The following is a 288,358-nucleotide window of genomic DNA, read 5'->3' on the forward strand; positions in this document are numbered from 1 at the left end:
ATGCCATGCCATTGGACCGGCATTTTTGCATTGACCCCGAGGTTTGTAGTAATACAAATACACTAACACCCGGATGTTGACCTTAAGAGGTCAACCGAGGTCTTTGTTCCTTGATGGGGAAAGTGAAGACTGCCACCGATTCTAACATTCAGGCTTCTATTGATTTATTTTTAGAAGGAATTTAATTTATATCGTGGTACATGTATAAGTGTCAGAAGTCCTCTGTATTTTTTTTAATCAAGCTGACTGCCGAGCGTGCTCTCTCCTCATTTCAAATTCGCTCACCTGAGGTATAGGCTTATCATTTTAAGCATTTTGTGCGTGTCAGGGCTTGCACGCCAAATATTGTAGCCGTGCAGACAACCGTAACCGTAATGAACTGACATCGAAAACAATAGGAAAAGGCGGGGCTAGTTTTTTTTATAAAAATGTAGGAATACTAACATTCAGGCCCCTATTGATTATTATTAGAAGGGATTTCATTTACATCGTGGTACATTTATAAGTGTCAAAAGTCCACAATTTTTTATAAGAGTAAATTTTAAAATCTCTTGTCCACGTGTGCGAACTTTCCCCATCCCGGGGCAAATCCGCATACCCTGGGGGGCAAGTTCGTACACAATGTACTTTTATCCATTTCTATACATTTTACTTGATAAAAACATAGACTTACAACAGTATTACAAAACTCTAAAGAACATTTTCTATCTTTAGTTTGTCATTTAACAACAGATTATCTACCTCTGATTATTCTGAGAGGTTTTAATTTAATAAGTAGGCCTAGTTACATTAAAGAATGAAAGCGTCGTTTTCTCGTCTCCTTCAAAGATACAGTTATGACATACGCTCCCACGGGGCGAACTTGCCTCGTAAAAAAGGGGCAGACTTGTCTAAGCATGGCTTGTCACTTTTTCTGATTGTTAAGACCTTGTAAAATATGCAGTGTTATGCTTAAAGATGCATACAAAGTCTTTTTTTGCCACAAAAACCGACCAAATGCCAGCATATAGTTTCAAGTAGTATAACTAAGAGAATTACCAAAAGGCATTGTTTAATTTTACCCAAAAATGATGTTTGAACGATTTTTTCTGCTAGCATTCTATGCTGTATGTCAATGGGGCAGAAAAGTAGGTCACGAAAGTAGGTTAAATTTCTGACCAAAAAATTAAACAGAGGAGCAGTCTAAAGCTTTTTATGGCTGATTGAGTGATCTATTCAGTTTATCCCTTGGCATGTCAAATTTATTTGTGTCGTATGAAACTAGTAGAAGTGGTTTACTTACTGGGAATCCACGCTCCACCGATGCTCAGTTCGAATGTACCTTTAAGACTTATGTAAATGTAATGATTGATTAGTCTAAGTTTAAAGCGTAAGACCTTGTGTAACCCAGATTAAGTATTGAATGAAATAGGTCACTGCTTGAACCCATGCATTTGCAGATAAAGGTTCAGTTTCGTTGGCCAATGCATCATAAGAATTGACATGTTTTTCCGTACGCGTTATATTCAGTACGGGTGTTTGAAATTAAATACCGATATCCTGTGCCTTTATCCTGTGAGTTTTGTGGAGGGGGAGTCAAATATTCATGGGGGGAGTCAGATTTTCATGTTACACCGGTCCCTTGCTCGCTTTACCTCCACCTGGGTGAGTATACACTGTGTATGGAACATGCGGAAAAATCTTTTTTTTTTCTCAAAATGGGAAGTTTCGCAAAGCTAGCGCAAGCTATCAGGTATGTAATAATGATAGATTTAAACTGATATCTGCATATAAGGTGACCAAGGTGACCGATTACTCATAAACTAAGATCTAATATACCGTTTATTAGATCTTAGTCATAAATAATAATTTTTCCAGGTCTTGAATCTTTCACAGGCAGATTTCTATTTTATTCTATATACATTCTAGACATTGTATGAACAAAGCTCCACACAAATGTAAAACCCAAAATGCATCACATATCTTATATACACATGCTCCCATGTGGAAGTAAAATTATCAAGGGACGGGCCTCAGAGGCCCGGTTTCCAGGAAATGGGACTAACTTTTGGAAAAGTTAATTTCTACATATGGTGTAAATTATTTCAAAACTAATTATTTATCCACTGATGAAGTATAAGTTGCTTGAGGATTACATGAAAGGAACAGGCTCAAAACTTCATGCGAACGAAGAGAGAGCAAAAGATACATGGGTCCGGGCCTGCGAGGCCCCTGAAAGGTGGATGAGGGTTAAAACTGTTATTTACTAAACATCATTCTTCTACTGTTTTGATGCAAAGATGAATATTTACTCGAGAGTAAACACAAGATCACGACAAAAAATATGAGCGTAATTCTGCAATATTGGCATAATGATAATGACAGCAAGATTCTAGTCAAAATTAACAAAATTAACTCATGTGATCCCCCACGTTGAAAGCTCCCTTCTATGTTAAAGCCCAATAAATTCAAATACTAATGCCATGCCCACTACGACAAATTTAGAACCACGTACCTTAAGGAGAATTTCAACGAGGGATTTTAATTTTCACTTTTCCTTTTGTACTTATTGCCTGATTATTTTTAACGTCTTTGAAGTAAATGTCAAGAAATATTTTAGGTCCCTTCCTCGACTTTTCTTCCGAAGAAGACCATTCACCCAGATGCTGGAATAATGACTGCTTGTGGTAGATATGTTCCTTCTGAGTCATTGACATTAGGAAATGGAGAATAAGCCAATCACAAGGCTGCTCGTCATAAAATAAAAGCAAAAACCTCGCAAGTTTCTCCAAGTCTTTGGACTTAAACAATTTCCCTATGAATCCAAGAACTGAAAATTCTAAGCATACCCATGGCTCCTTATCATTTGCTAAAATAAAGTCACGTATGTCTTTGAAGAATCCAAGGGCGGGAATCACATCATCTTCAATCTGAATATAGTATTCTGAAATATTTTTTCCGTACAGAAACATAAAAGCATAATCAACATTCTGTTTTGACCGCCATTTTACTTTCTCTGGCGAATCATTATAATTCCTTTTCAAATTTTCTAATGGGGGGTAGTTGTTTTCCGGGACTTGCAACACTAGAATAAATCCACTTTTGATGTAGTCATCAAATTTGGCGCTTAAAATTTTCAAGACATTTTCATTGTATTTTGTATCAAAATTTGCCAGGAATACCAATAAAACAATGTTCTCTTGCTCGCTTGGAGACGTCCTGTTTATTATGTAAGTAATCGTCTGCAACAGATACACGGCTCCCATTGGTCGTTTGACAGACGGGATGCCAATGGTAAGAAAACCTGAAAATCAGTTCATGTTATATATTTTACAATCTCATGGTGACAAAGGCACATGAAAGCAATTTTTCAATTTAACTAAATTGTCATAGTATAGAAGTCACGTAATCAGTTATCCTTTTAAATAACGTAGTTTCTTTCCTTTGAAATATTTGATTCAAACTATAAAAATCAGCATTGACTTCAACTGTAAAACTTAATGCAAGGGTTTGAAACATTACGAGTAAACAGTGAAGGTGTTGTCTCGTTTTATTCAAGGCGTTTGGCATTTGTATTTAATATCTAATATAGGCCTATATAGTTAGATATTAAATACAAATGCCAAACGTCTAAGAAAGATGGAGAAAGAAACACACACACAGAGAACAGGCCGAATGAAGGGAAAATAAGTAAGAAAGAGATAAAGCGTAGCATTTTGTACCTTTCTTTTGTCGGTGGTTACCATAAACAGACACATTTCTGAGTTCCACAATTTCCAATTGAGAATGCGTAGGTTGGCTTGGACCCCTTCTTGTCTGAAAAGAAATCTCTTAATTTGTTTAAACCATGCATACTGGAAATGTCATAAAAATTTGAAAAAGAAATCAGTATTTTTATGGCACTGCATTTAAAACACTTTCCTAATTTTCAGTGCTTATTTGATTTTCTGATTTTTATTCCTACTCCTTGCTCACTACTAGGCTATTCCTAGGCGCCTTCGAGTCTCCATCGGCATCAAAGACGGCTTCGGAACCATGTTCGCTACCCATTGCGCCACTGACGGTGACACAGTGATGGCTGCATTACCTGGTGTATTTACCTGGACCCTTTGTCTTGAAATTAAAATATTTCAAATACACGCTAATAAAAGAAAAAGGTGAAGCTCTAACGCTGGTAACGAACCTAATACCATGAGGTTTAAATTCTGATGACGCCAAGGTTACCCCTGTGCCATCGACGATGGTACTACGAATAATCCGTAGAATAGTACCTTTTCCTGTACCTACTATCCCCTCGTAAGTAAAATCAACATTATGTGGAACTGCATTGCCAACTACCTGAGTGACTAATTAAAACATTATTTACATAGATGTTTTTGTCTGAATCAGTGGTTAACGGGAACATGGAGTTAGACAACAGACCCAGGTACGTTCGATAAATCGTGTGAGGACCAGGGTTTTACATCAGAACAATGTAAACGACTGGAGTCCTTCTTTAAAAAAACATGAATAATTTCCCCAGGCTTAAGTCACAGAGATACCCTTCATGCCGGTAAGCCCCCGCCACCCTGAGGGAGCAAGGAGATAATTTGTAAGTAATTGACAGTCACGAGTGAATAAGGAGCGGGGATTGTTTTGTAGAGTAACTTGAGTTGATTGACATGACCTCGTCGGCCTAAACGCAGAATGTATTTTAAACGAGGGAGAAGGTCGAGATATGCATGAGGTAGAAACAGAAACGAAGGCGGCGCGGGTAACAACTGGAAAGTAGTTAAATAAATAATAAGAAATATTATAACTGAGTTGTATTTGCTGTACCTCGCTTAACAGCAAAAGATAAAGACGACTTCGCCACATACAGTATAATGACTTGCTGGGGAATGTTTTACATGTGTATATTTTACAGATTTGGGAATCCATCATATCATATCATTGATAGTAGTCGCCTTGTCTTTAAAAATCTGTTCAATCCAGTAAATATTTCATAACCCAAAATTGCTTGACATATCAGTGCACCTAAAGCTACTGGGTCGATTTATAACGCACTGGCAATTCCCCGAACGCGTATACAAATTTTTCAGAGGTTAAATTTTTAAGGATTTGACATGTTTCATAAAAATGTTACCTGATTCTTTTCTATCTGTAAATCTCCATTCAGATCTGAGGAGTAGGCTGAAATACGCAAAGGGAATGTTTCATTAGATTCACATTGTTGTTTAAGAAACCATTGTAGGCCTTATACATGTACATGTATATTATCTTATTATGGAAGCAATTACTTGATTCAAGATGTGTCACATATAGATTCATGAATTCGTGTTTTAAAGCTAATTACATATATATATATATATATATACACTGTACTTGAAGTCACGGTGGTTCCAGACAAGTTTTGTGTATTCGGTTCCTTTAAAGACTTGATTTTTCACTACTGGATCAAGACGCCAACTACATAAGGGCGGAATGGCTGCAGAAAAGTTACAGGGGTGGTATGTGACAGAAACACGTCAGAGAGACTGGGGGAAAGGTATACAGGACATTCGTAAGAACATGTTTGCTACATATGGGAAGGAAACGGCGCCAATAACAAGAAACCAAGATAAGAAAATTGAAGTGGCGGAGATGAGGATGATACGCTTTTCATTAAGGATTACACGCAAGAACAGAGTGAGAAATGAGAAGGTGAGGGAGATTCTAGGGACGACAAAACTCGGTAACAAAGCAAGGCAGTGGAGACTACACTGTAATGGGCATTTTAGACGGCGGGAAGAAAATATGTGGGACAAAAAATGCCGGTGTCAGGAATCTGAGGGTCCGTGTGACAGAAAGTCCGCCCTCCATATAGGGACCATTCAGATTGAAAAGGGTCGAGTACTAGTAAGGCTGCACCTAAATATGGCGGACCAACATGAAAGGAAGACCACTTAATCCTGTAATGGTCTCTCCACCTATTACACGCCTCCCCACGTATCGTCCCTGCAGGGGCACAGTAATTAAATCTCGGCTCAATTCAACCGGTCGAGGGACAACGCGTGGGGAGGCGTGTGAGAGTCGGAGAGACCATTACAGGATTAAGCGGTCTTCCTTTCATGTAGGTCGGCCATATTTACGGCTCTTCTCAATCTGAATGGTTCTATAATAGTTATAATGGTAAGGGTTAGTCTGACTTAAGTGGGCCAAAATCTAGGGCGAGGCTCACCTGTACAAAGTAATGGGAAGCGGACTCTCTGTCACAGGGGACTTTCCGGTACATGACACCGGTGTGGATAGGGACGTATACTCCACTGTGGCTACCCCTGAAAAGGGACAGGCTCGAAAGATAAAGAAGAAGGAGAAGAAGAAATCAAAACATTCTGCAACCAAAGTAGAGCAAAGTTCGTCACAAACTCACCCTTCTGCGCCCCATTATTCAGAACATCCCTGTAAAATGTTTTGACTAATACAAGATATGAACAGACTGCAAATAAAATTCCAACAGCAATCAAACGCTGTAATAGTATTAACCTTGCCATACATTCACGTCGGCCTTGCCAAAGACACACTTGGTACGCTATTATATACAACGACGTACGTGGATGATCGTGGTTTGTAAATTAGGATGTATAATTAACGAGGGTTAATACGCCTATGCAGGTATTCAATGTCTTAGTTATGGTGAATGAGAAACGTGCTACTCATTTATTCATACATTGTGGATTAAAAATGTTTTATTACTTACAACGTAGTAAAAAGATGTGCTAAAAAATAGCCTTATATGATACTGTGTTATCTCAAGGTTGAATTTTGCATCTCTGTGTTGAAAGTTATCACGAATTGGTCACAAGCAACCGGCACTGAAGTCAATACTGTTAAAATGTTGGAAAGTTGACAAAAATACTCATTTTGCTGTGTTCACACTGGGTTGTAATCTGCTGCGAATATGAATCAGGGGTAGCTTAAATACACATTGAAAAGATATTCCATTCTAGTGAGATAGTAAGAGAATTTTTGCCCGAATCCCATCATAGTTTTTTCAACATACGCCAATCTTTGTACATTTTTCTTTTTAAGCATATAAATGGCTATTTTCACAAAAATGACGAATAATCTGGAAAATTTACGGAGCCTGGTGACAAGATTATTGTAGTGGCCGTAGGCCTGCCCCTGCCAAACACTGCCACTATTACAGTTTCCAATTTGCGTTGTACAAAGAGTACCCCTAACTGAGTCCTCGCTGACGCTCGATCTGGAATAAATCACGTAGCGAATTTCTTGTCCCACACATAATGCGAAAGCCACGAACGCTTATACAGGTCTGGGACTAACTGGGATTCTTTTTATTTTTTTTTTACTGACACACTTAATAACCAGTTAGTTCTGTGATCTTCTGTCCGTGTCTGTTCTGCCATGGAAGTAAACTTTTTGGTCTCCAAATAATTCTTTCAACATTTAAGATCTATTTGATTTTAAGATGATTGTTTAACGTGCTGACTAGTCCTTTTACTATCTTTATACAGATATGTTAATGTGACAGTACGCAAACACGTTGAGAGAAAGTTATGCATACTTGAAAAAATTACGAGGGTTGATTGATAAGTAGTGAGCCTCGTGGGGAAGGGGTTAAGCAGGGATATCCCTTTTCAGCCCTTCTATTTCCTGACTATTTAAAGGTGTGTAGCCAAAGTTTGGTGTCATTTGGTTAGTTTATGTCGACGAGGTAGTGGAAAGCTCAGGAAAGGTGTACTGTTCCTCCAGGACAATGTCCCTGCTCACAAGTCTGTCATTGTCATGGCTGCAATCAACGAGTGTGGCTTTGAACTGATAGAACATCCACCTTATTCGCCTGATCTTGCTCCCTCTGACTATTATCTATTTCCCAAATTGAAAAAGGCCATTTCAAGTGCTCACTTTGTGTCAGATGATGACGTCATACGTGAAGTGGAGGGGTTTCTGAACGGCCAAGAGAAGGGCTTCTATAAAAGTGGCATAGAGGCTCTCAAAACTCGCTGGCAAAAGTGTATAAATACTCAAGGAGACTATGTTGAAAAATAAAGAAAAATACTTGTAAAATGTGTTCCCCTTCTATATGAGTCTCACTACTTATCAATCAACCCTCGTACTTTAGTGCCCTTTCACGTACCATGAAATACAACCTTAATTCTATCTTCTTATCTTGAAAAGTAAAAAAAAATCTTACTTAAAAATATTCTGGAAGGACGATTTTGCTCCTAATATTTACATGTATAGCTACAGAAGTGTAATTGCAAGTCACGACTTTCCCTTTAACGCTCCTTGAATGGTATTTACTTTTTTATCTTTGAAGTAAATGTCGCGCGATGTATTAGGTCCTTTCCGGGACTTTTCTTCCGAAGAAGACCAGTCACCCTGATGCTGGAATAAAGACTGCTTGTAGAAGATACGCTTTTTCTGAGTCATTGAAGTTAGGAAATGATCAATAAGCCAATCACAAGGTTGCTCGTCATAAAATAAAATCAAGTACCTTGCAAGTTTTTCCAGGTCTTTGGACTTGAACAGTTTCCCAATAAATCCCAGAATAGAAAATTCTAAACATATCCATGGCTTTTTGCTATTTGCTATGATAAAAGCACGTATGTCTTTGGCGAATCCACGGGCTGAAACCACATCGTCTTCAATCTGAATATAGTATTCTGAAATATTTCTTCCGTACAGAAACATAAAAGCATAATCAACATTCTGTTTCGATCGCCATTTTACTTTCTCTGGAGAATCATTATAATTTCTTTTCAAATCTTCTAACGGAGGGTAATTTTTTTCTGGAACTTGCATCACTAGGATAAATCCACTCTTGATGTAGCCATCAAATTTGGCGCTGATACTTTTCAAGACATTTTCATTGTAATGTGTGTCAAAATTTGCCAGGAACACCAGTAATACAATTTTCTCCCTCTCACTTGGTGACGTCATGTTTATTATGTAAGTTATCGTCTGCAACAGATACACGGCTCCCTTTGCTCGTTTGACAGACGGGATGCCAATGGTAAGAAAACCTGAAACATTCCAATTGAGAAATATAAACCAACTGTTAATGTTAGATATTTTAGCGTTCAATTTTAAAACAGGACAGTACCACAAAATGCATGTTTACACCGATAACAGAGAGAAAAGATAATATTTATTTCTGTTCATGAAAACTTTGTCTTTGCCTTAAATCGTTAAACTAAGTGTAAGGAGAAGAATATTCATGAAAAATAAAATATGTACAGTTTAGGGAGTCTGGTTTGATAGATAGATAGATAGATAGAGTAGCATTCTAGACCTTTCTTCTGCCTGTGTTTTCCAAACAAGGAAACATCCCTGAGTTCCATAGCATCCCATCGAGAAAAAACAGGATGACGCTGGTCCACGCTTGTCTGGAAAAAATAGTTTTTAAAATTTCTTCATCTTTGCAACAGTCCAAAGCCGTGTAGCGCTTAAGTCACCAAACGTAGAGCAAGTGTGACGTGAGCTTTTATTTTCAAACACGTTTTAATTTTTATTAAACAGATGTAGAAACTGACACCTTTTTCGTAAAATGTTATACAAAATCCTGCGCCTTTTCAGTAGGCGTCGCTTGATAATATCATCGGCTTAAGCTTACAGTTATATAAATTGCTGTAAGCCATTACACATCCTAATCCACGCAAGGGAAATAAATTCCGACTACTGAATTTTTATTGTTAAATTATAATAAAAATAATAAAAATTATTATTATTATTATTATTATTATTATTATTATTATCGCCATGGTTGACACGTCCCCTTTACACTGGACGGCGTCCTCTCTGCGCCCCGTAAGTAGTACGGCCCCGTTTGAGAGTGAAAAAATAATATTTTACATGCCGACATAAGGTCGATCATTGAGCATTCAGTCTGCAACCAAAGCGATGTTTGTGCCTCCTTTTTACGACCACAGCTGTGGCAGTTTCATGGTCGCACAAAGATCGCAAAAAGGACGCCGTCCAATGTAAAGGGGTTTTTATCTATCCTCCTCCGCCATTCACGACCCCCCCCCCCCCCCTCAATCCCATCCCACCCGACTCCTACATGTACGTCTATGGTGCCATCCGGATATTGCTGAGGTTGTTCAACCTCAGGTCAACCGTCTAATGAAAACAAATTTGTTCAAAAGGTCTGAAAAAGGAACATTCTGTCATATTATAATATATCTCCTCTGTCACTTAACATAAAGTTGACACTCAACAAGGTGGCGCCATATGGAAAGATGACCATCATCCGTTAAAACATAACCAAAGCGTCAGTATATTTTACGCACCATGCCTTGGGGCTTAAATTTAAGCATGGAACGCCACAGCAATGAAACTAAATCTTTTTAGGAAATCTTTGACGTGCAGGAAATACCATGAAACAAAACGGCCTCATTGCACTAAGTCAATTTTTGAAATGCCGCATACATTGTAAGCCCAGATTTTATAGAAATTTTACCTGTCTCTCTTCAATCTGTGAATCTCTTTTCAGATCTGAGTTTATGTCTGAAATAGACAAAATGAGAGTAACGTTATATTTATATTGTTCCTTATAAAACCACTGTAATCCATGATCTTACTATGAAAGCAATTTTCTGATTCAAAATATGTCGCATAAATTTATGCTAATGCACCTTTGCAACAGAAAAAATGAAGAAGTAATAAATGTTGTCGTTTAGAAATATGTCTTAAATATGTCGTCTTTTAGAGTAGCTTAAACGTTTTCATTTTTTCATTTTCGGCCACTACTTTCTACAACCAACATAGTCAAATTCAACACAAACTTACCTTTCTGCGTCCCGTATTGGAGAGAATCGCGGTAAAACAAATTGTTTTGGACTGTTACGTGTACAAGATATAAAGTAACTGCAAATAATGATCCTACAACAAATATACGATGAAGTTGTTTAAGTCGTGCCATACTTCCTCTAAGTGCCAGCGTGACTTATATGAAATGTACCCCTTAGACGTGTTATCTGTCATCTCAAAGAGGTATGGGAGTCGGACATTACCTTATCGTCGGACAGGAACTTATCGCTAATTATCTTTGATAATTATAACAATTGTACAGAGCATTAAATTTGTTCATATTCATGGACTCTCTGAACTGCTGTCCAACTACAAAATTACCATATACTTATATCACTCAATATAAAAGACACATCATAAGACGTGTGATTGATAGATCTATCCCTTCCTCGCCCGAGGCCCTCTCTTCATCTCGAGCGGCTCACTTATTTGGGCGTTCATTTGGAGAGATTGGCTACTTAAATTATAGTCTGAAAATGTGTAAGAGAGTCACCTATACGGAACATCCTTAACAGCAGGAGAACTTGTGGAGAATTCAGAAATAGAGTAAAAAGCGTTATTACTTGTAAGGACCGGTGGACCAGCCCAATTAATATACTTTTCAGTATTAAAAGGACCTTGGCTGCCTTTCCACCCTTCCCCCTGACCTTTTGCATTTTACTGATTTTTCTGTTTACTTCAATATATTCATTAATCTATTATTTACTTTTATTTTTCAATTTTTCCTAAGACCTCAACTCATATCTGGAGTGTCAGTTTTATAAATTGGTCCAAGAGTTTCACACAGAGTTGGGACTTGGACATTATAACGAATTTTCTCCATGGTTGGGATGCCAGTACATTTAATTAAGAACTTAACTTGAAGTGCTATACTTTTTATTTTTTTATTTTATTTTTTGGCGACCACTTGTCTTCAAAGTTTATTTCAAGATGAAAGTACTATTGCACTTAGAACTAGTGTGGTCCCTCGTACTGATCATTTAGATACCAAATATGTTGTCACTACACCAAAGGCCCCTTAAAATAACAGCCATTATTCCTGAATTATTTACGGTGGCCTGAGATAAAGTTTGATGTAATCTGCATGCCAACTGATCCATCTCTACCATACCGTGAAACGTGTGTAATAGCGATAATGCTTATTCTTATCAAGGAGCTGTATACTTGTTTATAGGCAGTTAAGTTATTATATTACAATACCTAAACTAGGATCCAACAAAATGTCGGCTTTTCGGTATTTTAATCCGAGATGACACTTAATGAGTTGGAAGTTATATATACCTTTATATCTGAGAGACACCGTTTTTCTAACCACCTCCCTTTCTCCTGTTCTGCTTGGGCACTTTCAAACGTGTTGATGTTTGGTCCCATTCAGAATAGTGGACTAACTAGTCCGAGGGTCAAATATGGCGACCCACTACAAAGCTTGCCGTCTAATCCGCTAAGAGACACTGAATAGATATCCCGTGGGGAAGTATTCAAGTGGGTCGGCCATATTTGACCCTTGGACTAGTTAGTCCTCTATTCTTAATGAGACCTTTGACTTCAAGCCCAAAGGACCTTAATTTGACTAAAAACGGGTCCATACACCCTATAAAATTAGGAAAGGGTTTTAGTTTTGGGTGCTAATTGAATGTATAAACAGGATTTCAAAACTTGATTTTAGAACAAAACATCGTTTCATTTAAGATGCTAAATGAATGTATAAACAGAATTTAAAAACATGACTTCTTTAGAAATGTATGCCCCCCCCCTCACCATGAGATAATAGGCTGTGTCACATGCGCGCTTCAAGGCAGACCGCGTACGTGGTTCCCTTGGACGGAACCCCAAGCATGTGCGCTGCGTGTAGGCGTTTCAGCGCAGCAACCACCTAATAATTTCCCATTGACGGCCATACTAAGAAATGCCTGCAAAACAAAATAATTGGGTGAAACATTTCCCATCCCCATGGACAGCAGACACACTGACAGAACTCCCAATGGCATCAAGCAAACTTTCTTACGGCATTACTTGAACATGTGCACCCCTCTGTTTGTAAACAAAGCCCTGCACCGCTCAAAGTCAGTAGCTCCCTCCGCCAGAGGTCTGCACGACACCTGTGCCTGGTCCTAAAAAAATTGGCAGTAGTTTACACCCTAGCTTGCTAGTTGACACCAAACAAATGTCAGGAAAAAATGGAAAAAACCACTAATTTTCTCTCACTGAACTACATTAGTTACAACAGTCAGTGACTGCTCCATTTAGTTGATTCTGCCCTTCATATTTTATGAACTGAATTTATTTTTTATTTCACTTAGACGATAGTCATTTCGTTATTTATTTGAGGTAAAATTAAACTAATTTAATTAAAGCAGAAACAAGTCCACACAAAAAGTAGTTTCGCTGGAATGCAGCCATTTACTTACATTAATTATGCAGCAAAACACAGTTTAAGTAGGTACAATGAGGTATTTTAATTAACGTAAGCATGAGCTTTCTTGTAAAAAGTAAAATTTAAAAACCTTTCAAATATAAACCTGAGAAAACCTTATAAAACGACAAAAAAATAATTGATGAAATGTTATACATGGAATCATCCCTTTCTTATCACGATACTAACCCACAGAAAATGTCCGCAGGAAATAATTAAATGTCCTATTATCATATAAATTAGAATGTTCATCCATAGAATAATAATATACTACATAAGTTTGCTATTATATTAACTGAAGTCTGTTGTGTAGAATTATTTTTCATTAAAATTCATCATATATCACTTTGTATCACTGTCAATATGTTGGGTAATGGTCTTTTTGTAAAACTGTGAAAGAATCAAATATATTAATATAATAAAATAAAAAAAATGAATTATCTTAGATAGCACATGGTACACTAACAGTAGAAAATCAAACTATATACCAAAAACAGATCAGGTTTTTGTTATTTGTCAGTGAAACTGACACAAACCTGTACACTTAGCAAGCTTAGTTTTGTTTTAACTTTTCATTAGCACAGTCAACTGACGAAATTGTGAGTAGACAATAGTCCATTTAGTTATTGTACATCAAGTCATTTGAAAATACACAACAAAGTTCTAGAACAAACACTAAAAAACAATAAACATATAATTTTTAGAAAATGCCTTTTGCTACTTTGCTGTAAGTTTTTAAATTCAATTCATAAGGATTAATGTGCCAATAAAATTAATTAAAAAATATCCTTTCAAAAATGAAATCCCATTCGATGTGATATGTCAATCTGGTATATATGTTTTTTTTTTTTTTTTTTTTTTTTTTTTTGGGGGGGGGGGATACTTTAATTTCTTTAGTAATTCCTGCAGCAAAACTCATCCATCAAAAGCACCATACATCTTATAACAACTTGAAAAATTCAGAGATCTGCATCCCTTATACTTTCTTGATAAATCAAAGAGAATATTGGGATCAAAAAATCAGATTCAAATGCGATACCAGATATAGAATCAACAGCACCACCATAAGAAACACAAAACCCATTACAGCTCACATCACAACAGTGAATTTCAAAGTTTTCTTCCTTGAGCTCACTTTTAAACACTACTTCATCACTGTGGACAGGGGTCATCCTCAGACCAATAGCTGTATCCTGTCCAGCCTCTAACCCTCTTGGGGACTGCACATTAAAGATTGATTCTGTCACACTAACTGTGGAAGAATCTGTGGGCTTTGCTTTGGTGCTTTTTGTTTCTCTTTTTGTTTTATCTTTGGTATTTCTCGCTTCAGAATCCTGTCTCTTTCCTGTGAAAGTAGATGCAGATTTCGGTCGAGCTCCTGTGCTGCTTGAATTTACCCCAGCTTCAGCCACTGCCACTGAAGACTTTGGCCTAGCTCCTTTACCTGGCTGTAGCCCATTTTTTGAGTTTTCAGGTCCTTTAGATGCTGAAATGCTTGTCTTTTGTTGGCGAGTCTGAGAAGAAAAATTGAATCATCTATTACAATAATTCAACCATTGTCCAAGATGCAAGTGATCCAAAGAGATCTATTTCATTCACTTCAAAAATTTATTATATATATATTCATTCAAAAGCACAACATCAAACTTATTCAAATATGCTTTAAATTTTTAACTCAAAATTATTGAATTCAAGAACAACCATTCAATATTTGGCTTAAACAAAATATTTGCAATTACACTAGTCTGGTAGACCGCCCCAGAATTGCAGGATATGAAGTACCAGAATGAACTCACAAGAACTTAGATCATGGTGGAAGTGAAGAACAAAAGACTCAGGCGTGGTGTAACTTGCATAACTGCACGTTTCGCATGAATGCGTTATAACCTGTTCATGGACCGTGGTCTAAATAAGATAGACCCCTCGTCAGCGGGGGTTATGTGATATCCACTATTGCTACGCACTCGTGTATGCCACATAACACTCACTGACTTGGGGTCTATCTATTACTTACCATTAGAGAGCTGGTGAGCACTGGGCGTTTTGCAGTCACTTTATCATGAGCTATACAGATAAACTTTAAGGCACCAGCTGAAAGAAAGGGCAATGCCTTGGATAAGAATTTGTTTTAAATGACATAATAACGTGTCATAGAATCCCGCACTGTCTAACAATAGATATTATAGTAATACAACAGCTAAACAAGCACCCATCAACTACGTGACAGGAAATATCAATCTACATGCATATATCCATATATTATAAGTAAATAGAGAAATAAATTACCCACGTTCTGAATTAGTGTCTGGACTATTATGCTAACTACAGGGTAGAAAATTTGATTTTAAGTTATTTTCACCAAACAATACAAAGTACATACTTTTTTTTAGTATGTAGGTAAAAACCCATATGATCTATAAGCCTAGAGTATTTTGTATCCAAACACATTTGGCAACCAGTTGCAAAACACAGTTGGTTGATAAATGCTGCAATACTAGTAGAGCCACATTTTGCAACCAAAGAAAAAAAATGTGAATTAAATATGTATAAATATGTATTTTGCTGTTGCACTGCATTTGCTACCAGACTTTTTTTTTCTGAGTCACTGAAGTGGTTTTAAATATAATAGTGATACATGTGAGATAGGGGTGGGGTTACATTGATACCGTATGCTAAATCTGGTGGAGCTGAGTGCAAAAATTTCAGATTAAATATGAATGAGGGTGGGGAGGATGGTTCCACCTTTTCACTAGTAATTTTCACTATATTATTCTAAACCATTAGTGTGACTAACATATCCTTGAACATCTTGGATGAAAGTCAAGGTCTATCAATTCCAAAAAAAATTAACTTACTCACTGCAATGGTTTTTGGAAGAGAGAGAGAGAGAGAGAGAGGAAATTATAATGAGTAAAATGCCGAGATGACTCAAGCACCCTCAGGGATAGCCAGTGGCATATAATTTATAAAGCTTTTTAAGTTAAAACTTTCAATTACTTTTAAAAATGGTTGCCAAATGCATTGCAGTTGTAAAATGTGACTCTACACCTGTCAAGTTTGACCAATACTGAAATGCTAAAAGAAAAACACTTGTCAAATCATAAAATTTAATTGTCAACCTGAAAAGGCACTAGTAGTCCCAGCTAAGCAGACAGTATTATGTCTCTAACCTTATTAAGTTTCTGCCTTCCAAGAACCATAATTAATAATGAAACCAATTTTTGGCAGCATGCTCTGTAAAATTTATTGCATCTGTATTTTCACCCTCAACCTTCTTTTATTCCGAGTTCTTCAGTAACTGTACATGTAGCTACCTTTACAACAGAAACGCAATTCTTACTCAGTTCCTATCCATCAGAGACATCCCCTTTTAATTTAAAGTCCACACTTTTTTCATGTTGATTTTAAGTTTCCCCAACTGCTTTTTTTTTTTTTTTTACATTGCAGTCAGTATACATAACTTAAACCAGCGTGGGTAGAGACGAAATGATTACAGACACTGTAAATATTTAATATGATAAATGAAACTGGCTGAAACATTCTCTCAATCCAGATATTATCTGTTTACTTACTTTCTGCTACTTTCTCCTTCTGCTCTGGGTCCAGTTGATTCCACTTCCTTGTGTTTACCACCAAATGTCCAACCTTAGCCAAACACTGTAAACATTTCTCCTCCAGACACAACAGCAGGTTCTTAAAATCCTATAGTAAACAAGTTATGTTCCTCTGAATGTGGTCACAAAACTGGATTATGTACAATGAATTCAATTATGCAAATGAGAATTTCGATATCTCCTTACTTGTATTTACATAATTGGTTATCAAGAGTGCCGTTGATGATAGAAAACACAAGTACAAGCTGCAACATGATGTGTCTAAAATACCTGAACCCTCGAGGTTTGCCACAAGTATACAATATACTAGTCTACATTAATACATGTACTTGTATATAAGACCAAGCATGAAATGTATACAATTTGTTATTCAAAACCCATACATCTCGGACATGTCATCACAATGTCTTATGTTGGTTTATCAAAAATAGTGTTTTGCCAGCATCACAATGCTACTGTTTTCGTGATATCTTGTTTGTTGACCCTTAATGCATGTGTATCATTGTGAGCATGCGTGCACGTGTGCATGTGTATGTACCTATAAGCAAATCAATCGTACCTGTGTCCAAAAACAACCTTCTAGTTTAGCTTTGGCATTTATGTCACACACAGTTTTATACAGAGGGCTGATGGCTTTGGGAGATATCCGGTTTAAGGCTTCATCAAAGAGATCATTGATCAGGTCAAATCCCATGGTGCGAGACTGGAAACAAACAAGTTTTATATCACATCTATTTCCCATGACCATGGTGAGTTTTTTCTCCCTTTTTTGTCTCCTTTAAATGATAAAAGGTTAAATTTCAAACATGTTTTTGACTTAAAACTACAGAAAGCGCTTCTTGTTGAATTGTTCTAAGGACAATTTACCAGTATATTTCTTGTTCATCTTTAATTGATGAATACCACAAGTTAATTTTGCCACTGAACCTTGCCAACTGCCACCTAGCGTGACAAAGTTTTGAATTGCATCCAACCCAGTGGTCATCGTTTAAGGTGATGGCCAAAATTCAAAAATCTCAGCATAAGGGTTGAAGACTTTTCTTTTTTAATTTACATCATTTATATAAAATTTGGTTAAAACAAAAAAGAATTTGATAACAGATTTTTTAAAAAAGCTAAAATAAATAATCAAATAAAGAAATAATTAAATAAATAATCAAATGAATAAATAAAAATCTTTATAATTATAATAATAAATTTTAAATTTTGCTTTAGCTTATGTTCATTCACCTTGATTTCGGCTCCTGGACCTGTGTTCCCAACAACACACTGCAGGACACGTTCAAAGTGCTTTGATAGATATTCTGTGCATTTATCTGTAAAATATATAAGGATGTATATATGCAAACAATGTATATATGTAAGTATAAAACTGTTTTAATATAGTTGTATTAATGTACTTGTTTCACTAGAGGGTATAGGGTACCTTTATTATGTGTTACAGCTGAAAAAATGCATCTTGATACTGAAGAATTATATCCTGATTTTAAATGGTGCAAGAACTTAAAACATAATGGCCTGGTTTTTCGTAGTACTAAATCTTATGAAATATTGTGTCCTGATTTTAATTGATACTCTAACTTACAATATATTATGTCCCGCTTTTAAATGGTGTTTCATCGTGTCCTATAATAAAGGCAGAGTGCAGGATCACTTACCAATAACATGATCTATAAGCTGGTGTAGGTATTCTGTTCTTTTTACCCTGGCCAAGCTTCCAATCAAACTGTGGCATTCTAGGACTGTGCTGACCACACTGTCCACTCTCTACATAAAAACAAATATCTTTTATCATTTGTAATGAAAATCAAATTTGACACAGTTACATATACAGCAAATAGGAATATGGTGTAAAAAATCAAAAAAAAATTTTCTTGGGTTGTTCCTATTATGGACTATTACGCTTTCTAGTTTCAAACATAAAAATACCCTATATAAACATGTTTTAACTAGAAAAGCACTCTGAGAGCGCAGACCTCCGCCACGGCAGCGATTTTTTATTATTATTGATTATTGATTTATTATTGATCAGGATCACCACCAAAAACTAATCATCTCTTCCTTGGCCCACTTCTGACAGTTCCTGAAAATTTCATCAAAATCAGTCCATAACTTTTTGAGTTATGTTGATGACAGACAAACAGGGGTGAAAACACAACCTCCTTGGTGGAGGTAATTAGAGCCTTGCTTCACCTGGCTTACTGAAGGTGATCAGTTACTTGTAGTCAGTCCATCAATATTCTCTCCAAAAAATAAATTTTTCAGAGCTATCTTGAAAATTTTATCAAAAATCCCTCCTTACTATGAACTTTTTGCATAATGTTGCTAACAGACAAACATACTATTTTATTAAAGAATTAACTTTTTAAATTTAACTAATGGATCACCACCCCCTAGCATAAGAAATCTTACACTAGCATGACCAGTTTGGGCTGAAATTGCATTTAAATGTGAGTCTGTGTATGCATGCGTGCATGTTTAATCAATGTGGCTGAATGCAGGGGCGCATTTAGGCCGTCTTCTGGGTCTTCCGGAAGACGGTCAGATTTTCAAGTTTACATTGATGGGTATCTAATTTTTTCTGTCGGAAGACGGTCAAAAAATGGAGGATGGATCAACAAATATAATATGGAAGACTGTCAGAAAATATCTCTGGATCCGCGCCTGGAATGTGTTCCAAGTGTACCTGTGTGATGGAATGGGGTGGAATGGGGGGAGGGGGGGGAATAACAAATTCCACTTACCAAACTATCAACCAGAGCCTGATAACACTTGTCAATGATCTCCTGAGGGAGGTCGGTGAACGTTTTCTCCTGCCAGACTCTGGTGAAGTGTTGTGCAGTCCACTTCAAGGCTTCATCTTTCAAAGTAGACAGATGGAAGGTGTCTGCTACAGGGAGCACCTCTACCACTCCACATAGACACTGAGGACAAGGCTAGAAAGGCATTTACATAGAATACTGTTTAAAGGCATATAAAGCGTGTTACACCTTTATAAAAAAAAACTTCAAAATTTTTAATTTTTCCAGAATCACCAAATAATCAAAAAGCAATTGCATTATACTAACTACAAAGTTAAGAGTTTGACTTTATGTCTTTTCTGTAATGACTGATATGTTGACAAACACTACATTTAAAGTAACCCACGATAATAGCAATAATAATAAATTTGTTCAGTTAATGAGTAAAACATACAATGGACACTGATTTCTGTCACAAGCTCTTTAAATTAACACATTTATCACATGCCCTACCAACCAAAGTCACATTTTACAGCTCACCTTATGAAAATGATGGCAATAATCTCTTCTTATGAGAAATTCTAGTGCATCTTTGAATCCAGGTACATCATACATGTCTCCAGCCATCACCATGTCCAGAATGCTACAGTCTGTCCCATCGAGATTCACGCAGCCGCCATAGATGTAGAGAAGTAGCTGGTGAAATGCAGCAGGATTAAGTCTGAAACATTGTGATTAAAAGCGTGTGAATGCATTGGTATAATTGTGTCAACTTAAAGGACATATAACATATATTTAAATATAATGCTCGGGATGTCCGGCCTGTCAATATTAAGGACACATAAATGAGAATTTCAGTTTGATACAGAGAAACAGAATTACCTGGGAAATATTAACACCTTTTCTTTAATGATCAAGGTTGGCTATATCCAACAATGTAAGGGTCAAAACACGGTATTTGAAATGTCTCTGACGGGACATTTTAGAGACAATTTTAAAAATTACAGTTGGTAAATGATCCACATGGTTACTTTTAAATACATTTTTATTTAGCTGGACCATAAGGGATTATGTAAAACAAGCAGCTAATTTGTATTGAAATAAATGTGGGAATGACAATCACTTAAAGGTCGGTCTCTGACAGGACATTTTTGACCCCTGTATTTTTTTACTAAAATTCCAATGCAAAATTCTCTTTGAATTTTCATTTAATCAAGACTTTTGTAATTCATATTGCAAGGTACAAGTCTTGGGAAGCAATTAATGCACAAACAGGCCAGTTTTGTTTGCTTTCCTTGGCAACATGGGCTGTTAAGTGTAAAAAGTCACTGTCTCTGACGGGACGTCCCTGACGGGACACTTTTGGGCACTACTGAAAAATCTTAGAAAAGAGGTTTAAAAAGCCACATTTTTGTATCTAATGAATCTTACTTGGTGGTTATTGCAAAATAGCATTTCTGTACATTAGAAAAATCACCAGATGCAATATGTTTATAATCACTGACAGTCAACCTAGCTAATAATCAGTAATGGTTAATGAATTACCCAGTAATGATCAGTTGCAAAAGAAAAATAAGAAATGTCACACACCAGAACACTTGAAAATGATTCAATTGAAGATGTAAAACCTTGTATTTCACATCTGTCCCGTCAGAGACAGAAAATGTCCCGTCAGGGACAATGATAAAATGTGGCAATAAATTCACTGTTAATTGTTTTAATTTTGTAATTTTTAGCTATAATCATTACTTATCATTATTTAAAAGAGGATTTTAAGTTTCATTTATACAACCTACCAGATGTGGAAAATACGAAAACTTTTCGAAGTCAAATGTCTCTGATGGGACACACCACTCCTAGTGCTAAATAATTTTTTACTCAAAATAAGTGATAGGTGGCAGTTTTCTATGTTAAACTATTACTTCTGATTAGTTTAACATATTTGGGTGATTAAAACTTGAAAAAATAACCTAATGTCTGACTCAGGCCAATATGACCATGTGTCCCGTCAGAGACATTTTTTTTTTTCCTTTATGTTTCCCAGTGGCTCACAGAAAAAGTACTGGGAGTATATCAATGAAACTTACATTGTCTAAAAATTTGATTTGTTTTCTACAAAAATGTAAAAATTTTAAATTTCAATGAAACAAAAAAAAATTGACACCCATGGCACCGTTACCGTGTTTTGACCCGTAAACAGAATGCATTATCAATTATCATCCATAATTTTTACAGCCTAACTTTACTTTTTATTTTGAGATTAATTCCATTCATGGTGGAAAAATTAGATATTTAGAGTTCTTACACAAGTAGGCTGAAGACCCAAGTTGAATGTAGGTTCTGTAGAGAAGAAAATCCTGGCATTTTGTTTCATTAACACTTATGAAGTAACTACAGTACATATCTTCGCTTTCTTTGTCTAATATATGCCCTTAAAACATAGCACAGGTACTAAGCTTATGCCTTGATTTTAGTGTGCACTGGACACATCCCCAAATGGTTCCACTTGAGCGAGTCAGATGTAAACATAGTTACCTCTATCTGTCTGTCTGTCTGTCATCAACATAAGAAGTTATGGACCGATTCTGATAGAATTTTCAGGGTAGGTCAGAAATGGGTTAACTTAGAAGTGATTATTTTTGGTGGTCATCTGGATCAATAATCAATCAATAATCAGAAATCAAAAATCAATCGTCAGCATAACTCAAAAAGTTATGGACCAATTTTGATGAAATTTTCAGGGTAGGTCAGAAATGGGTGAACTTGGAAGTGATTATTTTTTGGTGGTGATCCGGATCAATAATCAATAATAATAAAAAATTGTTGCCTTGGCAGAGGACTGCGCTCTCGGAGTGCTTTTCTAGTTATTTCATGTAATTCCACGAGAAATTCCATGAGTAATTCCCCTTGATCACTTGTCTAACAAAAGTAAGCAGACAGCATAAGGAGGGGAGGGCCAGAGTGTCATATTTTTTTGCTGTTGGTGAGAAAAAAGGGTATTGGAGAATTTCAGGTTGAACATATAACCGGAGAGACAGGTGATACAGTTGATTACATTCTTGTATTAGTTGCTATTATCATATATTATCACATTTTTACCATACAGTGATGCTCCCAGCAGCAGTTAGCTATATAGTATTTATAATACCCGATAGCTTTTTATGCATAATGAATTTTTTATGTTGGTGCTTCGCCTTATACTGGTATCATTTCCAAATGACAATTTGACAGTTTTAGATTTATTTATAGATGATACAGTATATGATGGTTTTAAGGCAGAAGGGGGTATTTAAAATACCAATTTTCTTATCTTGGTGCTTATGTATGACTTGATGATTTGGAATATATGTTACAGTCTACAGCAATTTACAATATCACATTAGTTTATAAATCTTTATGCACATTTTATCTTATTTAATAAGTTTACTGTGTGTAAATAGACAAAACACCAAAATTATCTATCTACTTAAAATAATTTCAACCCTATTGAAACAGATTAATAGATTTTCATTTTTTCATTCAAATTGGTTATTTAAGTAAAGTAGCTGATGCAAAAATACAAGCTTATCTCTAAAAATTGATGCACAAAGAAATCATCAGTTAAAAAAAAAAAAAAAAAAAAAAGGACCTTGCCCTAGAAATGCCAATATTGAAATATATTGAAATACATAATACATAACAGTGTGCTACAGCTGTGGCAGCGTTGGGCACATATATCACTTTTCTTATTTCAAGTGCATAGTTCATGTCATAGTTCTGTGTCTGTACATAAAAACTACAGCAAAAGGACCTTGCCCTAGAAATGCCAATATTGAAATATAGTGAAATACATAATACATGAGAGTGTATTACAGCTGTGGCAGCATTGGGCACATATATCACTTTTTCTTATTTTTAATGAATAGTTCATGTCATTCTTAGTCAAGTTAACTTGAAGTTATATCAGACAATAGACCACCTACCTTCAGCAAACTAAAAAATTCCTCACCATGCAATTTAAAATCAGAGACATGTTGAATGTCTCTTTCATGGGAGTAATGTTAACCAGTCAATCATTTAGTCTAAGCATGTTCTGATGTCACAAAAAAAAAAAAAAACAGAAGTCAGTTCCCTGGCTTAGTTGCCTAGGATTTCCATGAGAGTGATGACATGTGACACTGCCCCTGATAGGGTAAGATGTGCCCATGTGACCACTTAACCTTGGTAATTACGTTCTTAGCCAGGGAACCTGACTCAAGTTTTTTTTTTTTTTTTTTTTTTTTTTTTTTTTTTTTTTTTTTTTTTTGTGTGTGTAAAACCAGGACCTGGGTGTTGCCTGAAGCAATAAAAATGGCTATTTATAGTCTTACCTCTCCAATTTGATCTCTCCCGCCTGACTCTCAGCCCAGCCTCCCCCCAACATGGCCTCAAAATAACTGCACCGCAAAGCCAGGATACATCTGGGAATCAACATGATGGTAAATATTAACAGAAATCATCAAAGATAGCGCAATGTCTAGAAACTCGAGAAATTACAAAAAGAAATATGTTTCTGAGAACTTTGCTCATGCAAGTTTTATTCAATTTTTCTAAGCATTTATGCATTATCATCCATCTTTGTTAATTTAAGATATTCACTCTGAATCAGTAATTCTATTTCATTTCAAGCATTAAACAGATGAAAGTACTATAAGAATTTAGTTATGTAAGTAAACATACCTATGGCATTTAAACGTCACCTCACCCACTTTGAGTTTCACATCACTATTTTCTCCAGACAGATACAGTTCCATCAAATCTTTGGCAATGTCATCACAGGGTTCATAACGTATACGTGAACAAGTGTCCACAGAGACGGAGAAAGTCTCTGGACTGGTGGCTTGTTCTGAGACAGATATGCTATCGTCCCTGATACGTGTATTTTCTTGTGGTGCACTTGATACTGTAATTGCAACAGGTGGGTCTTCAGTGCTTTGAAGTGAACCCTGAGACTTATCAGGCATCCTAAGCACACTGGTATCTTCATTACTTGAGACAGAATCTCCATTAGGTACATTTTCATCTTCTCTATTCTCAGCAGATATCAGAACTTGTGTTGACTGCTGATTGTTTTCATTGTTCACTACAGATTCATTCAGATCTTTCAGTTCTGATTGAGCAGTGGTAGTATTCACCGTGAGCTTGTTGTTCTCATTGATGTCTTTGGTTTGAGCTCCATCTGTAGATGCACAGAAACTTTTCTGTAATTTGTTCCATAGTCCTCTTGCTACTGACAAGTTGTTTTGAAAGTAGAGCTCTCTGGAATAAGACAATCAGTTTTTTTTTAATACCACTGGTATTTGGAATTGAACACCATGAAGTGATGAGAAATAATACGATAACCACACATTAAGTATAAATCATACTTTGGTTTAAAAAAAACCTTGACTCAAGATAGTGTAAACATTTTTATCATTGCCTATAAGTAATTTTGGCTTAGGCCACACTTTTTTATTTTTATGGATGACATCCTCTGGGGACCCCAAAATCGGTGCGAGCGGGCGGAAAAAAAAAACAGTCCAAAAAAAAAAAAAACTGCTTAAGAAAAGTTATGTTTTCAGTACACTGCTGGAAACACAAATTTACCACAGAAACACGTATCAAACTAACAATATGTCTTTATCCATGCTCTCAAAATATTAAAGCATTGTGAATAAGGCCTACTTCGTAGAAAGGTAAAAAGTCATAAATATATATGCTGCACATTACCAAATCTATTTAAGGTTATTTCATGCATTCTGTTGGGATAGCAATCAATAAAACAAATATCAAATAAACAGCGTGTCTTTATTTGTACTCTCAGAAAATTAAAGCATTGTAAACACTTCACAGATGGTTAAAAAAATAAAGCAAAGATAGGCCTATGCTTCCTACTACCAAATCTAAAAAAGGTAATTTCGGTCGATGCCATTTTGTCTACTTCAACTCACACGTAGCAGCCAACTATCGGGTAGCCTGTCCGACCTTCAGTCCACCAAATACCACGACGCTCTTGTCGACCCTTTTTTTTGCTACAAAAAAAAAAAACCTGGTATGTGCTGCTTTGGACAGAATGTCACTGAAATTTTCCAGGCGATGATCGCTGGCCGCGGCCAGCCTTTCGTATAATTGTAAAAGGGTGATATCTCCATGTCCAATATCAATGGCAAACCAATCCAAAACGACGGCCCCCTTTCTCTTTATGACTTTAATTGATGTGTATTTTGAAATTAATTTGAGATGAATTTGACGGCAAAGCGACCATATTTCCATGTGGTGATAATACGCATGCGCAGAAAGCTCATTTTCCGCACTTGGAACTACTCGGATGTCTCCTCAGTCGACAATGACAGTATGGAGCTTGCAGAATTAGCCGAGGATTGCCGATTGCATTTTCCGGCAAATTCAATAACGACGTTTGCGACAACCAATTTCCTTGGGGGGGGATTTTTTTTTTTGGAGAACGGATGAAAATCGGTGCGCGCGCAGGATGTCATCCATAAAAATTAAAAAGTGTGGCCTTAGGATTTTTTTTTTTTTCATAATACTTCAATACTTTAGTATTTAAAAATGCAATTCTTCATCATAAAAAAGACAGCAGTGTTGGCCCCTGTACAGTACAGAATTTAAAAAACATATTGAAGAAATTGTTTGCATATTTGATTATGTTATACAAACAGTTGAAAAATTACCAAAATCTACTGGGGCCTATAAATACCTCAATAGTTTTCTTGCCATTTCAGCTTGCTGGGATGACAGTCCTGTCCAGTCTACTGTATCATTCTCATCCTTTACTTTGACCAGATAGCAGCACAGGTCTGGCAGCCTTCGGTAAGCAAAATATTGTGACACTTTGTACTACTGAACATAACATTCATTTGGCAATGCTATATAAATACATACCAGATAAGTCACAGTATCATAATTGTGATACATTTATGTTGTAGTGGGTGTATCTTAAAAAATGTGGTAATTTCAAGGACTACTCTAAAATGCTTATATATATATATATATATATATATATATATATATATATATATATATATATATATATATATATATATATTAATATGGAAACAAATACATATATTAAAGTTCTTTTTTATCAAAGAAATATTGACACTAAATGCTGCATAATATGCTGAATTTCTACCAATTTTGTTCTTTTATTATTTACAAACAAATCACAGAAACCTTCCAAAGCCTCTTTTCAAACATGCAGTAAAAATAAGAAAATTAATCCAGAAGGATAATAATAATCATCGCATAATTTTTTTATGTGACTATATTTATATGCATATGTCTGTCTGTATGTAATTGTATGTGCGTATGTATGGAATGTAGTGCCAATTTTTCTTCATTTTACCTTGCCATCAGTATTGTACTGTGAATATGAATAACTTCACCACCAATATGCACAACAATGTCTGAGAATTCAGCATTGTTAAATAACCTGGAATATAAATTGTAAACTGTAATACAACTGCAAATGTCAGATTTAATTTTCAAGCCTTTAATTTTAGTTTAAATACATTACATCTAACAGGAAAATTTTAGCACAAGTCTGAAAACTTTACAGCATATTTCAACATAAAAAAAAACAAATGAAATCAGCAGTTCATGCAATAAAAGACACAATTTCAATCTTGAGCAAACATTCTGTGCTGGTAAAATTTAACACTTATTTCCAACTTAACTCACATATATTCTCTTTTCTTTCTATCTTTTTTTTTTTGTTTATTTTTCTCTTTTTTATTTCTGTTACTGACCTGTCACTTGTATTACGGTAATATATATATCATGCAATTAAGAGTAAACAGGATTCATGGTCTAACTCAAATTATATCAAATCAACTCTGAGTTTTTACAAACAAAACATGGTTTCGTAGAAACAAAATTAATATACTTTGTGCAAATACCTGTCTTGCACTATAAAATAGGCCTACCTTTTCATGTCTTGTTGAAATATTGTGGCAATCTTTTTCTTTAGTTTGGTTTTTTCCTTAGTATTCTTCACCTCAAAAGCTGTACTCTGGGATGGTGCTGCCATCTTTTGGTAGGTGGAAACTTTGTCTTTTTGCCTGGCAGACATGATGTTGTTGTCAATGTGATTCTAAAATAATTTGCTGCAATAAAATTATGGAGTTTTTCATATAATATTAAATATTGCCATTTGATACAATTACATAAAATAAATCACTGTTTTGAACATTTAAAGCGATAAATTGTATCCAATAATTATATTTTACACACATTGTAAAACAAATGAGAGATACTGTTCTGTACTCTATGAAAAATAACATACGCATGAATTTTAACTACCATTTCTCAAAATTAGTATCTCATCGGATTTTTAAAAAAATTAAAATTAAAAAAAAAAACCTCACAGACCAAATCTAAGCAAATACCGTGTCCACCAGGACTAATTATAAATTACTTCATTAAGTCACAAGTGATTAAGAAAGAGCACCCTAGATCCGACTCCTCTAATAATAATATTGCCGACATGTACTGTAATAGCCGTGCTGAAGCCTTGTACTATTTGTGTAGGCTTACCTCATTGCGTTCACTGCCATTCGCTCTAGAATAAAAATTTTGACTTATCTACAAGAAAATGACTTCTTAGTTACTATAATAGCACCGACCAGCCACTATCTACATTTTTTCGCGTTTCTTCCTTTTCTTCGTTGTACTTTTCATTGGATCTCCCCGCACTGACCAATCAAACTTGGGGATCGATCTTCCTTCCCGACTCACCCTGCTCCAATGTTTACTTCCGCCGGAGTGCAAGTGCTCTGACAGCGTGATGTCCGATTCTAGCCCTTCCAGTACTGAGATAAAACAAGCGCTATAGTAATATTCTTCAGTTGGGGCGTTTTTATAATATGCAGATATTGTGATATGCGTATTCGCACTAGTAATTGTCTTTTTATTCCACTATTTACATCTTTCATAACCAAGGCATTTTCACGTTTACAAGGCACCAGTGCATGTACTAGAAGTGCGTCGTCATTGTGGCTTACGCCTGTTTCTGGACAATACAGCAAGGCAAGGCAACAGAATTATTCTCCATCAAATATCCACAGGACTATGGGAACTGTTCAACGGGACCAAAGCATCCATGCAGCTCATATAGAAGAGGTTCACGACGTTCCAATACGCGTGTTAATTAGGCCTATACCATCTGTTTTAGACGAGAAAAAAGTGGAGTCTTTGATGCAGGTTATTCAGGTAGATTTCCTGTCTATTCTATTCAGTTAAACGCCCTATTATTGTCATTTTACCTAAAAGAGATAATGAAAGTGTGCGTACTATCTTTTGTTGCAGATAAAAGTGGGAGAATGACCAACAATTAAGGTATCTTATATTGATAGGCCTGCATCAATCTACATGTAGCTTGTTGGTCATTCTAACACTGTGTATATGTGTGTGTGTGTGCTAGGACCCAAAATATATCTTGTATCCTAGGTGTGTTGGTGTGTGTTTTGCCAAAATTCTTATCAAATCAAAATTTTAAAGGTATTTTTAATCATTTCAGAATGCTGCAACAAGAGCTCAAGTGCCCCCAATAGATGTTTTATGGATTAAAGGACGTGAGGGTGGTGATTATTACTATTCATTTGGTGGTTGCCATAGATACGAAGCCTACAAGAGACTCAACATGCAGACTGTACCCTGTAAACTGTTTAAGTCTACTGTTTCTGACTTGAAGTTTTACCTGGGAAGTTCAACACCAGATTTACTTTGATGTGCAATATGTGGCTCAGTTTATGGCATAAGATTATAACAGCATAACATATTAACACTCATCAAGCCAATGTAAAGCCATTGAAGAAAAGCTACCTGAAGACATATTAATTGAAACTAGCCCTAAAAATATAGATTCATGTATGTCTTAATAAAAAAAGAATAAAGTCTTTTTACAGTGTTTTTTCTAAATAACAATTTAAAGGTATTGCCTTGAAAGACAACTTGAAATTAATAAAAATACATGTAGTATATATTAATGAACTGGTTATTGTTATGAAACAAGGATGTTTTAAGAAATGAATATTAAAATTACATTGTACCAGTCATTACCTTAAACAAAGGTCCATATTTTTATATGTCTATTTATTCTTATTGTTAAAATAAAAATGATCTCTCTGCAACAGTGATTTAATATATATTGGCATTTTATTGATTAAATCAAAATTGATAGCATTTCAGTATGTACATGAATTTAATGAATAATGACATTGCTTCTAACCCAACAAAATGGTCTTAGCATTAGCATGGTAACACAAAACAAGGCATTTACAGTTGATTTAAAAAGGACTAATAATCAGTAATGAACTACGTAAACGCAATGAATTAATACATAGCAGTATTATCAAAAGTTCTAAGATTTTCCATCGTCTTCATCTAGCGTCAGAACGCACACAGTCCGATAATGCAGGTCTTGTGGTCGGAAACTGGTACCAGATGCTCTCGGGCCGTGGGGAAAAACCCGTCTAAACCCTTCGTGGGGAATGCCGGGAAAGTGCCCACGCCCGGATAATTCGGTCCTTATAACATGACGAAATCGGTTTCTATTGGCACGGCGCTGCGTACAGTTCAAGAATCGTCCCGTTTTAGACAGCATTGTGAGATGGAATAACCTTCGTCTTGACTAACTATTCTCTATATATACTATACACGAGGTGAAGCATAAAAACTTATTAAAGTAATTCTTACATAAAAAGGCACTGAAGCCAATAAAAAAACTAACAAGAGACATAACAATTAAACAGAATCATTTTGACTTTATCTTGGAGAATTAAAACCATAAATAAAGTTAATCATTTTACAACTGCAAGCATCTTTCAAAACTTGATTATAGTCCTCTTTATGATAAAATGCAAACAGATTCAAGTAATATGATTATAACTCGGGAATATCAATGATTTCAACTAAACTTTGATATATAATTCGACTTAAAATACCAGGTTTCTAAAATGTAACTTTGCACTGAAATCGCAACTACCTGCATGATACAAGTACAGAATAAAGCAAGCTTGCTTCAAAATATTTCGGATCTCACATTACACTGTATGACCGCCCATGTAAATTTCAATCTGAATTTTTTTTGATCCGGAGAAAAGGTGCATATGTGATGAAGTGGATGTATTTGTCAACTATAACACTTGAGAAAATCTGAATATTAGTAATGTGATCTCTATCTTGAGAGATGACAGCATCTCTCAAGAAGAGCAGACTGTACAAAAAATATAATGAAATATTTTCTCACACGTAAAATATTTCATTACAGATTTTGCACAATCTATCAATGTAAAATCTCTTCATGTAAAAGCGTTTACATGAAGTCAGATTTTACAAAAATGTGAGGGTTTGTTAGTAAGGTTAGTGTGCAGGTTAAGACCTTTTCAAATGCCATACTGACAAACAACTCCACATCATCAAAAGCACAAATTTGAAAAATGACCATCTCAGATTGAAACAAAACACAGACGACCACAAGTGGTGGGAATGTTTTTGTGAGCAAAAAACTATCTGCATTCAGAATGTGGATAAAGCAACTCTATATTCAAATTTATTAATATAATAATTATAGCAACTGCAGAGGTACATGTAGACTTTTCCTACAGAAGCACATCTTATTCAATTGATCTTGTATGGAATGAAGAATTATCTTGAACCTTAGTTTTCTCTTCTGTTATTGAAATAAAATGGTTCACTGCATAAGGCATAAAATACAAATGAAATTTGATGCAATTTCACCTTGACATGTTTGTGACCCATGAACCCCAAATATTCTCAGCATCCAAAAGACTGATACATTATTAGACTGTATTCCCACTACATTCAGTACTGTATATTGCCTTCATTACCATTCCACATTCTTTATATTTGTTTGCAGAACAAGCCGTGTCCTTCAACACCAAAACTCGTGGGATGTCCGAGCATCCATGAAAGTGTCCACAGGGCTCCTTGCTAACGCTGTACAGTGTTCAACATCTTGGACATTTGGTCTTGGGTCGACGTTATCTGACATCATGCAGGCGTAATTATTGGAAAACTCCCAATTCGTAGCCTACAAATGAAATCCAACTTTTACTCAAAAGTATGAAAAGCTATATCGAAAGCTTGCAGTAACTGCAACAAAGAAAGTATATCACTGGTACATGTATTTACACACTGTTAACATTAATGAAAAGCTTGGTTCTTAAAATGATCAGAGCGTTATTTCCAAATGTACAGTGAAATATGCTTCCTTTATTGATATATACATATTAACTTTTTAGAGTAAGTAGACAGCAGTCTTCAAAAAATAAATTATTTCAAACATTTGACAAAAAAGTAAGAAAAGATGTTGCTATATTGAATATTGTAATGTTAGCCTACATGTTAAATTGTTGACTGTCTGTGCTACTTCTAATTCTACTGTTTGTTTACATAGGATATAGTTTTTGATCACTGTCAATAATAAGAAACGCCATAATACACCAATAATAATACTTAAAAAATTCAGAACCACTTTTCTTAAGTTGTTGATCCCCAATAACTTACAAAGTTATCTGTATAAAGATCCCTCAATCCTGAAGAAGTGTTTCATCTGGAGGTTTGGTAGTTGCAATCTTCATTTTTAGAATCCACCACTTTTGGTAGCCTGCAAATTTAAATTATTACTTCAAAATGTAATAAAAGTCAACCATTTGTATATGAAATGTGTTTTTAAAGTTTCAGCAGTTTGATGGGAAATAAATATCAAAAGCACTTTTGTCACAAACTTGGAAAAAACATTCAAGCGAAATATTTTGACATGCCACTGGCGACCTTCAGACTTAATGTCACAATGGGGTATTGCACAAATTAGTTTTAACGAAGGAAAAGGAACACTAACAGCATTTAAGGTGGGGATGTAGGTTTGAGATTTTCTCTTAAAATAAAGGTCTTGGCTTTTTTATTCCTGTCACATTCATTTAATGTATCTTCAAAATATCTAATTATGCTTGGAACACAGCTCTAACTTCATCGTGTGACGTAATATTGGGATTTTGGGGACAAAAACACCATTTTTATACACCTGATTTTCTATAAACTTGCTTTTGATGGCATTTTAACACTTGAACAAAGTACTACAGCATGGAGTCGGGGATTTTTCTTCAGACACTTATTGTTGATTTTATCTATAAAAACGTGAAATTACATCAAAATATTAGGGAATTTTCACTTTCAAAGTCTATAAATTAGAAAAGAGAGGATCAATCAAAATTTCTTAAAAAGCACTTTTAGTGCATATTTTTCATAATTAGCATGGTGAATTTGGTCTCCCTCAGGTGTACAGGTGGACAGTTATAGCTTGCTAAGATAACGCTATCTCGTCAATATTGAAAGCAAAGAAAACGAGCAAAAACCCTTTCAGGGAGGTTAATTGTCCAAATTAGCAAATTAAATTGTTGACAGCTTTACCTGTTATCGTTCTGAGGATCGCGAAGATGGGTACTCTATTGCCGGTTGAAATTAGCTTGTTTGCATGCATTTGGATGTCAAAAAATCTTATTTTTGTATCAATCTCACCTCCTGTTAGTAACTTCAAGGGGTTACCGCTAGCACTGCCAGAATGATTGACAGGCAATCAAGTAAGCCCTAATGACTCAAGCAATCAGTGGCCACGTCAATTGCCGTCGGGGAAAGTGTTAGGGATGCGCTCTAGGATGTGCACACAATAGCAGCATCGCAGGCGGTCTTGTTCACATTCGCCAAGCGAAAAATGGTTCGAAACAGGGCCGTGTTACAGGACGCCGATCGGACCATCAACAACAAGAAATAGACACAACCAAAAAGGTTTTGTTAGAGGAAATGAGAAAAGCTGGGTCAACTCCGTTTCAAAATTCTTTGACGCTTTGCAGGAAAAATCCTTCCTTTGTTTCTCTAGCTCCTTATAAAACCTGGTGTCCAGATTTTATCTAGTGCCCTCAGGGTTGCGGGAGCTGCTCTTTGAAAATAACACTCGAGTAGATATTTACCTGAGCTAAATATCGCCAGCGAGGCTTCGGGAGAGTTGTGGGCCACTGAGCCCTCCAATTAAGAGGTATAGGAAGTTCCAGTTAGATGGACGATTAAGATAAAACTTGTTAAGGTTTCAGGCATTGTTTAACACAGTTCAATAAAAGTATGCAAGACCGGGGGGGGGGGGGGGGGGGGGGCAGAGCATTTGTGCCTATACAATTGATACAGAGGATTTGTTCATAAAGGTGACTTTAATAAGCAGAGGATTTCTTTATATTCCGTGAAAAATACACTAAATTTATATGAAATAATATCATGGTTGGCCAAAAATTGTACGCACAGTGCATCCGTGCGTATGCCTAGTTACGCCCATGTTAAGATTTTTAAAATCTAACAACTGCATCGAGATGTTGTCGAAAATGGATAGAAAGTATGACGATTGTTGTCACGGGTAGCAAGCAACGGACTTTTCTTCTTTTTTTTGCGTATCTCAAAAAGTTAACAAGAAAATCGAAAGAGCGCGTGTAACAATAAGCAATATTCAAGGGAGAACGCGTATTTCGAGCAAATCCAATGTGTCGGAAAAGATTCATCTTAGCGCTAATCACAATCCAGAGTGACTATCAAAACAGCTTAAGCGGAACAATAGGCACTGCTTTGCCGATCGCTGTTTATGACAAAGGGGGCATGGCGCATCCCTGTTCTATTGTTTCCCTAGACGTGCTGATGCTGCTAAGGTCCGCCCACCGAGTTAACCCATGCCAACGGCCCTTGACAACGAAGGTGGGGCATAGACCAGGCCACCGGTGCCGATGTGTGCAGCATCAGAATCCTCAGAAAAAACATTTTTTGTTCAAAATGTAAAAAATTTATTCTGTTAAACGTTAGATACACATTTAACCAATAATTAGACATAAAAAACCAAAAATGACGATTTTTAGCTATATTTGGGTACATCCGTACCTTAAACGACTCTACTCAAAGACAAGTTTAAGTAAAGCCTGAACAATCTATATCCAGCGGGAGGAGTGTACTAGTATTCCATCAAGTGTTTAATTTGTGAAGGATTTATATGGGAGAGACAAAGAGAAAGTTGAACGTTAGAGTTAAAGAACACGGGAAGGAATAAGAAAGGGTACCCGAAGAGGGAAAAATACACTACAGCCCAAGGTAGCCTTCTGCTACAACGAACCATCACAAAAAAACATTGATTGGGAGAGTGCCAAGATTCTACAAAAAGAAAGTGACTGGAGAACAAGAGGCGTAAAGGGAGGCATATAAACCAGGAAAATGCCTAACAATCTGAACAATATAGAGAGATGGAAATAAATACTCACTTCTACGGTGGCCTTTTATTACCACAACCACAGCACTGGAGGTGGGGGTGGTAGCTGCTAGTATACAATTTCTGGACCATGCAGTGACAACGTCCCGGAGTCACATTGGTGGTGGGTGTTGGGGGCGGTAGCTCCAAGTAATTTGGACCAGTAACCATGCCCTGGAGTCACATTGGAGGTGGTGGGTGGTGGGGGCGGTAGCTCCAAGTAATCTGGACCACTGACCACGCCTCGGAGTCACATTGTTGGTGGTGGGTGGTGGGGGCGGTAGCTCCAAGTAATCTGGACCACTGACCACGCCTCGGAGTCACATTGTTGGTGGTGGGTGGTGGGGGCGGTAGCTCCAAGTAATCTGGACCAGTGACCACGCCTCGGAGTCACATTGTTGGTGGTGGGTGGTGGGGGCGGTAGCTCCAAGTAATTTGGACCACTGACCACGCCTCGGAGTCACATTGTTGGTGGTGGGTGGTGGGGGCGGTAGCTCCAAGTAATCTGGACCACTGACCACGCCTCGGAGTCACATTGTTGGTGGTGGGTGGTGGGGGCGGTAGCTCCAAGTAATCTGGACCAGTGACCACGCCCCGGAGTCACATTGGTGGTGGTGGGTGGTGGGGGCGGTAGCTCCAAGTAATCTGGACCATTGACAACGTCCTGCAGAATATTGAGACTGTTGAGGATCTGAAAGTTGACGAATGGCATGTCAAAATATTTTGTATGAATGATAAGGTTATTCCACATCTGTGACAAATTAAAAGAGTTTTTTACCTGTGAAAAATGAGCACTGAATTTGCTAGAGTAAATTGTAAATAGAAAACAAATGCCTGCACCGAGTGACAGGTCATAAACATTCTTAAAACAATTGTCTAAGACCTTGCACAAAATGCTCAGTTTGTTGGAGTTGCACTGATAAAAGATTTGTATTATCTATACAATGAATGACAATCTAGTTCATTTACCCTTATCCTGCCCCATAACTTACCTTGAATGCTCTCTAATCACAACTATTGAAGGGCTCTTGAAACACTATATGATATAGCTGACATGGCTTTCTCCATTTTAACCTTGTTAAAATGGACCGTCATCAGGACAGGCGCTCGCCAATGCTATCTGCCTCAACTACAAAATAAAAAATTATAAGTCAAAAGTTTCCCTCTTTACTTCTCCCACCCAAATCCAATCTACTAACCATAAATATCTTAATCCTAGGAGTGGGTCATGGATAAAAGACATTGCCTTCTGAATGCGAGCTGTCAAATTAATGTGGCTAACGGTTTTTAGTTTTTCAAGGTATGAAAAATCACTTAAGTGTTTTGTTTTCCCCCAAAAACATGAGTGATATGTACCTTTTAAGGCTTGATAGGTTTCCATCTCTGTGAAACGCCATATGCTTCTGATGCTCCCCCATGCAGCCCCCTAACATACAGACCATGGCAGGACTCAACCATGCACCAAGGATTGAATGTGACCCTCTTCTTGCACCTCTTTCAAAAAAGCGGGACTTTATCAGGAATTGCCCTAATTGAGTTCTGTAAATAGAAAGGAAAATTTGATTAGTTTTCAAAAATTGTATATCAAAAGCAGTCTGCAGCCAGAAAAATTGTTGGAATCGGTAGATTTCCAGAATGTGTCAATTTGGTGACATGGCTGTTAGATTTTTTCTATAAGTATGAAAAAGAGCTTTTGATTTATTTTAAATGTAACTGTTACATCATGATTCGAGAAAAATGTCAAGGTCTTGTTAATACAAATATTAATGCAATCCAGTCTAGTCCTACTGAACTTTGTATTCGAACCAGTGAATCAAGATTCAGACATCTATATCTAGTTTTTAGGAAAGAAGGTGGACTGAATGGCCAGTAGGGTGAAAAGTTTATGGCACAGACTGCTGCTGAAAAATTAATTTTAGTGTATTGTTCTCGCCAGTAACACGGGTTACCTTGCAGGTTTTTCCGCCTCAGTGAAACACCATATGCTTCAGACGCTTCTCCAATGCAGCCTCTTCAACAGACCGTGGCAGGACTCACTGGCACCAAGGATTGAGGGATGTATTGGAAGTATGCACGTGGCCCTCTTCTCCTTGCAGTTGCCATGAAACGTTGGACAGGACTCGCTGGACGCTTCCTAGTGGTGCCACCTCGTAGACAGACCATGGCAGGACTCGCTGGACGCTTCCCCAGTGCAGCCACCTCGTAGACGGACCATGGCAGGACTCGCTGGACGCTTCCCCAGTGCAGCCACCTCGTAGACAGACCATGGCAGGACTCGCTGGACGCTTCCCCAGTGCAGCCACCTCGTAGACGGACCATGGCAGTACTCACTGGACGCTTCCCAAGTGCAGCCACCTCGCATATAGACCATGGCAGGACTCGCTGGACGCTTCCCCAGTGCAGCCACCTCGCAGATAGACCATGGCACGACTCGCCGGACGCTTCCTTAATGCAGCCACCTCGTAGACAGGCCATGACAGGACTCGCTGGACGCTTCCCCAGTGAAGCCACATCAAAGAGACAGACCATGGCAGGACTCGCTGGCTCCAAGGGATGGTCGAAGTAGCTTAAGTGTAGATGTGGGGTGTCTCCTTGCAGTTGTGTCCTGTCAACAGAAATAAAAACGAGATTAGATTTCTTTCATTTCTCAAACCCCCCTTCCAAAAAGAAAAAAAGATTACATACCTTAAGGAGTGTAGTCGAAGTCCCACAGGTGGCGCCCATCATCTTCTATGTCCTGTAAACAGAAATAAAAACGAGATTAAATTTCTTTCATTTCTCAAACCCCCCTTCCAAAAAGAAAAAAAGATTACATACCTTAAGGAGTGTAGTCGAAGTCCCACAGGTGGCGCCCATCATCTTCTATGTCCTGTAAACAGAAATAAAAACGAGATTAAATTTCTTTCATTTCTCAAACTCCCCTTCCAAAAAGAAAAAAGATTACATACCTTAAGGAGTGTAGTCGAAGTCCCACGGGTGGCGCCCATCATCTTCTATGTCCTGTAAACAGAAATAAAAACGAGATTAGATTTCTTTCATTTCTCAAACCCACCTTCCAAAAAGAAAAAAAGATTACATACCTTAAGGAGTGTAGTCGAAGTCCCACAGGTGGCGCCCATCATCTTCTATGTCCTGTAAACAGAAATAAAAACGAGATTAGATTTCTTTCATTTCTCAAACTCCCCTTCCAAAAAGAAAAAAAAGATTACATACCTTAAGGAGTGTAGTCGAAGTCCCACAGGTGGCGCCCATCATCTTCTATGTCCTGTAAACAGAAATAAAAACGAGATTAGATTTCTTTCATTTCTCAAACCCACCTTCCAAAAAGAAAAAAAAGATTACATACCTTAAGGAGTGTAGTCGAAGTCCCACAGGTGGCGCCCATCATCTTCTATGTCCTGTAAACAGAAATAAAAACGAGATTAGATTTCTTTCATTTCTCAAACTCCCCTTCCAAAAAGAAAAAAAAAGATTACATACCTTAAGGAGTGTAGTCGAAGTCCCACAGGTGGCGCCCATCATCTTCTATGTCCTGTAAACAGAAATAAAAACGAGATTAGATTTCTTTCATTTCTCAAACTCCCCTTCCAAAAAGAAAAAAAAAGATTACATACCTTAAGGAGTGTAGTCGAAGTCCCACAGGTGGCGCCCATCATCTTCTATGTCCTGTAAACAGAAATAAAAACGAGATTAGATTTCTTTCATTTCTCAAACCCCCCTTCCAAAAAGAAAAAAAGATTACATACCTTAAGGAGTGTAGTCGAAGTCCCACGGGTGGCGCCCATCATCTTCTATGTCCTGTAAACAGAAATAAAAGCGAGATTAGATTTCTTTCATTTCTCAAACCCCCCTTCCAAAAAGAAAAAAAGATTACATACCTTAAGGAGTGTAGTCGAAGTCCCACAGGTGGCGCCCATCATCTTCTATGTCCTGTAAACAGAAATAAAAACGAGATTAGATTTCTTTCTTTCTCAAACCCCCCTTCCAAAAAGAAAAAAAGATTACATACCTTAAGGAGTGTAGTCGAAGTCCCACAGGCGGCGCCCACCAGTTTGCAGTCTGCTTCCTGGACCTGTAATAAAAAGAAACCTGGAAAGCATGGGAATATGCAATGACACTACGACTCCAGCCCACGACAGCAAAAAGGTGAAGTATCCTGCGAAGATGACCGAGCGACGATTCCTCGTGGGGAGAAGCGAAGATTTTAGCTGGCCAGCTAAGAGCAACGCCGAATCCACCGTCTAGACGTCTGCGTGTGCAGGGAACAATATGTCGAAGAGCGAAGCGTTGACGTAGGATGAGTAGAAGATTCGGAGAAATGGGAGTCGACTCCCGTGTCCTTTGTGCTTGATACAGGGCGCAGCACATGGCATCCGTCCTGTTGCTCTAGATCTGTCCGCTGTTGAGTGAACGCACTTTTAAAATTTTGCGCTTTTATACCTTTGTTGACGTATAGTCACATGTTGGCGTTCTTGTTGTCACCAATGGTCAACTTGTTCAAAGGGGATGGCCTTTGATAGTGATGTGCAAAGTTGGTAATAATATCTTATCAACATATACATTTTCTTTTATATTTTATATTTTGATTATTCTGCCTGTCAGTTTGTTTATAATAAGAGTAATAAGTTCTAAGCAATGTCTGTGAAATGTGCAGGCAAATTTGATGAAAATTTCTGAGCAACATACCTTCTCCCTAAAATTTTTATAGGTACGATGTCCGTTAAGCTGGTAGCTGTGAACTTCTCGCAGGCTACTTTAGTGTGCGTGTATTTGAACACTGATCCAAAATGTGGATAATGTAATTTGGCGTAGGGTGACTGCATTTTTGAAGCAGCCTGAGGGAGTATGGTTGTTCTGATTGTAGTGAATATAGAGAGACAATTGGAAGTACACTGGACTTAACATGTTCAGTCACCCAAGTACTCTGAAACACATTTTGTAATCAGCTGACTTGTTATTCTGAAAAATGAAAAAACAAATTATATTGATTTACAAAACTGGAAGATAGAAGCAGTGGATCATATTACTTATGCCAGGCAGAAGAAACGACTGAATGTATATTTTTATATTCAAAACGTCTACTGATTTAGGTAATAATTAATAGCCTGGAAGATAGCAGCAGTGGATCATATTACTAATGCAAGGCAGAAGAAACGAGTGAATGTATATGTCTATATTCAAAACGTGTACTGATTTAGGTAATAATTAACAACTGACGTCTCCCTTCATGGCGACAGGTTATCAGTACTCCCACACCAGTAACATGAGTTATGAGTTGAGCAGAAACAGAAAAAGATTTTTTATAAAGATAATGCAAGTATATGTGTAGGCCCATTTATCTTTTTTTATATTACCTAACGTAAGAATTGTTTGACCAAGTGAAACTTTACTTACAGGTACATCAGCCTAGCAACTAAATCTGACGTTTTAACGTCTCCGAAAATAACTAGAATTTTTTGAATAACGCAATAATGCGGCCACCTTCGAGGTGTCGCCCGGTTTTTAAAAATTGAAAAAAGAAACTTTTCGGGGCGTCTTTTGTCGCGGGTCATTATTTTCAGTTGTTTGATGTTTTTTTTTGTAATATTTTAGCCATTGATAGAATCTTTAATTCAGTTACATCCACGATTAGCTAGACGAAATGGTGACAGGGAAAAGTCAAATTTTTTAAACGGCAAAAACTGCATTCTCTTAGAAAGCAATTAGCAAACATTCATTACCAGGCACTGTGAAAAATTCAACCGAAGTTGAAGACAAAATTTGTCAAAAATAAACGTGCATGTCGTAATACCTATTTAAAGCAGTCTAATTTTTGTTAGTATTAAAAACGTGTAAATATTATCCACATAGGATATTTTTAAAGCCTTCGATATTTAAAATATTTAAACTTCCCATACTTTGAGGCATGCATGAGTCGGAAAATGTTTGCATAATTACATAAAAAACTAGAATTATCTCTTTATGTGACCACAGTTTACTCATGTGCCTTACATCATTCCCTTAAACCCTTTCCCAATATCGATTTCAGATATTTTTGACACATTTTGTCTTCATCTGAATCACGTGAACGTTATCAAGTGTCATAAGGCGTACATTATGAAAATATTTAGGTCTTGGAACTTGATTTGATGACTTTTTTAAATGCATATATATACAATTATAAATTTATAATTAAGTTATTAAATATCAAATTATAAGTTCTGACCGAGTTTTAAAATTTATTTTAGGAGGGGTAAAAAAACCCAACCCCATCTAATATATATTGGATACATCCGTAGGCTTATATCCTTAGAACTAGGCGTACAAAATGTGTTTTCTAGATAAAGTTATTATTATGGTGTATGTGTAATTAAAAAAAAAACTACGTAAGAGTGACAAAAGGTCATGTGTTTCGAATGCACCCCCACTCTCCGATCAGACATTACTTTTGTATAATTCACAGTCCATCTTCGTTGTAGTTTGTGACTTTACGTCATTTCTTAGTGAAGCGGTGTTGTCCTCAATTTAACTTAAATGTCCAAATTACTAAGAAGAAACCACTTGCAAGAATTATAAGGCTTTTTATGTACAGACACAGATGTGTCTGTACATATAGCCATCACCTGCGTCTGTCGTCGCCGTCGCCGTCGTTGCCGTCGTCGCTGTCGTTGCCGTCGTCGCCGTCGCCGTGCACTTTTACCGATAACACGATAAGTGGAAAACCGTTTTTTCTTTTGGCTTGAAACTTACAGAACTGATGAATATTCATAATATGCAGGTCAAGTTCGAAAATCAGCATGATCGGGCCATTTTTGGGGAATTTATGCTGTTTTTTCACTTTTTTCAGCATTTATGTAGCACCGATAACACGATAAGTGGAAAACCGTTTTACCTTTTGGCTTGAAACTTACAGAACTGATGAATATTCATAATACGCAGGTCAAGTTCGAAAATCAACATGATCGGGCCATTAATATGGAAGTAATGCAGTTTTTTCACTTTTTTCAACATTTATGCAACACCGATAACACAATATTTGAAAAACCGTTTTACCTTTTGGCTTGAAACTTATAGAACTGATAAATATTCTTAATACGCAGGTCAAGTTCGAAAATCAGCATGATCAGGCCATTTATATTGAAGTTATGCAGTTTTTTCACTTTTTTCAGCATTTATGCAACACCGATAACACAATATTTGAAAAACCATTTTACCTTTTGGCATGAAACTTACAGAACTGATGAATATTCATAATACGCAGGTCAAGTCTGAAAATAAGCATGATAGGAACATTTTCATGGAAGTCAGCTGTTTTTTCACTTTTTTCAGCATATATGCAACCCTGATAACATGATAAGTGAAAAACTGCTTTACTTTTTGGCTTGAAACTTACAGAACTGATGAATATCTATAATACGCAAGTCAAGTTTGAAAATTGGCATGATCAGAGCATTTTTATAAAAGTTTTGCTGTTTTTTCACTTTTTCAGCATATATGCAACACCTATAACACATTTTAAGGAAAATCAATTGCCCAATTGTCTTGAAATTCACAGTAGTGATCAGTGTTACTGAAATACAGATTAAGTTTTCAAAATAAGCTTGATCAGTAAAGATTTGGTGAAGTTATGCCTTTTTTGTATATAAGTGTTTTTTTTCCTCAAATTTAATTCTCAGGCATGCTAACAGTCTCATTTTTGAACTAATTAGATATGTTAAGTTGTTCTTTTGACATTTTCTGCATCTTAACAACATTGTTAGTTGATTATAAAAAAATGATGGTAAACCTGATATGTGTTTTGTTTAATAAGTGTCAAAAATGGAAAAAAAAACACATATCTTTACAGTTTGTCAGATTCAACCATTCACTATGTTCAGAATTTCAGAATGGAGCAAGTTGGACATTTATAATTGTTCTATTGATATTTTTGCTTTTACAACATATTTTTTGATTGATCATATAAAAATGACAGTAAATTGATTATTTTGCTTTATGTAAAAAAGGTGTTGAAAATGGAAATAAACTCTTAATATAGTTTTCTCTTGTTTACATTTTGGGATTTTCAAAGTATGACTCTGAACTCTATAGGCTAGTCACATTTTCTGAATATCCATGAGACTTTTATTTTATTATTAAAAAATTTATGGTTATTATGCTGCTAAGCATTGTGCAATATTGCATCAAAATTGAACAAAACCCTATTCTGGGCACTGCCTCCGTAGTGGCGGTGAAAGGAAAACCATATCACTTGCTCTTCTCACACTTACAGGAAAGAAACATAGGACTGAAATACAGCTTCAGTTGAAAAATTGTCTCATTAGTTAATTGTTTGGAAGTAATACAGGTTTTTTTGTGAAAATTTTTATCTTTCACATGTTGCAATTTTCAATGTGGGACTTAGAGCTCCCTTGGGCATGAAGCCCAGTGGTAATCAAATTTTCTTAATGTCCATGTTTTTAATAGTAGATATTTTAAAATTGGTGGTATTTAATTAGTTAATCATTATGTAATGTTGCATCAAAATTGACAAAAAACCTACTTTGTGCTCTTCTACCATTAATATTATGCAAAGTGTTACTTTCTATTTTTTACTATTCTTACAAAAATGATTCTTAGGATTGACATACAGCTCATATTAGAGAACCAGCTCTATTGGATTATCATTTTTGTTAAATTTATGAATTTTTTGTGAAATTTTCATTTTTCTCATTCTGGCACTTTCTAATTGTAAACTTGAACTCTGATGGGCCTGGAGCCTTATGCTTTTACTTTCATCAGTGTTACCTGTACGTTGTGCATAATTAAAATTTGATGTTGACTGTGCAGTTAAGCATAATGTATTATTGCATCAGAATTGGTAGTCTCCTGTTTTATTTTGTGCATTATTGTTTTCTGCTTTTCTTAAGGTGTGACTTATGGGCCTGAAGACCTTTGATAGGCAAATTTGTGTGGTCAGTCTGTAAATTCCCCTTGGGTATTCACTAGGCTAATTTTAGTGCTATAAACTCATTTGCCTAATTAAGCGACCATTAAATGAAATTTCATAAAGCACACTTATTGATATTTCCCTGTAAACTCCCAAAGGTTATGCTCTCTGCTAGATAACATAGTGTCCATAATAAGGAAGCAGTGAATAGCAGCTTCATTGGAATTATATTTTTGTTGTTTTCTTTTTAATTTTTTCTCCAACACTGGCATTTTTAAAATGTGATTTTTAACTCCCATCCACCTGAGGCTCTGCACATTTTCAGTATTTCCACATAAGCAGTTGTATTGGTATTTATGTCTTTAAACATGCTGTAATATTATTTTATGCACTGTCATCATTTTTCATATATTGGGACTTTCATCATGTGAATTTTAACTCTCATGGTCCTGAAACTGTAATCTTATTGAAGGGGATTGATTGAGACCATTTTCTGGGTCTCCTGGAAGACAGTCAGATTTTAAAGTTTATATTTACGGGTTTCTGTTGGAAGACCATCAAAATGGAGGATGGATCAACAAAGATACTTTGGAATACTGTCAGAAAATATCTCTGGATCTGCTCCTGTTATTGACCATGTTACCTGTTGTGCATGATTAAAAATCAGTGTTGACTGACTGTGCTATTATAAGCATATATTATTGCATCAAAATTGACAAAATGACCTATATTGCATCTTTTTTTTCTGTTTTTTGTCTTTACATTTGACAGCTTTGCTGCCTTGTTATACTGTTAGGTCTATAGACGTGATACACATGATATTTTGCAACCCCACAAAATCTGTTTCTTAAAATTTTGGTTCCACCACAAAGCTTAGCACTATCATTCTTTTTTGCTTTATTGATATATTTTCAGTACATAAATAACCATTGTCTGTTGCCCAATTTTGCACAAAATTAAGATAATCCCCAAAACCTCATTAATTGTGTTTCCTCCATCCCAAAAAATATTAAAAATTTCTCCTCATAATTTAGTAGTGCACTGGCATCTACACAGTACATAAATGTATCATTATAATAACATCTTGTTCTTACTGATAACATAATTAGCTTAATTCCATAACAATTCTAAAATGTTAATAACAATGAAAATTCAAAGTAGATGGCAAGATTCTTATTGTGCTGATAAAGATAAAACATGTAAATTCAATACTGATTAGGTACTGTATACTGGCTCATTGAAAAAAGGGAACCGTTTCACAAAAAAATTAAGCTTAGACTGCTAAATCTGGATAGCCAACTATACAAAGTCAACTTTGCGATATTGTCTTACAACTACAATTTTTTAAGAATGATTGGTCCACAGTTGATGAGTAGAATATACATAAATGGGCTACTGACACCACTGCAAGTAAAAGACTTGCTAAGACAATCAAAATGTAAATCAAAGGAAAGTGAAAAGAAAGTAAAAAGACTGGAGAAAATGAGGCAAAATTGATAACTTGGTTAATGAGCGAACAATACTCTAGTTTTGATTAAATCAGAACTTTTCTTGCACCTATTTTTATTTTTGCCATTTTGTAAGTGAAAAAAGGGGAATAGGGGATTGGTGTAGTGAAAGCCCAACCTTAACCTTTGGATGCTATTCTCATTAAACATATGCATAAAAGACAAAATTTAGACCACAAATAGATTCATGCAATCTACCAACCTTTTTTACAGTGAGTCATTGCAACTTATCAGTTATTTCTGACCTAGGCTATCTGTAAGATTCTTACAACTGTGAAGTGCAACTTAGCCAGCTAAGTCTTTATAGGCTCAGATTTTAGACTACAAACCAACTTCAAACATTTAGTAAAGCAAGTGCAAGGAATAGTTAGTTTGAAGGCTCTGCCTCCCCATAGGGTGAGAATAAACACACTCACACTGTATGATACATTACAGAAAACATTGGTTAAAAATATACTCTGGAATTTTACATTCTCACTAGTATAGAATCAATTTGATTTCTAAAACTGACTTATTATAAAAATACTCCTGTCAATTTAAAACTTTTTCATAAAGCATATCTGAAATATACTGATAAAATGTTATTAAAAATATTAAAATTTGATATTCACAGATAAAATAGGCTCAAGTCAAAATGATTAAGACAATTATTGAAGCATTATTCAAACCCCAATTTTGATTATTTTCATACAATTAGTGATTCACAAGTTCTTTAACAGAGTTGTACCTAATCTGACTACATGATATTTATCAAAATCTCTCTAAAATCAAGTGACAAAAAATGCCCACAGTTTCAAGCACCATAAAATATGGCTTAAGTAAGTTATATCCTCAATTGTTTCATAATAAACGTCATGTCACTTGAATGTACCATTCTCCAGAAAAAAAGATGAACTTGCAAGGTTTGATAAGTCTGCGTTTACAGGTAGATGTCATAGTTTAATATACATGAGGCAGCTTTATATCATGGTCAACAATATTATATTATATCAGTTTCTCTAGCCTCCATGTCTTATTCGTCATAATATTTTGATTTTCAAATTCAGGGTCCCCTAGTAAAAGATCTTGCATTTCCTCTTGATCACAGAAGAATCTGAGTTGAGAATACAGTTGAGAATACAGAGTTAAAATTAGGCCTCTCCTCTCCACTCGGGGTCCTCTTGCAACTGAACCTGGCTGACATCCATGGTTACATCTTGAAAAAAAATATATTCCCAAAAAAGTTTAAATGGTGCAGTAATAATAATAATAATAATTAAAATCAATAAATCTTGGACACATTACTTGTGGTACGTCTGAATAACACGACAGACAAGAAGAAAATAGTTGCTCTTGAAAATGGACTTTAAGTAATGAAAATGCAAGATGACAGCTAGTAGATAGTACATGTGCATGCAATTTATTTGAAATTCTGACTTTTCAGTCCTAATGATTTAGATTATTTATAGCCAATAATCTGAGAAAATAAAATATTCAACAGAGAAATTGATTGCAATAAATCCAGCTCGTACCTGACTGCTTAATATTCACTGCAGCAAACCTCTCTATGACATCGTCGAGCTGATCAGTAGGGTCATCGTAATCAAATCCTGTGTACGCTTTATTCTCGAGGCAGTACTTAAGGAAACTACACCAAAGAGAAGTTGAAAATAAAGAAAGAATTGCCTACTTTCTTTTGTCTTTCTGTATGGACTTTCATTCACAATAAAAGAAAGAATTGCCTAGTAGACACTATTTTGTCTGTCAGTTTGGAGTTTAATTTACATGTTTTTTAACTTTCCTTTTTTTTCTATTTTTTTTCATTTAACAGTCTGTCTGAACTAAAACATGATAGTTTTCTCTTTTTAATCTTTCTATCCTCTTTGTTTTTTTTTTTTTTTTTGTTTTTTTGTCAGTCTGTCTGAACAAACATTAAAAATTTAATTTATGAACTTTATTAAATCCTTAACATTTCTTTTTTTGTTGGTTTGTCTGTCTGTCTGAACAAGAGTTCTTAGAAACAATGAGATTAAATAAAGATTAAATAAAGGAAAAAAAATTTTGAACCTAACATGGCTGATTTGTGTTTGGTTTGAAAAAGTCTTATAATTTGATTGAACTTTTTTTGCTTACTGATCAAATAAATTAAAATAATTCACTTCACCTGTTCCAATGTTCATCTTGCGAAAGAAGAAACGGATTCCCTACAACAATCAATAGGGCCTTTGCTCTTGTGATCGACACATTAAACCTCTGAAAAAAAATTAATCCCACATGTAACTGTATGTGCGGGTGAACACTGAAGACAGTATAGTCTGAGACTAACTGTTCATATCTCTTCTGTGAATTCCGCATCACATGGCATAGTCTCTGCAGTGCCATAGTGGAAAGAAATGGTGATGAAAATAGTATGGACTATAGCTGTTTAAATAACCTTACATTTCAAAATATGTGTGTGCACATCCATATGTACAAAGTCTTATGAATTATGTGTTTACGCATATACACATGCCACAGCACAATCATGGTAATGACACTACCCAGACAGCCTCAGTGATCTGGCCCAAGTCTGGCCCAGATCTGGCAACGTCTGGCAATGTCTGGCAAAAGGTATGGCCCACGTATGGCTTGCCACATGTGGGCCAGATGTGGCAATGTTTGGGCCAGATCTGGCCCAGACATTGCCACATCTGGCCCAATCCACATTTGCTCATATGGCCAGATGTCGGCCCAGATCTGGCAATATCTGGCAAATGTATGGCATGCCAGATGTGGGCCAGATGTGGGCCAGATCATATTCAAATGGGCCAGATTAGGGCCAGACATGGACCACATATGGCCCAGAATGTTTTTTTTCTCCTTTTTTTAAAATTATTTTTAATTATTCAATAAGATTACTATAAAAAAAGACATACAAGATTCAAGTATTTATTCTGTGCTAAAACCCTAAACAAAATTATTACACATTATATAACCTTGCTGGCAACTAACATGTAACAAATTAAGGGTCACTCCTTGTCTTTTTGTACAAAACAATGTATATTTGAAAAAAAAAAAACTACACTGCAAAAAGGCAAGTATACAGACACTTAACAGGAGGAAATGTCACTTACATACATGTAAAGAAAACAGTTATAACAATTTTTTTTTCAACACAAAGCTGCTCATCGAATCTGAATTAACACAAATTACAAAAATTGTAATTAATCATGCATGTACATGGGGGAGGGGTTTGAGGGGGAAATATTTTTGCACACAGTGTCATTTTTAAACTAATTCAAACATATCATTAATAATAATAATCACTAATGAATATAGTTTTGTAATGAATAAATCTTGAATAATGAATGAAAAAACATTGTTTTTTTAGATGATGGTGAGTTATAACAAAATTATAAATAACCATGCAGTAACTGTTTCAATTCAACTTGCATGCTGGCTACAGTACTGTACATACATGTAAATTCTGAAAAAAAAAATATGTATACTCCAGCACAGATATAGATGTACAATTAAAAGAGAATTACACGTGCACAAAAACAAACCCCAGTATCAATGCTTTTGAATTAAATCACATCATGAATCAAATCACTCAATGAATTGAACCAGTTTGCAATGTTTGCGCTTTTTTCAAATCCATAACACTAAGAAATGATACATCTTGACAAGCTTATAATTATTAAAGGAATCAACAATATGGAACAAGTAGCTCTACCAAGTTAACAACAGTTCATTCAAATGTCAAGTCAAAACACAACATCCCTTCCTTTCTTGGAGAGAAACGGTCCTTTCAAAACATGTTTATTGACAGTTCAGTCTTTAAAATGTCCTTTCAAACATTTGCAGAATAGCATATGAACTCCAACTTTTATTCCTTAAACCACACTGAAAATTCTCAAAACTTATCAACTCATATCAAATCCCATGTCCTTTCACTACTACTGGTCTCTTCCTTTACGTCACATTCAAATGTTCCCTTCACTTTTAAAGGTTTCTCAGACGTGTATGAATAATACTGTTTGTTTTCTAGTCCTCCACAAGAGCCACATTTATTTTTCTTGGATTTCAGCATTCTCCATGTATTTTCATCAATGATATTACAATATGCACCTGAATCTGGTAATACACTGAGATTAACACCGCCTCTATTTCCTCCATGTCTTCTGTGTATATTGCATTGGTTCCCACACCAAATGAATATGCACTCCTGGATTATCATGTTCAAAGCTGTCATTTACATGAATAATAGTTTCAGTTTTGCAGACTTTTGCAAAGTGATCCAACGTTCCATGTTTTCTCAGTCAGGGAGTTTCTACTTCGTTTTTCATGTCTAAACTCGTAATGTTTAGACTGGCTTGGTTTGTCAAATGACTTCGGTTTCATCATACTCACAGTTTCTGGTGTTCCAATTTCATTCAAAGCGTTAACTGTCTAATGTATATTCATGTTTCTAACCCGTGTTTGGGAGAGTCCTGAAAATATCTTGTACACCTGTCCCTGCTGAATACAACATAAGCGCGCGTCTCCTCTGTCATGTATTTTTAATTTTCTATTTTTTGTTCATTATTCATGCCGTCCGTTGGTTTTGAAAAGATCAATCTTTTCCGTCAGCGAAGAGTTTAAAACTGTCTAGCCATCGCGTCGAGCGTGACCCTAATGTCTCCGGACTTCTGTACGGTTCGAATTTCGTAATTTCACATTTTTCCTCCATTTTTTCAAAGAAAGTTGGCTCACAGTTTTGCACTAGTGTTAATCCTCGTCGCCAGTGTTGATGCCTTCGAAATAAATCGCATCACGAATCAAATCACTCAACAAATTGTATCAGTTTGATACGCTTGTGCTTTTTTCATATCCATAACTCTAAGAAACGCTACATCCGGGTCCTTGACCGGCTTAGCATAAAAAGCGGAATCTTACAACAGCGGAACGAGTAGTTCAAAAAAGTTTTAGAACAGTGAATTCATTCAAATGTCAAGTCAAATTAAACAAATAGCACACTTATGAGGGGACTTTGAAGAAAAGAGAGAGAGATAAATTAAATCAAAATTTATCAAATGACGTCAGTTCAATGCATTCAGCTCAATAAAAAATAAATAAATAGAAAATAAAAATTGAAAATAAAAGTACCATATCTGGCCCAAGTCTGGGCAGCATCTGGCAAAATGTGGCATAAATGCCAGAGTTTGCCAGACTTGGCCCAGATCTGGCAAGTGTCTGGCAAAATGTGGCATAAATGCCAGACTTTACCAGACTTGGCCCAGATCTGGCAAGTGTCTGGCAAAATCTGGCCCAGATATTGCCAGACGTTGCCAGATCTGGGCCAGACGTGGGCCAGATTACTAAGGCTCCCAGACAGCCTCAGTGATCTGGCCCACGTCTGGCCCAGATCTGGCAACGTCTGGCAATGTCTGGCAAAAGGTATGGCTTGCCACATGTGGGCCAGATGTGGCAATGTCTGGGCCAGATCTGGCCCAGACATTGCCACATCTGGCCCAGTCCACATTTGCTCATATGGCCAGATGTCGGCCCAGATCTGGCAATATCTGGCAAATGTATGGCATGCCAGATGTGGGCCAGATATGGGCCAGATCATATTCAAATGGGCCAGATTAGGGCCAGACATGGACCACATATGGCCCAGATTGTTTTTTTTTATTATTTCACATTTGCTCATGTGGCCAGTTTTGGCCCAGATCTGGCAATATCTGGCAAAGGTATGGCATGCCGGATGTGGGCCAGATTAGGGCCGGACATGGACCACATATGGCCCAGATTGTTTTTTTTTTTTTTCTTTTTTTAATTATTTTTAATTATTCAATAAGATAACTATAAAAAAAGACATACAAGATTCAAGATTCAAGTATTTATTCTGTGCTAAAAGCCTAAACAAAATTATTACACATTATATAACCTTGCTGGCAACTAACATGCAACAAATTAAGGGCCACTCCTTGTCTTTTTGTACAAAACAATTTGTATGTTTGAAAAAAAAAAAAAAAAAAAAAAAAAACCACACTGCAAAAAGGCAAATATACAGACACTTAACAGGAGGAAATGTCACTTACATACATGTAAAGAAAACAGTTATAACAACAATTTTTTTTTCAACACAAAGCTGCTCATCGAATCTGAATTAACACAAATTACAAAAATTGTAATTAATTATGCATGTACATGGGGGGGGGGGATTTGAGGGGGAAATATTTTTGCACACCTCAACCTAAATAATATTATACAATGTCATTTTTAAACTAATTCAAACATATCATTAATAATAATAATCACTAATGAATATAGTTTTGTAATGAATAAATCTTGAATAATGAATGAAAAAACATTCTTTTTTAGATGATGGAGAGTTATAACAAAATTATAAATAACCATGCAGTAACTGTTTCAATTCAACTTGCATGCTGGCTACAGTACTGTACATACATGTAAATTCTGAAAAAAAAAATATGTATACTCCAGCACAGATATAGATGTACAATTAAAAGAGAATTACATGTGCACAAAAACAAACCCCAGTATCAATGCTTTTGAATTAAATCACATCACGAATCAAATCACTCAATGAATTGAACCAGTTTGCAATGCTTGCGCTTTTTTCAAATCCATAACACTAATTAAGAAATGATACACCCGCCTCCTTGACAAGCTTATAATTATTAAAGGAATCAACAATGGAACAAGTAACTCTACCAAGTTAACAAAAGTTCATTCAAATGTCAAGTCCAAACACAAAATCCCTTCCTTTCTTGGAGAGAAACGGTCCTTTCAAAACATGTTAATTGACAGTTCAGTCTTTAAAATGTCTTTTCAAACATTTGCAGAATAGCATATGAACTCCAACTTTTATTCCTTAAACCACACTGAAAATTCTCAAAACTAATCAACTCATATCAAATCCCATGTCCTTTCACTACTACTGGTCTCTTCCTTTGCTTGCCTTTACGTCATATTCAAATGTTCCCTTCACTTTTAAAGGTTTCTCAGACGTGTACATGAATAATACTGTTTGTTTTCTGGTCCTCCACAAGAGCCACATTTATTTTTCTTGGATTTCAGCATTCTCCATGTATTTTCATCAATGATATTACAATATGCACCTGAATCTGGTAATACACTGAGATTAACACCTCCTCTATTTCCTCCATGTCTTCTGTGCATTGGTTCCCACACCAAATGTATATGCACTCCTGGATTTTCATGTTCAAAGCTGTCATTTACATGAATAATAGTTTCAGTTTTGCAGAGTTTTGCAAAGTGATCCAACGTTCCATGTTTTCTCAGTCAGGGAGTTTCTACTTCGTTTTTCATGTCTAAACTCGTAATGTTTAGACTGGCTTGGTTTGTCAAATGACTTCAGTTTCATCATACTCAGTTTCTGGTGTTCCAATTTCATTCAAAGCGTTAACTGTCTTATGTATATTCATGTTTCTAACCTGTGTTTGGGAGAGTCCTGAAAATATCTTGTAAGTTGTACACCTGTCCCTGCTGAATACAACATAAGCGCGCGTCTCCATTGTCATGTATTTTTAATTTTCTATCTTTGTTCATTATTCATGCCGTTCATTGGTTTTGAAAAGATCAATCTTTTTCCGTCAGCGAAAAGTTTAAACTGTCTAGCCATCGCGTCGAGCGTGACCCAATGTCTCCGGACTTCTGTACGGTTCGAATTCCGTAATTTCACATTTTTTCTCCATTTTTTTCAAAGAAACTTGACTCACAGTTTTGCACTAGTGTTTATCCTCGTCGCCAGTGTTGATGCCTTCGAAATAAATCGCACCACGAATCAAATCACTCAACGAAATTGTATCAGTTTGATACGCTTGTGCTTTTTTCATATCCATAACTCTAAGAAACGCTACATCCGGGTCCTTGACCGGCTTAGCATAAAAAGCGGAATCTTACAACAGCGGAACGAGTAGTCCAAAAAAGTTTTAGATCAGTGAATTCATTCAAATGTCAAGTCAAATTAAACAAATAGCACACTTATGAGGGGACTTTGAAGAAAAAAGAGAGAGATAAATTAAATCAAAATTTATCAAATGACGTCAGTTCAATGCATTCAGCTCACTGGTCAATAAAAAATAAATAAATAGAAAATAAAAATTGAAAATGAAAGTACCATATCTGGCCCAAGTCTGGGCAGCATCTGGCAAAATGTGGCGTAAATGCCAGACTTTGCCAGACTTGGCCCAGATCTGGCAAGTGTCTGGCAAAATGTGGCATAAATGCCAGACTTTGCCAGACTTGGCCCAGATCTGGCAAGTGTCTGGCAAAATCTGGCCCAGATATTGCCAGACGTTGCCAGATCTGGGCCAGACGTGGGCCAGATTATTGAGGCTGTCTGGGCTGTCTGGGTATCTTTTCAATGGGCAAAAATTATCAAACTTTCAAATGTATACCTTTATAAACACATAAAGTATATAGTATTAGTGGTACTCTTACTGCACAGATTAGAACTATAGAGTAGCTTACTTTTTTATTTTGTTGTGACCATCCAATAGGAATTGGGTAGGAGTATTAAAATTTTAAAAATTAATGGCCTAAAAAAATACCGCATCTGTAAAATTCACGATTTCCCCCCCACTGAAAAAAATCAAGTTATTACCATATGCTGAGGTGGCACTAGCAATTTTTTCTAAAGCCAAATTACTACTTTTTCATCACTTTTTTCTCCAAAATGGTTTAAATTTGACTAAAATAAGTCAAATCAACCCTATTTTGTTTAGCCCATTGAAGTCAGTTTTAGCATTTGGCTTAATTGGGCAGTGTTAACTCTACCCCAGTTTGTGTGTCCACATGCATAAGTGTACAAATGACTGACCTGTGGGTTCTTTAAAAAGCCCAGCTTGAACTCTGCGTCCAGAGCCAGGTAATCAGGGTTACTCCTCACGGTGGACACCATGATGACCCGTCTCTCCTGACCCTGAAATTCCTCCACACTGCCCACCTTTATGTCCTGAAAGTTTTTCTTGAACAGCAGTTGCCTCAGTTTTTGAACCTGTGGAGAGAATAAAAAGGGATGTCTGTGCATTTACAGGCCCGTAACCAGCAATTTCAAAAGAGGGGTTCTTTTTCTGAAAAAGTGGACCTTTTTCCATAAAAACTTCATGTACCTACATGTAGATCAAATTTTACCCACAGTGGACCTTTTCCCAGCAAAAGTGGCAGTTCTTTAAAACCCCCGAACCCCCCCTGGCTACGCGCCTGATTTAATACTCATCCGTTACATTCAGCATTTACTTTATCTTTATCTTATTTTACTAGTAGTTAGCCATAACTCTGAACAGGCTGCATATTGTTAGTACATTACATTATAACCAAGCTCAGGTGGATTAGTAATTGAATTTGCCATGTGAGATGGGAGTGAGCAAATTCACCACAATTTTAATTTTAATTTTTAAAATTTTTCTTTCTCCTTTATCACATGTACACTTCTGTAGTTAAAGTAGGACTTTTCATAAGCCTAACATATCTATAACATACTATTAACTCAGATGTATTGTGGCTGTACTTTAAGGTAAATGGAATGTTGGACCTTTAAAGAATGTTGACTACTGGCTCTTTAGAGCTATGCCACATTCTTAGAATCTATTGCCCTAACTCAGCAAAAAGGCCCAGTTAATAATTGTAAACAAATTTGCAAAGTTTTACTAGGCAGCTTCAATTAATTGGCATTTGGCGTGAAGCCCGATTTGATATTGCAAACTGTTGTTAGTAACTTGAAAAGGGAGAGGGACTGGGGAGGGGTTGCCTGTATTCATCATGGAATAAGCTCTGTCATATTTCCCTCACTTGTTTTCTGTAGGGGGAAATAATTCCAATTTCCTTCTGCAAGACTCAGATGCCTCTGGCCTCCAGTAGCTTCTCCACATATCCCAACACAATAGTTGCTTCTTCTGGATTGAAGAATGATGGACTCCTTTCCTCCCTCATGTCCTCCCCAACCACTCCATGGAATACAAAGGGACACCCCGTTTTTGGTAAACCTTCCCAGTTGCAGAGGGACTCCCTGGCAAGTCGGTCAGCACGTCACAGGCTTCTAGCTCGTTGTTGTAGAACTGTTCGTTTGGAAGCTTGAGGATAGCAAGATGTGATCTGTAGTTTTTGAGGAGTTTTGTGAGGAGGAATGGGTTGTAATGGCCTTGACGTTGGTACAGTACATCTTGATCGTCATCATTTGAGCCAGGACTCGAACCACCCCTCTTCTTGTACACATCACAGTAGGTCATGTATCTTTCTAAAAGTGAGAGTCCTGTAAGACATTAAAATGATGAGACATTTCATATACATGTATAGATATATAAATGAAGTTATTCTTTATCAAAGAAACTAAATAACTATGAGGTTACAAAAGGTTTTAATTTCACCATTATATGTACAAAAGAGATGCATGAAAGAGACATTTTGTCAATGCTTAAGTACAAAATCTCTACTACCACATGTAAAAGTATTTCAGTGTTTGCAATTTTACCAGAGCTTATAGAACTACCAAAAAAAACTGATCCTTGTCAAAACCTAGTCCTAGTCAAAAGAAAGACTTTCTTTTGTCAAATTAAAAATTATTGAAGGAATAATTCTGGGCACATCCATAGCAGTAAAAATGTTTCATTAATTGCATTACTTTTTATTTTACTTAAATCTTAGAAGCAGAAATCACTGGTCAATAAAAAGCTTTTAGAATAAGTCCTACATGTATATGATTTTACCAGACTCTCAAACACCTTTGTAAATATTATAGTTAATCATAGTACTTTTGTCCACAATTTTCAACTTCACTTTTCTTTTAGTCATAGTCTTATTTCATTTTTATTTAAGCCCGAGGTAGTAATGTAACTTCCCCTTTTAATGCATTTCATAACACATACACTCACACACACTGGCAGATTAAAACTTTACTATTACTCATATTATCATTTTTATTATAATGGCTGTTGGGGGCATATTATTATAATTAAATATATTAAAAACTATTATAATTATAATTATATATATTAAAAACTTATTTGCAATATAAAACAAAATTTACCTGCATAATTATCACTGCTTCCTTATTATTAATCCAGCAGAGAGCTTAACCTTTGGGAGTTTACAGGAAAATATCAACAAGTGTGCTTTATGTAATCTCATTTAATGGCCTATTAATTAGGCAAATGACTTTATAACTTTATAACTTAGCCTAGTGAGACCCAAGGGAAATTTACAGACTGACCCTCTCAAAGGTCTTCAGGCCCATAAGTCACACCCTTAAGAAATGCACAAAACAATAATGCACAAAATAGGAGACTATCAATTCTGATACAATAATACATTATGCTTAACTGCACAGTCAACATCAAATGTTTTAAAATTATGCACAACAGGTAACACCGACGAAAGTAAAAGCATAAGGCTTCAGGCCCATCAGAGTTCAAGTTTATACTTAGAAAGTGCCAAAATGAAAATTTCACAAAAAATGCATAAATTTAATAAAAGTGATAATCTAATAGAGCTGGTTTTCTAATATGAGCTGTATGTCAATCCTAAGAATCATTCTTGTAAGACTAGTTGAAAAAATAGAAAGTAACAGTTTTTTTTCTATAACGTTAATGGTGGCAGTGTACAAAAGAGGTTTTTTGTCAATTTTGATGCAACATTACCCAATGATTAACTGTATAAATACCACCAATTTTTAAATATCTACTATTAAAAACATGGACATTAAAAAAAGGTGATTACCACTGGGCTTCATGCCCAAGGGAGCTCTAAGTCCCACATTGAAAATTCCAGTATGTGAAAGATAAAAATTTTCACAAAAAACCTCTATAACTTCCAGAAAATTAACTAATGAGACAGATTTTCAAACTGAAGCTGTATTTCAGTCCTATGTTTCTTTCCTTTAAGTGTAAAAAGAGCAAGTGACATGGTTTTCCTTTCACGGTCACTAAGGAGGCAGTGCCTAAAATAGGGTTTTGTTCAATTTTGATGCAATATTACATAATGCTTAACAGCATAATAACCATCAGTTTTTTAATGATAAAACAAAACTATCATGGATATTCACAAAATGTGCCTAGCCCATAGAGTTCAGAAACACTTTGAAAATCCCAAAATCTAAACAAGAGAAACTGTATTAAAAAGAGTTTATTTCCATTTTCAATACCTTTTTTACATGAAAAAAAATAATCGATTTACTGTCATTTTTATATGATCAATTAAAATATGTTGACAAAGGAAAAATATCAATAGAACAAATTTAAATGTCCAACTTGCTCCATTCTGAGATTCTTAACTTAGTGAATGATTGAATCTGACGAACTTCAATGATATGAGTTCCCTTCCATTTTTGATACTTTATTACACAATGCACAATAAAAGGTGTACTGTCATTTTTATATAATCAACTAACAATATTTTTAAGAAGCAGAAAATGTCAAAACAACACTTTTACATATCTAATTTGTTCCATATTGAGACTGTTAACATGCCTAAGAATTAAATCTGAAGAAAAGCCACTTATATGCAAAAAGGCTAATAACTTCATCAAAACTTAACTGATCAAGCTTATTTTCAATCTTGATCTGTATATTAGTCAGACTGATCACTCCTGTAAGTTTCAAGACAAAAGGCTGATTGGTTTTCCTTAAAATGTGTTATCAGTGTTGCATATATGCTGAAAAAAGTGAAAAAACAGCATAACTTCCATACAGATGGCCATATCATGCTGATTTTCAAACTTGACCTGCATATTATGAAAGCTCATCAGTTCTGTAGGTTTCAAGCCAAAAGGTAAAACGGTTTTTCACTTATCATGTTATCGGTGGTCAAAGTGCACGGCGACTACGACAGACGCAGGTGATGGCTATATGTACAGACACATCTGTGTCTGTACATAAAAATAAATAAGTGAAAGAAATTAATTTTTAATTTTTTTCTGACATTTTCCTATGCAGCCATTTTTTTTTACCAACACCGGGAAAGAAAACATGTACATAGACTGAAAGTGTGACAACATGAAATTATGGGCCATGTTTATTTTTTACACACCTGCAGTTACTGACCTTTAATGGTTTGTCTCTTACATATCCTTTGTTTATTTTTTAAAAAAGTGTTTTCATAAAAGCAGGTATTAATAATAAAAAAAAAAAACAGACACAGTCAATCAAATATTAGGCCTAATAATGAAAAACAGACACAGTCAATCAAATATTAACATGTGAAGTCATATACAAGGCATTTGATTGTTTAGAAGGCACTGATCGATCGTCAAAAACATGAGAGGCTAAGCTAGTGAGTACAGGTAAAGGTACTATTCTACACCTGAGCTGTTGTAACAGCGTCGATGGTACAGTGGGTAAAGGCGTCGTCGGAATACTATCCTCCAGGTATCGGATTCGTTATCTTCGTTGGAGTTGCACTTTTTTATATATATGTGTATTTGAAATATTTTAATTTCAAGACAAAGAGTACAGGTAAATACACCAGGTAATACATTGATCAGTGTGTCGTCGTCGGTGGCGCAATTGGTAGCGCACGTGGTTCTGAAGCATTCTTCGATACCGACGGAGACACGAAGGCGCCTGGAGTAGGCTAGGTGTAGGCCAGGCTAGGTGTAAGTTAGGCCAGGCAAAAGTGTAGGTTTGTCTAGGAGTAGCCTAGAAGTGATTATGAGCTAACACTAGGAATAAAGTTAAAATTTCAAATAGGCATTGAAAAGTAAGTTAGAAAAACCCATAGGTATTTGAAGAATAAATAAATAAGGCACTGGTGTGTAAAGAAGTGATTTTTAATGTTTTCCTGACATTTCCTAGCTATGTTGTGCTTGGATTAATTTTAGTGTCAGCTAGCAGGATAGAGTGCATGTATATTACAGCCTTTTTTTTTTACCAAGGCCAGGTAGTTTGAAAGAAGAAAAGTGTGACAACATTTAATTATGGGTCATGATAATTTTTTACACCTGCAGTTACTGACCTTGAATGGTTTGTCTCTAACAAAGCGCATTTTTATTTTTTAAAAAGAATTTTCATAAAAGCAAATTTTGATAATAAAAGAGACACAGTATATAAAATATGAACATGTGAAGTCATCTAGAAGGCATTTGATATACATTAAGAAGGCATTGATCGATCGTCAAAAAACATCTAAGTAAATAATGTTTTAAGAAGTCACTCAGGTAGTTGACGTTGCAGTTCCACATAGTGTTGATTTTACTTAAGAGAGGATAGTGAGTACATAACAGGAAAGGCTTTTATTCTACGTCTTTATCTTAGTAACATCGTCGATGGCACAGTGGGTAAAGGCGTCGTTGGGATACAGGGTAACGGGTTCGTTAAGGTAACAATATAAGTTAAAATTTCAAATAGGCCTTAAAAAAATTAGTTCCTCTTTTTCTTTTATTAACTTGTATTTGAAATATTTTAATTTCATGACAAAGAGTACATGTAAATAACCAGACAATGCAGACAAAAATGTGTCGTCGTCGGTGGCGCAATTGATATCGATAGTTCCGACTTCCGAAGCAATCTATATGTTGACTGAAAGTGTGACAACATTAAATTCAAAATTGAAAAGAAAAATTGTCGATAGCTATGAAAATGCAGGAGCATACCGAGAGGCAAAGTAAATCGCGATATCTTAAGGTGTTTAACATCGCCGAGAATGAAAATTTAAGACCAACTACAACGGATATCGAAGTTATTAACAACTTTAATGAGCTAAACGACGCCGACTTATCGTTTGAATGTTCATACAGGCTCTTAAATAAAAACAAAGCCGGGATCAATTAACATACAGCTGTAGCTTTAAAATTAAAGATCACATTCTTTCGCCTTTCCGATCGAAACGGAAGAATTATCAAAATTTTTCTTTTCGTATGATCAGCCAAGATCTACCCGAAAGGGTTTCAAGAGCACGAATTAATTTGTACTCGTTCTCCAATGATTGTTTAGAAAATTGAAAGAAGCCTTACTTCAGGTATGATGTACTTGCGGTTGACGACCAAAAAGATACGTTTGACAAAGAGAAAAGCCCCCAGTGTTAACTGGTAAATAGGAGCTAGTCCAAAACCCGAAATACAACGTATCGTTGAATGTATGCTGTGTAAATATTAGGGGATCACGAAAATATAGAAAACATGTTGAATTTACTTATTTCTGTCAGAAGTTGGATTACAGGTATAGTTCTGGGCTTTACAAACCTTGACAGTCCAACAAAATCAGTGGCGGATTTAGAGGGGTGGGGTGGGGGGGGGGGGGGTGTCAGGGTTTCTGGAAAAATCACATCAATATCCCCTTCTTGATATTAGAATTTTGAAGACCTGAATCATAGTTCTAAACTGCACTAAATGGCACGTTTGCCTTCCAAAACACCGAAACCCACACCAAGGGGGCAAGTGTCGGCTTCGCATCCGAGACCTGTCATTCTTTTAAAAAAAACTTGCCCCCCCCCCCTTCAAGTATTCTTGGATCCGTTCCTGATTTGATTCCATAACACATTCTTCTATAAACTAAAAATGAAGAAAATTGACTTCATTTGATGCCACATACAGGTTGTTGCAGATAGGTATTAGTGTTATTTTAAACCTTCACTATAGTTTTCCCTACACTGTCAAATTTTATCACACATTTAAATAATATAATATAAAAGCTACTGGTTTCAGTGATTTGTGTGCAGATCTGCACTGGTAGGAATATTAAACAAAAGACAATAGTATATTCCGTGGCCTTCTATGACATTTTGCTGTAAGCCTTATATGACGTATTCCGCCATCTTTTGGCCTGACATAATACGCGCCCAAGCTTCAGTTAGCATTATGTGGCGCCATCTAGCAGTAAACAATGAAATAATTCAAAGTATGGCGGTGACAGGAAACTGAAAACAATTCAATTGTGTTCGACATTTATAGTCCGTCCAGTAGGTAAGGTCAAATTCTGAGAGTATGCTTGCTGTTGTTTTGTTTCCATGTAAATGCTTTCTATATCCGATGAATTACATATGACATAGATGATCAATTTAATTTACATTGACTTAAGCTGCACTGTTATTTCGAGTTTTCTCTTCAAGTTCAAAGCTGATCGGTCGATGAATCTATAGATATTGAACTACATAAATCGACTCTCTTTGCACTACACTAGTCCACCTTTTTGGAGTAAAAAAACGCCATGCAGTATGTGTTTTCGAAAATATAAGAAACGGTATCGGGTAAACCTGGATTTTGAGCAGGCTGCAGCGGTCTGCTCTTAAATTTAAATATTACCCCTGTACCAAGAACCCCATGAAAATGCCGCTCAAATATAAGACTGGTCTGAAAGCGTGGGGTTTTCTTTAAAATTTTGAAATTTTAAACTATTAAGCATGGGTTCGCTTGTGAATGAAAAGTACTTGGCAAACTTAGCAGCTTTAGACAAGATAATATATTAACTTAATGGTAAAGATGAACTTTAAAACCATTAATTAATTTATCTAGTGATTTTCTACATTATAGCATCATTCATTTTATTGAATAGCAAAATTGTAGGGGTTTCCAATATGTGTACTGCACAAGAAGCATCAAGTTGTGGAATGTTGGTGATATGTTTGAACAGAAATTGATGTTAACAAATATCACTTAGCACTTCCTTCTTTTGTGTTACTTTTTATTTTAGTTTAGCACTGGGTGTAAATTAAAGAGTAATTTTAAAAAAGTTTTTAAATTTTATATGCAACATGTGCCATATGGAACTAATTTATTTTTAATCATATTTACTTACAGCTGTAAGTTTTTCCAAGAGTTCATAATGGAGAAATATGTTAAGCTGAAGAAGATTGGGGAGGGTTCCTTTGGGAAAGCCTACCTAGTCAAAGCCAAAGCGAATGGCAAACAATATGTGATCAAAGAAATAAACATGGCCAAGGTAAGAATACTGCAAAATTTATTTATTTTCCAATTGAAAATGATTTACAAAAAAAGAAGCATTTGCATAAAGCATCACCATTTAAGCAACATAAAAAGGTAACTATTAAGACATGAAATGAATTAATACACGTACTATTTCAATTTTTTCTTTAGTCATTTTGATTATAGTTCCCATTCAATTAATGTTTTAGTGTTTAGGAGGTCTTGTGGGCATTTCAGTGACAGAAGATGATTACATATTCATTTATTCATAAATGAAAAAATGTTTAGTTTGTCAATTTTATAAGTATTTCAGTGTAAGCTGGTTTAGTTACCTTGGTCTTTGTAATGATCTTAAGGGTTTTCATTCTGTTTTGTATTTTTATGCTGTTATGACAAGATTTTGTTTTTGTTTTCAGATGTCAAGGAAAGAGCGTGATGAAGCAAAGAAAGAAACGGCTCTTTTAGCTCAGATGCAGCATCCCAACATTGTGACATATAAAGAATCCTTTGAGGGTAATAGCACCATCATGTTAATGGTGGCTTCTGAGCATCAGATCTTTATGTTGCAAATAATGGTTTTCCCAGAAATGTCAAAACTTTTCCTTATTACATGCATATATACCAAATCCGAAGCAGTTAACGAAATCACCATCTTTAATACAATTTTTGAAAGTTTATAGATTTGACTCACTCACTGTTGTTGCTCTTAGCATTATTCACACTTACATTGTTTCTTTCAGAAACGGGAAGTTTGTATATAGTGATGGATTACTGTGACGGGGGTGAGTATTTCATCTATCAGTATTTATTAATAAATTAATTAATTTATTTATCTATTTAGACTTTTCATCTGTTAACTCACAATAGAAGATATAGCTAGAGGTTTATATCGACATGATCAGTTGGCAGTTTTTAAGCCTGGTAAAATGTTAAAAATCATTAGTTCTGTGGGCAGATTTTTTTTTTTTGTCTGTTGAAGGTACATGGAGACCTACAGTTATGTGACAGAAATAGTCTGCTGTGCTTTGGAGATGGGTTTGTTGGAATGCTTACCAGAGCAAATTGCCCTGGCAATGACAGGTGCTTTATTTGAATGTTGGGGAAAAAGTAAAGAACATGTTAATTTTTCCATTCAGGTGACCTGTATGGAAGAATCAGTGCACAGAGAGGGGCTTTACTCCCAGAAGAGCAGGTTTGTGATGAATGATTATCACTGTCTTTCTCAAAAAGAATTTGTGTCAAGAATTATTTAAAAGGAGAGGTGAAAAAAAATGAGATAAATTTGTCTTATTTCAGAGTTAAATAAAAACATTCAAAGATAATGTTGAGATTTTGATATTGATATTTTAAACTTGCATTTTGTTTTGTTTTGTTTTGCCTGAATTATACTGAGTTTGGTAAGTCGCAGTCTTTTTGTATGTTGCAGGTTTTGGATTGGTTTGTCCAGATTTGTTTATCAATAAAACACATTCACGACAGGAAGATATTACACAGGGACATAAAAACACAGGTAAGTTATCAGTTTCTATTTCAATTTATTGTATTACCAAACACGTTTTTACCCCTCTGCAGAGAGAACTACTATTATCTTGCAAAAAACTGTATTGATAATATTTATGAAAATACTTATGAATAAACATCCAAAACTTTCTTAAGTTAGTGAGTAGTAATTATTTTTTCACCAGTGAATACGTTAGGTCACACTCTTACTTTCACTGTGAATAAAAGCATTTAAAAAGACGTTTCTGTTGTAAACCAGTTTAGCAGGTATAAGTATTCAGTTTATCTACTGCCCCATTTGTGAGTCTTAGTGATTCATGTGGCCTGTCTCCTATATATTGAATTTCCCATTTTTCAGAACATCTTTCTCACCAAGGCCGGTATTGTGAAGTTGGGGGATTTTGGCATAGCGAAAGTTCTCAACAGGTAGGGGATGAGTGAACAGGGTTGATTTTAATGTAAATTTTAAAAATATGAAATGATGCATTTGATTATATACAGGGATGAAATATTTCCCAACTATCTGGTATTTCCAACTCTCTGGGTGGTGTTGGTGCTGACAACAGAATGAAATGTTTTGGATTCCTAGTATAAGCAGATTTATGACTACTTGGGATCCAAAAAGTCTCATCCCTGTTAACGATACATGTACATCTTATATTAGCAATGATTACAAGGTCACACTGTTCTATGAGGAAAATGTAAAGAGATCACATTCTTTTACATGGAATGCTTTTCTTATTTATTACAGCACTGTGGAGCTAGCTAGAACATGTATAGGAACACCTTACTACTTGTCACCAGAGATCTGTGAAAACAAACCATATAACAATAAGAGGTATGTCCACTTGCCTGTATGGATGTACAGTGTATTATGAATAAAAAATTATAAACTATGTAAGAGAACAAACACAAAAAAAAAGAATATAAGATAAGTGGATGACAGGTGCTCAGTGCCTGTCTGGTATGATTTTCATTTTGGCCAGAGAAGATGAAAAATATTTGACTTAAATTTTTGGTCGATATATTATCCATTTCTAGATGATAAGTGAGTCATTAATGATGTGTGATTTTAGAAATTTTGTAAGTGAGATTTTATTAAATCTGTTACTTTGTAATCAGTTTTAAGAATTGTGTGCAACATGTTTTCTTGTTTTATTTACTAATTTCTCAAATTTATTTATTAGTGATATCTGGTCACTAGGCTGTGTCTTGTATGAACTCACTACCCTCAAACATGCTGTAAGTATAATTGCTATTTTTTGTAAACTAGTACCTAAATTCTGAGAAAAATAAAATAAATGCACCCACCCCTTGTGCTATATCGAAATTAAGATGTTATGAGCCGTGCTTTGTTGAGTAACTAGTTTTTTTTTTTTTTTTTTTTTTTTTTTTTGTAAAGGTTATTCTTTGTGTTCAATATTTAGACTAATAGTTAGGTTTTAAATTGTATGATTACACATTACTGTTTTCAGATACTGTTACTTAAACAATTGTAATATGCTACACTTACTTGCTTACTAAAACATAACAAATTTTTATGTAGAATATGTGTAAGGGCTACATCTTGATATCTTGAATAAACTGAAACAAAAAACAAATATGAATATATAAATATATATCTTTTCAGTTTGAGGCAGGCAATATGAAAAACTTAGTGTTGAAAATAATCAGGTAAAAATAGAAAATGATGGTTTTATTTTCACTGCATAATATGAAGTCGGTTAGACAATTAAAAGATAAATATAGAGTAAAAATTGACAATGAATGTGAAAAAAACCCTACAATATCCTTGGTTTACAACTGATCTCAGTCAGGTAATTACAGAAATTCAGTATCAGATTATAATTTTGTTATTTTTTTTAAACATTGTCATTCAGTCTGGATAGACAGTCAGACTCACAAAACACCTTAGCTACCTTATAATTTAAAGCAAGGATTAATTGTCTTCTGGAGACCACAGTGCTAATGAAATCAGACTTTGTATTCTAATTCATGGGTTTAATGTGTATTTCCCCAGGGGTTCCTATCCACCGGTACCCCCAAGGTACAGTTATGAACTGAGAAACCTACTTGCTCAATTATTTAAGAGAAATCCAAGGTATGTGTACATGTTATTCTCTAATATTCATACAGAGTATTGACCCATATTTAGTCAAATATTCATCATTTTGTGTTTTACCCATATATACATTGCCATTTGGTGTTATTCTGTAAATTATTCACCTGTCAGCAAATTGCCATTTCATGTAGTGTCGAAGTTAAACTTTTAATAGTTTTTTTTATAATTGAGATAATTTAACCTATAGTACTGTTACTGTTAATAGTAATCCTAGAGATCTTTTCCCTTCATTATTGAAATAAGGGAAATATTCATGAAACCAGTGTTTGATAACATTTTCTAAAAAAAAAAAAAAAAGTTTCTGGCCTCTTTTGCTGTATAAATTTAATCATTTGTATGATTTGCTATTTCCTTTTTCAGAGACCGTCCATCTGTGACCACAATCTTAAAGAAACCATTCATACAGAAAAGGATACAGAAGTTTCTTTCTGAAACAGTAGGTTTTTATTTTCTTTCAACTCTGATAGACAGATTCTGTGACTCTGAATCAAGTGTTATTTTTGGTAAAAATGTTATGGCTTAAATAGTCATAAAATAATATTTTCATGACAAGAGATGGGAGAAAAAACTTCTGGTTGCTAAAATTCAAAAATCATGTTGAAACTGTTTGTATACAGTTTGAATCAATTGACAATGACCCAGAAAAATAAAAGTATCCTTGTAGAGAAAGTATTAAGAAGTCAAAAAAGATCCAACTGAATCACAATTAAAGCTAAATATATCATATTTGTTTAACTTTTTCTTTGATAATAAATCAGTAGAAAAATTACTAAAAATAAGAACAAAGAAATACATATTAATAAAACTAGTCTTGCAAATCTAAGCTATCAAGCAGAGGAATTTTTATCTGTTGTGCATTTTGGTAAAAAAATTGGTGGAAAACTTCATACAAAATGTTTTATTGCATTGGAGGATAACCTATTCTTACACCCCATTTCTATAGATTAGATCGACCTAACTCCCTGGGGGTTCACGCTAAATAGCTGTCAGCCGGGCGGACACGAAAGTTAATTACCCCCTTACAGCTTGTAGTAGGCGGGACGGACATTTAAGTCGGATTATCTGAAAGTAATCTAGTGAGACTCCCTGCGGGGATAGATCGATCTAAAATCTATGGGAATAGAGCCTTATTCAGCAAAAAACTCAATGTGAAAGCCAAACTGAATCGAATGAAAACCATTGCAACCTTTGTGTTTCAGATGTTACAGGAGGAGTTCAGTCACACTGTTATGCATGGACAGAGAATGTTAAAACAGTTGCCACCCCCAGGTCAAGCCAAGAGGGCAGTCTCAGCTCCAGGTAAGTGAGGGGTGGGGAACTATTGATACAGGTATTGTCTAACACTACCTCTGGAAATTTTGTTCGAACAGTCTAACAGTAGAATCCATTGACAAACAAGGATTTGACCTTTCTTCTTTAACATATTTCTTTGTGTTGAAAATTTTTAAGAAGACAAGTCAGTGAAACTTATAATTTGCTTCTCCAAAATAGAAAAAAAAAAGATTTATTTTGACTCCCAAGTGGTTAGTTTTATACCTATTTTTCCATATTTTACATATGCAGTAATGTGCTGCATGTTAATTATGAATCCACAAATTATATAACTGTATACCAGTATTAATATCAATTTTCTTGCAACTTGACTGAGATTCACATATTTTGAAATCCCCCCAACAACATGCTTGAGGATTATGTTGACAACTAAAATGTCAGCAAACAAGCTTTTATGCCTTTTCTGCTTTATTATCTACACCTACAAAGGTCACATTTTCAATCTTTGCATTGCTGTGTCTGTTTATTTGTTTATTATTCACAAATTTCGATGACATTTTTAGGTTGGACATTTAGCCGATGCATTTAATAAATTTTCATTTGTGAGATCTATTTCAGTCATATCCCTATCCCTTTACAGGGGTCTGCATTCTTAGAGTGCTCTCTAGTTTGTTATTAATCATCTTTGTCTTGCTTCAGTTGCCCGAAAGCCCCCAGTTGCTGGGGGAGCACCTGCTAGATATGACCCTGCTGCTGCCTATGCCCCTGCTGCCAGGAGGTCCAAGGAAAACAGGTATGGTAAAAACTTAAACATTTAGACGGTCTTGAAAATTTGGTTGGAAGAAGATTCTCTGCTTGACATAATTTTTTTTTCACTTTGAAAATTTTGTCAAACTTGAAAATTGGCCTTTATAATTAATAAGTTTGTCACCTTAAATTGTCGTATCGAATTCATGCTTTTTAAAGTATTAATTAATTTTTAAGTGATGAAATTTTCAGGTTTTTACCGTAAGGGTATCATAAACTGAAGAAATAAATGAGATTTAGAACATGTAGAAAAGTAGTTATACAAGTGTAGTTCATGAAGCACATTATCACATGGGTTTTACTTGTTATATGAAGTGTGAAATAGGTTGGTGATTTGTTCATTGGAACTGGAAATACTTATAAATGTTTGCCCAAGACTGTGTGTGTGTGCCTGCTTGTTTGAAAGAGGGAGAGGGAGGGAGAGATTGGACATCTTGAATATAAATTACCTGGGCTTCAATTTTTTCCACCTTTGTCATAATATTATTATAATTTTTTTATTTAATTGATTACATTTTTTTATAACTGTTCAGTGATAAGAAAGTTATTTGGTGTGTTTTTTTGATGAAAAATTTCAGGAGGTCTGCAGAGGAGAAGAAAAAACCAAACCCAGTGGGGATGGTCCCTGCTGCAGCTGCTAATAATGCTGTGAGTTAGACTCTTCTCTTATTGTTATATATATTTTGATATAACTTAATGTGATATATACGAAGTCGGAACACACATGCACATATGCACGTGCGCGCACACACGCACACACTCAGCTGAGAGACAGCAAAATGAAAATGTTAGGTGTTCTAGCTATTATTGAATAAAAAAAGTTATTAAAGAACTAAACTTTTGAGGAAAAGGTATGGTCTAGGTGTCTTTGTTATACATCAGTCAATGCCAAAGAGACAAAACTCCTAGAGTAAAAGTTAGATATCACCTTTTTATACAGAAAAGCGAAATTCTGCATTTTTTAATTTAATTCTGATGGTCCCTGAGATTCGTCAAGGACAGGTGTGGGTCCCTTGATAAATGTTAACAGTTTTTTTTTTACCTAGGCTCATGTCTGAAAAGTACAGGATTTAAATTTACGTTATATAGATCTTCATAATTTGAAGTAATATGATTCAGCATGCATGTTTCCTTCTTTTAACCTTCAGAATGTACTTGCACAGAAGAGAAAGGAACTTATGGAAAAAGAGCAAAAAAGAAGAGAAGCAGCTAAAAAGCAGGTATTTATATTTATTTATTTATTTATTTATTTATTTATTTATTTATTTATTTATTTTGATGTCTTATTTGCAACTGAAAATTTACTGTATCTGTCAGTTATGAATATTGTTGAAAAATGAACTGTTTTAAGTTATTATGAGTCCTGTTTTTAACATAAATGTTGACAATCCATTTAATCCTTTTGCAGGAGCAAATGTATGCAAGGCAGCACAGGGAACTTATCGAAAAGCAAAGGGTATGACAAGTGCAAAATTCAGTTCTTTATATTACATCCATAATGTTCCATTAAAAGAAATTTTTAAGAAATATTTATCTCAATTTTTGAAATCCTTTGGAAAACTTGAAAGTTTTTGTTGATAACACGTATTAAGGATGTATTAAGTATTTTGAATAGATAAATGCTACTAACTGCGGTGTTATTGATCTTTCCAGATGGACCGTATCAAAAAGGCTCGAGAGGCTGGCTGGAAAAACATGGTGAATTCTTTAGGTTCTGAGAATGCAGAGGTGTGTTTTTTTTTCTCTATTTCTGATTGTTATTTTCAATCTTTTAGTTGTCTGTATATATTCCTCTTGTCAACTTGGAATGGACAATGCTTGGTAAACCATCCATTGCATTCTTTCTTCCTCATTTTTGATTTTAGTGTTTATATTGGTCCTTAGCTTTCATACCTTCATTGTTTATCTTATGTTAAGTTTTTTTTGTTTTTTTTTATTATTCCATTAACTTTTTTATTAGTTTCATTCATAACTGTGTCTGGTATTGCAATGGCTAATGTTTGTAAGACTGGAAATGTTACACATTTTATTACAATGCTCTTTCATCTCACTGCAGTCTGATTTGTGTTGATTTGAAGTTATGAGGTGTTCCTCATTTTATTGCTAGAATCTTTTTAGCACAGAATTCCGCTTTGTTGGTTTATCCTCAGATTTTTGACCAAAATAAAATGGAACCATGCAGGCATTGGTCTGAGCATTAAAGGTATGATGCCAGTTCAAACTCGCTATTTTAGGATAAGAAGAAAGGGGATGATGCACCCTCAGAGGCCCCAGCCCCCGCTCCCGCCCCTGCTGTGGCCCCTGCACAAGCCTGGGGTCCTGCAGTTGGCCCCAAGGCTGCAGTGGACCGGGGAAACTACGAGGGTTATAATGCGTACTTGGAGAAACTGAAAAAGGACCGAGAGGAGAGAGCGAAAGGGCAAATGAAGCCAGGTTTGTGACTTTTGAAACAGGTTGTGTGTTCAGTAGATTTTTTTATCCAGAGTGTAAAACTTAGCCTGTCAGAATCATACAAAAAAGGAATCGATGTTAACTGGTATCACTTGCTTTAAGAGATAGATGAGAAGGGTACCTTAATCCCTCTTTACACTGGCCATGGACAGCATCCTTTCTGCTCCCTGTAGTATGGCCCTGTTTGAGAGTAAAACAAAAAAAAATACTTTGTGTGCCGACAACTGGCCGTTCATTGAGCGTGCATCATGTAACCAAAGCAATGCATGTGCCTCTTTTCTACGACCACAACAATGTCAGTTTCTTCGTTGCACAAAGGACACAGAAAGGATGCCTTTGAGTGTAAAGGGGGTTTCATGGAAGTACTTTCTTCAGATCAAGGAGCTGTCCCTGGCAGACAGGGCAAAAAGGGCAAATGAAACCAAGTTTATTACTTCTGCAACAGTATGAGTGTTCAGTTATCACTTGCTGGGTGGATGAGTTTTCCTAATAGATGTACTTACTTCAGATCAAGGTGCTGTCCCCGGCAGACCCATGGAGGGATGGCCTGACAGGGATGCTGTCAAGAGGGAGTTCAACAAAGCAGCTGGGGCAGCACAGAGAGGGGAAGCAGACAGGTAAGATATTCAGTATGCCCACCAGGGGTAAATTGTGACTTATTACATGCATGCAAACTCATGGACATGTGCACACATACATGCTTAAACCCCAGTTAACTGAGTGTTTTTATTGAAACTCAAAACAGTATTTAGACAATAAATCAAGTTTTTTAAGGCACTTTTTAACTCACATTAATTCAAAAACCTAAAAATGAATTTTAAATATTTTTCTCACCTTGGGATTTTTATGTTTCAGGGCTCTGGGAGCAGAAGCAGCAGAGAAAGCAAAGCAAGTCTCTGAGTTTCTACAGAGAAAAAAAGAAGCTGCGTACTACAAAAACAGAGGGCAAGCAATGTTATTTGGGGTACGTGGCTCACTTTATATTTGTACAGTTAACATTTTAGTTGTATTTCGATAAAAAAAAATACAAGCCAGCTGTTCTGTAATTGTGATTTGTAATTTGAAAATGTTTTCAAGAACTTTTTTTCTACATTAGATTGAAACAAAATGTGCAGTGACTGTGTTGAATTAAGGCAAATTGTCATTCATTTGGTAAAGTATGACTTATTTTAATGTAAAAATGAATCTCTGTTTTTAAGCTTTTTGAAAATATGCTCCGAGTACATGTATGTAGAGAATTGAGATTGTCTTTCTGTATGTAACTTATAATTATCATTAGAAGTAGTAGTAATAGTAGTAGTAGTATTTATAGCAGCAGTAGTAGTTATAAAGTTTAATTTAAGTTGCGTCTTTTAATTATAATATATTATCATTTTTAATTCAGCGAGAGCCTGATGTCCCTGCTCCTGCTCCTCATGGTGAAAAGAGACCAATTTCTGCTGTAGAAGGAGCCAGAAACCAAGACGAATCTGTAAGTTAGAACTTCATTTGGAATAAATGGATGTAGAACATTTTGTATTGTTTTCAAATTAACATTTTTTGAAACATTTGCAGCAGACATGAGCTTTTTCCAGGGAATTCTGCGTTTTTTTAATTCAATTCTGATGGGCAGCCCCTGGACCCCCAGCCAGTTGGGTGTCGGGTTCCATAATAAATGTTCAGAGGTTTTTTTTTTTCTTCGGAAACCTAGGCTCATGTTTGTTGTTAACTTAATATTGGCATCCAACTTAAGTGTAAAAATGAAATAAATATAACTTCATGGCTGTCTCTTTTAGATTAATTACTCTTTATGATATTTTAAACTTGTTAAAATCTTTCAGATGAATGTGTCTCTTCGTAATTAATTACAGCAAAAGCCCTTTATGATCTTATAAACTATAAAAAAAACTCTCCACTTGGTTTAAAGTGTGACTATAAAACTCTCTACTTGGTTTAAAGTGTGATTTATACAAGTGATATTTTAGACATATATCCAACTAATTTATATAAAATGTGACTACAGGAATACTTGGCAAGACTGAGGCAGATTCGTCTGCAGAATTTCAATGAGAGGAAAATGATCAAGCAGAAGATTCAAGAAGGGCAAGAGGTATTGAATTAGCATCTTAATGTATTACTAACTAAACTTTGTTTGGGAAAATATCATTTATTCATTTCTGCGTCTTTTGTGTGATCATGAAAATGGCATCGCTGTGGTGGTAGAAAGTAGGCACAAGCATCACTTTGGTTGCAGAATGAATGCTCAGTGACCAGCCAGTTGTCACTTTAAAAAAGTTTCTTTTTTTAAATCTCAAACAGGGCGCTCTCCAGTGTATAAATAGTTGCTGTAGATGACATCTTGATTGTTTTGTTTTTGTCATTTTCCAGCCACGTATCCCAGGAGATCCTAGATATGACCCAGAAGCCAGGAAACAAAAGATTGAAGCATTAAAGGTAAACATCCAAGTCTAATGAATGAAAACTTTTAGAATTTGTTTAAGTTTGGTAAACCTTCTGCTGCAACTCTGTGCTTTATTATTATTATTATTATTATTATTATTATTATTATTGATAAATCTATGTGCATGGGCGAAAGTTTCAGGAAAATACCTGATTTCAGGATTTTCAGTCTTTATTTTGATCATTTTTCCACATGGGATAAATGGGAGAAAAACACAAGCTGTGTTTTCAGGATTTTCAGTTTTTACAACTTTCACCCATGTATGTGGATTGTTTTAATTAAAATCATTGAAATGTAAATCCCGTTTCTTCCAAGGGTTAATCTGTATCACAGTTCACTCATAGGGCGATTTGTAATTATAGAGTGTCATTAACAGTACGGTCTGAGCAATTTTGTGTCAAAATAAACAATTATTAGCATTATTTCTACACCCCAGGCTCAAGCTGATGCAAGAGCCAAGAAACTGAAGGAAGAATTGGAGATGAAAAGAAGGGCAGCATTTGAGAGGGAGAAGAAACAGTGGGACAATCATGTAAGATATGATTCATTGAAAAATCTTGGCCTTTTCTAAATAACAAGAATAATATTTTTATCTTGAAGCTTAAAGTTGGATATTTGGATGGTAGACAAAATGAAAATAGCTAATTATGAAAGCAAATGCAAAAGAATTAACAGCAAATAGCTGAATGAACATCTACGGTGCATTTGAGACTTTAAATGCATTATTCTTTAATTTATTTTATTTGTTGCTGTAATTAAAGGATAGTGAAAGAAATTTTGATCAACGAATTTGTCATTTACCTCATGTAGCTAACTGCATTCATTTCTGTAATTTTAGTTGGCAGCAAAAGGCATTGGACAGCCAAATGTGAGACAAGAGGCAGACGACAGGTGAGTGAACACACTGCATGTCCTGGAGAAGTTTTTTTTCACTGCACAACGTAAGTTTCTTTTGGACTTTTTATTTTAAAAAAATGAAGTTCAATAACTCTAATTATATAAGTGGTAATTAAATTTACTTTAATTAGTAGCATTGAAATATTTATTTGCAGTTGTTTTGTTTTCTGCAATTTAAACTCAAAAAGCAGCTTACCTTCATGTTTAGCAAGTAAAATAATATGTGGTTCTTTACTTGTGAAAAAAAGGTTTACATGTGTCCTCTGTTAGTATATGTTAGACATTTACAAATTTAAATCTCTTTTACAGCAAAAATTTGTCTCAAAGTCACAATATTGATTATTTGATAACAAATTTGTACTTACTGTTTCATTCCAGGCCTATCAAACCTTCTCGTCCTCTACCCAAACCAGCCTACAATCCGTCCCAAATAAAACCTGCACAACCCATTGGGCTGACAGGTGTGATGAAGGCCATAGGTGCCGAGGCTCCGAAAGTAGAACCCTCTCAACCACAGGCTCCACCTATAGGCATGACTAATGTCATGAAGGCGATAGGTGCAGATGTGCCACACAGGGAACCCTCGCGGCCACAGGCGACACCTATTGGTATGACCAATGTTTTGAGGGCCATTGGGGCTCATGTTGAAGATGCTCCTGCTGAGGAGTCAGTGCCTGTTGATGATGATGTTAGGGGGTGAGTGGTTACTTTTGTCTTGTTTTTTATATTTGTTTTTTATTCTCTCTCTCTCTCTCTCTCTCTCTCTCTCTCTCTCTCTCTCTCTCTCTCTCTCATCCAAATATGAAGATGTTGATAAGGTATTCTGTTTTGATTATTATGGATTATTTCTTATCTTTTATACGTTGTTTAACCATTAGGAAATCTTGATATGGTATACTAAATGTGTTTTATTTTGTGTTATTATAGTAGTCAACAGGAACAGAAGAAAGAAATACTGAGGAAACTGAACCAAAACGTAAGTAACTGTAACTAATTTTTTCAATACAATGTAGACAGTAACAAAAACAACACTGACCAGAAACTTGCCTCGTAATAGTATGACATTAGGTGTTGTGTATTTTGTATATTTTTATGGCCAATTCCAGTCCTTTTTGACATACAGTTTCAGCATGTAGTTTCAGTCCACACCATTATATTTCCTATGTTACTATGTTTCTAGCCTCCAGATGAAAAAGAGAAAGATAGGCCCAAATGGGGGGCACCTGCAACAGATCAGCCAATGTTTGCTGAGCAGAAAGAGAGGCCACAATGGGGACAGGGTGATGCAGCCAAGTTAGGAGACATGGCTCTGCAAGAGACAGCCTCTAATATGGATGGTGGGTGATGATGTTTGTTACTCACCCCCCACTATCTCACTCTCTCACTCTCTCTCATAGAAAACGAAAAAAATCTGTGTATATTGGTGTGGCCATCATTCCAATTTCACTGTCATTATGTAGACAAAAAAACACAATTTGGGTCATAATACTCTACATTTTGGCACCATCTAATATTGCTTCAACAGCAAATTTTCTGAAGACCTGTAGTAGGTATTTTGATATGATATTTGGATGGAGATGGGCCAAGATTAAACAGTACCCAGCTCTCTCCCTCCTCGGTGTCTAAACATGTCTTGTGAACTCTTCCAGCTACCAGTGCTCAGGATCTGGTGTTCAAGGCAGCCGATGCTGGGAGAAAGCAGTGGGGAGGCCCCGCGGGTACCGCCATTAATGTGCTGAACAAGGCCGTCATTGTCTCCCAGACCATGACAATACAGGGTTCCGATTATCCAGGTAAATACCAGAAATTAGGTCCATCTCAGGCCACATTCAGAATAGGGGACTACTAGTCCGAGGGTCAAATATGGCAGACCCACTTGAGTACTTCCCAAAGGGGTATCGATTCAGTGTCTATTAGCAGATTAGACAGCAAGATTTGTAGTGGGTTGCCATATTTAACCCTGGGACTAGTTAGTCCCCTATTCTGAATGGGGCGGGGCCTTTGTTGTTTGAAGTTGTGCAATGAGTGCTTGAATTATGTATGGCAAAAATTGAATTTTCCTTCAAGTTTAAAGAATTCCACCTTAGTCTACAACTTGACGGTAATCTATATCCAGACACCTTGGGCAAAATTGTTATCTTTAAACCTGCTTTTGAGTTGTAGGAAGTTTTCATAATGTTGAGCCTCTCTTGTCATGAGTTTGAAAATCAGGGTAAGCCTTGGTAATAATTGCTGAAATTTCCAGGATTTTTTTTTTTTCTTTGACATTAATATATGTCATTAAAAGGTTTTGTAATACTGCTTCCAACAACCCTCTATTTGTGATCCACATAAACGTTTTGGAAAATAAGTAATATTAAAAAGTGTCAAAGGTTATAAGTTCTATTACAACACAATACATTTTCAATCTTGTTTGTAGATTTAATGGCAAGTCTTGTTTGTCATTTTACTTTCTAGATGATGCAAGGGCAGGGAGGAGTCCAATGAAAAGTCCAAAAGCCAGTATACCTAAGGGGGCCATAGGAGAGACAATTGTTATACCCAAACAGCCACCACAAGTAGTAGGAGAGCAAGGAGGTTTGTGTTTTTTACTGGAAATTAATATGTATATTCCTTTTCAGGATTGAGATAATTCCCATTAAAAGATTATTGTATACAAAACTTTTAGATCTGAAATTAAGAAAATTCAAGAATTGTTGTAGCTACTAAAGTTAATGGCAATAGGTGGGAAAATAATATAATATCTAGTTACATGTAACAGGGTTTTTTTAATTTGAGTGTGTGCATGTGAAAGATGGCTGTACATATTTTCAAGTAGAAAAGTTGTCAGTTTAACAAGGAATTGAAATTTTATTTTTTTTCTACCAGAAAATAAGCCTCTCACACCAAAGAAGGAAACTCCAATAGAAGAGGAGCAGAAATCACCAAGGAAAACAGAGCCCAAATCACCAGGGCAACAGGAGCCCAAGTCACCACGGCAACCAGAGGTGACACCCTCAGAACCAGTTGCAGGAGATGTAGAGATTGAGTTAACTTTAGAGAAAGTGTCCCCTGTGAAACTCAAGTCTCCTGATAAGCAGAAAACATCACCAGGTAAGGTTTATGGCCGCGGTCCTTTCCACATCAAGCAGTAAACTTTGTCACCGGCGTAGCTGTTCAGCTAGAGTATACTAGTCAATGTGAAGGGGCCTTGATTATCTGAACCAGCTGGTTAAAACATATGTGTATGTGCTAAGAATAGTCAGATAAGCTAGAGCCACCTTGTGTTAGAAAGTGTGGAGATGCTGTATATGAAGCCTAATAAGTGTGCATAATTTATTAACAAGCTCAATTTGAAATCAATTCAACTGCAGTGCATTCCTTGTTTTAGATTATTTAGAGGGTGTATACCATATATGCATGGTTTTTTTTTTTGTTTTTTTTTTTTTTGGGGGGGGGGTATAAGTTTTGTACCAAATGACTGTTGTCATCTGCTGTGGTGGAGGTTGATGTGATCTGAAGTTGTACACTGAATTTTACAACAAAATGTAACCATCTTAAAACAAGGAATGGGTGCAGACAAAATTGCACAGTAAACAGTAATCATGGATACAATAGAAAAAGGATGTGTACAGTAGATTTAAGAAAGACTGGGTTGACACTTCATCGTTCTGATTGGGGTAGAATCCTGATTCAGAAACAATGACCAGTAACTAAAGATATTTACATAATTTTACTTACCTGGCTTCACTATGGTTGTTTGAAAGTTTTTGCCACATAGTTTTTGCCATATTCAGATTGAGAAGAGCAGACCTAAATATGGCGGACCTACATGAAAGGAAGACCACTTAATCCTGTAATGGTCTCTCTGCCTCTCACATGCCTCCCCATGCATTGTCCCTTGACCAGTTGAATTAAGCTGAGATTTAATTACTGTGTCACTGCAGGGACGACATGTGGGGAGGCGTGTGAGAGGTGGAGAGACCATTACAGGATTAAGCAGTCCTCTTTTCATGTAGGTCCACCATATTTAAGTTGCGGCCTTACTAGCACTCGGCTCTTCTCAGTCTGAATGGTCCCTTAGTCTATAGTGATTGGCGTGAGCTTAACTTTGTTTGGCACTGTGTCTTAGGTAAACTAACTGTGGAGGGTGATGACGAGGTAAGGAAATCCACCTCTAAAAAGTCCTCGAAGTCAGGAAAGTCATCACCACGTCCAGGAAGTGCCCCCGACAAGAAATCTAGAAAGGAAAGGACTAGATCGCGTCCTAAGAGTGCTGAGCCTAAAGGTTGGAGATTATTTGGCTTAGCAGCATACCTTTTTTATTTTTGTGTATTATTTTAATTTATTGATTTTTATATTTGGTTTGCATTTTTTTGTTTGCAGCGTGTATTAGCTTATTGAAATCTGTGCACTTATCATATTGATCTCTAATTCTTTTGTCTGTATTAGGTTATTGTAAATCACATTCTTGCATTTTCCTTAAAAGTTTAGAAGATTAAAAGTTCCTTAAAGTCTATTGCAGTTGAGGTTTAAGGCAACATGTAATTGAGATGTAATGCAGTATTATAATTTTAAGAATTTCAATTCAATATTAAATAATTTTAATCTAATGAATTCAGTTTTAATCATAAAATCACAAGTGGACAAACTTCATAAGCCTGAGTGTTAATTTTTTTTTTCAAATAATTCATGTTAATTTTTTATGTTATGGATGTAGCAAAGTCTCCTCGCCCAAAATCCACAGAAAAGACATCTCCAGAAAAACCATCAGGTGAAGAAGGTCAGGGCAAAAAGAAACTGTTTGACCAGGTAGAACTGGATGAGGAAGAGGAGGCGACCATGAGAGAGATGTATGAACAACAGTTGTTAGACAACAAGGAGGAAGAGGAGAATACAGAGTAAGTTTCTGGGGTAGCGCTAACACTCGCCAATTTAGCCCAATGCTAAAACTGACATAAATTGGCTAAACAAAAAGGGCTTAATTTGACATGATTTAGTCAATTTAACAAATTGACAAAAAAAGTGGTGATTTGGCTAAATGAAAAAAATTGCTAGCGCTACCCCAGAGTTTATTTATCACTTATGGCTAATATCTGAATAAGTTGGACTCATTGTTAGTTTGATATTGAAGGCATACCTTAAGTATGTAAACATTCCAAAAATTTTCATCTGCTGCTAGTTATCAGTTTTACTTATCCCTTTTTCTACTAGTTTATATACGTTTGCGTGAATTGAAAGGAGTCTCTGGGGCTAGTTTGCTGAATCATATGCCTCTGATTGGCTCATCACAATGAGGCCAAGTGGCACTGTCCAATCAGGTTGCACTGATGTCACTTGTATCTTAGCAGTGTCACTTGGTAGGTATTAAAGATTAAGTGTGGAGACATCCTGTTTATAATCAGGGAAGACACATCTGGAGCTTATTTTCTAAGAACCAAGCTCCCTGGAAGGCTTACATAATATTGATATGCTCACCTCAGATAGCTCCTTTTGTTGTGACCAATAATTTATATTCTAAAATTGTTCTTTTTTTATATTTTTGGTCTTAAAGTTTTTGGAAAACACTGCATCACAAGGGGAGACTGATATTTTAAACCTTTTTCAGAGAAATTCTTCAGTTGAAAATTGTCAGTTTTGAGAATTTTGCCGGAAGATGATTCTATGCCAATGCAATTTTTTTCACTTTGAAAATTTTGTGAGATTTTGAATGAACCTCTTGATAATTTTGAAAAATTTGTCACCTAATATGGCCATGTTGGGTTTAGGCATTGTAAAATATCAATCAGATATGATTAAGTAACGAAATTTTCAAGTTTTAACGTACTTGTGTTTTAATATGGACATTTCTGAAATTTCAGTTTCAAGATGGCTTCTGCCGGTGTTATCATTGGTCTGGCAACTGGACACTTTGATATACCTGAAGCTGGGGTAGGTTAACCTTTGGGTCCATTCCTAGAACCTAATGTACTAACTGTGGATCAATCTATCTTCAAGGGGATTCTAGCTAAATTAGATGTCTGTCATGCCTACTTTGAAGCTGTTAGGGGGTAATTAATTATAGTTTAACAGCTTCAGTAGGCGTGCAAGACGTCAAAGCTGAAAGCAATTTAGCGAGGAACCTCTCAGAGATGCAGGGGCGTAACCAGACCATTTAAAATTGTACGCACAGATTTTAAAAATTCCCAGGTACGATTATATTCCGTGAAAAATACACTGAAGTTATGGAGAATAACATCATGGTTGGCTCAAAAAATTGTACGCACAGTGCATCCGTGCGTATGCCTGGTTACGCCCCTGAGATGGATCGATCCTGTTAGATCGATCTAGGTATGGGCACCCAGTCTTTGAGTTACATCTTCTCACAGCATCAGTTTGAGCAGTCCAACATCAGATATAGTGTATTTTTTTCCTAAAGTGAAGACTAATGGACTGTGGTATAAAAATGCTTGTTAAAGGTTGGACTGCAGCAAACCCAACATTAACCAGTATACCAAAAACCAGTGGCTTTTACTCTATAAAGTTGATACTTTTAAATAATTACTTTTTATTTTGTCATTAGTGATACTAAATGTTACTAGTTGACTAGAAGAAGCAATTTGGTAGATGTTTAATCTTATGCTTGTTTTTTAAGTTCATTGTTTTGCCCTTTTTCTGAAAAAAAAAAGTTTGATGTCTAAAATAGTTCGGACTTCATTTCGCATATCTTGATGTTTCAGTTGCTAAGAACCTGCTCCATGCCCGACCTGAGCAAACTGTTCCGCACCAACCTGATGGAGAACCCCTTCTTTTACGAACAGGAACCCCTCACTGCAAGCATGCAGGTGATGGGGGGAACAGAGGAGGAGGTAAATTGCTTCTTTTTTTTTTTAACATACCATTTCCCAGTGATAGTGTGCCTGGTTTGATCTTAAAGTGCTACTTCAGATCACATACAATCTTTCGTGGTCTTAAACCATGAGTAAGACCATTACTGGACTGACAGCCGATTAAGTTGTCTCCCCTTACATATTCTCCCATTGTTAGGAGAGGAAATTGCTTGACCACGTAGATTTGATAACATATTTGATCTTGAAAGCTGACTCAGTCCATTTTAAGACTATTGCTAGAATGATTAAGACAGTATATGATATTTGAAATCTAAAATTGCACTTTAAGACCAAATCAAGCATGCTGGTGTAGGAGATTTATTGAGACTTTCTTTAACCTATAAAGCATGTGGTTGCAACTCTTCATCAAAGTTGGATCACATGACTGACTTGTTGATATGAGTTCTGGAAGTTAAGTTGTGTCTTATAAGTGTAGAAAAATCTTGTTTGGTCTCTTTAGAAATTATTTACTGCTCTTGGCACATGGTCATCACCCATGGCTGTATTAGCCCACTTTCCTGGGGGATTACTTGTAAACATGAGGAAAGAAAAACCTTGTTATTTAATACCTAAATTTACTGTAATAATTCAAAATATAACACTTTTTACCATTATTGTACCACCAGCGTTAGCGCTGGCGGTACACATGGTTTCGGTCCCGTCTGGATCGTTCCGCCGGCTCCGCCGGACAGCTACCGTTACCGCTTCTCCTCCTAGACGGTAAGGGCCCCCGTACCCATCTCATGGATTTAGGTCACCTATAATCTCAACTCATTCCACGTAAAATTTGGGCTTTGTCGGTATAAGGCTCTGGGTGTGGCTCTCATTGCAATGCACCCTTGTCTAAAAATGGCAAAATTAAATGCTTATTATCTACCCTACGGAAGGAGTTATGGGAAAAATTTCTATAGACGGCTTTCCAAAAGTCATATGTGTAGATTTCAAATATACCCTTGGATTTGACCTTTGACCTTTACTTCAAGGTCAAATGGGCCAAAATTTTCAAAAAAATGAATTTTTTTACGAAAAAAATTTTTTTTGCCCTGTTATTCAGACACCACACAGACTTAACCAATAATATTATTGGAAAGTGTTACCCTTCAGGTCATCTTTCATCTCCATGAATTTGGGGTCAATTGGTGCATTTTCACGGGAGTAGCAGCCATAAGATACCAAAACTGAAAACTGTCTCTAATTCGGGAACCGTTAATGCTAGAGACCCATCCTTTTTTGCATTTTGTAGAGCATGTTAAGCCCAACACTGGAGGTGGTCTCGTTTTTTTTGTATTCCATACGGTTTTCGAGTTACGCTGTATCAAAAAGTACATATTGGTGGTAAAAGCAAAATGTGCAGTATGGTAATGGATAATAAATTTTGAACTCTGGAAAAATAAAACATAAGGCTTGGCAAAGCAGACAACTTGTGTTCAAAAATGACATTATTTCATCAAATTTGAACTTCTGAAACTTCAGATCACCTCCTATTTCAAGAATTTTAACCAAAATGACATTTTCTTTATTTTAATTAATTTTTTTCTGTACGAAATTTAAGGCACATTATGGTAACTCCAAAATTATAACATTAAGTCCCTTATATCTCCAAAACTGGCAGAAATAGGTCCATAGTTATTATTGAACTTGAATAGGAAGTCATATACTGGCAATCTTACTGTGACCTTGAAATTGACCTTTGACCTACTTTATACCATGAACTGAACTTTGCAAATTTTGCTTCCCTTTTATCTCCAAAACTGGCAGAGATAGGTCCATAGTTACTAATGAACTTGAATAGGAAGTCATATACTGGCAATCTAAATGTGATCTTAAAATTGACCTTTGACCTACTTTTCACCATGAACTGAACTTTGCAAATTTTGTTTCCCTTTTATCTCCAAAACTGGCAGAGATAGGTCCATAGTTACTATTGAACTTGAATAGAAAGTCATATACTGGCAATCTAAATGTGACCTTGAAATTGACCTTTGACCTACTTTTCACCATGAACTGAACTTTGCAAATTTTGCTTCCCTTTTATCTCCAAAACTGGCTGAGATAGGTCCATAGTTACTATTGAACTTGAATAGAAAGTCATATACTGGCAATCTAAATGTGACCTTGAAATTGACCTTTGACCTACTTTTCACCATGAACTGAACTTTGCAAATTTTGCTTCCCTTTTATCTCCAAAACTGGCTGAGATAGGTCCATAGTTACTATTGAACTTGAATAGAAAGTCATATACTGGCAATCTAAATGTGACCTTGAAATTGACCTTTGACCTACTTTTCACCATGAACTGAACTTTGCAAATTTTGCTTCCCTTTTATCTCCAAAACTGGCAGAGATAAGACTGTAGTTACTATTGAACTTGAATACAAAGTCATATACTGGCAATTTACTGTGACCTTGAAATTGACCCTTGACCTACCTTACAAAGAACTTAAATTTGATTGTACCATATATATATTTTGCAATAGTTTAAAAATTCTTGTTGATTGCATTTTTACAGCTTGTCAAGCACAAAACTGGTGGCTGTGTCCCTTATTTTGTGTATGTGGGGGTCTATACGAATGCGCTTGCTCCAGCTGGTGGTACAATATTCGGAGGCGGTATCGCCTCTCTGATCCTCTAGTTATACAAGAGGTGTGCAGTGAAGTTGAAAGACAAAAAAAAAATACTATTTTTCTCGCTTACTTCAGGATATAGAAGAAGTGGACTTGGATGATGAGGAAGAGAATGTTGATGATGATGATGTGGAACTGGAAGATGACATGAAGAGGTAGGGAGTGGATTTGTGTAGCTTGTTACAAATTACAATACCGTAAACTATGTAGTCAAAAGTTCTGGTAGACTCATGTTAAGCATACCTTTTAAAATATGAATTATTTAACTCACCAACTATGTGCTCAGTTTATTTGTTTTGGATAACTTAAAATATGATTTACAGATAATTGAAATCCAAAGTTTTGAAAGCTTGTATATTTTATGTCAGTTTTTACTGCAAATAATTTATTGCCACCACACTAAGCATATGAACTTGTTGTTTCAGCCCTGAAGCACTGAATTTAGAAGAGGAGGAAGAACTCAGAAGTATGAGGGAATCTTTGGCAAGAATTCTTAGAGGTGACTGTTCATCTTTTTGTTAAAGGGATAACAAGTTTTCGTATGAGATTCAGAATTCCACAATAAATACATTTACATAAATTCCATTTTTGCCACCAATTCATCAAATAGCGCATTTATTCTGAAATCTGTGGTTGCCATTAGACCATGTGGACCATTCATAGATGGCCACCCTCTGTGATAAATCTCTTGAGAGATTATTACAAAAAACCTTAAAAAATTAACCAACTTTGAATGTATGGGAGCATCGTTGTTTACCCCAGGAAAATTCATTTCCTGCGGAAATGAAGAATTGTTATTCTTTATTAACATCAGCCCAGTTATGTGTTATGTTTTGCTCTCTGATGTGTTCTATGCACAGGCTCTTCAACCAAATTTGGAAGTTTTTGTATAGTTTTGAAATTTACAGTTGATCATTAATGCAGGAACCTATTTTAAATGATAAAGGAAAAAAGGTAGGAATTGCTGCTCAATTCTTGTTCCTTTTGCAGGTGAGAAAGAACCGAAGAAGCAGTCCCCAAAGAAAAAATCTTCTCCAAGAAAAGCTAAAGCAGAGACAGACAGCACAGAAGATGATGTCGAGACCATCGACACTAATGAAGATGGCGCCACAGGAGATGTAGTGGGTACTATAGACCCTGTCAGAGAAGCTTGGGAATCAGGTAGGGAAACATCAGACAGGACAGATTTGGTCTGGATCTGATTTGATATTTTAAGAAATATAGCTTGTGTGTCTGGGAATGGACAAGACAGTTCTCATGCTAGCCCAGGTTTATGATTTAAATCAAGACTGCTGAGATTAGCTCATTACCTATGCCCGTGAAGGAAGTTCATGTTTTCAGTGGCATTGGTTTGGTGTGGGTGTTTGTTAGCATTACATCTTCATAAGTTCTTTACAAATTTTAATAGTTTTCATATTGGACTTAAGTATTTTAATCAGCAAGTTTAAAGGAATACACGTTATATTGGTACTTTAAATGGCTGATGGCTTTTTTTTTGTTAATTCTCTGATAGATGATGATGATGATGAAGATGAAAATAGTGAAAATGACAAAGATGATGCTGATGCAGAAGGCAAGGAACACAAAGTTAAGCATAAGCACACAGAAGAGGAGGAGGAAGAGGAGGATATTTTCAGCAGGTTAGAAGAGTCTAGGATTCAACTGGAAGAAGAACTGGGCTGTGATACCTTCTTGAAGGCTTATCAGACAGTACAGGTGAGTGGAGAGACAGATGTGTGCACACACATACACACATGCACACACATACACACATGCACACACACACGTAAGAAAATAAGTAAATAAAAGTCAGACCCCCAAATTGTGAATATTTGAATTTGACAGTTTTTTGAAATTTCAAAGATAAGCTCAATGGTTTTCTGGAAATTAAAGGAAACTTGCTTAATTTTGATACAAAAAGAAAACAAAATTGTGCAGATGTCTTATTGTTTGGTCATTTAGGCAATCCATGAAGATGAGGATGAGAATATAGAAGATGGACAGAAAATAGTCACTACTATCCTGGGCCATAGCAAGGAGCATTTATATCCAAAGATTTTACAACTGGTCATGGCAGATGGGGCCTTTGTGGAAGGTATTATTATTATTATTATTATTATTATTATTATTATTATTATGTTGCATATTTGGTAACACATTTTCTGCTATGGACGAAAAAAACTTTTGTCTCAGTGGAATAAATCATCACAATTTCAAAATGGTGTTAAAGTTACAAATAAGGTTTTGTAAATTAGCTGTAATACTAGCAGCTGTGAGGTGGGTTACTTTTCATTTCCATATTAAAATGATAATTTTTTTTATTTTAAAGGGATAATAACTCTTTGTATGAGATCTATATTTCACAATAAAAACATTGTGAATAACTCATAGAAATATAATATATTTTGTTTTACCACAAAAACGGCAGTTATAGCTATTATTCTGATATCAGAGTTTGTCTTCAGACCACGTGACCTCCATTGATGGCTGTATTCTGTTATAATCTCTTAATTTGTTTTCAGATAATGACTGAGGACCAATTTGACCTACATTCCTGTGAGAACATAGACCTAAAAATTCAGGATGGAGAGACTAATTTTTAATAAAAGAAAGATACTTGCTGTATCCACTTTACTTTTTACTAGCCTGTGTCATTAAAACTTGTCACAATTATTATTGATGTAAAGTAGATTTTTATTTGTTTGTTGAATTCCCCTTATGCTACATGTATGCTATTAAGAATTTGTCAAAGACAATAAAGACTTCACATCAAAACCATTTCAGAATAATAATGATAATAATAATAATAGTTATGATTATGATAGTTTATTCAGCTCCTAATGGTACATTGTCACTTTTACCTGTTCTCATCGATGCATTGTTATAAATGGGATACCAGAAAAGTACAAACCATACACAGTGAATAACAAAAAAAGACAACAGATACATTAGAATCATAATATTACGTTTTTAGTAATACTGATGGTCAATAATGTCTTTTATTTCCGTCCATTAAAAGCTATATTCTAGTTTAAATAGGTAAGTGTTTTTAAGTATAAGTGTGTGTGCCCTAATTTGCTTCCACATTGTTGCTTGATAATCAGTTTTTTTTTGTTTTTTTTCCTGTGGATAAACTACAAAGATAATCTGTTTAGTATAAATAAACAATTTTGGGAGGTTTGTGATGCTTTGTGATCCAGTATTGCTGGATATTATTTTTATTTACATATTTTATATATTAAGTTTTTGCCTTTTTAGGCCTAAAATGAGTGTTAGATCTAGCATTTAAATGATTGAGGCGCGTCAAATTTTCTCCTCCATTAGTAAAAGCAGTAGCAGTAAAAGCAGAAAGCCATTCCACACTAAAAAGTAATTGAAGGTGTGTTCCCATTCAAGATGAGATGACCAAACTTGTCCTGAAAACTTAACTGTATAAAGCCAGGATAAACACATTGGGGAAGTAAAAACTTGAATCTTGTAACTACAGAGAACATTGTGTGTTTATACCACTGTCTGGCATCACTAAAGGGTTCAAAGTTACATTTTACTACCCCCACCAAGTCTGCTATTTGAGAAAAACCCAAGAAAAACCAAAGCTCAGCAGATGTTAAATATTTATACAGGATTATAAATACTGGTGTGCTAGCAGATGAATGACTGGGACAGTCTTATTTTTTATTTTTATTTATTTTTTTTCTGAATTATGATTGCACTCGATTGTATTGTAACATAATATTGTTTTTTTACATTCCAATTATTATAACAATTCTGTCTAGAATGTGACTTGTCACCACTTTCTTTTGTACTTTGCACCCTCCCAGATAAATAAATGTTTTTTTTTTAATGGCAAGTTGTTTGTTTCTTACTCCAATGTTTAGAGTTCATGATGTTATGTCAGGTCTAGAACCTGCCAAATGATTTCTCTCTACATGTACCAGGATCCGCAGATTGATACACAGATATGGCTCTCTGGCTAATTTTTGAACTAGGACAAGCTTTTCTCTACTGTGATCCAGGGAGGATTTTAGTATGGAATTGATGTCATCACTCAACTGGCCTCGTATTAGTCTAACTCTAACACAAAATCGATGTCTCCTTATTTCGGCATATGACTGGGTCACTTAACACTAGCATAGTAAAACTAAATTAAACACAAAGTGGAGATAATACATGAGCTGTATGGCATCTACTTAACAACATACATATTGCTACATCAACAATGGATTAAGATTTATTTGGAAACTATGGGAGATATATGCTTTATGATTATGTAATAAAAAATGCATTTGCTATATTACACCCAGCAGATAGACTGAAAAATGAGAGAGAATTATGCTGTTCTCTCGTTAATGTCAGTGACGGGGACAAAAACGGAAAAGGTCAGAATTTAAGTACCGGTCTATTTAAGAGTTTGCATATTACAGTGGATATTAAAAGTCATACATGAAAATAATATTTGCATATATAGCTCCTTGTGTTAGATACGTGTGTGTGTGTGTGTTTATATTTGTTCAAAAACGTGATTAGGAAAGGCCCTCAGGCCCATGGAAGTTCAAAGTCACTCTTTGAATATGCCTTGATGTGAAAAATGAACATGTCACAAAAAAAGCAAAACTTCAAAAAGACAAGATAGAGAATAATAAGTAAAATGCTCTTCCTTTTATTGTGCTTTTGTTTGTGTCCATTTTGGTACAATATTTACTTAATACTGCATTTAAGAATTCTGAGAAACTCTGAGAAAACCTAGGTGCTATGGACAAGTAATTTTTGACCACTTAAGAGTTAACTTGGGTCATAACTAGTCCCCCCCCCCCAGGACAATCCCCCAAGATGATCCCCCTAAAAGAATCTTTATTTATATACAAATATAAAGTAAATGGTGTAAAGTTCAAAACATTTCATCCATTTATTAATGTTTTTAGTTTGATAATGCGCTTCCATCATTAGACAAATAATTTTATAACCAATTCCTTTCCCATTCAGTAAATATCTAATAAAAGTAAAACCACCTATCCTGTGAGAAAATCTACTACCCCACCTCTCCCTAAAGATGCAACTTGATTGAAGACGGGCAAATTAATCAAGGGGGGGGGGGGTGATGAAGCAATTAAAAGTAACAGATAATCCATCAAAGGGTTACCTGGATGAGTGAGATCATCTGTTTACCCACCCATACCAGGAGATATGATCTGTTCAGACTTTTTTATTAAAATTTTTCGTACTTTTATTTCTAAAGGTTTCTCTCTGGCTAGCATCTCTCTGGCTAATTTTTGAACTAGGACAAGCTTTTCTCTACTGTGAGCCAGGGGCGATTTTTGTATGGAATTGATGTCATCACTCATCTGGCCTCATATTAGTCTAACTCTAACACAAAAAAATCGATGTCTACTTATTAAGTTGTGTGTGACTGGTTTACTTGATACTAGCATAGTACTACTAAAACATAAAGTGGAGATAATACATGAGCTGTATGGCATCTACTTTGCAAACATACATATTGCTACATCAACAATGGATTAAGATTTATTTTGAAACTATGGGAGACATATGCTTTATGGTTATGTAATAAGTAGCATCATCGTAGATGGCATATAGCACAATTCTCGTAGGGGAATTGCTCGGTAGAATAGCGATGATCTTGATAATGCTTAAACTTGTTGTTGGTCTCTTTCTCTTCCACCTTTGGTGGTTAAATACAAGGCATAACAAAAGTGCATATTATAAAGATGTTTAAAACGCATTGTAATTCCCTTGTATTAATTTGAAATCGTGCTTTTCCTTATTCTGACCACATGGGTGAAAAATCGTAGGGGACTATGCCGACAACGTCTCGTTCTTCAAGGAAGCTTCACGAAAGACTTAAGGCAACTGCACTGAGGCTGATACATTCTTTAAAAAGTTCATTAGTCTGGTAGCGCCCCTGACACGTGCAGGACCCTGTACGATCTCTTTTTGTCCAAAAATAAAAAGGCATCAAAGTCAATCGAAGAAAAAGCACTTCTTACGATGTCAAAAAAAAATGTTGAAACAATGTTGAACTTCAACGTTGACAAGACGTTGGATTAACATTGGATTTGAAAGTTGGATCAACGTCAAATAACGTGGTATCGACGTCAGATAACAACATTGTATCAACCCCAGTTGTCAGACAATATTCTTGGATGAAAAGACATTTTAAAAAATGACCTGAAATGTTTTTTCTGTTCAAAAACACTTGACAGGTTAGTGACAGGTTAGTTTCGAGCCAAGGATTCTTGAGACGAATTAGTAGGCGCTAACCGCTGCGCCACCAGCGTTGTCCGAAAGCAATCTCATTTGTTGGCATACTTACCTGTACGCTTTATTTTTTGACTTGCACATTTTAAAGCAGTCACAGGAACGTTAATGAACAAATAAGTTGTGCAAAACTTTAGATGGCCGTGTGGTAGGGTCAACTGAATGCAAGTCAAAGGACCCTGGATCGCAAGTCGGCCAGGAATCCGTTTGTTAATCTTTCCAGTTTTGCTATGGCTTTTTTTCTACCCCCCTTTTTACCACAAATAAATAAACCCCATACAACCCGATTATGCTTATTAAACATCCAATCTCTACCGTACGGCGAGGACGAAAAGTCCACCGCTCGTTGTCTGCAAATAAATGTCCTAGGCCGGAGATTTAAAGTCCCTGGCTGTCTTGCCATGCTGTAGAGTGGGCCAAGTTTGAATTTATTTTAATATTTCAAAAACGATTCTGGCTAACAGAGAATAATGACGCTTTATAAAAACATATCTGTGAATATCTGTGGATAATCAATGTGTCGCCCTGGTAGAAGGTTAGTGTGAATGTTAACCTGACTGGCAGGTTTCCTAGTAATCCTATCTTATTGGCACCCCTTGAATAACAATCACATTATGAGAAGCTTAAGCAGCCGTTTTAAGCGGATATGTTTTGTTTACCTTAAAAACACGGTCATGGTACACATGCAAGGGTTCAAATGAAAACAATTTTTTTACTTTGCCCATAATCTAAATACTGTTTCTTAGTTCTTTTTCAACGGGTATCAAAAGGTTTTTAGGTAAGAGTGACGTAGCCACATTGTCAACACTCCGATTAACTAGATTCCTAGGAAGCCAAATTAATCAAAGACAAACTACAGGTGTAGGTACAAGTAGGCGACTGACGTCAAGTACAGTGATTACCTGATCTTTTTGCTGGGCAAGATTGTCAAACTTCCACATACCTAATTTTATAATCCCAAAAATGATATCTCTCTATTTCTGCATTTGTGGTGCTTTTATTGCGTAGAATAGGACTATAGAGTTTCCCGCTTTTAATTTTGTTGCTACCGCTCAACAGGAATGTTCTAATTATTAAAGAATATGACTAAAAGATTACAGTACAGTACGTGTATCTGTAAAATTCATAATTTCCCCATGGAAAAAGATCGAGTAATTACCATAGCCTCAGACTGAGTTGTACCACCTACAGGCCCGTAGCCAGCAATTTCAAAGGGGGGGTTCTTTTTCTGAAAAAGTGGACCTTTTAACGAAAAATCCCCATGTACTTATGTCAAATTTTACCCAGAGTGGACCTTTTTCAGCACAAAAGGGGGGTTCTTTTGAACCCCCCGAACCCCCCCTGGCTACGGGCCTGACCTATCATAATATTACAATACATACATGTATATGCCCATGCTAAGTTAATGTTTAGAAAATTTCTGGCGTAGAGAGACTAAATGTAACTGAACATGAATTCAGTGTTCAATAGACTTACATGTAGTACAGTTTTTATTTAATAAATATGAACATTTTCTTATCCTGATGGGCAAATTCTTTAACATAGAGTACACTGTACTAGGGGACCCTGGGGCACGGGTAATTGCAGTAATTATGCTATTTTAGGGGCGGATCCAGGATTATTTGAAGGGGGGGGGGGTCCGCAGATGCAAAGACGACCCCCCCCCCCCCCCTCATTGGCGTTGGAAAAAATTTAGTATTTTAGAGGGCGAGCGGTGCCATTTGGTAAGGTTTAGAACTATAATTCAGCTAGTTAAAATTCTAATTTCAAAAGGGGACCATTGGTGTGATTTTTTTTTTCAAAAATCGAAGGGGGGGAGGTGGGGACCCTCCCCCTCTAAATCCGCCACTACTGTTTTGTTGTGGCCATTGAATGCATATGCCTCGAATGTATATGCCTGCAAAATGGCGAAGCTGGTTGGGGGTTTCAGCAGTTGAGGTCAGTGACAGATCAGATCAGATCAGATCAGATGTGATCTTATGCAAGAGGAAGACATACAACACGGCTCAATATTGCACACGCGGGCTTTCAGAACTAAAAGCTTGATATTATTTTCATGTTTACTATAAAAGCTAGAGGGTACTGAAAACTCCAAGATGTTGCTCAATTTATGAGCAGCAGTGAGAATAAATGTTCCAAATCCCAATAACTACATATCCATGTACAGGTTAACAAACAAAATCCAATAAAGATTCACTTTTAAGTCATCTAAAAGACTCAACACGTTTTACCTCGTAGAAATATATATCAAACGTAGAAAACAGATGTAATCATAAGCATTAAGTACTATCACTTGGAAATTAGACAGATAAATGGATGCATCCAAAAGCCAAATACATTTTGCGGTCTTGGCATGAACGACTCTGAACTCTTCGTCGCATTTCACCTAATTATTGCTTTGGATAACCGTCATATTATGGTTTCATAACGCATGGAAAATTGTCCTCCAAACGTTCGGGTGTTCTTGTTGTTGAAAACTAAATAAAACTATCAACTTTTAAAATGGGATTTGCATAGGTGGAGGGTCCGAATGTAGATTCTTTGCGATTACTTTATTCGGGAGACATGTCAAACATCACCAGTAGGAATAAACTTTTGCTTCATGTTTCTTTTTCAGGTATACATGTATCATTGATTATAAAAATAATAATGTAGGCCTACAACTTTGACAAGAAATGAATATCATTTTCACCCCCTTAAAGTAAATATACACAAAAAGCAGGAAAATCAGTGTTGTGGGGAGAGCATTCGATAATTTTGGATTTAAAGTCGGGTGTTCTCTAAACCTAAGATCTAATATACGGATATATATGGTATATTAGATCTTAGTCTAAACTAAAGGCTTCCCTGGTCTTAGTAATGTTGTTCTGCTTTGTGTCGAGAATTGTAAACATAAAGCCTATGTCAATCCTTTGGTCAGCGCTTGACGCATGTTCTCCGCAGTGGTGGAGCTATCTGTTGTCAATTATCTTTGCTATTTCGTAAGGAAATTACCTACACTTTCCAAACGCCTAACTTGCTCAAATGCTTTAGATTAAAATATTTTCGTTACCCACAAAATATTACTTAGAAGCAATCCAACTTGTGGAGACTACTGAATCAGAGTTTTATAATTGCTTACAAAACAACACTTCGGTGAAATTGTTAATTTATTTTGTATGAATTTAACGAGTAATTGCTGCAATTCAATAGTTCAATTTGGTTGCCTGACAAACCGATTTGGGAGCTGTCAAAGCGTATGCAGTAGAATTAGTGCCTCTCCAATGTCCAGAAGTGGTGTCATCCTAAGGGTCAATATTACTGATGAGAGTTACTGGACAGAAACTTTTGTCGTCCCTCTTTTATCACATAGCATTGGCAAGAACCCTTTATTACCCTTTTTCTTCTTGAAGTGGGCAGCTGAGGCAGATCTTCAGAGGCCAAGTTTGTTGCGTGCCTTGCGACTTCGACAGAACGCTGAGGACTGCTTTGTCGCGAACTGCGTGATATAAAGAAACCTGATAGGCCTCGAAGATAATCTTTCTTCTATTACGTATCATATCAAAAAAGCGCTATTTTTGCAGTTACAGTAATTGTTGCTTTTGTGAATTCTAAGTCACTTGTCATCGATCCAATTTCGCTATTATAAACACAGGAGGACACTCGCGATACAACAAGCTTAGCATTTTTAAGACTGAGCAGGCTCGACAGCATTGCCAATTAAAGGGCGCCAACCAACGCCATTGCTTGATGAACACAAACAAGAATCTGATTCGGTGAGATCTGAATATAAAAGTAAGCTTTTCAGGGAATATGTATATGTTGCCGAGTGAATCTGAGAGTGTTTACGGTAGATATACCTGGGCGCAAGATGTCGAATCAAACTATGGCAGAGGTTGACTTCATCAACAGCACGGAGGATTTTGATTTGGAACAGGCTTCTACGGAGACACGGTCTTGTAAAGGAATTGCTTGTCTTCCTTTCATTACTGTAGAGGTAATTTTAGCTATCCTTGCAATCTTGGGCAACGTTTTCCTCATTGTCGCTTTTGTAAAATTCAAAGAACTTCGCCATAGATCAAACTTCGCAATCGTGAGCCTCGCCGTCGCAGATTTGCTCACGGGCGCTATTTGCATACCGTACAACATACTAACGGCTTATCTGATTGAAAGCCTCCCGTCTCTGCGTCATCTATCATTTGACAAGTACACATGCCTTATGAAAATATGTATCTTCAGCATTATGATGGAGGTCTCTTTCTTGCATCAGGTGCTAATAGCATTTGAAAGATTTATGAAGATTTGTCGACATGTTCAATACCCGACATGGGTGACAAGCAAAAGACTTATAATTACTATTTGGTGCACGTGGTTGTACACAATATTCATCAATCTCCCCCCGCTGTTTGGTTGGAACAGTTGGTCTCCCGGCGTAGAATGCAGATCGAGTAAAGTTCAAGCGGATTTCGTGCGCTACATCATTATTCCCCACCAGCCGATATGTCTTCTGGCAGCGTTCGGGTTCTACATCGCCATTTTCCGCTATGTTCAGCAGCAAAAAAGAAAGATCGCGAGTTACACAAACTCTGAAAGCTGCCATCAAACCAAGGAGCGTGATCACATTGGGCTTGGACGAGAAGTGGACCGCCCAGACTTTTCGCTGCCTTCAACCTCGAAAACGTCTGGGACTCCTCTGACTGATATTGCAGCGTGTTCTTCTAAAACTCCGCCGATAACACGGGTGGAGCCTTTATTCAGAGCTGAGCCCAAAAGTCCCGCGATGTTAGATGCTCCAACAAAGGGAAAAGGAAAAGGAAAACGGTCAGCTCCGACTACTGTTGTCTTTTTAAAAGAAAATCCACGGCCACGAGAAGATCGTCAAAATTCTCCTCCCGCCGCTCATCAGCATCGCGCCAAGCCTGCAAAAGCCGCCAAAAATGTAGAAGTGAAGGTAGCAAAGATGACGTCACTCATCCTTGCCAGTTTTACGTTACTCTTCATACCATCTGTGACACTATTTTTGTGCGAGAAGTACTTTAGAAATAATAGATACACCTTTAATATTCTTTTCAACATTACTATTGAATTTATCTGCCTCGGGTCTGTCATTAATCCCTTTATTTACGGAATGTTGAATAGGAATTTCAGGGACGCATGCTTTAAATTATTAAGATTGGATCGCTTCGGTTAAAATAGTGTTTGTGGATCAAAATTTTTGTTACATGAAAACTTGACATAAACATCTGATAAAAATGTAAATAATTTTTTGGGGAGAGGTTCATACTTAAAGGGCAGAAAAGTAGGCTAATTATGGTGTCACAAAAATAAGACCAAGCGTGAGGTACCTTTACTTCTAACAGTGTATTAATATAAGGGAAGGATAATGGCTTAGTTGTGATCTTACTTGACGTTTTCTATATTTTTCGCAGGATTAGCTGTTCCAATAATTTGTACCCTGCTGATTAATCTAACCTACTGTAACATTTTAAGACCTATGGTAATTAGTTCTTTTTTCTGTTGGCTATCTGTGAATATTTGTAAATAGAATTTACAGTAATCAACTCAAATTTAAAAATGTTCATTTCCACGAAAAAAAAACAGGTGTAAAGTAATATTTCTATTCACAAGCCTCACATAGATTTAGATGTTATTGCATTTTAAGTGTTCATTGCAATTAGTTTCTAATTAGTTTCTCTGTATATTAACGTATTTACAGGTCTTAATAATTTCCTTTGTTTATGTCTTTATGTTCCTTTGAATGTTATGATATATATATATATATATATTAGAAAAACTTCACGCTAAAATAGTTTCATGTAGTGTGTGCTAGAGTTGAAGGAAAATTTAACAATAATTGAAAAGGTTTTCTGGATATAATATATATCGTGCCTTTGTGAAAAGAGAAATCAATATCAAAAAAACTTCAGCGCATCCGTAAGGTGATACATGTATGAAGTATTAAGCAACGCAAATAATGAAAGCTTTTTTTTTTTTTTTGCCGAGTGTGCTTTGCAGAAAGACGTTTATGATAATAACATAATGACTGGAATGAGAGGATATTCAAATTATATTATGTTACTCAGTGACAGCCTGTTCAAAGGCATGCAACACTTTTTTATAGCAATAAGTTTTTTTTTTTTTTTTGAAAATTTTAGCAATTTTATCTCTATTAAAAGATGAAAAAATTATAGTTTATATACAGTTTTGGAACTTTCCATTTCTGTTTTTTACTGTTAAGAGTTAAACTAGCGTCTCCATCTACATTTAAAGGGCCTCAAATATTAGAATGTTATATATATATATACCTATTTTATATCATTAATTTTTGTAGGTATTTTTCTTTTTGTCAACTTTCTGTTTCAGTCAAAGAATAAACCATGTACAGGCACAGAAAATGTTTCAGACTGCTTTGTACTCTTTTATTACAAATATTATTTACATTTTTTTCTGCTAACATATCTTGAACAACGATTGATAAAAAAGCCTTTTGTTATATGTTTACAGACTGAATATTTGACATGAGAAAGTTTTAAAGATATACTTATATTTATGAAATTTCAATTGCTACAGAATTTCTTTCCAGCATGATAATCATTTTAAGTAACCTTTGAAAAATATCCCTTTAGATCACTCTACAATTAAAAATTTTGTTTTAAAGTAACCTTTGAAAAATATCCCTTTAGATCACTCTACAATTAAAAAAAAATTGTATCACTTTTTCAGTCATTCAAAAACTCATCAAAATCAAAAGGCTGTGGATTGTTATTCCTGGATCCTTCTTCTCCTCCCTCACTCTCAGACTCCGAGACTTCCAGGTCCTGATTGAGGTTGTCACCTTGACCCTCCTGACCTTGACCTTCTTGACCTTCACCTCCCTCAGCGGGCTCATTTTGGATAAAGAACTCAGAGGGGTCAAAATTTTCATCATCACTGTCATTAAATTGGTTGACCATTTGACTATTGAGCCCCGATTGGTTGTCAAAGTAGTACTGAGGCATGTCTGCGTTGTCATACGCTGACTGCGAGTCTTGCATGCTGTTGTCATAGCGACCAGGCTCGGGTGATTGGTCATCTCTATCTCCTTCACTTTCTTCTCCTAAAATATAATCACAGGTATAATCTGCTGTTGGGAAAATAATTGAAAAGAATTTTAAAATCCCATTCTACATAATTAAGTTAATAAAAAGAAAGAGGAAATTTCTTTCCTTGGCATTTTCAGTAGTTATCATATCTCATGTTCTTATATATTCCTAATATTACCTTCAGATATCTGTAGATCTTGGACCAAAACACTGTTTTCATCCTGTGCCAAAACAGGCTGACTCTAAAAAGCAAATAATAATAATAAGAATAAGAATAAGAATAAGAATATTCATTTAAAGTCTAAAATCTAATTATGTTTGATAAATATTCAAGGGATATGTCTTTATCTTAATGCTCTCCTATAGGAAAGTGAGTATCAAAAGCCGATGACAGGTCAAGAAGGACTAGTAACATGGCAGAGCATTTTTCTACACCCATGACAATCTTTGAAAGAAAAGGCAAATAATTTCTAATTAGTTCTTAGTTACATACTTGCTCACTGACATCCATAGAGTATTCTTCATCTCCTTCAATATCAACATACTCGCTATCTTCAAGAAACAATTTCTAAAAACAAAACAGATACAAGGATTACTAATGAAATACTGGAAAATGTGACTTAAAGAAAAAAAGACATGACAAAAGCCACTGCACTGAACAACTACCAGATCAAAATCTTACACATTTAAAATCTATGTTCTCAAATTCAAAACCTTTATTCAAAATACTTTACATTTACAAAAGAACTTTGGGTTTGAAAATGACCTTGTTTCCATCAGAAGTATCCATTTGTGATTCATCTCCAAATTTGCTGTCTTCTTCTTCTTCCATCATCTCAAACTTGCTGTCGTCTGCCTGCATATGACTGTCTTCTACTATGGTAATATTCTCTCTCACACTGTAACTATCTACACTTTCATTGTCCGCACCTACATCAGACACAGATAAATTGACTAAAGAAATGGATATGTCCACAATGCTAAGCCATAAAAAAAAATTAATCTTAGAAACAAAAAATTAATCTACATTTCTTGAATTCTTGAAACAAGTTTATCTATCATATAAAGAAAGGAACTTCTTTGATTTGCCCTTTGAAATATAGTACCAAAGTGCTATAATGTCAAATTATGTGTTTCTTAGAAAAAAAATTCAATAAACTAATTTTTCAAATTAGTATCAGTCCTAAAAGAACTGTTAATCGCTAAATTTACCTACCCATCATAGAGGTATCATTCATAGAAGACCTGGTCATGATACTATCCGTTTCCACGGCATCCAAAGCTGCCTCTTGAGCCGCACGAATCCCCTCCTCAAGTTGAAGGAGGTGTTCTTCATTCTGAGAACAAAATTTGAAAATAAAAAGAGGTTCACCAAAGCCTAGCCTGCTGATCCACAGTTCATTATCTATTTAGCAGGAATTCAAAACAAAAGATAATCTTTTTCACTTTAAAGGCATATATTGTGAGTTAAACTTTCACACAAAAAAATCTTTAGGGTTTCAACTATTCCCCTACTTCAACCAGACATCCTTTCTAAAACTGCTGAGAATATTATAATCTAAAATCCAACTGCCAAATTCCAGATTTTGATTTTTTTACCTCTGAGAGTGATACTCACTCGTATCCATCAACATCTCAATCATCATAATAACAGTAATTTAAAATAAGAAACTTGAAATTTAGAAGGACATTTACATGTCACATTATGGCTGATTACTGCAATAAGTTCCCACCTCTGCCAAAGTTTCTCTGCACACATCAGATATCTGTTTGGCTGTGGCCGTGTATGCACTATCCCCACCATTATACTTGATACTGTTCACATAAATAAGATCCACGTCCTCCTGGAACTGGCTGCGCGTGTGGTACTTATGACGTTGTATGTTCCGTAGTAACATGCTCAGGTCCATGGGGTTCTTCACGATCTCGTAGTAATCCTTGACAAACTTCTTGTTTACAGGCTGGTGGAAGGGCCAAGACTGGAAAATCAATGACAGCAATCATTCTTTCTTATGAAATCTCTCTATTCCAATTGCACTATCTAAATTGTAGTACTTCAAACCAACAAGTCATGCCAGGTTAAACCATCAAGGGATACTCAGCCTTATTTTGTTTTCTGTAACACATACAGTTCTATGCTTACTACTACTTTCTTGTTTTCCTTAACACAGTTATATGCTTATAATTTCATTCTTATACACACCCCTGTGCTTAATCTTGGTTTAAGTTACACCACCCCATGCTTATTCCTATTTTCTCTTACACAGGCCTTATCAATTCTTAGTTTCTGCTACATATAAATCCGAGCAATTCAGTCTACCAAACATTTTAAAAAAGAACTCAAAACATACCTTTTTAGGAAATATTTTGATTAACTCTTAATTGGTTTTATAAATCTTGTATTAATTGCATTTAATTGTATGGAATAATGGCTGTTTTACATAGATTTTATTTATGATATTTTATGTAGTATTATTTATGATATTTTATGTAAAGTCTACTGAACATGGATTTTAGACTTAAAATAAATTTATTATTATTTATTATTATAGCCCTATGCTTATTGTTGGTCCCAGTTACACAGCCCTAGATTTTACTCCTCGTACTGCAATACATAATCCTTACATTATCCACCAATTTGAGTTTTGTCTGGACAATATTTTCTAGAATGAAGGAGAATGCCACTTGGTCATCATCATCTAGAAGTGGGTTGATGGCTTTCTCAAGCCTCATCAGCTTATCTTCTTTCTGCAACAGTGAAATTAGTCAGATAGAGTCAACAGATGTACAGACAATTAATCTTTATTATTTTTAATGCATGCCATATATCTGGACTTGTGATTTGTCTTTGGGTATGACAGAAACAACATTGAGTTCATTCACTGTCTTCGATTTTATTATCTTAAAAACAAAGTTACTTATGCAGTTTGTGCATCATAATAACAACAAAATGAACAGGTCACCTCCGCAAACCTCTGTAAGCACAGATCCAACATGGCCTGGGCAGTTAATGTCAGAACACTTTTTACTCCTGGAAATAAAAAGCGAAATATCACAAAAAAATGCCTTTTTAGGAGTGACATAACAACAGTCATTTTGTGGGATAGTAATGTAGAAATGTTTCTTTTTTATAAGTTCTTTTTTTATCAAATGAATTTGCCAATTTACGGCTAAAATACCATGCTTACCATACCACGCTGCCCTAAATCCCAGTTTGTGTGCGCCTGTGTTTTTGTGAATGCATGCATGGATGCCTGCGCTTGCATGTGTGTGACATGATTACCTGTGTATTAATGTATGTGTGCGTGCATGTGCAAGCATATTTAACCCACCATTGTACAGCTTGCTATTCTCCACCATCTGGTTGATGTCCACCAGGAAAGACTCACGTGACTGGTATTTCTTGCTTCTTATGCTCTGAAGAAGATATTACAGAATTCATCTACTTGTCATGAAGGAACTTGTTATCATTCACATATGCTTGGAATATTCCAGGTATTGCATATAACACAAGTGGTGGAATTTTTGCTAAATAATGAGATTCTTGATCCCAATTCCCAATGCCATACATTGAGATAATATCAACTGTACGACATTATGTAGCTTTAAGAATTGTTCTCTCACCTCCCGTATGGTTTGAAGATCCATGGGTTTCTTGATAATCTTGTAATAATCTGGAACCACTTTGGAGTTCACAGGGAACAGGAAAGGTTGAGTCTAGAATAAAAAAGAAGAAAAAATTAATCAAATTAATCAACAAAAAAAATATCTAGTCGAATTCAAAAGATTTTCACAGATGGCATTCAGGGAACTTTGCATAAAAGGACCAGAACACTACACAAACTGAATAATCAAAATTCGAGACAAATAGAAAAAGAAGCTACTATGTGAAATAAAACAATCTACAAAAACAAAAGAGTCCAAACCAATTATGATGATCCTTTTAAAAATCCAATCATCTCTCAAAATTATTCAAATAGAAAGCAAGGAATTCATTCAAAAGTTTAAAACACTGATCAAGTAGCAGCAGTCAAAGCACTTACATCAGGAAGATCCCTAATTTCATTGAGAATGTTCTCAAAGATTGAGTTGAGTGTGATCACTGGGTCTGCCCTCCTCCTGTGGCTGGCTTTGGTGGGTTTCTGAAAGCAAATGTGTTAGAAATGACACCTAACTTTACGTAGCATTGTGCTTGGTGGGGCAGTGGCTCAACTGTAGCATTTTCCTAAGTGGGTGTGTTCATACTTAGAAAATTTTAGACTGAAAACTGACCAAAATAAGCCTACAAGCAATCAGACTGCAATGACAAAATAAGACTTTGATGAAATCTAGCTTAAGAATAGGACCAATTTAAAAAATAAGACCAATTTAATATCATTTGTGGAAAGAGCTAATATCTTACAGACTGATACATCAGTGTATCTACTCCAGCTTTTTTCAGTCATCTTTCCATATTAAACAAATTTTTTTAAAATTTTTGCAGAGCTCAGTTTCCCGTACACTACAAAGACACCAACTACCTAAAGAATGTGTTATACATTAACAGATCAAGTTCCGCTCAAAGTGGATTAAACAATACATACGAGAGGACATTTTGTGAAATCATAATTCCCAGTATACTTCAAAGTTCACATTACCCACAATGAGATAGCCACAATGCACAATGATGAGATCACATCACTCACACTGAGATAGTCACAATGCACAATGGTGCCTGCTCGCCTCCTCTTTTTGTTTTCCATTGCTTGCTTGGGGAACTTGAGCACCAAGGATTTCCTTTTGACATTCTCAGCACTGAAAGTAAGAGATTTACACTGAATTATTCAACGTCAGGGGTATGCATTTTCAATTTACAAGATTTTATAATATATGTGTATGAAAATATATCTTTTCCAATGAGAACTGTGAGATGTGTTTTATAGTAACAACCATGCCATTAGACTTTAACTCATTTCATGATTAAAATTCCAATCTACAAAAGATGCTAGTTTCAAACAACATCCCAATATTACATAATTTATATGAGAAATTTTCAGCAACTCAAAACATAAATCTGCCTGTTCAAATGCTTTATCAAATTCCACATCACTGTTTCTCTCATTTAAGATTATTAAGATTATACGCCATACTCACTGTTCTAGTAAATTCTTTGACAACTTAATCTTAGTTCCCTCCACGTTCACCAGCTCCTGGTCTGTTAGCAAACTCTTCTCCTCTTCTTCTTCTTGCTCCTCTGTCATGGCAACCGGTGTTGGTGTTGGAGCCACAGAAGGAGTAGCTGGCCCTGAGCCACTTCCGCCCCCAGCTCCACCACCACCACCGGTGCCAGCGCCACCACCAGCACCACCCAAAACACCGGTCTTGTAAACTGGGCACTCCTTGTTTGTCCTCATGTGGCCTACTTGTCCACAGGCACCGCACTTCATCTATCAACAAACAGTTTTGTGATTATGGAATAAAGGTTAACATTCACAATTTAAAAATACAATAATGATATAACAATACATTTACAGGTTTTCTTTAAAAATCCATCCATGGCAAAGTTTGTCATATTTTGAACATACTTCACAATTCCCATGGCAATTACTCATATAACAATACACTGGAAAAACAGGAATTCATAATTTTTGCTCTCCAAAATGTTTTATTAGGAGGACTTTAAGATTATGACCCAAAAATTTTTTAAAGATAGTTGGCTTTATGTCAGAACTATAATCTTGTATGTATCTGGAGATAATAAATCTAAAAACGGTAAAAGATCAGGTGCTTGATAGTTTAAAGGAATCCCCATACAATGATTTAGATTAGGTTGATACAAAAATTTCAAAATATGATGATCTGGTCTGCTAAATATGGTTTAAATAATTAAAGAAAAAATGCTTGTAATGGAACTAATCTAAAATCACCTTCAGCAAAGGAGCATCTTTCTTCTTCTTTTTCTTCTTGGTGGGAGGGGGAGTCGGACCCTCCTCCTTGAACTTCTCCTGATTACGCTTAATCCTCCTCAACTGCTCCTGAATTCTCCGTCTTTCTTTCTTCATTTCCTCCTTTTGTTGTTCATCCAGAGTGGCAAACTGTTTTCTGCAGTGAAGGAAGAGAATTAATGACTACCTGTAGCAATACCTGTTTAATGGGCATTAAAATGTTACGAGAATAGTGTCTTCGAACTGTAAATTAATTTATATTCATCTACACTCAATATCCCAGTGTCTCACAAAACACCTTCAGGAAAAAAAAACAACAAAATTTAATTAAGAAAATATATTAAAAATCTTTATTACAGAGACAATATTCAGTCTCTTACATAAATGTTTCATCCTTGGTCTGTCTTATCCTGGCATAAGTGTCAATGACGGCAGGCTTGCGAACTATCTCTGTCCTGACGAACTCCTTCCCTTCCTCATTGCGGAATGTTCTTGTGATTTTCAGATATCTGCCACCCTACAGCATAGAAGATATCAGGAGATAAATAACAGCTAATCTTTAATACCTTCCTCTTTTTTACTCTCAGCAAGTCTTGGAGAGATGTTTTATTTTGACTAACCAATGATAATGCAAACAGAATGAAAAGAGGTGAGAAATAGCAAGAAAAACAGTATGAAAACTTAACATGTGTCTGCTCAACATATGATCGCCTATATTTGTTTACTCTTAAAGACGGATGGTTCCATTCAGTTTTCAAGTGCAAGATGTTATTGTCTGACTATTTTAAGAACTTTTAAAAAGCTTCTTTGGAAGCCTACCACAGTTTCTCCCTCGTCGCCAGACATTCCCTCTGCTACCTTCTGCTTCTTCTCTTTCTTCTTCTTCCCCTTTTCTTTCTCCTTCTTTCCTTTCTCAGTTTTGTGTCCTTCCATCAGCATTTTGTGCAGCTCCCTTCTCTCCTGTTCCTCACGCTCATGGCTCAACTGAAAGAAAAGAAAAGAAAAACATAATTCATTACACTTGGTGCTTCACTGCTGACATAAACCCAAAACAACCATGAGGTTAGGCAATTTTTCAATAAATATGAACATTAAAAGTTAATCAACTCTCCCCTCTCCCTTATAATTGTTTTGTTAAAAGTGCTCTTCATTTCAACACTTAATCCTTAATTACCAAGGTACACCTTATCCAAAACAGTTGACAGAATTTTAGTTTTCCAGTTTCTAGTTTCTGGTGAGCCACTCTCATAATGGAGATGGAGACAGGTGAATTTCAGTTGAAATAGTAAAATTATTAATAACGGCTTGAAAATTTGTTCAGATACTGTATTTCTCTGATATACTATGATTCTGTTGAGATGCACCTTGGTGATTTAGGGAAAATGCTGAAAATACCAGAAAATATTTTGTACCTAGCACAGCCATATGTAGGTCTAATGCATTTACCAATTAAAACCATTTGAAAATGCCTAGTCGAAAACAACTACATTCACATTGTAAAGGCCTTAGGCTTTACCTGTGTGGATGTTTTCTTATTAGTGAGAATGCTTTCTATGTTTTTGCCCATCTCCTCTATATCTGAGTCATGTTCTGAGTCTGAGCCCTCATCTGTTGACAGCTCTTCTATGGAACTTAACACTCTAGAATAGAAAATAACAACAAAAATGATTCAATAATCATATTTTTGTCAGGATTTAAACTAGCTATCATGTTACTGGGTCAGTAGTTTTCCTTAAATGTATCAAACTTATCATTTATTCTGCAAGAACTTCATAAAAAAAAAGAAAAAACTCTAGAAATAAGATCATTCCTACCTGTTCTGCAGATCAAAAATCCTCTGGCACTCCTCCTTGTACCTCTCCTGGTGCTCTGCTATGGAGAATCTACTGCCACGGGCAAACTTGGACATTCCTTCTTGACCAGCTTTGGCCTGCTCTGTGGACATAGTTCTCACCACATCAATGACCTCCCACCTGGATAACTTCTTAATCTAGAAACAATTACAGAACATATCACGGTTCACATTCAAATGCCATGATAAGAATATACTATATTATACTATAGGATTTCAGTGACTTCAATCAAAAAAAGGATTCAATTAATATATTAATTATTATAATAATCATATTAATACAATTTACTTTGTTTTCCTTTCTTTAGAAGAAATCTATACTTTATTTCAAACTTGTTCACTAACATGCGTACATTCATAAATAACAAGACTAACTTTAACCCAGCTTAAAGTTAATGACGTGAACACACCAAAGAAACTTGCACCTTGTAATCAAGTTCTGAGTTCATAATTTTCTCCATGCTACTAGGGCAGATCTTTGTAACATGATTAAACTTCTGAAATTACCTACAATATGAAGTAATCAGCTTTAACATAATTAAGGTCCAACACATAGCCGAGACCCTGTAGGGATGGCACATGTGGGATGCAAGGAGTCCATTAGGAGATTATGTGGCATTACTTTCAAATGCATATTTCAAATATTTCATACTTGGTCTGAGGATCATTTAGTCCAGGGATCAACTTTGTTCTGAAAAAGCCCTAAATTTACCATCATTACAAACCTCAGACTCTGGTACCCCAAACTTCTTCAACAGCTGCTTGGCATCTTTCAGATTTAGTCTTCTGAGATCAGCATCTGTCCCTGTAACAGTTTTCTTCTGTGGAGTCTGACTTGTTTCATCCTGCAAAGCAACATATACTTTATACTGTATACTTTAAAGAGGTCTTTCTACTTACTATAATAGACTGATGGAATTCCTATTCAGGACCCATAGAGAAAAGAATTTTTCATATTTATTTCATTTTTATATAGAGGCATTATAAGTACAGTTTATTTAACTATAAAATAGTCTCAGTTACCCTATTTTTAGTGTACTCCTGTTAAATCAAAATTTAATTTTGAAAGTTCCCACTAACTTCTGCCTAAAATTCTTATTTGCCGCCAGATCCTGGTCACATGGAACATTATTTAGAGCAATTCTTGGCTTCCCAGGCTACAAACTGGTCACATGGAACATTATTTAGAGCAATTCTTGACTCCCCAGTCTACAAACTTAACCCATGATTTCCTCTCCCCTTACCTTAGCCTGTGGTTTATTAGGTACTTTGACATAAGAGAACCCCTCGCCGCACCCGGTTGGGTCGGCCACTCCACTCAGTGCTAACAAACACTTTCCCTTGATGGCTGCTATATAAGCTCTAGTAGTGTTCCAGGGAGCGGTGCGTACCTGAGAAAATGACCATAAAAGTTCACTGTCATTATTCAATTATAATAGTGGCATTATAGGTTTTGGTATTTTTCTGAAAAGCAGCTGGGTGGTTAAGAGCATGCCTTATATCTAACCCTTGTTCAATACTCTTTTAAAGAAAATGTCCGGTCCTGTGGCAACACCCATCTAGACAGCCATAATAAAACTGATTTCTACAGAAATAAATAAAATCAATTTCTTTGGATTATGATTTAGAATCAAACATTCCATAGTTAGAATGTCTAAGAAATATTATAATACCTGCCAAAAAGTAAAATAAATATATCTTTTTTTTTTTTTGCTCATGAAATGAAGAAAAATCTTATTCTCACCTCATCATCAATCTTAGTTTGGAAATCCTCCTCGTTGTCTTCCTCGGGAGCAAACAAAGACTTTTCTCCATAGCCTGCATCCTACATGTACAAAAATTGATCAATTTTTTACAGTTTAAAATACATTGGTGTGTTTTATGTGATCTCATCTTGTAACTTTTATGCACACTTTCTTTATTTCTTGATGTCATTTAAAAAATTATGAAATAAATTTACTTATGTACTGACTTCATTAGTTTAGATTATACAATTCATAAGTTTAGATTATACAATTTACTAATTATCATTTTTAATCTCACCACATCAGTTCACTTTTTTCCTTTTTATTTAACAAAATATCAAAAACTAAATTTACTTCAAAATAAATGAATCATATTTTCTAAGCCACATTTTACATTACACTTCCAAAACACACAATTTTGAAAAAAATATTCCAATCTAAAGATAAATTCTTTCAACAATTTCCTCTCTACATGGACTCCCTTTCCCACCTTGAGTCTCTGCTCTGCTGCCTGCATGCTGAAGTAGGCACAGCACTGCTCAGGGGAAACCATTGCACGCATCTCTTCCTCAGTCGGCAGACGGAAGTCTGGTTTTAGCACCCACCAATTGGAGTCCAAACCTAACAATAAATCAAAGAATCCTGTACCCTTGGGAAATATCCTTCAGAAAATATGAACTCAATAGCCAACATATCAAGTCTGAACCCAATGAAAAGAAAAAAATCAATATAAATCAATGGTAGAATGGTTTAAAATAAGGATTATTATTTTCATCTTATTGTGTGGCATAATCAGCTGCGCTACTGATTAGACAATTATAATAAAAGCAGAGAGAGACATACCAGTTCTCTTAAAGTCTGCACACAATTTTAATCTTTTCCTGATACTGCTCTCTGAGTGCGATGGGAAAGCTTTCTTGATGTCATCCATTTTTATCCTCCTTGGGTTGTCTTTACTTTTCCAAAACAAACGGTAAATGAATACCTGGAATAAAGTAAATGAATTACCATAATTATACATAGTTTCTAAAAGCAAAAGTGAAAATTAGAATTATTTTCAATGTGAAAGTAGGTGTCTTGTGAGACAATGAAATATTAGAGTGAGGAACGATGAGTTGTTTAGGAAATTCTTAATTGTATATCACAAAGCTGACAGAATTTTTTGCCAACCTGTAAGAAATCTCTGATGAAATTATTGGCTCTTTTAGAGTTAGGCCCTGGGACTTCAATTAATGGACACTCCTGTCCTACTGAAAAGATAGTGTACACTTCCCGGGCAAAATAACTGAAAAAAAGAGAAATGGGATTTAACACAGGTACAAAATTTACAATCATGGTTCTAAAACATTTTACTAGGATTCAAAGCTACAATAATTATTGTTTTTCAATCAATAGCTATGACCAGTATGTTTATTATAACTGAATTGTTTCATTTCTCATAAAAATGTATCCAATATTGAAGTGGAAATAATGGATGTAGCTGTTATTTGAAGACATTATTATTACAACTATGAGTTTGCATAACTGATGAAATTTTTTGCTGATTTACTTTACTTTTTAAAACATTCGACCTCCTTCGGTTTGTCTGTTCATTAATAGAGAATATATCTCAAACAGATCCTCCCAAACTTTGAGAAAAAATGTCAGAATATGCAGATATTCTGCAAGTGATTACATTTTCAATTTACTTCTGTCCAATGGACATTATCTAAATAATATAATAATATAAAATAATAATTTCAATTATTTATTATTCATGAACATTTTAAGTTATTTACACAATAATAATCCTGGGCAAAGAAAGCTAGTCAAGTTTTTTGGTCTTTTCCTTGGTCAAAACAGTGTAAATAAGTTAAAAGGTTTCACAAATAGTAAGCAATGCTTTACAGATGAGTTTGCTTGTTAATCAAATTTCATACCATTTTTATCTACATTTTGACTCGTTAGAGGAATCCAAACTTTGGAGTGCTCTATTGGTGATTTAATTAAGAAGGTTATATACATATCTTAGAACCCAACACAAAGGGGTCAGGACATGTACTTAACAGATCCATACTCACTGCTGTCTGGTTCTGATAATTAAGAAGTCATTTTCCTTCATCCTGTGTTCATATATGGGGGCCCTGAACATGTTGTTTTCAAATGCCTGCAAACACTGGCCTGGATTCAGGGAGCCGAGGAAGGGAGACGTGTGCGCGTACGCAAGCTCGCCGTACTTGAACTGTGGAGGGTTGTTATCTTTGCCAGGTTTCTGAGGATTCAAATTAAAGATTCATTAGTTAATTAAAAGTGCTCTTTAAAATTTGATACATCCCTTAAACAAGGCAGCAAAGCTGTCAAATGTACAGACAAAAAGCAGGAAATAACTATGCACAAAATAGGCTAATGTCAATTCTGATGCAAAAGTACATTATGTTAAACTGCAAATTTAACATCAAATTTTAATTATGCTCAACAGGTAATACCAATGTAAGTAAAATGTGTAACAAGCATAAGGCTTCAGGCCCATGGGAGTTCAAGTTCACACTTTGAACATGTATAACTTCCAGAAAAAGAAGCCAATTAGACTGCTTTTCCAACTCAGGCTGCATGCCGATTTCGAACTTGACTTGCGTTTTAGTAAGATCAATTACTCCTGTGAGTTTCATGACAACAAGCCTATCGGTTTTTCTTGAAATGTGTTTACAGTGTTGCATATATGCTGAAAAGTGAAAAAAAAAAGCATAACTTCTACAATAAAGGCCCGATCATGCTGATTTTTGAACTTGACCTGTGTTTTATGAATATTCATCAGCTCTGTAAATATAAAGCCCAAAAGTAAAACTGCCTTCCACTTATCGTGCTTACAATGAAAGTGCACGGCGACGGCGATGACGGCGACGACAGACACAGGTGATGTCAATATGTACAGACACATCTATATATATTTACTGTACTGTTTAAGAACAGTAATTGACATGGTTTTTCTTAAATGGTCATCATGGGAACAGTGCCCAAAATAGGTTTTTTTTCAAATTTTGATGCAATATTACATAATGTTTAACAGCATAATGACCATCAATTTTTAATAATAAAATATTAGTATCATGGATGTTCAGAAAATGTGACTAGCAAAGGTCTTCAGGCCCATGGAACTTCAAAGTCACAACTTGAAAATGCCAAAATGTAAACAAGACAGCACTGTTCTGAAATGTTTTTTTTTCCATTTTTAACAATTTTTAACATAAAACAAAAATAACAGTTTACTGCCATTTTTATATGATCAACTAAGAAAATTGATGAGATGGGAAAAATATCAACAGAGCAGTGTTAAATGTCCAATTTCTTCCATTCTGAGATTCTGAACATAGTGAATGATTGAATCTGACAAACTGCAATGATATGAGTTTTTTTCTATTTTTGAAACTTTATTACACAATACATGATAACAAATTTACCATCTTTTTTACAAAATCAACTAACAATGTTGTAAAGATGCAGGAAATGTCAAACAAACACTTTTATGTATCTTATTAGTTTAATAATGAGACTGTTAACATGCCTAAGAATTGAATCTGAGGAAATGTGAAAAATATGCTGAAAAGTGAAAAAACAGCATAACTTCTACAATAATGGCCCGATTTTCGAACTTGACCTGCGTTTTATGAATATTCATCAGCTCTGTAAATATAAAGCCAAAAAGTAAAACTGCCCTCCACTTATCGTGTTTACAAGGAAAGTGCACGGCGCCGGCATCGGCATCGCCATCGCCATCGCCATCGCCATCGGCGACGACAGACACAGGTGATGGCAATATGTACAGACACATCTGTGTCTGTACATAAAAAGTTTAATTAAATTTTCCGTTGTGATTATCATTTACTGTAAGTTGTTTAATTTGAGAAGGACATGTAAATTGATAATATACATGCAGCTTCACATGATCATGCAAATTTAAATTTAGGATTAAGCCATTTACAACAAACACACACTTTTTTACAGTCACCTTAATATGATGTTTTAGTGAAAAAGGTCTTAACAGTTGGGTAAACACTTAAAAATATTACAAAAAAGTACCCTTTTGTAGTAATTCTTTATCTTGGTTGCCATGCCAACTTGCATGAGGATAGGCGGGAATTCCTCCGAGTACTCCGCCAAAATCAGTTCTCCATCCATCCCTGTGAGATCTTGAGGAGTTCTCATGAAAAACATCTCGCCTCCTCCAGAGGCCAGTCGCTCTTGTTCTCTCATCTGAATGTAACATTGATAAATTGTAAGTCGAATATTGTCATCACATTAACTGTACCCTCTTCAAAAAATACTTAAATCATTTTTACCTTTACTTAACCTTTGTTAGCATGCTGAACTAATGCCTGATACATACAATACAAATCGTCATAGGCTCTATTCCCATAGATTTTAGATCGATCTATCCCCGCGGGGAGTCTCACTAGATTACTTTCAGATAATCCGACTTAAATGTCCGTCCCGCCTACTACAAGCTTTAATGGGGTTATTAACTTTCATGTCCGCCCGGCTGACAGCTATTTAGCGTGAACCCCCAGGGAGTTAGGTTGATCTAAAGTAGGTCGATCTAATCTATGGAAATGGGGTGATAGACATCCACATGACACAAAGATGGAAGGTTAATTTTGAACTTTTTTGTAACTTTTTGTATCAGGCTAATGATATTGTAGTCACGATTCTAACAGTACTAGCAGATTAATATCATACTTTTTAATTAAAAAAAAAAGATAAAAACAGAGCAATAATAGGGTGAGTATTTATTTTGTTATACTTTTAAAAACCATCAACCAGAACTCACCTTTGCCTTCCTTCTTATAGTTTTCAGCAGAGGCAGTACAGCCTGTGGTCCGTGCTGAGACATGGGTCCATGGGAATATTTCTTGAGGGGAGGACGATGAAAATTCCGCAGTTTCATGGTGCCCATGTGTGTTGGGAAAAATGGCTGCCGGAGTTCACATGCTGGAGTGGAATGCTAAAAAAAAAAAAAACAAGTGATTTTTTAAAGTTGAGCTCCAGTTTTTTTTCCTGTTCACTGAAAATGAAAAAATTAATGTATATCCAAAATGCAAGTGCAAATTGTTAAAAGAGGGACCCTGTGGAAGGCTGAAAGAGAATTATGAAATGTTATCTTTTTTGGTAATTTACCATGTTGAGAGAAATGAAAAAGTTTTTCAAGTATAAAACTGTCCATGTTTATCAAAAGAGTGCTTGTCTTTCATAACACTACAGAATAAAAACAACACCAACATTAGAAGAAAAATTATAAATTCACAGAAGCAACAATTCTTTTTTCCTTTAATATAGCAAAAAACCTCCAAAACAAGTAACCATAGATAACAAATCAACACTGCTGACCTACTTAGTACCGTAACATAAATTGCAGTCAAATTAATGATAAGAACAGCATGACCTACATTCCTTGGCCAGTGATAAATAACTTATCTCCACAAAACTGCATTACTGATAACAACAAGATGACATTTTGGAGTCAAGTAGGTTGAAGTTTATGACAATATAGAATTGGAAATTTTACAATCATGAAAATTAACAAAGAATACTTTTAAAGCAAATTGTAAACTAATTTTGTCTACCAATTCGGAGTCACTTTTTGCATTGTTTGGTGGCTAAATCTCTCATTTATGTGTGCTTGAATTGAGAGGAGTCTCTGAGGCTAGTTTGCTCTCAAAAATTTCTTGTTTTCTTAAAAATACAACAGAAACATATAGTTGTCAGTTGAAAATGTCATTTTATTGACATTTGTACTTTGATTAATACACAAAGTACAAATTATAATACAAATAATTAAAAATTATCATATGAATGATAAGCATGTATGGTAAATCATTTACAAGTTTAAGACTGGGTTCCCACAGATTTAGATCGATCCATCTGGATCGGCCTTACTCCCTGGGGGTTCATGCTTAATTGCTGTCAGGCTAGCATGCACAAAGTTAATTACCCCCTTACAGCTTTTAGTAGGCGGGACAGACATTTGAGCCGGTTAAGCTGACAGCAATCTAGTGAGACTCCCTAGGGGAATAGATCAATCTAAATATCTGTGGGAATAGTCTCTAAGATATAATTTTAAGTTTCTGCATTGACATAAAATATTATCAGTTCATATCTTAAATACCCATATGTCACATGACAACCTTACATCAGGTGACAAAGGCACAGGTCTTAATCGCCCCACCAGCAAGGAATTTCTTTATCCATTTCAAGGTGAGTTAAAGACAGCAACTTGTTAAAAATTTTAACACCGGATATTAGCTAGTGTGTACTCAAATCATTTCTATACAGTAATCACATTTATATATTGATCCAACTTACTACATCCTATACTTGCTCGTTTCACTTCTGGATACATCCTTTACTTCCTTGTTTCACTTCTGAATACTTCTTTATCTATTCATTATATTCTTCATACCAAAAACAACATTTTCTAGTGTACTAAATTAAAGACAATGACTCATGTTCCATCATTTTAAATTCACTTAATTATGCCTTTACCAATGACAAATCATAACAAATTTGCTTAAAAGAAATTAAAGAAAAGGATTTCAGGACAACCTTAATGCAGTATGCCATGTCTCTCCTAAAGAACTAGTATGACTTTTCTAAAGACAGGAAAAAATGTTGTTAAAGCAAAATTTCCCGCCATCTTGTGGTGGTTTACGAAAGCCAGCAACACCTTTACCAATGACTCCTTATTTTACAGAGATATTCAATTTTTCCAGGACTAAGACAAAATGGCGACTGCTGCCACTCCACGAAATGAGATAGAAAACACAATGCGTATGGGGCTACTGATACACCGGTCAAAGGATGTGCTTCAGGATCTCCTCAGTACACAGTTACAAACAACTTATCCAGGGTTGTTTGATCCGTCAAATGGTGGCAAGTTGTTTGATATTCTAACTGACCAAAAGGCAAATCAAACTTTGCAACAGTTGAAAAAAATGAAAGTTTTAAATGCAAGCCAAATGAAGCTTCTATACCCTTCTGGGAAACCCTCCACAACTGTGACATTGCAGGACTTAGATGTGACTCTTACAGTAGTCTTGTTAAGAAATATCACAACACTTAACCCAAAGGGCAGTTGGGAGAATCCACCGATAACTGACACGTCCATGGAGGCCCAGATTGGCAGAGTGAAGAAATACCGCAACAAATTTTCCCATGGGGGCGCCAGTCTCACAGATGCTGCATTTCAGACCCAGTTTACAGAATTGAAAGCTTTGTTGTTATCACTTTCCACAATATACACCAGTGATGACTATGACAAGTTGCTTACTGATCCACTGCATGCAGCAGGTATAAAGTATTTCACAGATAACAAGTGTGCTATGAAGAATAGTGAGACAAACTGCTCTCTGATGTTAAGAGGGCCTGTGCTCTATTATATCAATTGACCACCAGTGTATTAAAAAAGACAGATTTTTGTTTTAAGTCTTGAGTGAATTTCGAAGAAATGCACACAACGAGAGGCACTATTCTTTCTTATTTGTAGTACACTTGTATTGGGATTGTGCTGTGCTGATTGTTCCCCAAGGTATAAACTTAAAAGAAGGATAACTTTAAGTTTTAAATTAGAAATAACTACAAAATTCACTTCCCCCAACTTCATTTTAAAACATCAAATTTACCTTTCAGGCCTCTACATTATAATTACAGGCAAATAATATATATAATATTATAATTTTAATATAATCTTTTTTATGCATGAAAGTTAAGTTTTTTTCTTGCATGTTTACTTTTCCATTTCAGAATCACCTTGTGAGCTCATCTCTACTAACCTTCCAAGTAGAACTCTAGATCTGAAGGGACGAGTGGACCTGGTGCAGAAAATATTACAGCATGTTGAAAATGACACAAAACTCATTCTCCTGACTGGCATGGGGGGCATAGGTAAAACAAGCATTGCTATTGAGGTTGGACATCATAGAAAAGATGTCTTGTTTATTGATATGAGAAAAGTTGTAAACCTTGATTCTGTTAAATTATCACTTGTGCAACACTATCACCCAACTCAGTTTTTGAAAGATATTTACAGTGATTACCAGAACAAATTCATACAAACTATGTCTAATTTAGCAACAGACACTCTCCTTATCCTTGATAATAATGACAGTGTTTTGAATTCACACAAGCAAGAGTTTCTGCAGTTACTGGAGGATGTCATGAATTCATCAAAACATATCACTCTTTTATGCACCAGTCGTGAATCCTTCAGTCTTCTGTCACAAAACACAGTTACTATAGACATCCCTCCTCTTGATAAAACATCTTCACGTGAAGTCCTTTGGGGGGGAAATACAATCAGTCCCACAGATAGTGAGACAGAAGCTTTAGATGAAATATCAGAGAGATGTGGCCACAATCCCCTTGCATTAAAATTAGCAGCTACCCAGATCAAGCTCAAAACAGTGCAAAAAGTGTTAGAAAAAATAAAACGCATAAAGGTCCTCCCCTCTCTTCAGTTACCTAACATTCCAGCATCCCAAGGTATGCTTACCTGCTTAAAGATGTCTTACGAAACACTGAATGATACCGAGAAAAGGGTGTTTAGGGGACTGCATATATTTCCAGTTGCATTCAATTCAAAAGAGGTCTCAAAGATTTTGGAGATGGATGAAGATGAATGTGAATCTGTCCTTGACAGTCTTAGCATTAAGTCACTCTTGAGTTTAGTCCAAAATTCCTATGATCTGCATCCTTTGGTGAAGGAGTATGCAGAGTTTCTTGCACAAACTGACAGCAATGAAATCTCTCACACACGTAAGAAATACTGTGATTATTACACAAGTCGAATGTACCAGGGATACTTTGTGCCTAATATTAGAGGTTCACTTTTTGAAAATATGTCAAAACTTGTGCCCCATTTACGCATGACTACCACCTTGCTTAAAATGGAACTCTGTACTCCTGACATACAACAGAAAGAAAGTATTCTCGAAACTTTGCATCAGATTGCAAATACATTCCAATTTCTTTTTCTGAATCAAGAAGCTCTCTCGGTTTTACAGTCAATTGAGGCAGAAATGGACTCATATTCTGAAAGTCAACCAATCAAAAAAGCAAAAGTGCACAACCATATTGGTTGTGTACTGAGAAACATGGGTAAGTACAAAGAGGCACTTGACAATCACAAAAAATGCCTAAAAGGTCTAGAAGGGCTGCTAGGTCTCAAACACCCTGCTACTGCTTCCTCATACAACGAAATTGGTATAGTACTAAAAGAGATGGGTAAGTACAAGGAGGCACTTGACAATCATAAAAAATGCCTGGAAGTGCAAGAAGAGATCCTTGGTCCCAAAAACAAGAATACTGCTACCTCATACAACAATATTGCTTGTATACTATTAAACATGGGTCAGTACAAGGAGGCACTTGACTATCATAAAAAATGTCTACAAGTTATGGAAGAGCTCCGAGGTCTCAAACACCCTGATACTGCTACCTCATACAACAATATTGGTTGTGTACTACAAGACATGGGTAAGTACAAAGAGGCATTTGAATATCATAAAAAATGTCTGGAAGTAAGGGAAGAGCTCCTAGGTCTCAAACACCCTGATACTGCTTGCTCACACAACAATATTGGTGGAGCACTAGAAAGCATGGGTAAGTACAAAGAGGCACTTGACTTTCAAAAAAAATGTCTAGAAGTAAGGGAAAAGATCCTAGGTTTCAAACACCCTGATACTGCTTGCTCATACAGCAGTATTGGTGGTGTACTAGGAAAAATGGATAAGTACAAAGAGGCACTTGACTATCATAAAAAATGTCTGGAAGTAAGAGAAGATCTCCTAGGTCCCCAACACCCTGATACCGCTAGCTCATACAACGATATTGGTGGAGTACTAGATGCCATGGGTCAGTACAAAAAGGGACTTGACTATTATAAAAAATGTTTGAAAGTAAGGGAAAAGCTCCTAGGTCTCAAACACCCTGATACTGCTACCTCATACAACAATATAGGTTGTGTACTACGAAAGATGGGTAAGTACAAAGAGGCACTTGAATATAACAAAAAATGTCTGGAGATAAGTGAAGATCTCCTTGGTCCCCAACACCCTGATACTGCTATTTCATACAACAATATTGGTGGAGTACTACGAGACATGGGTCAGTACACAGAGGCACTTGACTATTTGAAAAAAAGCAAAGAAGTGATGGAAGATGTGCTAGGCCCCAAACACCCTAGTACTGCCGATGTATATGGCACTATTGGTGATATACTACAAGCCATGGGTGACTACGAAAGAGCACTTCCATATTTAAAAAGATGCCACAAACTGAAAAAGGAGCTGCTAGGTCCCAAACACCCTGTTACCGCTAGCTTATACAACAATATTGCTGGAGTACTACAAGCCATGGGTAAGTACAAAGAGGCACTTGACTATTTGAAAAAAGCAAAGAAGTGATGGAAGATGTGCTAGGCCCCAAACACCCTAGTACTGCCGAAGTATATGGCAATATTGGTGATTTACTACAAGCCATGGGTGACTACAAAAGAGCACTTCCATATTTAAAAAGATGCCACAAACTGAATAAAAAAATACTTGGTCCCAAACACCCTGATGTAGCTGTAATATGCATTTCAATTTCTACTGTACTTGTGAACATGGGTCAGTTCAAAGAAGCACAAGAATATTTAAAAAAATATCAGTGAAATTAGTGAGGAGAGCCTACAATCCAAACATCATAATAAGGCTACCTGATACAACAATATAAGGAAAGTGCTGAAATAAATTGATGAATAAAAAAAACACTTGTATATATAAATGGAATGAAATGAGAGAATAAGTGTTAGACTGCAAACACCCCGTTATACTGTGTCATAATAATAATGTTGGTTGTGTACTGCTAGCCTTGAATGCTTAAAAAATGGACATACATTCTGTAATGTAACTTTTCAATATACATGAAAATGTAATTTAAAGTGTTACTAAAAACATCGGGGAAATTTATTAATTCGTGTTATTTAAATTTACTAAGCAATTATTCTACAAGGGGGTTAAACTCTCAAGACAGAATATGTTGAAAATTCTGGCATTTTTTGTCTCTTCAACACACAGTACAATTAAACTATGTAACTGCACATCTTGACTTTCTTCATCCCAAATGTGTCCATGAAATAAAGCACAGCTAGGTGCTGAGGTTACTTATACCCCGATTTCAGTGAACTCCGAAAGGCTCTTCACTAGTTCTACCTCTTGACAGTCTTCATCTATTAATCCATATTTATCTTCTACAAGAATATTTCCATAGACCTAACTTATTCCAGAAAAAAAGGATATATATAGTCCTAACTTCTTCAAAAAATATCTCTATAGTGCTTCATTCACTATGTTTATATATTGTCTTATCCTCTTTTGAAACTTATCTGTAGTCTTTTAAGTCTGTTAAAACTTCTCCAAAAATTTTTACATAATCCTACTCCAAAAAATCTCTGCAGTCCTCAATTCTCCAACAATATTTACCAGTATACTGTGGTCACTTCTCCAAGATCAACTAGATAGAGTCATTTATTTTCTTTGTTCAAGCACAGCCATGCTAACAACATAATTTGGGTGGGTGCATGGCTAACTCACTTTTCACTCCAAAGGATTCATTAATCATTTTGCGTGCGTAAATATCCTGAGATAAAAGAACATGGAACTGTGTGAATTTGGTGCCAAAATATAAGATTATTGTCTTTATAATATTTTAAATATTTTATTTTATTTCTGCATAAATCCATCATAAGGAAGAGTGCATATGCATGTGCTTCTGTATGGGGATGCAGGATAAAATCAATAATTATAGTTATGCTAGTTCAAATTTTCTAGTTATATAATTCTGCAACTGGTCCAGTCATAAATGTGTACACTTTATGCCCCTACATGGGGATGTGAGATTGCAGATTAAAACTGTCAACAGGATATTGATCCGAGCCCACACTGGATTTCTACTGGTGAGAACCAGAGTGGGAACATAAACACCATAGACTGAAAACGCTATGCATTACCAAGAGGTTACTGTATCAATGAGATAATTCTGGCAGTTCATAAACTGATTTAAATAACGTGTGAAATGCTAGTGTAACAATGGGTTTCATTTTTATATTATACAGGCTAAAGCTAAATTTTTTTTTTTTTTTGGGGGGGGGGGGGGGGGGGGGGACAAACCTTTTGCCAGGAAAAGTTCCCCTCTGGATGAAATTTTACCTAGTTTCATGGTAAATGGGCCACTTTTTCAGAAAAAGACCCCCTCCCTTATCAAACTACTGGCCACGGGCCTCATCTATATTGCCTATATGTCTTTTTTTTTCACAACTGAAGAGTTGAAATGTATTTGTTTTTGTTTGTATATCTGATGGTAAACATTATTGTTAGAACTTTATGTTGGAGAGTGCTAGATGTGAGTTTGTATCTGCACATGTATACATTTACACATTTATTTAGTTAAATGATAAATATCAGTTGGGTGATCAAATGTCTATATTACTGGTACATTCAAATCTACAGGACATACTTTCAGTGTTCCTTATTATATATTTAGCCTTGCTGAAATTGAAGAAGCTAGTGGTATTCATAATATTTATCTACTTAAAATAATACTGAGATGTTTGTGAATTTATTCATATCTGCTGTGTAAGAGAACTTAACCTGATTAATAAGTAATAATAAATAAAGTGAAACAACACTGGTGTGCATCAGTACACAAAGGTTGTCCATTAAATTTGGAATGCTCCACATACAGTGTATGGTAATCAAATGCAGATTACAAATATTGAGTTTATCTATTTGGGGATAGTTTTTGCCATTGATTTTATTTTAAAAATAATGATGAGTATTTTTTCATTTTTTTTAAAAATGTATGTATATAAATTCATATACATATATTTTATTTACTCAATATATGTACTGTCATTATTTCATATTTAGAAGTTAGAAATTACTAAACATACTACCAATAGTTATTATTTTATTTTTAGAAATTTAGTATTAGTTATGAACTTATAAAGATATGGACACTGAACAACCACCAGTCTTTAACATTTCATTTATATTAAACTTAAAAGTGAAAGAAATTGGGTTCATATCAAATTAAAAGAATAGTTATTTTCAGTCAAGAAAATTTACTTGAACCTCATTATTACCAGTCCCAAAGGCTTACTATCAGTCTGGGACTGAAGGACTGACAGTTTTACCATGCCATGAACATCTTACTCTTAATCTGGGCATTACCTTTGTACAGCATGCATTCCTTCTACATACAAGATTTTTAATGTTAAACTGATGTAATGAAAATGCAAATGGCTCAGATTCAGTTTTAATAGGGGTGGGGGTGGGGATTTACATTGTATCATAATATCATAATGTGCAATAAATGTAGATTTGAAAAGAATACCAACTTTTTTTTCTTGATTCAAAAGATAAAAATTTTGCTTCAAACCAAGCTGATGTGAAGATACTATTTTTATATTTCTAGTTGGTATTATCACTGCTGATATACAATGCAATTTATAATCTTTTTTAATCCCCGTTTCCAGTGTCACAGACTGCCACCTAAATTCAGTATCAAGATGAATATTTTCTTTTAAAAAAACATGGGAAAAATATCACAGATACTCATATCACTCCCAGTATCTTATAACAAAGAGTAATCTCTGTGAGTTCAAAGCCATATAGCTAGTATATAGTAGTAAGAAATGTGCCCTGGTGCTGTTCCTGTTCCTAGCGAAGCCAAACAGAAGCAGGTGATTGGAATATGTAGAGACACTACTGTGTCTATACATAAATATGCAAACATGACAAGGTATAGATTAATAAGTTAAGTCTACATTAAGTTAACCGGCAGTTGAAATGCATCGTCAGAGTAACTGGGTTCAGTTCCAAGAAGTCAATATTATATCTACAAACTATAGTAAAAATAATAACACTGGCAAAAGAGGAACTCTATCTTTATCTGAATCAAATCACAAGTCAACATTATAATTCTCAACACACACAAACTGGGGCTGTTTCACTTAAGAACTTATGACTGAAAATGTCTAAAGTTAAAACCCAAAATTTTCATCTAATCCGAACATAAATCAGTAGTGATCCATTAAGTGCAAAGTTGCTCCCATTTTATAACAGAAAAGACATGGCTAAATAAAATGTAGCAGACTAACACTTACTTTATTTACAGAGACAACTATGAATTTATCTTGAATAAAAACAGACAAAATTTTAGGGAAGTAATTATAATCATTGTATTATTGTTTGGAAATTTACCATAGTAAGTTTTCACTCAACATTATTATTTTCAGTAAACACTAGCTAACTGTGGCCACAGAAGAACATTAAATTATTTGGACACTCACCTGAATTAAGTTGCCTCCAACATTGGTTCTCAATGCATTATCCATAGTAAGCTTGGGGTTGTAATGCTCATCGTTGGAGATATTAAAGGGATCTTTCTGCTGAATAGAATCCTCCTCCTCAAATTAAAGAAATACTTATTAATAAACAAAAAGAAACAAGATTAATTATTTAGAAGTAAAATTGCACTAATCATGTAAAATATTAAATAAATGTTTTTAAACTGAATTAGAATCAGGATAAGTATGTATCAACTGAATATGTTTAACTGAAAAGTATAATCAGCAGCTCTGGCTTTAAATAACACAATTCCTATTCTTTTAACAACATATATAATCCTTGCTTAATACAAACATCTTCATCTTCCTCCTCAGTTTCTTTGATAAGTCCTGCCTTTCCAAGTAGAATCTTGGACTTCTTTACTTCCTGAAAATTGTGATTATTTTCCATAAAAGGATCATGAACATCAGATAACTTGCATGAAAAAAAAAATTGACCTTACACAGAAATACAATTTCTCAAATTTTTGTGTAAATAAGCCCCTGTGTTTAAACTTTCTGACCAAAAACATGGTCTATCTCAGTTATGGATAAACCAGTAGTAGTCCACTTGAATACAGCAATGTTCTGAAAGAGTATCCAAGATGTTCTTGTTATAAAACAATACAGACAAACTCCCAACATGACAACTAGTGCAAATTAATTAAGGTGATAAAAATATCTCCAAGGCAATAATACTATAATACTGTAAAACTACCTTCTCCTTTTTGCCGGATGTGGTGGACTTCTCCTCCCCAGGGTCTCTGTCCTCTGGGATTTCAAGGATGATATTTTCATCATTGGGGTCCAGTGTTAGCACCGATGGTTGAGGAATATGGTCCATGGACTGGAAAAGTCAAAAAGGAAAGAAAGAAATTAAGAACAAGACAGCACATGCTGTCAAATGGACAGACATAAGTGTGTCACAACTGTCTGAATAACAGCTAAAGTAGACAGGGATCAATAGCCATACCACGAAAGAATAAATCACAGCAAAATATCTTTAAGGTAGATCGGTCGTTACGTAATTTGACGATTTGCGCAATTTCAGCGCATCGTCAATCGTCTCTAACGACACTTCAGTCTGTTTTATCAATTTCAGTATAAAGCAATTATCTATAAGATAAACACACATTATCAACTTGTATGTAACTCTGTATGATCGATACAGATTTTCGACAACGTTTGTCGACTATGATTCCATACGACAACTGTAGCACGTTCATAGACTTGCCCTTCAAGAAATCTTCGGAATAGCTCCTTTTCCAATTTGAATTGGCACTAGAAAATGTATGACAGCTAAAGCTCACAAATTATGCACGTAGGTGCTATACCATGTAAAGAATAATTGTTGTAAATTCCGGGCTAAGCGGCTGCGTACATTTTGAGGTAGAACGCCTTGAATGTGCTGCATACCGTAGCTTAGATTTCGACGAAAACCGGAAGTGCGTCGTAACGCCACTCATTTGGACTTAGAGAAATCTGGACTGAGAAATATTTCGTAGCTTATACAAATGTTCAGAAAATAGCCATACAGCTTGAAGAAAATTCACTAATCAAAATTGAAACTGCGTTATATTATACAGAAAAATTGTGCACTTCTGACCTTCACTTGTGTAAAGAAAGTGTACTGAACGCACCGCAAGCAAGCACGTGAATGCCGCATTTGATACTTTGTATCAGACGCTTCTTTTTACTTGACAACACAGTGTTTACGATGTCACGTTCATGTCCTATTCATTAATAAATAACAACGGCAATAAACTATTTTCATAGGTATGAGTATTTCCCTTATTATTCTCTTCAACTAGAGGATCAGAGAGGCGATACCGCCTCCGAATATTGTACCACCAGCTGGAGCAAGCGCATTTGTATAGACCCCCACATACACAAAATAAGGGACACAGCCACCAGTCTTTTGCTTGACAAGCTGTAAAAATGCAATCAACAAGAATTTTCAAAATATGCAAAAAATATATATATAACTTAAAATGGTACAATCAAAGTTAAGTTCATCAAAAGGTAGGTCAAAGGTCAATTTCACAGTAAGATTGCCAGTATATGACTTCCTATTCAAGTTCAATAGTAACAATGGACCTATCTCTGCCAGGTTAGGAGTTAAAAGAGAAAGAAATTAGCAGAGTTCAGTTCATGGTGAAAAGTAGGTCAAAGGTCAATTTTAAGGTCACATTTAGATTGCTAGTATATGACTTCCTATTCAACTTCAATAGTAACTTTGGACCTATCTCTGCCAGTTTGGGAGATAAAAGGGAAGCAAAATTTGCAAAGTTCAGTTCATGGTGAAAAGTAGGTCAAAGGACAATTTCAAGGTCATGTTAAGATTGCCAGTATATGACTTCCTATCAACGTTCAATAGTAACTATGGACCTATCTCTGCCAGATTTGGAGATAAAAGGGCAGCAAAATTTGCAAAGTTCAGTTCATGGTGAAAAGTAGGTCAAAGGTCAATTTCAAGGTCACATTTGGATTGCCAGTATATGACTTCCTATTCAAGTTCAATAGTAACTATGGACCTATCTCTGCCAGTTTTGGAGATAAAAGGGAAACAAAATTTGCAAAGGTTAGTTCATGGTGAAAAGTAGGTCAAAGGTCAATTTCAAGGTCACATTTAGATTGCCAGTATATGACTTCCCATTCAACTTCAATAGTAACTATGGACCTATCTCTGCCAGTTTTGGAGATAAAAGGGACGCAAAATTTACAAAGTTCAGTTCATGGTGAAAAGTAGGTCAAAGGTCAATTTTAAGGTCACATGTAGATTGCCAGTATATGACTTCCTATTCAAGTTCAATAGTAGCTATGGACCTATCTCTGCCAGTTTTGGAGATAAAAGGGAAACAAAATTTGCAAAGTTCAGTTCATGGTGAAAAGTAGGTCAAAGGTCAATTTTAAGGTCACATTTAGATTGCCAGTATATGACTTTCTATTCAAGTTCAATAGTAACTATGGACCTATCTCTGCCAGTTTTGGAGATAAAAGGGACGCAAAATTTACAAAGTTCAGTTCATGGTGAAAAGTAGGTCAAAGGTCAATTTTAAGGTCACATTTAGATTGCCAGTATATGACTTCCTTTTCAACTTCAATAGTAACTATGGACCTATCTCTGCCAGTTTAGGAGATATAAGGGACTAAATGGTATAATTTTGGAGTTACCATAGTGTGCCATAAATTTCCTACAGAAAAAAATTAATTAAGATAAAGAAAAGGTCATTTTGGTCAAAATTCTTGAAATGGGAGGTGCTTTGAAGTTCCAGATGTTCAAATTTGATGAAATAATGTCATTTTTGACCACAAGTTGTCTGCTTTGCCAAGCCCGCACATTTTGCTTTCACCACCAGTATATGACTTTTTGATAAAGCGTAACTCGAAAACCGTATGGAATACAAAAAAACGGAGACCACCTCCAGTGTTGGGCTTTACATGCTCTACAAAATGCAAAAAAGAATGGGTGTCTAGCATTAACGGTTCCCGAATTAGAGACAATTTTCAGTTTTGATATCTTATGGCCGCTACTCCCGTGAAAATGCACCGATTGACCCCAAATTCACGGAGATGAAAGATGACCCGAAGGGCAACACTTTCCATTAATATTATTAGTTAAGTCTGTGTGGTGTCTGAATAAGAGCGCAAAAAAATTTTTTTTTGGCAAAAATTTTGTTTTTTTGAAAATTTTGGCCCGTTTGACCTTGAAATAAAGGTCAAAGGTCAAATCCAAGGGCATATTTGAAATCTACACATATGACTTTTGGAAAGCTGTCTGTAGAAATTTTTCCCATAATTCCTTCCGTAGGGGAGATAATTAGCATTTAATTTTGCCATTTTTGGACAAGGGTGCATTGCAATGAGTGCCACACCTAGACCCCAATACCGACAAAGCCCAAATTTTACGTGGAACGAGTTGAGATTATAGGTGACCTAAATCCAAGAGATGGGTATGGAGGCCCTTACCGTCTAGGAGGAGAAGCGGTAACGGTGACTTGGCGGCGGAGCCGGCGGAGCCGCAGGAGCCGGCAGAGCCGGCGGAACATACGGGTCGGGACTAAAACCATGAGTACCGCCAGCGCCTACGCTGGTGGTACAATAATTTTGTTGGAAAGTTAATGGCCTAGGCCTACACCTCATCTTTTATATAAAACATGCTTTTTGAGGCATAATCATGTCACATACAATACACATACATGCATATTTTGTTTACTTGTTGCAAGAAAAACCAGTATAAATTGTGCTTACCTCAGCATCCCATATGACGTCTTTTTCCCAGTTGCCATAGATGAGTTCTTCATTTTCAATGGGAAAGATGGAGTACCAAATCTTGCTACCATTCTCACCATCAGCATCTTGAAAACAGCATCAAAACACAATGAAAATGATCAAACACATGCAAAATACTTTTATACCGTTAGCTTACGACCAACCAGTCTACAAAACTGACCCTTGCATTCTTTCTGAATATCGGCGACTAAAGTAATTAATTGAAATTCTAAAACACATCATTTTTTCTAAATTTTTCTTTTCTCAGGAATTTTCATTCGTAGCTTTTCAAAACATTTTGTTGAAAACATATCAGTTCATGCTGTCTTAATTAATTACAAAATTATTGTATCTCAAAATATGCATTGTAATATCTTGTTCCTTGAATTGTGAGGAGGGCAAAAACTCATAATAACCTTCCATGTCCATGAAGCTCTTGGAAACATTCAAAGAAGTCCCCAACTTGTAGCTCCCACCTGGTAGGTTTTGTGGTGTCTTACCTGGAAGCATGAAGAATAAAATATATCAAGTGATCCTTGATTCATTTTTCCCATTTTATCACATTCTTTTAATTGTTTTACTTGATTTGTAGTTATTATTTTGTAGTTATAATTTTTCATTTTACTTCTTGTGTAATTCAAAAATTATTCAACTATTTATTATTTTGTGCATTCATTCACTCACTCATTTACCTATATTCAAAATTTTACTATTATCTTATTTTTTATCAATTATATAATCTATTCATAAACTCTTTAAACATTCATTCATTTACCTACATTCAAAATTCTATGCCATAGTAATATCACCATCACTCAGAGACCATTCCCAGACCCTATCCTACTAAATGTGGATCGATCGATCTCCCAGGGGATTTTCCCTAAATTGCAATCAACTTAAGCAGCTTAGAGGTCTGTCATGCCTACTAAAGCTGTTAGGGGGTAATTAATTATCGTTTAGCAGTTTCAGTAGGCATGTCAGACACCTAAGCCACTTAAGCTGGGAGCAATTTAGTGAAAAACCCCTCGGAGATGGAATGATCCTGTTAAATCAATCTTTATATTGGAACCCAGTCTTACTCTGGGCCAAAAACTGTGCCACAGTCCTGTGAGCCGAGCTGGGGATCCATCCAGCCAAGGCAGACTTGTGCTTGTTGGACTGGACCACTTTCTGCCTGGCCTCTTCTCCATTCCAGATGATATCCTCCTCCCAGGGGAGCTGGGTTACCATGTGGAACGCCTCGTCGGGATAAGCTGGACCACTGATCTCTTCTTTGGCTTCGCTGTCTTCAGTTTTCTAATAATTATGATAATAGTAATAATATATTATTATTCGAGTTGCAGAAAAGAAGATATGTGTAGATGGTTGATGCATCTAATCTTGGTTCTTCATCTTCAGTTTTCTGAGAAACAAAAGGAGAAGATCACATTTTGCTATCTCCTATGGGGTTTGGGATATATGTAAACAACTCATCATGATGGCTCAGCATTCTTATTTTTCTACCAGTATTCAGTTAAATTAAAAACAAAGGACAGACTGAGCAAATTTTAAGTTACATCTTTCCTATCACAGTATCTACTGATGGATTTTTTTAATCAGTACTTAATTTTCCTGTTGTATTTTCCATAAAGTGTCCCAAGGGGAGAAAATACAAGTATCAAATAACAACAAAATTTCATATATACAACTAGACACTGCTGCAAGAAAGCAGACTTCCACAAAGAAAAATGGAATTACTTAAATTCATTTAAAAATGGCTGGTTCAGTTAAAATTGGAATAACTTCTTTGCCTCCTAAACAACTGTCTATCCTAAAAATTTCACCTAACTTTTGAGAACTTTTTCAGACATCCTGACCACTAATAAACAGACAAACCAAGGCCATTGAAAACATAATTTTTTTAACTGATACAATTTACAAACATCTTTATTTGTTGTCATTACCTCTTTCAGTTTCATTCCATAGTCAAATCCCTCCCCAGTTTCATCCAATCCAATCATGTCATACCAGTATGCTGCGGGACCGTAACGCCAGGCTGCCACACATGGTTTCTGATCTCCCTGGTGTCCACCATCTTGATCAACAGTTGACTTCTTTGGTTCTAAATGCTTCAGCATCATCAACTTAAAACACACACAAAAAAATTTCAGCCTCTTTCGATCAAATACACTTCACACATTCATCCTTCTATGAAGGTTTTTCATAATAAATCATCCTAACAAATATCTGCGAAAACGTTTTGTTTTTTCATCAATTTACTCAAAAATATTTTGATTTTTCATCAGTTTAGTCAATTTTTTTTTCAGAAAACTATTAAATTTCTGTAAGAGGTACAAGCATTGCAAGATCTCAGTGATCTTTGGACATTAAATCTTCATATGTATGTTAATATTTTTTTCACCTATGAAGCATCAAAGGGTCTTTTTTTACCATTTTATAAAAGTATGAAGAGACAATTAAAATTCACATTTTAAATATTTTCCTTAAGTAATCCCCACCTCGTCATCGGGCAACAGTTCATCTCTCCTTGCTGGCCTCCCAAGCTTCAGCTTCCACTCTCTTTCATCTCCACTGGCTTCCTTCTCACCTTCATCTACACAAAATAAGTATGTAAAGTCATACATCTTAAAATTTGGTGAAAAATAGCAGATTATGCACTAGAGGTATGATGCTTATCTAATCATCAGCTTATACATTTTAATATTATATCAATGAAAATTACCAATGAAAATACTCCCAGACAAATTCATGATCATGTGCTCACCTTGCCCTTTTTCTTCTTTTTTCTTTTTCCTCCTATAAATATGTGGCATGTATGTAGGTTTGAACAATCTGGAGAACCTAAGGGTCTAAAAAAATAAAATTATGAATTTTTTATTGTCTCTTGCATAAAGATGATAAAATAAGTCAATTGTGTCTGCAAGTCAGTCATGTAATCGAGGCACTTGGAAGATTGAAACATTGAAAGCATGAATAGAACTGCAGAAACCTATTGGCTGCTAATGAATGCTAATATTTCAAGTAAATATAGCTGAGGATTTACATCAAATTTAGAACTTTAATTGCACTTCTGCTATTATAATTACAAATATGCAGCTTTTTCTTACTGCAAAAGTATTTCATATTAAAGCAAAATGTAAGTTAATTTTAAACAAATACTATGTGATAAAATGGCAAACAGGGAGCATGCACTTTCTAATTCTTTTGCAAAATAAAAAAAAAAAAAACTTTTAAGGCAAAAAGAGTAAACTACAACACCAACTGTGAACATTATCTAGTATTTTCATCATATATTACTTGACATGCACACATATCACATAAAAGGTTTAATGCCATCAAATTTCATTCATAGTACTCACCTGTCCATGTCGAAACTCGGGGAATAAATCTGTGACTTTCACATGAGCTAGCTCAGGAGGTAACATGGATGCCAGTGGGGTGTTTAATTTCCTTTGATCTAAGGCATGCTGAAAAGACGCCATATCACCTTCACCACCAGTTGCTCCTCCATCAACCTGCTCCTCTTCTGATTGGCCAGATCGGCCCCTGGGAGAACTATGGGATCCCCCATTTGGAATCCAAGATGGTGGAAGCATGGCTGTATGGTCTCTCTGGCTATCCTCTTCCTCATCTGCATCATAATCATCACCCTCTGGGATGACAAGTTAAATTATAATAACATTACTAAGTAGTTAAAAAATTAATAACTTTTTCATATAACATTCTTAAGGTCAATGACAAAATACTAAGATAAAACAAGATCATGGCCACACATATATTTATTTATATTATATATATATATACGGACACAGGAAGGAATATTTACGGACACAGGAAGGAATACTTTTAAAATATTTTCTTTTAAAGCTTCCATAAAGATATCACTCCATCATTGTCATCATTATTATAATGAAAAACAGAAAATGCTAATCTATCATTGCCTTTGTTTCTACTGAAGCCATCTTTGCATTGTTTTTTTTTTTTTTTTTGTCATTGAGAACTCACCAGTGGTGGGACCACTGAGGTTTCCCATGGCAACCCGTATTCTCTCTTCCTCCTCCGCTACTTCATTGATATCAGAAAAATCTTCTGCAGTGTCTGATTTCTTATCAAAGTCTGGAAGCAGAACAAACCTTGGTTTTTTCATCATCAGCCCTTGTCCTTGTTATCATGACACCATGTCATGATTTAAAAATAGTATTAATACTTTACTTTTATACTTGTTTCAAAAAGTCATAATCAGAATTAATGGAATGAATGATTAATGGAATTATCTTCATTTTGATATTTGTGGCATTGCTGTCTTTAGAAATTTTCAAAGACAAGGAAGAAAGATCAATAGAAACATTGTACAAAATCAAATGATATGATTTATTTGTTCACTTTAGCCTCACTTCATTTTTTTTTTTAAATAAACTCTTTTCTACACTTGATAGAGAACAGCTTTAGAAAGCAAATACAAATTTAACAAACCATCATCATCATTGCTGGCTGCCAGGGTATCCCCTCCACCACCACCGTCGCCATCATCTGTGATCTCCCGGACCAGGGTCCCTATACTGGTCAGATGACTCAGCTGACCAAGATGTCTCTTAGACTCCTGTGGATAAATCATGATACATAATGAAAATGGACTAGGTTTTGTTGTTACAGAAATAAATAAATTGAAGTAAATATGCACTGTAAAAAGTGTAAAATATTGAAAAATATCAATTATATGAATTTCCATTATTTTTTTTGTATTTTAGAATCTTGTTCACTTTTTTCTCTCTCTCTCTCTCTTTCAGTGTTTCTCTTTATTTTCTCTTATTTCATTAATTTTAATTAATAAATTTATTTATTTTTTCTTTAATTCCATCTTTTCTAGATTATCTATCCAGAAGGCACATACCTCATCCAGTACATCGTCCTGTAATTCACCATATTTATTGATGTTTCCAAATAAGAACCCAGTCAAGGCAGCTGCCCCAGCATTCCCAGACTGATCAGCACTGTCATTCTCATCATGATCTCCGTGGTAATGGTCGTCATGGTCTCCATGATAATGGTCATCATGGTCGCCATGGTAATGATCATCGTGGTCGTCGTGGTCACTGTCCATGTTGTCCAGTCCTTATTTGTGACTGGATCTAGAAATATATACAATATATGGAGAATGGTAATACATTTAGACAGATGATGTATATGGGAGATAAACATGAATGCACAGAGCATATCCCAACATCACCAATGCACTAAAGCACTACAAAGAAAACTGACCGTTAAGAAGACCTGATAGTCTGGATGACTGGTGCTATATTTTGGCCAAATTGCTCAAAATGTGGAAAAAGCATGAAACATGGCACAAATGGTCTATGCTGATCACTTTCAAGGGCAGTGCCCATAATTTCAAAGCGTTGCTTAGCAACTGTTGCTATGGAAGTGAATTTCCTTAGTAACAAGCTAATTAGACCTTTCTTGTCCAGTTTAAATGGTTTAGAAATGCTAATAACTATGTTTCAGGGCATCAGAACTATCACTAGACTATTTTAAGGCAATTAAAACCCAAATTAACCTTAGCCACGATTGCTAGGCAGCATATTACCCTAGCAACAAGCATTTAAAGTTGCGTTAGTCTATAAAGTAAGGCAGATCTATAATACTAGCTAAGAACTACACTTTAGATGTTCATACTTTTAATCCAGTAAGTTGAAACAATTGTGTGTTTACACACATCCGATCAAATACATTGCCAGTGCAGATACTTAAGGCAGCATGTTCAAAGTTAGTAACCAGCCATATCCATGCTTTTATCACCTGACAACTCTTTATAAAACTTTGCAATAGTTAAGGCGTTAAATTCTCCCTTGTATGTGCAATATACAGTGCATTTTGCCCTTGCACATTGTCAGCCTCTACATCTGCACCTATACATGCACACTGGAACAACTCTGGGCAGGTCAATAGCTTCTGGGAAATGTGTCCACAAGGGTCCACTGTTTCGCACAAGTCCAACCAGAGTGAGCACATGGTATCTGATGACATGGCACCGTAGTGCTGATTCAGATATGTTCATCTTGCAAGAATATTCTTATATTGTTGTAGAGCAGCCTTGGTGGAAGTAAGATATGGCATCTAACGGCCTTTGGGTGTGAACAGAAACTTTTGAACTTCTTTGATTAACAAAATTAATTAAAATAGAACCATGCAGGTGTATTAAAGTTACTTGGTAGAGAATAGAAACTGACAAAATACAATGTGAAAAATCTTTTTATTGAACAAAATGAAAAACATCTTGGAAATCTGGTCTCTGAGAAACCTTTCAATAATAAGAAAGTCAACAGTGGTTAAACCTTTAGTATTTCTATCTTACATAGTGCATGTGTAAACTCTCCTACCAGCCCCCCCCCCTCCCTCAATACTTAAAAATATGCTATGAACTGGAGGGTATGAACTGGAGGGTATCTGTATATATCATTAAATAAATATTATAAAATATATAATGTGAAATACTTGTTGCTAGGGTAATATGCTGCCTAGCAACTGTTGCAATGGTTTACTTGGGTTTTTAATCTCTTAAAATAGTATAGTGATAGTTCTGATGGTTTGAAACATTATTAAAAGCCTTTTTAAATCATTTAAACTGAACAAGAAAGGTCCAATTAGCTTGTTACTAGGGTAAATCACTTCCTTAGCAATGGTTGCTAAGCAACGCTTTGAAATTTGGGCACTGCCCTTGAAAATGATCAGCATAGTCCAAAGAACATTTGTGCTAAGTTTCATGCTTTTTCCACCTTTAGAGCAATTTTTGCACCAGTCATCTAGACTATGAGAAACTGGTCCCAGTTTCACAAACAAACTTTAATGGGGTCTATCTAACACTTCAGGTACAGTTCTCTAATAGGGACTGCACCTTTGTCAGCCTCCTTCCCAGCTGGTGGTGATCACTTATCAACGTTTTCAAAAATGGCCACAGAGTTTCCTGACTTCCAGCAGACTCTTCATTTGAAATTACTGTCTCTTTCAGGGAGGCATAATTTCACTGCGATCTGATCACCTCTACCAGTTGTTCTTCCATAAGACAAAAAGACTGTAATCCACTATTCTGCCCAAAGCATTACTGGGGAATGTACTATTCTTCCGTTGCCAAAGTCATCCACAAACTGACTTTTTTTCATATCTCTACTTCTTTCTTCATTGTTCCATGTTGTCAACAAAGTAACATGCATTTTCATTTGTTCCATCAGGTACGTACACAGCTTATTGTTTCTGGCATGGATCTGGATCACAACAGTTCAATGACATCTCCTGCTTCCTTATACTTTTGTGCGTTAGCACCCAGTACATATCAGAATCGTCAATAGGAGTGCTAAAGCATGAATTTTCGTGCTAGGTTGCACCAACAAGCTCAGTTCCAGTATTTACCCACTACTCAGATTCTATCTCCAAGATACTGCTTGGTTTGTGGGAGATGCAGAAGAATGGTCAGGTAAACTGGAAGCAACAGACTGTGAGGGTATGTAATTTTAATCAGTGTCCACAAAAACCATTGAAATTGTGCTGCTGCATCCTTTTTTACTTCTCAATGTCACAAAGTAATCTGGCCAGAATTCATGTTCTGCTTCTGGTTTGCCAGAGCTTATCCATATAATCACCATGCAGCTTTGAGGCTGACACACCACTCTGTGATACTCAACGATCTGCAGTCCGTCGGTGTTTAGAATGCCCGCATGTATCGTCAACACTGACAGCGGGCCGCTGACAGCACCTCTCGTCAATTTTTGACAATTAAACAAATTGCTTTTGCATGCATCCCACCCCCACTTCCAGCTGGTACCAGCCATTGAATTTCAATGTTTACTCAGTAATAACTTGTGAACCGCCTTTGATCAATGCTTCTACTTATTCAATTTTTATTTTGAAAAGATTTTATTTAAAAATAGTTAAGTCTTAAGAAATTCTCTCAGTTTTTACAGCAAACTGCAGGTTTTCAAGAGTCAAATACAAAAAGCATATATGTATTTATTCTTACCGTCATATACTTCATCGGTGCATGGCTTTTGGGATTGATGGAATTGATACTGGCCAGACTGACTGAAAGTATACAAAGGTATACTTGCGAGCACACTGAAATTTACAATAATTGTTTCAACCGGAAGTGTGTTATTTCACTCCGCAACAAATATCATTCCGCACAGAACTTGGATCCTCGATTTGTTTATATTGTTTTAACTCTAATTGTTGATCAACTTCTCATTTAATAGACTTAGATAAAATAAAAAATTAATATAATTATCAAGTACTTTTATAAACTTCCCGCAAGGCAGAAAGCGGTTATGGCCGATGCTGAACATGAGAACGGTTTTGATGTGGAGCTGAGGCCAAAAGTTGGAGTTGGTGTGTTTATAATAAGCCCAGACCATCCAAATTGTGTATTAATCGGTTTGAGAAAAGGTTCAAGAACGGGAAAGTTGTACGGGTTGCCTGGTGGACATTTAGAATTCGGGTAAGGAAACAAGGGATCTAAGACTGTACATAGTCCGAGCCTTTGCTGTTTTGTGTTGCCCCCCCCCCCCCCCCCCCCCCACCTCCACCCCTGCCACTCACTGCTGGCACGGTTGAATATCTCCTTGATCACCTTGTTGTAAATTACAAATTACAAATACTTTATTTTACGCATCTTGTATTTATTTATTTATTATTATAATTTTTTTGGAGAGGTAATTTCCGCTCTTTTTTCAGTGACATAGATAGTTATACCAACGTCTTTTATGATCCACCAATTTGAAAATAAATTCGTTCAATTTAATAATATTTTTTTCACTTTATTTTTTATTTTTTTCATGTGTTTATTTATTGTCCTTAACTTGATCATCTTCTGTGCATTGGAGGTTATTTTCTGTTTTTATTTTTCTTTCTTTCTTTCTTTCTTTCTTTCTTTCTTTCTTCATAATTACTAAAATTCTGTTTTCTTCAGAGAAGAATGGAATGAATGTGCCGTGAGAGAAGTCCAAGAAGAAACTGGACTGAGACTGACCAGAGTGGACTTTGCCACTGTGGTCAATGTGGTGTGGAGGGAACACAATCTCCATTACATTGACATAATGATGCTAGGAGTAGTTAACAGAGGATGTGAACCACAAAATTTGGAACCTGATAAATGTGAAGGTGAAAATGGGTTTTGCTGATATTTCTTTTAACTTGGACAAATTTATAATTAACTTAACAACAATAATACTCTTGATTTTTTTCTTAATTTTTTGCATTGGACAGACATTCAATGGGTAGCAAGGCCAATGAACTATGTGCAAGTGTGATATAGTAAGCCCTTAAAAATTGATTTTTTTACCTTTGCAGGAGGGGTTAATGTATTTTATGATTATATAGTGTCCATATATTGTTCTTTCTTATTGTTATTATTGTAAGTCTTACATGGGGGGGGGGGGGGGGGTCAGAAGAACCACACTTTTAGTTGGATATGAAATTTAAACTGGGTTCTGTATGCTTGCTTTTTCTCAGGGGAATAATTTAAAGGTCCAATTTTAGAAAAAAAAAAGACCCCCCTCCAGCCAGTACCCCTTTCCCCCTTGAAATCATTGTCTAAAGGCTTGATATTATATTGATGCTTCATGCAATCGTTTATATCATGTATGTTTAACCTATTTGTTTTGATTTTCAGGTTGGCAATGGTGTGACTGGGACAATTTCCCAGCCCCAGGAAAACTATTTCTTCCTCTGAAACTTGTCAGGGAGCAAGGATTTAATCCCTTCAGGACTAAAAGCACAGATGAATTGTAACAAGGAGTTGAAATTCTTCTCAGTTTGCATCTAGAATATAACAGTTTGGACATGGCGATTGTCACGATAATGTACATGTAAATAATTAATTATGTATGTATTTTGTTAATTGTTTTACATGTGATAAAATAAACTTATTTCTATAACTGGAGAGCTTGCAGCTTTTTTTATTCAATATTTAACAAGAGAGGCGTGACATACCGGTAACTACAAAATGAGGGAAATATAAATGTGCCACAACTGTCAAATTAAATACTCCTAAGACTTCTATACACCAAAAAAAAAAAAAGAGTATTGGAAAAATTTTATGTCCTAGTGGAAATTTCAACAGCTTTTTAATCATCAATGTGTGTCATATAAAAGTAATAAAACTTTAAAGAAAATTAAGATTGTAAACCGTTGTCAATCACTAATTAAGTTTCAACCATTATGAGTGAAATTCACACACCAGACTCCATCAAAAATAATTAATGAAATTAAAGAAAAAAAAACAGTCCCAGTGCCCATTATTCACCGTTTAGTTTCATCAATGTTATAAAAACAGTGAAGAACAGTGACGGATTTAGAGGGGGGTCCTGACCCCTCCTCCTCGGATTCTGAGAAAAGTAGTTGGTGATGCAGTTCCATATGGCGTTGATTTTACTAACGTTCATAAAAAGTCCAATATAACCACTATTCGTTTCTATCAGATAAAACGCCGACCCATGTTCAGGAGAATTTGAAATCTCTGTGAGGGATAGTGAGTAAGGGTAAAGGAACTATTCTACGCCACAGCCGAAAGAAAGTCGATGATGGCACAGTGAGTAACGCCGTCGTCGGTATTTAGCCCTTCAGGTAGCGGGTTCGATACCAGCGTTAAAATATCAGTAATTTTTTTTATACACGTATACTTGAGGTATTTTCATTTCTAGACAAAGAGTACAGCTAAATACATCAGGTAATGCTGTCATTAGCGTGTCGTCGTCGGTGGCGCAATTGGTAGCGCACGTGGTTCCGAAGCATTCTTCGATGCCGACGGTGACACGAAGACGCCTGGTGTAGGTTAGAGCAGACAAAGGTGTAGGTTAGTCTAGGAATAGCCTAGAAGTGATTATGAGCTACTAGTAGTAGGAATAAAAGTTAGAAAATCAAATAGGCATTGAAAAATAAGTTAGAGAATCCAATAGGTATTTAAAACACAATAAATCAGCTACTGCTGTGAAAAAAATTAATTTTTAATTTTTTTCTGACATTTCCTATGTTGTGCTTGGATTTATTACATGTAGTGTCAACTAGCAGGATAGAGTACATACCGCAGTCGTTTTTTTTTTTTTTTCTTTTTTTTTCTACCAAGACCAGGAAGTTTGAAAGAAGAAAACATGTTGACTGAAAGTGTGACAACATTTAATTATGGGCCATAATAAATTTTTACACCTGCAGTTAGTGCGCATGTTTATTTTCAAAAAGCATTTTCATAAAAGAAAACATTAATAATAAAAACAGACACAGTCATTCAAATATTAACATGTGAAGTCATTTAGAAGGCATTTGATTGCTTAGAAGGCACTGATCGATCGTCAAAAACATCTCAGCAGATAATGTTTTAAGAAGTCACTCAGGTACAAGGTAGTTGGCGATGCAGTTCCACATTGTGTTGATTTTACGTACAAGAGGATAGTGAGTACAGGTAAAGGTACTGTTCTACGCCCTAACCGTAATAATACCGCTGATGGCACAGTGGATTAAGGCGTCGTCCACATAAAGTCTTTTCGGTAACGGGTTCGTTACCAGCGTTGGAGCTTCACTTTTTCTTATACACGTGTACTTAAAATATTTTGATTTCTAGACAATGAGTACAGGTAAACACACCAGGTAATGCTGTCATCAGCGTGTCGTCGTCGGTGGCGCAATTGGTAGCGCACGTGGTTCCGAAGCATTCTTCGATACCGACGGTGACACGAAGACGCCTGGAGTAGGCTAGGTGTAGGTTAGATCAGGCAAAGGTGTAGGTTAGTCTAGGAATAGCCTAGAAGTGAATATGAGCAAGTAGTAGGAATTAAAATTAGAAAATCAAATAGGCATTGATAAAATAAGTTAGAAAATCCAATGCGTATTTAAAACACAATAAAGAAGCTACTACTGCGAAAGAAATTAATTTTTAATTTTTTTCTGACATTTCCTATGTTGTGCTTGGATTTTATTATACATGTAGTGTCAACTTGCAGGATAGAGTACATGCTGCAGCCGTTTTTTTTTTTTTTTTTCTTTTTTTTTTCTACCAAGACCAGGAAGTTTGAAAGAAGAAAACATGTTGACTGAATGTGACAACATTTAATTATGGGCCATAAGGAATTTTTACACCTGCAGTTACTGACCTTTAATGCCTTGTCTCTAACAAAACACATGTTTATTTTCAAAAAAGCATTTTCATAAAAGAAAAGTCATTTAGAAGGCATTTGATTGCTTAGAAGACACTGATCGATCGTCAAAAACATCTCAGCAGATACTGTTTTAAGAAGTCACTCAGGTACAAGGTAGTTGGCGATGCAGTTCCACATTGTGTTGATTTTACGTACAAGAGGATAGTGAGTACAGGTAAAGGTACTATTCTACTCCCTAACCGTAATAACGTCGCCTATGGCACAGTGGATTAAGACGTCGACCGTATATAGTCCTCCAGGCAGCGTTCGTGCTCGACTTTTTCTTATACACGTGTCCTTTAAATATTTTGATTTCTAGACAATGAGTACAGGTAAATACACCAGGCAATGCTGTCATCAGCATCAGCGTGATCCCCCCCCCCCCCCCCCTTCGGTCATGGGTAAAATCACCTCAATATTCCTCTCTTGATATTAGAATTCTGAAGACCTGAATCAAAGTTCTAAACTGCACCAAATGACATAGTTTGCCCTCCAAAACACCGAAACCCACACCATAGGGGGCAAGTGTCGGCTTCGCATCCGAGACCTTAAAAAAAAAAGGGGAAAAAAAGCCCCCCCCCCCTTTCAAGTAATCCTGGATCCGCCCCTGAAATATGTACATATTTTTGTGTGTGTATTTGTGATATATTGTCATATAAGTTGCTATAATTAATATATCAACTGTAGGCCTTTGTGACTTTTTGGTATGGTATCTACATACATGTACCATCTTTAAACTTTCATTTTATTTTAAGAAATATAAATGAATTAAAACTTCTTAGAGATAGGAGGTATATTAGTGGCCTGTATCGAACTCACTATGATTACTAGAATCAACTAGAAGTGCTCAATCTTATTGTTATTATTATTTTATTTTATTTATTTTTTTTTTACAAAGGCAGTGCATATGAAAATCATAATATACGATTTTAATAAAAAAAAAACTATCTAGATCTCAATTTTTATTCACATATTCAGATACCGCAGCATATTTTAATAATATTATTTCTTAAATATTTAAATCCTCAAAGAACGGTGCAAGAAAAGTCATGTGGCAGCACTCAGAACTACTCGGATGGCTCGTAATCGACAATGGAGCGTAGCGGAGTCAGCCGAGGATTGCCGATTGATGTGGCAGTCCAAGTTCTGGATCGGGGATATACGTTACGTTCCGGGTTTTTCCGTGGAGCTATGGTAAACAAATATGGCCGTGCCCACAGAAACACGTGCCAACGCTGAGACTCCTGTGTTTGATGCTAAACTTAGACCGAAAGTCGGTGTTGGTGTAATTGTCACAAGTCCAAACCATCCAAATTGTGTAATTATCGGTCAAAGGAAAGGTTATAAGACTGGGGACCTGTATGCACTGCCTGGAGGACATTTAGAGTTTGGGTAACTTGAGTCAATCATAGACAATGAAACTGTACATGTACTAGTACTTTCAGTACCAAAGGAATTTCGACTTACGCCATTTTCGGCTGTTATCGATCGAACTTGCCAAATTTGCAAATTATCCTTTTTGTGTAAACGAAAGCATGTGCACTCCAACGTCATCGATCACAAGTTCTACGTACATGCGTTTTCTCCCTCCTCCCCCCCCCCCCCCCTTTCTCAAGCGTACAAACAAACACACAATATCATTTGATGAAATACATGTATTTCCCTTTTCATTAAGGGAGGAGTGGAATGAATGTGCCATAAGAGAAGTCCAAGAAGAGACTGGCCTGAGACTGACAAGAGTGGACTTTGCCACAGTGGTCAATGTGGTGTGGAGGGAACACAATCTCCATTATGTTACCTTGTTTATGCAGGGAGAGGTGGAGAGTGGGTGCGAGCCCAAAAATTTGGAGCCAGAAAAATGTGAAGGTGACTGTGGAAGCAGTTTCAGTAGTTTCTTAAATTCAAAAATACGATTTTCCTGGAAAAAACGGCAATTTCCCGTACTTACCAATGGTCAACGACCCCATTCCTGCATTCGAAGTTAATCCAGGTTTTTTTCCTAAACGTACGGTTTTTTGTTAAAATCTCTTAAGAGATTTTAACTGACGGAGCCCTCTCGTATCGAGCGATAGTTTCTAGTGACCTACTTAAAACCGCGGGAAATGCAGACAACAACAACACTATATCAATATTATAAGATTCATAAGATATATTCGTCTTTTTTGCTCAAAATGCATTTATATCTACAATGTGTGCAATTCTGGGCTTTTCGTTATCCGACGCACTGTAAAAAAAAACTCGCAACTTTCGTCTTAGGGTTTCCCGCCATGTTATTTTGGTCTCGAATGAACGCGAGAATCCGCGTGACACCATTACGTCATTAGCAGAGGATGCACTTGTCGACCGCGAAGAAAGGCATCGAAAGCCCAAGTGACAAGCACAGATTTTAGTTTTACTACAATAACAGCCGTTTTAGTGGGAAAATGCAATAGAATATATTTCCAGGCGTTGTTTACAATGTATTTCTTGTGGAATTTTGAATCTCAAAGGAAGAGTTATTATTGCTTTAATTATTATTCACTTTGTCATAATTGCACAATTTATTGACCTTTTTTTATTATTTCATTCTTCAAACCCATTGAATTCCTTCACTCTTTTTTCCCACATTTTCATTTATTTTCTTCTAAATAGCTATAAGAAAGATTGATATTTTGAATACTTACAACACCAGTCTTTTTAATTATGACAATTTCATTAAAATCCATTATCAGGTTGGCAATGGTGTGACTGGGACAATTTCCCATCCCCAGAGGAACTTTTCCTTCCTCTGAAACTTGTCAGACAGCAAGGGTATAATCCTTTTGTAAGTAAAGGCACTGGGTGAATTGGAGACAAACTGTTTAAAGTGAGTAGATCAGGTATTAATTGTGTTAATAATCTTCAAATTGGAAAATGTGGTAGCTTTCATTTTTTTATTCATTTTTATTTTGTGGGTTCAAAAGGATGATAAATAGTGTAAAAGTTTGTAAGAGTCAGATACTGCATCTCCAAAAAGTGTAAGTAAAAACAAAGAATAGCAGCTTTTTATTTGAAAATTGCTTCTTAAAAAAACAAAAATTAAGTTGCTATATGTCACATTTCGTTGTACATTTAAAACTATTAAATTTGTAATTTGTTCCATCCTTGGTTTACCTCTATATCTGATAAATTAACTTTCAGCTTGATTCAGAATATTGCAGTGGAATTGGTAACTATGAAAGTAACACAAAAAAATAACAGAGAAATTAAACATGTACCACGACAGGAATATTCAACTTATGGAATGAAAGCAAGTGCTGCATGCATATACAACATCAGTTTGATGAAGTATAAAACATGGTTGTCACAACTCTACTGAATGCACAGAGCACATCTCCTTACCTGAATTTTTCATCGAAGTTGGTTTGCCAATGTAAGATCTCATGTTAAAGCAGCCCAAAGGGTGAAAAATCAAAGCTTATCTCTCAGGGGTGCTATAGATGACCCTTTCAATTCTGTATGGAACCTCTGGGTACTTAGTAAGATAAAAAACTTTAAATATACAAAAAGTTTATTGGAATCTGCAGAGGTAGATTGGGGAATGGAGTAAAAAATATTTCATCAAAAAAAAAGGACCTACATGAATATTTACTGTGTGTCGAGAGACAAATCAATCCTCAACTGTCATCTTATAGTGTATACAAGCAAACCATTGATATCCTAGAGTACAAGAGGTTAACATTCACACGTCTCCACACTTTATCGAATAACCTTGCTCTAGAGACTGGACAGTAGACAGACTGTGTGTGCAGGATATCAGTGCAAATAGAGGAGCATGTTCTGCTCGAATGCCCTCCGACTACAGAACTAAGAGAGCAGCATGAGCTCAACTTTGACAGTGTATATGCACTATTTGAAAGTCCTGTGGATATGTGAAGGTCCTGTGGAAGTTGTAGATTATGTGTTCAAGGTGTATCTGCAGCATGTACATGTATAATTTAGTTAGCAGCAGTATTTTGTTATAAGCTCTTTGTATGTTAGTGTGCTTTTTATTGTGCATTACTATTTGTTGTTTATGTTGGCCATCAATATAAATAAAAATTAAGTACTAGTTAACATTCAGAAAATTTAACAATGTGTACCATTGCCACAATATCTCTTTACAATTTACATTGTAGTACAAGGCAGCAAAGCTGTCAAATATACAGACAAAATCCAGAAAATAAAAACGCAGGAAAAAGGATACTGTCAATTTTGATGCACTAATGTATTATGCTTATTGTAACTGCACAGCCAACATCAAATTCTAATTCTGCATAACAGTGGATTAGGATGAAGGTAAAATGTGTAACAAGCATTAGACCGACTTCCCATACCTAGATCAATCTAACAGGATCAATCCAACTCCAAGGGGTTTCTCACTAAATTGCTTTCAGCTTAAGCGGCTTAGGATTCTGGCAAGCCAGTTTCAGTAGGCGTGACAGACAGCTAATTAAGCCACTTACATATATATATATATATAAATAAGTTAAAAAATACAGAAAATGTTACAAGTAACAGTACAGGGCTCCTGGTGGATGGGAGTGATAAGTCACATCTTGAAAATGCCAGTTTGAAAAATTAAAAATTAAAGAGAAAATTTCAAAAATATTCCACTAAACCTGCCATTCAGTCTAGCTGCATAACCATGATATGAATCATCCAACTTGAGTTTAAACAGTGTAAACAACTCACAGAAATATAATATATTTTGTTTTACCACAAAAAAGGCACTAATAGCTATTATTCTGATATCTGATCTTGTCATCAGACCATGTGACCTACATAGGTGGCTATACTTATTTTCTAAGAGATATAACAAAAAAAAAAAACAAAAAAAAAAAACACTTTTTAGAAAAAAAAATTATTTGCCAAAAATGAACAGTAATTATCCCTTTAACTGCAAAGTCAAGTTGCAAATATTGCACAATAGGTAGTATCAATAAAAGTGAACTGTTACATGCCCTTGGGAGTTATAAGTCCCACACCGATATTGCCAGTATGTGAAAGATAAAAATTTCACAAAATGTACAACAGAATAACATGGTCTATAAGATTACAGTTTCAGGACCATATGTGAGAGTTCAAATTCACACAATGGAAATCCCAATATGTGAAAAAAAGATGACAGTGAATAAAATAATATAATTACACAATGCTTAAAGACATAAAAACCAACACAACTCCCAATGTGGAAAAACAGAAAATGCACAGTGCTTCTGGTGGATGGGAGTTGAAATTGATATCTTGAAGATGCTAGTGTTTGAAAAATAATTAAAAGAAAATGTAAAATAAAACATTACAAAAAATTCCAATAAAGCTGCTTTTAAATCTAGCTGTGTAATTACTAACATGACTAACATTTACCTGCATAATAATCATTGATTTCTTATTATGTGACACAGTTAAGAGAGATAAACCCAGGGGACTTTACAATGAAATCTCAACGTGTGTTTTATATAATCTCATTTAATGGCCACCTGAAAATTAATTAAGCAAATTACTTTATGATCCCGAATTAATACACTGCCCGCTATCCATATACATTTATTGCACCATATAGCACTCAAAAGAACCGCATTTCTTCCAAAATCACAAAGATTTTCCAACACAAGCTGCACTTCAGTCTTATGAAACTTTTCAGTAAGTTTGAGTATCATAAGTAACATGGTTTTCCCTCAATCGCTATCCTGGCAGCAGTGTCCAAAATAGGGTTTCCTTCAACTTTCATGCACTATAACATATTACTTAACAGCATAATGGCCATCAATTTCTTAATAAAAAAAATAAAAATATCATGGATATTCAGAAAATGTGATATGGGAAGGTCTTCACGGCCATGGAAGTTCAGAGCCATACTTTCAAAATGCCACAATGTAAACAAGAGATAACTGTACTGAAATGGTTTTCTTTCCATTTTCAACACCTTTTTATGTACAGACACAGATGTGTCTGTACATATAGCCATCACCTGCGTCTGTCGTCGCCATCGCTGTCGTCGCCGTTGTCGCCGTCGTCACCGTGCAATATTACCAATAACATGATAAGTGGAAAACGGTTTTTCATTTCAGCTTGAAACTTACAGAATTGATAAATATTTATAATAGGCAGGTCAAGTTTGAAAATCAGCATGATCGGGTCACTTGTAGGGAAGTTATGCTGTTTTTTCACTTTTTTCAGCATAAATGCAACACCGATAACACGATAAGTGAAAAACCGTTTTACTTTTTGGCTTGAAACTTACAGAACCAATGAATATTCTTAATACGCAGGTCAAGTTCGAAAATCAGCATGATTGGGCCATATTTGTGGAAGTTATGCTATTTTTTCATTTTTTTCAGCATAAATGCAACACCGATAACATGATAAGTGAAAAAACGTTTTACCTTATGGCTTGAAACTTACAGAACCAATGAATATTCTTAATACGCAGGTCAAGTTCGAAAATCAGCATGATCGGGCCATATTTGTGGAAGTTATGCTATTTTTTCATTTTTTTCAGCATAAATGCAACACCGATAACACGATAAGCGAAAAAATCGTTTAACTTTTTGGCTTATAAGTTACTGAAATGATGAATATTCATAATATGCAGGTCATGTTTGAAAATCAGCCTGATCAGGCCATTTTTATGGAAGTTATGCTGTTTTTTCACTATTTCAGCATATGTGCAACACCAATAACACATTTTAAGGAAAATCAATTGGCCAATTGTCTTGAAATTCACAGCGGTGATCAGATTTACTAAAATACAGATGAGGTTCGAAAATAAGCTTGATGGTTCAGTTTGGGTGAAATTGTGCCTTTTTTTTGTATATAAGTCTTTTTTCCTTGGATTTAATTCTTAGGCATGTTAACAATCTCATTTGTGAACTAATTAGCAATGTAAAGGTGTTCTTTTGACATTTTCTGCATCTTAACAATATTGTTAGTTGATTATATAAAAATGATGGTAAACCTGTTATTGTGCATAGTGTAATAAAGTGTCAAAAATGGAAATAAACTCATATCTTTACAGTTTGTCAGATTCAATCATTCACCATGTTCAGAATCTCAGAATGGAACAAATTAGACATTTAAAATTGTTCTATTGATATTTTTCCTATGTCAACAACTTTCTTAGTTGATCATTTAAAAACAACAGTAAATTGATTATTTTGATATATGTAAAAAAAGTGTTGAAAGTGGAAAGAAATTCATTTCAGTACAGTTATCTCTTGTGTACATTTTGGCATTTTGAAGTTGTGACTCTGAACTTCCATGGCCCTGAAGACCTTTCCATATCAAATTTTCTGAATATCCATGATATTTTTATTTTATTATTTTAAAAAAATTGATGGCCACCGTGCTGTTAAGCATTATGTTAAATTGCATAAAAGATGAAAAAAAACCTTTTTTGGACATCGCTGCTGGGATGACCATTAAGGAAAAACCATTTTACTTATGATATTCTAACTTACTGAAAAGTTTCATAGGACTGAGTGTAGCTTGTATTGGAAATCAGTGTGATTGTTTTCTGTTTTGGAAGCAATGCAGCTCTATAGAGTGTTATATGGGGCTACTGTTTATGAATGGTGGTAATTGTCCCTTGGGATAATCACTAGCTAAATTCAGAGCTATAAAATTACTTGCCTAATTGATTTTCAAGTGCCCATTAAATAAGATTACATAAAGCACACGTTAAGATTTCCCATTCAAGTCCTATAGGTTAAGCTCTCTTAACTGTGTCACATAATTAGGAATTGGTGATAATTATGCAGGTAAATGTTGTTTAATATTGCAAATAAGTTTACAAAAGAAAAAAAATTGTGTAATGCCAACATTAATGCTATAGATGAATAACAGTGCCTTATTATCCTCAAACACATTGGGATTATTCATATCATGTTAATACAGCAAGATTAAAAGTTTGAATAGCAGCTTTATTGGAATTTTTTTGTTGTTGTTGTGTTTTCTTTTTAATTTTTTTCTAAACACTGGCATTTTCAACTCCCATCCACCTGAAGCTCTTCAGATTTTCTGTATTTCCACATAAGCAGTTGCATAGGTTTTTATGTCTTTAAACAATATGTAATTTTATTTTATGCACTGTCAACATTTTTCAAATATTGGGATTTTCATTATGTGAATTTGAACTCTCATGGTCCAGAAACTGTAATCTTATTGCAGGGGTGGATTGAGGCCGTCTTCTGGGTCTTTCAGATGACGGTCAGATTTTAAAGTTTACATTGACTGGTATCAATTTTTTTCTGCTGGAAGACCATCAAAAGTGGAGGATGGATCAACAAAGATACTTTGGAATACTGTCAGAAAATATCTCTGGATCCGCTCCTGTTATTGACCATGTTACCTGTTGTGCATGTTTAAAAATCAGTGTTAACTGACTGTGTTATTATAAGCATTATTTATTATTGCATCAAAATTGACAGAATGACCCATTTTCTATAGGTTAAGCTCTCTTAACTGTGTCACATAATTAGGAATTGGTGATAATTATGCAGGTAAATGTTGTTTAATATTGCAAATAAGTTTACAAAAGAAAAAAAATTGTGTAATGCCAACATTAATGCTATAGATGAATAACAGTGCCTTATTATCCTCAAACACATTGGGGTTATTCATATTATGTTAATACAGCAAGATTAAAAGTTTGAATAGCAGCTTTATTGGAATTTTTTTTTTTGTGTGTGTGTGTGTTTTCTTTTTAATTTTTTTTTTCTAAACACTGGCATTTTCAACTCCCACCCACCTGAAGCTCTTCAGATTTTCTGTATTTCCACATAAGCAGTTGCATAGGTTTTTATGTCTTTAAACATTATGTTATATTATTTTATGTACTGTCAACATTTTTCAAATATTGGGATTTTCATTATGTGAATTTGAACTCTCATGGTCCAGAAACTGTAATCTTATTGCAGGGGTGGATTGAGGCCGTCTTCTGGGTTTTTCAGATGACGGTCAGATTTTAAAGTTTACATTGACTTGCATCAATTTCTTTCTGTTGGAAGACCATCAAAAGGGGAGGATGGATCAAGAAAGATACTTTGGAATACTGTCAAAAAATATCTCTGGATCTGCTCCTGTTATTGACCATGTTACCTGTTGTGCATGATTAAAAATCAGTGTTAACTGACTGTGTTATTATAAGCATTATTTATTATTGCATCAAAATTGACAGAATGACCCATTTTGCATCTTTATTTTCTGTTTTTTGTCTGTACATTTGACAGCTTTGCTGCCTTGTTTTACATAAAACAAAATAATCAATTTTCTGTCATTTTTAAATGATCAACTAGGAAAATTGTTGACATAGAAAAATATCAATAGAACAATTTTAAATGTCCAATTTGCTCCATTCGCAGATTCTGAACATAGTGAATGATTGAATCTGACAAACTGCAATGATGAGTTCCTTTCCATTTTTGATACTTTATTACACAATGCACGATAACAGGTTTACCGTCATTTTTATACAATCAACTAACAATACTGTTAAGAAGCAGAAAATGTCAAAACAACACTTTTACTAATTAGTTCCATTATGAGACTGTCAACATGCCTAAGAATTAAATCTAAAGAAAAAACACTTATATACAAAAAGGCTAAAAACTTCATCAAAACTTAACTGATCAAGCTTATTTTCAAACTTGATCTGTATACTAGTTAGACTAATCACTCCTGTGAGTTGCAAGACAAAAGGCTGCTTGGTTTTCCTTAAAATGTGTTATCAGTGTTGCATATATGCTGAATAAGGGAAAAAACAGGATAACTTTTGTAAAAATAGTCCAATCAAGCCAATTTTCCAACTTGACCTTCGTATTATGAATATTCATCAGTTCTGTAAGTTTCAATCCAAAAGGAAAAAAAATTAACACTTATCTTATTATCCATGTTATAAAAATGCTGAAAAATTTGAAAAAAAAAAAGAATAATTTCCATAAAAATTGCCCAATCATGCTGATTTTCAACTTTGACCTGCGTATTATGAATATTCATCAGTTTTGTAAGTTTCAAGCCAAAAGGTAAAATGGTTTTCCACTTATCGTGTTATTGGCGCTGCATATATGCTGAAAAAAGTTTAAAAAAACAGCATAACTTCCCTAAAAATGGCCCGATCATGCTGAATTTCAAACTTGACCTGCTTATTATGAATATTCATCAATTCAGTAAGTTTCAAGCTGAAAGAAAAAACGGTTTTCCATTTATCGTGTTATCGGTAAAAGTGCACGGCGATGGTGGCGACAACGGCGACGACAGACGCAGGTGATGGCTATATGTACAGACACATCTATGTCTGTACATAATAAAAAGGAATGACATAGAATGTAAAGAACCTGTCTGATGTACTCTTGTAGTCCATTTACACCATGTAACCTAAGAACAAACCACAGCTTTAAGGAGCGAAATCTATGAGCCAGAGGAATTTGCCAATGCTAGAAAAATAATAATCGATATTAAATCTGTGTAACAGCTTTTATAGTTTTTAAAATAACAATCCATGGGATTTTTCAGAAAATCAAATCAAATATATGATTATTGGCAGCAATAATTTTTTCATTTTGTATTTTAGGATATGTATGTATCAAATACAAAAGTTCATTAAAAAGGCTTTAAAATCCAAAAATTTTAGAAATATCAGAAGAGAGGCATAACTATGACTGCATTCCCATATCCTTACTGTACTAGCAGGATTGATCTATCTCAGCGGGGTTTCTTGCAAAGCAACATGAACAAATTCATGGAGTAGTTTGCTGCTGTCTTTTAACCTAAATAAAAGGCACCATGCAGTGGTTTACTTTTCATCAAAGCAATCTGGGTGATGATATGTGATTGTGCAAAACTTGTCACCAGTACAGAAATGAGCACAGTCAGTGAATAGGCAGAGAAATGTCTTTGAATATGGGCATTTTTACAATCCTGGGCTCCTTTTTTTCCCACCAAGGGTAAAAAAATGGAAATCATTATTGTGTTGAAATTAGTACTTTTCTTGAAAGTATAGACCTGAAGGGTATAAGAAATGACAATCCCGAGATAAAACCTTGTGTATGTATAAAGATATGATTATTTGAATTTTGAAAATCATTTTTTTTAATTTTCATAAGCTAAACCTTGAAGTGTGTGACTTTTATGATAATTTAAGGTATTGATCTCCAAAAAAACACTTAGTTTTACTCAGAGTATTGCTCTTTTATGTATTTGCAAAAAAAAAAAAAAAAAAAAAAAAATGGATGAAAATATCCAAAATTTGAGGAATCAATGATATTTTGTGATTTTCCTGTTTCAGTATTAAATGTGACTCCATGAAGTTTTTGATTCTGAGATATTCTGAGGACTACTGTACTTCACTTTACTTTGCATTAGTTCTTTATGTTATGCTTCATGATTGTGTAAAATATTATTTTGCACAGACATTTGTGCTAATTGCAGTGTCATGTTAAAATAAATGTCCTTTCCTAAACATCCTTGTTTCGGAAAGGACATTTTTTAACAAGTATGATATTGTTTTAATATATATTATTGTATTTGAGTTTATAAGTTTTAGGTAAAGTCTTGGAATAACTGGGCAAAATAGGTGGAAGCTGAATTTAAATTGAAGTCTTTTTATTACATTTTGCACTTGTTTTGTCTATTCTGTACTAGTAATTCATTACTGGAATTTTATTTTATTAAATATTGATTCTAAGATATATCCCAGGTATTCTTTACTCCATTATATCTTATTTCCAGTTTCTTTTGTTACAGTTCATAGCTGTATAAAATATTATTTGACAATGTCAGATTTACCATGTTTAAAATATGTCCTTTCAGACATGTCCTTGTTTTAGAATGGACATTTATTTAACATTTATGAAATTGCTTCAAGATCTCATAGTATGTTGGTACTGGGGAAGCAATCATTGGACAAAATATGAGTTGACTAGATTAAAATTGAACTGTTTTTATTACATTAATTGGTCATTTTGGATAGTTTTGATTCTTTTTTGAAATGTTACTCTTTTAGTATTTGATCATGACATAAAATAGAGTCTTCTACACTCCATTATACCCTATTCTACTTCCTTTTGATACAGCTCATAGCTGTATGAAATATTATTTGACAATGTCAGGTTTAAATTTAGGAATAACATTTAAATATGTCCTTTTAGGCATGTCCTGTGTTTATTTAACATTTACAAAATTGCTTAAATGGTATATATATTTATATTTTATAAATAATCACAGGAAGTTAATTTTAACCTGTGTCTGCCTGCAAACACCTCTGTAAACCGTGCCAGTGAACTGACTCTCGCAACTTAAACATATGTAGCCTCATAACTATTTTCGAATACTTTTATGTACATCATAAGTAAGCAATATTAAAGTAAGGTAAGTTATATTATTCAAAATTATATTCTACATAAATTTGATGTGCTTTCCATCATCCTTTTCCTCATGAATAATAAATAGATGAGCAGACCAAAGAGTAAACAAGTGTTTTAGACAATCTGTTAAAAAATGTCCTTTCCGATACAAAGCATCCAAATTGCCTTTATTTCTATTCAAACTGATATAATCTCTTCAATTAATTGTTAATTTAACTTTGAAATACATGAACTTTGGGAAAATATGCAATGGAAGTTCTAGTAGATCCAAAGAAAAGATGCTGACTTGCAAAAATGAATTTTTTTAGTTGAGGATATATATAGAAATTTAAAAAGATGCCATTGAAGAAATGTTTTTCTATTATTTTTATGTCATATGCATGATGCTCTAACAGTAATTTGCTCATGTCAAGTGAAACATACAGCATTAAAGACAGAATTCTCTCTATTTATAACATTGGCAATGTAAAGGTACTTTGTTTCGGAATGGACAATTTTTAACAAGCATCTCAAAAAAGGCCTCAGTTAAATGGGTTTCTGTGTACTGGGGTTTTCTTATATAAAAATAAATATCACATGTCCTGGGCTTTAGAGAAATATATATTGTTACAGGCTAGGTGTCAACATGTTCTTTTTATGTAAGAGAAACCCAATGTTTCGGAATGGACAAATTTAACGGAAAAACACAGTAGGGTTATTTTGCACTCCATGTCAAGCTCAAGAATCATCGCGCAGATTTCATTATTTGATACAAACAATACCAATACATCCAAATAATGATTAGGATGGTTAATTATACCGTATGTTTTATGATATATTTTCTGAAAGTAATTTATTTTTGTTTCGGAATGGACATTTTGTTTAACGGAAATACCAGCATGCCATTAAAAGACTTTTTTTCTAGGATACACCTCTCTACTTCTTTGCTTCCACCGTACTACTGAGTGTTTAATAATCCAAAAAAATGAAATGTCAAACACTGTTTTAATTTATTTCAGATTCCCTTTTATATCATATGACCAAAACGGGGAAAATTTTTGGTCATTTTTGACTTTGGACTCGGTAGTGATATTTGGTTTCTATTTTCATTGTTTATCTACACTTACACCATTCTCTAACATAGTGATAAAATAATTCTTTGATCATATGTATGTAATTTGTAAATTAGCAATATGTGGGAAAATCTGAAAAGTGCCTAGGATTGTAAAAATGCCCATATCTAAGTGAAAGAATCTCTGTGACTCTAGTAGAGGATTCCAAAAGTTTCCTTAATTAATTCAGATTTAATGCATGCAAGTTTCTTTATTTATTGCTAATATGTCTTTGATTAGAGTAATAAGTAAAATAGTTGAAACAACTAGTTATAATATTTAGCTTTAAGCAAGATCCCCTTGAGATAAGAATACTTAAATGGCAGAAAAACATATAAATGACAAATATAATTGAAAAAGAAATCAAGTACTGTTTTGAAAAAATCATTTTGAGCCTCCATATAATCAAGCCATTTAAATTTATGAGCAGGAATAAGTGCAAATTTGAAAAATAAAGAAGATGGCAACCATAGGCTCTGAAATTATGGTTAGCCATTGGAAACATCATGGTAGTAACTTGAGGTTATCATGAGGTTTCTGAAAATTTAATGGTTGACCCAGGATTTTGCTGAAAAAACAACAGTGGGCAAGAGCAATTTTAATATAACATATGTAACAGTGGTGGAAAATTAGTTGGATTTGTCATGTTTCACCCGTATTTACTGTTTTTAGAAGAGAGAATGAGAACTTCCAAAGCTAAAGGGGAGGGTCAAATGCCTACATACTAGTATATAGTGCTTTTCAGTGCTCTGGATCCACCACATGTATAATTTACACACACACACACACACACACACACACACACACACACTACTACTACTACTACTACTACTATAACTACTGTGCTTCTTAATTTACTTACCATAATGCTGAACAAATCAAATGTCACTCTCATCAACTTGTGAGGACTGACACCAGGCCCCTAGCCAGCAATTTCAAAGGGGGGGTTCTTTTTCTGAAAAAGTGGACCTTTTACTTTATAATCCCCATGTACCTAGGTCAAATTTTACCCAGAGTGGACCTTTTTCCAGCAAAAAGGGGGGTTCTTTCGAACCCCCCCCCCCCCCCCCCCCCCCCCCCCCCCCCCCCCCCCCCCGGCTACGGACCTGGACACTAAAAGAATCTGCAAACTAAAACAATTGGAAACAATGTAAATTCTCCATGGGGCGCATGCCACTTGTACCGTTCCATTCTTGTTACACACCAGCGTCACTAATAAATCGGTATACCATAGTTATCGGTGACGGGCGGTGACATAAGACCTACCGGTCGCTAATACTTTTACCACCATATACTTTTAAAAAAGATAATTCTAAATACCGAGACCGAAAGTGTCATTTTATGTCCGCTTGTCATTCAAAAATCAATGAGAGGGAGTAACGTTAGGTGTGGGGGAGTTAAATCATATGGGGGGGGGGGGGGGGTATTTCAATTCAATTCAAGTTACATTATTATTATTATTATTATTATTATTATTATTATCTTACCTGTACCCCACTGAGCAGGTATCGAAACTCGGGGCAAATGGAAGCACTGCCAGCATACGAAGCATCTATATGGAGCCACATCTGCTCTCTGCTGCACACTGGGCCAAGTTCCTCAATGATGTCAAAAGCACAGGAGAAGGCCGTTCCTAGCGTGGCACAAACCTGTTGTTTATCATAAATGAAGTATGGTAAGTAAACGTAATGTTCAAGATGTAAATCATACAACGTTCAATACGCCATGGATTCGAAATAAATAAAGCAACAGGCTAATGCATGATTTTAATCATTAAAATGGTGTAATAATGTTTCAAACTGTTTATCAAATGTTTACACCGATTAATAAAACACTACTGTTTCTGTTGGTGCATCACATAGCAGGGTCAATCTGCTCACACCATCTCGATCATAACGTTATTACAGAATAACTTTTAAGTATTGCAATGCGTCCACAACAATAAGCACAGACAATATATTTAACGAAGACTATACACTTACAAAGATAGGCATCAATCCCTCTGCCTTGCTTTTTTGTACAGCATGCGCCAGTGTTTCGCCACGTAGGGATTGTTGCTCGTCAGTGGGGAGCATGACGATCTTTACTGCTCCAAATAGGCCAGCACGTATCACTGAACTATGGGCCTACAAATACATATATAGGGGAATATAAGCTTAATTGTATTAAAAAGGCAGAAAACTGCCAAATGTACAGACAAAAAACAATATGAAAGAATTTAAATAAAATGCATTATATGCACAATAAAATACTAATTTCAAGAAAGAGAATCCAGTCAGGCTGGATGTCCAACACAACTTGAACACGGCGATAAAAAAAAAAAACTTAAAAGAAGAATGTAATTGACAATTTTGTGCAAGGTATGCAAGTGTGCCACCAACGCTAAGGAGGCAATGTGAAGCATATTTTGGAAAGAACATGGCTTTTATGCCAAGCTACCGATATAATTAATACTTTGGGGAATGTTCGTGGGTAGACTGGAGTTTAAGTCCACCTTATTTTTTTAAATTTGCTGGACCTTCTTCTAATTTCATAAAATAATTAATGAGCTATGTTTTTTTCTTGGGGAGGTTTTTAAAAGTCTGAATTAGGAAAGATTAGAGTCTTTACAGGATATTGGAGACTTGGAATGGTATATACCTGATCTGAACAGTACCCCACCATCTTTGCCATGATGTCAGCCTCCGAAAGAGCAGGGTTTGCTTCCTTCTCTCTGAGAATGGCTTGATTCCTAGCAGCTAGCAAGCAAATCAATATGGTCCCGCTGGAGCTACCCTACAGATGTAATTTTTTTCATTATTTTACGCGTTAAGATGGTTCAAGTTTAAGGGCATCGTTTCTTTCTTTTTTTGAACTACATGTATGGGGCATATTATCTGGGCCGTTGGATTAGGGCCCAAAACGACGACGTTCAGTATCTTTAGGAAAGATTTACTTTTTTAAACACATTCATTACTGTCCTTTTTTTCTTATGATAAGAGCGTATACAATACCGGTAATTATATATATCATGTGCTAAATCTTTAATTTTTCCAGAAAGTCATAAGCACCAACTAATTATAATTTCCCGTGATTGTATGTTCACAGACCGATGTCGTGATCAGACTGTCGTAAAATTGCCTTGTAATTTAGAGTCATCTTTATGACTCGTTGTCCAACCTTTTTATTTCAATAATATTATATACGTACAGTTTTTGTATAATGTTATGACAGATAGGCAGACGAACAGACAGACAGATAGGCAGACAATTAACTTATCGTTAACAATTAACTTTTGGATCACCACCAAAATCAAGTCTATAATGAAAACTCGTCCTCAGCTTTTTCCATTATGTTGCTATCAGTCAATCAGAAGAACAGACAAATAGACTTGGGGAACCAAAAACATTACCTCTTCGGCCGAGATAAATACAGATATAAACAATTGTTGAATGCATCAAATAAAATAAGATGACAATCAGTTTAAGAGTTTAAAGTGATATTTGGTGCACTGAGTACATCTATAATGCATTTCAGAAGCCTATATTTTACATACACAAACGGGTCACTGTCACCTCTAAGTGTATTAAGTTTCATCAAAACAATCATCTGTCGCTCAAGGTGTTTTGTCAAAAGACAATAAAATGTGATAATCAGTGTAACAGTTCCATATATGTTGTTGGCGAAACGCCACTTAATCAATTCAGTCTAAGTTGTCTACAATTTTGCCTCAAATATCTCAAAGAGTTTTTGGACCCCAGATGACGGAAGTCTTACCTGAATGACCCCGCCCCCTTTGCCTCCAGAGCAGAATAGAAACTGCTCTGGCAAATCCAGCATCTTCCCCAACCAGTCCATCATAATCATCTCCAGCTCTGTGCATGCCGGATTGGCTGCCTGGGAAAAGAACATAAGCCCGTGTTTTCCTGTTATTAATAAGAAAATAACAAAAAGGTCTTTGCTTCACCCTGAGTTTCAGAGGGCTGGAAACTCGCCTCATTGTGCGTGCTTTCATCATGCATGGCAGGGACAAGCTGGTAACATATAGAGGTGAGTTTCAAGTCACACATGGATCTCAGACCGCTTGATTTAGATGTCTTGAAGAGTCTCATTTCTAATGGTATCGAACAATAAATAAAATACAAGTCAGTTTCCAGCCCACCCCCCCCACCCCCACTTTTGTGAAATCTTGGGTCCTCCGGTGTACAGTAGAAAATCAGCTTACCCAGGTAAATCCAAGACCACCCATAGCATTGGAGAGCATGTCGGCACAGATGGCAGCGTAGGATCTGACTGAAGGGAAATAGCCATGGAACTGCGGGTGATTCCAGTGCGTTGTCTAGAGTATTGTTTGATTTAGATTAGACACAAAATATATAAATCGTGCCAAAAATATAATATAGAGATTATTTTAACAATCATTAAAACCATCAACTTCTTAGCAGAAATGTTACAAACAATATTCTATTTCATATACAACATTTTTGTATGATTATGATTTTGAATTGGATTTCTGTGATTTAGCTGCCTTTTTCTCAAGTGAGGAAACCGACTAAAACGAAGCAATTCAGATTCAATTAAAAACAATCCTCTTTAAACTACAACCGTTGTACACTAAACTATTGCTCATCTCTTAAAGACAGTAAAGCCAATATACTAAAAAATCAACTGTATATTTTGCCATGTGTATTTTATATTTAGCCGCGTGGCGCATGCGCAAACGATAATTTACCTGTGTGCCTATAAGCACTTACCCCAGGCATAATAACCCGCTCTATGTCACCAATAACGTCCTCCCATGACTCAGCAGTTTCTGGGGCAGTTTCCGGAAGGAGCTGGCGCTTATATCCGGCTATGCAGGATATACTGGACATTCTGCACATTCTCTAAGTAATCAGCCACCATGTCTACTATTTCTTTCCCACGAACACGGAATTCTGCAGCATCCATTTGGCTGTCAATTGCCTATGAAAAAATAACAAAGAGTAGCTTGCGTTTTGGTATCTATATCAGCAACAACTAAACTTTTTCAACGCTGTTTAAAAGGAAAGATCATGAAAGATGGAACATTGCGACATATGCGTTTTTCAGTCCAGGATACAACTACAAGGATTTCAGAGAGAGGCGATAAAATATGAAGCAAGAGTAGTTAATTCTGGTAACAGGTACGGCTTACACGAGTTCAATGTTAAACTGTTTTTAAAGAGACTTAACGTCGGTCACTCGTTTGGCACGACGTTTCGGCCCTTCGCACGAGGACCTTGATTACATTTAAGAATCTATGAAGATACTCTTTTACGCGCTTACGAATAGCATCTGTTTGTGACTTCTGTAACTACTAAATACCTTGAGGAAAATTCACAATAAGTGTTCTCTTAAAACCAATGATCACATCAACTAATGAATTGAACTTATTTCGTATACTGACCCCCATTCTAAAATTACCTGTACAAATCGCCAGTTTTCCAGAAAAACGCTAGAAAGGGGTACGCGTACAACCTCCTTCGACAGACAATCAACTGTGAAGGCAGAGGTTAGATTATTGTAGCACAAGGGTGCGTGAAGAAATTCATTTTGGATTTTGGTTTTGGATTACCCTCCACCACAGGGTCACAGCTTGATTTTTTGCTAGGTATTCACAGATATGTATCTGGTTAAATTGATGGCAATTCCCTGCACTGTGTCAGAAAAGTCCACATAATATAATATGAGGTCCTGGTAGGTGGTAATTTTGGCTTGGAACCGTGTTAACTGGCCTCGGTTGTCCTCAGGGAATTGAATGGCAAACATGGAATTTCCTAAATAGCTTTCAAATAGCTTTCAATAAAGATATACACCTAACATAAATTTAAGCATAAATGATGTGGACTCTCACCACTATTTCAGCCTAATTATACACTAAGCACTTTCTAAACGCATTCCTTTACTGTGGAGAATCATATTGATGCATTTTGATACAACCAAAATGGCTTTAACAGTCAGAAAAATAATTTCTACTAAAACTGGTTCATGGTATTGACGTACATGTATTTATGAGCTCATTACAAATGCTAGATGTTTTGCTGATTTTTTGCTGAACTCTGGTTGATTTTCCCCACAACAAGGAATAACAAAGCTGATATAATTTGATTGTTGCCACAAAACCAAAAGAATAGCAAAAATCCCTAATAACCTATTTATTTGAATGGACATATCAGTGATATACAGGGTTTTACGCTTTCCATTATTAAGTAACAGAAATATTCAGTGTTCATCGACTAAATTAGGTTAACATAAACACTCATGTTTGCGATTTTGGAGTAAAAATTGAAAAATATGTTTCTCAAAGTTCTCCTTTACCAGAGCACCAACGAACACGGTTTCAACGCCAATTTAATGACACAATTTACTACTCCAAAACCCTGCCAGCAATTTTTCTAAAAAAAAATTAGTTCATACTGCATTGTTGATAAAGCAAAATACTGCCTTTGTTTCAAGAAAATCTGTAATGAGGGGCTAATAACTCCATAACAAAAATATTTAGACAAAAATGACGGCACGGAACTGTTAATTCTAGGTGCTCTATTCCAACTCATTAAAGTCTTTATTGTGGCAAGAGTTATTCCCAAATTGAAACGTTGTGCAACACTGCAAAATCGTTTCTAAAATCAAAAATTTATTTATTTACTTAACATCGTCTGGTTTTATGGAAGAAATCGGTATGAAAGTAATTACAAAAGAGTAAATCAAGTTTAGAATATAATTTTTATTCAACTATCAAGTTAAATGATGAAAAGTTGCATTCAATTCCAATAGGATTTGCAAGTAATCATTAATGAATTACTATACGTAAATGCAATGGATTAAAAAACGGTAGTTTTACTGAAAGTTTAAATTTTCCATTCCCGTCTTTATCATCTCACAACGAAACGCAAATAGCCCAGCAATGTACAAGATGAACAAATTTACCAAAGTAATTCATACAGAAAGAGGCACTGAAGCCAAATTTTGATGGTCAGAGGTTGGTACCAGATGCTCTCGGGCCGTGGGGAAAAACCCGTCTAAACCCTTCTTGGGGAATGCCGGGAAAGTGCCCACGCTCGGATAAGTTTTTACAGCGCCTTACAAGCTCAAGAATATCGTCCCGTTTTAGACAGCATGGCACGACTGAATAAACTTTTGTGACTACAAACTATTCTCTATATATACTATACAAGATAAACATATTTACCAAAGTAATTCATACAGAAAGAGGCACTGAAGCCAACCCGAGACATTTACTAGAGACTTAAAACGAAACTAGTTTAAACTTTATCCAGGGGGACAAAGCCATAAATAAAGTCGCTCAGTCCTGAAATTTCTAACGATAACATAAACAGACCATAAACAGATTCAAGTAATATGACCATAACTCGGGTATCTCAATGATTTAAACTAAACTAAGACATAACTCTGGATAAAATACCTAAAACTATAAAATTTCTAGATTTTCATTTTGCCCTGAAATCGCCACTACCTATATGATACAAGTTGAGAATAAAGCAAGCTTGCTTCGAATTATTTCGCATCTCACATCACTGTTTGACCGTCCATGTAAGTTTCAATTTGAATTTGGTTGATCCGGAGAAAAGGTGCATATATGATGAAGTGCATTTATTTGTCAAGTATAACACTTGAGAAAATCTGAATGTTAGTAATGTGATCTCTATCTTGAGAGATGATGGCATCTCTCAAGTAGAGCAGACTGTGCAAAAAATAATGAAATATTTTCACATGTAAAATATTTCATTGCAGATTTTGCACAGGCTATCAATGTAAAATCTCTTCATGTAAAAGCGTTTACATGAAGTCAGATTTTACAAAGATGTGAGGGTTTATTAGTAAGGTTAGTGTGCAGGTTAAGACCTTCTCAAATGCCTTACTGACAAACAACTCCACATCATCAAAAGCACAAATTTCAGAAAAGACTACTGCACTAAGATTGAAACAAAACACAGACGACCATAAGTGGTGGAAATGCGAATGTTTTTGTGAGCATAAAACTATCTGCATAGAGAATGTATACAGCAACTGGATATTCAATTAAAATCATTAACATGATGATTATTATTATATCTGAAGAGGTAGACTTAACACATTTTTATACATAACCACGCCTCATCCTATTCAATTGGAATGCATGGAATTAAGAATGATCATTCAGACCTTCAGCCATTGTAATAAAACATCACTTACACAAGTGAAAAACAAAACTTAGTGCAATTACACTCGACAAAAGTTTGTGACCAATGAAACCCAAATATTCTTATTATCCAAAAGCCCCAAGTCCATTACTAGTTTGTATTCCTATTATACTCTGCATATTGCTCTCCATTTCCATTGCACATTCTCTATATTTGTTGGCAGAACAAGTTGTATCCTTCAAAACCAAGACTGCTAGGACGTCCAATCATCAATGAAAAGTGGCTACAGGGGGCTCCTTGCTAGCGCTATGAAGCGTTTCACATCTCGGATATTTGGTCTACGGTTGAAGCTGTTTGCCTTCGGGCATCAATTCTGGAAATCCCTTTTCGTAGCCTACAAATGAAATGTAATGTGTTCACTTAAAAGTTATTTCACCTTGAAATGTTACATGTTAAAATTGTTGGCTGTCCATGCTACTTTTCTTAAGGAAAGAAAAAATAATAATATATGATTGAATTATTTAATAACTAATTTAGACACTTGGCTATTAGTTAAAGGATGCGATGTTTAGGAATGTGCTGGGCGCTTTTGCCAATTCTGTATATACAGACACTGCTCTAAGATTATTATTCTGCGAATTTTTAAGTATACACAGTCCATAATAAGAAACAATACACTAATAATAATATACAAAAAAGTTAAGAACTGCTTTTCTTAAAGTTGTCGATCCCTAAGAACTTACAAACTTATCTAGCAAGAAGATCCCTCGCTCCTGAAGAAGAAGTGTTTCATCTGGTGGTTTGGATGTTGCAATCGACATTTTTGGACACCTCCACTTTTGGTAGCCTGCAAATTTGATTAATAATTTTAAAATGTAATAAAAGCCAACAATTGCAATACGAAATGCGTTTAAAAAGTTTAATGGGTTTGATAAAAAATAGATATCAAGAGTACTTTTGTCACAAACTCTGAAAAAACTTATCATATATTTTGACATGCCACTGGCGACCTTCACACATCTGTGACACAATGGAGTAAGGTAAAATTTAGAGTTTTAACGACGGAAAAGGAACATTGCATTTGCTGTAACGGACCAGGAAAAACATCGATTGGGAGAGTGATTAGATTATACAAAAAGGAAGTGACTGGAATACTAGAGGCATAAAGGAAGGAAAGTGTTTTGCTTTCCCAAATAACATGAGTTACATGTACCTTTTAAGGCTTTCCATCTCAGTGAAACGTCACATTCTTCTGCTGTTCTCACATACAGCCACCTTATAAACAGACCATGGCAGGACTAAATCAGGCACCAAGGACTGATCGAAATAAACAAATGTGCCGCTCTTCTTGCACTTCTTTTGAAAACTGGGAACTAACAGGGAGTTGCCATCACCGAATTCTGTAAACAGAAACGAAAATGGAATAAATTTTAAAAACCAAATCAGTCTGCGTTCATTAAAATTGTTTGAACCAGTACATTTCTAGAATGTGTCAAATTAGTAACGTGGTTGAAAGATTTTTCTACACGTTTTCAAAAGAGCTTTAGATTTGATTAAATTTGTTTAATTAACTGTTAAATCACAATTTTAAATGACAAGGTCTTGTTAATACAAATATTAATGCAATACAGTCCATTCCTATTCAAATTTGTATTTGGACCAGTAAATCCAGATTCAGACTTCTAGATTTAAAGGGATAATAACTCTTCGTATGATATCTTTATTTCACAATAAAAGCATTGTGAACAGCTCATAGAAATATAATATATTGTTTTACCACAAAAACAGCAATTATAGCTATTATTCTGATATCTAAGCTTGTCTTTAGATCACGTGACTTCCATTGATGACTGTACTCTGTTATAATCTCTTAAGAGATTTTAACAAAAAACCAAACTTTAAAAAAAACGGACTAACTTTGAATTAAAAATGGATTCATTAACCCTTGCTAAGTATGGGAACATTGTTGTTTACTCCAGGAAAATTCATTTTTTGGCCAAAACGAAGAGTTAGAAAAGTAGGGCGGTCAAAACGGCCAGTAAGGTGAAAAGTTTATGGCACGGACTACAACTAAAAGTAAATCATTTTAGTACATTGCTTTCCCCAATAACACGGGTTACCTTTCAGGATTTTCCATCTCATTGAAACACCATATGGCAGGACTCGCTGGACGATTCCCCAGTGCAGCCACCTCGTAGACGGACCATGGCAGGACTCGCTGGACGCTTCCCCAGTGCAGCCACCTCGTAGACGGACCATGGCAGGACTCGCTGGACGCTTCCCCAGTGCAGCCACCTCGTAGACGGACCATGGCAGGACTCGCTGGACGCTTCCCCAGTGCAGCCACCTCGTAGACGGACCATGGCAGGACTCGCTGGACGCTTCCCCAGTGCAGCCACCTCGTAGACGGACCATGGCAGGACTCGCTGGACGCTTCCCCAGTGCAGCCACCTCGTAGACGGACCATGGCAGGACTCGCTGGACGCTTCCCCAGTGCAGCCACCTCGTAGACGGACCATGGCAGGACTCGCTGGACGCTTCCCCTGTGCAGCCACCTCGTAGACGGACCATGGCAGGACTCGCTGGACGCTTCCCCTGTGCAGCCACCTCGTAGACGGACCATGGCAGGACTCGCTGGACGCTTCCCCTGTGCAGCCACCTCGTAGACGGACCATGGCAGGACTCGCTGGACGCTTCCCCTGTGCAGCCACCTCGTAGACGGACCATGGCAGGACTCGCTGGACGCTTTTCTCATGCAGCCACCTCGTAGACGGACCATGGCAGGACTCACTGGACGCTTTTCCCATGCAGCCACCTCGTAGACGGACCATGGCAGGACTCGCTGGACGCTTTTCTCATGCAGCCACCTCGTAGACGGACCGTGGCAGGACTCACTGGACGCTTTTCCCATGCAGCCACCTCGTAGACAGACCGTGGCAGGACTCACTGGACGCTTTTCCCATGCAGCCACCTCGTAGACAGACCGTGGCAGGACTCGCTGGCAACAAAGATTGGTCGAAGTGGCTGTAGATGTGGGCCCTCTTCTTGCAGTTGTGTTCTGTAAACAGAAATAAAAACGAGATTGGATTAGATTTCTTTCATTTCTTAAAACTCCACTTCCAAAAAGAAAAAGATTACATACCTTAAGGAGTGCAGTCGAAGTCCCACCGGGAGTGCTCATCATCATCTATGTCCTGTAAACAGAAATAAAAAACGAGATTAGATTTCTTTCATTTCCTAAACTCCACTTCCAAAAAGAAAAAAATTACATACCTTAAGGAGTGCTATCGAAGTCCCACCGGTGGCGCTCATCATCTTCTATGTCCTGTAAACAGAAATAAAAACGAGATTAGATTTCTTTCATTTCTTAAATTCCACTTCCAAAAAAGAAAAAGATTACATACCTTATGGAGTGCAGTCGAAGTCCCACCGGTGGTGCTCATCATCTTCTATGTCCTGTAAACAGAAATAAAAACGAGATTAGATTTCTTTCATTTCTTAAACTCCACTTCCAAAAAAGAAAAAGATTACATACCTTATGGAGTGCAGTCGAAGTCCCACCGGTGGCGCTCATCATCTTCTATGTCCTGTAAACAGAAATAAAAACGAGATTAGATTTCTTTCATTTCTTAAACTCCACTTCCAAAAAAGAAAAAGATTACATACCTTATGGAGTGCAGTCGAAGTCCCACCGGTGGCGCTCATCATCTTCTATGTCCTGTAAACAGAAATAAGAACGAGATTAGATTTCTTTCATTTCTTAAACTCCACTTCCAAAAAGAAAAAGATTACATACCTTCAGGAGTGCAGTCGAAGTCCCACCGGTGGCGCTCATCATCTTCTATGTCCTGCAAACAGAAATAAGAACGAGATTAGATTTCTTTCATTTCTTAAACTCCACTTCCAAAAAGAAAAAGATTACATACCTTCAGGAGTGCAGTCGAAGTCCCACCGGTGGCGCTCATCTTCTTTGTCCTGTAAACAGAAATAAAAAACGAGATTAGATTTCTTTCATTTCCTAAACTCCACTTCCAAAAAGAAAAAGATAACATACCTTAAGGAGTGCAGTCGAAGTCCCACCGGGAGTGCTCATCATCTTCTATGTCCTGTAAACAGAAATAAAAACGAGATTAGATTTCTTTCATTTCTTAAACTCCACTTCCAAAAAGAAAAAGATTACATACCTTAAGGAGTGCAGTCGAAGTCCCACCGGTGGCGCTCATCATCTTCTATGTCCTGTAAACAGAAATAAAAACGAGATTAGATTTCTTTCATTTCTTATATTCCACTTCCAAAAAAGAAAAAGATTACATACCTTATGGAGTGCAGTCGAAGTCCCACCGGTGGCGCTCATCATCATCTATGTCCTGTAAACAGAAATAAGAACGAGATTAGATTTCTTTCATTTCTTAAACTCCACTTCCAAAAAGAAAAAGATTACATACCTTCAGGAGTGCAGTCGAAGTCCCACCGGTGGCGCTCATCATCTTCTATGTCCTGCAAACAGAAATAAGAACGAGATTAGATTTCTTTCATTTCTTAAACTCCACTTCCAAAAAGAAAAAGATTACATACCTTCAGGAGTGCAGTCGAAGTCCCACCGGTGGCGCTCATCTTCTTTGTCCTGTAAACAGAAATAAAAAACGAGATTAGATTTCTTTCATTTCTTAAACTCCACTTCTAAAAAGAAAAAGATAACATACCTTAAGGAGTGCAGTCGAAGTCCCACCGGGAGTGCTCATCATCTTTTATGTCCTGTAAACAGAAATAAGAACGAGATTAGATTTCTTTCATTTCTTAAACTCCACTTCCAAAAAGAAAAAGATTACATACCTTAAGGAGTGCTGTCGAAGTCCCACCGGTGGCGCTCATCATCTTCTATGTCCTGTAAACAGAAATAAGGACGAACTGTAATAAAAAAATAAACCTGGAACGCATGCAATAATGCAATGACACTACGACTAGTCCAAGACAGCAAAAAGGTGAAGTATCCTCCGAAGATCCCTGAGCGACGATTCCTCGTGGGGAGAAGCGAAGGTTGTAGCTGGCCAGCTTAGAGAAACGCCGAATCCACCGTCTAGACGTCTGCGTGTGCAAGGAACAATATGTCGAAGAGCGATGCGTTGACGTAGGATGAGGAAAGATTCGGAGAAATGCGAGTCGACTCCCGTGTCCTTTGTGCTTGATACAGGGCGCAGCACACGACGTCCTTCCTGTTGCTCTAGATCTGTCCGCAGTTGAGTGAACGCACTTTCAAAATTCCGCGCTTTTATACCTTTAGTCACGTGGTGGCGTTCCTGTTGTCACCACTAGTCAACTTGTTCATAGGGGATGGTCTTTGATAGTGATACGCCAATTTGATTATAATATCTTAAAGACATAAATTTTATTTTATATTTTCTATTTTGATTTTTTTGTTTATCATTTCATTTTATGGTAAGAGTATTAAGTACTAAGCAGTGACCTCGAAATGTAACAGACAAAGTAGATGACAATTTCTGAGCAACATATCCTCTCCCCAAAATTATGATAGGCACGATGTCGGTTATACTGGAAGCTGTGAACTTCTCGCAGGCCACTATATTGTGCGCGTGTATTCGAGCACTGATCCAAAATGTGGATGACGTAATAGGGCGTAGAATGACTGCGTTTTCGAGGTTCTGATTGTAGCGAATTGAAGTGAGTCATTTGAAAGTACGCTGGACTGGACATGTACATCCACCTCAGTTCTCTGAAACACATTTTGTAATCAACAAATGAAATGAAAATAAGTTTTTAGGTTTTACGAATAGAAAGAATAGCAGCAGTAAGTCATATGAAAAATCTTGATTAACTTCTACAAGGCAGAAGAAACGAATGATTTTATTTTTGTATAAAAAACATCTATTGATTTAGGCAATTATTAAGAACGGGTGCCTTCCTTTTTGGCTTCAGGTGACCAGTACTCTTATGTCACTGGCTTGAGTAGAGAAAAAACACAAAAAAGATAATAAATACGAATAATAAGATAAAAAAATTTAAAAATGAATTTTTTCTCATTTGTACGTTTACTTTATCCATTTTAAACCATAGCTGGATTTTACACTTTTTAACATGCGTTTTAACATTGTTATAAGTCTCAGTGCTCACTGGCATCCTTTCTCATCTCTCTGGAAAGCATACAACCAAAGTTGCCGAAAACTAGAGTTTACATGCTAATAGGCCAATTGCTCATTATCAGTGCTTCATGGTCGGGCACACAACAGTTCCATTTGTGTGTTTTCTCAGTGAGGTGGTCTCTGACTCGACTCTACCTAAAAATCGAACTCGGGACTTGTCTCGCCTTCCACGAGAACACTCGCTGATTCTCAATGTGAAGGTCCATTTAAGAATTTAAAACAGGAGAAAGAATTGTTTATCCAAGTGGAATTTACTTAAATCAGTCTAGCTACTTAAATCGCTGCAAAAAATAATTACTAGATTTATCTGTTCTGACATAAAAACAAACAAAATGTAAACCATCGTTATTGTAGTTCGCAGCTCCATCTTGCATTCTCCAATCGATCTAGGTTATTTCTACTAAAGCACAAATGCAAGAAGTGATTATGATGTCTAACGTCTCAGAAAATGTCTGTGTTTATGTTCATTTTAAATGGCGCAATATAGATTGCGGCTACGTCCGCGGTGTCACCTGGCTTTTAAAAACTGAAAAAAAAAAAAAAAAATGTGACGTCTTTTGCTGCGGGTCATTATTTTTAGTTGTTTGATGTTTTTGTAATATTTTAGCCATACAAAGAATCTTCAATTATATCTATGATTAGCTAGACGATAGGCAGGACACACTCAATTGTTTTAGACAAAACACGACAAAACCGCGTTCTCATGGAAAGTAATTTGCAAAACCTTAGTTACCAGGCATTTTAAAAAAATATACTTGAGGTTGAGAACAATATTTGTCAGTAAAATAAATGTGCTTCTCGTAATACCTCTTTTTTTATACGGATTTTTCTTATTTTTGTTAGTATTAATAACGTGCGAATATTACCCAAAAGGGTTGTTATTTTAAAAACCTCTTTCCCTGAATACGATAACTTTATACTAGCAAGGCATGAATCGTAAGGTGTTTTCATTGTTTACACAAAAGCTTGGTTTATCACTTTCTGTTACAAAAGGTATTTAAAAAAAGGAGATTTCGCCCCCCCCCCCTCCACACACACACACACACACACACACACACACACACACACCTTCACGCTACTCGACGCTCCCGGTAGAATAGGCACGTTTCACAATAAAACGTCTTTGTCACTGTTTATGTAGTTCTGCACCACACAATTTACTCACGTGCCTTACACCATTCCCTAAAATCCCTTCCCGATTTTAATTTCAGATAGTTATTCAGTAACAGACAAAACTATGTTAAAGTATTCTGTTAAAGACAAATCTCAGCCCGTCCTATGCCTAGATACACGAGATACAAAATCTCTGAAACCGAACATGACCGTCATATGGCTTACATTAGTCTTGCGGTGTTACTTGATGACTTTCTAAAACTGATATATTAAATTATTATTCAATTTTAAATTTAAACCGTTCTGTCCACGTATTAAAATTAAAAAAAAAAAATTCGGGTGGGGGTGGGTGGGTGGGTTTAAAAAGCCGAACACCTCTCTAGGAAATCCAGGATCCCCCCCTGGTTAGCTTAACCCAGTAAGTAGTACATACTTGGGCGATGATATCTGATCCTTTTAATATATATATATATATATATATATATATATATATATACACGTTTACTTTATCCATTTATATATATCCAAAAGTATATCCATATATATATATATATATATATATATATATATATATATATATATATATATATCCAAAAGTCCTAGAACATTTTTTACTGAGTCTCACATGAATATTTTCAGCTCTGCTCATTTTGATATTTTTACATGGATGAGATACATGAGCAATCCCAATAGTGACTGGATGGCAATTTTGACTCTTTAAAGAGATATGATAAATAATGCTCTTTAATCCAGAAAAGAAATACATATAAATACATTAGCGGTGTGTTATAACTCTTAAGGAGTGTATTTCACTTTCTTTTAGTGAACAAAAACCAATAACTGATTCTCTGATCAGTTTGATCATGCAAAGAATTTAAACTAGCAGAACTTGAGATATAAAGCTGATGAACAGGGAGATTGACATTTTCTTATGCAAATTATTTGAATGTTCTGCCTTTTTAAACATTTATTAGAAACGAGAAAGAATGTCACAATTCTGGATCTTTGTGTTATACAAGCCAGGTACATTTTTTTATGTGGAGCTTACCAAATATTGTTTTGTCATACCACGACAGTCTTATTGTATTTCCATATTACTCTCTCCGTGTGTTGCTTTTGCCTTGTATCCTACCATACATTATAAATGAGGCAGTGACAGATAAAAAGTAATCCCAAATCACTATTCAACTGTGTCAAATCTTCCACACATCTCAAAGCTACACCAAATCCCAAAATTTTGACAACTCCCTCATTATGCTGTTTCAATCTCTTATATAAAGTCACTGCAGCATTTACTGGAGGTTAAAAGTACATTCCAAGTATGTTTAAATGTTGATAGGTTTCCCACAGTAAGCTGCTAGGTTGGCCTCTCGTAGTGCTTCAGCAACCGTCTGAAAAATCAATTGTGTTAGTTTTAATATGTCTGCATGTTAAAGTTCCTTAAGATAGAAAACTCATCACCCTACATTAAAATTAATTTTAAAAATACAAAACTGATTACGCAATATTGTAAACTTGTAACACTTGAAATCTTTTCTAGTTACTTGTAATGAAAAGAGACAAATTAACACAAATGGTAAAAAAAACACATAGCTAAACAGACAGGCCAAAAGTGTGTGGAATTTGGTCAGAGCGATCGACAGATGCATGTTGATAATAATTTCCAGGTTCCAAGATACATGAAACAAAGCTGTTACTTACTTTTTTATATATAAAATCAAAATTTTCAAACTTTTAATCTTTGAGTTTGATATATTTAGGCCCATATTTGATATATATAGGCCCGTAAGTCACAACTTAAGAAAAGCACAAAACAATAATGCACAAAATAGGAGACTACCAATTCTGATGCAATAATACATTATGTTTAACTGCAGAGTCAACATCAAATTTTAATTTTGCACAGGTAACACCGACGAAAGTAAAATCATAAGGCTTCAGGCCCATCAGAGTTCAAGTTTATACTTAGAAAGTGCCAGAATGAGAAAAATGAAAATTTCACACAAAATTGCATAAATTCAATAATAAATGATAACCCAATTGACCTGGCTTTCTAATTTGAACTGCATGCCAATCCTAAAAATCATACTTATAAGTTAAATATAATAATAAGTAGCACAGTTTTCTTTTCATAATGTTTGCAGTAGTAGTGCAAAAAGATTGTCAATTTTGATGTCACATTACATAATAAATTATAGAATAATTTTCACCAATTTTTGATTATTGACTATAAATAGCATGGACATGTAGAAAATTTTATTACCATACGGCTTCATGTCCATGGGAGCTCTGAGTCCCACAATGAATATGCCAAAAAGATAATGAATATTTCACTAAAATGTGACAAGCAAATGTGCTGATTTTCGAACTTGACCTGCGTATTATAAATATTCATCAGTTTTGTAAGTTTCAAGCCAAAAAGTAAAATGGTTTTCCACTTATCGTGTTATCAGTGCTGCATATATGCTGAAAAAAGTGAAAAAACAGCATAACTTCCCTAAAAATGGCCCGATCATGCTGAATTTCGAACTTGACCTGCGTATTATGAATATTCATCAGCTTTGTAAGTTTCAAGCCAAAAAGTAAAATGGTTTTCCACTTATCGTGTTATCGGTGCTGCATATATGCTGAAAAAAGTGAAAAAACAGCATAACTTCCCTAAAAATGGCCCGATCATGCTGAATTTCGAACTTGACCTGCGTATTATGAATATTCATCAGCTTTGTAAGTTTCAAGCCAAAAAGTAAAATGGTTTTCCACTTATCGTGTTATCGGTGCTGCATATATGCTGAAAAAAGTGAAAAAACAGCATAACTTCCCTAAAAATGGCCCGATCATGCTGAATTTCGAACTTGACCTGCGTATTATGAATATTCATCAGCTTTGTAAGTTTCAAGCCAAAAAGTAAAATGGTTTTCCACTTATCGTGTTATCGGTGCTGCATATATGCTGAAAAAAGTGAAAAAACAGCATAACTTCCCTAAAAATGGCCCGATCATGCTGATTTTCGAACTTGACCTGCGTATTATGAATATTCATCAGTTCTGTAAATTTGAATACAAAATGTAAAACGGTTTTCCACTTATCGTGTTATCGCTGAGCACACGGCGACGACGGCGACAGCCTACGGCGACAACAGACGCAGGTGACGGCTATATGTACAGACACATCTGTGTCTGTACATAAAAATGATGACAGTGCATAAAATAATATTACACAATGTTTAAAGACATAAAAAACCAACACAACTGCTAATGTGGAAAAACAAAATACACAGCACTTCTGGTGGATGACAGTTGAAAGTGTCATTTCAATTACTAATATGGTATGAATAACCCTATTGAGTTTGAGAATAATAAGGCACTGTTATTCATCTTTAGCATTAATGTAAGCGTTACACAAAATTTTTCTTTTGTAAACTTATTTTCAATATAAATAACATTTACCTGCATAATAATCATCGATTCCTAATTATATGACACAGTTAAGAGAGCTAAACCTATGGGACTTTACAATGAAATCTCAATGTGTGTTTATGTAATCTCATTTAATGGCCACTTGAAAATTAATTAAGCAAATTATTTTATAACCCTGAAATAACTTGAAAATTAATAAAGCAAATTACTTTATAACCCTGAATTAACTGCCTACTATCCATATACATTTATTGCACCAAATAGCACTCACTGCATTGCTTTCAAAACAGAAAACAATTACAATGGTTTTCCAACACAAGCTGCACTTCAGTCTTTTCAGTAAGGTTGATTATCATAAGTAACATGGTTTTCCCTTAATCGCTATCCTGGCAGCAGTGTCCAAAATTGGATTTTCTTCAACTTTCATGCAATATAACATAATACTTAACAGCAATAAACCATCAATTTTTTTATAAAAAAAAATAAAAGTATCATGGATATTCAGAAAATGTGATATGGAAAGGTCTCCAAGGACATGGAAGTTCAGAGTCACTTTCAAAATGCCAAAATGTTAACAAGAGATAACTGTACTGAAATGATTTTCTTTCCATTTTCAACACCTTTTTTTACATAAAACAATAATCAATTTACTGTCATTTTTAAATGATCAACTAGGAAAATTGTTGACATAGGAAAAATATCAATAGAACAATTTATAATGTCTAATTTGCTCCATTTGGAGATTCTGAACATAGTGAATGATTGAATCTGACGAACTGCAATGATGAGTTCCTTTCCATTTTTGATACTTTATTACACAATGCACGATAATAGGTTTACCGTCATTTTTATATAATCAATTAACAATATTGTTAAGAAGCAGAAAATGTTAAAACAACACTTTTACATATCCAATTAGTTCCGTAATGAGACTGTTAACATGCTTAAGAATTAAATCTGAAGAAAAACCACTTATATACAAAAAGGCTAATAACTTCATCAAAACTTAACTGATCAAGCTTATTTTCAAACTTGATCTGTATACTGGTCAGATTGATCACTCCTGTGAGTTGCAAGACAAAAGGCTGATTGGTTTTCCTTAAAATGCGTTAGCAGTGTTGCATGTATGCTGAATAAAGGAAAAAAAAATAGCATTACTTTTGTATAAATAGTCCAATCACGCCAATTTTTGAACTTGACCTGGGTATTATGAATATTCACCAGTTCTGTAAATTTCAATCCAAAAGGAAAAACATTTTTACACTTATCATGTTATCGGTGTTATAAAAGTGCTGAAAAAATTGAAAAAAAAACAAAAAAAAAAACAGGATAACTTCCATAAAAATTGCCCAATCATGCTGATTTTCAAACTTGACCTGCGTATTATGAATATTCATTAGTTCTGTAAGTTTCAAGCCAAAAGAAAAAACAGTTTTCCACTTATTGTGTTATCGGTGCTGCATATATGCTGAAAAAAGTGAAAAAACAGCATAAATTCCCTAAAAATGACCCAATCATGCCGATTTTCGAACTTGACCTGCGTATTATGAATATTCATCAGTTCTGTAAGTTTCAAACCAAAAGAAAAAACAGTTTTCCACTTATCGTGTTATCGGTAAAAGTGCACGGTGACGGCGACGACAGACGCAGATGACGGCTATATGTACAGACACATCTGTGTCTGTACATAAAAAAAGTAAATAAGAAAGCCTATGAATGTAAGTCATCTTATTATTACTGACTGCAGGTAGGAACATCCTTACTGTTAAATACTACTTCTAAGATTAATGTGAAAAGAGAGTCCTGTGACCAAAGTTTAATTATTTACTGACTTAATTAGTACAGGAAAGAATTCCACTGTGCTGGACATGAATAAACCCTCAGTCAATATTCTTCTTATTGTTCTCACTCATTGAGTCATTTTCTCTGATTGTTCCTGCTAAGATTTCTTGTCAGAGAGCATTGCACAAAAAACCTTACAAAATTTATGAAGTGGAAATCCCATGATATTGAAGTAATCACCACGCACTGTTTCCACTAAAGTACCTCCTTTAGCTTGGATACCATAACCTCCAGCTTTGTCCCTGTAAAGGAAATAAAATCATAAATGTCCGAAAATAATAATGATTGAGCCAGCAATAAACTAATATGAAAAAGTGTATATCACACTGGACTTGGGTTTCTCACACACACACACACACACACACACACACACACACACACACACAGAGAGAGAGAGAGAGATGGGCACCAAAATCTCCAGTAAGTATGAACTTCAATGCAAATTGCTAAGCAGAGTCTGAGTCACCTGTCAGTGTGTTACAGATAATTCACAATTTACTCCAGTTATCAGTCACAAAAAGACTCACTGACTTCAAAGGGAAAACTACTATAACTGTCTAGGTTGAGGCTACAAAAACAGACATACTATTAGACTATTTTTGACAAAAACCTCAATCTCAAATCAATTGTTTTATGTCACTTTTAATGTGCAAATATTACAAAATGTGTGTGACCAATGTGATTCAGAATTACACAAAAACTTACATAGGTTCTCCTGTTTCTATATAAGCAGTGATGACCTCGGGGGTCAAAGATCCCATTAAAACTTCTGTCACTTCATAAAACTGTGTGATTGAAAATCCGTCCTGCACAGTTGTCTTGATTGTGCTATCCTCTACAGGTTTTATAGTGGAGGAATCTGGTATCAAAAGAATAACTCCTGTGTACACAGAATGATTTCTCCCACTGAAGCTTAAAAACAAGTTAAAGGCAACTTTATGTAAATTAGAAAATTACATTGTGTAAAAATGTTTTTAGCCTTTGGGGTGTAGGATACCATGGCAGAAGCAATGCACATGCATATCCAATAACTTAAACAAGTTCTAACAATTTTAATCATTTTAATCAACAACTAGAGTGAGGAACGGGGCACTGTTTTATTTATTAAATGTACGTATAAGCTTTTTTGAGTCTTAATTTTTATTGCTCCAAGACAAATAACCCTACCCTGATAGCATCTCAAAGGCATGGTGTTTATCCCTGGGTTTCTCAAAAATTTTGTCATCCATAGTAACAACTGTGTCAGCTCCAATGATAAGATCTGGTAACCTCTGAAAGATATTGGGAAAAAAGTAAAACGTTTCATGAATCTGTGTTGAGAATTAAAAAAAAAAAAAAACTAAAGGAAGATAAGTTCTTCTGATGGTTGTTAAAAAAATGTATTTTAAGTTAAAGGGTAGAAAATTAAGGTGCACCAGCTGGGATTGGGCATGCCAATTGCCATGCATTTAGACAGCAAGAGATACCAGGACTTATGTTCAATTAAACCTTCTTACTTGATACAGTGATAGGTAGGCTAGCTGTGCTTATATATCTCTACATCATTTTTGGGAAATTTCACCTGCTTATTGTTTATAATTAATCCTTGTTAAAAATTACACATATTTCAGCAAGTATAAGGAATATTCACACTGCTCAGGCAATTAAAAAAATAAATAAACAAATAAATAAATTATTGTTATAAATAAAAAGGTTTGATGAATACACATATTTATTCCTTAAATTCACATCAACAAAGATAAAGAGGAAAAAAAATAAAGGATTTTATTCAGGCTGCCAGAAATATGAGACATCATATGATTATGCAATAATTCTTTTCATGCCTAAACTGTCATTAAAAATATATTTCACCCTAACCTGCTCACTTCTCAGCTTTTCTGCTACTTCCACAGTTTTTCTTTTTGCAGTCTCCATGACATATTCATAGGCATGGGAAAAACTTGCCTTGTCTAAATTTTCTTCAAAAGTTGATGGAATTACTTCAAATTGTAAACCCTGCAACATGAAAGTAAATTCTTTTGACTTTTTTGATGGATACAAAATATTTAAATTCACTGACATATGCGGGCATTGTAAATAATTTTACGTGATTTTTCTTTGCGGGTGATACATTATATTACAACTACAGTTTTGTGCAGAGAAGGTGACATTACGGATATGGATAAACTTACGTATCGCAAATTGCACATAATTACAGGGTAAACACAATAGGACACAATGCTTAGAGTAAGTCAGCTGGGGTAAGGGAAGTTAGTTGAGTTGGCCTCGTTTTAGGTGATGAGTGACAGCCTTAATTGCCACCTCTCCCTCTACCGATGCTGCTGAGTGACAGCTTTAATTGTCATCTCCCAAGTCCCAACCGCTTATCTAATTATCTGCCCGACTGCACACAATCATTTTTTATCTATATGTGGCACGCTTTCATCGTATTCGTCCTTCAGTTAGTATTTAAAGCCTAGGTCCCAAATACGTTTTCCATGCACGGTATTTTAGGTTCCTTGCGTCCGGCTAGGACGTAGCAAGATCGCACGTAGCGGCTGTTGATCATGTCGAAAAGTTAAGCTTAGGTCCTAATTACGTTTTCCACGCACGGCTTTTAGGTTCCTTGCGTCCGGCTAGGACGTAGCAAGATCGCACGAAGCGGCTGTTGATCATGTCGAAAAGTTTCTACGTGCTGTTTGCGTCCTCCAAAAGTCGCACGATGGACGTGCTCCTCACGCACGAACTCCCACGTTTTCCCCCATTTTTTGGCCGTAGACCACGCATAGCAGCCCATACTTTCGGTTGGGATCTAGGGTTATTTGATTCCCTCCCTGCGATTTAGCTACGCCCTAGACGGACGCAAGGAGCCTAAAAACCTTGCGTCCAAAACGTAGTTGGGACCTAGGTTTAAGATAGCATTTTCTCTCTTCACGATGTCTTGGTTCTCAAGGCTCGGTTACAAATTAATGTCACTCCTAAAATTGTTTCAACAGGCGTTTTTGCTGCGCACATAGTTACAGTTTGTTTTTTTTTTTCTGTTTTTTTTTGCTGTAAATTGTGTTGTAGATTTTGAAATTCCCATGTGTTGTTGATTCTGAATTTTGAAAATAAAGGAACAATAACCCAAATAAGACGGTGTATTTTACGTTTTTCCTTGAGGTATCAATTTCAGCTCAAATTATTACATTGAAATGCTCACACTATTATAAATTTTGAGAATATAATTGATTGCAGTTTAACCTGGCTTTGCCCCAACCTTTTCGATCACGAAAAACAACAGGGACCGGGTAATCTATCCAAACGCGTTTTTTTTTTCTTTACTCTTAATTATGAAGCGGCGCGGAGTATTCAATCGGAGATTAAGACGACGACGATAATATCCAGTGACTCGTACGTCAAATTATGGCTGTACCCACGCACCATTTTTCCATTATTTATACCCACCATCCCTAATCAACGATCTCACCTGGTTTCTGACGAATATCGACGCTCGCTTACCGTCATTACAATTTTGTTACAAGAAATATCCTAATGGCAACTGGATATGACACTTCTACATATTAGTTTGAAGACCTTCATTTGAATTAAGCTGTTTTCTTTGGTACCAACGTCTTACTAATGAACCACAACTTTAAAACAGGTCGAAAGCGAGCATATAAAAAATGCTCTTGTATTAAGCCATTAAAATTCACCATAGATAAGGGTTTTTCTTAACTGAAGGAACTTGCAGGCAACATAATTGTACATCACAATAATTTATATGTGTCCACACAATGATCAAAGACTACAGCATGGTTATATAATGTTTTCATGAAATCTGACCGGCTATCATTACCAATAAATGTTACATTTTTTTTGGTTGAACTTTGCTTGGTTTGGTGCATGCAAGCTCGTTCTGTCACATTATACGTTACCGATACGGACCAGCACCTTTTACTGGCGACGGATGTTTCTTTTGTGTTTTTTTTTTTTCGAATTTATATCAGAATATTTTATTTATCGCAATAAAGGAAATGTCTGGCATATATTTATATAGCAAATATTCTTATATGACATTATTCATACAACTTATTCGATCCAGACTTAGTTCACGTGTATCTTGATGGAATGATTTAAGCAAGCAGTTTTTTAAGAACTTTATTTTAAATTAATAGTTTTATATTCCCGTTCTTCTGCTGAAACGAGCAGATTTCTTATTGTTTCATGAATGAAATAATAAATAAAAATCCCTTCTTCATACAATGTTCTTCGTTTGATAATTATCCTTGTTGAACAGTGAACGAAAATAAAGGCAGTCTCAAGAAATATGTTGATGGAGAGATAGGAAGATGGCGATCTTATCGGAGCTCTCAATTTACCTGTACGTTGCAGTAATTAAACAGTTAGCTTACGTGGCAGCTCTGATTCAAAGTGTCACCTGAAAATCTTTTGTCCGACTTAAACTTTCAAGATGTGCCAAGTTTGATTTCAATCACGCTCCCTGCGGCAACTGCCGATACGAAACCAGCACCTGACAACAGTGAAATTATCATCCCAAGAGGAAATCTAAAGCACGGAGCTGTCTGCAAGCCAGCTGTCCAAAGTTGGTAAGTTAATAGTGCAGTTTCAAAATATACGAAACCCTACACCCTGGAATTGATCACAGTATTAAGGAATGTGCTTTTGTGCGACTACATGTAGCCCTATTTCTACAATTATTATAATCATTGAATAATAAGACTTTTCCCACCATCAATTAACTCAAACATTACAGAAAGAGATTCCTTTAAGATGTTATGTTGTTGGTGTGATCTGTAAGTTTGATGTTCATTACATAGGATTGGACGTTGCTTTTACGGGTAAAAAAAAAACCCACAATACTCTTAAAATTAGACTGCGCTAAATAGGGTATCGACTAGTTAGCAAACTAAAATCAAGGATGGAGGGATGTGCTACAGAAACGGCATAATTACGGATTACTATTAGCACCTCTTTACTATCTAGAATTGTTCACCATACTGACTCTTGTCAAAGCCGACACAGGCTCTAAATATTGTAATACAATAGATGTAGCGTTTAACTCCCCCCTCACCCCACCGATAATGACTGGCCTGTAATTGTGCGTTTAACAAAGGTAGTGTTACAGTGATATTCACACCTTAAGCCTCTGGCGATAGTCAAGCAAGCAGAAGAAGATATAAAACCTCCTTCACTATAAACTGAGCCACACAACAGTGGTCAAATTCCTGCTTAAATCAAGACGGCTATTCCAGCCCACTTTCCCGCCATTTTGCATTAATTTGACACATGTAGTCGTACGTGTAGTGTAAAATGTCAACGAAGTACTGATTGGCTTAAAAACCGGAAGCTAGAGGAAATGAACCAAGCGTTTACCTTGGCACAAATGGCCTTCGTTAAATTTGTACGCAGTCATGTGACGTGAAAGTGCCGTGAAACTTATTACGAGTTTTCGCATTTATGTTACTCCGATTGAACAGTATGAATAGTCTGACGTCGGTGAAAAAAAGGGAAATTATTTTGGGTTTAAATGTTATTTATTTATTTATTTTTTTGGACATTTTAAAGTCGGCTCACTGACTCACTTAGTCAAAGTTATGCCTGGGTTGCATCACAGTTAGCGGGAAACTGGACCTGTAGTATTATAGACCACAACACAGTGACGTATCATCGACTCGTTGACAAAGGTATCATTTACAAGAAATCAGTAAATCAATGTGAATAACTCTTAAACATCCCATTCTAACCAGAGCAAAGGGTCGCGTCGCAGCGTAACACAGGACGATTTAATAACCCACAATTAAGCGAGATCATATATCACGCCTGTTTTCACACATGATTGTGTGTTGCCGAAAGGCGAGAAACACCCCGCCGTCACCCTATTTGCGTAAGCCCACCCCTTCTTACTCATCGCTGCATGTGTGTAAGATGTACGTAAGATGTGAGTAAGATGTACGTAAGTCGGCATTGTCCTTTAGCCTACGGATTTTCACACAATTCTTTTGTCCTCTTAAGGGGCGTACGTAAGACAAGTTAATCGTTTTTGAAGTAAGCGTATCCGTAATGGCATCTTCTCTGCACAAAACTGTACATTTATGATTAAATTATTAAGCAAATTAATCGCAGTTTGATATTTTTACTTACCCCATTTTCTAAGATCAATTTTCTCCTTGGAGATCCGCTTGCCAAAACTATTTTCATACCCCCAAGTTTGTGCTTTATAGACTGCAACATTTTATAAATGTTCTTCAAATTTAAACACGACTAGTAGTATAATATCTGCCCAATCAATGCTTAGTTGGAAATGATATCAGGAAGTAATAAATGTCAAGCAGCGATTTCTGAGCAGTTTCACGCTGTCGGTCTTCAAGCAAAACTTGGTCAATTCTGGTATAGTTTGTCGTCTATCCCGGTGTAAATGATGCAAGCCAAATGCAAGTGATGGTATATAACTTCGTGGTGTAAACACGTGCGAAACTCTGTGTGTAAACATCACAACGAGATCTCGTTTATTGGCGAGACGTTTATTGACTGTTCTGCAAAAACATTTTTGGGTAAACTAAAACAAACATTTTAGGGTAAACTTAGACCAGCTTATAATTTTAAAATAATCAGTGAAATTGCAAACCTGCAATTCAAAGGAAAAGACAATTATGCTGCACATATATTCTCGAGATCTCGTTCCACGGCTAATTGGGTCAAGATGGAGGGGTTCACCCTGGTGTTTGGTGAAAATCTGTGAAAAGTTTTGAAAATAAAGCTTTTCAATACATGCATCTTTCATCAGTTGCAGTTATTTTTACATACTGGGTGGGTATACATAATTATATCCATTGTTGATTTCTAATGCACATAAGAGAAATATGATATGTGTATTACACGCTCAGCTGTTCATTGCGAAATTGAAAGTAACTGTTGATCGACAGTGTTATTGTACTTTTTGTGTCAACATTTAATAGTATTTTTTGTTAAAGTATAATAACTCTTCGTTTTGGCCAAAAATTGGATTTTCCTGGAAAAAACGGCAATTTTTCCGTACTTACCAATGGTCAACGACCACATTCCTGCATTCAAAGTTAATCCAGAGTTTTTTCCCTAAACGTACGGTTTTTTGTTAAAATCTCTTAAGAGATTTTAACTGACGGAGCTCTCTCTGACATTGCGTAGTCACTGGTGACCTACTTAAAACCGCGGGAAAAGCAGACAACAACAACACTATATAACAATAATATAAGATTCATGAGATATATTTGTCTTTTTGTTAAAAATGCATTTATATCCACAATGTGTTCCATTCTGGGCTGTTCGTTATCCGACGCACTGTACAAAAACTCGCAACTTACGTCTGCGGACTACACTTGGCGCCATATGTTATTTTGGTCTCGAATGAACGCGAGAATCCGCGTGACACCCAAACGTCATTGGCAACAAATGCCTTGACGAAGGCATCAAAAGCCCAACTGACAAGCACAGATTATAGTTTTACTACAATAACGGCCGTTTTAGTGGTAAAATGCAATAGAATATATTTCCATGCGTTGTTTACAATGTATTTCTTGCGGATGTTTGAATCTCAAAGGAAGAGTTATTATTGCTTTAAGTATGCCATGCACTAGGTAAAAAGTCCTGAAGGGACGATGAAGAAGGGTGTCATTTTTTATCACTGTGCATTAGTATTATCCATGGTCCCCGGGAGACTGCGCACTATTTGTTTTATTATACCAATTGCCCTCCAAAGCATAAAGAAAGACTACTATTAGTTTGGAAATAACTAGATTTATATATCTAGATCAATATACAACCCTGACATCAATTCAAATTATCATCTCTGTTATGCCTGCCCATAACCCATAGTTACGTGATGTTGCAAGCAGCCATGCATGCACACCTGATGATTTTATATCTACGCAAAGTTGTGTTGTTCAAGACCGTATTCAAAATGGTCTGTGTGGTAACTGACCAATCAGAGGGTTAGATTTCACTTTGACCTGAGGTCAAACAATAGTGCGCAGTAATATTGCACAGTCAGTGGCAAAAAGTACCCTTGTACAAAACACAAGAGATCTATATGATATAGTACATGGTAGCTGACCAATCATTGGTATGATAATGACATGTGGAGTTTTTAAGTGCAGGGATATCTTTCTATTATTTTTATATATTCTTTTATTTTTTTTATTTTAATGAATAATATAATTATTACGTTCTTCGGTACACATAACTTCTCAGCATTTCTAAGTTAGCATGGTGTCACATACCCAGGAGGCAGTATTGATCCTTAATGTTGTATCTTTCTTGTTAAGAAAAGGTCTTATTTTCATTTTTCAGTGAGAACGATGAGCTGGTTAGACCATACAGTAAGACGGGCCATCCCTTTAAAATTTTTCTACAAAGGGTTCGGCAAACCTGAAAGTCTTAAAAGGTATACCGCACATTTACACATCATAAATTGTGATGATACTTGTATGGTTGTTCTTCTTATGAAAAAATTCTGTTTTAAATAAAGCCGCTGAAGATGGTAAATTATTTGATGAAGTGCAGCTCTTGGATTTTTTTTATAAAGCATTAGCCCCCTCTCCTCCTCCTCCTTGAAGTACTTTCCCTCTTACCCACACAATTTTATTTGTATGGATTTAGTCTATGGCAGTAAATAAAGTCAAATTTAAAATGATCAGTATGTTTTTGGCAGTTTAATTTAATAAAATTTGAATGACAGTATTTAATATAGACAGAATAATTATTTAGATTAATGTTTTCAATGATGTTAATAAGTTGGCAGTTTGGAAAAGTCTCATTTGTAATATCATTGCTTTTATCTAATGATCTGTATCAAGATATTGATTTAAATATGCTGGTTATTTTTTTTCCAGAATGTTACTTTTCAGACTAGAATTATCTGACAGGGAGAAATGCATAAAACTTGTAGACAAAAACCATCAAGTTAATATTAACAAAGTAAGAAAATCCATGTTTTTATATTTTCTTTTGCCATGCGAATGTGGTTTTGCTTAAAATTGGGGAACACATAAACTAATTTTTTGGACACTAATGACAATGTTGAGAGAAAAAAGATACAAATGAAAAAAGAGTAAGAAAAAAATAATTAAGTAATGTGTATTTGCCTAATGACAAACATGACAAACCTGCTCTCTTATTTTCTATTTTTTTTTAAAGAAATATGAGACAGGAAGTCTTCTTGTCTTTGATGGTCATTTTACATCACCATTTCCACATCACTTGCCTGGTCTTCTTCCCAAGGAATCTGAGATAGCTCGGTGAGAGAATGTTGCCTTTTGGATCTTCATATACAGAATTCTTCCTTCAAGGCTGCTCTTGCTGTGCCTTTTACTTTCACTTACTTTAACTTGTTTTCATGACTTGATTTCTTTGCTAAATGAAAGATCTTTGCATGCAGTATTGCGTATTGCTGTCTTTACACATGTTATACAAAATTCTTGTCCAGTTCTTTATTAGTACTTGCTTTTACCCATGTGAATAGTATCCCACTTATTTTTCGTGTTTAAACATATACAAAACATAAAGCTTTGTTAATAATATAAAACATACTGAAGTAAGGATAACATTTGTCACCAAAGTGCGAGGATAACAATTTTCTTCTGAATCATTACTATGATTTTTCTCTTGATAAATTTTCTGTTTATCTTTCATGAAGGTTTCAAATGATTTTGCCGAAGAAGTGGAAAACAAACAACAAGCCAGTGTGTATTATGTTGCCACAAACTGGAGATCATGTAGGTTTTGGATTTTTAGGAAAAAGGGTACAAGAATATGAGATAAAAATGAAGCAGATTTTAATGAGTGTCAGGAATTATGGAAATAATTGAATGAGTTTTTGGTTTCTCTCAAGTTCAGTACTGAAGGTGTGATGTTTATTTATACTTGAGGGAACAATGAATTTATCATTTCATTAGATTTTTTACACTTTTAAAAATATTTGCCATTATTTATTGATTGTTTCTTCATTCTTTTCTTTCTTTCTTTCTTTTTGATTGATTGTTTAATAAGTTAATTGATATGATGATTTTATCATTGCAGAGTTATGTAGTGAGGAGGCAAATCATGTCTAAGCCCTTGGCAGAACAAGATGGCATAGGATCCATATTGCTGGAAATGCCATTTTATATCCTTTAAACAGCTGTGTCAAATTGTATTTTGTAGGTTTGCAAATTAATGTGGGGTAAAATAATGCACCATTTCATAATGTATTTGTTTTTTCCCCTCAAAAATTACACAGTTGCATATTGTACACAAACGGTCCCACATTTAAACAAAAGAAATAGAAGAAAATAGCATAATTAAGTGAAATTGTATTATTTGAATAGTTACTCAAAAAATAATTGATACATTTAAACTTCCCTCTTTCACATGAGATACTGTGTGATTGTTCTCTCCAGGTATGTGTAGTGCATTACATAGTGAGTTTTAATTGCCTGCAGTATGAGCAGGAATAACAGTGTTTCAACAACTGTACTGCATACAACTTGCCTTATTTCTGACAAAAATCCCAAAATGTGTTTGTCAAACCCTTGAAGGATGGGGCTTGGGTTTCTGGGTTGAATGACGTGTTATACTGTATTAAAAACTTAAGTTATCTATGTTTTATTTATAAAAGTAACAACTTAGCACTTGCATGTTATAATTGGTTTGAGTTGTTTCCCTTAATGTTGACACATGGGTCCAGAAAACCTCCAGAACAGAAGTAAGTCAAAATTTTACAAATATGTTTGAATACTAAATTTCTGCTTATTTATGCCTTAGTGATGAAAAGTATTAAGTATCTTAGTTTGGTTTTCACTACCACTTTTTTTTCAATAATCAGTTTTGCTAATATGTAGAAAATAATATTATAAATTTTTAAATAATGGTTTATGACTTGAAGTAAGCATCACGGCCTTTGACAGCTGAAATGAAATCATTTTGAATTTCCGGTGATTAGAACTGGTTAGTGTCCAAATTTAAGTAGTGATCTTTTGCAATTAAACAGGTTGCCACTTGTACTTGTCTTGGCATTTTCTTCGAAAATGAATTTTCCTGGAAATCTCACCAATTTCCCCATAATGACCAAGGTATATCCTATCCAAAACCGTTCAGAAAATGAAGCTACCTAATACCGTTTTTAAGTTCCATTAAATAATAAAAGACGACTCGTCTTAAATACTCAGCTACCACCTCACAGTACGGCTTCAGAACGCGCAATTTCTCGCTAAGTCTCGCGGTTTACTATGAATGAAGTACTACGGCTGAGACCCAGATGTTACTATTTGGCGCCAAAACAGCAAACATGGCTCAGACGCGCGTCAAGTCTGAAGAGGAGAGCGACAAAAGGGGACGAAAGAAAATAGCCACTCCAGTTCGAAAGATACGAAAGAAAATTAGAGACAGACGAAGAAGCACTCAGACTGTGTATGTTGGGAGGGAGGTGGGGCGGTGGAGGACACTTAAAGCTGAGTTAGGACTCACATACGAGGCAATGGCGAAACTACTCCTTGACACGTGAGTATGCGCTTCACAGGTCTCAAGTGTATCTGATTATCATATTATCCTGTTCACAATAAATGACAATATTTGTGGTCATACAAAGTTGGTTACGTGTATAAGAGCGTTTTGGGCTTTACGTTTTCTGTTTTTGATCGGTACATGTACCGAAAAGATGGTAAGGCGGCACTAACATGTCTGACAAGTTTCGCTGTGTAGTCGTGACGTCTATCTCATTCTGACTGAAGCCTGCTGTGATTGGTCGTAAGCGTGGGAAAATCGAGGTCGTGACCTTGAGCCGGAAGTACTTCTGGCTGTGCTCCGAAATCATGATAAATAGTTTTCGTTTTCTAATTCTTTATTCTAGTTGTCTTAACAGGACTTTTGTGACTCAGACTTATTAATATAATAATAAACAATCTCACAAAATACAAATCTGATCAAAGTTTTACATAGAACCTGCTTCTATACATTAATCTAACCCACTGAGACTGTCTTTAAAGGGATAATAACTCTTCGTATGAGATCTATATTTCTCAATAAAAACATTGTGAATAACTCACAGAAATATTATATATTCTGTTTTACCACAAAAACGGCAGTTATAGCTATTATTCTGATATCTGAGCTTGTCTTTAGACCACGTGACCTCCATTGATGGCTATACTCTGTTAAAATCTCTTAAGAGATTTTAACAAAAAAACCAAACTTTTTAGAAAAAAAACAGGGACTAACTTTGAATGTAAAAATGGATTCATTAACCATTGGTAAGTATGGGAAAATTGTTGTTTACTCCAGGAAAATTATCCCTTTAAGTGCCATCTGTTTTATTAATATCATTTCTTTCTTGAAAAACCTGTGAAATGGAAAGTTTGGCTATTGAAATGTTAATCTGCATGGCGTATTTTGGCATATTTGTTTGTCAGTCATTTCTTTATTATTTACTTTATTTATTGATTGATTGATTGATTTTTTGCATATATTTTATCAGGCTTTCTCATCTGCAGTATACACTGGACCTTTTTGTGATGGGAGGAGCATTGATTCTTGAGTGTCTTGTACTTGGCAACTGGCTGGAGAGAGAGGGGTATGGCCCTTTGGGTCTTTATGGAGTATCTCTGGGCGGATATGTGAGTAGTGGACTTTCAGTTTTATACAAGTTTTATGTAACCTTATATGAGTTATTAAAATAGCCAAATGCTAAAACTGACTTAAATTGGCTAAACAAAAATGGCTTGATTTGACTTGTTTTATTCAAAACATAACCATTTGGATAACAAATTGACAAAAAGTGGTGATTTGGCTAAATGGAAAAAATTGCTTGCACTACCCCTGTGTGTGTGTGTGTGTGTGTGTGTGTGTGTGTGTGTGTGTAATGTATATTGAAATTCGATTTCAGTCAATCTGATAGAGTAACTATATGTTTGCTCTTAATCTATTAAAATTACTAAATGTTTGCTGTGGATGTATTTCAGAAATAAATGCAAATTACTAATATACATTAAACTTAACATTCAATGATGAGTTTTAATACATTATAATAATCATGATATAATTTATTTAGCGTATATATTACAGTTACTGTTTTAATATTATAAATATACCATCCAACTTTTGGTTGCAAATTTATTATTATTATTATTTATTTTTTTATTATTATTTACATTAAAATTGATTTCAGCTTCAACCTTTAAGAATGATTTTATGTTTGCTTTGGATTTATTTAAGATTTATGTAAGCTCTAATCTCATCTCTCATTGCAGATGGCTGCATTAGCCGCCAGTAATTGGCCCAAACCAATTCCTTTGGTGTCTTGTCTCTCTTGGAGTACAGCATCATCTGCATATACTCAGGTAAGGGTGCACTCAACATCCCATGCAAAAATTTGTCTCATTTTATGCTCACTCACGGTTCTCAATCTGTCCTAGAATGTAATAATGTCTTTCTCTTTTAATGAAAAATGAGCTTAACCTGTTCTAGGACTTCCCCAAAACAGTTCTTGAACTGTTACATTCATTACAGATTGAGAACTGTAAGTGCGCGTTAAATGAAGCCAGGGTGCAGTAGAAAATGCTCCCAAATAAAGTTTTCATGAGTTCTTGTGTGAAAAAAAATTTAAAATATTTATTTTCACAATTTAACTATTCAGTTATTTTTATAGGGTGCATTAAGCAAAGCTCTTCGCTGGAATCTGCTAAAGGAGCAGTATAGTGCCAACAGTATTTATAAAGATCTGTGGAATATAATACAATCACCAGAGAAGGTTGGTTCAGATTTTAAATTAATATTTATGGTGTATTGTTCATGGGTACAAGGGAGGTAGTGAGATGAACAGGGCAGGAGAAGAAGAGGGGTTTGTCAAATATTTATCTTGGGTACAAATATAACGTTCTATATAAAAGATCAGTTAAATATGCTAAAGGTAAGCTGTACAGTCACTTTAAAATTTTTACCAAAGTCATTTTTTTGTCTACATATTCTGCAAAACTACTTATCTTTCCAAATTCAGACAAAAGCAATTATAGCGTCCCTCTAGAAAGGGACCTGACATCATATATGCATAGGAATACCTGGCATTCTACGTCATTGAATTAAGAATAGAATTAAACTTCGAATCCAAATGCAGGGATGATCAAGCATTGATTCATGTGTAGGAAAAAAATTCCTGGAAAAAAAACCTTTTTCAAGTAAATCCTGTGTAAAAAATTTACTTGTCAATAGATTTTAATTTTTCAATATCTTTTTTTTTTTTTTCAGCTGAGGAGAAATTCAGCACAAATACTCCAGTCAGATACTGAGTCCCTAAAAACACAGAGAGCATCTGAGACTCATAACATGACAAGTAAAGGAAAATTTTACAATTTAGATGAACAGACAAGAGACTTTATGGCTGGACTCATGGATCACTGCACTCACTTGGGAAATTACAGTGTACCTGTTGACCCCAGCCTGGCCACCTTCGTAGTGGCTAAAAATGACCAGTATATACCCAGGGATAGTGTCTGTAGTGTTGAGGAGGTGTGGCCGGGGTGTAAGATCAGATATATTAACGGTGGACACTTGTCTGCTTCAGTTGCATTTCATATATACAGGTAAGGTTCAGATTGATTTGGCTGTATCTACGGTGATTACTTGATCTTTTCAATGGGGAGGTAAATTTTATATATACAATGTAATGTATTTTTTTAGTCATAAATATTCCTGTTGAGTGGTAGCAAAAAAATTAAAAAGCAGGCTACTCTATGATTCAATTAAAGAACAATTGCCATGAAAAGTACAAGTTTTGTGATTAAAAAATCAGGTAAAAATTTTTCCCATTGAAAAGATCATCGCGCGTGTGTGTGTGTGTAAACTTCTTCTTTATTTATGTTTGTTAGGTGATGTAACATTTGTCCATGTAGCTTTGGTGACTGAACAAACTTGACCCATTATCAAAGTTTCCCTAATATCATTTATGTTTTGGTGGCTAAGTAATTTTTTTCCAAAGATTTATGGAAGAATAACATTGCTGTGAAAGAAAGTGTTTTTTATAAAAATATAAGAAAAAGTCACAATTTTTTACATAAAATTTATACAATTTTTCATTGCAGACAAATCATTAAGGACACCTTTGACCAGCAGATGACACAATATGATACTGTTAACAACAGCCAAGGAATAAAGCTGACATGAAAGGAACTGCAGACTTGCCATTTTGAAATTAATTCTACATCAGATAAAAAAAAGGGAGAGGGGGAGTTAACCAGATTGTATTTGTTGACAACACCTTATTTTATTTATTAATTAATTTTTTTTTTTTGGGGGGGGGGGGGAGACAATTACCATGAAATATTTCTCAGGTCAAGTCTTTTGATGAGTGTGAAAACTTGTCTTTGTCTTCAGAGTAATTAGATGGCTGAAATAGAAGAAATGGTAAATGAAATGGTAAATTGGTAAATGAAAAAAAAATGTTTTTTTTCTACAAAAATTCTGTTTGGCTAAAATGATAGTAAATGGTAAGCAAAAGCAAAGAGTAGTAAGAGTGAACTTAACATTTTTAGTACTGGATGCTCTAAAAAGCTACAAACTATGCACAGGTGTGCCCTCTCTTCACTGACACAATTCTTGTTAAAAGCATGTTTTCTTTCTCAGTTTAGCATGTATTTTATGAGACTAGGTATTTTTGGTGGAGTGACTTATCTCCCTCCTGAAAGAATTCAGTGGAGAAATCCAGAGCTGTGCTCAGTAATATAAAGTGTGATATTTTACTGCATTTGTATCAACATGCACATAGGATATTTATTTTTTACTGAATGAATTTTACATCAGGTATTGATGAAGTGGTGCCTAATAAAGAACAGCTGTTTTGTTTATTAATTGTTTACTTCTCATTTTGTGCAGTGCAAAATGCTTGCAAATAAAGTTTGCAGGAATTCTTGTTTGAAAAATCTTTACAGGGGAAAAAATTTGCGTTGAAAATTGACGCAAGCGGCAACCATACATTTAACTTCTCATCCATATCATATAAGTTATTATAACTGCATTCATTCATTCAGAATATTGCGTTTCCCAATTCCAGTTTGTTTTTAATAACTATAAACTGACTGGCTCCACGACCTCCATTAATGCCCATTTCAATTTGATTGATTTTTTCAAATCAATTTAGCTCTTTCACATGAATAAAAAACGCAACGGAAGAAAGCATATAGGGTGGAAACGATTGTGATTTTCAATACCCGAGGGGGGTTCAATAACGTGCAAATACATTGCTTTAGTTGGGCAAAAGCCCTGAAACGGTATAAACACAGCCACGTGGGTAAGTGTCCGCGCATGCTCATTCCTTCCCCCTCGTGTGCTAATGGCGACATGTGCATATTGTGATATCTATTCAGATTCGCAAGCCATGTTGTCTTGGCCGAACAGTCTCCGTGAGTAATTATTAAAGGTCTTCCTTAACTCAAGAACGCCAACAAAGTCCCCGACGACCGACAAGAAGAATATCCCCAAGAACGCGAGGAGTTCAACCCATGAATTGACGAGACGGAAGATAAGTGAACAACGTGGTCAAATAGGGCCAGATTTACATCGTAGTGTCCTGAAAGTAGACTTTTGTGGACCATACTACGACCTTTCGTTTAACGTATACAAGGATTGTATAGTCAGGTGACACGTAAACAATTGACAATTGGTTTCGATCGTGGAATTTTGTGAAATTCATTGAGACAATTAGTTAAAACCCGGTGACCTTGATTTGCCCTAGTTTCGAGATTGAGGGTCATATTGCTTCATGCCATATTGTGAGAAACTTTGCATCTCTTGAAAAATTTCTCCTCACGACAGGTGGTAAAAGGCGTCATATAATTTGATATTCATAATACCTGTTGTGTCTGAGGCACTCATTGTCTTAGTTGCCATCTGTTTCTCAGAAAAAAACGTTAGGGAAAAACATCATCTGCAACAGCTGTGTACATCCTGAATTTTCAATATGGCGTCGGCAGGAGTGGCAAACCCACAGCAGACGGACGCGCAACGTAAGGAAGTAGCAGAGACTCCAAAGGAACAGACAGTCTCTGCCAACCAACCTAAGAGCCCAGTACAGAAAGCCCCAGATGTCAGCACGAACCCTTGGTTCACGAGGAAACCACAGCAGCAACAAGCTGTTGCTCCTACCATGAAAGAACCCCCTGTTACAAGTGACACTACCAAAAAAGACCCTCAATTACAAAAGGAAGGTGACTTAAAGAAAGAGGTGCTTAAGGAAGGCAAACAACAGGAAGGAAAACCCAGTCAGGCCAGCTCTAGGACTAGTGGTTCAGATTCTGAAGGAGAAAAATCGGACAAATCTGGTGATTCAGCTAAATCTAAACCAATCCCTAAGATATTTGACAATAAAAATTTTGTGGAGGCCCCAATTCCAAAGACAAATCCTTGGACAAAGAAGCTGAGCAATCCCAGGCCAGTTGCTGTTGTGACTCCAACAACCAGCACAGGTAATATTTTCAAAACTAATTTAATATGCAGCTCTAAGTGAACAAATATATGCATATAAAAAAATTGTACATACATATAGAGGATGTGGGCAATCATAAGACGAAGCTCACTTATTGTTTTTGTTTTGCTTGAATATGATAATTTACTGTGTTTTTAAGCTGAAATAATAGTGCAAAGTCACTTGATTTTCCATGTGATTGTCTTCCATACTTTTTGCATGAAATAACAAATATTGGTATATGAGTATTATAGCGTGCAAAAAAAAGGTGTGTTATAATCTCTGATTATCACATGCTCATTAATGAGCAAGCAATGTGTGATCACCTGGCACTTAAGTTAACGGGGATTGATCAGGAGATTAAAGAATGCTTGATTTTTTTAGACCGTGTGAAGCAGTGTTATTTAATTCTTAAAGTTTTAGCAAGAGTGTTGATATTTTTCAAACTTTGCTATGAGAATTTGATAAGCAAATGAATTTTTCATACTTAAGTTTGAACATATGTAATTTAAACATTTGACCATGTGTGGATATCATAACTATCTTTACATATGCTGTACACTTTTTTATTATTTGAACTCTTTATTATACTGTTCAAATGCCAGTTGGCTAGGTTTATTCAAAATTTTGACTGCCTAAGTAATCTCAAATTCAGTGTCATGTCAGTATGGGATGAGACTGCATGTAGCAAAATTTTATTAGTTTTTTAAAGCTTAATAGTAATACTTATAATACTCTGGTTAATCATATGGTAGGCTGCAGTGATAGTCATGCTATTATATGTCTTTGATGATTATGTAGAATTGCTATTTGACAAACACAGAAACAAAAATTCTTGTTAATTTTTTATCCACATGGACTTGGGCACAGTTTGCGTGTGTTGAGAATAAAGTCGAGGCATCCATTAGCACAGTAGCGTGGATAGAACAAATCAAGTCCAGTCTGGCTGGTACTCATAGTCATAAGGTTGCATGAGTCTGCCCATTTGGTCAGGATCTTTGTGGATTTATCTTGGCCCACAGCAGCCAAATTATGTGACATTTACCCTCTGCAGATTTCCATTACTCCATGTATGTGTAGAGCAGTGCATAATTTAAAGAGAATTTGAGGCATTTAACAATGGAATTGGTATAGGAGTAGGGTGGGGATAAGATGTTATCTGCTATCATGGATTGCGTCAAGAAAACGGTTTTAGTTAACCTTAAATTAGCACATAGAACATGTCTTTGTACTTGCAGGATTACATCTATGCAAGTGCATGAGTTGCACTTGTTGCAAGTGTTCAAAGTGTGGCTTAGTGGTGGTGGTGGGGGGGGCTTAATTTATTTTGAACTTTTATATTGCATTGACAATCTGGCATATTAATGTCCTGCTGTAATAGATATGCATATTTACATGGGGAAATCATTTATAATGCATTGTGCAAAGCTGAATATTATATGATACGGGGGGAGGTTTTGGTTTTGGGGGGGAGGGGGGTGTCAGAATTACAGTTTAGTCATTTTGTTCTGGGTTAGATGCAAATTTTACATGCAGATTGCTATGATCTCCTCTTAAAGGCATTTTGTAAAAAAAAATATTGTAAGGAAAGAACTAGTTATCAGTATCACGTAAGAACTGAAAGGTGAATCTGTTGATTTACTAAGTTGTTGTGGTGGTGTTGTGAATGATGCATGAGAAAATCCCACATGGTGTAGCATTTTGTCTTGTGACTTTATACTGTAATTGTTTAAAATGTTTCAGCAGTACACATTTTGTAATAATGTGCCTTTTAAAGATTAATCAATTTTCGTCTAACACAATTATGTAGATAAAGACAGGAAACCAGCTTACTTTTAAAAACCTTTGAACCTTTCAAAATCATTGATAAAACAGGAAAGTTACAAATTCGTTTAGTTCAAAATTTGAGAGTAATTACCCAAGTAACGCATGTGACTTCTGAGTCTCCCATAAGTATGGCCCAGCCAGTAGCTCCAGTTAAAGCCCCCCTCTCTGGCAGGTGGATTAGTAATTTACCCATATATGGAGAGCTCTATCTAGTTAATCAGATTGAGGCATACAGGGCTTATAAGATAAGACTGCTTTAGATTTGATAGATGCAGGTATCAACCTTGTCCTTTCTGTTGGTAGAGAGAGTTTGCACAAAGACTGCAAAGTGTTTGGGGACCTGGCAATAAATAAATAAATAAATGAAAAGTTATCATAAAACTGGTCCAGTCACTGAATTACAGGTTGCTTGAATTCATAAATCTGAAGTTGTTGTTGTGGCATTAGTTATTACTGTGCCTGCTGATTACATGGTAAGTTGTGCAATCTGATGTGATTGGTGAAAGCATGAAGAAGGTACAGCAATGCTTATCTGGTGGCTAGTAAGCTATAAAGGTAAGTTCATTTTGCTTAAGTGTGATGGTGAGATGCAAGCACATGCATTTGTGTACTCTTTACATGTGCTGAAACATCAATAAAATAACACGTAGCATTAGCAAGGTCATTGTGTAGTTTACAGACACTGACCTTTATTCAGTTCAAACAAGTGTTTTCTAATTATTTACCAAAATATTTAATTAAATGTTGATGGGATACATAGATTTGGGTGACATGACAAAGTTGATGTTTATTTAAATGTACATGTACATTGTATATAGTTAAAGTCATAATAACTCTTCGTTTTGGCCAAAAATTGGATTTTCCTGGCGTAAATGGCAATTTTCCTGTACTTTCCAATGGTCAACGACCCCATTCCTGCATTCAAAGTTAGTCCAGGGTTTTTTTCCTAAACGCTTGGTTTTTTGTTAAATTCTCTTAAGAGATTTTAACTGACGGAGCCCTCTCTGACATGGTATAGTCACGCGATATCGAGCGGGGTTTTCTGATGACCTACTTAAAACCGCGGGAAAAGCAGACAACAACAACAGTTTATTACAATAAAATAAGATTCATACGATATAATCGTCTTATTGCTCAGAATGCATGTATATCTACAACCTGTGAAGTTCTGGGCTTTTCGTTATCCGACACTGTACAAAAACTCGCAACTTACGTCTGAGGATTGTGTAATGCGCCTGCTACATCTTATCCTGTCACATGTTATTTTGGTCTCGAATGCACGCGAGAATCCGCGTGATGCGCCAACATCCTTGGCAACGGATGCCTTGACGACCGGGAATAAAGGCACCGAAAGCCCTATTGACAAGCACAGTTTTTTGTTTTACTACAATAACAGACGTTTTAGTGATGAAATGCAATATAATATATTTCCAAGTATTGTTTAGAATGTATTTCTTGCGGAATTTTGAATCTCAAAGGAAGAGTTATTATTGCTTTAAGTATTTTCATATAACTCATAAAAACAATTAGGACCTGACTGTATAATCTAGAATTGTATGATTTTTTATAATTTAAATAGCAAATGATGAAGCTTTTATGCTGTTGTTATTGTTGAAATCATGATGGTCATGAATAATGAAGTAATAATGTGATCGTTATGCATTAAAACTGGTGTGTAATAGAAATAACAGCATGTTTTAATCCTCTTCGTTACTGTTGTCTAAATGGATGACATGAAGGATAGAGAAGATATGGGGGTTGCCTTGCATGCTCTCTGGCAGTGAGTCCTGATTTTAGACCAGTCAAGAACATGTGGCAGTGCATTTTATTTGTCTGACAGTGTTTCCAAAACTGGAATTAAGGACTGCTTTTGGTATTTTTGACATTGAATGTTTAACTGTATTCATTTTTTTTTTTCTCATCTGGATTATTTTGTACCAAAATATGGCATTTTACACAATCAGGCCTTCCCAACTACCAGACTCGGCACCTACGGGTCCAGTATAAACCGGTTTATCAGACCACACTGCCCGTTTACAAGGTGTGTGTCAGATCGCATTACAGAGTATCAGCCACAACACCGATTTTGCCTGGTGCGCGATGTGATAGCAATGATCCTAATCTGGGTTGGAAAGTAGTGCATCTCATCTAGATTCATGCGCTGCTGCAATTTTCTCTGTTTATGCTAAAATCTGACAGTACCGCAATTTTTAACATAAAATTTAGGTTCGGACATAGCCAATGATGTTTTGTAAATAAGAACTTGCAAACTTATATATTAATTTAGAAAAGTAGACCTAATTTTGATAGCGGAAGCATATTCTGTCGGGGGTTAAATATTTTCATGACTACCGGGATGGACGAGATTGAGGGCAGGGGTAATCCTAGAGAGGGGTGAGAAACGTCCATTGTTCTCGTCAGCGAGGCTGTCCTTTTTCAGGGTTTGTACACACTGACAGAAAACTTAAGTATTGTGGGAACGTTACTAATGAAGCCACTGGTAGTACTAGTAGATATCAGCCTGTAGTCTTGAACAAGCGCCTCGATGACGAGTGAACAGTTGTCAAAAACAAAAGACCCAGGTGTGGAAGTTCAACTTCTGTTCATGCGTGCCGCAACGACCAAATCTAATTGCTCCTCAAGGTCACAAAACAATAACCGGTACTGACGGCTAGGCTCGTCTTAATCATATAAGTAGCGCGTTTCCACCCCCTGATTGAGGGAGTCGTCTGTTGTATTCATACGACTCCTACTTGACGAAAACGAGGCGCGATACCCGGATGACAGGTAGGCTTACAGAATTTTTGATAGGGTATGATACTCTTTTATGCGATCTGACACACACCTTGAAAACGGGTAGTGTGATCAGATATACCGGTTTATTCTGGACCCGTAGGTGCCGAGTCTGGTAGTTGGGAAGGCCTGACAATACTTTAGTTAATTCTAGTTAGGGAGCAAAGTACATATGTGGACAACAACAGTGCCCACAGACATATTTTCTATTGTCCATATGAAATGCGGACAACCCTGTTGATTAAATTCTCTCCTGTCTAAATGGCAGGTGATTGATCTCCATGAGTTTTACAATCTGCACAACTATGTAGAAAAATTAGGTCAGATTTTTATGGTTGAAATTCATCACACACTTTATGCTGGGATACTATTACCAAGTTTAACTGTCACAACTTCACTGGAAATGTGCCTTTCCTGCTGAAACTGTGCATATCTAGTATTCTGTGGTCCATCCTTTTTTTGGTGTGGAATGGCCACATATCCTGCACCCAAAGCATTTCCTTTGAATTGTAATCCACCTGCAGTGTTAGTGTAAGGCCACCTTTTATTGCTTACGTCCTTGGCACTACCACCAGACATGTTTGTGTCTGTTGAAGGTATTGTTTAGAATTTTAATTAATATTGCACTAATTAATATATTTTTTGCATAATCTCTAAGGTTGGTTGAGCTAAATTTTCCAAAACATAACCCTTTACACTGCCTTCCCCATCTCCTCCCCCCCCCCCTCAAAAAAAAAAAATGACCAGGCGTTTGCACACACACATACACACACGTTTCTTCAGTGATAAGTATTATGCTAATTATCCATGTGGTGTTAATATTAACATTCTTGTGACAGACATCATTTCCGATGAGCCATTGTGAATTGTCTGATACAAAATTTTACTTGCAGTTATTAATGTTATGTTACTACTGCTTGCACCTCATTACTGCTGTATATATTGACTGTATATGATGGCTGATCCTGCATCCAGATTGTGAAAGTTCTAAAAATATTGATATAATTCTAAATATGAACTTGAGATATGGACATTGTTGTATTGAAAGTCGTAGAGATGATATATTGTTGAAATTGATAAATGAGGTGGTAGTTTGATGCTAACATTATTTTGAAACTTGCAAAATATACAAAATTACATGAGAGAAAGCAACCATGTATCATTTGGTAGACGGGGAACATTTTCATAATCTTACTACCTGGTGTTGTCACTGCTACATGAGTGGATGGATATTGTGGTAGTTTTAGTTCCCCTTTTATTTCCTCAATTGAGAAAGGTTATTTATTTATTTCCTGAAATTAATTTGAACTCTTCATGAACAGTGAGCTAGGCCAGCTTGAACTGGTAGAAGTATGTAATTTAACATGCAATTCATGTCCAATTTTCCATCATTAGAACCGAAAATCCACTTACAAGCATCTGCCTGGTTTTAATGGTGGTGTAATTTCCTGGAAAGTTACGCCATTGTATAGCAGTTTAGACTGTAAGTGTAATAGAAATTTGAAGGCAATTTTGCAAGTAATTCAAATACAGTTTGATCAGATGGCATGCTGCCAGGGGGTCCTAGCTTTCTCCTCTAAGACTGGGTTCCCATGTCTAGATCAACCTAACAGGATCGATCCATCTCAGAGTGGATTCTGGCCTAAGTGCTTTCAGCTAAGCGGCTTAGATGTCTGAAGCTGCTAAACGATAAATTACCCCTTAGCAGCTTCTGTAGGCGTGACAAACATCTAAGTTGCTTAAGTTGATTGCAATTTCGTGAGAATCCCCTCAGAGATAGATCGATACACAGTACGATAGGCTCTGGGAATGGTCCCTATCATGATGGAATGTACTTGATTGGTCCTTGAATTTTGATTGATTGTGGACATTTGCTGAAATCAAAATAAAAAGGCAAGTGAATGTGTGTTTATGTTCCTCATTGGTAAAACCTGCAAAGGGGCTGGGGGGGGGGGGGGGGGAAGAGATGTTCAAAGACATCCTCGCCTACCCTAATTGACAATGATAAATTGAAGAGGACAGCTTGGTATCATGATAAGAATTGAGAATGTGAAGAACAATGGTTACTATTTATTTATTTTAGTTAATTTGCAGATTTGTTGATAGAACATAGGAAACTGTTTACTTATATTTAAATTATTTGTAGATTATAGTTAATTCATGTATTTTATTTTCATTTTATTTTTTAAATATTATTATTTATTTAATTATTTATTTATTCACTCATTTTAGAATTTCTGTGGGTGTGGGGGGGTTGCCTAGAGACATAAATGCTAGAGAGATTCTGTTCCTGGAATTCTGTAAGCTGGATGATTGGAACCATGCATACAACCATTGGTATCACAGAGTATTACAGAGATATGACTATAAATAGTGGGTTACATCAGATAATATAACTGCACTGCTGGAGAAATGCTATGTTATTTTTCATACCTGAGAGAAAAAGGTAACTGAGATGGTTGTGAAAATCGTATAACTACAGTCTCAAGATGTGAAGGCCTGAAAAAAGAAGTTAGCATTCACCAGAACAATTTATTCCTTATTTGAGTGTTTTTGGTCAAATGAAATTTTATTAGATATTTTTGATCAGTTTGTGTTCATTAGATAAAATGTTTATGATACGTGTCATTTTCTTTTAAGGTAATACCGTATGTAGTGTGCTTTAGACATTTTTTATCAATTTTCCTTTGATGACCAATTTATCCCTTTTCAGAATTGGTAAGAAAAGGCAGATTAGTCCATATTTAAGGTGTTTTTTAAAACCTTAGTCTTAAAATATAATCTTGTTGATGACATTGCCTCCTCCCTCCCCTTCCTCTCTCTCTCTCTCTCTCTCTCTCATTCAAAATTAGATTGATTGCTGAAGTGTCTGAGAAGACCCAGTTTTGTCAACTACAATTAAGTATAGGTCCAATAAAAATTTTTTGAAAGATAATTATGTTCAGAAAAAACATATTCCACAAACTTGTGTCCGAAGTCTTTTCTAATTTTCACCTATATGAGTGGTCTCCATCTTCACTCAAAATGGCTCAAAACTTAAGGCCCCAAAACACAAATACCTGTTATAGATCATAACCCATTTTGCAATTGGCCCACTATAATGGAGAATGGAAAGTGGAAATTTCCAGGAAATTAGAATTTTGTTTTAAGAAGTTTTTAACTACATTATATGGTTTTAAGGGTGTGCGATAATGTATTAGAATAAAGTTGAACTTGTAAGAATACACTCCAAGTGGACATTTTCAACTCCATTGGCATATATAATCCATGTATAGGTATTGTTCCACACTGATAAAATCTGCATCAGATAGCTAGGTAGCTATTTGTTATACCACCTGAATCAGATAATAATGGATAATAGCTACTTTCAGTGGAAGCTTCTTTAGAGCATGCACTACATGATAGTGTAGAAACCGTTTTGGTAGAATTAAATAGTTCGGTAGGCAAAAAATACATTTTAGGAATTTTTTTTTAATTTACCGAATTATTATTTTTTAATTGAAAATATGGTGAATGTCTTTTACAATAAAAATGGAAGTGAAAATGGCAATGAAATCCTGCTATTGTAAAGTCAAATACTCACTATTAGAATTCAAAGAATAATAGGGATTCTACAATTAATGCGTCAGTGTGGTAAAAAATCTTCCAGGTTGAAATTCTGGAACATAATGGTCATTAATTCATTTATGCAAATATTTATAAATTCTTTGGTGCTATCGAAGTATTTAATGGCCATTATGTTCACTGGATAAGTGTAAAGAAAATGAAAGTAGTTCTGCTTGGAAGATCTTTGAGGTAGTGCATTATATAGTAGGTGATTTATGTGTACGGATTAACTAAACTCATATCGGTTGGCATGGCAATACTTAAAAACCACAGACTTAACCTTTAGAGAAAAGGCAGTATATAGGTCTGTTTGTTATGCTATTGAAATACAACAGGGGTATGTAACAGAGTGTCTTAAGATTTAGAACAAACAGAACTATAACATTTCTGGGTCTCATTGGCATGCTAGGGAAATTGTGGTTCTAAAGCAGAAAAGATGTTTGTCTAAAAGTAAAAACCTCTTTTGTGAAAATGACCACTGTTTTAGCTTGTCCTATGCTTAATACCCAGAGCTTAATTCAAGATGCCTTTCAGATATGACTCTGTCACATGTATATTCATGTTTGTTGCAATAAAATAATTCAACCAGAAAAGTCCAGCTCTGCCGCTTAAAAAAAAAGGCCTCCTTGTGTTTGCCATCGTGTTAGCAACCAATAAAAGTGCACTGTAACTAGTAAATTACTTTGATTTGAGTACTAATAGATTTTGACATGCACATTAATTTTTGTTAGTATTTTGTGTTTTGAACATATAATTGTCAGGATTAACTCGTAATGGACTTGAACATGGACAGTAGCAGTTTAAGGGTTTGGTTGAAAACCCTTTACCTGTCCCTGGTATATTTTTTAGACCATTATGAATTTTTACATTTGTCTTTTTGATGAAGTTTGAGCAAGATAGGATAACGGACAGTGTTAAACAGAGACTTAATTCTGAGGATGTTTTCTGCATGCGCGTACGATCACTGAACTGTTCAATTGAAAGAAATTTAAATGAAATTTTATTCTGATAAAAAAAAAGGTTTAAAAAAAAAAGAGATTTTTAAATTGCCATTGGACAAACTAATAAGAGGGCCCCCCATTTTACCTCAGACATATAGGACGCATTCACATCGAGTTGAGCCATGGCTCTACAAAGCCACAACCTAAATATGGCGGACGCACATGAAAGGAAAACCGCCTAATCTTTAATAGTGCCTCCGCCTCTCACATGCCTCCCCATGCGTCGTCCCTGCAGAGGTACAGTCATTAAATCTCGGCTCCATTGGGACGACACATGGGGAGGCGTGTGAGAGGCCGAGACACTATTAAAGATTAGGCGGTTTTCCTTTCATGTGAGTCTGCCATATTTAGGTTGTGGCTTTGTAGAGCCATGGCTCAACTCGATGTGAATGCGGCCATAGGCCCCATTCAGAATAGGGGACTTACTAGTACGAGGGTCAAATATGACGACCCACTACAAAGCTTGCCATCTTATCTGCTAATAGACACTGAATATATCCTGCAGGGAAGTGTTCAAGTGGTACGGCCATATTTGACCCTCAGACTAGTTAGTCCCCTATTCTGAATGAGGTCATAGATTCCATGTTAAGCAATGGGTGTTGATATCAAATGGACTTTTGGTTTGAAGCTAGATGTGATCTTAATGTAGCCTTATAACTGTTATTTTGGATGAGAGACACTTAGAGAGAATGTTTCCAGAAGGTCGAATAGGATTGAACAGCATGTTTACTTGGATACATAAGCAAGAGTATATTGAATGTTTGGTTTTGCTCTGATGAAGCATTTTGGATATCACATGAATTTAATGGGAGTAGGAAAGCAGCAGAAAAGAGCATATTTGTGTGTAGGTAGATTATATATAAATGAACATGTGTATAAAGGCACATTCAGACCTATGCCAACTGCAGTCAGAAATGGTTCCCCATTTAATGCCACCCACATCAACAACCACAAAAAAAAAAGGATATTGTAACTTCATGTTAAAGAATTGTTAAGAATTGTGGTTCTTTGGTGACATCATATGGACTATTTCTAAGATAGGCAAATATCGTTTCTGAATGTAGTCGTCTGTTATATACAATTTTTTTTGTTTCATTACAGACATCATTCCTCCAGCTGCTGCAACCACAAAAGTGATAAAGGCTAGTGAAACTACCAAGAAAATAGACAAGGTAATAACAACTATGAATTATTTCTTTAGTCAGTGTCATGAAATAAATTTAATCTAATTCAGCTTGACAAAATCACAGTGCAATAGTCCACTTGTATAAGGTAAGAAATAGGTCTGAAATGCTATCCATGACAATGTTTTGGTTAAAGAAGGTACAATGTTTAATGTTATTGTACTAGCTATTATTAATTTATTTTGGATTGAAGTAGACTAAAATTTAGGTTTAAAATTAAAAAACAAATTTTGAAGTATAATTCTATATGAGATAGAACTAAAATGTTATATATAGAAAATCCCCTGGGCTACCCTGACAAATGACATTTCAGAAAGGATTCAGGTGTTTTTTCTGCCAGTCCCACACCTGTAGTTAAAACATCCATGTTAAAATTTCAGCTAGTTGTAGGCTGATTGATATTTTTGCCATGTAATACTAAATCCAGGGTGACCCATTGCCAAGTGTGACTATTTCATACCTCGAAACTCAACCGTGTCTTTTCTCACCCCTTGGCTATTTGTCTTCCTGTTTTAATGATTGGTAACCTGAGTGGAGTATACGTGAAGAACGTGTTGTCTGAGAAAATGTGAGAATGGGATTGAGGGGTGGGGAAGGGGGGTAGGGTAAGGGTAGGGTTCTAGACTCCAGATTTACAAGATAATGTAAATGTTAACATCATCATTGCTTGTCATGCTTATTGGCAGTGAGGTCAGCAACTTTTTCTCCAACAATGACATCAAATTTTTTATTCACAGTAGTTAAATTTCAACTTTTTCATTTTCTCCATTCTGGCTGCTGGTCCCCATGATCTCTACTTACCCCCCCCCCCCCCCCCTTCCCTGTCACACACACACACACACACACACACACAGAGGATTCAGCATTTTAAAACCTGATGTCAGGTAGAGCAGTGTTAAGCACACCTGTGATAATGATCTGAAGCTGGGAGGCATGTGATCTGTGCTGGGGTGTTTGATCTAGGTGACCTTGCGGGGGTCACGAGGACCTTGAAAAAGGGCATGAGAAATTAAGACATTTGGTAGCAGTTCAGACTTGAGGCACAGAGATGCATGCATGTGTATTTGAAAGGAAGGGTATCATTTAAGCTTTTAGGTGCACAAAAATAGCCGTATCAATAAGAAATGCCCATGATTGACTGTTGCTATAGATACAAGACCTATGAGTAAGACGGTGACATAATTTTAAAGAAAACTTGGACTTGGACAATCATTTCTCAACATTACTTTTTATGTACAGACACAGATGTGTCTGTACATATAGCCATCATCTGCGTCTGTCGTCGCCGTCGTCGCTGTCGCCGTCGTCGCCGTCGCCGTGCACTTTTACCGATAACATGATAAGTGGAAAACCATTTTACCTTTTGACTTGAAACTTGCAGAACTGATGAATATTCATAATACGCAGGTCAAGTTCGAAAATCAGCATGATCGGGTCACTTTTAGGGAATTTATGCTGTTTTTTCACTTTTTTCAGCATATATGCAGCACCGATAACACGATAAGTGGAAAACCATTTTACCTTTTGACTTGAAACTTACAGAACTGATGAATATTCATAATACGCAGGTCAAGTTCGAAAATCAGCATGATCGGGTCACTTTTAGGGAATTTATGCTGTTTTTTCACTTTTTTCAGCATGTATGCAGCACCGATAACACGATAAGTGGAAAACAATTTTACCTTTTGACTTGAAACTTACATAACTGATGAATATTCATAATACGCAGGTCAAGTTCGAAAATCAGCATGATCGGGTCACTTTTAGGGAATTTATGCTGTTTTTTCACTTTTTTCAGCATATATGCAGCACCGATAACATGATAAGTGGAAAACCATTTTACCTTTTGACTTGAAACTTACAGAACTGATGAATATTTATAATACGCAGGTCAAGTTCGAAAATCAGCATGATCGGGTCACTTTTAGGTAATTTATGCTGTTTTTTCACTATTTTCAATATAAATGCAACACTGATAACACAATATAAGAAAAACGGATTGGCCAATTGTAATTATACTCACAGGAGTGGTCAATCTTACTAAAACGCAGGTTGAGTTCGAAAATAAGCATAATCGGGCCATTACTTAAGAAGTTATACTGTTTTTTCACATTTCCTCAGATTCAATTATTAGGCATGTTAACAGTCTCATTATTTAACTAATAAGATGCCTAAAAGTGTTTGTTTGATATTTCCTGCATCTTTACAACATTGTTAGTTGATTATGTAAAAATGATGGTAAACTTGATATCGTGTATTGTGTAATAAAGTGTCAAAAATGGAAATAAACTCATATCATATCATATTGCAGTTTGTTAGATTCAATCATCAACTATGTTCAGAATCTCAGAATGGAGGAAATTGGACATTTAACACTGTTCTATTGATATTTTTCCCATCTCATCAATTTTCTTAGTTGGTCATATAAAAATGGAAGTATACTGTTTATTTTGTTTTGTTTAAAAAGTGTTAAAATGAAAATAAACCCATTTCAGAACAGTGCTGTCTTTTTTACAGTTTGGCATTTTTAAGATGTGACTTTGAAGTTCCATGAGCCTGCAGATCTTTGCTAGTCACATTTTCTGAATATCCATGATACTAATATTTTATGATTAAAAATTGATGGTCATTATGCTGTAAAACATTATGTAATATTGCATCAAAATTTGAAGAAACCCCTATTTTGGGCACTGCTCCCATGATGACCATTTAAGGAAAGTCATGTCACTTACTGTTCTCAAACTTACAGGAAAGAAACATGGGACTAAAATACAGCTTCAGTAGGCAATGCAGTCTGTTTGGTAAATTTTTCTGGTAGTTAAGCAGTTTTTTTGTGAAAATTTAATTTTTCACATATTGGCATTTTCAATGTATGACTTTGAAGTTCCATGATCCTGAAGACCTTTGCTTGTCACATTTTCTGAATATGCCTTATACTAATATTTTATAATTAAAAATTGATGGTCATTATGCTGTTAAACATTATGTAATGTTGCATCAAAATTTGAAGAAACCCCTGTTTTGGGCACTGCTCCCATGATGACCATTTAAGGAAAATCGTGTCAATTACTGTTCTCAAACTTACAGGAAAGAAACATGGGTCTAAAATACAGCTTCAGTAGGCAATGCAGTCTGTTTGGTAAATTTTTCTGGCAATTAAACAGTTTTTTGTGAAAATGTAATTTTTCACATATTGTCATTTCCAAGGTGTGACTTAGAACCTCCACGGGCTTGAAGACCCATGCTAGTCACATTTTCTGAAAATTCATGACACTTATATTTAATTATCAAAAATCGATGGTCATTATGCCATTAAGCATTATGTAATGTTGCATCAAAATAGAAGAAAACACAATTTTGGGTGCTGCTGCCTTGATGACCATTATGGGAAAACCGTGTTACTTATGACTGTCAAACTTTCAAAAAAGAAACACAGGACTAAAATGCAGCCTGAGTTGGAAAAGCAGTCTAATTGGCTTCTTTTTCTGGAAGCTATACATTTTAGTGTAATATTCATTATCTTTTTGGCATATTCATTGTGGGACTCAGAGCTCCCATGAACATGAAGCCGAATGGTAATCATATTTTCTACATGTCCATCCTATTTATAGTCAATAAACAAAAATTGGTGATAATTATTCTCTAATTTATTATGTAATGTTACATCAAAATTGACAACAATCTTTTTGCACTGCTACTGCAAACATTATGAAAAGAATACTGTGCTACTTATTATCATTTTTAACTTACAAGTACGATTTTTAGGATTGGCCTCCAGCTCATATGAGAAAACCAGCTCTATTGGATTATCATTTTTATTGAATTTATGCATTTTTTGTGAAATTTTCATTTTTCTCATTCTGGCACTTTCTAAGTATAAACTTGAACTCCGATGGGCCTGAAGCCTTATGCTTTTAATTTCGTCTGTGTTACCTGTTGTGCATAAGTTGATGTTGACTGTGCAGTTAAACATAATGTATTATTGCATCAGGATTGGTAGTCTCCTATTTTGGGCATTATGGTTTTGTGCTTTTCTTAAAGTGTGACTTATGGGCCTAAAGACCTTTGAGTGGGTCAGTCTGTAAATTACCCTTGGGTATCACTAGATTAATTTCAGAGTTATAAAGTCATTTGCCTTAATAGGCCATTAAATGAGATTACATAAAGCACACTTGTTGATATTTCCCTGTAAACTCCCAAAGGTAAAGCTCTCTGCTAGATTAATAATAAGGAAGCAGTGATAATTATGCAGGTAAATTTTGTTTAATATTGCAAATAAGTTTTAAATAATATATATATATATATATATATATATATATATATATATATATATATATATCAAACTGGAAGATTAAAAGTTTGAATAGCATCTTCATTGGAATTATATTTACCTCAAGCTCTGCCAAGGAGGTCATATTTTCACCCCCGTTTGTCTGTCATCCACATAACACAAAAAGTTATGGACTGATTTTGCAGAAATTTTCAGGAACTGTCGGACAATGAGGACAATGATTAATTTTTGGTGGTGGTCTGGAACAATAATCAATCAATTATCAATAATAATCAACAATTGCTGCCTTGGCAGAGGTCTGCACTCTCAAAGTGCTTTTCTAGCTTTGTTATGTTTTCCTTTATAATTTTTTCTCAAACACTTGCATTTGTGACTTTTAACTCTCATCTGCCTGGGGCTCTGCACATTTTCTGTATTTCCACATAAGCAGTTGTAATGTTTTTTATGTCTTTAAACATTATGTAATATTATTTTATGCACTGTCATCATTTTTCAAATATTGAGAGTTTCATAATGTGAATTTGAACTCTCATGGTCCTGAAACTGTAATTTTATTGAAGGGGTGGACCATCTTCTGGGTCTTCCTGAAGACAGTCAGGTTATTAAGTTTATATTGACTGGTATCTATTTTTTTCTGTTGGAAGACCATCAAAATGGAGGATGGATCAACATAGATACTTTGTAATACTGTCAGAAAATATCTCTGGGTCCGCTCCTGTTATTGACCATGTTACCTGTTGTGCAAGATTAAAATTCAGTGTTGACTGACAGTGCTATTATAAGCATTATTTATTATTGCATCAAAATTGACAAAATGACCTTTTATGCATCTTTATTTTCTGTTTTTTGTCTGTACATTTGACAGCTTTGCTGCCTTGTTATGAATTTTGTTTTTCACTCTTATTTGTCTATTTTTAAATGAATATAAGTGATGTGAATAGCAATTTGTGTTTGTTGTTTATTCCAAACACTGGTGGCTCCCTGTAAATTGAATAAAGGCAAGAATTTTTTTTTTGGTGACAGAGGTGCTTTATTAGTATGAAAAAATAAGTTATTTAAAACACAGTATGAAATTATTTGTGAACTTGGATAATTTGCACACTGGAAAAAAATTAATGGGCAGCTGTAAAATTAAAGGTCTACACGTATAACTGAAAGCTTATTAAAAAGATTATAAAAATCTTAAGGCAATGATAGAACTAAAAACCTGCCAAATCAGCAAGTTTGTTGTGGAGTATGATTCTGCAAATAATGCAAACTGATGTTTAAATATAATCTGTGTCTTTTCAGGCCAGTGACTTCAGTGATGCAACCCAGTGGCCGTCACTCAGTGAGGTAAGGACTATGTGAAAGACAAATATTAGGATCAACAGCTGATATGACTTGATTTTAAATATGATTTGATTGATATATTTTGAGCAACAAGTTCACTGTGTGTATGTGCATCTGTGATCTTGTTATGCAGAAACTGGATAAATTTTGCAATAAAGGGGTAACAACTCTTCGCATGAGATCTATATTTCACAATTAAAACATTGTAAACAACTCATAGAAATATAATATATTCTATTTTACCACAAAAGTGACAGTTAAAGCATTTATTCTAACATCTTTCGGGGAAAAAACAAAACAAAACAAAACGGTGACTAACTTTGAATTTAGAAATGGATTCATTAACCATTGTTAAGTATGGGAAAATTGTTTACCCCAGGAAAATTTATTTTTGGCCAAAATGGACAGTTGTTATCCCTTTAATTTAGGCTTAAAAAGAAAACACAACTTACTGCTGTTCTAAACCAAATGTTTGGTTTTTGATAAATGTCTACTGAGTATAAGGAAGCAAAGTGTATTTTTTTTTATCCCAGTGAATATGTGGTATACCAGGTCAACAGTGCTTTGTTAAAATTAAAATCCAATTAGATTGTTATTGATTTAGAAATTTCTTCAGTGGAAAGAGGGAAGAAATTTCAAACTGATGAAGTGAGAACAGGTGTGTGTTATCTCTCTTAAATTATATGTGGAAACAGGTGTGAGACCAGCCTCAACTTCCAGTCAGAAAAAAAAATGATAAGAGAGAATGAGAGACTGTGTGGTGTAAACAACTTATGTGAGCTCTTATCATTATGCAACATTAAAATCAACATATTGTTATTTACAAGGAATAAATTCTCTAGGTTTATTTTAATAAATACGGTTCAGCTGTGGATTGTTATGCAAGTTATCTCATATAATTTTTAGAAACACGTTGCCTTGGCAGTTGTCTTTTTTCTTGAGGTGCTTTCTAGTTTAAAAATTGAGTATTGATTATCTGTGTTCAGACTGTATATATATATATATATATATGTATAGCATTGAGTTGCATATAAACTCACTTGGTTGTGGTTGATGATGTAATCTAAGCTGCCACACATCAGGTGTTCTGTCTGGAATGAGATCCACATTCTTTTCCAGTGGACCATGTTGTTAGTAGTCTTGAGAAGATTTTGCTTAATAATCATGTAGAGATTGCAAGATGTACCGTCTCTCGAAAAAAATTTTTTTTTGTATATTTTCTTAATTTATTCACTCCCAAATCAGTCAGTCATGTGTCTTTTTGCATATTCTATCTGTTTCAAGAATGATAAACAAAATTGGAGCCTGAACATTGAACATTCTATAGGAGGAAGGATATTACTTGCATTCAGGGGAGAGAACAGAATATTAATTTTTTGATACTCTGTTTCTTCAGGTTGACTCTGTGTTCTACTCAGTTTTAACTAACTTGATTATTCATATATGGTGATGAAATTATTTTTAATGTGAAAATTATTAATAAGTAGCTAGGTATAAGCATTAATAATGGTGCTCATTAATTATTGAGGACCAGAAATAAAATAGGTGAAAGTGTAATCTGTCTTGACTAAAGTATGCAGAATTTCCTTAACCATAAATTTTGTTTACCATTCTGTTTTTTCTTTCCTTTTAATTATGTATGCATGTCAAGAAGCCTTTTTTTTCACATCACGCGTTTACAAAAATTTCCTTTTGTGCATTTTTGGGCAAAGCTCAAGTTATGTTGAAACCATTTGTTTCATGCAAGTCATGCATCTGCCATTAGTATTAGGTAAAGTGTTCTATCTTTTGAAGAAGGCCTTGTTTTAAAAAAAGATGTGTTTTATTGAAGGAAGGACAAAATGTCTTAGACTTTAGTAAAGAGAAGTAATGCATTTATGTCGAACGTATGCCTCTTTATTCATGTAGCAATTTTTTTATCTCTAAGTGGCATTTAAAATAATTTTATTAAGCATTTGATGTATTTTACATTCATTGGCTATCTGAACTACAAATTCAAAGTATTTAATAGTGGTATTTATTGTTTTACATTTTGTTAAAGGAACACCCTATTAAATTTGTTATTGCATGAATTCTTTTTTTTTTTTCACCCTGTAGCCTGTGGCAGGAGGAGGGACTCCCACTGTATCCAGTCCAACTTCCAGTACCAGTAATGTGCCCAAAAAGTCTCAGGCTTCAGCCGTGGGGACACAGACCACTCCACCTCAACAGCAACCAGCCCCAGCCCCAGCCCCAGCACCAGAGGTGCCCCAGCAACAGACCCCCGTGAAGGAGCAGCCAGAGAAGGAAGTTGACAACAGCCCTATTGCCCGGGAGACACAGACTGGGTCGTCACAGAGTGATTCTGGGGGAGAGGACGAGGGGAAAGAAAGTTCAGATGGGAATAAATCGACTCCCAAATCTAGAGCTAAAAAGGGTAGGGTTTGGTGTACCACTTACATTGAGGGTTCTTTTGTCGCTTTTTTCATTCTTACCCCATCTCTTTATTTCTTTTTCCACAGTCAATACTTCAGAGGAAAATTCCAGGGAGTAGTTTGGAAGTGTATGTCACCATTATTTACAGCTCTGCAGCTTCTTGGGATTTTGCTGCCTAAAATTGTGGCAAACTTTATCCGTCCAAAAATAAAATAAAACCTTTGATTTATGACTGTTTGATGATCTGTGGTACTTTATTTGGACAAAGCTGGGAGAATTAATCACTTCTATCTTGAAACCTCTATAATAGATGTCATCATTTGAAAGGAACTCAAACTTAATTTATATCAGCTTGAAATATGAAATAAAAATTGGGGAAAGTTATGTTTGAGGCATAACAAAATCTGAGAGTTTTATTGTAATGCCGCATGTCTTTAGGATATTAGTCTGAGAAAGCAGGAAAGATTGCAAAATTGATATGTTATAATTTGATTTGGGGTTTGTGCTGAAAAATTGGTATGAAGTATATTCAATCCCTGCCCCCCCCCCCCCCCTTTTTTTTTTTTTTCATCAATAAGGCCATTGCTTTTGAGAACCGCTCAAGCTCAGAGATGGTCAAGCTCCCACACTGAATTAATGACCACTTCACCTTTGTGGTATTCAGGCACCACTTACTCTGCCTGTTTGTGAGAGCCCCGGCAGCTGACCTAAGCCATCTTTCATGATATACCTCTTGGTACTCATAAAGGTGGATTAATACAATAGCAAAACTTATCTGTGTGACATATGTATTTGGTTGAATGTGCCTAGTGTGAGAGATGCTTTAATTGATGTGTTTTTCATTCAATATAATTTGAGTAAAACATTTTGGACCTTGGAAAATTCCCATTTTTCACAGCATGGAAAACAACATTCTCAGCATTCCCATGCTCCCGTGCTCTGAAAAGTCAAAGACCATGGGGCAGATCAGATAAACGTTTTCATGTTTTTTTTTTTTTTTTTTTTTTTTTTGTAAAAGCTGCTACAATCTTATATTTTTCACAATCCTTTAATAACTGTTATTGCCTAACTCAAAGATGAACTGTCATGAATATTTCTTTGATTATCATCTTCATGGAATTTGAAAAGAATTATGCATTGTATGTTGGATATGAAATATATGAAAGGGATGGAATAAGTAGTACTTACAATAATTTCTACTAAATGATAATGAAGAGAGATTTTGTTGGTGTCCCCATAATTTTCCATGAATCAAATGTAGTTCTAATTGTAAACTCAAAATGCCCTTGAATGTAATTTTTATACCGATTTTTTTTCTTTTCTTTATGTTGAGAGTCATGGATTCATTTTCATTTTTGTATGAGAATGAAATCCGTATGGAGAGGTGACAATTTCTTCACTTTATACAAGTGTGAAGTGGCTTTAGGATATTAAAGGGATAACAACTCTAAATATATGAGACTCGAAACTCCACAATAAATACATTGTAAACAACTCAGAGAAATGTGATAAAATCCATTTTGCCACCAAAATGGCAGTTATCGCAAACATTCAGAAATCTGTGCTTGCCATCGGACCATGGACCATTCATAGATGGCTAACCCCTTTAATAATCTCTTAAGAGATTACTACAAAAACACATAGGAAAATTGTTGTTTACCGCAAGAAAATTCATTTTTATGGCATTATTCCTACCAAAATGAAGAGTTGTTATCCCTTTAATGCAGGTATTCTCTAAGTATGAGACGCGAGTCCCATGCATGGTCTTCTCAATTTAAAATGTTCAATTTCAACCCCTATCTACAAAGGAGAAATGTCAGTAGTAGCAGTCACAAATTTTTAAAGACGTATATTATATATAATAATATAATAATAGGATGGTGGAAATTGGTGTTTATAACTAAAACCTTGTGTGGTATTGCTTGATTTTCTCAATACCTAATAGTCAGTAGTAGCAGTCACAAATTTTTAAAGACGTATATTATATATAATAATATAATAATAGGATGGTGGAAATTGGTGTTTATAACTAAAACCTTGTGTGGTATTGCTTGATTTTCTCAATACCTAATACTTATTTTTAATTGCACATTTTTTCTTTTCTTCAAACATTTTGAATATCATTTACACAGGACCTTTTTCCATTATGATAGTGGGGGTTTTCTTGTATGCTTACTAAAATGCACACATGAGTTGTTAATTTAAATTTGTATTTATTTCTTTGACAGGATCCAAACAAAAGTGGGTCCCCTTAGATATTGAACCGCCTCGAATGGAGCGTGGCCACAAAACAAAGAGCCGAAGCACCAGCGATATAACAGAAACACGACGGGATGCACCACGAGGAAGGCGTTATGAACGAGGTCGGCCAGAGAGAGGCCGAGGAGGGGAACATAAGAGCTCTCCCAGAGGAAGAGGTAAAAAATGGACTTGATTTGAAATCTGCATGAAGTTTTCAATCCATTTATCACTTAGTAAAACTAGTGATATTAGTGATATTAGTTTTAATTATTTGGTTTAAAAAATCCAAATAATTGTATATGTTAGTCTTTGTCTCAACTTTTAACACAGGATTGATAATTTCTTTCATTTTTGACTTGACCTTTTAAAGGTCAATTGTTTATCAATGAACAAAGTGCTGAGAGACTATTTACTTAACTTGGCACATTCCATTAAATAAAAAAACTTCTTGTAGGATCTGACTCTTCCAACTGGCGGGATAGCATGCATCCACCCAGCCCTCGCGACCATAGAGGGGGCTATAGAGGGCGTGGACGTGGAAGAGGCCGTGGACGTGGTCGGGGAAGAACCAGATCGGAATATTTGTGTAAGTTCTTGCCCTCATCAAAACTTGATCGTGGTTCATCACTGACTTATTCCTCCACCGTTGACAAATACATCTACTAGGCATAATTTTTAATAAGGAGAAATGGGTATTTATAGGAAGTACTCCTAGGAGAAATTGGCACATATGTACTTGATGTGTGTGATTTTGTTCCAAATCAGAGATGACCTAGTTGATGTGAAAGGCACTTTTAAGTAAACAGGCTTATCTTTCCTGGATCAGAAGAGTGGTTTTCAACTTTATCTCACAGTGGACTGATTCCCATTCCTAATCTGATTACTGCCTCTTAGTCACAGTTTTGATATACTGTGTCACATGTAACAGAAAATGGACACAGAGGTAGATATTTCTGAAAAAGATTTCACATCTTAAGAAGCCTAAGAATTTTTCCAGAAAATGTCTTAAGTAAGTCCTTGCTGATATTGCAATCAAATCTCATTTCATTTCAGACACAGACCATGGAGGCGAGCAATATTACTTTGCCAATGACGAGGCCTATTATATAGACCCCACTGCATATAGGGCAACTGCATATAGTGGTCCCGTTTTCTTTAATACCATGCTTGGTGTAACACCAGCCGTGGATGATGGAACTCTTAGTGATTATATCAAGAAGCAAATGTGAGTTTTTTTTTTTTTTTTTTTCTTAAGCATCCTGCATTTTGTTTTGTTGTACTGCCATTATTTTATTTTACTTGCGTATTTAAGATGTCACTGTATTCATTTAAATATTTATTCAATTTTTAAACTTAAAAAATATTGTCAAACTTTTACAGTAATTGGGTAAGACGACATGTTTCTCCTCAGCATGATAATAGAAAAAAGTCAAGCCCAAATGTAGCATGTTATTCTAACCTGATTGGCATATAAAGCATGTAATACTGCAGTACACTGATCATAGAGATAATTGAAGTGACATCAATTGTTTTCCAGAGAGTACTATTTCAGCGCAGAGAATCTACAGAAAGATTTCTTCCTGCGCCGTAAGATGGAGAAGGAAGGATGGATACCACTCAGTTTGATAGCCAGCTTCCACAGGGTGCAAGCCCTCACACAAGATGTCAACATGATCATCAGGGTAATTATTTATTTATTTATTTATTTATTTATTTATTTTTATTTTATTATTATTATTATCTTTTTTCGATTCTTAAAAAAAAAATTCCAATCTCCTGATCACTATACTAACATTCCTGTTCTCCTCTTTTTCTATTTTTTTAATCTTATCTTAATTTTTTTGGTTCTTAAAAAAATTATTACACAAAGACGGTAATTGCATCTTATTGGGAACTGGACAAGTAAAATAGAACAAATATAAGTAACAAATAAGTAAACTTTACAACATCTTCCTGAAAACTGGGCAAGTAAATTATATTTAAGCAAAAATGTTCATCAGCTTGGTTAGGTGAAAAACTCACCATAGGAAGAAAATTTTCAACTTTTGTTATGTCTAATAGTAAATAATAAATGTTTAATAAAGTGTACCACATTCTGATTCTTCTTTATTTTTTAAAAAACTTTTTCCAGTCCCTGACAGGCAGTGAGGTGGTGGAACTCTCTGCTGACAAGCTGAAGGTTCGCCCCATGGTGGAGCCAATGAAATGGGCACTAGAGGGCACCACTTTACTGGCCACCACCAGCCTCCACGTTGACATGCCAGAGTTTGTTCCGGGAAAGACGTGGACAGCACCACCATCTCATGGTTAGTGCATGGTAGAGATGATAGAAGGACCATTTTTTAATAGAACTTTAAGTCTTACCAATTGTGAAATAGTGCTTTCCTTCTTTTTTATGTAAGGATGGTAAATTTAAATGGCTGATATGCCATGCCACAAAGGTAAAACATGTTGTGAATCTGTCTCTTTAGAAACTTTTTGTTTTTTACCAAACTTGCCAATGGTATTTATAATATCACTTATTTTACACTTTAAGATATTACTCTGTTATATCTTCCAAGGGATATGTGAGAAATATAATGTTTTAGAAAGGAAATGTTTGGCAAGATTTTTAGTCTTGAAAAGCGGTTTTTAAATTTCAATCTTTTATTTGCAGAGGACAATACAGAGAAGAAAGAAGAGGTTGTAGAGGAAGACAGTCACGTCGAAGCGCCTGATGTAGTGCGTGAGAACAGTGAAGAAGGAGAGGAGACAGAAGAGCATGAACATGAGGTGGGAATCCGGATTCCTAAGAGTCGTAATTTGATCATTACGCCAGGTCTGTCGTCCAGTGCCCCTGTGAGAAAAGGCGAGTGGACAGAGGTCAAGAGGAAACCTAAGACACCCAAAACCACACCCAAGAAAGAAGGGGAGGTAAAGCCATGCAGCTTAAATAGGAATTTTTGATTTTTAATATTTATTGTAACCTTATTATTTATAAAAGTTCGTTCTTCCAAGGAAAAACAGTTGTGATTAAGTTTTACTTTTTATTTGTTTCATCACAGGACAGGGTGAGGCATATTGGTATTATATTAAAGGAAATATATCCATTTTCTTGAATGTCAGAAAAAAAATAGGCAAAGTGAAAAATGATTTGGTCCTGTTAAATGTGTAGGTCTGCTTTCAAATTTTTGTTTACCCAAAGAAACCAAGGCAGATATGGATGTCTTTGATTACAAATTGTAAAAGCTGCCATTAATTATCTTCCTCTAGTCACATTTGGGTGAAGGAAAAGCGGTGGAAGAAGGAGATGAACCTGAGGAACTGGACTTCATGTTTGATGAAGAGATGGAGAGTGACATCACTGGAGGCAGGAAAAATACCTTCTCTGAGTGGTGAGTTTTTTTATTTTTTTATTTTTTTTAACCAGTCCATCTGCACTTCTTAGATTTTATCCTTGCATTAACTTTTCATGGATGCTGTCTGCTTACAAGTGGATTGTAACTATTCTTTCTTGCATAAGTTCATAGTGGACCTGGCATCCAGCACAAATGGTGTAAATTGTTCTCACACTGTGGTCCTGTACTATAAATGGGTAACAAGAGTAAATACAGGTATTTCTGTTTGCTTTCTGGAGCTATGTAGTCTTTCGTCAACTCATACCATAATTGTGTATTTATGTTCAGTGTGTGTGTGTGTGTGTGTGTGTGTGTGTGTGTGTGTGTGTGTGTGTGTGTGTGTGTGTGTGTGTGTGTGTGTGTGTGTGTGTGTGTGTGTGTGTGTGTGAGAGAGAGAGAGAGAGAGAGAGAGAGAGAGGGGGAGGTGGTATAAATTTTTTTATTAGAGATATATGTATTCATAGAATCTATTTATTTCTACCAGGTCTGATGATGAAGACTCGGACCAAGAGCTGACAGACGTGGACATCAGTAAAATCCTTATTGTTACCCAGACGCCACCATATTTGCGCAAGCATCCTGGCGGCGACCGCACCGGTGATCACATGCCACGCTCCAGGATGACCCAGGAGCTGGCCAAGGTCATTGATGACGGCTTGTATTACTATGAACAGGACTTGTGGGATCATCCTGGGGTAAGATATAAGCCAAAAATAATTTTTTTTTTTTTTTTTTTTTTTTTTTTTTTTTTTTTTTTTTTTTAATTTAAAAAAGTATGCTCAACTATCTTGCTTTTCTGAAGAAGGTTTACTTATTAGAAACGGGATTCATACTGATTTCTTTCTTCTCATTGGTTTTGAGGGAATAATTGTTCTAGATTTTTTTTTATTGACACAATACATCATAAATACATAATTGTTCTAGATTTATGCCAGTTTAAATATGGCTTTAACCAGCTGTTCATACTGGTTCACAGTAGGTGGTAATGCAGTGCCACTGTGAACAATCAAGACAGCTAACAGGAAAAGCTGTCAGTTCGGTTCACAACAGTTGTTGTTATGAACAATTAGACAGCTGACATTGTCAGGATTTGAGCATGTTTAAAAAGAACTTTAGATTTCTTCAAGTTTCATATCTTTTGTTTTGTTTTATATCCTAATAGATGTCCAAGTGTTCATTCATTTTTGCTTTTAACAGACATGGGCTTTTTCTGCAGAATCACAGAATTCCACTTTTTTACGTGACCTCAAAGCAATTAAACCCCCAAAAATTTACGTAAGGTATTTGGTTCCACAATCAATGTTCAGAGTTTTTTTTTCCCCGAAAACCTGGGTTCATGTCTTTTTTAACCCAAGATTTTTTTTCTCCTGCCGGGTATAAATATAATACTTAGTGCTTAATGTCATCACTGCACTATTTCCAGCCTGAACTAAAGACTGTGAACATCATCTCAAGGGACGACTTCAAGAAGATCACCCCAGGTGCGGCCCCCATACAGCACCAACAGGTGCCCCCACCACCCCCCTTGCCACCCGCTGCTCTAGAAGAAGAGGAGACACAAACAGATGGTAGGCTTTTGAGTGTTGCAATACAGGTGTTAAAATTACCAGACCCAACAACTGATTAAAAAGATCTTACCTTGGAGAGGAAGATGTTAAGGAAAATAGAAAGGTCATTGTAACTGAAGTGAGATTTTATCTTCAGGTGTAATTCAAAGTTATTTTTAAAAAATAACGGATTTTTTTAAACTTCAGGCAATATTTTACTGGTAGATTTTGTAGGTCAATGAAGATTTATTTATTTATTTATTTATTTATTTTAATTATTTTTATGATTATCTTTCCTTCAGATGGTGTGGCAATCCCTCGATCTGGTGCTGCTGCAGCCCCGGCAATACCCGACCAGGCTTCCTCACTCCCTGCAGATATATCTGAGAACCCCACTACTCCAAGGTCAGCCAGGACACCTAGGACACCGAAGGCGCCCCGCTTTTACCCCGTGGTCAAAGAGGGACACACTGGAGTACCAGGGGTAAGAGGGCCAAATCCTTCACCTAGATGACTAATTCTTCTTAGCTGAGGAATAATAAATTGTTTTAGTTGTCCTTTACTGGGAAACAGGTTTTAATACATGTGCAAAGCATTTGCTTTTCACTGATTAGTAACAGAAACAATTACTTAAAGATCACACCTGATGTCTTTTCCAAACCATTAAGAGTTTTTCACTTAATTCCCTAATGTATGAACTTTCCAATACCACTTAGAAAATTTGGAACTATAAACTTAGACCCCCTTCCCAGAGATTAGATCGATCCAAACTAGATCAACCTAACTCCCTGGGGGTTCATGCTAAATAGCTGTCAGCCGAGCAGGCACGAAAGTTAATTACCCCCTTACAGCTTGTAGTAGGCCGGACGGACATTTAAGCCAGATTATCTGACAGTAATCTAGTGAGACTCCCCACGGGGATAGATCGATCTAAATGTCTGGGAATACGCCCTTACATTTTGACCACCAAGAGCGAAATTCACCAGTCTCCATTATGAAAGTAAATGAAAAACTAAAAACTTGGGTCAACTGATCCTAATTCTGTGAACAGTCTTGGATATGGCTATGGGGATTTATGGAAAAGTTCACTTATTTCCACAAAAAAAAAAAAAAAAAAATGTATAACTCATTGTGAGTGTTAAATGTAATCTCCATGTTCTGTCAGACCTCTAGAAGGCATAAGACCCAGCACAGCAGTATTGTGACTGTGTCTTTATTATAATTTCCATGGTCTTTTAGACCCTAGGAAGCGTACGACCCAGTACAGTAGTATAATGACTGTGTCTTTAATATAATTTCCATGTTCTATTAGACCCCCAGAAAGCGTAAGACCCGGCACAGCAGTAACCCTCCTGTGGAGAGCCACGTGGGGTGGATCATGGACTCCAAGGAACACAAACCAAGTGGCCGAGAGAGAACCGTCTCTGGAACGTCTCTGTCAGCAAGGTGAGGCATGGCTTTAACTTTGTCAGGAGTGTTGTATTGAGATGTGATATTAGACATTAAAGGAATAGGCTTGTCTTTGGAGATTATAGCACTTCCTATTGGTTTTTTGCCTATTTTGTACTCTTTCTAACAAATGTTTAGTGTCAAAATGTCCAGTATATTTATTAGCTGCTGTAGATGCTATTACAAGCAATTGAAATTGGTACATTCTTGTGATTTCAGCTGCCATAAGTTGCTCAGTATGGATGTGATAACGAAAAAAGAACAACTGTTGAAATTCATTCAATATTTCTGATTCCAGTCCATCAGAGACGGTGTTGTCCAGCACCCCGCACACCTTCCCTGCCTTCCAACACCCGTCACACTCCTTACTGGAAGACAACGGCTTTGTCTGGCATGTCTACCATAAGTATCATGCTAAGTGCTTGAAGGGTAAGTTATGGTAGCAGTGATATGCAGGCAGAGTTAACCCAGTCATGCCTTTCATGGTAATATCTTTTATGTAAGATGAGGACAAGTCCTGTTTTGGGTGTGCATTACAGTGCATATTTTGAAGGTGTCTTTTGAGAAGTGTTTAGCTGAAAGATATCCTGTTATGTGATATATTTTTCATCAAGTGAGCATGAGGCAAGCATAACAGTTTGTGTATTCGTATTTTTAAAATGTGTCAACATAGTCTAGCAATCGTAGTTTTTAGAATATATTATTGTTAAGAAAATTTAGATGAATCTCATAAAGTTAATGTTGCGCTTTAGAGAGCTGGCATTGAATTCAATCCAGATTTTCAGATTCAGATTATATTTAAAGAAAAATGACCTTCATCTGTGGACTTATTTCAGAGCGTAAAAGACTTGGTGTTGGAATGTCTCAAGAGATGAACACACTGTTCAGGTTTTGGTCTTTCTTCCTGCGTCAGCACTTCAACAAAAAGATGTACCAGGAGTTCAGACAACTTTGTCTGGAAGATGCCAAGGCCGGTTACAGGTGAGAAAGAGAATAACATCTACCTGTGAACTTGGGTGTTGGGTCCCTTGATAAATTTTCAGAAGTTTTTTTTTTTAAACCTAGGTTCATGCCTGCTTTTTAGTTTTTTTGCAATGTGATCATTCAGTGGCAACAAGTGAGGCTAATATTTCTGATCTACCTGGGTCTTGTTTCACCAAAGAAAACTTAGTCAGAACTGCGTCAAAACTGCAAGACTGAATTTTGTGTTCAGCTTTGCTCAAGGAGAGATTTTAAAAATAAATTCTTAGAGGTGGAGAGATTTTCTTTAGCTAGTCAGCTAGAACAAGTTGATGACGACTCAACCAATTTTTTTTTTTAATACGGAATATGTCTACTTCAGATATGGCCTGGAGTGTCTGTTCCGCTACTACAGCTATGGACTAGAGAAGAGGTTCCGACCTGAAGTATTCAAAGATTTCATGGAAGACACCATTTCTGATTATGAAAGTGGTAGGAAATGGACTTCATCTTCAAACTTATTACTTGTTAAAATTAAAAATTTTGTTTGCATATAAAATGCACAATAGACGAATGTGTTAATTTACTGTACATAGTCCACTATTTATATATTTGTTGGCTTTGGAGTTGCCTTTAAATTTTGTTGTAATTGTAATTAACAGACTCTTAAACTGTTCCAAGACAAATGTTGCCAAAAAGTTGAGTGTGCAGTTTTAATTTTTTCTGATCTCTTCATGTAAAGCTACAGAAGCTAAGTCTTTTAACTATTATTAAGAGGCCCAGAGTCGGTTGAAATTTTGACTCCAATGGGTTCTCCTTGAATGACTGTTAATTTTGAAAATTTCATCAAAATTTGTGAAGAATGTTTTAGGCAATCTTGCCTACAAACAAACAGACAGAGAAACCTTTGCTGATGAAAATACAAAACATCACCTTGATGGCAATTGCAATAATTGCAACCATATTTTTATTTGATGATTTCCAGGTCAGTTGTATGGGTTGGAAAAGTTTTGGGCTTTCCTGAAATACTCTAGAAAGAACACTCTGGAAGTGGAACCCAAGCTGAAGGGCTGGTTAGCCAAGTACAAGAGACTGGAGGATTTCAGAGTGGATCAGGTCTCCCTTTTGCCAAATAATTGAATTAAAAAAATGGATTTCTTGTTGTTGTTACTTATAACTGCATGGTTGAAGTTTCTATTTTTATTTATTGGTTTCACTTACTATTTCTGCTGCTTTGGGCCAGTAGATTCTTAGACCCTTTTGATTCTAAGTGTAAATCGGCCATAAAGTTTTTAGCACCGACTGGAAATTTATCCTTAAAGAAGTTTACGTCATATTACCCCTTATCATCTGCAACTTATGAATTTACATGTTTGATATTTTGATTTTGCTTCTCACAGGTTGAGGAAACTGCTGAAGGCAAGCAAGAGGTCCATTTCAGTAGCATATCTGGTAGAAGTCGCAATCTCTCTGAGAGTGGCGGAAAAAGGGCAAGAAAGTCCTCTGAGAGCAAAGGAGATGGTGCTAGTGGAGGTGGAGGGCGTCGTTCAAGACACTCCTCTTCCCACAATCAACCCGACCAAGGCAAGTCTGAAAGTGCAACAGCTAAAGGAGTGGACCATACCAAGCATCCCAAGCACACACCTAGTGACCAATCTAAGAAAGCAGATGGCAAATCTAAAACTGACCAATCAAAAAAGGATGAGAAGGGAAAAGGGGACAGCCATCATCATCACCAGCAGACCAGCAAGTCGCACACCGCCAAGTCACATGACCATGGATCTAAGTCACATGACCACACTTCTGTAAAAGGTGCTCAAGCAAAATCCGCTGCTCAGGCCCAGGGCAGCGATCAGACTAAAACTGCTACTCAAGCAAGCTCAAAAAGCCAAGAGAGTAAAGGAGAAACAATAGAGGATTCTAAAACTACCAAGGGTTGAAAATGTCAAGATCAACCCAAGTGATATACAAACCTGTAGAGGACAGCTCAGTATTCATACATGTCTCTTCATTCTGGTTTAAGGCAGCTGGAAAAAAAAGACTTGCTTTCTTTGGCCATGATGATAGATTATTGATTTGTCTTGATCTCGGTAGGAAAAAAGTAGAAACAACCGTATACGGAAAACTGCATTAGTTTTTAAGAAGAAAGGGAGAAATTTGAAAAACCTGTTTTTGTGTTTGAAATGGTAACCCACAACTGGGGTCTTAGGAGGCCAGCCATCATTTTGAATTCAAGCGTGTTTTCTTGCATATATATAATTGTAGGTATACTTCAGGATAATTGCCACCATCACCTGTGCTAAAGTAAAAAAAAATGCATAGTATTGGTACACGTTTTTACTTGGAAATATTGGGCTGTGGGAATGAGTGGTTGTAGACTAAGACCATTAATCTGTTTGTCCAATGTATTTTGTGGCTATTGTTGTGCAGAGGTTGATTCGGATCTGGATAAAAAGAAGACAACAGCAAAGGGATTGTTTGATTTTTCTTTCTTTCTTTTTGAGTGCAGCAGAGGAAATGCTTACTAAGTTGTAAATAGTGAAAAAAAAAGTTTGGTCTGTGAAATTGTACAGCAGTGCTGTATTGAGAATATAGTGGTGGATTAGTTTTGAGGTTGGTAACAGTAGAGATAGTAGAGCATACAGACATATATAATGTAGTTATACATATAGACACACATATATATATCTGTTAATGTCAATGATTTTGTTTATCTTTTAACCTTTTCTACTAGAAGACCAAGTTTCTACTAGAAGACATCAGTTTGGTTGAGGAAGGGTGTGAATTTTATTACTGGCTTGCAGTGAGTTGCTTAAAATTTATTATTAAAATGAGATGGCCAAGTTGGAGGTGGTGTTGCGTGCTCCTTATAGGGTGTCTTATCCACTATATATATATATATATATATATATATATATATATATATATATATATATATATATATATATATATGGATAAGTGACTCAGCAATCACTATTTTGTTGAAGTGTCAAACAGTTTAAGGTGTATATTTTCTAGCCGTGGTATATTAGCCTGGTCAGTGTGAGAGCAAGCCTTGGAGATGCATCCTCAGCTTTTTAAGTTAAAATGTTGGCTGTTTTCCCCCTTTAGCTGCACTAGGGTATGAAGATGAATTCCCTTTGACCATCTAGAGCAGGGGCAGGTTTTTACCTTCTTGGTTTTCTAGAAGACATCTGGAGACATATTTCAGGATATTTCAAGTTTGGATTTCACTGTGGAGTACCATAGGCGAAGCTGTGAGCATTGTAAGATAAAATCTACCCCTTGAGTGTGTAGGACAAACCCATTAATCATATACATCCTGCGCTAAAAAAGCTTACATCATATAGATTATAATGGCAGTATGATTCAGAAGTTTCCCATATCTTTTCATTCATTTTTATTTATGAGCTTTTTTAGCAAAGAAAAATAAAAAAACTCAGTATAATGTAGATAGTCTTTAAAGTTCAAAGTTCAGCATGTACAGGGATGAAGGGATGAAAAAATTAGCTGCCAATAATATTAATGGTGACCGTGATGTCAGTTCATATTAGACACAGCCTTTACTTGAAAATGCTTTGCTTATTTGCCACTTAGTTGAATATGAAAATTAACCAGCAAGAACTGCCCATTTGTAAATTATATTCTGGAAATAAATATAAGTCTGTAAGCAAAGTGTAAGGAAAAAAATATAAAAAAAGATGAAAATACAAAAAAGGAATATAAAACCGAATGCTTATGTGACAATGATGGGAGTTGCTTATGTAGGACTTTGTCATAAATTACGATAATTCTACGAGAATAATGCAGGGCTATATCAGATAGTGCAACATCACAGTCTAGAAAATAACCAAAGGTTTACTTTTCAGGGAACTTGGTCAATCTGGTGTCTATACCAAGTAACTGCAGTTCACCGCTCAACTGTTTGAATAATAGAATGACTATTTCAATATGCTACAGTAAGATGAAATCTTTTTCCAATATGTTTAGTAGTTATCCAACGGATGAGGATACAACTTTTTTTTCTTTGGTGTCTTAGTCTATGATAATAACAGAAAGCTAGCACTTAAAAGAAATTGTGATAATATTTAAATAGGGATTGAATGTTACATTTGTCTGCAGCTGCCAACCCTTTTAATATGACCCTAATGTGATTATCTGCACCATTTAGATTGCTTGTTAGAAGGAATTGAATGTGTCACGGTCCTCTGAGTCTTCCAGGTTTTTTTGAAAGTTTAACACTGGATGATTTGATTTGAAAAATGAGCGATGGCTGCTTATCTGGCTATCTGTATGTGTGCCCCCCCCCCCCCCCCCCCCACTTCATTCATCCTCCCCATCATTTCATTCCTTTGATTGAGCATATAGACACACACACATGAGTGGAGGATTTCAATTGATGAATAACTTGGCTGAATGTTTGCTCCTGGTGGCAAATTAACTTGAAAAGGGAGAGGAGAGGAGGGGATGGGAGGGGATTGCAGAGTCCATTTGAAGGAAATTGACACATTTGATGCATATTTATAATTTATATTGTATGACTTCATGGCACCAATCCTTTGGCTCCAATGGAATGGGGTACTCTTGTGGTTAAAGGAATGACATTAGCATAAAATTTCTGTATTATATTTAGGACAAGCCTGTCGTGTTATAAAAGTGTTACGAGTTTGCCAACTTGTATTAACTGACACGTACTAGCTGTAAGTTCTTCAGTATCTGGTATCTGGCCAAGTGGCTTCCCGCAGAGTTTCAGAAATCATTGAAACTCCAGCCCCTGCTTTGCCAAACTGTGGAGTAAACCCTACATGCACTGGGTTTGTGTATGTGATGTATTAGATTACAAGTAGTGAAAAAAATGTTAGGTATTCAATTTGTATTCAGTGATATTGACGTCCTTAGCAGCTTACCATGTTGAGTAATAATAAGTAAGTTTTCACTATGCAGGGACAGAAGAAAAAAAAATGCACATACTCATCTTTTCTGTGGATAAACAAGATGTACAGTTATTATGTTTTATTATTATTATAAATATTATTACCATTGCATCGTATTTTAAGCTTGGTGGTAATTACATATATCTATTCAGCATAACCCGATTAATAATTAAGTGCAAAGAGTTAGGTTTTGTGGTAACTAGATGGCAGTTTGTTATTATTATTATTATCATAATTTTAAATTCACTTTGGGTTGTTGATTTGTTCATTACATTATGATATTTGTGTTGTGTGATTCTGAATGCGTGTATGTAGAATGATGTTTTGCTTTTATGCTACAGAAAAAAAAAATGGGTGTAATTTTATTTAGTTCAATTTACCATGACTGGGATTAGAGAGAGCCAGGGAGAAATGACTGGAATAGAAATACTGGATGTCAAATTAAGTGCAAATAACACGCAATGGATTGAAATTGAAGCTAAGAAGAGGGAGAACTTTGCAAAGTATACAAAAATGCGGTTTTAATTATATATCTTAGCCAAAACATTTGGTTAATATTAAGTTGTTTTATAAAGTTATTCTGTTGTGAATAGGAATATTTTTTTTCTATAAATTTGAGGCACTAAATCAGTGCCACTTATTTTCAGTGTAATTAAGTCCAACAATATACTGTCTTTACACGTTTTGTTGAGGCATTAATTCTGTACCCTTTATCATGTTGATTCAAAAAGCTCGTGGCAAGAAGAGCCATATACTGATGGTTTGCTGAGGTGTGCCACTTCCATTCAAACTGGATGCTCTCAGAAGCATAGTAGTGACCATATGGCTTTTTTTATCCCATCATCCCAGCCATCCAACTGACATCTTGGATTTATGAGAGCAGGTGTTATCTATTTCTAGGGACGCATTATAACAGTGGACCCACTAAAAAGCTTGCTCTCTAATCCGTTAATAGACACTGAATAGATTCCCTGTGGGGAAGTATTCAAGTGGGTCGGCCATATTCGACCCGTGGACTAGTTAGTCCACTGTTCTGAATGCGGCCTAAAGGATCATTTCTGCTAGCAGTGTATCAAATATGTTGGCAGACATTGAAGCCACTGATACCTTCAGAGATTTGCATTGTTCGTCAGTATCTGGTCAGATGGAAACTGGCAATGTTTACTTTGCATCAGTACAAATCGTCAGCGTATTGCTCATTTGTCTCCTGTTCACTTCTTTTCAAGCAAAATGGTGAGAAGAGGGGGAGGGGGGTCCCATTAACCATTTGTTCCAACAGAAACTCAAAACTAAATAAGTTGTTTTTTAAGAAGTTAAGAGAAAAAGTAAAATTTTGACAGGTTTTTCAAATAGAACTTACAGTTTCGCATTTTTGAATAATAAGGACTTGAAAGGCTGTTTTATTTATAATTTATAGGTTTCCAGTTTGGAAAATCAAATTCTTTTGCCTGCTATCCCATACAGTTATATTATGGGTGAATTATTTCGCACTTTTGGTAAATATATGGATAAAAAAAAAAAAAAACCCTGGTGGTGAGAATGGAGTGAACAGAGGGCAAGTAAGAAAATAGTTACAGGTGCTCTGTAATCCAGTTATAGCTATTGTTTGTGTGAACTGGGTTTTAATTTTCTGTGAATATGCTACAAGTCTACCTTGTATTATGTCAGTGCTATGTTATGTTGCAAATTTGATTCAGTTTGAAGTGTTTCTTATATGTATCACATTTAACCTTACATGTGTCCGTCAATGAAAATCCATATAAAGATATATATCTTTACTTGTTATTATAAGTAGTAGCAGTTGTGGGTAAATTGGGATTATTTAACCATTTAGTTCTTTACTTGTGTTATTGAACCAGACATGGTTATGTTTTGTTGAAAGTAGATCATTATACTCTGTTGTCATGCATTATTATTATTATAATTAATAGAAGTATAATAGTATTATTTAGAAGTTACTAGTGTAGTTGGGGTAGTTGCAGAATAAAAGAAATAACCCAACTTTTCGTTGTCTCATTTCTTTGCTTCTCAGTTCGACTCTACTGGTGTAAGATAATATTGAGGAAGCTGCACTGTTTGTAATGATTTTAAATCATTCAGTTTTGAATTTTGACCATTCTAAAATTTCACATCAAGTTACTTTCCTTAGATTATCCAAATTGCCCCCCCTCCCCAAAAAAAAAAAAAACAAAAAAACTTTAGCTTTTTCTATGTATAATCTGTGACCAGAGTATGCCTAATACAATTTGTATGAATAAATCTAAGAAGCCATGTGTGATAACAGTCACAGTGGTATAAACTATATTCCATATTTCCTCTGTTTAAATTATGAACGATCTGCCTCCATATTTCTTCTGGATGTCCACCACAAGTGTTTGATTTTGTTTCAACTGCAGATATCATTTTGCAACAACCATCAATGATTTTTCAATTTACAGAACTTTGTCAAATTTCGACTGGTAGATTTTGCCCTGCTCAATAGGTGTCGCCACTACATTCTTCCCACTGGTTTTATTCCCAGAATGTTGAACCCAGCAGCCATGACGGAAGCTGCAGCCTCACAAAGAAGCAGACGATTCATGTTCACCTTAAGAATCTCCCCTGAAAGTAATAAATATATTCTAATTAAATGGCATCATCAATTCTCATATTCTTTTTTTTTTTTTTTTTTTTTTTGCAGTAGAAATCAGTTCAGTTGACACATTTGAACTGCATGATCTAATAAGTGATTTACTGACAAAGTCAATATAATTAGTGAAGCACTTACATAATGCAAACCTTCACAAAGAAAAATAATTAACTTATAATTAACCATTAAACAATGGAACACCACCAAAATCTTATAACTTTAAAGTAAGACCATTTGTGATCCTATCTTGAAAATTTCATCAAAATCAGTCAAAAATATTTTGAGTCAGACTGGTGATAAACAAACAGAAAACAAAAATAATTAGTGAATTCCTTGATGGAGGTAAGTACAGGCCCTTAGCCAGGGGGGGTTCGGGGGGTTCGAAAGAACCGCCCCTTTTGCTGGGAAAAGGTCCACTCTGGGTAAAATTTGATCTAGGTACATGAAGTTTCAATGGGAAAAGGTCCACTTTTTCAGAAAAAGAACCCCCCTTTTGAAATTGCTGACTACAGGCCTGTAAGTATCACTGATAACGGTATAAAAAAACATGAATACAATAAATAATGTTCCACTCACCAGTCTTCTTGTCCTTTTCTACACAGTAACATGCATCATAGAACTCAGTGAAAGTGGTAGCCATTTCATACAAGTAATCGCATAGAGTGTGCATGTAAAGATCCTCCGCCACCTTCAGGATAATTTCTGGGAATTTCACGATGCATTTGGCCAATTTCCATTCCTTAGGATGGTCCACTTTCCAAGATTCTGTGCTCTTGGATGCTTCTTTAAGTTGCTCTGGTGTGACTCCAGCAGTTCGAGCAATTGATCTGAAAGTAAGTACTTTTTTTTTTAAATAAACTCATACCAGTGCATACTAAAATATAACCAAAGCTTTGAGGGAGTTATAATAATTATTGTGTAAAGTTTAAGATATGGCATAAGAACACATTAATTTTTCAAATTGGTAATCATACAATGATACATAGTTACACATAAAAATGTTAATCACCAAACACCAAACCTGCACAAGAGTTCAACACACATAATGCAGAGCTTTAAAAATGAAGTCATTCATCGTAATTAAAATTACAATGCAATAAATATTACAATAAACAAAACTCTGTGGAGAGTGAAAGAAAGATCATGTATGGGTCAGCAGGAGGGGAATAGAAGGTTGGGGGGGGGGGGGGAGGAAGAGGAGGAGTAACTCACTTTATTCTCATGTAGGCATACAGAAGATACACTGCAGTATTTCCCTTGTCATCCAACATCTGAAAAGAGAAAGAGATAAAAATCTTTAATTTTGCAAAGGTGGCAAGAGGATGAAATTTCTCTTCTCCTGTAACAGGTTTTTCTCTCTAGTTACTTCATTGTTATCAAACTGAACATCAGGCATCTTCATGCTAGCTTGTCAATGCAGGGGTGGATCCAGGATTATCTGAAGGGGGAGGTCCGCAGAAGCGAAGCTGCCCTCCCAACTCCCCTGGCATGGTATTTTAGAGGGAAAACTGTGCCATGCAGTACTGTTTAGAACTATGATTCAGCTAGTCAAAATCCTAATTTCAAGAGGAGATCATTGGTGTGATCTTTTTTCAGACATTGAAAGGGGGAGGGGGGGTCAGGACCCCCCCCCCCCCCCCCCCCCCCCCACAAATCCGCCACTGCAATGTACAGGTGTTGTATTCAATATGTACTGCATATAACATAAGCTGAATACGGTTCCTCATTTCAAATTAAAGGTGAAAACACAGCTCTTGGTTGATAAATGTGAATTTTAATTTATTCTTAATCTATGCATACAGCTACTTGTTATGAAAAGCTGCATCTTGCTTCTGCATTATAAGATATTTAATATATTAGTATCTTTAGGCAGTATAAGATATTAAACAAATTTTACCAAAGGAATAGACAGAAATATGTTATGGACTTTTTATTTACTTTACCTAAAATAAACTGTTTTCAAAACCAGGCATGAGGTTTGCACTCGAGCCAAAATCACGTATAATCTTTCTCTTAAGCCAAAACCTCAAGTAATGGTTCAAAACCCAGCAATTTTTTTTCACCCAAGCAAAACCCCAGTGATGGCTTATTACCTTGTCAAAGGAGAAGACATAGTCGTTAGTTCTGTTATGAGATAAGTCGGCATATTTAATGCACCCGTAGGCAACGGCTTCCTGAGCTGCTTTCAACTCCTCGGGAGTCAGTACCTAAAATGATAATTTAATGATTTTCACACTTATAATAATAATAATAATAGTAATAATAATAATAATAATAATAATAATAATAATAATAAACTTTATTTAAAGAGGGTAAAAAATGTGAAGTGTACACACTTATCTTACACATGGCCCTCTGGGGAGTTAGCACAAAACATTGTGTTAATGAATAAAAGATGAATAAATTAATGAAATGAAAATAATAATGAAGTAAAATAATTGTGTTAATGAATAAAAGATGAATAAATTAATGAAATGAAAATAATAATGAAGTAAAATAATAATGAATTTATAGAAATATGCTAGAACCCATTTAAATTGAAAAAAAAAAGTAAGGCTTTAAATTTAGAACTAAATTTTAAAGCGCATTCAGAACAGCTAGCTAACAGATCCGCAGATTAAATATAGCTGACCCACTTGAATGCTTGTTGCGTAATCCCCACAGGGAATTTATTCAGTGTCTAATCGGGAATTAAGCGGCAAGCTTTTTAGTGAGTTGCCATATTTGATCCATGGATCTGTTAGTCCGCTGTTCTGATTGTGCTCTTAGTCATCTTAGACCCCATTTCCAGAGATTAGATCGATCTACTTTAGATTGACCTAACTCCCTGGGGGTTCATGCTAAATAGCTGTCAGCCGGGCGGATACAAAAGTTAATTACCCCCTTACAGCTTGTAGTAGGCGGGACGGACATTTAAGCCGGATTATCTGACAGTAATCTAGTGAGACCCCCTGCGGGGATAGATCGATCTAAAAGCTCTGGGAATAAAGCCTCATACCCAAGATAAATTAGCAATCAGAGGCATAGCAGTCCATTTAAATGAAATAATGTATATGACCTATAAAAAGACAGTAACAGTTACAGAGTAGCATTGGCTCTGGTTATGTGAATGCTAATAGCATTTAGCAAGTAAAACACCAGTCCTTTGCTACACAGGGTACCGATTCATTAATGAAAGATGTAATATTCTTCCCATTATCAGCTGTAACACGCAAACATGCCTGCAGATGATGTGACAGGCATGATAAAATATGACAGGTATGCATTTTAAATGGAACCACAATAATCCCAAATCAATTTTCTCACTTAACCTGTCAGAGCTCTGGGAATCAGTTGGCTATCATGCAACAGCTTTGAGAAGCCTTTTATTTAAAATTTATTAATAGGTGTGAAACTGATTTTTACCTTTTTACAGAACACATGCACACACGCATGCATTCACAGGAAAGTAAAAAGGTGTGAATCAATCCAATATCTGTACCAACTATATAGATGTAAAAAATTGCATAGTACCTCAGTATTATATATATGTATGTCTATACAAACATAAGACTTATTGCCTTAAGGATACTGTAAAAGTCTGCCAAAATCTGCCTTACATACATTCTTTTGGATAACAAATAAATCTACGTGGGTTCAGTGACTAAATTAATTAGCATTTTCACACATGACAAGGGAAACATTATAATTGGGATTTTGGGGTAAAAATGGAAAAATCGATTACTCAAATTTCTCCTTTACCTAAACACCTACGAACACCATTTCAACAACAATTTAATGCAACTTTTAGTACTCCAAAACCCTGCCAGCAGTCCAATTATTTCATTTAATTGGACTGTTTTTGCCAGTGATTTTTCTTTAAGGCTTTTGTTCAGATTTTACTGCTGACAAAACAAAATAATGCCTACGTTTAATGATAATCTGTAATAAGGGACTCTTAACTCCATAACAAAAAATATTTAAACCAAAATGCAGGCATGGGATCGAGGCCTATATACTAGTGGTCAACTAGGCCAATTTTAGTGATAAGAACTTGTTTAGGAATGTTATTCCCCATACCAATGGTCATTTCACCTCAAAATAGAAAGGCGTTAAATTAATGATGAAAGCTTTGAGTTGCCTATGCTTATACACAGCAACAAGAAATATAAACTGCAATATTAAATAATTTCAAGGGGATTTTTTATTATTTTAAATCAGTACAAATGTAGATGCATTATTGAATAATTTGATGTAGGAAAAACTCATTTCAGGAATCTGGATGGTAATAAACACTTACCCCTAAAACTAATGAGAAACACATTGTGTTAAACATGTTTACCTTATCCCGTTCTTTTTCCTTCAGTTTTGCCTCGCTCCTCTTCAACCCTTCGTCCAGCAAATCCACCAGTCGAACTGTCTCTCCTGACCGGGTCTTGAACTTCTTTCTGAGAACGAAAAAAGAGCCCTTATTAGTGATCCTGCATCTAAGAAAGTTAGAAGTTGCACTCTGTGCTTAAAGAAGTGGACCTCTGCCATGATCAGGTTACAACAGTTTAAGATATCATGGTTCTTTTAGAAGTTCCACAAAATATAACTGTATACATTTAAAAGACAAAACTCTATACTTTAAAATGGTTCGAAAATAAAACATTATTTCTTGAGGACCCAACATTTTGAAACATCTTACTACTTCGCAATCAAGTTTCACACCTATGTGAAATTAATTCATTTTTTAAAGTATATGTATATTTTATCAGAAAAAGATATATATATATGCCATTTAAACCTAGACAATTTTATCTGAGCTACAAGAAGATCCATCTGAGCAAACAACAAAAATTATTATTGATCCTGCGACTTCCTGCTTAAAAAAGTTGTTCATCACACGTGAAATTCATCAAATCGCATATCCTGTCTTCCTCTTCAGTTTCACATTTCTGTGTTTTAAAAGCCATTAGGAAATCAATATGCATTAATATTTTCCATGGGGGGTGAGGGGAGGTTGAAACTGACCAGTAGTTCCATTTCACTGTGTCAAGATAGTATAGGCTCTGAGGGTTTCCTTGTCAAAATATGTTTTTGTCTAACTGATAATTTTATTCAACAAAGGAAAATGAAGGAAACATTAAAAACTTTTTGTGAAACAAGTAACTTGACTATAATAAATATATGTATACCTGCAGGTTTTAATAACTTGTTAAACATCCTTTTTTAAACCACCCACCCACCCATTCTTTCATATTAGACAGTCTGACAATAATGCCAGTTCTGATAATACAAAACTGTAACCTACAAAAATTCACTTCTCAAAACAGGTTTTGTTTGAATTACATCCTCTATCATTTTTTCCATTCCTAAAGGCACAGACATTTAACAGTTTGATACAGTGCTGCTACTTTTATTACAATACTGAAGCCTTCAAAGATTCACTTCTTACAAAACCTTTTTGAACCTACCCATAGTAATTGGTGTATTTAGCATGGGCGTAACTAGGCATACGCACGGATGCACTGTGCGTACAATTTTTTTGAGCCAATCATGATATTATTCTCTATAAATTTAGTGTATTTTCACGAAAAATCCTCTTCGATTGCAAGTTAGAGTCACCTGAATGTACAAATCTTCTGTATGAATCGTATACGCACCATTGTTCTGACGCCCCCCGTCTCGTTTGCTTTCACAGAACTGAGGTAAATAAACAATACTAGCTACCTCCAGAAGTCCTATCTTAATCGTCCATCTAGCTGGAACTTCCTTTACCTCTTAATTGGAAGTTTGAATGCCCTTCAACTCTCAGGTAGCCTTTGTCTTAAGTGTGTCGAATGCACACTCGATGGCGATATTTATCTCAGATAAAAATCTACCTGTGTTATTTTCAAACAGCAGCTCCAGCACACCTGAGGACACTAGATAAAATCTGGACAACGGGCTTTATAAGGAGCCAGAGAAACAAAAAAAATATTTCCTGCAAAACTGTAAAGAATTTTGACACGGACTTGACCCAGCTTAACCCTCTAAACTAACAGGGTGATATGGGCAATTTTCACAAACAAACAGAGCTTTATCCTGTAATATAATTGGTTGATTTTGGATGATACCATATATAAGTTCAACTTTTAGAAGATTCATCTTTAAGCTGACCATGGACATGACGAATAATATAGCAAGAAGGTGTAAGAATCCTACAACGATCAACTGTTCTTAAGATTATTTTCTGACAACTCGGGATAACTGCAACAAACCACATCGAACAAAGGTGCCTCACCGTTATTTAGAATTTAGCTTGATACAAGCGGGCATAATTTGCATATGTTTTCATAGTTTGTGTCAGTAAGCCCCTAGTTCAATAAATATACCATTCTAAGCAAGGCTTTTTTCAGCGAGTCCTCCAGCTGCCAATTGGACGGCAGCTGATTAAAAAAGTCTTAACTTGTCGGGGCAGCTGTGGACGTCGTATGAAATTCCATTGCAGTAATTTGACGTATGAATATTAAACTTCTTTCTAGTGCACGGTGTTTTTCAGTCACGACGTAACTACTACCTAAAGCTTACAAAACACAATAAAAGGTTTCCATTAACTTTAAAATACATAATGCAGAAGTGACAAGAATGATCTACATTCGGTACAAAACACGTGTAGGCCCTAAATGAAATATGACCTAACTTGCCGCTAAATTATGAAAGGGGACACCTTTCGGATCTTTATACGTATGGCATCTGACAAAGCTAATACATAAGAAAGGCAATATTTATATCCTCGGCGAGAGATTCTTCGCAATCCGAAACAGACTAGAAGGCAATTTTCATATTTGTTCAAGAGACTTCGTTAACCGAGGATCGGGAACAAGAGATAGTTACCGACCGCAGCGAGACAAGAAGCCAATTTTCGTATCTTCAGCGGGAGATCGAGCGTGATCTGAGCGAAAAGAGAAAGTGATTTTCACATTCGTTCAATGGACTTCGTTCGCAGAAGATTGTCAGCCAGAGATCGTTCGCGATCCGAGTGAGACGAGAGGGCAATTTTTATATTCATACAAGGGCGGTCTTTCGTGGAAGAGCGTGATGGGAGATCGGTATCAATTATTTTTAACCCTCTTTCCCAATGAAATTTATTATTAAAAAAAGACTCCATTAATTTGTACCCCACCCCCACCCCCGCTCACGGCTTTTGGAAAAGTTTGAGGCCCTGAAATTCTGAAGTAAGATACAGATGGCAATTATGGACGGCCTGCACCCCAATGCCGGAAAAAGCGTTGGTCCTGGGTGAAATAATTTACTGGAACTTAATTATACTGTGGGAATATTTTAAACTTTAAGTAATGATTTTATAAACGGTGAAAACTAAGCTATTATATTTGGCACATATAATTTAAACTGCCCTTCATCTTTTGCGTAAGTCGATCTACATTTAGCTATACCTGGGAATTTTGAAATTCTGTGCGTACAATTTTAAAAGGTCTGGTTACGCCCCTGTTTAGTTATATTCTTATAAGTCCAACAATAGTTTATACATGCTAGAGATTATTTAACAGATCAGTTTAGTGGTGTTCAGGTCTTTGGGTCTAGAAATAAAATGTTTTACATGTTTTTATGCACCACTTTAAAATATTTTACTTCTGTCCCCGTGTCTAATTTACTTGGTTTTACTACATAGTTGACAATTGATAACATCTTCATTTAAAAAAAAAAAATTGTGCTAGACATGGAGTCTGTCACATTGTCCCAACATCAGCTTAGATAACACCAAGAAACAGGTTATACATTAAGATAAAAAAAATACAGAGCTAAAAACTCCAGGAATTATCCAAGAAACAGTATCATCCACTAAAGAGCCCATTTATCCTGATATTTTTCAGGTAATCAGTTTGATTGGAGCTCCATTATAGACATCAATCAAACACGAGGTAATGGCAGCCATTTAAAGACCACCGCACTGAGCATCATTATGCAGCTGTTAAGAAAACTGAACCAGCTCAATATGTAAGTATTCACTGTCAGCAGATACGAGGTGTCCCAGTATCAACCATCTTGGCACGTAAGGAAATTATCTCCAGAGAACCAATTGTCCTGCTCAGATTATCTGACAGACAAGTTTGACAAAAACCCTAATAGCATGTCTTACCCAGAACAGAACACATCTCAAAGTGGAGTCCACTGCTTTCTATGCTCTAGATCTGTGCAAGATGAGGAATATGCACGAGTGAAAAAACATTTTTTTCATCCATAAAAATTAAAGGTAAATAAAAAAATAACTAGTAAAGCACTCAGAATGTGCAAACATTTACCAAAGCATTTCAATTATCATAATATATCATCAATTAATTAATCACTACCCAAATCTGATTGATTTTAAGCTGGCCCATTTCTAACCTATCCTGAACATTTGATCAAATCAATCCCCAACTTTTTAAGTTATAGGCAATCAGTCTAAGGCCCCATTCAGAATAATACGGGACTAACTTGCCCGAGGGTCAAATATGGCCAACCCATTTGAATACTTCGGAATATCTTTTCAGTGTCTATAAGCGGATAAGACAGCAAGCTTTTTAGTGGGATGCCATATTTGACCCTCGAATTAGTTATAGTCCCTTGTTCTGAATGGGGCCTAAGAGTAACTAATTCCAAGATTTTTAACTCGAAGTTAAACTTTAGCATGAACCACATATTGTTAAAGTCATCTTAGGACAAGTAATACTTTCTGATCATATCCTAAAAGAGAAATGACGCATATTCATGCCACAAAAGATAATTAATTTTACCATCTTATAAATAACTTTTCCATCAACCATCTTGACACAGTTTAAAATCATGCAGAATCTGTAAGATAGTGTGCTAATTGAACTTGAAGGGATAGTGGACTTTGTAAAGCAATCTCTTAAACATGGGTTAAGGACTTTTGGACTTTTTAAGTCTTAGGGATTGTTAAAGAGTTACCGAGTGTCAGGAAAGGATGACCACAGGTTGGTTAGTTGGAAAAAATAAGGTTAACCCAAGGCAATTTTGTAAAGCATATTAAGTTTCTGCAGGAGTCTCCTACACTGCACTCCTAAATTTAACTAACATTATGATACCAAAAAAAAAGAAATTAAAATCCTTCCAATTGACTTACACAAATTAGGCACTTGCTCCAGCTTTGAAGATAATAATAATAATAATAGTAATAATAGTATATACTAGGATTGACAGCTAAAGCCTATTTGCATGGTATTATTACTTTGGTATCAATTTTTTGCTGCAATATACCCTCTACCATTTTCACATTGGATAAATCACATTAGCCTTATAATAAACAATGGTATATGTGATACAGGGTTGATAAAAATTAAATTTCCAGTTTGCATCCTTTAATCTTTGTAACTAGGTAACTAGCAGTAAAATTATCTTTTTGTAATCAAGAAATGGCATCCCAGGATACTATAGTAAGTGCGAGTCTCAAATTCACACAAATGGCCTGGACAGCATAATTGAAAAGATCCAGTTTTTGAAAAGACAAAACATGTCATGGAAAGCCATTTGAGCGTGTACAAAATGCATGCTTGAGTCAGGTTACTCAATCCACTACTTCTTATTAAACATCAAACATAAAAAAAGCTGAGAGTACGTACATGGGGATAATACTTGGGACTGGTTTCCCCAAAGAAATATGACCCAAAAATTGGTCCAAAACACACACAACCTAATCCACTACATTGAATAAAGAATAAGTCATGAGTGATGCATTTTTTTGGTATAAAATAGTTGATGCAATATTTTAATTCAACTGGACTGCTATAAAGAACAGTTTGATCCTCAGATTAACTGATCTACAAATCAAATATGGCAGACAGGCTTGAGAGCAAAAGCCACATGATCCCTTAATGGTCTCCCGCCTACCACATGCGCCATCCCTGGAGGGGCCTAGCAATTAAGTCTCGAAGCCATTTTAATTTAGCTTTAATTGCTAGGCCCCTACAGGGATGTGCCTATGGTGAGATAGACTATAAGGGGATTATACAGCTTTGCTTTCAAGTGGGTCTGCCATATTTGATCCCCGGATCAGTTATTTAGTCAGAGGATCAAACTATTCTGAATGTGGCCAAATTTTTGTTTAAAACTTAAGACCGATTTATCAGGCTAAACGCTCTCTTGTGAAACCTGCCCCTAGTCAAATTATGACATATTTAAGAGAATATCTTGAATCTCCTGTCTGGTAATTTCCGGGAATGGTGACATGACACTATCAAAACAAATTGCATTTCACCGCCCTGCTATGGTAGGAGATAATGAAGCCTTGAAAGAATTATGGCATAAAAAATTAAACCTAAAACCATCTTCTATAATTATCCACTAAATCAGTTTTGCTCCTCATCATCATTAATTACTCAGGAGTCATTACCGTTGAGATAACTGTTCATTAATAAAGAAACATTTACACCAAGCAGAGCCATGTATTAATATCCTGTAATAATGCCTGCTTATTTCATCAACTCAGTCAAAAATTACCAAGTCCAAATGGAAGAAAGAGTGAAATTTTTCGTAATCAACAAAATTAATCAGCAATGACTGTTAGCCAGAGTAATTTCCACTAATTCAGCATTATCTATAAACTATCTACACAATTAGACATATATTATTCAAAGATATTAAGATTTGTCATGTTTTTGACAAGTGTCATTTAGAACTATTTTCTCTGGCGCAACTATAACTGCAGACGACAGCCTACATACCACTTTTAATTGCCATTAAATTTAAATTAAACTTAAAAAGAAATATAAAAAAAAAGAATGTAATAATAAATGTAGGTGATAATAATTTTAGTAAAGGCACTTGTAGTTCTAACTCTGAGATTGTGGAATCATGGTCAGTTGTTAAAAATGTCAACATCCTCTATAGATCTCATTATTACTACATTAGTGGAAAATCAGGATGTAATCTGATCATTTTGTGACGCCAGAATAAGATGTAATTTCATTAAATTTCTAAAAATAATTATTTTACATGTACAATAGGATAAAGCTGTTTCCTGCTAGGCAAATACCAGTATAATTGTATTCAGACAAGAAACAGTTTTATACAATACGTCTGAACTTAAAAAGCACAACTTGAAAGTACTCCCAGAGTACAGAGAAAATACTTATAAAATAAAACCTTAAAAATATTAGGGGACCTGAATTATGTTGACATTGTAATTATCACTTCTCTCCTTCGTATTTACTGCCCCTCCTAAAAAATTCATCAAAATTTGGAAGAACGCTCTGATAAATCTTGCCAACCACCACACAAATGGACATATCAAGACCAATGGAAATAAAGCCTTCTTCATTGGCAGAGTAATTCAGTTAAAAAATGTATTTTACATTATACTTATATGATAACTTTTGATATATCTTCAGTGAGGAATCCTATCAGTCATAAATTTCTCTTGTTACCTTGAAAAGTTATTGTTAATGATGCTATAAATGTTGACACCATCTCAACCTGTTAGCAAACAGATAAGAACATAAGACTTGGAATACACAAATAAAACAATCAATTTTGACACCTTATATCAACCATGCAATTGTTCCATGTATAATTACATACATCTGTTCCATTATTTATAACTGACTCACAACCAAGAAGAAGGCATTAAAGGCAAATCATAATATGAACAGACATCTTATCCAAAACATTGTTGCAAAACATCCAGTTATTTCCCCTGCCACTAAAGCAGATCATTACATTTGAAAAAAAAATTACTTAATATTACCATTTCTATACTCCCCCTTAAATCCTTGTCTGCTTTTCTCAATTACAAAATCAATTGTCAGGTTGCCATAAAGCCTGTACAAATGCGACCACAAAGTTCCAAATAGCACAACTTGAATAAATAAAGCTTAATATTTCCTGAAAAAAAAGGCATTTGATCAGTTTTTTTCTGTGCTGTCATAACTCTCTGCAGTTTTTATAAAAGCTGATTTAAATAAGTGCATCCTTACATGGGAGTGATGTGGGCATAGCTACATGTAGTTTCATACAGGGAAAACAAGAGCAGGGGTAATCCTAAAGAGGGGCGAGAAATGGACATTTTTTCATCGGAGCACCTAGGTATGTATGCACAGACAGAAAACTGAATTTTAGGAATGTTACTAATGAAGCCACTGGTAGTAGATGTCAGTCTGTTGATGTCAAACCTTGATGATGAATGAACAATTGTCAATAACAAAAGACCCAAAATGACAATTTTGGCTCACAAAAAGTTATCCACCGCTAGTCTAAAAAGTCTCTTACTGCATAAATCCACAACAGCAACCAGCCAAAATGTTGCCTCCAAAATCTCATACATTGCACAAATAAATAAATAAATAAATAAATAAATAAATGAACAAAGTGGTGCAATATTTTCTCCAAGCTGTGTTAAGACACTGAAGTGAACCTGCATGGTTCATAAAAGGTACCCTGTAAGCTACTTAATTTTCAGACGTGCTAGTGTGAAGTGATCATTAGGGCTTCATTTCTGTGGCTAAGTTATTACTAACAGAGCTCAATCCCCAGATAGACGGAAACTGATTAAGAAAAGTGAGATGTTTAATACCCAGAAAACAATAATACCGCGTTTTGTGGTTTGGGCCACAGGCTTGTCAATTGCAAATGGTCTATGAAATGGTGTGAGGGATATATCTTGTGACTCATTACCTTTATTGATTTTCCTTTCCTTCATTTCATTCTTGTGACTACTTAACCCTTTCAAGCATATACATTTAAAATCTGATCCTTCATTTATGTGCAATAACTACCTAGAATGAAGCATTTATCTAAAAGAAGGTTATGGCTGCTCAGTTAAGGGATGTCAAGGTTTACAATTCACCTTTTGGCACTGAAAACCAATTTATTCCATGGTCATTTAATCTGTGGAGTAACTTGATATGTTTTAAAACATTCTTAAGGCCATGGTATTGGTTAGATTTAGTTTACGTAGAACAAGTCAGTTATAGATATTTAATATTTATTTCAGAGAAAGTTGAACTTCAATATCCACAGAGCATTTTTTCGTCAGAAAAATATATGTAAAAGGATACCAAACCTAAATAAGTCTCCAACCAACCCCCCCAAAAAAATGTTTTTGTAAAATGCTTACTTACCTGTGAAAAGTCAAGAGGCTATACTTCACATAGTCATATGATTTATGTTATCACATCCCAGTATAATATATCATAATAATATTTACAGTACAGGTGCTAGCAAGAAGTTTGTCGAGGTAATAACGTGACCTTACGTTACACACATGCTTTCACAAGGTGTGAAACACTATCACATGGAACACTGTAAATAACCGCCCATTCAATGTATTTATTTCCAAACATTTTTTTTTTTTTTTTGTAAAAAAAAAGGAATACAACATAATAAAACTAATACACAAGATGTACAGTTTCTATTTGCAATACAACAAATCTAGATTAGAAATGAGTAATTAAGGTACTTCTTCACAACATATATAGGAAAACATCTACTTTTTCTTTTGTCTATCAAATAATGCAATCATTTTACATTTCTTTTATCATCTTCAATATATGCAGTAGTTTTATAGAGCATATTTAGCACTTCTTAGTCATTTGTTATGTTGATGTTGTTTGTGGTTGATAATGTTAATTGCTTGCCTTCTTACTTCTTTTATTGTCTTTAATGTGCAACAGTCTTTAATGAATTATACTCATATGTATACCTATTTCATCTACAAAAGGGTGAAAATAAGATAGAGCACGCAACTGTTTCTGAAGGTGAAGAGAACAAATCATAACCGAGTAATAACACAGGACTAAGAAGTCCTAAATTTATCTCAAATGCAATAAACACTCCAAATTTTCTTGGAAAATGACGGCACACAGTTAATTACTGTACAGCTTCTCACAGCGAGGAAAGCTTAACAGTCAAGTACAAAGATAAACAAGCAGTTTAATAATGCTACCCAGGATTATCCCTTGCCCACCCCACCCAATGCTGATTTGTTGAAGGGGAAATGAAATACTGGCATGTTTTATTATTAAAACAGTTTCCAAGGCCTTTTTGATCAAACACACTCACGCAATAGTGTCAGATAGACTTCCGTATCTAGTGCATTACCACAAAGAGTTAAAAAAAAAAAAACAATAAATGGTCAAATTCAGCCTGAAAAAATGCCTTAAAATAATTTTTAGATGAGTTTTATTGTGATTGAAGGATAATACAAAAAAAATAAAAATAAAAAATAAAAAAAAGCTAAAATCTGTTCCACACACCCATAATGTCCTTACTGGCTCAAGACGATCTTTTATACACATCCTGAATTCAAGTTTTTCTTGCAATGATCTTCTTGACTTTTCTCACAGAGTGCATAAAAACAAAAAGCTCATACAAACCATTATAATGGTGACCAATAAATAATGAGATAATAAAAGGTACATAAAAGCCTCATTTAGTTTTATCATAGTACATTATATCAGAATTCACAGAAAACATTTCAATTCATATGAACATCATTCAAACAAGTGTTACTGACATTAAAACAGAGACCGCAAAGAGAAAAAAAACATGACAACAACAATGACTACATGCGAAAGTATCATACAAAACAAGAAAGAGTCATATTAAGAATATGATCCCTTCCGTTCAAACCTGTCATAAATAGGAAAGGCGCGGCTAATGTAGATATATCAAAGAACGAGAACGATAATTGCAATGACAGAGCACTTTGCTTTACACTCTAGATATTATAGATTGAACAGAGACTAATTTGCCGCAGATTAATCAATATAAATCTAATCACAGGCATCAGTCCAATGGTGCGATCAAGGCAGTTCCATTTGCCTTCTGATTTATCTGTGTGCTTTATAATCTTCACTGCATTAGCACGGTGAAGATAACACCTTTTGGACTACAATGACAGGAGGCTGCCCGAGAATATAGAGAGTTGCATGGCAATTCTACAAGGTGGATCACTCCATAAATGCTCCAAGGGGGAAAAAAACAAGCAGAAATCCTACTGACCAAATGTGAGAAACTGAAAAGGTAGGATGTGTTTCCGTTTTCTTGCTCGTTGTGGAATTTTTTGAAGAAATTTATACTGACATCAAGTTTCACCATTCTTTTTAATTGAGTGCATGAGTCTGTAAAGTGAGCACAAATGCCTAATATGGAATATTTACTTAATTCCAATTCTCTACAACTGCATTATTTCTACAACTGCATTATTTCTTAATTGGGTTTTGCTTTATTCTAGGCAAAAAGGATTTTTTTTATCTAAAAACAATATAATTATGATTTATTAGTCCTCATTTAATAACTAATATTATAAATGGATTTATTACTTAGAATTGTGAAATCAAAGCCATGCGTACTAGAAATTGCACAAAGGAAATATTAGAATTATATGTATATGTTACTTTTATGATTTAAAAAATGACATCTATATATATATATAATTAGCTGGTGATTTTAGTCTTAATGGCCTTATGTACTTATATAGCTTTGCTGGCAATATTGTTTAAATTAAGGAACAGGACATGGATTGCTTGTGTATTTTGAGCATTTTTACTGCTTCAAGTTGAAATAAGTTTGCATAGTCTGGAAAGAGTAAGCACATTAAATAAACACTTTGTACACCACAACTATTGAAAATTTAAAGCTTCGTGGTAAGAAATCTGAAGTGCCATTCAGACTGGTCTGAACCTGTTTTAGACTACAAAAGATCAGCAGAGGCCAGTTTTACAAACTAACTTTTTAGATTAAAAACAATATTCACCTAAATCTTTTTAAAGTTTATTTAGTCTACTTTTACCCATGGCAAGCTACATCAGTGCTCACTGAAGTATAAAAAATGGCCTTTGTTTAGAAGAAACAGTTACTGTGCTTATGTGGACTTCTGCAGATTTATACTGATCAGAAATGAATTACTGCAATATTTTTGTCTAAAAGTTAAAGACCAAAGATTGGTATAGAGGAATCTTCTGTGACAAAAACCCCTGCGCACCAACCTAGAGACCCTGCAACTGGTGACGGCAGTCAATCAATGGAATGGTTGTATCCAGGCTGAGTTCAGGCCTGTAGCCAGGGGGGGGGGGGGGGGGGGGGGGGTTCGGGGGGGGTTCAAAAGAACCACCCTTTTTGCTGGGAAAAAGTCCACTCTGGGTAAAATTTGATCTATGTACTTGAGTATTTTATGGTAAAAGGTCCACTTTTCAGAAAACGAACCCCCCTCTGAAATTGCTGGCTACGGGCCTGGAGTTGGTCCATAATTTTTGAAAGATCTTTGGCTAATGGTTCTAAGGTTTTAGGCCCACTTGGTGTCCACACCGAACTCACAATTTAATACACTACACAATACTGAATTTTAAATTCAGTCCTTTCTGATAAAGTAATACTACAAATTCATTGGTAGGCCAATCAAAGCAAGATAACATGTGAAATTTGCATTACGTTTTAAGGGGATATTGTCACAGAAGATTTCTCTACACCAACCTTTCAAAAATTTTACCACTGTTTACTTTCCATATAATTGCCAATAAGATAAGGTGCTATTATCTCTGCATACTATATGTGAATAAATTTTGCTCTCAGATCATCTGAAGGTATTAGTTATTGAAATTAGCTGAAACATCATTAACATGTCACCAACAGTGCCATGCTGAATTCAGCATATAGCATTTTTTAAGTCAATTGAAACCTGTTATTGTGATTTATGACCCAAATAAACTCATAGATGATAAAGGCTGTCCAGTCGGTAAATTGGTGTCTGTAAGAGCTTGCTGGCAAACACCCTGCATGCATATCAATAGAGTAAAATTGAAGCAAAGAGAAGTGTTCATATAATGTGACCCAGCAGAGAGAGAGAGAGAGAGAGAGAGAGAGCATGAGAGACAGTGTCACGGGGTTCACGGTAGACTTAAAATCCGCAATTAAAGGTCAGCGAGGTGCTGTTGTGATCTTGATGTACCGAAGAATTTCGATGTGGAGCAACATCGCAAGTGATCCCTTAGCAAGTCCCATACTCGTTTTACGGGGCAAAGTACAACTAAAATTCTAGTTGCCTGACCATAGAAATCACTTGAGCGTGGCAAGTAAGGCCAACAAGTATGTCAGAAATTACAATGTGAAAAGAATTTAGAATCACCCCTCCCCCCCCCCCCCCCAAAGAGAGCCCAGCCCCAGCTGCACTAAAATTCCAAAGTTCCCAAGGTTTTAACTTCCTAACTTAAATGGTCTAGGAGGAGATAATGGAATTTACTAACGCACAGACGTACTGACTCGCAGATGCACAGGATAACGTGCAGGAATTTAAAAAAAAAAAAAAAAAATTCAAGCTCCCATGCTTTTGACATTGAAGATCAAGTGCTTTATTCCCACCCTATTCCTGTAAGTGAGTGAGTTGGTTTAAATCCAACTCACAAAAGCTATGTTTAGCAGAAAGGAAGATTAATAAGAAGATCACGCGAAACATCCTCAATTCTCAGAAACCAATCACAAAATCAGAGAGGTTGGTGACTGAACAGATAAGTAATTATCACAAGTCAGCTATCAGGTAACACATATGGAATTTCCTACGTGTAACAATGCTGAAGATATCGAGTATGTCTGCTATAAAATTTTCTAGTTATTAAGCTTGGTACAACAACAACATGGCATGCAACTACAGATTATCGACCCTTGCACCTGGTGTCATTTTCTGGTGGACAAATAAAAGGAAAAAAAAAACAGGTGCATGTTAAGAAATAACACGCAACCCTAAGGGAAACTGAGTTGAATGCTGACTAAATTTCATCTTGCCTTGAATAACAACTCATTAAATGTGCAAAAGCGATCAGTTAGCTTTAGGTGTTAACACAGCTGCCCATGTAAGTTCTATGTGACATTGTAAAATTGCTGGTTAAAAAAAATGGGTGCTCCACTGCAGCATTTAATAACCTGCTTCATCAAGGGCTTGGGGTTTTTTTCATTATATTTTTGTCATTATCATACTTTTAATATAAATACTAAACGCACCCTAGCCGGAAGAATTTGAGCCATATGCTAAACATTAGATTTGTCAAATCTCCCAATCGCTTCAAGAGTCTCCCAGTTTGAGAACTAATCTCCCAAGCATCCAATACAGACTGAAAATCTCCAGATATGTCAGTTTTCCGTTTATTAAAATTACCCACGTTATTTTTCATATTTTGCTCACATTATTGCAAAACTTGAGCTGATTCCTGTTTGAGCTTTGATGAATCTGTGTCACGATGTTACCTATACAAAGACATTTAATTAAGTCCTTCGCTTGTGGACAACAAAATACTTCACCACTGCATTGTGGGTCTAAACTGGAAAGGCTTCTGCATGGCAGAAATGCGAGGCCAATGCAGTAACAATTGTGGAAGAATAGCCTATGTGTAAGTTCAATGTACAGTTGCTCAAGTTTTATTTCAAAGAGCCCTGAGGGAGCAAATTTAGCATGATGTTTGCCATTTATTTTATTTATTTATTTATTATTATTTGGGGGGGGGGCTGGCTGGGAGATGTAGGGTGCATGAAAAAATCTCACTCTAGCAATTTTAATTATTGACAAGTATGTAAACACACACTAATCTAGCTTAAGAACAGGTAAAACATTTCATCACTATTCACCAAATCTTTCATTTCAGATACATTTCAGAACAATTTGATCTGGCAAAACATCCACCACTTTGATGAAAGGAAATTCTATTTCAGGGTAAGATCAGTGATAAGTCGGTACTCATGTCAGCATATTTCAGTTACTTAGTTACCAATGCTATCTTTTACTTTCTCTATAGGTGGCAGAGGCTAATGAAAGGAATCACAGAGATGTCAACTGTGAACCCAAAGTCATTTTACCAGCAGGAAAAACAATGCAATGTTTTATATGAAGAGAGAAACTGAAGATATTCCCACTAAAAGAATCAAACAAAGAAGATGCAGAACAGAATGTGAAATAAAAACATGGCACAAGCTGACGAATAAAATTATACATTGAATCAATATTCTCAAAACGGAAGAAGTATAAAACTTTATGCCAGACTTTCCAGTCTATCTTAGAAACCCATCCAATAGCAAATGAAACAAACCAAGGATCAAGATGAATTGTGTTCAATGCTGAATGAGGACTCATTCAATAAATATTCTTACTGCAGCTCATCAGTTATATACCAGTGGCTCCTGCATGGACCTTTTATTCAAAACATTCTGGAATACCAACTCAGACATTATTATAGCTGGGCATTATTACTAATGTCAGGAAATGAAATATGAAACTTGTAAACATAGTTGACAACTGCAGTATGTCTTTAATACCCTAAACTGGACGTATTGATCACTGCTGTGCTCAGATACTGTTCAAACTTCTTCTTGATAAAAGAAACTGACAAAATCATTCTTGCAAAAGATTCACCACAATGGCTACGCTTACCCAGCATTATAGCATAACTCGGCAAGACATAAATAAAAACATCACCACTATGGACAATGGTCAGGACGTACTGACCACACAACAATCACAGCTACTCCATGGTTCCAGCCTTGCCATATGCCTTCTCATACTGGTTTCATCAGGAATACTGGGAGCCATTGCAAATTTGTCGTATCTTCGAGCAATCCTCATTGATACAAAAGGGCTGAAATTACGCTACAGTTTTTTCCTGAGTCTTAGTTTAGTTGACTTGTTGATTTGCTTCGTGTGGGCCTTGTTGGAGGCAGTGTATATAATACAGCTTTACATGAACCAGCCAATCTTAAAAGGACTATGCCAAGCCAGTTCAATTATACATGTACTAGCAGTTACTGTAATATTCCTCTCCATCCTTTTCTACATTATCCAGAGCCTTATAAGAAAATGTAACAGCTCTTCTAAATATGTTCAAGGCATTGGTCTTACACTCCCATGGCTACTAGGAATAAGCATTGCTGTTTACTACCTTGCAAGTCCACCGTACTGGGAAAATGACTACTACTGCCAATTTTGGCTTATTCCTATGACTCTAGGCACTTGGAATGCATACATGGTTCTTTATATTTTCAGCGGAATTGCCATGTTCATTATCATTATAACATTGTGTTGTATGCTTCATTCTGTGAATAAAAAAATCAAGCAAAAGAATTGGGACCTTGACAATGGAAATGCCAACATTGAACTAAGCACCCACAAAACAGACACAACTGCAGTCAGCTCCGAAACCCTCAGGAAAAATGTCCAGTGTAACACAAGCCTAGAGGCAGCAGCCACCCCTCATGTGATCTTTGTCCGACAGTCCCAATTATTTAACAAGGAAGAATTTTCAGACGCAGTCACCATGGTAAACGCAAAAGAGCAAGAAGAAAAGCCACATTCATCAACTGATACAGGAAAAGCAGTTGCAATATCTTCCTGTCGGTCAAAACAAGCAGCTATTGGTGGGGACGCAGGCAAGCCTTTACCTTTCGACAGGAAAGGAAGCGTAAAAAGTAACTTTTCTAGAGAGGGTTCTGGTAGACGTTTTACCACAGGAAGCATTACCACGCCTGCTGAACAGGCTTATGTCGCACAAAGGTACTCGTATGTTAGAAAATGGTCCATAGATATCGAGGCACTGCAAGACCAGTTGGAGAACCCCAAAATCCATGGAGGGAATTATCCTTACAAAGAACTCAAGCTTTCCGAAGACAAACATGATGAAAAAATCACTAAGGCTGCTTTTTTCACTGATATGAACAGTATTTGTGAAGCCAGTCCAAAGAAAGAGGCTCTTCATCGAGATAAGACAAGAAGTATAAAAAGAAGACCCAGCAGGATGGAAAGCATCACAGAAGGCAATACAAATAAAAATACATTTACTTTTAATAAATCTTGCATAGAGACAAGTTTTTCTACACTAGAGGGAGCCTGTGAGACACAAACTACAGGGGTGCCAGGGAGTTCTGGAAAAGTCTTCAGGAAAAACAGCAAAAAATATCTACAAAACATTCCAAGCGTTGAGCAAGAGATGCACCAACACAAATCAGATGCAATCAAAGAAGGGACACAATCAAATCCGCCACCCATCTCCCAGTGCAAAAGGAAAAACGGAGGCGAAATGGACATCACTGCCTTAACTGAAGAAACAAACCACAAGGCATCAGAGGCAAAAATCTGGAGAAAGAAACAAAAGCTTCTCGGTTGTTCTTTAATAGCATTTGTGTTCATGCTTTCCATTCTGCCACATCAGATTATCCAGTTGGCACGGGCCGCGCTGAGTCAAGAGCTTTACATAAATCTCCATACTTGCACCTCTGTCTTAATTATGCTTCAAGCTGCCATCCATCCTCATATCTTTGTGTACATGAGCTACAAACTGACAGACCTTGTGATAAAACGACCAAAAAGGAATTTCATTTTCAAATGGATCAACTGCCTGCCACTAAAGAATGTGACAGACCATAGCAGCAATGAAAGTCAAGCTTAATGATATTATATCCGTTAGGGTATTTTATGATCTTTTTTTTTCAATAATGATACAGATATGTCTATTGTGGTATTTATGGAACTTTTCTGTTGTCAATTTTAACACTGAATATCTATTGGCATTGACATATAATTGGAACTTTTTTGTTAGTTTTTTTCTTTTAAAGCTAGACATAAACATCTTTTAGACAAGAACTGAAACAGACCAGAAACTGGCTCATTTCATCAGAAACCAAGATTAATCAGCCAATGGATGGTTTCATGCTTATGAACCACCAAATCCTTATCACAAAGAGATTCCAATTTGCTTCAGTTAATAAAATCAATAGTTAACTTTACAATTAGTCTAAACCTACAGAGAAATTATAGTCTACTTTGACCCAAGAGAAATCAGTTGTTGTCCCAAATGTACCTGTTTCAGAACAAATAAGAGGGCTTATACTGATCGGCGGACCAAATATGGCAGACCCTATATTAAAGAAGAGCTGACTAATCCACTGATGGTCTCCCTGCCTCAACACATGCTGTCCTAGCAGGGATCTCGCAATTAAACCTCCGAACCATAATTTTATCCACTTTATGGCACGTGTGAAGGCAGGGAGACCATTGGTGGATAAGTCAGCTCTTCTTTCATGTAGGGTCTGCCATATTTGATCCTCAGATCAGCAGATCAGAGGATCATCTGTTGTAAAGGCCCTCTGAGACTTTTGTTACAAACCAATACTTTCAATTATTTAATTGAATTAATATAAATTTTCTTGGACCGAGGTAGATAAAATTAAAAAAGCTAAGGCCAATTTTCAGGGGAAAATTTTTATTTGTGATACTTGCTCATGGTAGTTTGCCGTGCATACCTCTCCAATTCCAGTCCAAGATTTACCTTGTCTTAACAACATGTGAGAGTGTAACTGTTTAAAATCAGTGCTTCTACATTGTTTTTGTATTCCAGACAACACATTAATTTGGGAAGATATATTTCATACTTAGGGCAGCAAATGCTCCCATTAATGAAACTATAACAGTAGTTTATCATGCACAATTCTGTATCATACATTTAATATTCTAATTATCCGTATTATTCTTTATTTGCCTGTAACATAAATAAGTTATGTCATAGTGTTCTATAAAATGTTTTAAATGCTTACTTCACAGTTCATTAATCATTTGTAAATCATAAAAAAATATTTAACTTAAAACTTTGATATATATATCCATATTTAAAAAAATATTTATGATAAGTTTTTTTTCTAAATAAAAGATAAATGTTGTAAGTAACAAAAAGTTGGTTTATCAGTCAAAATATACTGTTTTAAGTATATTTTGTTAGTCCTTCATGCTCAAGTTATTTTAAGTCATATGTGACAAACAAGTTTTACTTTGGATGAGAATTCAATACATATCTATGGTTAATACGCAAGAGAAAAAAATTGGCAAGAAACCAACAAACTAATGTTATTCACCTCCAGTAACAAAACACATTGGTAAAGGAAGGTAATACATTTGGCACATGTGGTAAGCTTAGTTTAATCAATCTTTGTTAAATCAGACTTTTCATAATCAGACGTCCATATAATCACTTTGTTTAAGCAGACAGACAGCCCACGCGGGGACTATGTACCAAGTGTAAGGCAACTCCGCCTTTAGCTTCATAATTAAAAAAAAAAAAAACCAAGGTGAAGGGAACTAATTAACCAAGATGTTTTAGGCAAAATGTCAGTTTTGATTTTCTCATTCCCAGAGCAGTTATGCTTTATGTTAATAATAATCAAGGGATTAAAGAAGATGCCATTTCCTTAGGCTTACTAAATCTAATTGGTTTTATCTATTTCATTATCCTTTACAAATATTGATGGCAAAGCCTATGAGAATTACCTTCATAGCACCCTGAGTATAGTCAAGGCATACAACTGCTAATATAAGAAACCTATATTTTCCAGAAATGAACCAACAAAAACAAAAACTAGCCAAGAACCCCATTTTACAAAAGAAAAATTAGTTTCTGCTAAGCAAGCTTACGGTAATGTGCCAAGCATGTCGACGGGCCCAGTCAATCCGACCAAAAAAATTATATTATAAAATTAATTTTTCTGGGCTCAAACATTTAGTCCATACGTCAAAATCATGCGACAGAATTCTTTTCTTGTTCCGATTGTTCGACCACATCGTCGGCAAGACTCGGTACATTTTCAAGCCAGTCATATAGATGCTGCATGCCGGGCCCTTTGTCAATTGTTGTCCTTTCAATAGCTCTCGTCAATGAGAAAGAAACTATTAACTGAAGATCTAATCTGGAAGCATGACGTACCTGTCATTTCCTTTGTCCCCGATGACAAAATAGTGTTATAGACTTACAATTTGTGCTAATTAAGCAGACTTGCCCTCGCTGACTGATTCATCACGCCCGTAACTGGGGAAGGGGGGGGGGGGTAAAAAAGGTCCATTCTGGATGAAACCAAATATCGACAGTGGGTAGAATACGTCGTAAACACCTTCATATAGACCATATATAGCGTTTGCTAGCAATAAAAAGTTTGGGAAGAATAAGCAATTTATTTTCAAGTTTAATTGAAATATATATGCAGATGGGGAAACGTTCTTGAAGTCAACACCGCAAGATCTTACATTTACTACAATCGACCGAGATCAGCGGGATCCACCGCCCAGACTTCTTGGCGCCAAATACCACGCGCTGTCAATATCTGACGAACACGTGTAGCTGTTCACCTACATGGATAACTGATTTGTCAACAAGAAAAATGACGTCTTCCTTAACTCCATGAGAGCTTCATAGAGAGTTCCACTGGATATTTACGTTACCTGTGAGTCACTTTTTATTTCCCCAGATGCATTAAATGTTGATGATATTAAGCGTAATCCACGAAGAACTCCATTCCTGTGACCCCCCCTCCCCCATAATGGGACCGTCTTCATTAACATGTGGTTTGCGCTATGCTAGACTAGACCAGATAAGACCAGTCTCATTTTGCATGTGCTCAATGATTCTCGCGTCAAAGTATAAATGCGCTTGTTTTGTGAAAATTATGGCAATTAAATGCTTATTTTACGTTCGGGTTGTATGAGTGAGGTTTTCAATATGCACCGTGGTTTGTGCACAGCGAGAGTATATAAGTAAGAAAATCGGAAGAGTGCCAGCAAGATAGGCCTACTGTATGTCTATCGGCACAGGTAGGCTCCGTATTTTGCCTTTTCTCAATATGTTTTAATATGACATGCTTTTTAAATAAAATACTTATAAGTAATTTGAAGTTACACTGAATTCCGTTTGAGTATCAGTTGGTATTCTTTGATACGGGTGATTGAGTTTTCTTCTGAAGTACGTCTACGCCTCGACGCTGAGCAAGCCTTGCGGGTTGAAAACAACTGATCTCAAAAATTAAAAAAAATTTCAATTCGGTTGATTTCAGTTGTCATATTAAAATTCAAATAGGGCGTACGTAGATCACATAATTAGTTTAAGTCTACTAAAGCTACCGGTTTCAAATATAAGTGACCGGCCTTTGTTTACAACACCTGTCTCTGGGGAAATACTCGTCCCACTCGTGAAGCGCATCATGAAAATGATCGTAGGTGAGGGAAATATATAATTAGAAATTATAATTGTCGTCTTTTTTAATGTTAAGTAATGTTAGCACATATTGTACACAGCAAAATAAGATTTTAAAAGGAGGATAAAACAAGCCTGAAACACGTGTTAGGCGTAAATTGCGGCTTATCTTGCGTAACACTTCCGGTAAAATGCAATACTTCCGGAAAGATGGACGTTTTGGCAGATGCCCCTAACAATCCGACGATATCAAAGGTTTCCATTTGCTGTATTTTAATCAATTCGACCAAACTGGCATTTCCATGAAATTAATTAATTAATCTTGGTCGAATTGTTTGGCATATTACCGTAACAAATTTAGCCACTTAAATTGCTTTCACAAAAAAAAAAAAAAAAAAAAAAAGAGAAAGAGAAAGAAAAATATGCAAGGGTCGCTTATCTCTCTCTTGAACTAAAAACAATGCCCATGGTCCAAATTTTTATTTTTCTTCAAGGGGATTGAAACTGATTAATATGGCAGCAGCCTGTTTAGGTATCAGTACTACCCAACTACCAGACTCTGCACCAAAGGATCCAAAATTCACTGGTAGATCAGATCACACCATGGGCGTAACTAGGCATACGCACGGATGCACTGTGCGTACAATTTTTTGGCCAACCATGACATTATTTTATATAAATTTAGTGTATTTTTCACGGAATATAACAGAAAATCCTCTGCTTATTAAAGTCACCTGTATGTACAAATCCTCTGTATCAATTGTATAGGCACAATTGTTCTGACCCCCCCCCCCCCCCCCGCCCCACCCCCCTTGCAAACTGAGGTAAAACAATGCCTGTAACCTTAACAAGTCCTATCTTAATCGTCCATCTAACTGAAACTTCCTTTACCTCTTAATTGGAGGGTTCAGTGGCCCTCAACTCTTCTGTACCCTCTTTCTTGAGAATATCTGGCGATATTTATCTCAGGTAAAAATCTGCCTAGGTGTTATTTTCAACCCGGGGGGCACTAGATAAAATCTGGACACCAGGTTTAAGAAGGAGCTAGAGAAACAAAGGAAGAATTTTTACCTGCAAAGCTTCAAAGAATTTTGACACTGACTTGACCCAGCTTACCCCTCCAAACTAACAGGGTGACATGGGTAATTTTTACAAACAAATAATTAAACTTAGATGTATCAGAGCTCTGTCGTGTCGTACAATTGGTTGTTTTTGGGAGCCATGCATCCACATGTAAGGTGAATGAAACCGTATGTTACTTCAACTCAGAGGTGGATCCAGGATTATTCGAAGGGGGTTCCACATATGCGAAGTTAGCCTCCTTTTAAATAGATATACCGTTCTTGGTAATAAGAATATTGGAACTTTTTTAATTGCGAGCATATTTCTGACTAAATGATGATTTTATTATTAATGGAAATTAAGCTGCGATGTGTGGTACATATGCTGTAATTACGCTGTCCTTCATCTCTTGCGTTAGTCTACATTTTGCTGGGAATTTTTAAAATCAGTGCGTACAATTTTTAAAAGTCTGGTTACGCCCCTGCACACTACCCGTTTTCAAGGCATGTATCAGTACGCACTTCACAGTATCATACCCCATGACAAATTTTGTCCGACAACCCCGAGCTCAAGCTGTCTTCCAGGTATCGCATCTCATTTTTGTTAAGTAAGAGTCATAAGACTACAACAACAGGTGCAGCCGTTGACAAAATCTAATAATTTCAGTCAACAACATTTGATTCATTTTTTGTTACCAGTAAAAAGATCATTCAGGATCTTTCCATGCCAAGTCTGGTAGGCCTGGGTATGTCAACTACATCAATGGTGCAGCAATCATCTAAGGACTAAGATAGAGGCTTGATCCAGTATCACAGGGTTTATTACAGTCTGCTATCTGAGTTTAACACACTTAACCAAGCACATATTTCACAGAAAAATTTGATGACATTATGGATGAACTGGTACAATTTTTGTATCTAATCATTTCCCCATAATTTTTGTTTCTGTTCATTTGTGATAAATTTTTTCAAATTAAAAAAGAAATCCAGTATATTGTCCAAAAGTATTTTTATAATCTAGAGGTAAAGAATCACACTTATCAAAACTTCAATTAGTCACGCCAACTTTCTCTTTGATGTTTCATGGTATTATTCTGGAAAGACATTAATTCTATAAAGAATGTTATAGTATTGAACAACATTAAAGGGAAAACAACTGTTCATACTATATCCATATTCCACAATAAATACACTGTAAACAACTCATAGAAATATAATAAATTCTATTTTACCACTAAAACGGCAGTTAACACAATTATTTTGGAATTTGTGCTTGCCAGCTCATCACACTCTGTAATAATCTCTTAAAAGAATATTACAAAAAAGCAACTCTTTTAGAAAAAAAAACAGGGCTCTAACTTTGAATGTCGGAATGAATTCATTAACCATTTTCAGCATGGGAAAATCGTCCTTTAGTCCAGAAAAATCCAATTTTTTGGCCAAAATGAACAGTTGTTATCCCTTTAATTTAAAAATTGCACCGACCTGTCCTCTCCTAACACCACTCCAAAGCCCACATGTTCAACCCTCTTCAACTTGGGGTCATAATAACCTGCCTTCCTGGCCGCAGAAAATACAGTCTGAAAGTGGGTGCCCTGCAAACATGAAAAAAATTAGTGATGTTACGTATCTCTATATAACAAAATTTAATTTTGTAGGCAACTTAAAATGTTCAGTTCCCATGTGAAAGTAAATTGAAATGGGTGGTAAAACAGCAATAATAAAACAAAACTATGTGTGCCCAAATTATCTGGGTTTTTTTCTACGGCAGATAAATAAATTGCAGTGAAATTGTATTTTAGTTTACTTTATGACTCTTAAAATTTACACAAATTTCAGCATTTAAATGGTAACACCCAACTTAAAGTTGCAAATAAATATTATCATGAGTACTTCGCAACCTCTGTGATTATCTTCGCATACCTGTCCAGCATCAACCACGTAGATCAACCAATCACCTTTTTCAACAAACAGACGATGTTTTACAGCCGCCATGTCGGACGTGTCGTAGGTATAGCCACCGTCAGATTTCACCAGTGTTAGAGGTATGCTAGAGTCAGGGACAAACATTATCTTTCTACCATCATCTATCTCTGTCAAACCTAGAAGCAAATGAAGAAGGTTTAAAAAGATTTTTAATTATCTTAATGAACTAAATTAAATTGATTTAAATCTGTCTATCAGGGCCCAGTTTCATCAACACTCTGCAATGCTCTTGACATGGTCTGCAACGCTCTTGACATCATCTTACATAATGAGTAAAAAATTGAAGGCTTATTATAGTAACATGCATACTTCCTCAATTCTTTTCTTTTTTTGTAGGAAATTAAAACTCTCTGTACCTTTTGCGTCCAGTTCTTTCACCACTTCGCTCATCAAATCTTGATAAAAAGATTCACCTCGCTCCACAATGGATACATCAAGCCGTTGGTATATTTTCTCAAATTCTGAAAAACATAAAAAACTTGCATCTATACACTAATTTTTTATTTTAATAAAATTGTAACCAAGGATTTGTATATCTATACCGACATACCCTCCACACAGAGAGATTGGGGTTTAAAAGTATTTTTTAATCTCCTGAATAAACTATGCATATGTACATGTATGTTCATGTGTGTGTGTGTGTGTGTATGTGCATGTATGACTGTTTGTTTAACCCAATCATGTTTGTGTTCTGTCTCATCACATCTTGTATTCTTCGTGTGTGTGTGTGTGTGTGTGTGTGTGTGTGTGTGTGTGTGTGTGTGTGTGTGTGTGTGTGCGTGCGCGCACGTGAGTGTAAGTGTGGAAAGTGTCCACATACCCATCCTGGATACATCACATATCAAGTTCCATCCTTTGAGAGAGTCAGGTTCATGGGCCTGGAGGCTGACAACAGCTGCATATGCACGCTTTTTGAACTCTTCATCATTGTCAAAACGAACCTTGGATTCCTACACAGGGAGAATACTCATGGTTTTTATATGACATATTATATGGGGTACCATATAATGCAAAAAAACTATGTTACAGTAACAGTAACTGACTTAAACAATTTCATCTCGTATGTTATCTACATTCTAAGTTTCAATTAGGTTTAGCATAACATGCATGACTCTAATTTTTTTATGAGAAATGTGGAATGTTTTTCTTTTTAGACTTAAATGTACTGTCTGAAAACTTCATGCACATTAAGCAAATTTTCGAGTGACTTAAAAAGACTCTCCAATGTCAAGGGGCTAAGTTATGCAGATTCTTCTTCAGTTAAACCAGAACTTTAAAAAAAGTCTCTATGGCACTATCTCAAGTTTTTTTTTAATATATATATATAAAAAGGAATTGTTATTATTGAGAAACTTTTCTGCAGTGAATTAAGAGAAGTGGTTTGTACAAAATTTCATATTAAAATCACCGGAGACCCAATTTTAATTTCTCAATCAAATTCACCTTGTAGAAGGCCTGCAGATCCCCAATAGGTGGCGACACTGTCAGGTAGTTTGGGAACTTGTCTTTGAGGTGTGCAATCAGCATCCCAAACTGCGTCCCCCAGTCTCCTATGTGATTCAACCTCAGAACATCGTGCTCTAGAAATTCACACAGACGGCAGATGCTCTCACCAATAATGGTGGACCTAACAAAAGAGATATTCAAAATCATTACATTGTGCCTAAATTAAAATATTTTAGATACAAGTCTTGAATTGGGAATTTTACATCATTTAGCCTCCCAAAATTTACCATTGTGACACTTGAAAAATTTAGACTATATGCGCTAGCCATCTAGTACTAGGGTAGGAGGAAATTATGATTTGGGAAATAATCATAGGAAATCACAGAAAGTTCTACAAAAAAAAGGGGCACTTTATTATCATAAATCCTATATAAATGCATACCTCAGATGTCCAACATGCATTTCCTTGGCAATGTTTGGTGAAGAGAAATCAACCACTACTCGCTTCTTTGCTGCTATAACAGGAGGACGCACTCCTTTGCCTAGCAAATCTCTCAGCTGCACCGATATGAAATCTTTCTTCAGATGAACATTGATAAAGCCTGGTCCCGCAATTTCAGTCTGCATGATACCAAAAAAAGGAGGGATATATAATTTGTCTTGTGAATGTGTTTAAGTGAGTTTTAACTTTAAAAATTACGAAAAGTTAATGCTGAGACTGCAATATTTTCCTGGCATTCCCTTATAACAGGAGTATTAGGCCCATTTCTGATCACGTCAAGTGGTGCACTCAAAGTGATACAGTACTAGTAGGTGCCAGTATACTTTGAGAGATTGACAAATTATACTGTTATGTACAACAGGGACAAAACTGTCATTTAAGGACGCCCTCTCATATTTCAGATTTCATATTTCTGCCCTAGCGATTTTGATTAAAATTGTAAGACAAAATCTTCTTACCATATGAGTAAAAAATATGAAAAAAAAATTGGGGGTCCCCACGCTCGTTTTCGAGAGGTGGCGTCCCGAAAAACGCTACGTTTATTACATTGCGTTATATGGGGATTTTGCCAAAATGCCCTTAATTTTGCTGAAAAATGCAAAAATAAAAAATTCTGCCCTAGCGATTTTAATTTTATGTGGATATGTTATAGATCTTGGTAGACCTCAAAGAAATTTACAAAAAAATCTGTACCACACCACGCTTGTTTTTGAGCCAGGGCTGCTTGAACATCGATTATTTATTAATTTTACATAGGAATCAATGGAAATTTCCTAGCAAATTAAGATAAAGATATTTGTATCATTAGGTTTTTAACTCATACACTTATTATGCTTCCATGAAAATTGTATTTATACTTCTCTGCATCAGTTAACCAAATTTCATAAAATTTGCATATCCCATTCATAATAAATAGATAATCAAATGTTGAAAGTATCAGTTGGATTTCAGTATGCCTCATGGAATGCCGCCATATTGGATTTTTCATAGGCTAGGCAGATGGTCAGCACTAGATCATATACGGCAGCGGGACGGAAGTGAGTAATCCAACATGGCGGTCCCTAGTGACGAGATGCTAAGGCTGATAGTCGAATGTTGTAGTGCCGATCAAAACACAGTTCAATTGGTTTTTTTTATCGTATAATAACTAGGAATATAGCATATAATTTTTATTTACTTTTTAATTTATCTTTTTATTTTTTAATCGTATTATTTATACCTAGGATTTTGTAAACTTTGCGATTTGAATAAAGTAAATGAGTTCCACCTCCTGCTAGAGTGCAAAGCATATGATTCAATACGTGATCCCTTCAGAGGGCAGCTGTCAGAGTTCCTACCCCTAGGCGACTTCAGCTTTAATGAACTGTATAATTTTCTTATGGGTGCTCAAGACTTCAATATTCTTAGAATGGTTATGCGTTTTGTAAACAGATGCTTCCAACAAAGGGAACAAACCCTCTCTTATAGGGCCTACATTGTACTCTTTTCAGTGTTTGTATTTAAATTCATCGCCTGTAGATTATAATTACACATTTTATACATATCACTTTATGAACTCATTTATTAGTATTATTATTATCTAATTGGTATTATCTAATTGGGTCTAAATGCATTTCCACGTCCTGCAAATTTACGTATCTGTAGCTGGAGTTGTCTGTTTTACCTCTATGATTGTACTTCGGCCCATTTTTAAACACGTATTCATCTATATCGCATCAAAATCATGTATATTTATTCATTAACTTGTTTGTACTCTGCTATAGTTAGATGTACTGAGTACTGTCTTTGATTGTACCTTATTTGTGAAGGTGTATCAATAAAGAATGCCTAGGGATATAGCATACATGTATATTTTCCTAGATATTTTGCTGTAAAACTACATCCTATAAATGTCTCGGCGGCGCCACTCGGAACTACTCGGATGTCTCCGCACTCGACAATAAGTATGGTTAGTATGGAGCTTGCGGAATGAGCCGAGGATTGCCGATTCCGGCGGCGATGGGGGCCGCCATGTTGGATTACTCACTTCCGTCCCGCTGCCGTATATGATCTAGTGCTGACCCTAGGCAGATTGACCAAAAGCATATTATATCAATCTCATGTGACTTATTTTCATATTCCTTTTTATTTTTATTTCTTTTGTTTCTTTATTTTTCTTACTCAGCACTAAAATATGCACTTTATGGTGAGATAGCTGGATAAATTGTTTCCTTTGTATATTAACAATGTATCAATTTCTTACTATGGTAAGTTAGTCATATTTCTTCTCTATATATGGAAGATGGTGAAAAAAGTATTCATCAACAGACATCTTTGATTATCAGTTTATTTCTGTTTCATATTATGTTTACAACATGCAATCAAATACATATCAATAGCATATAAATATGCATATTAATTTCAAAATAAAAAAAAAATCATACAATTTTTTATTACTTTTATGCATTTTGTTACTCGTGTTTTTTTTTGTGTTTGGATTGATTTCACTGAGAAGAAAATAAAGACCATCTGGACTTTCTCTTTGAAAAGCAATTACTAATTCTGATATGTTAACCCTGACAGCCTTATTTTTTTCCCATACACATGGAGAAATTATTTTTTTACAAACAAGGTTTTCTACAGAATTTGGTAAAGGTTTCACACAGGATTTAGTCAATTGACTGGGATAAAATAAAAAATCAGAAAAAAAGGATTTTCTTCACTTTCATCATTGCAAAAATTAACTAAATTTTGTAACTCAAGACTATCTTCTAATGCATTATGGGCTGAATAATTTCTGTGAAGTAATAAATTTACAAACTAAAGTCGATCTCTTGTTTATGATTAGGTAAATTAGGATAACGTTGGAATAAAGTACACTTTATCTTCTAAAATATACTGTTTATTTTCCTAGCACCAAAAAAGTACTACATGTATCTGCATAAAAACCCTTGGTCCTCTGTTGTGTGTTTTATGGTTTTGTCCATTTGCACTTTAACAAAACCATTACAAGAATGACGTCGCAACACGCCAGGCGGGTGCACACCTGTTGCATCTTTCCTGGAGAGCTGAAAATCGCACTGTTTACAGGTCAAATTGTTCAATAACATACTTAAATTAACAACAAAACGCCATGAGTCTAATTATTTTAACTTATTGTGAAAGAAGAGAATTGTTTTCAGCATACAAATCACGGTAACTTGGCCCTGGGTGATCGGAAACCAATGCTGAAGAAGACAATGTCTTGTTGCACACATCGTAACCATGTGACAAATCACCACAATACACTTTGTGGTCAAAATGCAAACCATTGTGATTACTTTCCGTGAGATAAGATCTTGTCACTGCTATACAAGCCTCACTATACGCTCTTTTCCATCCCGTCTTCACGTAATTTCTTACATTGCGGCATTTGTAAACAAAGTCGCAAGTGGGTACTTTACATCGTAAAAGACCAAGCGTTCACAGATACGCAACGTTGACATATGTTGACATATTCGTATCGCTTCGACCAAAATAACATCAAAGGTTTCATACTGATTTCTTAAAAGGGTGAATTACGTATTTTATTGCATGTTATATGTTTATCATTAACCGCTATCGCAAAAAACTACTCATGCGCGAAATCTGCGCAGATCGCAAATAAAGCTAATATGAGAGGACGTCCTTAATGAAAAGGTCTGAAAATATGGCATGAGGTCCAGGGGACCTCTAAATCAATCTCAAAAATGATTTTTTTTTTTTTTTTTTTTTTGCTCCTGAGAAGTCGAAAAGCTGTTATCCTGTACGAAAATTTGGCCCAATTTCCTATAGGATCCTATAGGATCTTACAGGATCCTATAATTGGTAGTTGGAAAAAACTCATTGCTGGTACAAATAAGAGAGTCAACCAAATGTTACCCACAATCTTTTTATTACAAGACGATCACGTCAAGACAAATTAACCACTTCATTGCCAGCAAGGTGCATGTGAGATCCACTAGTGCTTTGCACTAATGAGAAAAATTCACATTCACCTCACGGACTCTTGGGGCATGTAAATACATAAAGCTTACCTTATCTATGAGCTCGTTCTCAGGCAGCTTACCAACTATAGCCTGAGCTATATCCCTGGGGGAAGCCTTCTGACCCTGGGACTTCAGTATCTGAAGATCAAGAAGATCAATCTTATATACTGTATATCCTTTGTCATAATATTATTGATTGCGTGACGGTGCTGGTAGCTTGATTAGGTCTAACTGTGGGTTTTCCTGTTGTCTGAGATGATAGGTGGTGTTTTTCCTCTTCATATTAGCCCTGATTGACTTTGTTTATTATTAATATTATTATTGTGGCGAGTTTGTGATTGGAATTGTTTCCCTGGAATAAATGGGTTAGAATTTTTTTCCCTAAAATTAATGCTTATACGGTATGTGCATATTAAAAAAAAAAAAAAGAGCAATGGTATATGTATGTTGAATATAAATAAACTGAAGAGAAAAAAAAAAGACGACGAAACTTTATTTTAATGAAGAAAGTTTATTTTCCCTTGTGTCTCGTTTCAGGTGACAGTGAATGGTCCCTGGATCGCCGTGCCTGTGTCATCGCCTCCGACCCACCGCCTGCCGCGTATCCAAGGCTGAGGGTTTCCAGCGCTTCGAACCATTAGACCTATCAGTCCTGCGTCCTGGAACCCAAGTAACTATACAGCCGAGAGTGGTGGACCCCGCTGTTTTACCGATGATGCCATTGAAAGACTAAACACTAAAAGACTCAAATGAATTTTAAAGACTTTAAAATATAAGGCGCTCATTTTCCCGGTTTCCAGAGCTATTTTTCCCTAAATTGATAAAGAAAGATATGAATTAAAGGGTTTTATCTCTGGTTTTCCTCCGGGCCTGTCTGTAACGTGTTCTTTTATTAACATGCTTCGCTTTGTATATATGTTGTAAATATAATGTAGAGTGAATGTCTCCAACGTGGTAAATGAAAAAAAAAAATGTATTTTTTTTTCTGGTAAAAAGGGAAGGCGTGTAGTGTTCACAAATATAATTCCCGGACATGTAAATTAATTTGATTAGAGTCGATTGCTTGTGCACTCGACTCGTTTTATGGCCTTACTTGAAGTCATGTAACTTAAGTGGACGTGTGCAATTTGAATAATTAAAATTAGTATGTACCGCCAAATACTGCAGCACAGAATCCACCTATAGATAAGAAATACCTATAAAAGACGTCTAGAAATAATATTGGGGGACAGACTGAAGAATACTCGAAGGAGACCGCTCGACGGAGCTATGGAAGACGGCCTTGAGCTGGGAGACTTCACGTAGATGATGTAGTTAGACAGAGTCAACTAATAAACCATCAAACTGGTCATTATGTGGACTTGGGTTTTCTTTGCGCGACCTCACGTAAAGCTGACACGAACCGTGGAATTTCGAATTGCGTTATCCACTACGTAAGTCTAAAACGTAATGTCCTATTTCGAGCCCACGCTTGAATTAATCGTTCTAAATTATATAAGTTTAGGACATTCATCTCATATGTATATGTAAAGGGACATAACATGGTGTGAATTTATTAGATATTCAATGTTTCAGTTCTCTGTCTTGGTTTTTTAGTAAGCTTTGTCAGAAACAAATAAAATTTTCAGCTGATACAAAGGGCTACTTATATTAAAATGCAAATTCCAATTTAAAAACTTCACCAATTAGAGAGAGAGAAAGAGAGAGAGAGAGAGAGAGAGAGAGAGAGAGAGAGGGAGAGAGAGGTCAGTAAGTCTAATTTTGTAAACTCACAGTCAGGTCTCATGCATTGCAGGTCATGTGAAAAAGCAGGAGAAAGTGTGTCAGTATATATTGTTTGTGGTTTTAAGGAATAAATACATCATTTCTTATTGAACAAAAATCACGTATGCTACCTGTGCTATACCCATGGCACTGTTACATTGATAGTCCCCAAACTTCTCATTAGTGCTCACAGTGACCACCAGGGGTGGGTTGGCAAGATCAGGATAAGCCTGGTTGATAGCTTGCTTGAAGATATCCTGAAGGATACTGGCTATGCTCAGCATGTTGTTGGATGATTTAGACTTCTCTGCAGCAATATTCTGTAAGGTAAATGGTAGTCATGACTGTGATAAGTGCAACACAATTAGGATGAATCAATATATTGTCAACATCTTCTCTATAGCACTGGCATCCATAGGCAAATACAAGCAAACAGCAATGTAAAAAAATATATATATAAAATAATTTTTCAAAATTTCCCCACAAATTAATAACAGAACAAAATGATAAAGAATACGAAAAAGTCAGCTGAATACAGGGACTACTACTGTGGACTTGACCATTACAAACATAAGAAAATTATACCTCAATGAAAAAATCACTTATAAGCCAAAATTATTTGGGAGAAAAATATAATATGACATCAAAAATATCTACTTACTCGCTTCAAATGTACAATCTGGAACTTAAGTTTAGCATTCTCTGTCCTAAGTTTGTCCAACTCTGGTGTGACCGAGTCCTCTGTAATCAGCCTTTCTGGGTCCTTCAACCTGGCAATCTCTGACTCCAGTGATGCAATCTCTTTCTCCTGTAATGTAAATTTTCCTGTTAATAACTGGACACAAGACATGAACAATGGACCAATGACATATGATCTTATTGAAAAGTGAAGACAGGCCAGTAAAACCAGGCCCGTAGGCAATAATTTCTAAGGAGGGAGGGGGGGTCTTTTTCTGAAAAAGTGGACTTTTTATTGTGCAACTTTTGTGAGCCTAGATCAAATTTGGCCGAGTGCAGACAAAAGGCTGGTTCATTCTAATCCTTCAAACCCCCCCCCCCCCCCCCCCTTACAGACTGACATCTTCTAACTTTGCTCAGTTACTAGTGTACACTTCTACTTTGGATCAGTATGTGTAGCTTAACCCAATAAATAAAGAATAATAAATTATTTCTGTGTAAAAGGGGGTGGGCACATGGGGGATAAGAGAGATAAGAATGAAATCTACTCCTTGAATTATCTTATTTGTATGACCAATTTTAAGCAAGTCATCAAATCAAACTTCCATGTGCTCAGTTTGACATTTAGAAATGGTATACGTATATGCAAGTAAATGTCACTCATAAAAACTGACTCAGTTTCAAAGTAATTTATCTCTTATATGGTATAAGTGTAAGGCATCCGTAGGTTTTGTGACTCTGATAAAGTGATAGAAAAAAAATATATATATATAAATATATATGTATATGTATGTATATATATATATATATATATTTATATTAAAAGAGTACATATCAAAATGTAAAAAATTCTACAGTAAATAATTCATACATCATTTGAAACACCTTTCATGTCATACAACCAGGTTGAATTTGATCAGCTTAAATGTCAAGAAATTCCACTAGGTTAAAAAAAATGTTTACTTTCGTTATCGATTTCTGATGCAATAGTCGGTATGAAAACAATTAGTTTCATTTCATTATCATGTTTGCTATTGGAATGATTATTTGCACGATTAAACAACAGAAAAACATCAATATCTAATGTCTAATAGCCTAAAAATGCCAAATATTGCACAGATTTGTAATTGTCTTGCCAAACTGAACAAAATTACTCGAAAGCATTGACACTGACAACCAACAATGTAAAACATATGCGGTGCATGGGGCATACCGGTAAGTTTATATCGTGTCACTACTTTTACCAGTGGGTGTAATAAGATCCATAGATTAATATTTAAGATCAACTACTGCTTTTATTAAATTTACTTCATGATCACTGCTATAAATGACTGTTTTTCTGTCATATTTACCGCTTTCTCTGCACGAGCAAGAAACTCATCCATGTTGATGTCGCGTGGAACGGAAGTGAGAGACCGCACTTGCGCAGATGGTACAAACAATGGCTGCTTCCATGCTAGAGGTAAAAAAAAGAAGTTTCTAACAAAACGCAGTTTATTCTTGTATATCTAGAACCCATTCGTGAAAATAATGCTAAACAATCTTTTAAAACTAACAGTTAGTGTTAAGGTTAACATTGGCACCCGATTTTAAAGGTTTAAAAAGCGAAAATAATGAAATTATTCACAGTTCTGGGGTTCTGGGACGGCTGTCTTGATCAGCTGATGTGTGACACGAGTTTGGAGAGATTTTCTGTTTGGAAGATTGTTAAAAGGAAGAAGCATGTGTACCCTGGGTTGGAGTGAAATTCCTCTATATTTATACAGAATAGAGACCAGTCTTTCCATGACTAACTTAAGTACGACTACAAGACGCACTATTCAGTTATGTTCTTTTCTTTCTTTGCCATTGGCACTAGCATTCATTTCTATTTTATCTGTCTGCTGAGCACTAGATAAGCTGAAAAGATATGCATTCTTCAAACTTCAATAAAAGTATGATGATATAACGAGATTGAATATGGTGCATTGAATCTTTATTTTTTAGATTCTGTTGGTGAATAAAACAACTTGACGCATATACACCGTCACCTTGGGACCAGTTTATAAACCCCCCCAGTCCCAGCACTGGTCATTACAGTGCACCACATAACAGTCCTCAAGATGACTGCCCCAAGCATTTGTAGTGACACAACAGAAGCAGTGGACTTGTTTGAACCTCAGGGACTCTACCTCAAACCCATTGCAAGGATAAATGTCAGTGTACAACTGCCTCAGCTTAAGTCACCAGGTGAGTGCAATCCAGATGTATTGAAACTTTTTATATGGAGTGAATGTCCTAATTAAACTTGTAGAAATTTAGTATGCTTAATTCAACTGTGGGCCAGAAATGGGAGATTATGTGTTCGACTTTATCTTGTGCATAACGCAATCCAAGGTTCCATGGTCAGATTTATGCAAGGTTGCATAAGAAAACCCAAGTCCACATAATGACTAGTTCAACACATTATACGTCATCACTCGGTAACTACATATTCTAACTGAAGTTTCCAACCCTTACCTCTCTAAAATCATGTCCATCTTCTCAGTGCTCCAAGTGATTCCCACCAAACTGGTGTTTCTGTTGACTTTTTATATCAGTGTTGTATTAATTCACTGCTGCATAAATTTTAAGTTAGGAACCTAGATTTGCAGCCCATATCCTATAGTAGCATTTAATTTATTACTAGTAATGTTGAAGGAAGCATTGTAGTATTAGGAAGAATTTAATATCTAGAAGTTAAACACAATAGGTCAAAGGAGATGGATACATTTCAATGTATGTTTTGTCTTCTATTTCAGGAAAGTCTATATCAAACTGGGAAGTAATGGAAAAGGTCAAAGGTATGGTTAAACCTCACCAGTTCGTCACCCTTAAGGTAGCCAAAAGCACCTTGGATTTCATTCGTTTTGAAGGAGAAACGGAAAACAAGGCCCTCATTAAAACTCTAATCGATAGACTTGATGGGAAGACTATTAAACTGGTGGGCTTCCCAGATCAACTCAAGGTCCGTGCGGCAGAGGCAAAACTGAATTTTCCGTCCAGGCATGACTGGGACTCCTTTTTCCGCGATGCCAAAAACATGAACGAAATGAAATTCGGAGAGAGACCCGACACCATTCATTTTAAGGAACTGCCATGTAGGTGGTTCGCTAATAAGAAAGACGAGAATAAAGACAAACCTAGTGAGTATATCCTCAAGAAAGTGATGGAGACTTTTGGGGAGGTCCGTTGTGTTGATATACCCATGTTGGACCCCTATCGCAGGGAAATGTCCAACAAAGCGGGCATACAGACTTTTTCCTTTGGACAGGATATCACATTTGAAGCCTTTGTGCAGTATAAGGAGTATATTGGATTTGTTAAAGCCATGACAGCCTTCAGAGGAATGAAGTTATTGTACAAAGAAGGGGATGGAAAAGCTTACACTGCCAATTCAAAGGTGTGGTAGTTGTTCAGTTTCAGAATATGGAAATTGGCTTTTTTCTCCACACAAGTCGGTTTATGAAACAGCTCGAACTCTTTGAGTTATGATAAAATTAATTAATAAAGTATATATATATTATCAAAGCCCAACTGAAAACTGTCATAAGACATAATGAGCATGGAAAATTACTATCTTTAAAATTACATTTATTAATTTACTTTCAGATTGATTTTGACAGGACCAAACACTTAACAGACAAAAACATCAGGAAAAGAAGGATAGAAAGAGACAAGTTAGAACAGTTAGAAAGAGAAAGAGAAGAAAAAGTTAGAAAAGAACGAGAGGAAGAAGAACGAAAAAAAGAAGAAGAAAGGTATTAGACAATTTTGTTTCACATAAGACCTCATTTTGTACATCTCATATTATTTTAACCTACTTGTTGTGGGGCGTATTTTTTTCTGAATTGAAATTTCACTGACCTTGGCTGACTATATCATGTACCTCATTTTTCTGCCCCAATATTGAATTTTTTTTTTTACTGAAGACACAAAAGGAAGAATGGATGGAAGATTTCAATTTTACATTTTGTTTAATCTCTTTTTTTTTTCTTTTTTTTTATATTGCAATTGACAGAAAAAGACTAGAAGAGGAGGAAAAAGAAAGGGAGAGAAAAAGGGAAGAAAAGCTTAGAAAGAGGGAGGAAAGATTGCAAAGTAGAGAAGAAAAGAGGCGTCTGAAAAGAGAAGAAAGACGGCGAAAAGAGGAAGAGAGGAAGATGAAGCTGAAGATTGCTCTAGAGGAAAGAAAGATCCTGATTGCTCAAAGAAAACTGGAGACCATACGCCTACTGGGGGAGCTTCTGTGCCGCGTCAAGGTATTTCAACGCCTAACGGACTGTTGGATGGCTTGTCTTGTGTGATGGCAGAGGCATCTTTTGAGACGACAATGACATCTGGTGGCAAACACTGGGACTTCTATGCTCTGAGTTGTTTGAGGATAGATAAGTGAAAGCTTACTGGGGCCAAGCAGAAATGCTTGTAGACTCACAGTAGCCTTGACACTTCGGGATATGGTTTATCGGGTTTGAAGAAATTCAAATTAAGATTTTTGTTTCAAATTTTGGAGTTTGTTACTAAGGCACTGATAAATGTATTTCTTAATTTCAATCGTAAAAAAATTTACCATTCCCAATTAGTGCACAGTATTTTTTCAAATGAAAATTTTAGATATTAATCACCCCTGAGGTCTTTATTTAATGATATTGCAAAAAAAAAAAAAAAAATGAAAATGTGATATTTAATTTTTTTCTTTTTTGTGCTTACTTTCATAGGTTGTAAAGCAGCAAGAAGAGCTGAAACAAAGAGAGAAAGAACTTGAGGAAGAACAGAAGCGACGAGTGGAAGAAGAAAAGCAGGAAAAACTGAGGGCAGTGCAGAAAAAGCTAGAGTCTGAAAAACGAAAAAAAGAAAGACTTGAAAGGCAGGAAAAAGAACTGAGGGATAAAATACTAAAAAATGTTAAACTTATGGAAGAAAGGAAGCAAGAAAAAGAAAGGGAATTTTTAAGAAAGAAAGTTGCTGGTCAGACACGGTTAAAGAGTGCAGTCATCATGAAGAAATGACTGGCAGAGGTGCTGGCAGAGAGAGAAGAAATGGATAAGCAATAAGGGGTCTATTTAATTTTTTCAACCTTTCTCCAAAATCATATTTCCCTTCAATTTATGAAACATTCCTTTTTGAAAACGAGTCTTATTTGTTCAGGAAAAGTGGAATTTTTCCTTGCAAAATAACTAAGATTCTTGTGGTTTGCATTTTCCAGACATGCAGCAGTATATTACTTTTCTCAAGATACAAAGTGATACCTTTTCTTGTATTAAAGAATCCATCTCTCTGTTCTCTGTCAGTGCCAAGCTTCAGTCATTGAATGGACGTGTTTACTGGGTTACCTGACCAGACTTTGCTGTCATTTGAACAAAAATGATTACTGGAATGCTTCTTCTTACCAACATTGGATTTTTTACTGGATGAACTTAATGACTGTTTCAGACATGAGCTTTTTCCACGAAAACGCGGAATTCCGCATTTTTTAATGACGACCCACGCACCCCCGGCCGGTTAGGTGTTGGGTCCCATGATAAATAATCAGAGGGTTTTTTTTTAAACCTAGGCTCATGTCTGCTGTTTTAAAGGTGTTATACTATGTTCTTTAATTGTGAAGTCGGTCGCTCATTTCTAGACATGTCATATCATCATATCAACTTGTCCAGTTTCTGGTCTCTGAAGAAGAGGTCATTCAGTAAAGCACTGATAGGTCGTTTGATTGATTCTGATATTGACAGTAGGTCTGGCCGTTCCATGACTAAAGACCTTAGTAAGAACAGCTTTGTTCATGATGAACATGAATATTGAAAAAAAAAATAGAGAGTCAAATAGAAAGAATACGCTGTAACCAGTGAACACAAAACTTTGTGCCAATTAAGGAAAGAGGGTCTTCACTACTTGATGTTATAGTATTTAAAAGAACTGAGAATTACAGTCTCCATAAAGGATATCATTTCGCTATTCAAACACAATATGGTGCTTAAGAAAAGGTGTTTAGTAAATTGACAATTTTTTTTCAATACCTTTCATAGATTTTGGAAGTATTGTGAACTTTACCAAAAATCAGCTGACTTTAGTTTGTACATGGGCAATAACCCTGTATAGTGTACAGCAAAAAATTATGTGTTTAGGTATTTATAAACAGCTTGTTGATAATTTTGTGGTTTCAGGTACATGATTTGGATAAAGTAATAATGCCACCTGTTTTTCACATTATAAGTTTTGTGTCATTGGTGTTAAGGAAACAAAAACAATGAAATTGATGTTTCAGTTTACTTACGTATGTAAAGTTGAACTCGTATGGAGTAGCAAATATTCTGTTATATCTTGTAAGTAATTGTGAACTAGAACTGGATTATTTTTAATAAATATGTAATGCTCACTTTGGTATTCTTGTACATCTGGGTATCACGTAGGGCAGGTTGCACAATACAGCTCGCGAAAGAAATTGGGTCTTGAACTTTTAAATCATAATTTTGGTCTACTTAAATTTAGGAAAGACCCAAGTGCTTCACTATAGTTTGACAAACAAAAGCGCGGTCTTGAATGGGTGTTACAGCATAAGAGTAACATTTGTTAGCTTGTACTGAAGATCTAAAACAGAAAGTAGCTAATCGGTGTTCAGCTCTCCTAAATGCCCAATTGACTTTAGTCAATGTCCATCCTGCGTAAAGAAAAAAAAAAAAAACGCTGACTTTGGTTTTAACGGCTTAACAGTTGTCCGTAAAATCAAAGTGTTATAAGTGTGTTTTACAGCGTATGGGTAACAATAACTTTATAAAAATTTAAAAAAACGAAAATTAGGTGATATTCACTCTGTAACAAAATGGATGAGTGGGGAAAATTTGAGCAAAGTTTCTCTCATCCTGTGTACATCCTGGTTCCAACCCATTTCTTGTCTATTATCCGTCTGTTTGAACGTATTTATATAAAACATGTTTGTGTATTTAACGCTTGGCCACCCCATTTGTTTACTCTGAATGAACCATACCAGTGCATCTATATGACAATGGACAGGTGAGCGCACGTTACCTGTCTTGACCAATAACTTTCTAAAAGTGTTGAGGGGGCATAGTACAGGGGCGGGTCCAGGATTATTTGAAGGGGTGTTCGGTTTTTAGGAGTGATAGGTCGGCCTAGCGTGGGGTTCGGGGCCCGCTGAAGTGCCCCGAAATTTTTTGTATTTTAGAGGGCGAACGGTGCCATTTGGTACGGTTTGAAACTTTGATTCAGCCAAGGTGGGGGGGGGGGGGGGGGGGGGGGGGGAGGGGGGGGAGGGGGGGGGGGAAGGTCGGCTTCGCATCAGTGTCCCCTTCAAATAACCCTAGATCCGCCCCTGATTTGCATAAGAATACTTCGCTCTGCTCAGTGCGAGTTGTCATCCGACTGGTCACTTGCCAGCTAGACCCTGTAAGAAGAGGACGCAGGACAGCCGTGGTGAGGTCACAGAGACGAACATTTCATTCAGCCTAGGACCCGGTGGAAATTGATTGAAGTAAATTTGTCTTGTGAGTAAATTTATGTCTACAAGTGTAAAAAAAAGTGGAAAGAAGTTGGATAATTGTGAATAATTCAGCTAGTGTCAGAGTAATTTCACCCCCTTTGTTATCAGCTGAGCTTTATAAGGTTTGGTATATACTCTTTGTCAGATGCTTGTTTCAATTTTGATTTTGTGTGTTGAGTTGAGACTCTTTGTCGCTTATCATTTAGTCGTTCTTTGCACCAAGGTAGGCCTACGGTTTTTAAAGCTTTTTATTTTAACTTTTTGGTGTTCTTACGGGTTCAAATGCTAGGTATAATAATTTCCTTTAATAATTTTACACGTTGAATACTTCCAGTTTGTCTAGGAAGTTCATTGGACTTTGTAAGGGAAAGGCTTGATAATATCTAATAAATAGTACTGGTCATATTATTTCTTGTTATTATTTTCATTTCATTTTCTTTTCTTTTACTCGTATTTTACATTGTAAAGTCTATTGTTTGGATTTTAACTCAAAAGAAATGTTCTCCCTTTTCTTCTATTTTTTTCTTCTTATCATTATTATTATTATTATCTTATCGATTTGTGGAAATTGGTACAAAGCATTCATTAAAATATGTTGTGGGACAGAAAGTTTTAAATCTTGATATACATTCCCTTTCATTCGACTTATAAACAGACACTGTTTGTGTTTGTGTATATTTTGATCACTGTGTCTGTCCCTGTCGTTGCCGTCGCGGTCCGAATACAAGTCCCTATATATAACTGCCAAAGCGTATGTTCATTTTACTTCAAATTTACTGAGTTCCATTGTTTGATTAAAAATAAAACGCGCTTTTGCATCCCTACAAAATTCCTTTGTACGTCAATGATTACTATAGTAGTTTTGTCGCGAGATATTTTTTTAGCATTTTTGTTATCAATCATTTTAGATTAACATTTTCTTTTTATGATCAAATAGTTATATTAAATTTTGTAATAAAGTTCACTCGGGTTTGGTACTAATGAAAGCGGCCTTAAATGGCCACAAGTCAAATTAAATATATATAATGTGTTCTTCCTTCTTCCGTTTAATTTGTATATTATTCCTTACACTACACGAGATATAACAAGGTTTCTCTTTGAAATGCTCCAATTTTTAACGAAAGCATTTTTTGTGTATACATAGTTCGGCGATGTTCTCCCCATAGGCCCTAAATACCAAATCCTACTTTTATTTTAGTTCAAATTTTTACTGAGTTGTATTGTATGATAATATGGCAGGTTATTTTTTTAAATCAGGATATCAGGCTATTTTTATGAAAGTCATGTTTTTTGTCTTTTCCTTTTTTCTTTCTTCCTTATTTTATTTGTTAATATTGCTGCAATGTGTTTTGTTGTTTGGTGTCTGTTTTTATGCTAGCTTTATTGTCTAATTACTTTGGTGTTTAGTTAGTATAAGCGCATTTTTTCAAGATGACTACGTCTTTCTCTCTTAAGTTATTAAATATTAGTTCAATTATGTATTGAAATTTCATTTCAATATCGCTATAAAAACGTTTTATTATATTTCAGAACTGCCTGCAATTCGTCAGGATCCTGCAGAATACACTGCGTCTGATTGAACTCACCCGAGTCTTCTGGTCATATTATGGAACCTGACACAGACACGCACGCACGCGTCCGCTGTTACAGTACACACACTCACGTTCACACACACACACACACCACGCATTTACACACTCACGTTCACACAAACACTACACATTAAATATGCCGAAAATTGTCCGTGCTCTTACTGTGATTTTGATAAACTATTTCGGTGTATATATTATTATTTTTTATCTCAAATTGACAGCCTAGGGATTGATCTTGTTTATTTTGATTATAATTACCTCAGGGCAAGATCGGCTGCTTATGATTCTGTTTGAAACTCATTCATATTGTCTGCTTATGCCATAAATAATAGATGCCATTGGAGATTTCATTATCATTCCATCTCTTGTATCGTTAGTGTTGTGAGTAATCTATAAATATAAATGCGCTTTGTTCATCTAAAAGGCACAGAAGTAAATTTTCTAAACTGAAACAAACCTTTGTGAATGGTAAAAAATGAAATAAGCACAATGTCTCCGTATTGAGACTATTGTTACAGATATGCAGTGGATTACGTTCATCACGAAATATGAATAAATAAATTCTGGATTTGCCTATTTTCAGATGTTAAACGGTATCATATCCCTTCAAATAAAATGTTTTTTTTTTACCTCCCTCGGTTTGGTCTATACACAGTATAATATGTATACACTATATACAGTACAAATGGTATGTTACATGTCCATAGAATGACTCATTCTCTTTATTTATGATTTTTCAAATTTAGTTTGGTACCATTTTTTAGATAGTAAAAGTAAGACGCATGGAAATTAGTATTGATATTTCAGTGCGTAAAGAAAAGTATTTCGGCACCACCCGAAATCGTGATGTTGACATGTCAAATATTCAGAAATGCCCAAATTTAAGGCCTGTGCTTTAAAAAAAATGGCAAACTAAGATGGATGACATTTTTTCAAATCTACATGTACTTATGACAAAAGTCCAATGCAACCAAATCTGTTCTAAGCGTGTTTCATGCCTTCAATATCTTTTATAATTTGACAATGTGTTATCTCTTGTTAATTCATGCTATTTCATATTTTCTTCAAGTTTTCGTAAAGGTTGTTATACAATAAAGAACATATTAAAACACGTTGTTTTGTAGTTTGCAATGAGTGCGATTTGTGCGACAGTTGAAACGAATCTAGTTGTACCATGGGCATTGGAAGATATGCAAGTGTGTTAAATGTGATGGGGTTTTGTAAAATGAGTCCGTCTAATTTTGAGGAGTCACAGGTGGGGTGAGTCCATTCTCTAATTTTCAGGGGTTACACGCTGGACGGTCCATTGTTATTTTTAAGGGGTGGACCAGTCTACTATTATTTTGAGGGGTGACAGGTTGGTCGACTTTATTGTTATTTAAGAGGGGTGACAGGTTGGACCAGTCTACTATTATTTTAAGGGGTGACAGGCTGGGTGAGTCCATTGCTATTTTGAGGGGTGACAGGTTGGACCAGTCTACTATTCTTTTAAGGGGTGACAGGTTGGGTGAGTCCATTGCTATTTTTGAGGGGTGACAGGTTGGTCGCGTTCATTATTATTTAAGAGGGGTGACAGGTTGGTCGAGTCCATTCTTTCATACGAGGGGTGACAGGTTGGAAGAATCCATTGTTGCTTTGAGGGGTGACAGGTTGGGCCAGTCCATTCTTCAGTACGAGGGGTGACAGGTTGGAAGAATCCATTGTTACTTTGAGGGATGACAGGTTGGGCGAGTCCATTGTTATTTTTGAGGGGTAACAGGTTGGTCGAGTTCATTATTATCTATGAGGGGTGATAGGTTGGGCAAATCTATTAGTCATTTTGAGGGATGACGGGTTGGTCCAGTTCATTTTCATTAATGAGGGGTGACAGGTTGGGCAAGTCTATCAGTCATTTTGAGGGATGCCAGGTTGAGCCGGTCCATTATTATGAGGGGTGACAGTGTGGTCGAGTCCATTCTTCAGTATGAGGGGCGAAATGTTGGAAGAATCCATTTTTACTTTGAGGGATGACAGGTTGGGCGAGTCCATTGCTTTTTTTGACAGGTGACAGGTTGGTCCATTCTTAAGTACCAGGGGTGGTAGGTGGTGAGAGTGCATTCTTGACATAGAGGGGCGACGGACAAAATGCCAAAATCATCCTATAATTAATAGGCAGGGTAACACACCAATAAGGCAGAGAGACAATATACAATTGATCTTACAATTGGTTATTACATAATTTAACATTAAAGATATAACATCCTTATAGATAAAATTTTTCAAGATTATGCCCAATTATAAGATTTTCAGTCTTTATTTTGATCATTATTTCAAGCCTTATTTTCAGAACATTCAGTTTTTACAATTCCCCCATGCATCATTTACCTTGCACTTGCAAGCGTGGAATTTAGAATTGGTACCAAATATACATAAATTAATAAGAACTATATATGTTTCAGTTAGGCCAAATTTTGCACAGAACAGCAATTGTAATTCTTATATCATCAGTATGTTAAAAACTAATATTTGCGAAATATTCAACTGTTGCCATTCAATAACCATGGTTCAAGGTTAAGGTTCCATATGAAATTAGAAAGTCGTCAAACATAAATAGATTTGCAGATACCCAACGTTGTCTTAATTAAATTAAGGAAACTGATATTAAGGAGGATTAGCGAATTGGTTCAAATGGGTGTAAAAAACTGTCTTGCTATAAAACAAAATTGACATTTTTTTACAAAGCAAGATTGTAAATTTCCACAAACTGAAATGATAAATGTTTTTTGTTGAAAAGATTTAAGGTTATATTCTTTCAGCAGGTCAAGACACTTTTAATGCGCTAATTCCATTTTTTTTTACAAAATACTTGGTAAAGTTTTAGATTTAAACCATTTCATATCTCAATATACCATAGAAAACTGTCAATTCCAAAGATAATTAGATATATAACATTTCCAGATCAGATTTAGCTGATTGAATTTGATAGTGCTGAAACAGTTATAATTTCTTTATCATCTAAATCCTTTTTCCTCACTGTTATTACTACAGTGTATATTTATAATCATTGTTTCATATCAAAGTGAAAGACCACAGAATAACAAAAGTATTTATTCAGTTTTAATATAACACATTAATCCTCGTAGGGTTCCCAAAGGCTAGGTCGCTTGAAGGCGCATGTTGTACAATATCTCGGTGGGCTTCTGAAATGAGAACATAATGTTTACATAATATTTGACTTCTTGCAAAAGGTCTTAAAATCCAACTAATGCATTTAATATCACAGCAGAGAAGGTATTAATAATCGAAATGATGTGCGTACTTATGGCTTGTCCCAGTTAGTATAAGCTTAGCTTAGGCTGAAATCGTGGCTGTCTTACGCCAAAATTAAGATCTGAAATGAGTTAATAACATGACTATTTGAGATATCTTGCAAGAAAAGAAACACTGAAAATACAACCTCTTTCATTTGAGGGGGATACATGTTGTACGATCGTTAATATATTGCAATTACTATTGAATGTTATCATATCTATAATGGTTACGCATCACGCGTTTGGGGGGCGACGCTTATTGTAAATGACGTATTTCTGATCTACAGAAACGCAAGAAGAAATAAAATTTATTGCACGTAATTTGGGTGCAAGTACAATCCAAGTTTTAGTATAGTATAGTACATGTATGTCGTGTAATGCCCAACGTACTCTTATAATCACCAGCTTGTCTATATTCTACTCAATGCCAGGAGGAAACATGTTAGTCTATAATTCGATCGCATTCAGAGAGTCAAAGGGAGTTGGTGTGCATTAGCTACGTCGACAAAATTTACACCGAGCGGTACTTAAATCAAAACCAATATATCTTTACATTTTGACAAACAAGTGCATCGTAATGTTGGGCATAATATTACAAAGAACTGTTAGAAATATCTTTTTCGTAAATTATGTTTCATTTGTCTGCGCCTTTGATATTTAAAAGCGGCGGTCAGTAAAGAAGTAATGATACTTACAATACATGCATTTGCTTCTACGCCTCATGTAAGCTCAACTTTGCGACTGGACCCCACTTACTGTTGCGTCTTTGTCTCGCTGTGGTCAACATCCAAGTGAGTATTTTGTAAGACAGCTCACACTACGACAAGCAACTTTTTGTTATGCAAATTACAGCAGGGATGGTTTATTTTCGCTAAAGGGAGGTTAAGTAGAAACTATTGACAAATGCTCAAATTAAAAATATATGTCCATTTGTCCAAAGTCCATTTGTTGTTGAGATGCACAAGTTTATTTCTAAAAAATTACCCTTGCACCTTGCAGTTTAATATCGTTAATACACAACTTCCACAAAAGACAACACCTGGGGAAGAAGCTGGTGTTGATAATTATGATTGATTATAATTAATTATACAAACCGACTATTCCGCACAGACATAATCATGATAAGGTGGATCGATAAAACAGCACCGGCGGTTCCGAGTGCTGTTAGAACAGCAATACATATGTATACCGAGAAATCCATGTTTTTTTTTCTCATTTTCTATCAAAGATCTCGGGACCGAGAAATAAATTAGTTATTTTTTTTTGGAGGGGGGGGGGAGCAACAGTTGAAGGCTTCCAATATGTACATTTTTTATTTTATGCTGAACAAGACGGGTCTTTTTTACATAACTGGTCATAAACATCGTTATCCAGGTGTGGTAGACCTCGGAACGGAAGTCCGGGACCCCATATGGTTAGTACAAGTTAGGTTAGACTACCCTCTACCAGGTCATTTGATTTTCACAAGATATTCACAGATATGTCTTTAGATAAATAGAAGGTCATTTGATTCTGTCTTTTTGAAAGCTTGCCTATAATATCTGCCACTTTGGTAGAGGGTAGTGCTAGGCAAGGTATTGAGACGAACGTCTGCTGTACAAAGTAATGGGGAACGGACTATACGTTTCTAAGCGGCCTACCATCCCTGTCACACCGGCAGAAAGTTTTACCAATGAAAAAGTGAACAAGAAAAAAAGGTTTAACTTTTAATGCCATTCGAAACAAGCCAATAAAAGAACCTGAAACCACCCTACTCCAAAGTTATGCTGTCCAATTCTTTGTGCCCTCTTGGTTGAGCTTTCTCTTTCAGTAAGTACTTTTCAAATAGGGATCTCATTCTTATTGTGAAAATGGAACATTTTGGTTCGGGTTATGTGTCGCTTTAATGGAATTATCAGTGCATCTGTCGGTACATTGATATATAGGCACGTAAGCGTATGAAGGCTTATGAAATCGTTTTTGGCAGAGCAAGATAGGTCCTTTTGAATAACTTTCCACTAACCACGTTATCCTGACTAAAGTTTTATCTGGCGCTAATGAAAAAATGAACAAGGTTTTCTTCTTTATACCATTCGAAAACCTGCAACAGAATTCCGTACCTGTATAACCACCCTACGTAAATGTTATGCTGTTTGATTCCTAGTTCCCTCTTGGTTGAGCTTTCACTTTTAATGAGCGTCTTTTTCAAAAAGGAATCCTAGTCTTATTGTACAAATGTGAAATTTTGATTCGTATAATACGCCACTTTAATAGATCTATCGACACATCCATTGGGATGTGTACCTACATTGATTCTATGTACATTTTTGTGTAGAGCTTACCCCAGGAGAAGATCCCTATTTATAACTCCTCTGACATAATGTACACTTCATACACTGATTGTCTGATGCATGCCAATGTATAAGTAATTGTTTTGTGGCTTTGAAGTTAATAAAACTCGATATTTTACACTCGCAAAAATGGAATAGCATGTTCATTTGTAGACGTATTTTCGGCCAGACTTAATGGACTATTGATGGTGGACATTGGAACGTTTTGGGGTTTTCAAATGTTTAGCTTACTGCACAGGCGATGCAAAACTTTGCATTTGGCTGTTTCTTTTTAAACCCGATTGGATTTTTTTCTTCAGTAAATATGTTTCTTTTTTTTTATTTTGCATCTGCCAGTTTTTGGCACTTATACTTGCATGTCTGTCCATTTGACAGCTCTACTGCTTTATTTAACATTGTGTCATTTTTCCGTTTCTTATTTTGCTGTTTGTAGATCTGCAAGCTTTGCTGTTTAGTATTATTCTATACTTAAAAGTATTAAAATGATTTGCATTTTGGGCAAAAGGTACTGGTGACATTTAAATGGGTCCGACCTTGATCATGACTAAAAATCAAAGCCCAAAAATTAAAAATAACAGTATGGCCTACAAAATATTTTATTACTTCTCTCACCAAATGTTAGACAAATAATCAATAGCAAAACCTTGTCATTGCTTTATTTTAAAATTGCAAAACAAGACTAAACAGTAAGTCTAGTATAAAATAAAAGTGAGAATGTTAACAAATGTTCAATAAAAAGGAGTGACCACATAAAATAACACACCTAATACACAGTTTTCATATGAATGATAACATTCATTTTATAAAATGTAAGTATATTTCTTTTTTTGTCAGTTTGTTCCCCCTGGGGCACTAATGGTACATATCACTTGTAGTCCGGTTGCTTAGGGCAAAAAAATGGCCAAATCGTGACACAGCGGATAAAAGCACCAAATTTTGCATGTGGGTACCTTTTGACATACTAAATCAAATTAGAGCCGTAGCCCACGGAAAAAATTTACCGTTTGGCCAAAAAATCCAAAATGGCCGCCAATTTGTGAAATTTTGTAGAAATATATACATATCTATGTTGATTTTTATCAAATTAAGTATTTTCTCAATGTTTTCCACATCCTTATTACCCATATTATGCATATGTGTCAGATAACAAACTAGTGTCCTTGGACTTATTGAAAAATCCAAGATGGCCGCCATATGACATAGGAATACTAGAACATGTACAAGGTACAAGGGTTTTCAACTAACTAATGCCAACTAGGAAGATGCATTGCCCACTATCTAATTAGTTTTGTTTCTTATTACACAAATAATATATTTGTGGTGAGTAACTGACCTTTATTCACAGGAAATTCGAGAAAAATCCAAGATGGCCCCCATATCAAAGGAATACTAGTATACACATAGGGCTTCTTCTGCCATGGAGATATAATATTAATTGATAAATTAGGTTTCTTTCTGAGTATTTTCCACATCTTTTTAATTTACATAATACATATGTGATGAGAATGTTATGTGTATCCTTTTTGAAAACAAAACAAAACAAAATGGCTGCCATTAGCCATAGAAGGTGGGGTTCAGTTAATACCTGCTAGAGATAGGCTTACAAATAAAATGAAGCTGAATTCAGTTGTTATTCTGTTTTTTTTTTTTAGTATTATTATCCCATGATACATATCTGCTAAGTAATTAATGTCCATATTTTATCATTTTGGGGAAATCCAAGATGGCCTTCTTTTCCCCATAGGAAAACTGGTGCATTAGATTTTATAGGCACTTCTAAGGCAAATGAGGGTAATCATGATGTTTTTTCAAAATACTGAAGGGTATACACTTGTTACCCACCAGATAGATATCTAAAAGTCCAAAAGGAACGTGGGAAATACCGAGAAACAAAATTCATTTTATATTGAACCCAATGTCTCTCTGGCAGTAGCTGAATGTACTATTCTTGGGTTTTCTCCGAATAATACTCAAGGATACATACACTTTCAAAACACACAGAGTCTTTCATAAGGATAAATAGGATATGAAAAACATTTAAAAACGACCCAAAGTTAACTACATTTAAATCGTACTCAGTGTATCTCTAGCATTATTTGATTATGTGTTCGAATATTCTAATGACAAAAGACAGACATCTTGAATTTTTTCAGAATACCCAAAGATACACACATGCTATACTACAGACCAGGTATACATCATAGGGGTAATAATAAATGGAATGAAAATCATGAATTATTTTTAAAACAAACCCATGGAAATGTAATTGTATAATGAACCATATGCCTCTCTAGCAGCAATTGAAACCCACCTAGTATTCCTATGTTAAATTGTAGGTATCTTTTTCTCAGAATATCCAAGAATGCACACTTTTTAAGGATGGGCAAAACTTGATAAGCAAACACAAATTCACCCTGGTAGTAGATGAAAAGCCATGGATGTGCAGTTGTAATTCCAGTAGTATTCCTATGGCCAGTGACGGCCATCTTGGGTTTTCTCAAAATGATCAAATATGCACATTTATTACCTGCTAGATATGTATCACAGTGTAATAATAATAATGTGTTAAACACTAAAAAAATAAACTGAATTTGATAGTGAATTAGTTGGCATTAGTTCCAACCCTTTGTAATACTAGAAGTATTCCTATTACATATGACGGCCATCTTGGATTTTCTTCAAATGCTCAAGAATACTGTTAGTTACTCACCACATACATATTGTGTGGGTAGAAAGGATGTGGAAAACACTCAGAAACCAGCTTAATTTGATAGTGAAAAACTAATCTTTCCAGTTGCCATTAGTTGAATCCCCCGTTTACTAGAACTCCTGTGGCACATGGCAGCCATCTTGGATTTTCCAAAATGCCCAAGAACATTTCGTAGTTACTCACCACAAACATATTATGTGGGTAACAAAGATCTGAGAAACAGACTTAATTTGATAGTGGACAACGTATCGTTCTAGCTGGTAATAGTTGTGCACTAGTATTCCTATGGCTGTTTCTATGGCAAATGACAGCCATCTTGGATTTTTTCAAAAAGTCCAAGGGAACTTGTTTGCTATCTGACATATATGAATAAAATGGTCAATAAGGGTGTGGAAAACTCTGAGAAAATAATTTATTTGATAAAAATCAACATAGGTATGTACATAATTCTAAAGATTTCAATAAATTGGCGGCCATTTTGGATTTTTTGGCCAAACGGTAAATTTTTTCCGTGGGCTACGGCTCTAATTTGATTTAGAATGTCAAAAGGTACCCACATGCAAAATTTGGTGCTTTTATCCGCCGTGTCACGATTTTTTCCTTAAGCCACCGGACTATTGAGATTCAAGGTTAAATTACAGTAATGGCTTGACGTTTTCAATGAGCAAAATTAATAAACTTTCAGATACAATGTACATATTTTTATAATCACAAAAATTATACTTCAGTATAGCATTTGTGGTGTTTTTACTACACAGAATAGAACTATTGAGTAGCTTGCATTTTACTTTTGTTGTATCCACTCAATAAGAATGTTCTGATTTTAAGAAGTTATGACTTAAAAATACAGTGTCTGTAAAATTCACAATTTTCCCCCAAAGAAAAGATAACTACTCACTCCAACAACTTTTGTCAAATTATGCATAAAACAATTGTTAAGACTCTGGGCTATAAACTATAAGTTAAACACAGCTTTAAAAAATTATGAAAAATTTATGAACCACACTGATTTCAGTCTGAAATATTGTTCAAGGGTAAAAAACATTAAAAATATATGGAGGCCTTCCACTGCCGTATAGTTTTCCACATAGATGAAGATCATTTCAATGAGGAAAATTATATTTTTACATTAAAAAATCAAAATGAATAAATTTGACTCCCATTACAATTTTTAGTTTGAAAAAAGTTCAAATAAAGATAAGATAAAACTTATCTAAATTTTAAATTTATTTGAAAAATAATTTGAAAGTGATTTTAAATGTGTATACAAAGTAAAATAATTTCAATGTGTTAACAATCTGAAAATGAAAGCAGCCTATCCCAGAATGCTTTGCTACAAGTTGCCAGACAGTTTCGGTGCGCTAAAGGAAGAAGAGAAGCAGGAATAGGTCCAGAAACCATCAAAGTTTATATTTTTGAGCATGCTTAACTTCTTTCAATTTAGAAAGTAAACCCCTGTCCAACCAACAGAATGGCAGGGCACACACACTGTAAAACATTTCCTGATTTTTCCCCGTAATATACCGTGAATATTAATGATAGTCTACCGTCCACACATTTCGCGGGAAGTTACCATGATAAGTATGGCTTTACAGTATTTTACTGTGTTGCGTTGAATTGGGTGAATGGTTTCTTTAGACAAGTCTATGTAATTTAATGAAAAGTGGAGAAGGTGTATAGTCTTGTAAAAAAAGGCAAGATATTCTAAATAAATGATAGTGTCAGTGAATGTATCAACACTGATATTGATGACAGCAAGAAATATCAGGTATTAAAAGAAACCCATTCTCGGTGTGACATAACGTGTAAAATAAATACACTGCCACCTGAGACGATATGCGCTATTACAACTCCGAGCAATTAGCAAAGCGTGGAATAGCGCATATCGGTTGAGGGGTAACCGTGTATTATTCCACATTCATACAGAGGGGACTAGTTTTGTTGCCTTTATTTGATTATCATTCGATTTAAGTAAAGATGATAATGAAAAATACAATGTAATAGAGTTATTTTCATGCTAAATGTACAAATATTGGGTGAGTGGCTATAGTCCCCGAAAGGTAAAAAGTAACGTACCAGTAAGAGAGGAAACACAGTTAAGGTCAAAGCCGTCTGACCAGTATAGGAGTGTAAACTGGGGACCACAAAATGTGCCAAAGGGTAAGACAGAAGAGACAATAACAACCAAACTGGCTGAGCTTAAATCCATTTGGCAACAATATGGTCCACAGGTTGCTAATGAAAACAATATAGAAGAACTTAAGCATTTGACATACATCCTACAGCGCCGAATTATAAACGGGGAGGAAACCATTGGAGATGGCTCCTGAAGCATTTCAAAAACCTAGTGGGAAGATCTGCAAGAGATAAATGGGCATCAACAGTTGAAAGAAGGAAGAGAGGATTTTGGAATTCTTCAAGCAGAGTGGTTGCAATAGAGGACAAAGTATGCTCGGCCAGTATCTTCCCCAAGTGAGTGACCAAGAAAAATTGCCTGTCATCCTGGTTCTGCTCATCATAGCTCACTTTGATGAAAGTGTGGATTCACTTTTAATTCTTGCAGAGGTGATTATTGTTAAAGGGATAACAACTGTTTATTTTGGACAAAAAATGCAGAACTTTACATGCACTTTTGTCTTAGAACTTTACATGCACTATAATTAGTGCTTGTTCTGGCAGGTTACGTTACGCTCTTTCTCATTTTCAGAGTGATATGGCGGAAGACGACAATCCCAAGCCCGATCCTTTTTTGGCTATGTCTGCAGCTATTACACAGATGGCCACCTCTGTGCAGGATCTGGGCATGTCCCTTGGGAATAAACTTGATACTCTTGTGAGTCTGCAGAGTAATACTGCTTTACATAGGCAGCCACAGAGCGGCAGCTCTACTGATCATGACCAGATGGACTGTGAGGTTCTTCTTGACCAGTTCACTTGCCCTTCTACCTGTGAGGACGCCCAGAGTGATAATCTTACAGCAGCTGACAGCATTTTTCATGTTCTGTCACAAGATTTGGAGTGGGAGGGCACTGGATCTCCATTCCCTGAGGATATTGCAACCCTAATTACCTCCTTACTCTCCTCTGGGTTGCCAGAGGAAAAACTGAAGGACAAGCTGAGTGCTTAGCTCACGCCGGCCAACATACCTCTATTATGTAAGGTCAAAGTCAATCAAGTCATCTGGGATTCCCTGGACACGACTGCTAGGTCCAGTGATCTCAAACTCCAGAAAGTCCAAGGACTTATTACCAAAGCTTTGATGGCTGGGATCAGTGCGGCAACTAAACTGAAGGCAGCTGGAGTGCAACAAGAGGATCTCCTCCAATCCCTCCGTCACACCACAGACAGCATTGTTTTTCTTGCTATGGCTTCCAGGGAGATCAATTTCCTTAAACCCCACATCCATGCTGATTATGTACCTCTGTGCTCCACAGCAGTCCCTATTACAGAAGAGTTGTTTGGTGACGACCTCAGTCAACGTATAAAGGACATAAAAGAACTTAAAGTCACCAAGCAGGCGCTACAACCCCCCTCAAGCGGCCTTTTTTAGGGAGGAAGCCAGTGACCCCTTACCCCAGCAGGGCACTCCGCACTCAGTTCCAACACAGACGGGGAAGAGGAAGAGGATCTCCCCAGTACATGAAGAAAGGGTACCCTGCCAAGAACTTATAAAGGTGGGCAATTCTAACTTTTATTGTGCGGGGAATTTAAAAAAACTCACGCCTTGAATGGGAAAAGATTACTAGTGACTCTTTTATCCTTAATGCTGTTACTCAGTATAGGCTCAAGTTTATTGACAATTTACCACCTTGACAGATTTTTATACCTACACCCATTAAATTTAAGGAGCAAGAGACTAAGATAATAGACCAGGAAATTCAGAACTTTTTGGATAAGAAGATTATTGTGCCTTGTCAACATAGCAGCCCACAGTTTATCTCTAACATTTTTATTTGTCAGAAGAAAAGCCGGAAATTCCGCATTATCCTTAATCTGAGTCAGCTCAACAAATTTATTGTGTACCAAAAATTTAAAATGGATACACTGGAGACCATTATTAAACTGATGAGAGAAGGGGCTTTTATGGGGTCATTGGATCTAAAGGATGCTTATTATTCTGTTCCGATTGCTACAGAAGATCAATGCTATCTCCGGTTTCTTTGGGGAGGGGACTTATTTTAGTTAACTTGCCTTCCCATGGGACTCACCAATTCGCCACGTATCTTCAGCAAAATCCTACAACCTGTTATGGCTGAGTTAATGCTATTTACGTTGATGACACTTTTCTTCTGGGGGATTCTTATGATGAATGCGTTAAGAACATCACAGCCACACAGAATCTACCCATTAGACTGGGGTTCAGCCTTAATTATGAGAAATCAGTCACTATACCTAAACAGCAGCTTGTTATGCTTGGGTTTTTACTTGACTCTACAGGCATGACTGTCTGTCTCACCCTCCAGAAAGCAACTCACATAAAAGATCTCTTCACTAAGCTCGTTGATTCTCTAGTCATAACCATTCAAGCTCTCTCAGAAGCTATCGGCACCCTGTGTGCAACATTCCCTGGAGTCGAATTTGGGCCTCTCTTTTATCGTGTGTTAGAACGGGACAAAAATGCTGGGTTAGCTAGGTGCAAAGGCGATTATTCAGGTGTCATAACTCTTAGTAAACATGCAGGAAATGACTGTAATGGAAAGGAACAGTTTTCAGAGACAATGATTATGCCTAACTCAGTTGCATGTAGTTCACAGGATGTGAATGTTCCGTGTGTAGATTTGGATAGAAAGTCAGCAGTAACACTGACATCGGAGGAAAGTATCTCTGATGAAGCTAAGGATGAGACATTGACATTATGCAGATCAGCTCGTGTTGTAAAGAAGCCTGAGAGGCTTATTAAAGTAAAGTAAAAGGAAAAAAACTATTGTTAAAAGACTGTTGGATTAAAGGACTGTTGTGTTAAAAGACTGTTACCTTAAAGGACTGTTGCATTACAAAATTAGTGTTAATAGGCTTTTACATGCATCAAGTACTTAAGAAGTTGCATGTTAAAAGACGTTTAAGTGTTTAAAAGTTCATGGTTATAACTTGACAGTTTTGTTTCTCGAGTGGAGAGATTACACAATTATCAAGAACAAGGACTTGTAGTGCCCTGGGGGTCAAGAGATGACCTGGAAGTGTGTCACTGGACATGCGCAGTGAGGAGAAGTGCTAGATAGTGTGTGGCATGTGGAAGACGTGAAGACATGAAAATACAGTGACAAGTAGAAAAGTGAACAAATCTCGGAATTGGCTGACCATCTGACCAAGGTAAGAACTTTTACTTTCACTAGACCCGCTGATAAATAGCCCCGGTGCTATATTGGTGGCAGCTGGGTCAGATTTGTGCCATATTTTGCAGAAAAAATTACGAATTTATCTGCTGCGGAGTTTTCTGCAACGGAGCTGAACTCTGTACTCGGGCATGGACGCTACCATTTTTGCAGTTGTTGTTTATTTTGTTAAAGGAAACCCCAGCACAGACTGGTGAGTGTGATTAGTGTGTTTTTAGAGTTAGTTATTTCAAGTTTTTTAGAGTATTCTTTGATTTTCGTGGACATGTGGGAAAAAACAAAATGGCGACGCACGCTAGGATTTTTATTAACTACGCCAACGTGGGTGAGTTAATGCGAATACCAGGTCTCACGGAAGACCAAGTGTTTAAAATAGCAGAGTTACGGGAGCAGGTTGGGAATTTAAATGTGCATTTGGTAGAGAATGCGTTGTGCTGTAGGTTGTCTCCCCGCACCCTGGATATGGTGGACTTTGAACTTAATCAGCCTTTAGGTGTGGGCAGCATGGCTGCTTCATTCAAGTAACAGAGGGTGCCGGAGAAGATTGGATTCGGAAGCTGGTTATGGCGTAGGTTTTCGGCACGTGAGGATACCAATAACGTCTCCTATCGAGAAAGTGCACCTCACGGAGGTAGCACCCGGCAGCCAGGAGGCAGTGAGGATTACGTGAGTGCTACTAGCACCCCAGAGGTAGGTGCCTAAGGGATTATTCGGGGACAGTAGACTGGGGAGAGCGACACAGCCCCAACCTTTTACCCATAGCCCAGTTAGTAATGTAGTTAAGAATGTAACTAGTGGGGTTCAGCAGGGGGGTCTTCCTGTTCCCCCATATGTTCCCTATACACCCAGCCCCACAGGGGGTGGGGTAGCACTAGGTCTTGGGAGTCAAGATAGGGTCGTTTACACCCCTAAATTGTTTACATCAGCCCAGAGGGGGGCATTGTAAGGGAGAGTCCCATGTCCGGGGATGTCTGGGAGGAGAGGTATGCTTTTGGCCCAAGGGGTGGAGGAAGTTATTTGGGGTACCCTGGGAATCATAGCTCCCCAATGGCACAAAGTGATGGCTTTCCAGTCACACACCCTGGGAATCACGGCTCTCCAGTCACGCACCCTGGGAAGCACGGCTTCCCAGCGGCAGGTAAAGAGGGCCAGGTTACGCACCCTGGGAATCACGGCTTCCCAATGGAAGGAAGTGAATCAAATTTGGGGCACCCTGTGTATCATAGCACTCCAGTGGGGGGAGGTAGCCAAGGTGAACACCCCGAGAATCATAGCTCCCCAATGGCACAAAGTGATGGCTTTCCAGTCACACACCCTGGGAATCACGGCTCTCCAGTCACGCACCCTGGGAAGCACGGCTTCCCAGCAGCAGGTAAAGAGGGCCAGGTTACGCACCCTGGGAATCACGGCTTCCCAATGGAAGGAAGTGAATCAAATTTGGGGCACCCTGTGTATCATAGCACTCCAGTGGGGAGAGGTAGCCAAGGTGAACACCCCGAGTTCCATGGCTCTCCTATACTTAAACTGGGCACTGCCTCGTGGAGGACTGCACGGCTCACGGAGCTAGGGGCAGCACAGGACTCAACGGAAAGGAGGAAGGTCAACACTCCTAAGAGCTTAACTTTTAACGGACACGGAAGTTGGGCTGCCTTTAAGTTGGTTTTCTTACGTCAGGCAGAGAGGGAGGACTGGGATCGTGACATGTTCCTGGATGCACTATGCCTCTGCCTAAAGGGTAAGGCACTGGAGTGCTGTGTGAACGTCACACGTTTACTTGGAAGACTTATGTACGAGGGTCTCATGGAGGAGTTAGAGACCTGTTATGGAGAAATGGACACGCCGGCAACGGTCCGGTCACAGTTACATAACGCCGCTCAGGAGGAAAAGGATACGGTGGATGAATGTGGAGTCAGGGTACTGCGTCTGACTTCAGAAGCGTATGCTCGGTTGCCCAGGTCATTTGTGGAGTCGGAGACCGTAAGTCGGTCTTGTGCGGGCATTATTGACACCGATGCCCATCAATCAATTTATATGCGACAGCCAGCCACCTTATGGGAGGCTATGCAGCTGGCTAAAATGCATAGAGAGATGCGAGGTACTATGGAGAATGCTGGAAAGAAATTGTGCTGGGAGCCAAGCGAGTTAACCAAGTGACATCTGCGGTGGAGGGTTCCAGTTCTGAGTTGGAACAGATGCGTGATACTATCAGGGAAATGGAGAAGGCGTTGAGAGATGTCCGCCAGGAGCTGAGCAAAAGGTCATCTACCAATTACAGCAATGGAGGTGAATGCACCTGCAGGTTTAATGTTCCCACAGAGGAGCATTAGTTATGAATGTCCAGATAGCTATGCCGCACGGTTGGCAGCTGATCTGAGGGAAGCCCATGAGACGGCTCGGGGTAAACTGCAAGTAGCCTCTAAACGAATGAGAGAGACTACGACTTAAGGATTTTGGAACGACCATATGCTGTGGGTGATGCAGAATATGTGCTGGACACTGACGCAACCAAAGGGAAGTGCAAAAAGCTGTGCCCACCATGGAGGGGCCCCGGTTTGATTGTAGCAAGGCTCAGTTCAAACCTGTTCCGTGTTAAGGTGCGGAATGCAGTCTTTGTGACGAACCATGATAGGTTGAAGCCTTGTCGTGACAAGAGAGACCTTTAGTTACCGGACACGTACTGAAAATCGCGCCAAGACGACGTGTAAGGTCACGTGACATCCCGAACTACGCGTACTTCTGGCGTGAGTCTTCTCATGCTCAACGTGTATTCGAAAGCTACAAGTACAAGACAGAATGTGAGTAATAATTTCACTTTTTTGTACTTAAGAAATATAATTTGAAAACAATGTCAAATGAAATGTTGTACAATATTTACTGAAGAACCAAAGGGCGTTTGTTATAAAGTTTGTTTATAAGGTTTAAAGCAGTTATCGATAAGACAAGACAAGACCCTACAAGTTGAGTAATTCCATTGAAAATTGTTGTTGGTGGGCATACTTCGTTTATGCAGCAAAGATCTAAACTATGCCCATGAATTCATTCTTTCGGTGTGGCAGTACAGCAGGGTTGCTCCGACTATGCAATCGTATCTGTGCTTTCATTTTCGGGAAAAATTGTACTGGCCAAAATGACTGGGAGGTGGTTGGGGTGGAGGATCGCGAAAAAAATATTGGTATGGTATTTTTATTCCGGATTTCAGATTACATGGATATTTGTTTCACCTACAATAAATTAAAGTGAAACCAAAAATAAAAGTGACATATTTCATAAATACTTAAGAAAACCCCCTGAATTCATTACTAGTATTATTTTTCATGTTATTTTTTGGTGGATATAATTATTCCAGCAGTACTATTGTTGGTTTTACAGTTGGTTGAATAATCCTGGTAGTATTATTTTTAATTTGTAGATTTTTTTTTCATTTGGTGGTACAGTTATTCCTTCAAAGTATCTTGTTTTAGGTTTAGCGGTGAGTAGAAAATGGCAACTACATGTAGTGTCAACAGAAAAAAACAAATATGTTTTGGAGTTTATCAAGATATTCAGCTTTTGAGAGAAGTGACATCAGAAAACCCATTTGAAAATACTAATGGATGGCTAAATGTAGCAGAGGCCTTGCAGTCAGGGGGATTACATATCGATGCCAGAAGAGCAAGAGAGAGGACTAAATTACTGCTGGAGTATTTTCAAAAAGACAACATGGAAAATCTATGCAAGTATGGGTTTTTAAAAATATTTATGCTATAGTGCTACTTGAATTTTACAACCAACTTGAATGTATTTGTGTCTTGTTTAATCATTCTGATTCTAATTCTTTAGTAGCCATATACATGTATATAAAACAGGCCAGATCAAAATCTAGTCCAGATCCTCAATGGATCTTTGCATTATTTACATGATAATGAGCATGTTAATTGGTTAAGGAGCGGATGTACCCAAATATAGCTAAAAATAGCCATTTTTGGTTTTTTATGTCTAATTATTGGTTAAATGTGTATTTAACGTTTAACAGAATAAAATTTTTACATTTTGAACAAAAAATTTGTTTTTTCTGATTATTCTGATGCTGCACACATCGACAGCGGTGGCCTGGTATATGCCCCGCCTTCGTTGTCAAGGGCCGTTGGCATGGGTAAACTCGGTGGGCGGACCTTAGCAGCATCAGCACGTCTAGGGAAACAATAGAACAGGGATGCGCCATGCCCCCTTTGTCATAAACAGCGATCGGCAAAGCAGTGCCTATTGTTCCGCTTAAGCTGTTTTGATAGTCTCTCTTGATTGTGATCAGCGCTAAGATGAATCTTTTCCGACACATTGGATTTGCTCGAAATACTCGTTCTCCCTTGAATATTGCTTGTTGTTACACGCGTTCTTTCGATTTTCTTGTTAACTTTTTGAGATACGCAAAAGAAAAGAAGAAAATTCCGTTGCTTGCTACCCGTGACAACAATCGTCATTCTTTCTATCCATTTTCGCCAACAGGTCGATGCAGTTTAGTGTTAGATTTTAAAAATATACATGGGGGTAACTAGGCATACGCACGGATGCACTGTGCGTACATTTTTTTGGCCAACCATGATATTATTTTATATAAATTTAGTGTATTTTTCACGGAATATAAAGAAATTCTCTGCTTATTAAAGTCACCTGTATGGAATATACTGGAATAACACACAAGATTGTTTTGCGTAAATACAAGACTTGAGCCCACACCCTAGCATAATTATTCACTGGGTGGCGCATAGGTTCAATACATGTGCATTAAAGAAAGTAAAGCAAATAAATCTAATGATATCGCTAGACTCCGCGCGAACTATATCAGGCTGAGATCACGAAAGAGCTTATTATAAACATTTTGATTTTTCCGAATTATGAGCTGGAGAATTAGCCTTAGCATCAATTCTAGGTACAGTTCTGGATTCATGTACGCACTTTAACCCCATAGAGCCCGTCACCGCATATGTGCGGTTCAATTATCGCTTACCCCAAACGCCCAGAACCGCATATGTGCGTATCTTGGAAAGATCGTCTTCTGTACTCTTTTGTATCGTGAGTCATGAAATGATATATAGTTTAACATCCGGGTATGTTTCTTGTCTCTCATTGCCACCATTTTTAAAGGCGATAGAAATACATATGAGCGAGAAAACGGCGATTTTCAAGACTTAGTTGGAGAAAGTAAAATCAAGATGGCGGCTCCTCGCTACGGTAGGGACCTGCGAAGGGATACTGTTATTGAAATGATTGAAAATCCGGACTTTGAAGAGAAGTTTTCGTGTGACAGTAACATAGACAGTAG

General features: G+C 35.8%; 19 protein-coding genes, 1 long non-coding RNA gene and 1 pseudogene across 28 annotated transcripts; 11 read left to right on the forward strand and 10 right to left on the reverse strand.

Annotated features, from left to right (window-relative positions):
- Nucleotides 1-2,223: 2,223 nt before the first annotated feature.
- LOC147762972 (alpha-1,6-mannosyl-glycoprotein 4-beta-N-acetylglucosaminyltransferase-like) lies at nt 2,224-6,502 on the reverse strand. The gene is made up of 4 exons (XM_087008394.1): nt 6,371-6,502; nt 5,105-5,151; nt 3,702-3,795; nt 2,224-3,283 (listed from the first exon to the last, which is right to left on the reverse strand). The coding sequence occupies exons 1-4, from the start codon at nt 6,489-6,491 to the stop codon at nt 2,508-2,510; spliced, it is 1,038 nt and encodes a 345-aa protein (XP_086864520.1). The 5' UTR covers nt 6,492-6,502; the 3' UTR covers nt 2,224-2,507.
- Nucleotides 6,503-6,664: 162 nt separating this feature from the next.
- Nucleotides 6,665-10,941, reverse strand: LOC106164659 (alpha-1,6-mannosyl-glycoprotein 4-beta-N-acetylglucosaminyltransferase-like). Its single transcript, XM_024076702.2, has 4 exons — nt 10,753-10,941; nt 10,424-10,470; nt 9,257-9,350; nt 6,665-8,987 (listed from the first exon to the last, which is right to left on the reverse strand). Exons 1-4 carry the CDS (start codon nt 10,883-10,885, stop codon nt 8,227-8,229), a joined length of 1,035 nt encoding a protein of 344 aa, XP_023932470.2. The 5' UTR covers nt 10,886-10,941; the 3' UTR covers nt 6,665-8,226.
- A 2,208-nt stretch (nt 10,942-13,149) lies between these two features.
- On the reverse strand, nt 13,150-28,262 carry LOC106176397 (uncharacterized). The gene is made up of 14 exons (XM_013558764.3): nt 28,095-28,262; nt 27,485-27,664; nt 26,905-26,991; nt 26,257-26,364; nt 24,240-24,818; nt 23,891-23,980; nt 20,082-20,262; nt 19,545-19,736; nt 18,459-18,567; nt 18,031-18,116; nt 17,360-17,503; nt 16,759-16,888; nt 15,201-15,277; nt 13,150-14,700 (listed from the first exon to the last, which is right to left on the reverse strand). The coding sequence occupies exons 2-14, from the start codon at nt 27,628-27,630 to the stop codon at nt 14,146-14,148; spliced, it is 2,484 nt and encodes an 827-aa protein (XP_013414218.2). The 5' UTR covers nt 27,631-27,664; nt 28,095-28,262; the 3' UTR covers nt 13,150-14,145.
- Nucleotides 28,263-28,601: 339 nt separating this feature from the next.
- LOC106176400 (sulfiredoxin-like) lies at nt 28,602-29,695 on the forward strand. The gene is made up of 2 exons (XM_013558769.2): nt 28,602-28,769; nt 29,077-29,695. Exons 1-2 carry the CDS (start codon nt 28,629-28,631, stop codon nt 29,284-29,286), a joined length of 351 nt encoding a protein of 116 aa, XP_013414223.2. The 5' UTR covers nt 28,602-28,628; the 3' UTR covers nt 29,287-29,695.
- A 607-nt stretch (nt 29,696-30,302) lies between these two features.
- Nucleotides 30,303-39,334, reverse strand: LOC147762973 (uncharacterized). The gene is made up of 8 exons (XM_087009660.1): nt 38,733-39,334; nt 38,601-38,652; nt 36,804-38,520; nt 36,211-36,393; nt 35,847-35,983; nt 34,868-35,545; nt 32,088-32,187; nt 30,303-31,611 (listed from the first exon to the last, which is right to left on the reverse strand). Exon 3 carries the CDS (start codon nt 37,381-37,383, stop codon nt 36,868-36,870), a length of 516 nt encoding a protein of 171 aa, XP_086865786.1. The 5' UTR covers nt 37,384-38,520; nt 38,601-38,652; nt 38,733-39,334; the 3' UTR covers nt 30,303-31,611; nt 32,088-32,187; nt 34,868-35,545; nt 35,847-35,983; nt 36,211-36,393; nt 36,804-36,867.
- A 5,305-nt stretch (nt 39,335-44,639) lies between these two features.
- On the reverse strand, nt 44,640-55,486 carry LOC147762974 (putative RNA helicase mov-10-B.1). Its single transcript, XM_087009661.1, has 5 exons — nt 55,051-55,486; nt 54,080-54,256; nt 47,411-47,499; nt 46,779-46,894; nt 44,640-46,462 (listed from the first exon to the last, which is right to left on the reverse strand). The coding sequence occupies exons 2-5, from the start codon at nt 54,158-54,160 to the stop codon at nt 46,398-46,400; spliced, it is 351 nt and encodes a 116-aa protein (XP_086865787.1). The 5' UTR covers nt 54,161-54,256; nt 55,051-55,486; the 3' UTR covers nt 44,640-46,397.
- Nucleotides 55,487-61,023: 5,537 nt separating this feature from the next.
- On the forward strand, nt 61,024-86,915 carry LOC106176405 (serine/threonine-protein kinase Nek1). Of its 4 annotated transcripts, none has more exons than XM_013558775.2 (42): nt 61,024-61,150; nt 61,985-62,126; nt 62,527-62,623; nt 62,851-62,892; nt 63,247-63,302; nt 63,537-63,620; nt 63,969-64,036; nt 64,362-64,448; nt 64,798-64,852; nt 65,241-65,284; nt 65,631-65,711; nt 66,093-66,168; nt 66,932-67,031; nt 67,704-67,797; nt 68,390-68,459; nt 68,960-69,031; nt 69,220-69,267; nt 69,465-69,539; nt 70,046-70,244; nt 70,771-70,879; nt 71,118-71,226; nt 71,647-71,733; nt 72,265-72,351; nt 72,630-72,695; nt 73,139-73,234; nt 73,541-73,593; nt 73,978-74,295; nt 74,527-74,575; nt 74,780-74,936; nt 75,249-75,392; nt 76,057-76,176; nt 76,468-76,692; nt 77,711-77,866; nt 78,299-78,479; nt 79,440-79,509; nt 80,298-80,426; nt 83,147-83,226; nt 83,497-83,570; nt 84,062-84,232; nt 84,585-84,787; nt 85,034-85,166; nt 85,594-86,915. In XM_013558775.2, the coding sequence occupies exons 2-42, from the start codon at nt 62,010-62,012 to the stop codon at nt 85,602-85,604; spliced, it is 4,293 nt and encodes a 1,430-aa protein (XP_013414229.2). In that variant the 5' UTR covers nt 61,024-61,150; nt 61,985-62,009; the 3' UTR covers nt 85,605-86,915. The 4 variants fall into 4 exon arrangements, with proteins under 4 accessions (XP_013414229.2, XP_086865783.1, XP_013414231.2 ...); XM_087009657.1 differs by having other exon boundaries at nt 84,062-84,231; nt 84,590-84,787; XM_013558776.2 differs by having other exon boundaries at nt 61,038-61,150; nt 62,002-62,126.
- Nucleotides 86,916-93,197: 6,282 nt separating this feature from the next.
- On the forward strand, nt 93,198-94,950 carry LOC147762975 (putative G protein-coupled receptor No18). Its single transcript, XM_087007986.1, has one exon. The coding sequence runs from the start codon at nt 93,198-93,200 to the stop codon at nt 94,515-94,517; it is 1,320 nt and encodes a 439-aa protein (XP_086864112.1). The 3' UTR covers nt 94,518-94,950.
- Nucleotides 94,951-95,718: 768 nt separating this feature from the next.
- On the reverse strand, nt 95,719-132,786 carry LOC106176393 (transcription initiation factor TFIID subunit 1). The gene is made up of 41 exons (XM_087009656.1): nt 132,611-132,786; nt 129,491-129,728; nt 129,073-129,199; nt 128,605-128,715; nt 127,959-128,251; nt 127,364-127,448; nt 127,098-127,192; nt 126,543-126,722; nt 125,679-125,895; nt 125,016-125,099; nt 124,579-124,685; nt 121,046-121,174; nt 120,644-120,715; nt 120,292-120,408; nt 110,734-110,907; nt 109,986-110,159; nt 107,990-108,180; nt 107,100-107,214; nt 106,773-106,914; nt 106,420-106,550; nt 105,929-106,009; nt 105,429-105,575; nt 104,910-105,029; nt 104,147-104,322; nt 103,849-103,972; nt 103,152-103,316; nt 102,713-102,849; nt 102,315-102,489; nt 101,542-101,834; nt 101,094-101,202; nt 100,452-100,550; nt 100,033-100,125; nt 99,741-99,825; nt 99,372-99,439; nt 99,034-99,156; nt 98,142-98,387; nt 97,625-97,745; nt 97,175-97,338; nt 96,902-96,976; nt 96,587-96,650; nt 95,719-96,422 (listed from the first exon to the last, which is right to left on the reverse strand). Exons 2-41 carry the CDS (start codon nt 129,698-129,700, stop codon nt 96,046-96,048), a joined length of 5,796 nt encoding a protein of 1,931 aa, XP_086865782.1. The 5' UTR covers nt 129,701-129,728; nt 132,611-132,786; the 3' UTR covers nt 95,719-96,045.
- Nucleotides 112,077-118,090, forward strand: LOC106176396 (uncharacterized). 2 transcript variants are annotated; one of them, XR_015333601.1, is made up of 4 exons: nt 112,077-112,157; nt 112,673-113,249; nt 113,703-117,802; nt 117,861-118,090. XR_015333601.1 is itself a non-coding variant. In XM_087009658.1 (3 exons), the coding sequence occupies exons 2-3, from the start codon at nt 112,685-112,687 to the stop codon at nt 116,360-116,362; spliced, it is 3,225 nt and encodes a 1,074-aa protein (XP_086865784.1). In that variant the 5' UTR covers nt 112,077-112,157; nt 112,673-112,684; the 3' UTR covers nt 116,363-118,090. The 2 variants fall into 2 exon arrangements, 1 of the variants encoding a protein (XP_086865784.1); XM_087009658.1 differs by having other exon boundaries at nt 113,703-118,090.
- Nucleotides 132,787-132,883: 97 nt separating the features above from the next.
- LOC106176395 (nucleotide triphosphate diphosphatase NUDT15) lies at nt 132,884-134,527 on the forward strand. The gene is made up of 3 exons (XM_013558761.2): nt 132,884-133,084; nt 133,556-133,746; nt 134,258-134,527. The coding sequence occupies exons 1-3, from the start codon at nt 132,915-132,917 to the stop codon at nt 134,374-134,376; spliced, it is 480 nt and encodes a 159-aa protein (XP_013414215.2). The 5' UTR covers nt 132,884-132,914; the 3' UTR covers nt 134,377-134,527.
- A 3,335-nt stretch (nt 134,528-137,862) lies between these two features.
- LOC106176394 (nucleotide triphosphate diphosphatase NUDT15) lies at nt 137,863-142,517 on the forward strand. The gene is made up of 4 exons (XM_013558760.3): nt 137,863-138,167; nt 138,451-138,641; nt 139,487-139,620; nt 139,935-142,517. Exons 1-3 carry the CDS (start codon nt 137,980-137,982, stop codon nt 139,597-139,599), a joined length of 492 nt encoding a protein of 163 aa, XP_013414214.1. The 5' UTR covers nt 137,863-137,979; the 3' UTR covers nt 139,600-139,620; nt 139,935-142,517.
- Nucleotides 142,518-146,974: 4,457 nt separating this feature from the next.
- LOC106152337 (aromatic-L-amino-acid decarboxylase-like) lies at nt 146,975-155,280 on the reverse strand (annotated as a pseudogene). Its single transcript, XR_015333369.1, has 7 exons — nt 154,959-155,280; nt 154,430-154,543; nt 153,934-154,101; nt 152,866-153,000; nt 152,208-152,351; nt 151,707-151,874; nt 146,975-147,205 (listed from the first exon to the last, which is right to left on the reverse strand). The product of XR_015333369.1 is annotated as an aromatic-L-amino-acid decarboxylase-like (transcript).
- A 1,649-nt stretch (nt 155,281-156,929) lies between these two features.
- LOC106179946 (uncharacterized) lies at nt 156,930-161,526 on the reverse strand. Of its 2 annotated transcripts, XR_015333526.1 has the most exons (4): nt 160,487-161,208; nt 159,580-159,766; nt 159,110-159,213; nt 156,930-158,760 (listed from the first exon to the last, which is right to left on the reverse strand). XR_015333526.1 is itself a non-coding variant. In XM_087009297.1 (2 exons), exons 1-2 carry the CDS (start codon nt 161,275-161,277, stop codon nt 159,757-159,759), a joined length of 801 nt encoding a protein of 266 aa, XP_086865423.1. In that variant the 5' UTR covers nt 161,278-161,526; the 3' UTR covers nt 159,593-159,756. The 2 variants fall into 2 exon arrangements, 1 of the variants encoding a protein (XP_086865423.1); XM_087009297.1 differs by lacking the exons at nt 156,930-158,760; nt 159,110-159,213 and having other exon boundaries at nt 159,593-159,766; nt 160,487-161,526.
- Nucleotides 161,527-170,766: 9,240 nt separating this feature from the next.
- LOC106152344 (putative bifunctional dTTP/UTP pyrophosphatase/methyltransferase protein) lies at nt 170,767-177,395 on the reverse strand. Its single transcript, XM_013525895.2, has 5 exons — nt 177,019-177,395; nt 172,753-172,890; nt 172,063-172,166; nt 171,601-171,807; nt 170,767-171,137 (listed from the first exon to the last, which is right to left on the reverse strand). The coding sequence occupies exons 1-5, from the start codon at nt 177,106-177,108 to the stop codon at nt 170,993-170,995; spliced, it is 684 nt and encodes a 227-aa protein (XP_013381349.2). The 5' UTR covers nt 177,109-177,395; the 3' UTR covers nt 170,767-170,992.
- Nucleotides 177,396-177,517: 122 nt separating this feature from the next.
- On the forward strand, nt 177,518-186,722 carry LOC106152315 (cardiolipin-specific deacylase, mitochondrial). Of its 2 annotated transcripts, XM_013525844.2 has the most exons (12): nt 177,518-177,684; nt 179,203-179,296; nt 179,745-179,829; nt 180,049-180,149; nt 180,548-180,626; nt 180,931-181,015; nt 181,567-181,594; nt 183,362-183,500; nt 184,134-184,223; nt 184,532-184,633; nt 185,128-185,462; nt 185,961-186,722. In XM_013525844.2, exons 2-12 carry the CDS (start codon nt 179,211-179,213, stop codon nt 186,040-186,042), a joined length of 1,212 nt encoding a protein of 403 aa, XP_013381298.2. In that variant the 5' UTR covers nt 177,518-177,684; nt 179,203-179,210; the 3' UTR covers nt 186,043-186,722. The 2 variants fall into 2 exon arrangements, with proteins under 2 accessions (XP_013381298.2, XP_086865426.1); XM_087009300.1 differs by lacking the exon at nt 179,203-179,296 and having other exon boundaries at nt 177,547-177,684.
- A 451-nt stretch (nt 186,723-187,173) lies between these two features.
- On the forward strand, nt 187,174-223,296 carry LOC106152353 (la-related protein 1). Its single transcript, XM_013525905.2, has 20 exons — nt 187,174-188,339; nt 198,667-198,737; nt 204,331-204,375; nt 206,470-206,788; nt 209,016-209,204; nt 209,483-209,614; nt 210,082-210,253; nt 210,566-210,710; nt 211,160-211,334; nt 211,685-211,941; nt 212,281-212,402; nt 212,890-213,100; nt 213,829-213,973; nt 214,255-214,436; nt 215,265-215,398; nt 215,700-215,830; nt 216,238-216,382; nt 216,744-216,853; nt 217,347-217,477; nt 217,762-223,296. Exons 1-20 carry the CDS (start codon nt 187,835-187,837, stop codon nt 218,299-218,301), a joined length of 3,861 nt encoding a protein of 1,286 aa, XP_013381359.2. The 5' UTR covers nt 187,174-187,834; the 3' UTR covers nt 218,302-223,296.
- Nucleotides 220,665-261,759, reverse strand: LOC106162319 (arginine--tRNA ligase, cytoplasmic). Its single transcript, XM_087009298.1, has 15 exons — nt 261,647-261,759; nt 260,278-260,424; nt 259,748-259,936; nt 257,901-257,990; nt 253,807-253,985; nt 253,362-253,545; nt 252,739-252,868; nt 252,275-252,379; nt 251,856-252,034; nt 251,418-251,527; nt 228,246-228,351; nt 226,018-226,131; nt 225,137-225,195; nt 224,501-224,751; nt 220,665-223,896 (listed from the first exon to the last, which is right to left on the reverse strand). The coding sequence occupies exons 1-15, from the start codon at nt 261,677-261,679 to the stop codon at nt 223,787-223,789; spliced, it is 1,986 nt and encodes a 661-aa protein (XP_086865424.1). The 5' UTR covers nt 261,680-261,759; the 3' UTR covers nt 220,665-223,786.
- Nucleotides 237,728-247,312, forward strand: LOC147762976 (uncharacterized). The gene is made up of 2 exons (XM_087009448.1): nt 237,728-238,909; nt 242,668-247,312. Exon 2 carries the CDS (start codon nt 243,286-243,288, stop codon nt 245,305-245,307), a length of 2,022 nt encoding a protein of 673 aa, XP_086865574.1. The 5' UTR covers nt 237,728-238,909; nt 242,668-243,285; the 3' UTR covers nt 245,308-247,312.
- A 521-nt stretch (nt 261,760-262,280) lies between the features above and the next one.
- On the forward strand, nt 262,281-266,682 carry LOC106162318 (A-kinase anchor protein 17A). 2 transcript variants are annotated; one of them, XR_015333527.1, is made up of 5 exons: nt 262,281-262,523; nt 263,075-263,715; nt 263,925-264,073; nt 264,334-264,700; nt 265,023-265,171. XR_015333527.1 is itself a non-coding variant. In XM_013539578.3 (5 exons), the coding sequence occupies exons 1-5, from the start codon at nt 262,397-262,399 to the stop codon at nt 265,319-265,321; spliced, it is 1,449 nt and encodes a 482-aa protein (XP_013395032.2). In that variant the 5' UTR covers nt 262,281-262,396; the 3' UTR covers nt 265,322-266,682. The 2 variants fall into 2 exon arrangements, 1 of the variants encoding a protein (XP_013395032.2); XM_013539578.3 differs by having other exon boundaries at nt 264,334-264,574; nt 265,031-266,682.
- Nucleotides 266,683-267,591: 909 nt separating this feature from the next.
- LOC147762977 (uncharacterized) lies at nt 267,592-270,505 on the forward strand. Its single transcript, XR_015333669.1, has 2 exons — nt 267,592-267,808; nt 269,335-270,505. It is a non-coding gene; the product is annotated as an uncharacterized LOC147762977 (long non-coding RNA).
- The last annotated feature ends 17,853 nt before the right edge of the window (nt 270,506-288,358 follow it).

This window comes from Lingula anatina, chromosome 3 (genome assembly GCF_051362555.1).
Source record: "Lingula anatina isolate TDL-2025a chromosome 3, LinAna3.0, whole genome shotgun sequence".
NCBI classification, from domain to species: Eukaryota; Metazoa; Brachiopoda; class Lingulata; order Lingulida; family Lingulidae; genus Lingula; species Lingula anatina.

Bases quoted from the DNA above. Each gene is read 5' to 3' on its own strand.
- LOC147762972 (XM_087008394.1), bottom strand. From the start codon at position 6,491: ATGGCAAGGTTAATACTATTACAGCGTTTGATTGCTGTTGGAATTTTA. The intron at 3,796-5,104 runs GTAACATTTTTA...ATTTCTTTTCAG, and splicing joins TACAGATAGAAAAGAATCAG to ACAAGAAGGGGTCCAAGCCA. The intron at 3,284-3,701 runs GTACAAAATGCT...ACTGATTTTCAG, and splicing joins TAACCACCGACAAAAGAAAG to GTTTTCTTACCATTGGCATC.
- LOC106164659 (XM_024076702.2), bottom strand. From the start codon at position 10,885: ATGGCACGACTTAAACAACTTCATCGTATATTTGTTGTAGGATCATTA. The intron at 9,351-10,423 runs GTAAAATTTCTA...TATTTTTTCCAG, and splicing joins CACAGATTGAAGAGAGACAG to ACAAGCGTGGACCAGCGTCA. The intron at 8,988-9,256 runs GTCTAGAATGCT...GGAATGTTTCAG, and splicing joins AAAACACAGGCAGAAGAAAG to GTTTTCTTACCATTGGCATC.
- LOC106176397 (XM_013558764.3), bottom strand. From the start codon at position 27,630: ATGTCTGCCAGGCAAAAAGACAAAGTTTCCACCTACCAAAAGATGGCA. The intron at 24,819-26,256 runs GTATTTATAGGC...GTCTTATTCCAG, and splicing joins ATGGCAAGAAAACTATTGAG to AGAGCTCTACTTTCAAAACA. The intron at 18,117-18,458 runs GTAAGTGATCCT...TATATTTTACAG, and splicing joins GCTTATAGATCATGTTATTG to ATAAATGCACAGAATATCTA.
- LOC106176400 (XM_013558769.2), top strand. From the start codon at position 28,629: ATGGGAACTGTTCAACGGGACCAAAGCATCCATGCAGCTCATATAGAA. The intron at 28,770-29,076 runs GTAGATTTCCTG...TAATCATTTCAG, and splicing joins CTTTGATGCAGGTTATTCAG to AATGCTGCAACAAGAGCTCA.
- LOC147762973 (XM_087009660.1), bottom strand. From the start codon at position 37,383: ATGGTCTGTCTCTTTGATGTGGCTTCACTGGGGAAGCGTCCAGCGAGT.
- LOC147762974 (XM_087009661.1), bottom strand. From the start codon at position 54,160: ATGGTGTCCACCGTGAGGAGTAACCCTGATTACCTGGCTCTGGACGCA. The intron at 46,895-47,410 runs GTGAAGTGAATT...TCTTTGGTGTAG, and splicing joins CAAGATGAACATTGGAACAG to TTTCCTTAAGTACTGCCTCG. The intron at 46,463-46,778 runs GTACGAGCTGGA...TTTTTTTTCAAG, and splicing joins AGTGAATATTAAGCAGTCAG to ATGTAACCATGGATGTCAGC.
- LOC106176405 (XM_013558775.2), top strand. From the start codon at position 62,010: ATGGAGAAATATGTTAAGCTGAAGAAGATTGGGGAGGGTTCCTTTGGG. The intron at 64,449-64,797 runs GTATGTCCACTT...TTTATTTATTAG, and splicing joins AAACCATATAACAATAAGAG to TGATATCTGGTCACTAGGCT. The intron at 67,798-68,389 runs GTATGGTAAAAA...GAAAAATTTCAG, and splicing joins AGGAGGTCCAAGGAAAACAG to GAGGTCTGCAGAGGAGAAGA.
- LOC147762975 (XM_087007986.1), top strand. From the start codon at position 93,198: ATGTCGAATCAAACTATGGCAGAGGTTGACTTCATCAACAGCACGGAG.
- LOC106176396 (XM_087009658.1), top strand. From the start codon at position 112,685: ATGGCGACTGCTGCCACTCCACGAAATGAGATAGAAAACACAATGCGT. The intron at 113,250-113,702 runs GTATAAAGTATT...TTTCCATTTCAG, and splicing joins TGATCCACTGCATGCAGCAG to AATCACCTTGTGAGCTCATC.
- LOC106176393 (XM_087009656.1), bottom strand. From the start codon at position 129,700: ATGGACAGTGACCACGACGACCACGATGATCATTACCATGGCGACCAT. The intron at 129,200-129,490 runs GTATGTGCCTTC...ATTTATCCACAG, and splicing joins AGGACGATGTACTGGATGAG to GAGTCTAAGAGACATCTTGG. The intron at 100,551-101,093 runs GTGAGTGATGTG...ATTTGCTTTCAG, and splicing joins TGCATTGTGACTATCTCAGT to AAACCCACCAAAGCCAGCCA.
- LOC106176395 (XM_013558761.2), top strand. From the start codon at position 132,915: ATGGCCGATGCTGAACATGAGAACGGTTTTGATGTGGAGCTGAGGCCA. The intron at 133,085-133,555 runs GTAAGGAAACAA...TGTTTTCTTCAG, and splicing joins GGTGGACATTTAGAATTCGG to AGAAGAATGGAATGAATGTG. The intron at 133,747-134,257 runs GTGAAAATGGGT...TTTGATTTTCAG, and splicing joins GGAACCTGATAAATGTGAAG to GTTGGCAATGGTGTGACTGG.
- LOC106176394 (XM_013558760.3), top strand. From the start codon at position 137,980: ATGGCCGTGCCCACAGAAACACGTGCCAACGCTGAGACTCCTGTGTTT. The intron at 138,168-138,450 runs GTAACTTGAGTC...CTTTTCATTAAG, and splicing joins GGAGGACATTTAGAGTTTGG to GGAGGAGTGGAATGAATGTG. The intron at 138,642-139,486 runs GTGACTGTGGAA...ATCCATTATCAG, and splicing joins GGAGCCAGAAAAATGTGAAG to GTTGGCAATGGTGTGACTGG.
- LOC106179946 (XM_087009297.1), bottom strand. From the start codon at position 161,277: ATGGGAAAAGCGTCCAGTGAGTCCTGCCACGGTCCGTCTACGAGGTGG.
- LOC106152344 (XM_013525895.2), bottom strand. From the start codon at position 177,108: ATGTTGCAGTCTATAAAGCACAAACTTGGGGGTATGAAAATAGTTTTG. The intron at 171,808-172,062 runs GTAGGGTTATTT...CTTGTTTTTAAG, and splicing joins GCCTTTGAGATGCTATCAGG to CTTCAGTGGGAGAAATCATT. The intron at 171,138-171,600 runs GTAAGTTTTTGT...TTTCCTTTACAG, and splicing joins ATAGAAACAGGAGAACCTAT to GGACAAAGCTGGAGGTTATG.
- LOC106152315 (XM_013525844.2), top strand. From the start codon at position 179,211: ATGAGCTGGTTAGACCATACAGTAAGACGGGCCATCCCTTTAAAATTT. The intron at 179,830-180,048 runs GTAAGAAAATCC...TTTTTTTTAAAG, and splicing joins ATCAAGTTAATATTAACAAA to AAATATGAGACAGGAAGTCT. The intron at 185,463-185,960 runs GTAAGGTTCAGA...TTTTCATTGCAG, and splicing joins GTTGCATTTCATATATACAG to ACAAATCATTAAGGACACCT.
- LOC106152353 (XM_013525905.2), top strand. From the start codon at position 187,835: ATGGCGTCGGCAGGAGTGGCAAACCCACAGCAGACGGACGCGCAACGT. The intron at 209,615-210,081 runs GTAAGTTCTTGC...ATTTCATTTCAG, and splicing joins AACCAGATCGGAATATTTGT to ACACAGACCATGGAGGCGAG. The intron at 216,854-217,346 runs GTAGGAAATGGA...GATGATTTCCAG, and splicing joins CATTTCTGATTATGAAAGTG to GTCAGTTGTATGGGTTGGAA.
- LOC147762976 (XM_087009448.1), top strand. From the start codon at position 243,286: ATGGCTACGCTTACCCAGCATTATAGCATAACTCGGCAAGACATAAAT.
- LOC106162319 (XM_087009298.1), bottom strand. From the start codon at position 261,679: ATGGATGAGTTTCTTGCTCGTGCAGAGAAAGCG. The intron at 252,869-253,361 runs GTGAATTTGATT...CTCCCTGTGTAG, and splicing joins ATCTGCAGGCCTTCTACAAG to GAATCCAAGGTTCGTTTTGA. The intron at 252,035-252,274 runs GTACAGAGAGTT...ATTTGCTTCTAG, and splicing joins GAAAGAACTGGACGCAAAAG to GTTTGACAGAGATAGATGAT.
- LOC106162318 (XM_013539578.3), top strand. From the start codon at position 262,397: ATGACTGCCCCAAGCATTTGTAGTGACACAACAGAAGCAGTGGACTTG. The intron at 263,716-263,924 runs GTGTGGTAGTTG...ATTTACTTTCAG, and splicing joins CTTACACTGCCAATTCAAAG to ATTGATTTTGACAGGACCAA. The intron at 264,575-265,030 runs GTATTTCAACGC...TTACTTTCATAG, and splicing joins AGCTTCTGTGCCGCGTCAAG to GTTGTAAAGCAGCAAGAAGA.